The 251655-nt window shown below is 37.5% G+C and overlaps 2 protein-coding genes and 1 long non-coding RNA gene across 17 annotated transcripts in view; 1 reads left to right on the top strand and 2 right to left on the bottom strand.

Annotated features, from left to right (window-relative positions):
* Positions 1–530: 530 nt before the first annotated feature.
* Positions 531–11661, bottom strand: LOC310893934. Its single transcript, XR_014579417.1, has 3 exons — positions 10119–11661; positions 3631–3746; positions 531–2119 (listed from the first exon to the last, which is right to left on the bottom strand). It is a non-coding gene; the product is annotated as an uncharacterized lncRNA (long non-coding RNA).
* A 16301-nt stretch (positions 11662–27962) lies between these two features.
* On the bottom strand, positions 27963–159939 carry ASXL3 (ASXL transcriptional regulator 3). Of its 15 annotated transcripts, none has more exons than XM_083823485.1 (14): positions 151725–156998; positions 149017–149113; positions 136436–136499; positions 134535–134617; positions 101906–102014; positions 100442–100553; positions 90265–90386; positions 77530–77647; positions 76476–76595; positions 72195–72358; positions 47672–47768; positions 47126–47231; positions 39336–41289; positions 27963–36655 (listed from the first exon to the last, which is right to left on the bottom strand). In XM_083823485.1, the coding sequence occupies exons 2-14, from the start codon at positions 149049–149051 to the stop codon at positions 32960–32962; spliced, it is 6780 nt and encodes a 2259-aa protein (XP_083679611.1). In that variant the 5' UTR covers positions 149052–149113; positions 151725–156998; the 3' UTR covers positions 27963–32959. The 15 variants fall into 15 exon arrangements, with proteins under 15 accessions (XP_083679611.1, XP_083679609.1, XP_083679602.1 ...); XM_083823483.1 differs by lacking the exon at positions 136436–136499 and adding an exon at positions 149414–149574; XM_083823476.1 differs by lacking the exons at positions 149017–149113; positions 151725–156998 and adding an exon at positions 158721–159939.
* A 28007-nt stretch (positions 159940–187946) lies between these two features.
* CCDC178 (coiled-coil domain containing 178) overlaps positions 187947–251655 on the top strand; it is a 174373-nt gene continuing 110664 nt past the window's right edge. The window contains exons 1-17 of the mRNA XM_083823790.1: positions 187947–188242; positions 191896–191976; positions 193866–193993; positions 195995–196029; positions 197772–197854; positions 199171–199371; positions 205131–205351; positions 207437–207579; positions 214889–215042; positions 221315–221410; positions 221524–221660; positions 225769–225952; positions 230684–230746; positions 234724–234885; positions 237504–237617; positions 241534–241679; positions 245603–245762. Coding sequence (XP_083679916.1) covers positions 191919–191976; positions 193866–193993; positions 195995–196029; positions 197772–197854; positions 199171–199371; positions 205131–205351; positions 207437–207579; positions 214889–215042; positions 221315–221410; positions 221524–221660; positions 225769–225952; positions 230684–230746; positions 234724–234885; positions 237504–237617; positions 241534–241679; positions 245603–245762 — 2085 coding nt within the window. The 5' untranslated portion in view covers positions 187947–188242; positions 191896–191918. The remainder of the gene's footprint in view (positions 188243–191895; positions 191977–193865; positions 193994–195994; positions 196030–197771; positions 197855–199170; positions 199372–205130; positions 205352–207436; positions 207580–214888; positions 215043–221314; positions 221411–221523; positions 221661–225768; positions 225953–230683; positions 230747–234723; positions 234886–237503; positions 237618–241533; positions 241680–245602; positions 245763–251655) is intronic.

Below are 251655 nucleotides of genomic sequence, written 5' to 3' on the forward strand. Positions count from 1 at the left end.
GGCTGAAATAAATTTGGTTTCTCTGTGCTCCTGCTCACTAAACAAGTGATCATGCTTCCAAACTCAGTGCAGGCATATTACCACCACCTTCCACTTTGATGTGCTGATAAGCCTCCCACTCTTTTTGATGTCTGTCTCTGCAAGACATCCAGATGTGATTGTACACCAAAGCATTTCACATGTTTGTGATGAGCTTCCCCACATACCTCCTCATCCCCCCATAGGAGTCCCAGCACCCTGTGGTTGGCTATAGGTCCTCTGGTAAAAGCATTCCTAAAAAAGGGTATTCCTGGGAGCCACACACAGCTGAGCTGCACGTGCTTTGTGTCGGTAACATTTTCCAGCTTGTCTTTGTCATCTGCAGAGCCCCAGCTGGTGACACTTGCCATTTCCAACAGTGATGCTGCTGAGGGTCTTTGTAGGATCAGTTCTGCATCAGTTGAAACCTTTGTACTCACTTCAGTGGGTGCAGTTTTGACCGTCAGAAAAGGCATGACTGCACTTTGAGGTGTATTTAACGATTCAAAGACTTTCCTCTCTGCGCTATGTAGTTCACCCTCCAACAGCTCTCACTTGAGACCTCCTCTGATTGCTTTTCCTATTCTACTTTAATCTTCTTCCTTATCGACCTCTGTTGTTCTTCTCTTTGATACACCATCTACTTCCAAAGTTTCTCTGTCCTGTTACCCATATTATTTTTGTCTTCTATCTCATGCCAGCAACTGCATTTTCTTGGCCTTTACACAGAAATTCACCCGGGGGCTCTTTTTCAGAACACTTCTTTGAACTTTGTTTAAAAAAAATAAAAATAATAATCACAATTCACAGCATTTGCTAACACTTGCAACTCTGTACTTACTAGTGTGACACAGATATTTCTCTCCTTAGGAAGGGCTACCAGCAAGAAACCTTACCCTCCAACTGAGTTATTGACTTTTTATAGGTCAGCTTTTTTGGCCCATTTTAATTTACATACTGCCTGCCTTGACTTTCAGTTGAAATCTTGTACCTTTGGCAAGGGGGAATTTCCCTGCCACAGCAAATGAAAAAGATTATATATCAGAATGGAATCGTTAGCATGACTTTTCTTAATTAAAACTAAGAAGTGATTCAAAAAGTCTTTTTAAATTATTTTAAAGGAAATTAATGTGGTGTTTGATTGTTATTCTTTATCTGTCAAAAGTTGTATTTCATAGGTGAATGACAGGGCAGTATTTCCGAAGTGTAGTAATCTGCAAATTATCCTGTGATAGTCCTGTAAGTGCTACCTTAATCACAAATGGTGCATATTAATGAAGGTCCTAGACAGATGAAAGAGAATGTTAAGGAGTACATGAAGCTTGATGGAATTAATACAGCCGACACTGAGTTGTGCTCAGACTGAGCCAAACAGCTTCAAGCTATGTTTCTGCAAGAGGGGGAGGGGGAAATCCCAAGATGACAGATGCCGTGCAGAGCAAAGCCCTTTCTAAAGAAAGAAATAAATCATTTATGTACAATATTCACTAAAAACTGCAGGGGGCAAGAGACTGCAGGTTTTACTTTCAATAAGGAAGAAAAATGCATATATAATAACTGCTCTTGCAAACATACACTGCATATGGAAAGCAAGTTCAGGAAAGAGTCGTTCCCAGTGACTGTCTCAAACTTCATGAAGCTGACCGCCCATTTATACTTAAGCAGACAGGAAAAATAAACTCTTAAGGCACAATGCACGACAGTGAAGTGAAGAGCCTCCTTGTGGTGTGATTAACGCTGTTATTATTGGTTGCATCACTGCAAGCTGAGGGGCATGCAAGTAGCCAGGCCAGTGCCCAGGCCTCCCACCCACTCCTCCAGCATTGCTGCCGGGCTTACAGCACGAATGACCGAGTGCTGCCGTGCTTCAGCTACTTCTGGCTGGTCAGTGGTCCCTTGAGGGCTGTTGGTGACAGACGCTGTGCAGAGGAGCTCTGGGGGACTACTTCTTCTGATCTTTGGCTGAGTGTCCCTCCTTGGAGATCTTCAAAAGCCACCTGGATGTGGTCCTGGGCACCCTGCTCTGGGTGGCCCTGCCTGAGCAGGGGGTTGGAGCAGATGGCCTCCAGAGGTCCCTTTCAACCTCAATCATTCTGTGATGCTGTGAATCACACAAAGAAGGCACAGCCTGTAACTCTTTTTGGCCCCTTTCATTGAGTTACACTCTAAGAGGACTGCTGCAGCAGAATATCTGGGTGTCTCATAAAGTGAATGTAACACTAGCCATCATACACATTCTCAGAAGTGTGTTAATCATCATAAGATACGCCTGTAAATATTTCAAAGACCTGATTTTTCCTCTAGTAGCACCTGTTCTTTCCAGGGGGGCATTTGTGACTAATAACACTGATTGTACCAATCTCAGTTAAAAGAACAGAGATCATATACGCAAATCAATTATGTGCCCAACCTACAAGCATGCCTGCCATGTACATGGAGGCCAGATAGCCCATCCAAAACCCAGATTCCCAGGGAGAAAAACAACACAGCATGGAAAAATTAGGCAGTGTTTGGCAGGCCTGCACCGTGTTGACTGTCTTATGCCTTTCTCCTGATGTCAGCAAGAGTAGCACCAGTCAGCCCTCCTACGGACTGGGTGCTGTGTGTTTAAGAGGGTGAAGTTTGGAGGGGCTGTTGGTCTTTTTCAAACATCCTGGCCTTGCATCTGCTGGAGTTAAGGAAACGGGGCCATATCTTATCTCTTCGAGCGCTTGCTGCGATAGCTGGTGTGCACATGTTGCTGTCAGCTAAACCCACAAATGGCTTAATGGCAGGTACATAATAGCCCGTTAGTACAGGTTTGCCTGGGATGCTGGCAGGTGTTTACATGAAATTTTGCCCTGCTTGTCACAGCATATAGGACAGCCGGCACCTGGCAACCTCCTACCGAACAACACATCCTTTGATTGCTCTGGAGCGGTAGCAGCAGCTGCCGCCAGCCTTGTTAAATAAACAACAGGTTCTGCACCTGCTTGAGCAAAGCCCTGAGCTGGCTCCCAGCTGGGCGGTGGGTGCACAGGTAACCCTGCCTTCCCTGCCCACCCTGGCCACAGGGATTAGCAGAGGGGTGCCAGCACCACTTTGTCCTTTGGCTGGGAAGATTTGCCCTGTCCCTCTCTCCAGAGCATGCTGCTGAGCCAGGAGACGTAGAAATCTCCCTAATTAGATTTCCGATTTATGGATGGTTCTTGTCACATGCACACAGAAACCCCAGACACAAAGGCACAATGGTAATGAGAAAAAATGACTACGGCACAACATCCAACTGCCTGTCCCTTGTAGAGCACTTTGAAATAGTGCAGAACAGTAATGAGTCATTTCTGAGGAGCCAAAGGCATAGTGTAGGACAGGGCTTTTTGTCCTCCAGAGGCTGAAACTGTGCAAAAGCCAGATTTTTGTTAGGTACAGTCAGCAAAGACAAGGGAACTGTGTGTCCTGGATGTAACAGGTGAGGTTCTACTCTCAAAGCTGGAAACGATTATTTTATCATTCCCCTTCCTATCAGGTTTAATTAAATATTGGTGCCTTATTAGATTCTGCACTAAATACACTTGTCTGGATCCGCAAACTTACCAAAAGCAGGAGGATTACCGGGGTTGGGGTATCGCTTACCTGCTGCCATAATTCTTCCCCCTCTGATTTCTTTCCCTCCCCTGCACACAGTTGAGCAAGACATGCTGGGAGCGACGTGGTGGCTGCTCTTCCAGCCTTCAGCTGGTGGCAGGTGCCTGAAGAGGTTGCACAAAAAATACGAGCAAGTAAAAAGGAATAAATGCAAAGGTGCTTGTTATTCACGTGTAAGACAAAAGCCAGAGTAAGAACAAAATAATTACAGCAACAAGAGTGGAATTCAAGGTGAATGCTAGGAAAAAAAACAAATAAAACAAGCAAACAAATGAAAAAAACAGGTGATAAAAGATCAAGAAGGTCCATTTAAAAGACGTATGATACTTAGTTTGAGGCGGCACTCCGAGAGCAGAAAGCCATGCTAATTGGGCTCCGTTCTTTTGATCCACAGAGCAAACTTCCTCCATTTAGATGTTTTCTTGAGAATTAAAAGGCAGAAAAAACTTAGAGGCAGCTTTATGCCAGTTTTAACACACAAACACAGAAAGGACCATCTGTTGGGTCTTTCAGCTACAAGAGAGATGAAAGGGAAAAGGTGAAACAGGAGCACTGCATCTATTTTGTAGTCATGTATCCACCCAGACATATGGATATATTAACTGTGCTTTGGCAGCATTAAATTCCTGACAGAGACAAGTTGTTTGTTACTAATCGTCCACAGAAGCAAGCTGGCAGAGCAAATCCCCTTCACACAGTCATATGGAGCTTCAGGTCTAAGAAACCGGTAGCGCTTATCAAGAGACTATTATTTGCATTTAACTATTTTCCAATAAATTGCTATCAGCCCAGTTTGCAAACACAGCTGACAAATACAGTAAATGCTGTTGAAGCACAACACAGAAATGCCTGAATGCTAGCAGTGGCCGCAGCCTTTTCTCATGCTCTGCCTCTCAAACATCATGGTGCCACAACCACTGCAGTAGTAAACTCCATGTTTTTAATAGAACCCCTACAGATATGAGTGACAAAAAGCGATTTCATTGAGCAGAAGTGCAGGCTTCAGCTTAACTAGTTCCGAGGGAGTGTAACATTTGGCTGTTTGTGTGATCACGTTGCCTTCTAGTGGCTGGCCCCAGCACCCTCATACCAGGAAGGTTTCAGGATGCTCTTCCGTCCCTGAAACACAAACGCATCCAGGGTGCGGAATATGTTCTTCATTCCTCCTAGTAAAGAAACAACTCTCTGACAAGTCTCATGCTCCGTGTTGCTTAGGAGGCAAGAAAGTGCCATCACCAGTAATTTTTGTAATGACACACATTACTGCTTATTTTGAGTGTCTTCTAGGAAAAATGTTTTGCATCTGTTTTTAGCTCTCCACAACCAGTAACAAAGCAATGAGTTTATCATCTCATGGTGCTGACAGGCCTGCCTCTCCATCTGCATGAGCAGAGAGAAAGAAAGAAAAGACAAATCAAGAGTGAAGAAATTTCTTTCAAAATACTGATCATGCAACACCATGCAGTGAAACGAAGTAGGACTGGAACTGCAGGAGAGCTCGGGGAAGAGGCCAGCTGCCAGGGTAAACTCCTTTTTAGCACGTGGGGTGACAATGGGCATCGAATCTATCAGCAGATGAAGGAAAGCAGAAAGCAGGAGAGAAGGAGAGACGATGCAGCCAGGTGGGGCAGTCGGCCCAGCCAGATCTGCAGGAGGAAGAGTTCCCTGGGAAGGCAATTAACTGAAAGTGCTCTGCAGGGGTGCATCCTAAAACGCTTATCTGCAAATGCAAGGAAAGTCATTACAAAAAGAGGAATTAGACATAACTGCAAGAAAACACTGACTAAGCTACATCACTGAAAGAGGAAGGCACATGAAAATGGCCAAAGATATGGACTATTTAAAGAAACACAGATACAGAAGACATTTTTTTCCTCCTTTGATGTATAAAACTAAGGCTGGGGTGGGGGGGCAGGAACAGAGGTTGGACACAAAGAACAGAGGGAAAGGAAACAGAGTTGCAGCTGAAAATTTGAAGCAGAAGCAAAATCTTTAGAGGAACAAAGACTGGATCATCAGCTCAGAGGGTAAAAGAAAATGTGGCAGTAAGTGAAATGTAGGAAGCCTGTTACTAGAGTGCTGAAGAAAATGAAAACAAAATGGCAAGAAATTTGAAGGAAAGACCTACAGCTATGCAGACTACAAGGAGCAAGTGTTCAGTGACAGACTGCTTGGGCCTGGAGAGGAATGCAGCAACTGATGCGGTGGACAACTTAAAAAAATTCATCCCCCCTCCTCCCCCGCTTCAACCAGTTTATTATCTCAGGAGAAACAAGGTCGGTTCCTCAGTGTTGAGGACTGCTGATTAACATAGCTAAGGAAAAAAATGTTCAAGTCAAAATGGGTTGTTATCAACCAAATGGGATGTTGTAGGCATATACAGAAAAGCATTATATAAGAGGCTAGATTAGACTCTTGTAGTTCTCCCTCTTGGCTTCAAAATCTATGAATATACTTGTAACACATGGCTGTGTCATTCCCACCTGTTCTCCAAAACTCAGCACATGCACACATTGCATACATAATGGTGGAAAAAAGGAACATATACGTGAGCAGCAACTGCTTTCAGTGCAATCTGCATGAGATAAACATGACAGAGATGAGTTAAGCACACAAATACACCACACAAAATCTGAGACTGTTTCATCTATTCACAGCTCCAAGTGCCGACTCTTGGGGAACTGCCAGTTCAAAGACAGTATATATATATACATATATCCTCATCTTCCCTGAACATCCAAGCAGCAGAACTGGTGGATATACATTTTTGCCCTTTTCAAAAAGTAGTTATAGAACTACTGATCTGAATCTCATGCAAAGTATGAGAGAATTGATTGGTATACATCTAGCAACCCTTAACCTCTTTTTTTTGTAACCCAATTATTAAAAACAAGAGGTTCCTCATAGCTGTGAATTTATATATAGTAAGACTGCGTAGCTTATGATCTCTTTCTCAAAGCGATTATTACCCAAGTTATGGACCTTGTAGAATATTCCTTTCTGTCAGTCCAGTGAAGGAACAGATGCATACAAAACTCAATTTAACCTGCTAAATGCCAGATTTTTACACAAAAGGCCATAAGCCACCTTTTATCTGTTTTTACATTCTTGGGCAAAGTCACACTGCATAAGTGCAGAATTGCTTGAAATGCACAAATATAGTATTTTGGAATTGTCACCAGCACATTCAAGTCACCAAAAGAAAGGAAAAAAGAAGAAGTGTTAAAAATATTGCTAGCAACTTCATTTTGGTTTTGATGTTTTGAGAAAGACGTGGCTCAAAGCTTAGTACTGTTTTCTAATGAAATGTCTGGTAAAGTATTGGAAAAAGAAATCACCCCAGACTATTGTAACCACTGTGGGTCTTCTGATGAGATGATCCTGCAGGTAATAGGGAACATGGACATCAAGCCTGTAGGGAGCATTTTGCTGAAGCAGCCAACACCTTTCAAGTGCAGTGACTTCACAGAATCACAGAATCACAGAATCATCTAGGCTGGAAGAAACCTCCAAGATCATCTAGTCCAACCTCTGACCTAACACTAACAAGTCCTTCACTAAACCATATCACTAAGCTCTACATCTAAACGTCTTTTAAAGACCTTCAGGGATGGTGACTCAATCATTTCCCTGGACAGCCCATTCCAATGCCTAACAACCCTTTCAGTAAAGAAGTTTTTGCTAATATCCCACCTAAACCTCCCCTGGTGCAACTTTAGCCCATTCCCCCTTGTCCTGTCAGCAGGCATGTGGGAAAATAGACCAACCCCCACCTCGCTACAGCCTCCTTTAATGTACCTATAGAGAGCGATAAGGTCACCCCTGAGCCTCCTCTTTCCAGACTGAACAATCCCAGCTCCCTCAGCCGCTCCTTGTAAGACTTGTTCTCCAGACCCCTCACCAGCTTCGTCGACCTTCTCTGGACTCTCTCGAGCACCTCCATGTCCTTCTTGTAGCGAGGGGGGACTTGAGAAGAAACTATTTTAACATACAGATAAAAAGAGTTAAGCTGTGCTAAACAAGCAAATATGTTTGGTATAGAGTAACTAATCACTACAACAGTGGCTAACTAACTAAAATACCACCTCACTCTAAAACCAATAAACTTATCCCTAAACTTGAGAAAATTATTCAACTTCCAAACAGCAATTCCTTATTCTTCAGGAAAGATCAAAACCTCCTCCTGCACTATTTTGATAAGCCTGATAAGGCAAACATATTTATATTTAATAATTCTACAATACAATCTTTCGAGAAACTCACAGGGTAGGACAAATTAACTGTATTCATGAGACAGCTTGAAAGTAGAAAAGAAAGCAGAGTTCAGATTTTAAATATAAAAACTCTAGGATTCATTTAGATGAAGTTGTGTCAAGGGAGAATTCAAAATGTCTTTGGTATTCTTCAGGTTCATCATAGCACATTGTATAAAAATCAAAATGCTTTTTCCTTAATCTTCCAAAAAAGATTAATAACCAAGTTAGGCAACGTGGAACAATATTAGCATTTGTGTCTATGAATTCAGATATTCACACCACCATTCTGAATTTCTAACTTAATTTATTTAAAGGAAGACAAGAATAAATGCTGGTTATTTTACATCAGCACCCCCAGCTATGTTACACAGGCGCAGGGTTTCCTCACCTTGTGAATGGAGGAAAAAGCTTTTTGCTCCCAAGTAGGTAGCTCCGTTTTCTAGCATATACAGAGGTACAGCCACTATGCAGCTTAGTGTGTATATAACACTTCATTATTATACTTTGCATACTGGCACGAAAACAAAAATCGGTCTCCTGGTATCCTGCCCCTGGAACCACATTAGCCTGTCTATTTGCAAGCAATGGGAAGTTCATCACAAGAACATAAACTGCCATCTTAGATTCAGAAAAACCATAGCCTGAGGATGACGGATTTTGTACGAGGTTCCCTAATCAAGCAGCCTTTCTGGGAGGACTCCTGTTGTGAACAGGGGGAGCCAACTCATCCATTTGCTTGATTTTAACTTAATCACTCACTCTGAATTTGATGTGTTAAAAGAACATCATGGGTTTGTTGTTGTTGTTGTTTTTTAAACAAACAAACAAACAAAAAACAACATGAGGAAATCATTGGTTATGTCTACATGGCTTTTTATGTTCTGTCATTACCTTATTCTGCCTGTATTTGGAATTGGCTAGAAGCAAGCAAGCTCAGAATGAAAGCTAGACATGCTTGCAAATGCTGGTTTGCAAATGGTGGGCCCAAGCTAACAGGCATTGCTGAGAAGCAGATTTTTTTGTTGCTTTGGGTTGGCAAGACATTGACACGGCTATGTAGCTTCCAGTAAAATGGCATCAGTGAAGAAAGCTCATGTCTGCTCGGGGCATGTGCAGACATTTTCACAGACTGGGGGAAAAAGAGAAGGAAAACAGAGGGCTTTACTCGTTGCAAACAACAGACTTGGTGCCTGCACTGCAATCACCCGTCAGCAGTCTGTCTGCCACTAGTAAGAAAGCACCAACTAATGCTGGTACGCCATGCCTCGGCGAGCACGGCGCCCTGTGACAGCTTTCAGAGTCACAGCTCCATCCCTGCTAAGCTCCCAGGCAGTCCAGCAGTGCCCCACGTCTTCTTCAGAGGCCATGTTTACAAAGCTAACAATTGGCTTATGATTAGTCTTAATTTTCTCCTATTAGCCACACATTTGGTCTCTTCTTTTACAAATACTATAATTAAGGTGAAGTAAATGCTTAGTAATCCTGATTTAGAATAATGACATATTATCCATTCCTAATTGCTGTCCAATCCTAATTATTTCCTTGGAGCATATACCTGTTCACACCAAGTTTTAAAGGCAAGAACTGGAGCAACCGCTTGGGACCTCAGACCACTGAGGACAGGAAAACATCCACTGGAGTCAGAGGAGGTGGCAGTGCAAGACAGCTGCAGTACAGCCAGAACAGACACTCCACCATGCCTTTGCTTCTGCCTTGAAATAAATCCCATAAGTGTAACACCAGCTCTGCATCCAATGTACGAAAAAAAAAAAAAAGAAAAAGAAAAAGAAGAAAATGCCACTTTGGAGTGTGAGACACCGCATGTCAGAAGTGTAACGTTAAGCATATGTTCATGTTTTCCTGTTAAGACAGAGTATTTCACATTTCATTTTTTTATATATACTTTAGATTACAGATGACTCTATTGTACCAAAATATTGGCAGCTGCCTTCCAGCATGGAAGACTGCCTTCCACATTCAGTGAACTCTCCATGCTTCTGACTGTAAAACATTTGAGCAGCCTCCTGGATATTGATGTTCATTACCTGTACGGTTTGCGTAACAGACATGCAAACAGCCCAATCAATAATATCAGTTCATATTGACTAGCTATTCCTACCCTGAAATAGGAATGTCAAGCTTCAACTGATTCACGTTCGTACACTGTGTAAACATAATTTAAAATTAACATGTACAAGATAGAGCACATACAATTATTACCTTGCGGAGTAACCCAGGGGACGTATTGTAGCACAAAGGCGCTGTACTAGACAGAACTAGTCAATAAAGCGTAAGGTATAATTTGCCACCTAAATATCCCATAAACTTCAGCTGCTGCCACAGAGGCTCAGCAATGGTCTGCTCTTGCACTAGCACCAGCAGCTCCCTGTGAGCTGCAGGAAGGGCAGGAGGACAGGGCACAAAACACGGCCAGCCAAGGCGGGGCAGCCCGGGAGGAGAAACTAGTGCTGCAGCTACCAACAATAGCTACATGACCATTATAATGCCAGTACGAATGGTAAAAATAAATAAATAAATAAATCCTCAGATCGAAGAACTAAGAATTAAGAACTAAGAGTAGCGGCTCTCCAGTTCCATGAACAGGTTTCGCTGACACTGCACTGGTGATGGGAAGGACCATGTTTTTATCCATCAGCACCCTGATGCTGCAAGATCTCTGTGCCCTACATTTTTATCTATTGAGGGCTCATCAGCTAGTATTTTCAAGGAAGAAAAAAAAAAAAAAGAAGCTCAATGATGAGAAAAAAAAAAAAATACCATAGAGCAGCTGCAGCTGTAATTGGCTGAAGGGCTAACAAATGACCTAATATTCTTCTAGCTAGGATTTATCCAGCTGCTGCTCACTGTTCTGATTAAATAGGACTAATCCGTCACATGAAAATTGCTTCGCTGAGTCAAGAAATAAACTTACCTGTTTCTTAATTTTTCTTTAATTTTATTATTAGAAGATAAAGCTCCACTTCTCCTAATCTAATGTTTGTCCTAAATTATTCATGGATAATTTTGTAAATTAACACATAAACCTACTCCCATAGAGCTCTCTTATGAAGCTGCTGTATCTGATCTTTATTTAAAGCTGGGAATTAAAACAAATCTCAAGACAAACCACCAAAAATCCCAGACTTCTCTATCAGTGAATATATTTCATAAAAGCTACCGAGTTTTTTTTCTAGTATTTGACCTCTGAAATAGGAAGCTACTGCAGTTATAATTAGCATTTGATTGATCACAGTACATACATATCAGTTGTTCCACTTCTGATAAATGCTTTGCATTCCAAAATAAATATGTCCAATTAAATTGTAATCGGTATGAGTTTTTTTTGAAGTGATTTAGTTCTCCTCATCAAAAGCAGTATAAAAATAACATTAAAACTGATTGAACTTTTGGTAGGAATGTTTTCTTCTAGGCACAGCCTATATACTGGTGCTGCTGTCCCAGATAGGAAGAAACAGGTGGTCCTTCACAGGCAAAGAATTTATAAACATTTCTAGAGGACAAATATGTTAAATCCTAATTATTTTTTTTATGTAGCTGCAAATCCCATCCCTTGCTCCTTCCACCTCCCAGTCTGAAACATTTCCAAAGGTTCACTGGTCTGCACAGGGCACCTCATTTCAGTCCTTTCTCCTGATCAACTTCTAACTCCTGTCCTTAAATTCTGGCTGGCAGACAACCACTCTTTTCCCCTAAACATTCCAGTGTGAACATGCCAGCCACACACTAATGTCTTCTGGTCTTCTTCTACCACAGTAATGGAACATTTTCCATATCATCTTCATCATTGCATCAGCTTTCCTCATACTGAGGAGAGTAATGATTTAAAGCCCTGACTGTGTTGCTATCAGAAGAACTACAACATTTACTATCAGATAATACACTACAGGATGTTATACATCTTTGGCTAATGTCACTGTGCTTCAGTCAGCATTATAGGTCTACAGCTAATACACATCCTTTATAAGTACAGGAACTTCCACTTAGAGAAGATACTTGTTATGAATCCACTTAATGAGAAGAATTTTCTTTTTTCCAATGACATTTGTAAAAGCTCATTTTCAACACTGGAAATCTTTTTGTATTGAAATGTATTGAAATACATGACAAATCTTCCCTATAAAGTCATTCAATAGCTTAACATGCATACAAACAAGCAAAAAATATTCACCGTGGCAGCATTTCCTTTTCCCAGTTACTCAGATGATCTCCATCAATATCATGTTTCACTTGCGCTCCATATGGCTGAGGTTATGTTTCAGTATCTTGCTCCCAATCAGTTAGCTTCAGTTCTGGGACAGCTTCACCACTGAAATCAGGAAAGAAAATGAAAACACTGAAAGGTTCTTCAGATGTGACTGGTGAAAGGGACACTTAAAAGAAATAATAATTAGAAAAAAATAAAGACTGAAATGCTTATGATATAACTTCCAAGAAGTTTATAATTTATTTGCAATAAAAATGCTACCAAAGGAATGCAAAGCTTTAAGGTGACTGATATTTCACCGGATGGCAATATCAGAAATGGGTTTTACGAGATCAAACTGGCCAGATAAAACATTAGATTTTGGTGGAATGATGTTTGTTGGATCTGACAGAGTACCTTCTACAAGGTGTACATCTCAAAATTAGGAAAGTTCATTGTTTTATTCTCTTCAAATCAGTAATTGCAAACTTACTACCTACAGTGTGTAAGTATACAAACAAATAAAAGAGTCAAAGAAAACAGTGTCAACACATTTATTCCTAAATTTTATTTATATTATTGTTAATTTATTATATTAATTAATATATATTTATATTATATTGTTAATATATTTATATTATTGTTAATTAACCAAGAGTGTGAGTTTTGGGAAAAAAAATAAAATGTGACCTTGCTTGATCTGTTTTCCCTTCTGCTCAAAAAAAGAAGGCAAAAAAAGAGAAGATAGTATTAAGAAAAGGTGCTATACACACTAAGTGTGAGTGAATGTTTTTACTGAAATAGCTGTTTATAGATATGGTCGTTTAGCAAGAAACAGAGATTTGAACAACCTACTGACTTGCCTTGGGGACCCAATCACCAACCAGTTCATTTCAACATTTCTGACATTTGGTCCTTAATTCCTTCAGACATCTGGGAGCCCTTGGGACTGGGCCTGCCTCACAGAACAAGACAGGCAGCAGCAGTTCCAGGGAATGGGTTTCTCCTGGGCAGAGTGAGAGTTTTCTAGTGCTAAAATTGGTGGTACAGGGTCAGCTCCCTGCTAAGATCACTCCTGACTTGCCATTTTCATCTCAAAGCTTACATGAAAACTGTGCTCTGTATAAGGTTCTGAAAAGTTGATCTAAAAAGAAATGTCAAAGCTTTTACCTATCATAAGAAACAGAGACTCATAAAATTGTGAGCATTAAGTCTTTTCAGTCAAGTGAAATAGGAAAAAATAGGTGTATATAAAGTTTTAGGAAACACATCTGAATTTGCCATCTTGGATACATGAGTACTTACAATAAAGTGTCAAATAGAGACTAATGCATACTTATATTTTACTAATTCCCTGGTTTCAATAAATCCAGTATAATAAAATTGACAGATGCTCTATTACCTACTCAAGTGATTCATGAAGGGCCTGAAACAGCAATGCTGCAACAGGATATGCCATCTGTGCTGGGGTTTGTTTTTCAAAAAAAAAAAAAAAAGGAAAAAAAAAAAGAACTGACTGGTGAAGTAGTGGTGACAGCATATGAAACGAGCTTGCCATCTTTACCTACAGAGGTAAGATAATTACCAGACTTGGTTACTATCTCTCTAGCCATTGTCTATCTAGACTGTTGTTTCACAAATACCGGGGGGGGGGAAAAAAAAAAAAAAGAAATGTAAAGCAAAATCAGATTTTTTTCATCTCCATTTGAAATTATGTTAATTGGCATGCATTTTTAATGACAACATTAGCAGCGAGTAATAAAAAGTCAGCAGGATCTACACATGGATAAATAACAACACACTAATGATAATTACATAAACCTTCTGTGTAGTGACATGTGGGTCAGGAATTGAATTTGCACTCTCAAATTAAATCATCTATCAGGTTCCCACATCATCAGTAACAAATGTCACCAGTAGGTTTCTTTCTCCCGTGTTCAGAGTGTTCTTGTACTTCTGTTAGTTAGCACCTGATAGAAGGTTATGTTTCAAGGGCAAATCTTGACACCTACTGGTACTCAATGGCAGTGTTGATTGCAGAAGTGTAGCATCTGAGTTTCAAAAAAGAGTTTATTTCAGAAACTTAGAGAATGTAATTTCTACTTTGTAGTTAGAAATTTAGAAGGTCAACTGTGTTTTTGAGAAAAATGAGCCACTTAAATGCATGTGTTTATGTTTACATACTGGCATAACTACCCTGCTGAAATAGGAACTTATTTTAAGTGGGTGCCTTTATCAGTGAGTATTTAAAGACTGAGATTGAGTGAAGAGTTTCTGAATTAGCACATTCCTGAAATCAAGCCAAGTAGGGAATGTTTGAAGTCAATGGAAACGTATCTTTCAATTTTAGAGAAAATAAGCTTTATATATATATATATAAATATATACATAACATATATAATGGGATATGCTTTCTTGTCATTATAGAACATGCTGACAAAGTAGCTGAAAATAATTCTCCTAAGATCATAAAAACCTGGTGTTTCCAAACAGGACTTTATTCTCTGGTACCAGAAAGCATTTGGCAGCATAAGTCACATAATGTGGGCTGTTTGAGAGCTCTAAAGATGTCATCTGCCCTGACTGCCTTGCTCTAGGCACAGGGGGGCAAGGGTTTTCTTACAAAGCCTACGGTCCTAAGCTACTCTATCTATGAAAAATAAAAGCTAATCACATACCTGATGAACTGAACACAACTCACTGCATTTTGGTAGCAGGGGGCTGCAGTGTGTCCTGCACTGGAGTAGGCCATGAGTTGCCCTGGTCAGGCAACAGCTGGGTCCATCCAGCACTGAAATTGGTGTGAGCGATTACCCACCAAAACTTCCATGTCGAAGAAGTACTTGGTGTCTCTGCTGAAATGTAAGAAAAAAGCAGCTACAAGGGAGCAGGAGACACGTGGGAAGACAATCAGGGAGTGAGCCACAGGGAAGGAGACATTTTCGGGGCCAGGAGGTGACCCATGCTAGAGTATGGACAACCCCGAGGGACTGCAGCCTGGGGTGAGGGGCATCCCTGAGGGACTGTGGCCATGGGTGAACCTCATCGGAGCAATAAGCATGGAAGGAATAGGGAGGGTCTGAGCATAACAATAACAAAAATAGTAATAAAAAAATAAAAGTAATTTGAGATTAAGGAGAGACCAAAGATTTTTTGCTGTAAGGAAAAAGGAAGGAAAGTGGGTTACTTCCATATTTGTTTGCCTAGCTATGTGTCCTCCCCACCCCCCCCCCCCAATATGTGAATCTGAAGATGGTGTAAATTGGCAGTGTATTAAATCAAGTAAAATTTCCCCCAGTTGAGACTGCTTTTCCCATGACACCCCTGCCTCTTCATTTGTAGTTTTTGAAATAGATAAGATCTAATGAAATGTTCTGTCAGTTATGACTTATACATTTGTGCTGGTGGTGAATCCACCACAACTCTTGACAGGTAGGAAGCTCTTTATCATTTATCAGTTTCCTGACATTGTTAAAAATATGTATTTTAAATTGCCCCATTTAGCTTCCAACCACTAGATTTTGTTACACCTTCATCCAATAGCGTGACCTAATGATCCATGTACAAGTCACTTCTTTAACTACTTTCAGTATTTAGATACCATGAACTTTCAGAGTCTTTTTTTTTTTTTTTATGTTTTCTATTTTTAATCATTCTACAGTTACCTGGCAATTTCTCACCAATTTTTCAGAGCTATTCATTAGTTACGGACACCAGACTTGGTGGGTTTTAGTAGTTAAAGGTATAATACAATCTCTACATTCCAATTTAAATCTAAACAAGACAGTCTATTGCCAATAAAAGAGACAATAATTTGTTAAATTCAGTCTATTAAATTTAATGGAAGGGTAATACAACCTTTTTAACTCAGTCTTTGTGCTTTCTAATTTTACCTTGGACCAATATGTATTAAACTGATGTGCTGTTACTCAGTTTTCAGGGAGAAAAAAAAAATCCTTTTTTTTATTCATAGATAGTGTAGGTACACAAACAGTGGTGAAACTGTGGTGTTCATGAAAGTTAAGTTATATTTTTGAGAGTTCAGTATGATTCTCAGAAAGGATAAAAACAATCAGGGTTAATTATGTGCAATATTAATTTAAGTGCAATATGTACTTAAGTTTAATAACGGGGAAATGTAGGCAGACAAATATTTCAAACAAAATATGAAGAATTGACATTTTCTTCCCAGAATAACCCATCCACTTTTATTTTCTATTAAACTAGCTATGTTAAGTATGTATAGATCATTAATGTTATGAAAAGAAATGCATAAAATCTAGTAATGTAATGAAACACCTCTCACCCTTTGGATATTTATTGATAGGGTCAGAACTCCATCAGAATTACCTCTGATTTTGAGAAGTTATTTTTATTCTGAAATTTTAATTCCAAATGGCTTGATAAACTCGGGAAGCCCAAGTTAGATTATGTACAGTGAACTGGAAAAAACAAACAAACAAACAAAACCAAAACAAAACAGAAAAACAAACATAAAAAACAGGTGATTATCCAGACAAGATTGCTTTATATATTTCACCTCCATTTAAATAATTTCTTGGAATCCAGTCACCTCTCCCATAGCCAAGACATGGTATCAAAAAGAGTAAGAAATAATGAGGATGTTAGCCTCATTCAGAAATGTGCTTCAGGAGAGACAGATTTGGAATTATTAACAATTACAGTGATGCGGTGATGCAAACAGAATTTTAAGTTAAATTATTTCAGTCCTAAAGTTCTGTGCCTTTTTGTTACTTCAGAGCAAGTTTTATTGAAATTTACAGATCGCTGACCTGTGGATTGATTTTCAATTTTAACAACAAAATCTTAAACAAACTCAATTTTACAAGCATTATTCAGATTACTTCTCTTTGATACAGTATATACAGTGTTCAAACTGATGATTTTTACCAGAAATATCACCTGAGCACTACCCATAGTTACCTCTTAAGCATACTGATCACACCTTGGAATCCTCCTTACAACCAGGTGTTTTCAAAGGCCCAAGTGGTAGTTTCTGACCCTTTTGAAAACCAACATTTCCTTTCAATGAAAAAAAAGAATCACAGGCAGGGCAAATATGTGACTCCAGTATGGAACTGGGATGCGGACAGGGCACCACTGGAATCAGTAATTTTGGTGTAAAATTTGTTGACCAAGATTGACAGATTGTTTAATGACCAGGAGAGCAGATTCATTGCCATATGTAACTTGAGCAACTGTCCTAAGAAAACCCAGAAATGGTATGTTCATCAAAGGAAGCTTTCTTTTTCTTTCTTCACTGAACGTTCCTTTCGCAGAAATGGTGAATATGTGCTTTCACATAGTTCACATAGGTCAAGCATAACTATTCTGTTGGGACATGTGAGATTGCATATACAGCTTTTTATATTATTTTTTATTTTATTTATTTTTTATTGAGAAACAAGCAGAAGAAGAATATTCAAAAGCTAAATAGTGAAAAACAGGAGGAAAGGTAGACAATGAGAACTAATAACTAGTAAGATTTCTGCTTATATATAGCGATCATTAATTACTAATAACTACAAGAATAATACTATTTTCTTTATTGTAATAAAATTTTAATTTAATGTTAGAAGGAAATGATTTTTTTTTTAATTCTTTGATGTATTTTTCCATCTGACAGCTTTGAGGACACAAAATTGCATAAACAGATCAAACAAAGCTGGTACAGGGCTCACACACGTTGTCATATACTGAAGAATCCTTTTCAAAGACCAGAATACAGTAAAGAGTCCAAAATAAACACAAGAGTAAAGGATAGTCTTGTATTGTGTTTACATGGCAGGGGTTTGGTAGCGGGGGGCTGCAGGGAGGGCCTCTGTGAGCAGAGCCCAGCAGCTGCCCCATGTCAGATCAGAGCCAGCTCCAGCCAGCTCCAAAAGGGACCCGCTGCTGCACAGAGCCAAGCCAGGGAATGATGCTGGTTGGGCCTCTGGGAGAGCAGATTTAAGGAAGAGAAAACAAAACAAAACAAAACAACAACAAAAAATATCCACAAACAAACAAACAAAAAAACCTTCTATGCAACAGCAGCTGGGAGAGAGAGGGGTGAGAGCCAGCCCTGCAGACCCCCAGGTCAGTGCAGCAGGAGGGCAGGAGGTGCTCCAGGCACACAGCAGCAGTTCCCCTGCGGCCTGTGGAGAGGCCCCTGGTGGAGCAGGCTGTCCCCCTGCAGCCCATGGGTCCCACACGGAGCAGATCTCCACGCTGCAGCCCGTGGAGGAGCCCCCGGTGGAGCAGGTGGATGTGGCCTGGAGGAGGCTGCGGCCCATGGAGAGCCCCCGCAGGAGCAGGCCCCGGGCCGGAGCTGCAGCCCGTGGAGAGGAGCCCACGCAGGAGCAGGGGTCTGGGGGGAGCTGCCGCCCGTGGGGGACCCGTGCTGGAGCAGTTTGCTCCTGGGGGATGGACCCCGTGGTACGGAGCCGTGTGGGAGCAGTGCTTGAAGAGCTGCTGCCTGTGGGCAGCCCCCGCAGGCTCAGTTCGGGAAGGACGGCATCCCGTGGGAGGGACCCCACGGGGAGCAGGGGCAGAGAGTGAAGGAGTGGTGGAGACAAAGCCTTAGGGACTAACCACCGCCCCATTCCCCATTCCCCTGCGCTGCTTGTGGGGAAGAGGTGGAAGAGGGTGGATGGAGGGAATAGTGGTTTAGTTTGTTTTCTGTGTTTCTCACTCCTCCAGATTGTTAGTAATAGGTAACAAATTTCTCTGTTCTCCCTATGCTGAGTCTGTTTTGCCTGAGATAATTGTTGAGTGATCTCCTTGTCTTTATCTCAACCCTTAAGCCCTTTCCATTGTATTTTCTCCCCTTTTTCCTTTGAGGAGGGGGAGGGAGAGAGTGGTTGTGGTTGGAGTTCAGCTGCCCAGCAGGGTATACCCTTCACTTGTCCATGTGGCACCTTGAGACCCACATTGGGCACCTCTTTGCCTCTTAAAACATATCTAAGAATTATCATCACAATATACTCTTACATCACAATCATCACAGTCTTCACTGTGAGAAGAGAGAGAGAGAGAGAGAAATTCCCCACACCAAAATAAACATATCCTCACAGCACCATCAAAGTGGACAAATTACATGCACTCAATCCCTCATCCCTTCACCACATTATTACAATGCATTCTTCACAATTACTCCTTTATTAAATTCTTTGCAACTATTACGTTCTTAGACAATATCCAGTCCATGTTTTGTTTGTTACTTCTCTTAATTATCGTCCTTATCTCAAATTCCTCAAGCCCTACATATTAGCAAGCCACATCTCTATTTCCCTCTTGAGAATATGAGAGTACTAAACTGCTGAATGAGAACTACTGGGAAACACAACAATGAAGAGGTGATGAATAAAAAGTACAGCTATATTAATCTTACACTAACATCTTTTCAACAAAACACAGTATCAAATGATAGAAGGAAGTCTATACGCTCAAGATGAAAAGGCTAAAGCATTTCTTTGCATAGATTCAACACCATGTTTAGGATTACTATATTATTGCCTGAGATTTTCAGTCAAAAAGTGTGTCTACAGTGCATATTCAACAAGTCTGATAAACCAAGTATCTATCAAATTTACTGATGGCCCAGGTACGCTCGTAAATGTGATGCATCTCAAACTCTGTATGTTTGTGCTTTCACACCTAATCTATATGACTCAAGTACAAGAAATAAATCCTATACATCTTAACAGACTCCTTCTCTGCATCTATGATTGTAAATTAAGAAGCATCCAGGACCTTTGCCAGCACTTAAACATGATCATGTCTGCTTATAAAATATTGGAATATCCTCTGCAGAAATTCTGGCACGTGCTGAGAAGCACCATTCCGGGAAATTCCTGAGGATGGTTCTCAAGTCAGAACAGTCCAAGCATCGTTCCCAGAGGAGTACCCATGTAGGCACCTAGTTTTGCAGCTATGAGAATTTATTAGCAGAGATATGAGCTGGACTGTGCCAATTAGCCTTGGAGCTCGCAAGCATTACCAGGCATGGTTAATTCAGTAGCTCAGACAGCCACTATGACCTGCTGGGTAGGAAGAGATTTTGGGGAAGGTCTGCCTATCTACTAGGGTAATGCTTTCCAGCAGAAAAAAAGAGGACTTTGTCATATAGATATGCTCTGTAACTAGGATGTAGCGTGTATGTAAAACGTATCCAAGTTCATATGTATTCAAAGAGTAACAGTGATTAGTAGCACCCACTCACTTTGGGACAGTTTATGTCCTTTTGTGCTGTGTAACACAGCTGCATTTCCCATTACTTCAGTGTAAATACTGTGGATCCATTTGCATGTTAGTGGGAGGATGAGCTTAAAGTATGTTAAAAACTTTGGGGTTGTAAGCAGGCAGACAACTAAATAATAATAATTTAAAAATATAAGAAAAGGTTATGTATTTTGTCATTGATATTAAGTGTAAGAAAATCCGCATCTACAAAACCCGTACTATTTAATAGTAACATTTTGTACCTACTAGCAGAAGGGCTTTTTTTGTTTGTTTGGTTTGGTTTTCAGACACAAACAAGCACTGTTTACTTTTCTAAATACCTGCTTAGTATTTATTTCTTCTCCACTCCTGCCTCTTCCAAAGCTGAGACCTGTCCTGCTTGGTAGAATGATAGAGAATTTATTTATTTTCTGCAACAGCCACTTCTTGGCAAAGTGACAGGGGTCATTACTGCACTGGGCTGATAGCAGCAGCATTTGTTTTGCTATACCTTGGCTGGATGTTCTTATCTGGGGTCCTTCTCTATATGCATTCCAGTTCCAAATAAATACCAATAAGCAAAAAATCAAAATATAACTATAATCTCCACTAGTTTTTTTTTGTTGTTGTTCTTTTTTCTTTTTTTCCCCCCTATATATATGCTTTGAACATGAATACGTCCCAAACGAGAGTTTTTAGTTTGTACACTTGCTCTGCTTTTGTAGGAGGTGGCCCCAAACCACATATTAACATTGGAGGAAATAGTCTGTTGCTCCTAGACAAGTAACATAGATCTTTACAAAAGTAAAACAAGCATAAAATTTATCTAAAATCCTACAGTTGTCAACTCGTACTCATTTGCACTTTCAAACACTGGAGTAAATAACTACAAGCTGTATAGCTGCAGAAAATTATGAAAAAACAAACAAACAAAAACAACTAAATTCTGCCAAATGGATAACAAGGTATCAAAGTGCAGCTAATTTTAATTCATTCTTTATTAGAGGTAAAGTAGTACCTTGAAATGCATTTTTTGTAGTGTCTAAAATCTATTAAATCTATTAGGTTTTTGAGTTTTTACACTATACAGACATTATGCTCATTATTACTTTATATTTTAACTATAGTTAGTTTTTCAGCTCATTCTCTGATATTCCATAAATACTTACCCATTTTTTTTTCCTTCTATGACTAGCTGTAGCTTGATGAAAAGATATGCTGCATCAAAGTAGTTTTCTTCATACTATGCCCTTATGATCCTAATGCTATCATTCACCTATTGCATGTTATTGTTTTCAAAGATCTTGAAATTAGTTTAATCTGTTAATTTTTAGAACTTCTTAATAATGGTTGAAGGGTATTTTAATATTTATTTTAAAATGTCTTTATGGACTGGGATTGTCCAGTGAGTTTTCTTGTGTTTCTTCTTCAGTTTGACCAAATCTTTGAAGAATCAAGTCAGTTTTACTGCAGGGAATGGTTAAGGATAGCCAGAGAACAGCTTTTAATAATGCTTCCTCCTCATGAGCACCTCTTTCCTCATGAAAAGACAGTGTACAGAAAGTAGAAACCCATAGTACAAGTGTGTAAGGATGAAATCAAAAAGACCAAGCACAATATTAGATTTAATCATCAACGGACATTAAAAATAACAAATAAGTCACTTTTGAAATACATCAGCAGCAAGAGGAACACCGAGGTGGCAGTTGGTCAGCTACTTAATGGAGAGGGAAAGCCATCTCTAAAGAGGTCGATTATAATCAGATAATTAATGCAATTGGTACTGGAGACAAAAAGGTACTCTCTCAGCCTCGAGTAGGTTAGAGAATACTTGTATGAGTTAAATGCTTTAAAAAGACTTTGGCATAATGGATTTTACTGGGTGGCACTTGAAGGGGTGGCTGGTTCAGCCACAGGGCCACACAAAGTTGTCTTCCTGAACTCACAAAAATGCAAGGAAGACTGTGGAAGGAAAACACAACTGTCTAGAGTTCAAAAGAGAGAAATGGAGGAGTGGAGGGAAATGGTGTCATCAGTTTTACTTCATTCTCTGTAAGAATGCTAGCACAAATTAGTATTTATTAATTAATAAATAGAATATAGAATAAAACAGCAGCAGTCAACATGAATTTGTCAAGAAGCTGTGTCAAACCAGTCTAGCTTCCTTCCATGACAGAGCAACAGGGCTGTGGACTGAGAAACAGTAGATGTCACGTCTTGGTTTCGGTACAGCTTTTAGCACTACTTCCATGACATTTTCGTAAGTAAACTGGAAAAATACGGTCTAGACATAACTGTTAGTCAGTTAACCTAAAGTGGGTGGAAAACCATTCTCACACATAATGGCAACCACACTGGAGTCAGTTCTGGCATGGCTTCAGGTCCTTCCAGCATTTTATTTGATGAGATGGACGATAGTGCAGTGAGCTCTGAGCAGGAGGCTGGGCTTCGTGGCTCCCTGAGGTCCCTTCCAACATGAAACATCCTATGATACAATGGTCCTATTTTTCTGAATTTCCAGCTGATGCCTCCCTAGGAAATAGTTTGTTGGTGGATAAGATCAGAATTTGAGATGATCTTGACAAGTTCAAATTATGATTTAAAACTTCAGAACAGTATTGAGCGGTGATAAACAGAATTTCCTACACAGAAATAATTAGTTATTTAAATGCAGGATGGGGAAGAAATAGCTAGAAGCAGCTTTATTGGGAAGGATGCAGAGGTTAGTGGGACCAACCTGAATCTGAGTCAAACAGGCCATGGACAATGAAACACACTGTTCTGGGACACAGAGCAGAATTTTAGCTTATAAAGCATACAAAACACTCCTACTGCTCAGCCTCAGCTGCGATAAGGTATTCACTCTTGGGAACTGAATGGCAAAGAGGATTTGAACTGACTGGAGAGACTCTGGAGAAGATCAATGAAAACGATAAGAAGTTGGAAAACATGACCTATAAAGAAAGGCTGAATATTAGGCTTGTTTAGCTTAAACAATGGAAAACCAAGAGAGACAAATTAACAGCCTAACTGTCTAATAGGCAGCTGGAAAGAGGAAAGGAAAAAGTTATTTTCAATGTCTGTGAAGCATAGATAAGACTGAATGGGCTTAAACTGCAGCAAGGAAGATTTGGGTTAAATATTAGGATAAGCTTTCTAATTGTAAGAAAGTGAAGAGCTGAAACAAATTGTCTCAATGACTTGAGGCCCTTAAGAGTGAGTCGAGGACGCCACTGTCAGCAACCATTTCAGCTTACTGTAGGGCATGCTGGCCTTCAGATTTCTGGCAATGCCATTTTTGTGATTCCGTAATATGTGAATAAAATCAGCCTTCTTTATTAGCACCAGAAATACCCTAATATTTGATCTTGATTTAAACATTTTTTACGGCCTTCTTCCTAATACTTTACTCCCCTTTGGTAGTTTTTAAATGTGATTAGTTTTTTCATCATGTCACTTCAGCAACAATCATCAGATGCCAGATAGAACAACCCCTTGTGACTGACACCTCACACATCTCTCTCTATTCCTCCAATGGTTTATTTCATTTTCTGCCTAAGTCTCTATAAATCCTTTTTTATTAAATATTCAAGTACAATTGGCACTGGTGTACGTATCATTCTTCTTTACTGTCACATGCACACTTCATAAAGATCTTTACGTTATTTCTCTGAAAATTTAGAAGATGCAAAACGGAGAAGGTCAGTATCTCAAGCTCAGTAATACTTGATAAAGGACCTTGAATCACATGGCTGTTTTCACTGCCCTTTCATTTAATTTTAAAGGAATGTAAAAGGCAAATTTATATTTTCCCCACCCAGTTTAATTGTGTTCTAGGTAAAAGGACATATTTAACAGAAATATGATGGTGAATGTATTTCTAGATTACTTTTTAAACTGTCTTACACAGGGTAAAACATAAATCAGACTTGTCCAGCAATGCAAACAAAGACTTTTGGAAACAGGAAACTAAAGCAAGGCTCTGAAATTCCTAGTTTAGGAAACCAAAACAAAGATACTTACTTTGAAAAATACTGAGCATACCGTAACTTTTTAATTTTCTAACCAAAAATACTATAAAGTACCATCAAACAGATGTTTTTAAGAACTCAGACATCAAGTTTTATAACGTTATGCTATCAGCTAGTTGTGGATCTGTTTTTCCTTAAATATTTAAATTTCTCTCTCAACTTAGAGCTACAGAAGGTGTTCTTAATATTCACAATCCTGCACAGATGTTGAAATTTTAAAATGACTGACAGGATCACTTGTTCCAAAAACATAACTAAAGTTCTTTTTTCAATAGTCATATTGACTGCCTCCTTATCCATGCTTATTCTCAGTGACAGACTATCCTGGTTGGCTGTGTTTTCCTGGTACCCTGAGGACATTTATTTGGACTTCCTGAACTGTAAATACTCACTTCTGGATGGAACCCAGGACAAATGGTCTATTCTGGCTGCAATGGGACAGCTGCTGCTCACAATCATTATGAAATCTGAGGCTTGGACTTTTCCTGTCAATAACCTAAAGGAAAGCAAGGAGCATACCTTAGGATTATTGCATCTTCACAGCTAATTTTACCTTTATTCTCTTCCCCAAGGGCTCCATACCATGTTGCACAATTCATAATTAAGTAAGTGGAGGGTGAGCCACTGTATACAAAACTCTCCACCATGCTCCTTGAAAAGCCAGAAATGCACCTACCATGGATGGTGGGCTCAGGTCACAATGAAGGGGCATGAAAAGTGATTTTCAGGGTGAATCTGAACAGTTGGGAAAGAATCAGAAGCAAATAACTGTTTACAGCAAGGCCCAATATTTGCTACATAAAATATGTCTCCTTTATATTAATATCAATGGGCATTTATTTAATCAACATAGCAAGATTTCCTATTAATTGAAGTCAATTATCCAATATATTCAGCTTATTTTCAGATGTGTTTTTTCTACGTGGGATCCTAAACTGTCCTCTACATCAGAGGTACATGCAAGAGGATGCTCAGAGATATTGGAACACTCTCAGCTTTTTGTTGGAGAGACACAGTGATAAAGACTATGAAGGCTGACCTAAGCTCTAAGAAGAGACCAGGACTAAGGACACAAAACAGAAGGGCTTTAAAATGTGACCTGTACACAAAAATTAACATTTATCCAAGTTGTCATTAGCTTCCAAAAAGTCCCATCCAGGCATTTTTCCCACCATGGACATCTGAATCAACTCCAGAAATCATCACTACTGGTGAATAAACAGACATCTCCCAGGCTGGGCACATGAACTTTCAGTATTTAAAAGTAAATGGCTGTCATTTAACTGAGATATAAGAAACTCCTCTCATCAGTGCCTGCTATATATTTGGAGAGTACCAGGTGTCTGAACTATTTCAACAAATGTTGCTTTATTTCTATATCTAGCTCAGTTTCCTTAAAAAAAAACAAACAGACATACTGATAACATGCTCTGACTCCACAAGCAGGTACCAGTGGTTACCAATGCCCATGACTCCATCTACCTCCTTTATTGTGTAAAGCAGTCTCCAGGGTGGTGGCGCACGAAGGCATTGTTATTTGGTGGACCGCCAGCTGTGAGCTGTGTGATCTGACAGGGGCCAGGTCTGATCACAATACACCCTTTGTACACCCAGCAGCGATAATACCTTCCCATTTATTTGTGAAATGCCTCGATACACAGAGCTGCGTTGCTGTCTCTTTCCATCCATGGGTGGCAAAGCAAAGAGCAGAAAAACAACAACAACCACAAAAACCAGCTCTGGCCCCAGGAATAATTAGTTACAGCTTACCAGTACTTCACTTCCATAGACTGCAGGACTTGGACAGAGCTTGCAAAGGTAGGTGCCAAAGTAGCCAAGTGCAGGAAAGGCTGATGCAAGCTTCAAGGCATCGCTTCTATTGAGAGCCAAGTTCCAGCACCTGGGTGGGACGGGGAAGGAGGATTTGTTTTCACTACAGCTACAGCTCCGCACTCAAGAAAGAAAAAACCCAGGAAATCTGTGTATTCACGGCTACTTTTCTACATGCTAGATGCTTTTCCTGAAGGAAATTGGAGAAACAGACATTTTAATTTTTTTATTACTTTTAATTTTTTATTACATTTTTATTTTATTGTATTTTATGTTTTCCCTCTAAGACCATACCAGGGAGCTTTCTCCTGATGCCATCTGCTGGTTGAACTGATACGGTCTGTCTGGGCTGACCTAAGGAGAGCACACACCACACACACAGGAAAGAAATCACATGGCTTAATTTGCTATTACTTATAAGGTCCTTAGGAAACACCACAGAAAAGACAAATACATGTGTTTTAGTATGAAATAAAATGTGCAGAAACATTTTGCAGATTTAAAAAAGGAAAAAGAAGAAAAATAAACAAAAGGTAAATGCGTAGCTATAGCAGATCTAAGAAATTGATTTGAATTCAATTTGCTAAGATGAAAAATTGTAAAAAGAAATTAGACTGAAAAGCTACTACTGTCAGAAGCAGAGCTGGTCCCTGATTTTGCACAGCTCCAAGCAAATATCTAAGCAGAATTAAATAAGTTAAATAACCTGCATGACAGCACTAGGTGAAGAGTTTGCCACATGGTCATCAGATATGAAAAAAATGGATCACCAGATTCTGAACACAGAGTGTGGCACTGTTTTCTTTCTGGATTATATAAAATTTGGCTGCTAATTCCCATGAACAAGACCATCATTTGCTACCACAATTCAAATAATAATGATAGGAGGCTAGACAAAAGGTGATGTTTAAGAGGCACCGTCCTGAGCATTTCTATGCAGACCTATGAAAAAAGCTATTTGTTGCCACAGTCTAATATTTTCACCCTAAACCACTACTACTCAAAACTCTCTTTGCAGGGTAAAATGTTGAAAACTTTTTTTTTTTTTTAACCACATCAGCTATTCAATTTTCACCTCAGGAAGGCCTTCCAGACTTCAAAGGATAACTGGTTTAAGAGAGATGATTTGGACCGGTCACCCTGCATGCATAACTGCACTATGGGCATTGAATTTTTTCTGCCATGGGGATGAGAGATGACAGAGGTGCACACCTAGTTGAAGAGTTGTTACATGCTTTCTGGATGGGGTTGAAGGCGGAGGCAAATCATAGATTCATAGAATATCCCACGTTGGAAGGGACCCACAAGGATCATCAAGTCCAGCTCCTGGCACCGCACAGGTCTGCCCAAAATTTCAGACCATGTGACTAAGTGCACAGTCCAATCGCTTCTTAAATTCGGACAGGCTTGGTGCAGTGACTACTTCACTGGGGAGCCTGTTCCAGTGTGCGACCACCCTCTCGGTGAAAAAGCACTAAGGTACACCAGACATTAACTATCCGAGGCAATATAATTATTTTCATCCACAAACTATTCTACTTACAACAACTTAATATACAACACCTAGTTTATTTTACTAGTATAAGATGATAATACTTGAGTTACATCAGACGTCATTCAGACTGTCGTACATCATTGTCATTTAAAAATCCTTTACAAAGGACTGCTTTTTCTCTCACATTTTTGTTTCACCAACCTGTACATACAATGGATGTGCACAAGCAGGATCTCCTGCCTAAGGCACTGAACAGAAAATAAATAAACAAATGGCAAATATTATTTTATCTCTTTATTTTTTTCCAGAATATTTTAATATTGAAGCCCAAGTTGTTATTTTCAAGGGACAGAAAAGGGGAAAAGGAAAGGGAGAAGAGAGAAGTTATGAAGACAAATTATTTTATTTAATTTATGGTTTTGTGAATGGTCACTTCTGTAGGCAACAAAATGTTTTCTTAAAAAAGAAAGAAAGAAAGAAAGAAAAACAAACAGCACCATTAAAGAACGCATGATCCCTGAATTCTAAACGAAACACTGTCTCAAAACAAAAAAAATGTCAAAATGCTTGTTTCACCCAGTCACATCCAGTCGGGTAATATAGCGAAGCATAACAGCATTAAACTGTAGCAATCCTGCTGAAATCAACTACACCCCCTTCGGAAGATTCAGAGAACCATTTTCTGAGCTTGTCCTGTGGGAATAATATTTTCTTTGGTAGAGGACTGAAGGAGGGTATTTACTTCACTGAATGTGGATAGAAAAAATATCTATGCACGTTAGGGAGCTCCCCCAAAATTTTGTATTTCTCATGCACGTTTAGTATGAGTGGATTTCACATTGCTGTTATACTGCAGGAGTAATACTGCCCTATAAAGGCATAGAATGGCTAATGTCGAACAGATGTAAACATTCAGAATACTGACAAAAAAAAAAAATACATACACACAAAAAACCCTGTACTGAAAACGAGAATTGTGTTAAATTTCCGTAAAGCAGAAAAAATATTTTACAGCAGTACAAGAGAATTATGGCAACAAAGTAAAGCACTTTTCTTGTAACATTCATGAACAGTACAAATACAACAAAGTTATTCTACGGACTAAATTATTCTTTAACTATCAAATATAGTACAAAGCGAAATATTATGTGCTATAAAAGAAGCAGCTCCTTAAATTAGACTAAAAAAATGCTTTTTGTTGTTGTTGGTTTTACAGTGACAAAGCATGATGACCGAAGACGACAGGATTTCATAGCTTCAGAAACATTTAGCTACACAGGTCCATGATAAAGCCACTGAATATTTTGTTGGTCTCCCCCCGCCTCGTGTCCTGCAGAGCCCCAGAAGACGACTGGCTGTGCTGCTGCCAGGAGGCTGTAGAAGTCATTCAGTGTTTGGAGCAGGGCCCTTCCCGTGTGTCAGCTAAAATGATCCCTTCCGGTGACATTTCTCAGCTTGTCTGGAGTGTTTATCCTGGTACTTCACCACACCTTGGAGAAACTGCTCAACCAGAGGCTACAATAACTATTCTGAAATTGTGCGTGTGTTTATAAGGGGAAGGGGGTGCAGCATAAGGTAATTTTACTTCAGAAATTGCATTATAAAGCACCATATGCACCAGCTGAAAAACTGGGCAAGGAATTGCAGGGCCCTGAAAAACCATCTGCACGTTCTGTAGCTTACCCTGACAACATGCACCACCCTCAAGAAGAAAGTCTATAGTACAGAGAATATACCTTTATGGCTCAACCTTGATTTTTGTCTTTTAAACATTATTTCGTGTACTAGACCTCAGCAGGTAAATAAAATGCAAACAGGGAGCATCCAGTTCACCATTTCTTTTTTTTTTTTTCCCCTTATTTTCCTTCCTTTTTTTTTTTTTTTAATATATTATTTCAAAGGGAATTTCTGCTTGGAAAATTAGTTCAGAACAGGAACACACAAACACACACACTGCAAATGCCCTAATGTTATCTGCATATCTCACAGGTATGCAATTAAAAAAAAATAAAGAGGGAGGAAAGAAAAAAGGAGCATTTCTCCCTCTTACCCAAAAGTGCTGCTCCAGGGGTAGGAGTGGGGGAACAATTTTGGAGGTTAAAAAAAAAAAAAAGTAATTTATACATGCTGCACATCAGGACACATATGTACGCACACATAAACACAGAGCATTGTGTTCTTAAGCAATTCTTTCACCACTTTTCAGTGCATAAATGTTAACACCCAATGGTGCAAACTGCATGGTCCTCAGAAAACAGAATGACATTGGGCCTGAAGCCTGGACAATTAAACAAAAAAAAAGGAGTCATTCAAAATTTACTTTGAAAGGTGACTGTGTTCTTCTTCAAGACCATGGGTCACTCTTCCCCAAGCATTTGTGTGACATAAGAATCCAGGTAAGATTTTCAGTCCTACTAGGATTCAGTCAGGCTCTTATATCACCGCAGTTGCTTTTAAATATTTCAATAACCTAAAACTATTATCTGCAACAATACTTCATGACTGTAGCTAACAAATTGGTCAAATTTATTCCTGGTGCAACTCCAGTGACCCACAAATGAAATGAGTGAACTGCACTATGGAAGAGTTTGGTCAGTGGTGTAATATAACATAGCACCATTCAGTCTAATGCCACTTTAAATAACGTTTTATCATGACCTCACAAATGCAAGTTGCAATCCTGATACAAAAATGACAGTATGACATGAATGAATTACCTACCACATTAGTCACACTCTTATTGTTTGAACAAAGTAATTTTTTTTTTCTGTGGCTGGAATTTATTTCTGTATTATGTCAGTCAATACAAGAAATAGTCTGAGATGCAAGTACAAAAAAATACTGACTTATGTGCTGTGGACATGAAAACCTGAGCTAGAAATAAGGATTCCCAGCAGGCTTATATAAACACAGGTTATTAGAAGTCTAAGACTGGTTGCTCTCTTCATTTTAAATAGAAGTATTCTACCTATATCAAGTATAAATACAATGCAATACAATTCCGATACAAAGGCTCCTCAAATATGAATTTGATATGCATTAACTGAATACACTCATGCTTATTCATGAGTATTTTCCAGACACTATTTTTTTTTTTTTTCACAGGAGCTGGCATAGCAGTGAATGTTAATTTTCATATGGTTACTTTTAGGTTTTTGCTTGGCTGGCATATCTTCTTACCAGAAGACGTGAAAGTGCTGAGAAGCCATTTTTTTAAATCACATTTCATATTAAGGAGCACTTTTGTATAGAAAAAATATATTATTGTATCAGCAACAAATTTGTTAGTGTAATTATAAATGGCCTTTTTATTACACAGTGTCAAAAATAACATTGATATGTTGCTAATTACAATAAAAGAGAACATCAAGGTGCACCATAGAGCTTCCTATGACAGGAATGTATGTTGTAGATATTCCAGCTCACTTTTAAGACAATAAATGGCATTTATCATGTCCATGAAAATGGTCCCACAAGAAAATAAATGTGTTTCCTCTATTCAGTAGAACCTCACTAATACCAGTATCAGGGAGACCATTTACAGCTGTAAGTAGAGACGTTTCCTAAATTTATTAACTTTCTAAATTCATTCATATTAATATTTTGGAATGCCACAGTAAGTGCAGCATTACATACTTAAAATAATGCTGAAACCCAAACATTGTTACAGCTGATACATTTGCTCTCTGAGAATAGTGGAAAGACAACCAGTTTTCTTGAGCAGACTGAAAGATGTTTAGGTTAGTGAGGTTCTACTGTAATGGTAAAAATAACATTTCTCTCTGATGCTCACATTTGGGCAGACCCAACCACATATTGGCAGATGGACAACTTGCACTCCACATTTTGTTTTCTTGAAGTGGGAGTGAAAAAAACGAAGGTATTTTCATCTCCCCAGCAACTGCATGTGCTTTATCCCTTTATAATATTTTCCTTATAGGTGAATAGGGCTTCATTTTTTATTTTTATTTTTTTTTTCTCTGCAGTTATGGTGGCTAACACATCTGGAATGCAGCTATAGTCCTAAATGTAAATACAGTACTGGATAAATACTGATGATCACTTTAAAGATGCAGTATCCCTTTAAAAAAAAAAAAAAAAAGCCTTTTTGCTTCAAATTTCTAAAAGGTAGAGTAAGGGGTCTGAATTCCTTTCAGGAAAAAAAAATAAAAATAAAAATAAAGTAGTGCTGTAAGTAATTTTAAGAATGACTTTAAATGACAAAACTCTGAGAGATGTTATTTCGACTAACTCATATAACAGGAAAAATGACTGGTAATCTAGTATTCAATCAGTACACGATTAGAATCTTTCCTTATTCATTCATCATAAGAATGCCCCAATTTTAGGCCACAGAGAGGCTAAAACATCCAGAACCTATTACGTATGTCTGACCCCATATATATATTTGGGACTGACAAACCAAGTGGACAGATTAGCGAGACAAATGCAAATAAAGAATATTTGAGTAGGAAACAGGAAAGAGGTTTCTAAGCCCCAGCAGAGAAGTTACTTTTTCCAGACTCTACTGAAGGCAATGTGATTCCAGTGCTGGTCCCACTAACCCATCACAGATACAAATCTTTCTCAAGGAATCAATGAGAAGAGATGATAAGCAAGATTTCAGTTCCATAATCCCTGGAAGGCAAGTGAGGAAACTCCTCTAGTGATCCAAATTCCTCCTTTATCGCTACGTGAAGGGACTGTATTTTAGCCCTAATAGTGGAAGTCAATTGAAGAAAACAATTCTATCAGCAGAAAAACTGCAAAGCAACTGAGAAGCTACCATGGCTGATGGCCCACACCTTTCCACCACGCTGCTCAAGACAGGCGGTCAGTGTTCAGCTTGCTATTCATTCTGCATAGCTACTCCACTTCGTGTAGAGTTATTCTTCCACTGGTCTTTAACCAGCAGGTACTATCAACTGTCGAAAAGTGGGGGAAAATATGCTGCACTTTGTGCAAATAAATACAAGATAGGAATGACATGCATTAATGCCTTTTTGTCTCTTTTTCTTAAACACAACATGAGAACTCACAGAAGCTTCAGTGACAACGCTGTCAGTTTTTTTAAACTAGTCCTAGAGGCTTCCTCTTCTTTCCTGGGAATGGCACTCGTGCTGGAATAACTAAATTCTGAAAGCACCATGAGGGGAAAAAAAAAATAAAAATAAAAACCCAATCGACTAATTGCAAACCATCATTGGCCTACACCGTTCCAATCCCTCCGTCCTGCTCGCCCACGCTGACAAGGGATACTGCATCTTTGACTCAGTCTCTACCGTACAACCAAGCAAGCTACACACAGTTTGGAAGGCCCTATGCAGTCATCATGACAGAAGGCTCCGCAGCCTTTGCACACGATCATGGCTTTCAGCCGGCAGGAGCATTTCAGTTCCAGTTCATCGGCATTGCTACTGTCAGCAAATTTCTGAACCGGCATCTGCGCGCTCTGGTTAGACAGGCCCGCGGCAGCGTTTGAGCCACTTCCTAAAATCCCAATCGATTTCTCAATTGCAGATGCTGCCCTTTTGAAGCTTGTGCTACCGAAGTGTATTGTTGGGTAACTTCCACAGAGCTGCTGCTGCTGCTGCTGCTGCTGTGGCTGCTGCTGCTGCTGCTGCGGGTGCTGCGTCTGTATTTTCTGAGCAGCAAGTTGGGTAAAAGGCTTCTGTGGCTCAGAGAGTAAATAGGAAGAGAAATCTGCATTTTTCAATGCAAATGCTTTTAACTGTTCTTTCACTTCATTCTGATCATAGGAAGCTTGCTTCATGCCCAGTTCGCAGCTGCTGCTTAAACCTTCCTCAAAAGAAATGGGTTCGGATTTTATATTGCTACAGATGCTTGCTGGCTGAGGCCAACTAAGTCTTTTAGTGGTTTCCATAGTAACTGTCGGTTGTTTTTGATCAGAGGGGACGTCTGCATTTGGGTGAGGAGGGGGAGGAGGGGGCAGAGGTGGGGGCGGAGGGGGAGGGTGCACTAACGTTTTACTCTGGAGAGTCTGAGAGGCACTGGCAATGTCATCACCTTCCTTAATTTGAATACTGGGGGAAAACACACTTCCTAGCCTCAGCTGGTGAGCTGCTGTAGAAATATTCACATCTCCCAAGCCCTTCTGTTCCAGGTGTCTGCTAAAAGCAAACGCATTGCAGCCAGGTGGGCCTTTTGAAGTAGTTTGCAACAAAGCTGCTGTAGGAATCGGGCCTCTTGCAGCCATGGACATTTGGTAAAAATGCTGTCTGTGTGAGGTACTAGCTTCTGCGTGAAAGCTGCCGTTTTTATCAATGTGAAATAAGCTCTGCTGGAAACTGCATGAAGGCAACGGCCTCTTCTGCTGCTTGATCTCCGGGCTGTGAGCGATGCGGCTCTGAATGGCGTGTTTGTTCAGCCACTCTTGTTTAAATGGCTGACCATGCCCTAGCTGGTTCATGCTGGAACTAATTACACAAGGAGCCACTTTAACATCTGTGTCCATTGACACCTTCCCAGGCTCACATTTAATTTGAGCGTGTTCCCCTACAGTCCTGGCCATCCTCTTTTTCGGATGGTTTTCACGCTTTCTGATTTGTAGCGGGGCTATGCTGCCTGCTGTAAATCCTTTACCATCTGGGTTAGGAGAGTTGGAAGGATGCTCAACAATATTTCTCTCGGACACTGCTGTTTTACATACTGAGGTAGTTTGCAAAGGCAAGGGAAGCCTGTTAATTTCTAGTTTGGCTCCTGATCTGGGCTGTGGCAGCACTTTCTCTAAAGGCAGATTGCCTTGCAGTAATTGTGTCACTAAAGGATTGTTGGCCTCCACCGATGAGAGGCGACAGCTTGAGCCCCCAGCACTCGTGACTCTTTTTAGGGTCTCTGTGGTCAGAGACAGGGAGTCTTCCATGGAATCCGCCATGGGCGCCTTGGCGGTCTGCATCGGCTGTGCGCTCGGGGCTATTTCTGCAGGCTGGGCCGCCATTTCAGGGCCTGTGAAGTCCTCCGTGTCCATCCTGAAGCACTTGTCAGACTCGGTGGTTTCTGATTTAACAGGAACAGCAAGGCTCGTCAAAAGACTCCTGGACTGCAGTTCTGACATCTGCGTGTAACTGGAAGGTTCGGTTTTGACACTTTTTAAGCAGTTTTGCTCTGCGTATTCTTTATGCTTACTGGCGTTAAGATGGCTGACCACTGGCTGGTCTGTGCTCATTGCCTCTTCATCATGCCAACAAATTCTGTTGTTAGTGTTATACTGACTGGCACAGGCAGCATCTGCTTCATTTTTAAATGCCGAAGGACCTCTTAACTGCTCAGCAAAACCTTGGCTGGGAGTAACCACCTCAATTAATTTATCCTGGGGAGCAAGAGGCACTTCTCGAAGACTTGAACAACCTGCCTGCAAGTTCTTGCTGTCTTGCTTTGTAATGTTGATAAAGCTGGAACTGTGCTCAAGGCTTTCATTAGAAACTACTTCAGGCCTGCTTATTACAGACACCTGAGGACAGGTTATACTTTGTAAGGCAGCTTCTGTCCGTACAGGTCTGCTCTGCAGGTCAGTGCTGTTCTCTGCATTTTCAATAGAAGAAGAAAGTGACAGACTGGAATTCAGATTAGTAGTGTGGTCAACAATGACTTTGCAAGGTATAGACCTATTCATGGCAGTTTGCGTATAGCTCACCGGCTGAGATTTACCGGAGAGATCCATTCGGCTTCGTGCTCCAGAGCTTTTGTCTAAGAGATCAGCGTTTAATTTAGTAGCATTATCATAGGAGCTTATTGTCACCATGTTACCAGTAAACATTGAAATGGGTGGCCTCGCAACAGAATCTGCTACTGCAACAGCCTCACTGCAACTTAAAGCTGACCTAGCGCTAGTGTGGACGGAGACAGTGCTTTGCTCGTTACACCCAGTTATGGCTATCTTATCAGAAGAAAATCTGTTGGTAGTCCCCACTGGTGGAATCAGTACAGAACTACCAGGGAGATGATTTGGCAAGTTATTTGCAATAGATGAAGCTGGCACAGTGGCATAATGACTGGAGACTGCATTGTTCGCATTGCTACTTGGTATTGGCAACCTTTTGTCATCGATGGAATTTGATAAGACCGTACTGTCTATGGAAACTGGTACGTTACTGTTATCAATACATTTTGGTCCAACGGCTATGCATGGAGTATCAGCCCCCTGGATGGATTTCAGCATATTTATATTACAAGCTGAAACTGCTGTGTTTGCACTGTCAACAGACATTAAAACAGAGGATTTATCAACAGAACTTGCAAAAGAAAGTTCTTTAATTGCTCCAGACATAGCAGTGCTGCAAACAGACACAGAGACTGAATTTTTATTATAAAGCACTGGCACACTGTTACTTTCAGTAGAGGTAGATGAAATAATTTTCTCACACAACTGTGGCATAGGTATATTCTCATCAGAACTGTGAACGGGTATCTCAGTAGCAGTTTCTGGTAATGTAGCTGTGTTAAGTGACTGCTGCAATAAAGCGGTAGTCTCACGGTGATGAGCAGACTTGTTGCTAGGGGACCTGCAGTTAGGATTAACTATAATGACACCGGTAGAACCTTCAATCTTTGTATCAGTAGAAGCTGGTATCTCTAGAGATGAGGTACTTTCCTTTGAGTTGAACTGTGACTTTGATTCTTTATTAGTCTGGAGTAAATGAGCTCTGGCTTGATGCTTTGCAAATAGCTTGGCCTTTGTTTGCTCCTTGATGTGTGCCAGTGTTCTTGTCTTCCCACCTTCGCATGGGGTCCCCATTGCTCCAGAGACTATGCTTGCAGCTGCTGCCACGGCTGCTGCAGCTGCAGCTTCTCTTTGGGCTCTTGCTTGCTGAGCTCTTGCTTTGATATCCGCAAGAGTTCTAGCCCCAGTGTTTCTTCCACTGCTGACTGATGTACTTGGGGAAACTCGAGGTTCTGGTTTCGAAACAGGTTGGCTCTTGATAATAAAAGGTGGTCCAATTTTTGAAAGCTGAATCTAAAGGAAGAAAAGAAAACACAATAATTTGAATGAGATCATCAACTTGCTACAGTCACCATCTGTCTCTTAAAAGGGTCAGAGCAATGTAATGAAGGAAATTACCACTCAGTGCAGCTGGACAGAAAAATGCTAAGAAGTAATGATATTTACACTGCAGTATTTTATCATCCTCCAGCATGAATATCTGACACCTGTATTAGCCTACTCACACTGATCGTTTTGACAGGAAGAAAAATTGAACTGGATGACAACATGATGCTTATCTGACACAATTTGTCAGACTTGTTTTATCTGCAGTGTATCTAACTGAGAAGATCAACAAGCCTGGTGCACTGATACTGGGGAAAGTGCCCACTACTGAGCATTTGCGGCAAATGTGTGAAAAAGCAACAGTCATGTAGTGCTTTTGCTCCTTGGTCTCCAATGACTAAGCCATTAGGAACTGTCAGTCTTTCCTTATATATCAGGTGACAAATCTTGCCTTTGGATAGGATGCAACAGTATCACCACTGAGCCTGTTTTTCATGTTACACCACAGAGCAGTTTAAAGTAGTGGTATAAGTGAATCATCAAGGATACACCTTTCCCTTCCTCACTCACAGTGTTAAGAGACCCACTTAAGTACATTCCTGGGACACCTCCTACACTTAGTGTAGGACTTGGTGGTTAGTGTTATCACTCCTCTTCTGAAAGGATCTGAGAAGAAAGCTAGGTAGTTTTTGTAGCTAAAGTAGTCATAAGGTATGACAGGAAGTGAGAGCCTTACAGCACAATGATTTAGGAGAACTAGGGTTCTTTTTTCTCTTTTAATAACAAAGCATAGGGGGTTGTTGGAGAGATAACCCAAAAGCTAAATATTTGTTACATTAAAAAAAAAAATCCTAGAAATGATTGTCCAAAATTATTTTTGGAAATGCCTGGCATGTTTCAGTATCCTCATTCACTGGCTGGAAGCTTAAGGGAGATTTGTTTGATATGACTGTGCAAGACTGATAGTATCTGATTTTCCTTAAAAGATCAGTGAAAATCAATATAAAGACGGTATTGTAACATATAACCATTTTTATAGCACAGACCAGGGCAGTGTCTCTTCACACGGCCCAGCTGAGGGGCTCATGTGGAGGGCTGGAAGAGTGCAGTAGCACTCTTCCTAGCAGTTCAATTTTGGGCTTATGAATGAACGCTCATGCCTAACACTGTGAGGTTTTATGAAAGCCTCTTCCAAGGAAACTGGAATGAGATTCACTCCATTTTATTCATGCCACTAAGCACCCATCAGAAGGCCAATTTGGTTATCACTTTTTTTCAGATGTCACATTACATAAGTCATTATTTTTAACTAATGTCTTGCATCATCGTATTTCCTCTTCCGCTGTTTAACAGTTCAATTAAAATTTATATTAACATATTTGCTCACAATTACATCAAAGCATCCTGCTTGCTGTTTCAGTAGCATTTTTTTCATTTTCCACTTTGTATCACCAGAACTGCTAAAAGCTTTAAGTATTTGATTGTTTTTCTTATTATAGTCATGACTTTTTTTCTTCCCTAGTGATCTACTTTCTTTTGTGTTTAGAAAATGGTTAGAATTCATTAGGCTAGACAGAGACTGTCCAAATATGAAAGAATATCACTAAGTTCAGAATAGACTATCTCAATTGCATCACTGATCATAAAAATAAATTAGTTGAAATAAGCTGCTGCAATAGTGATTAAAACAGTTAGCCTATTTGCCCCCCTGGCCACATTAACAATTTTCAGTGATTGCAGCAGTTAAAAATAAATGCAGAAAAGGACATTTCTGAATAATCAGGAACTCGTATTGCAAAGTCGGTGGCTTAAGTTCAGCAAATTGGATCTAAAACTTGGCTGATGTCATCATGTAGAAAATTAAAAGGGTCAAAACACTGAGACTACATATGACTAAATCTATAGATCCCTCTGTTTAAAAAAAAAAAAAAAGGTTTTCAACTGGAATATACTTTCTTACACAAAAGAATGATACATATAAAAGTTTGCTTAGCTGCTGTACCTTTTTTATCTTTTGCTTTGCCATCAGTAGCTATTTATACATATCAGTTAGCTACTTCCTCCTGGTAAGGTCTCTGCTTCTAATTAATTCTGTAGTGAAATCTTATAATTCAGTCTATCCCAAGCCCTGGGTTTGCAAAAGGATCTCCATCTATTGTGACTCTAGGTTCTCTGGCTGGATTAAGGCACTGTTTATTATTATTATTATTATTATTATTATTACTATTATTATATATATTTTTTATTATTTTATTTCTCAGTAATGGGTATGGTAACATTTGTTATTCACACTTGCTGAAGAAGTCATCTGTGGGAGAACAAGCAGACAATACAATTGGGCAATTGGAAAGAAAGACAAGTAGCACCGTGTAAAAAACAGACGCTCTTGAATTAAATTAAGCCATAGATCCCAGAAAGCTTTCCCTCACACAAAAGCTGTTTTGTAGCTAAGACCCTGGCTGAACAACTACAGGCATTTACAACAGAAGTAATTTGGCATGGTAGGAATAGTAAAGTAGAAAGTAAAGGCCACTACTAAGGCCCCTCACATCTACACAAAAACCCAACATGCATCGTGTCTGCATGCAGTCAGCAGGAAGGAGATAAACTTTTAGTTTCCGAGTCAGCTGTTTTTTCATTACTTTACCTTAAGGGGTGGAACTCGAGGTTCTTCTCGGAGTGGCTGATCTTTCTCTGAAGGACTTGTTGATGAAGCATTACGATTAGGCTGATCATCATCTATTCTAGCTCTCTTCTCTTTGCAGATTCCAAAACCGTGCTGTTCTGCTGTTTTCCTCTTTGGGATCTCTGGGTCTCTGCTTTCATTCCTCACTTCAGGTGATTTTGTGGGTTCTAATGACTTGGAAGAATGTGAACTCTCCAGTCGGCTTTGGCTGCTGCCTGTTAGCTTGTGAGATTTACTTCTGCACACTTCGGAGAACGAAGATTTCTCTAGAGATGAGGTATATACTTTTTCGTGTGGCTTTGATGGAAGCAGCTCGATACTTTTGCCCACTGATCCTTCTGGTAAGACAGCTACCTCTGATGGCAAGAGCGTACCTTTCTTGTCACCTCGTTGCTGAATACTGTGATTTTTAATCGTGATCACCTCTGGAGAAGAGTGGTCTGGGATGGAAGCAATGTAAGATTTCTCCATTTCGGAATGTGACTTACATGGCTGATGACTGAGGTTTTTGCTTTGGGGCTCTTCCAATACTGAAGTATCAGGTACAATTGTTAGTGGACCAACTTTCAAATTTTCAGGTGCACTCTGAAGTTGCTTTGGCTGAACAACAAAATTCTCTTCTTGAACCACCTTAGGAATGGTAGAGCTTTCTTCTTTCAAAGGGGGAAGGGAGTCTTCCAACAGACATGGTGATTTTCTTTGTTGCAAAATAAGTCTTTCATTGGTTGGGGAATTAGAAACTGGAGATGTTTCTGATGGAAGAGGCAAACTATTTGCAACAGATGTTTCAGAAGTCAGAAGAACAGAAGATACTGAAGATGTTTCAGATGTTAAAGGTAAATCAGACATTGGAGATGTTTCTGATGTTAAAGGTAAATTTGAAGCTGGTGATGCCTCTGACGTTAAAGGTAAATTAGACATCAGAGATGCTTCCGAGGTTACAGGTGAGGTGGACATTGGAGAGATTTCTGACATTAAAGGTGTATGCAAGTTTTCATCAGTGGCCTTTTGCTGAATATCACCTTCAATGTTTTCAGTACTGGACACTTCAGATGAACAAGCTGTTTCAAGAGATGCTGGAGTACAGGGTTCCTCTGAAGTTGACTGAGTGTCTCCTCCAGGAGACGCAATACAAACACATGGTCCTTCTGGACTTCCAGAGGAAAAGGAAGTCTCAGAAATACAAGCATTCTCAGATGATTGTTCCTCAGGGTCACTTTGAAGCTCCATATCCACTGCAATGCCCCCACCAGTGAACAAGGAGCCTTCCAGACCAGCATTTTGCATTTCTGGAGCAATTAGCTCTTTTGCAGACTCAGAATCCTTCTCTGCTGTATCACTGACAGAGTTTGTGGATGAAGCTGATCGTGCTGGTGATACACAATCCTCCAGCTGATCTATCACAACTGACATGTCCTCCTGAGGGCATTCTGACTTCAACTCCACTTTAATTTCAATGTGAGATACAGTATCAGTTACATCATTCATCATGACACAGGACTCAGTGCTGTCTGCAAGCTGCACTGCCTCTGTTTCTTCATTTGTGCCAGCTGGACTTACTGACTCTTCAGAAAACTCTTGTTCTGTTTTATGGTTCTCCTCCTGGCATTCACAAATACTTGTCTCAACCTCTTCTGCAATCTCCTCCTGAATGATTGATTCTTCAGGTATCAGTATATCCTCTGAGTCTGCCATTAGATCCTTGACAGGAACCTGTTCCGTATTACAAAGAGGTGGACAATACTCTTTCTCTGGTAATGGTGAAATTTTAGTGCCTTTCTGCTCATGGTCTTCAGTGGTTGCTTGCTTAGAAGGACCAGGTGTGCCAGAAGATCCACACAAAGAATTGCTTTCATCTTCATCGTTGTTCTGCACTGCCGTCAGTTTCATAGATTCCCCTCTTGACATTCCCAATCTAAATAGAAAGACACAAATTAAAAAGGGTTTCTCACCACAGACATGCTAAAGGAATAGGATCACCTTTGTCATCCACATTTTCCATTTACAAAAAGGATATATTATCCAGTTTAAAATAGTGGGTTTTTTTGTTTAAGTGGTGGCTGACTGATTTATATGGTTGTATATATGGCTTTATATATTTTGGAAAACATACTACTCTGCTTACCTTAACAGTGCTAAGAAACTTAAATATTTTAAATAAATAAGCTATTTCTCATTATTTAACTATTCAACACTTCAATGAAGCAAAAAAGCAAGTTATACAGATTCACAGCTACTCGTACTACTCTTAAATTTCTGCTTTTATTTTTTAATACCTGCACAACACTGCAATACTAACACTGCCAACATTGCAGAGTATATGGACAATTGTGCCTTAAGTCAGTAAAGGTTCTAAAGGAAATTCATTTTTATCTCCTACACCTACATCTAGGGTCAACAAATCAGCATTATGGCTTAAATGCTACACTTACGTGAAAAAGCTGCATCTGAAACCACTAAAGCAAAAGAGTCATTTCAGTTTTGTAATTCAATAGTCATTTCATATTTTTGTGAAAATCAACATCACTCTGCTTCAGCCTCATTTTACAAGTCCAGAGTTAGTTATTAATATCTCAATTGACAGCTTGTGTGTTTTCACTCCATTCTGTCAGCAAACTAAATACTTCATTTGGGATAAAAACTACTTCTAAATAAACTTATCTATGTATATATTATTCATGTGATTTCACTATAATCAAAAAGAAGTTTAACATTCTTAAGGAGATAAAAGGAGACATTTATAATCTATACATTCATTTTCAAGGATGAAGTGCAAAGAAATGATTCCAATGTATACCTGCTTTCTGAATACTTTCTTGCATTTGGTCCTGAAAATATTAGTTTAAATACGTTTTTATTATTTCAAATAAATAAATAGCAATAAAAAAGCCAATGGCTGAAAAAAAGTAGTTATTTTTAAAAATGTTTGCTCTCTGACATCCTCATTTCATGCTATGGACAGCAGAACAGGTCTTCAGCACCTTCAGTAAAATATTCCAAGCAGACTTTGTGCCCTAGTAATTCCATGATAGTACAAAATACAAAAAAGCGTGGTTGGAGGCCTTAAAAAAAAGTTGTATTAACGATCTTCTAAATCTAATCAACAGGAGTTTGGTCTCTGTTCTCATTTGGACCAGAAAACAAAGTAACTGAAGAATAATATGGCAATAAGCGAGCATGAAAGATATATAGAAATTATGGACGCAGGATACCATGCCAATGTGCAGCCAGAGGGTACAGAGATCACAAAGGCCTGTGTATATGAAAGTACAGAATAAATACATAAAAAGACAAAACCCGTGATTGTGCATTTTAAAAATAGATGCATTATTTACACTGATAGGTATAAAAAAAAAACACAAAACACACAGCCTTGAATTGGTACCCAAAAAAGCACTCTCATGGTAATTATTAATATTGCCTACTGCTAGTCACTTAATATGCACAAAGTCTCCCTATGCCATCAACACGTTGAGGGAGGATCCTCCAGAGAGCAATTCAGAACAGCTCATTTGCATCCCCACTTTGAATGTATTTCTGAAGACGTGTGTCTCTTCTATATAGACTTTAGGTTCCTTATATAGTCTAAGTTTAGATTTTAAGTTTAGATGAGTAAATTACTAAGTTTAGGTGAGTGAAAGTTAGTTTACCTACATTTAGGTGAGTAAAGACCTTCCTTTAAAGTTCCTTGTGCAAACAAACAAAAGTTATCTCAGGAAAACAAGGGGGAAAAATGCACTGCATTACTGAAAATTAAACCAATGGTCTATTTTCTCTAGCTGTCTAACATCATGGGAGATACTGCCTGATAGTTATCTTTATGGAATGAAAAAAAGCAAAGGAATGAAGGACAGGATAAAGGTCAATGCAAATGTCACATGAACACTACACAAATGCACACATTCAAGTAATGTATCAAAAAGGAAGAAATATAAGAAAAAATAAGATAATTCTGGATTAAGGCCAGAAGAATATGTACTGAATCTTAATCAGTTTTATGCAGTACTGGAAATAATTACTATCTTAAGAAGATACTGTAGTGAAGAAGAAAATATTTTCAAGAGAAGAAGGCTCAAGATTAGCATGTTTAAGGCAATCCCAGATCGCAAGATAAACAGCTGATCTGACTTCCTCCTTAGAGAAACAGACATCCAAAGTTTGCAAAACAGCAAAAAATATGAGAACAGCAGTAAAGAGCTATCAGTGAAAGTGCTCATAAGGACATGAGGACATGATTCAATTGATAAAGTAAGGGCAGTCAGTTGTCAAATAAAAAATAAAAAAAGCAACACAAACAGCTATTCAAGGATGTATGGATGCTGATACTCTAGTGCTGTGGTAAAAAGGACTGGGGAAAATGAAAGAAAATTAATGAAGGATTAAATCAGCAATAAAATTCAGAGGAGGTCTACCCAAACTTAAACCTTTGATTTAGTGAGCTCGCAGGGCCATCCTGACACATAACTCTCTGAAGGGTGGGAAAAGAAAATATTGAGACAATAGAATGTAGCCCTTATAATCCTAGAGGCAACAGCTGGAAAAATGTGAACTTCTGGCAACATGCATCAGCTGATCCTGGATAAATGACTGCAGAATGAAGTTTCTGTTTTTTAGAGTAAGCTAGAAAGAGGTAAAATGAACAACCACGAAAAAGCAGAAAGAGAACATAAACAGATGGAAGTAAACTACAACTGACAGTCCCATGATAAACAGCCTGAGCAGAGAGATGAACAAACACAAAAAGCATAATGCATACAGCCTACATGAAAGAAGCACTCTAATGCCATTGAACGCCATGAACTACACAGCATGTAAAAACATATAACAAAGAATCTATGTCTGTTAATGATCATTCTCTAGGTACAAGGTGAAAGTTGAACTTAGTTATGGGATAGTTAAAGATCAAATTAGCTTAAGTCAGAGTAAGATTCCAGATCAACTGGCAAGTGAGTAAGTTGGACTGCAAAAGATCCACTTTGCAGACAGTGCATCTGAGAAATAGCTCAGGAAGCTTTCAAAATCCGCTATTTCCGTTGAATCAACATAACTGAAAATAGATGAAGCACAACCATATGCAAACCAAGTTTAAAAAAACAATGTAAAAAAAAAAAAGGTAAAAGAACTTATACAAGGTGGAAACTATAGCAAAAGTTACCAGAAAGACAGTAAATAAAAAAATACTACAGGCCAAGCAGTAAGTGAGCAGCTCTGAGGAGAAGGACCTGGGGCTGTTGGTTGACAAGAAGCTCAACATGAGCTGGCAATGTGTGTTTACACTCCAGAAAGCCAACTGTATGCTGGGCTGCATCAAAAGAAATGTGGCCAGCAGTTTGAGGGAGGTGACTCTCCCCCTCTGCTCTGCTCTAGTGAGACCCCACTTGGAGCAGCGTGTTCAGCTCTGAGGCCCCCAGCACAAGAAGGACATGGACCTGTTCGAGCAAGTCCAGAGGAGGGCCACATGGATCATCAAATGGCTGGAGCACCTCTCATATGAAGACAGACTGAAAGAGCTGGCTTTGTTCAGCCTGGAGAAGAGAAGGCTCCGGTGAGACCTTCTAGTGGCCTTCCAGTACCTAAAGGGGGCCTACAGAAAAGCTTTGTCAGGGAGTGTAGCAATAGCACAAGGGGTAATGACTTTAAACTAAAAGAGGGGAGATTTAGATTAGAGGTTAGGAGGAAATTCATCACTCAGAGGGTGGTGAGGCACTGGCACAGGCTGCCCAGAGAAGGTGTGGGTGCCCCATCCCTGGAGGTGCTCAAGGCCAGGCTGGATGGGGCTTTGGGCAGCCTGGTCTGGTGGGAGGTGTCCCTGCCCATGGCAGGGGGTTGGAACTGGATGGTCTTTGAGGTCCCTTCCAACCCAAAGCATTCTGTGATTCTGTGATTGTAAGCAGCAAAGAAGTAGAAGCTGCCTGTATTTTAGCCAGGAAGAAGAATGCAAGTCAAATGACATAAGCTGGGGAAAAGGCAAGAGGGACCAGATTCAACACTGTAGTCAGAAATGGAAATTATGTGCAATATGACATTTTGCGTAACAATGTTGATGTCAGGAACTTATCATCCCAAATGACACATATCACTGCAGACTGAGTAATTATCTGCCAACCATTAGTGTCCAGCATTCAGCTAGCATGGCAGGACTGCTGGCTCTGTAAAATTATGAGTATCATTCTCTCTGCATATGACAGTCATTTGTGACTTCACAACAGGCTTCAGCTAGAGTGAGGTGCTCATGCTTAGCTCTTACTAAACTTCTGCTTGTTGTGGAATGTCCTTTGCTAATACCTTACATAGACTTTTCCTTCGTTAAAGAGGTGGTTACTGACTTTTATCTTGACATGCATAATGAAAAGCCCTTTTGTTCCTTACCTAAAAATCTAATAAATACTTTTTGATACTAAAGGGATCAATGGCTGGGCTAAATTGAGGTCTCAACGCTTTTAAGTAAGAAATGAAGCACTTGACAATAAGAAAGTCTGAGATAGCAAGACCCTAGAATTTCCATTATATTTAAAGATAAAGTTGTGTAGAAATAGTACTCACACTGGAAGAAAACACCTAGCAAGGATGAGAAAAATAAAATATTAAAATATCTCTGTCCATTTCCTGCTTTGTTTTCACCACATTTCCCAATGGCCCAAGGCAGTGGATTGTGAGAAGTAGCATTGTTACTGCAGAAACACTTTAGTTAAAGCCTTAATCTTTACATGCAGATTTTCCAGTGCCCCAGATTTCATAATTAAAAAGCATATAACAACAAAACTAAGAAATCTTATGTGATGATGCTTCCATTGGCATATTTTTGTCTACTATGTTATTCATAAATTTCATTCAAAAATACCTGAAAATGAAAGAATAATAACTTTAAAAAATAGTTTATACTTCATAATGATCAATATTACAGATTATTATTATTTTAATAGCATTTTTAAAAATAGAGATGTAATTCAAAGTATTGATGGATTAACTTTTAAAAACAATTTTTAAAAGGAAGATTTCAGATTTTTAATAATATGTGAATCTCTTTCAAATTCCGATTTTTAAAAGGAGAGAATTTAAGGACTAAGTTCAGCTTCTCCACAATGTCATCTCTGTATAAGCATCAATCAAGTCACACTGACTCTTCCCTGTTGTGCACGTGGAGTGATACTATCTAATGCACTTTAGCCACTTATGGGTATTTATTTATTCCTTGCATCTCACTTCTGAAGTTAGACTAGTCATTGTCATTTTCATATGACTCTAGCCAATATTTCTTCTGTTGCGTATTATAATCCTATAAAAGGCCATATCAGTCAAACACACACAAAAAAAGAACTATGTGATTTAAAAAAAAAACTTGCTTATGAAAAAAATAAAATAAATATAAACAATCCGCAGAAACATTTCTCCTGGTCCTCTGGTCTGTAGAAGCTGTATTTATATTTTGCAAGAGGAAAGAATTGCCCTAATGCTGTCTTTTAAAAGATAATTAGAAAAATACTCACATGCTTGGGCCTTGTGTCTTAAGCCTTCCTTGGAATGAATTTTTATGGATGAGTTACGAACCTTTAAAAATGCAATTGTAATGCAAGTGCAGACATGCTGCTATAATTCTACTCACAACTTCTTATATCAGGGAATGACTGCCTTTGATAACCACTTTATTAAGTTTTACAGCATATGACTGTGCTATGTGAAGCAGAGAATTATATTTTCATTTGCTCCTAAAAGAAAATGAAAAAAATGCTTTTATTTGCTTCAATACTTACTTTTCACCATAAAACCTTTCAAAGAATTTTTCTTTCCAAGGTTCTGTTTTCTTTTCCTTTTCGATCTCTTGTCTGATGCGCAACTGCATTTCTGGAGTAAATTCACCTAAAAAACAAATACTAACATATTGAACAAAAGTTGTCAAGGATTAGTTTAATGGATAATTAAGATGATGTACAGCAATTTCTGTTACAGTCATCCAACAATCCCCTATAAATACATTTAAAAAACAAAAGTGAATGTGATATTTACCATATAACTTTACTATCTCAGAAGTATATTGGTGGGATTTAGTCACATGCATTTATGCTTCCAAGGCCAGCAGCGATTAAAACATTTTTTTCTTTTTAACTGTCAAAATAAACTGTCACAGCAAGTTGTAAAAATGCACATTAAATTCAAAATGGAATTAGCAATTTTTCTTTTTCTGTACTATTGCTGTATTACACTTTCCATTTTAAAAGTGTTTCTCAAATGTAGAAACAGAGGCCTTCTTCATAAAAATAATTAATCTTTGGTAAATCTGAGAACAAGTAAAGAGTTACCTTCTGCCAATCGTTGTTTCCACCCTTGTGCTGCATATGCGAAGAATTCATTATTTAGAGCGGAACTACTGAGGCGCAAAACACCATCACTTCCCATCTAGAAAATAAGCCAATGGTAGCAGAAGATACTGTCAGAAATAGTGTCAACTAAGATTACATAAAAATGGAGTTCCAATTAAGGGAAATGGGGAGGGATAGAAAGTGGAAATAACAAAGGAAATCACCTTCTCCTACTAAAACAAAATTTTCATTATAGTCGTTACTGTAAACACGTGTGGGTTAATCCAGCATCACTGTGCTCTCTTCAATAGTAACGTCATCACTATTACTGGTGACAACTCAGTTTACAACTGATGTGTTTTAATCACAGCTCTCTATCTTGAGCCTAATATGTCCAGAGCTATGGTGCACAAGCAAAAATCAAGATCGTTATTGTACTTGTGCATCTGCCTGGAATACAGTACAAAACAAATTAATTAAATATAATGAGAAGAGTAACTTTGCTGTATTTCTCAATGGTAAACAGACCTAACACTCATGCTAGCTAATGTGCTGTACTGGCAGAAGACTGGATGATGAGTAACCTTAAAAAAATAACTAATGTAAATGCAACACTAAAAACAAAAACAGCCATATGCATAATTTTATAGGCATCAAAAGTGTGAAAGAACATTATAATTATTTTACTTTCTACATCTGTCAACCATTCAGTGATACAACACCATTAAAAGTCTTAATTGCAATATTTTTTATAATAGCTTTGAAAAGCAATCCAAGTATTAAGCTTTCTTCTACCATAAAACTTGATGCTAATTTTCAGTTTGTAAGGATATATTTGACTGTTGAAGGAATTCTAATAACTAATTGAAGGAATTCTAGTAACTGAAAAAAAAAATAAAAAATTAGTGGTGGTATCACCTCTAGCATAATAAGCAGACAATATAAATAAAGTAGTAAATAAAGAATGGAAACAGCAGAAGAGTTAACGTTGGCAAAACACTCACTCTCACTATAGGTCATTCTACATCTTCTAAGGTTAATAACAAATAAATCCTTGAAAACATCATTTGTAATCTAGTAGTTAAAAATACCGTATTTCCAGCATATTAACGTGTGTTTTAGTTATGTAATATCCCTTAACTCTCAGTACTTGTTTCATACCAGAGGCGGAAAGCAGCAGATACGTCAGAACATTTAATGATATTTAGCCATGTCTCCCTCACTGAGGTCTACGTTTCACAGATAACATTGTCTTTGCTTACAGAAAAGCCTTTGCTAATTTACTCATTGCCTAGGTGACATCCTGTCCCGTAATAATCTCATAGGAGTAAAACAGGAAGATGTGAAGCAGTAAAAAAGAGAAACAGACTCATGGACTCTGAAAAACAGGCAATGCAAAACGCATTTGATTCCAGCCAGAAACCTGTTTGTGCATGGTACCAGGGTCCTTCAGTGTGATACACACCTACAGTATTGCTGCCTGTGATCTCCTGCTATATGGCATTGTTTTGCCAACAAGTCAGAGGACTTGTATTCATTAGGGTGCATAAATAATGCCTCTATGCTTCTCATGATGTGGGTTGTGGAACACCTTAATTATAGATTGCCTACGACTAAAGACGAAACTGGAGAAAAACTGGAAAGAAACAATGAAACATGCAGCAGAAACAGCAAGAAAATAAAATTTGTGAAAGACCACAAAGAACATGTACTTATTGTATAAAGCAAACTTTTTTTTCTTTTTTTTTTTCTGCACAACTGAATTTTGGGGGGATATAGTTAAATTGCCAAATTAATATATCTAAGTGAGATTTTAGATACTGCTGTCTCTTGCATTAAAAAATCAGCAGTTGGTCAAAACCAGCATTTGCATAACTTCCTAAAAAGGTAAGATGAGAAGTTATAAAGAAAATAATCACAAGTAACTAAATAAACAATTTTGTTACCCGAAGAAAGATTCTGAAACTACCTTCAATTTCAATGTAAAAGATGAAATAGTGACACCCACTCATGTCAGCATAGGTTCTACTACAAACTTCAATAAAATCAAATTTCCATCCCAAATTCTGACAGTGTTTTGCAGGGATGAGTAACACAGAAATGAAATTGTTGTCATTTAACCTTGTTTAAATGTAGGCTACCTCTTAAATGCACAGTCCTCCTGAAACCCCGGTGCTTAGGTGGTGGCAAACAGTGAAGTCACATTGTTAGCCAGATCAACAAATCTCATAGGAAAATAATAATTTCCAGAGGCTAATTTTCTGTTAAATCAGCAAGATGATCCAACCTATCCTAAAGTCATACGATCATTAGACTTCATGCAAAGATGGAATGGACTGCAAGAGGTGGAAAGAGAATACTGCTTTTCAGCAGCAATCCACTTGTAGATTGCATTAAATATAATATGAAACTGTAGCCAACTGTGATTGAGCTATTTCACTAGGCTGCATAAATCAAGAGCGTTATGAAGACTGCCAAGTTAGGTTATCATGTGAATACAAGAACATTATTAGATTTATTGTAACTGTGTTATCATAAGGATGTGAGAAAAGAAAGGTTTGTAGGAAGAGGTACTGCATCTTTTATTATCTTGGCTACTGTAGTTGAAAAAGTGCTAAGCTTTTGGTAGCACAATTTCTTACAAGGTGCGAAAAAGGAAATGCAAACTCCAAGCTAAATGCTAGAAAGAGGTTAACTAGACCACATAAAGAAACGGAGAGGATGGAACTGCAGAACAGAAAGAAAATGTTAGCATAGTCATAGGTAAAAGGCTATTAGTTCCTATGGACCAGGAAAAGAAACAAGGAGTAAGTACTTGTGGAAGGAAAAATAAAAAGAAACATGGGGAAAAAAATGGGGGAAGATGAGGAAGACTGCAGTGGTTTGCCTAATAAGAAATATTGGCATAAGTCAACTAGCAGCAATGGAAAACCAGATCATTTGTGGACTGCATCTGAAAACAGATGCAGGCTGCACTGACCAATTTAGATTATTTGTTACAGCTCTAAAGTGTTAGGAAAATATATTTCCAAGATCAAAAACATGATGTTAAGGATGCTTACATTAAAAAAAAAGAAAAACAAACTTAAGGCAAAGTGACTGCTGACTTCACGATTGTCTTTGCCTTGATGAACTGCCAACAGAGGAGCTTTACTGAGATCTGTGTTCAGGTGGCCACAGAACTCATGGAAGATTTAAGTATCTGGAACAACCAAAATCTAGACAGAAAATCATATAATGATACAGAAGGTGGAAATACACTAATAATTAGAGAAGAAGCTTCCAGTGGTCTATTTTAGCAAAATATGGAAGAATTCAGGCTAAAACACAATGGAAGGATGTTGAAAGCAAGCATCATTATGTAGACTTGGTACACATAATTTCGGTTATTAAGAGATACCAAATAAGATCAAATTGGAGAGATGGAGGATTCCACTTAAATGTCACAGGACTAAACTTTAAAATCCAACAGGATTTGGAACCCTCTTAAATCAGCACATAACTTAGCTAAATTAATGTACAGCAGTCAAATTTTTTTCTGCAAAAATGAAGGAAAATATAGAGTTGGCTGACCTCAGTGACTTTGCTGAACGTGCTCAGAAACATGAGATCAAAGAAAACCTGTGATGAGAATGGAACAGGAAGAATGCATTCACTCAGTTAAAGCTCAAAGAGAAAAGGATAACAACAAAAAAGCTAAAGGAACTCAGTGGCTAAGGAACTAAAGTGAATGGGACAGAATTTTTCAAAATGTAATAGGGGAACAAAAAAATACTAAGCAGAAAACAGATCCACTACTAAATGAAGGAAAACAAAAGCAAAATCAACTACCAAGTCCAATCTTTTAACTATATTTGATTTACTTCAAGATTTTTACACAGGAAAAAAAAAGGACAAGTTTGAACAGTCACAAATCTAGTAGTTGTACATCTAGTTATTTTGAAACAAACAAACAAAAGCAACAGGGAACGCTTGTCTACCAGAAACAATGATACTAACAAAGATGTTCTACTCCTTTTCTCAACACACTAGTCATGCGAAGACAGGCTGACATTTTTTTTCTGCTGTTAAACTTGGAAAGACCAAGTGGTCTTCTTCCTACAGTATTAGCTAACATATCCTCTACTGAAATCTTATCTCACTTGGAGAATACATATTCACCTAATCCAAAAAAATTTAAGTGGAAAATGAACTTTTTGAAGCCAAAGGTTATATTTACTTCTCTATCCTCTGACAATGGAGACGGCATAATTAACCACTAGTTCTAAATTAGAATTTGCAGAAACATGCCAATAAAGCAGTTCTTAAATACACTATTAAGTTTTATGGCATTTAAAAAATGCTGTCCAGCAGAGACAGTGTGTTAATGAGCTGGAACAACAAACATTTCTTGAGAAGTTTATGTTGTATTCTATTGAGCTTTAAATTCTGATTGAGTACAGTGATAGAATTATGAATACTTCTATGCAGAACTCACAGTGGCTTTTAGAAGTTCCTCATTTTTATTTAAAGCTAACAAAAAACACCCAACTCAAAAACATATTTGCTAAAAAACAACATCTGTTTGCATTACAAAGCATTAAAAAGTCAAACGCTGTTCTCAAGGAACTGGGTAATTTGTCGACTGACAGCTACTTCCATTATATTCCTCCAAGTTCCACTGGAAAATCTCTTGTGACAATAAGGCCAGGGTTATTTTTGCAGTTCTACCTGAAGAAGCATACTCTTGTTTTAGTGGGGATACAGCAAGTGCTGCATGTATACTAGTAGGTTACCTTATCTTGGTTAGAACATTAGAACACAAGGAATTGGCAAATCTGTTATTTCTGTCTTCCTTTCAAACGATTCAAAACTCTCCCTATCTATTTATAAAACTACTAACAATCCACTACATATAGTTGCTATGAAGTATGACATATTTCTTACATGAGAGCTTACATGTGAATACCACATCATTTGATCATACCTCACAACACAAAAGCAAACAAACAAACAAATCAGTGAGACAAGTAAAGATTCATCTAAACTAAGTGTTCTGCATCACTCGTGTAATTATACACTTTTTACAAACTGCTACTAAACCTGTTTTTTGCTTTTATATTTTGTCCTGAGGGATGAACTGTCCTATAATTCACAGAATTTCCCAAAGGTGATTAAAAGGAATCATGTGCAAAAGATGGAAGTTATGAGAAAATACATTTTGACACCTTTGCATTACAGATTCCAAAATATTAAAAATGATAAACTTAGCTGCATTTTTATTACACATAGGAAAAAATGTATTTCATTTCTGTATATGGAGAGACACTACTGCTATTTTGCAGCATGGAACAAATGCACTTCTCCAGTACTGGGCACCAGCATCAAATTGACCTGTGAGAGATGTATATACTGCAAGTACCAGACTCTGAAGATGTGACAACCTTAGCGACTGACTTTCTTAACATGTTATGATCTCACTTGTTTCATCTATAGAATAGAGACATAGACTCAGATAAAACCAGCCCTATAGCAGAAAATCACATATAAGGCACTCATAGCAGCTCATTTTCTCACAATAAACTCTCAGTTAAGGGCAGGAGGCAGGAATCGAGTTAGCACTCCCATTATGCTGAAATCTAACAAAAAGTTAAACCAGCCACATTCTGGATGCAATGTTACAGAGACAATCACTTTGGAAAGCTGGCTGGACAACATGCCAGGTTTGGTTCATTTTATTCTTGACAATCAAAAAGCAAAAGTCCACATGCGACAAGGAAGACTGGTATCCGTATTTTCCACCAAAGATCTCTAATACTAAGGGCAACACATTCCAAGAAACAGGACTGTTTGAGTCCAAGGACACAGAAATAAACACCTATTTAGGTGTTCTGCGTCATCAGCCTGAAAGAGCTCCTCTGTCTTCACTAACAGTAAAGGAAGCCTGGAGAAGATCAGACTCCTAATTAGGGCCTCTGCCCTTACAACCTATAATAGCCAGCATGAAACTGTGTTCCTCCTCCCCCCTCCGCCTACATTCAGAGATGACATCAGTAGAAATATTTGTGGTGTACCAGATACTCTGTTGCCCCACACAATCCCCAAAAGAATTAAAAATTGCTACCAAATCTGCTGAAAAGCAATAGAAAGCTTTAGAACAGATTGCAACAACACAACTCAATATGCACAAACTTCTACCAAATGGACATCTTCTGAATGCAAACTACTGTAAACTGGGTGAGTAATTTTTAACACACATTTGATGACTAATTTTTGTGCTTTTCTTACACATTTCTGTACACATTGGGTAGGCCAAATGTGTACAGATTCATATCTGTTGATCCCACACGTTTCTACAACCTCCTACTGGTCATCATGAAGTTTTATGCATGAATTGTCCAACATGGGTCTTTGTCAGAAAACAAAACAAAACAAAACAGATTTCACAATCATTATCACCCAGCTAGGTGGTTCATGTTGTAACTGGAGTGAACTGTCTTCTCTTTTAAAATCTCTACTCTCAGAACAACAGCCTATCTACTAAGATTACTTTAGCCACCCAAGTACAGGTGCACACGACAACAATTTCCAGCTGTCAACTGACCTTAGGCCTGAGACTATTTCAAGGCTTGTGAAGCAGTATGTGGAATGGAAGACAGAAAGTACACAAATAATTCTGACCCAATTCACAAGCAAGGAGCCAGGTGATACTACCAAATACCAGCATACCCTGCCAAAACTGCACCATTGTAATCAGTGGCTTTATGCCACTACTGAAAGTGCTTTTGGGATTCTCTGAAGAGGTGAATAGAAAGGGAGAGCCATTAATCACAACAAAAACAATATCAAAACTCATACTTTATAGATGATCGTTCAATGAAAAAGATCTCACTAGCTCACTAGTACTGCTATTTTTATATCTACACTAAAAGTATCAAAGGCATGCAAGCCTAGACACTAGAGCTTTACACAAATGTAACTTAAAAAGAGACAGCCAGTTCCTGGCTGGAATTCAGTTTGAGACTAGAACAACTAATGTAAATGTCTAGACATGGCCTACATTTCTTATCTCCCATTAATGTCAGTGGATGTCTAGCCAGCGCAGTCAATGGAGCCTAGAGGACTATTCTGCTGACCAGTAAGCTGGCAACTGCTTTCTAGAGAGACAAATAGCTCTCCAGGCTCTGTTTTTCATGCATTGACTACATCTGCATTGTCTATAAAGGGAGTTTATACACTTAGCACACCTGCACATCCAAATTTAGATGTCTTAATTTGCAGGTTATACCACCCTCCTCCTGTCAAACAGCTCAGAAATTAGCAGGAAAGCTACTAAGAGGTAACGCACTGCAACAAATGAAAACTAACAACAAAGGCACTGACCAAATTAATTTCTGTTAAGGCTTATAAAACAACATAAAAGACAAGGCCATGCATTTCTTAAAGGCCACCTACCTTGTCATTAACTGCTGAAAACTTAAAATACTAACAATAATGAAAAAAATACACACCACGACACGCAGAGCAGAACTAGGTATGTGCTCCACAGATACATTTGGATAAAATGTTCCCCATCTAACCAGTCACAAACATGCTCCTGAGCATTGACATGATAGAGTATAAACTCACATGGCTGCTGCACTAGGCAACGAAGATTACATTCCTATTCCTCTTGAAACAGCATATTCGAAATGGACACAAGCAAAATTGAAGTAGTCAGTCTCAGGCACCGTTAACTAGTTTACATGTGTAAAGGTTTGTTTGGCAAGTCTAAAATTCAGATACAAAAGAACAATGCACCCAAGCACATAAACAGAGAATAAAAAGCTCTCTCTGTACTAATCCCTCCAAACCTTAATAAATCTTCATACACAGAGAAGGGTAATGTCAAAATCAGAACCTATTCTGGCAAAAGACAGGAATCAGCCCCAAGAACAGAGAAAAAAAAGCAAGTGCTCCCAGCATCCAAGAGATTCACCACCTCCAAAACGGATTCTGAGGGGGAAATGAAGTGGAATGAAGACAACAGAGATCCTCAATAAGGTCTTGGGATGTGTGATGCCTGCAAAATCTACCCAATTTCACTGATTATTAAATTTGGATGTCCATCTATCTTTGATCTGAGAATGCAGCGAGAAATAACAGTGATTGGATCAGAAGTGACAAGGAAGCTGTAAGACTCATTATGGAGCCTAGGGATTGGCTGGTGTTTTTACCAGCACTGACAGACATATACTGACCATGAAGTTGTGGTTGAATAGCTGTTACAGTCAGATTGGCTTTGGCATCTTTACCCATGACAGGACGCCCAAGAATGTTTAGATATAGGGCAATAGTTAAGCACAGATGTAAAATAGCCCTCACAGAAGAAAGGAACATGCAGTGAAGATTAGCTAATTCCTCCAAATCTTACTGCTATATTTATATATGTGGTGCAATAATATGTGCAAATCATAAAGGAACAGTCAAGTCCACTGGTGAGGTACACAACTAAACCAATGTGAACTGCTGGCAGAAAAACAAAAAACAAAACGAAACAAAAACAAAAAAACATGACAACTATTAGGTAGTGCATCTCGGCCCAAATCAACTTTATTTATAAAAGGAGGGGTTAAAGAAGGAGCCAATGTGATGATGGTGGTACACTTAGCCCAGTTTCTAATGGTTGAACAGTAATACAAGTACTACAAATGGTTGTAGGAGGACTTGGAAGATGTAGTTGACAACCAACATTTTGATTTAACGGGCAAAATGGAGATATGGTAATTCATATGACTCAGAGTAATATCAAAGACTAAAGCTTGTTTGTGAAAAAAAAAAAAAGAAAATACTTATGACAGCAGAATAAAAAAAAAAAAGTGTTTCAATTAAGCATACTTTCAGAAAAGCAGAATTAGTTGGGAGAATCCTCCAAGAACTCTATGCAATTAAAAAAAAAAAAAAAGGAGTTAAAGAAACCTCACAGTTCTATAAATAAACAATAGTGGCCATACCAAGTGCAAAGTATCCTACAAAGGATTAATTGGGATTGTACAATGAGATCACTTAGTGATAGTGAAGACCCTACTGTTGATCTCACATCATGAAGGGAATGGAAATGAGATCAACTTACTAAGCAAGAATACCACAGTAGAACATGGTATAAAGGGCCAAAATGAGATGTGGTTGGCAATGGACGTATCAATCTCTGAAAGAAATAATTTTGTGAGTACATTAGGATCAAGAAGATGATGGAAAAAAAAGTCCACTCTGCAACAAAGTAGAAAAACAAGAGGGATGCATAGACAAAGCTAATGCTCATAACGCCTTTTCTGCCTCCATCTTGACCAGAAATAACTGAAGTGTTTAACAGAATAAAGGACATCAACAAAAGAGTAAGATCTTAGCCTTGAATAAGCAAGGAGCTGAATACTTACACGGATTCAAATCAGCTGGGCTTGATGGACTAGCGTGCGAAATGCCCAGTTGTGAATCTATTTCAGAACTGTTAAAAGACAGATTTCTGAACACATTGAACAGTGAAGAGGGTCTGGGACAAATGCAAAAATATACATGTTTATATAATTTTATGTATACAGCACATATGTATCACCTGTGTGCCAACAGGGGGAGGTAAGCACAGCTAGACTTACAGACCATGGCAGCTTCAGGACACCTCTGTGGCAGGCATCTCAGTGTTTTTTGAGATGCCCTAGGGTGTCCGAAGACATTTGTATGGGTTGATCCTTGCTGGACACAAACCAGAAGCTACAGGATACCTACACCCTTTTGAAGAAGCAGTTGGGGACTAGACTACATACCACTTGTCTTAATTGGTACAAGAAGCCTATGGATAAGTATCTTGCTTGCTCCCTCTGTATTCAAGCTCTGGAGAATTTGTGCAATGATTAAAGCACAAGATATCACACTAAAACAACTGCCTGGAAGTTAACGCGAGTTGAGCAACAGCCAACACAGATTTATCAAGAACAGATCGTGTCAAATCAATCTATTTTCTTTCTAACAGCATGGAAAGCGTTGTGATAGAAGAGAAACGGCACAAGTTTTATATATTGATTTTAACAATAGTGTGTCACATGACATTTTCTTAACCAATCTAGGATTTATAAATTGCAATTAAGTGGCTACAGAACTACTCAAAACTTTTATTAGTGAACTATTGTTTATTATTGTTTTGTTACTGTTTATTGTTTATTTATATTATTGTTTATTATTATTATTGTATATTATTATTGTTAGAAGTTCTGTGATTTCATAAGATAATGGCTTAGCTTTGCTAAAAAGCCAGGCAAGATACCTTCTATTTTTTAGTCTGAGTGTGACATATCTGCAGAACAGACTTCTCATCAAGTCTAAAAGCCAGAAATTATAATTTGGATATAAATTATAGGTCTACAGAATGGCTGCAGAGAGTGGTATTATAAGGCCATACACTCTGTACATGCCAATATTTTCTAGAAAAGCTTGTTACCAGTACAAATTGGAGAAAGCACACACAAGGGAAGCAGAACTTATATGTGCTTGTCAGTCTCTAGACTATTTAATTTCTGGCTGACACATTCTTCTGAAACTCTAACAAGATCTGCTTGCATTTATCTTAGTCTGAATTCGACATAATACAAAACAATGATCCTCTTGCTCAGTATCCTGGCTAATAATCCAGGAACCAATTATGTCAAGTTCTCCACAGCTAAAGCTTTCCCTGTCAAATAATAGTTGGCAACTATAAAACTTAACTCTAACACATCTAAAAAATATTTTTAAATGAACCTACATGTATTTCTAGTATGAAAAGTGTTAAAGAAGTTTCTCCAATTCCTACAGAATACTGCTGACTGTTCAAGTATGCCATTACCTATCTAAAAGTCATTTTTCCACTTATACAACTACCATTCAATGAGATTGTGATAAATGGAACCAAACTAAAAGGATGCTGTAACAGTTGGCGAGTCTGTAATAGAGAACGAGTGTGAAAGCGCTTGAGTAAGAGAAGGAAAAGCAGCTGTAGTTGTCACAAAAAAACTGTAAGTTCCGTTAAACAGTGGATGCATTTCTGATGACAGGATTTCTGCTACACAACTCAATGTTAAGCAAAGATACTACATTTTTCAGCAGTTACTAGTATGGGAGTGGTACCATATGGTAACAGCATCAGATAAAATCAGAGGTTTGACTGACCCTTGATAATTGCAAGGAACAGACAATGTAGAGAAAGCTTGCAAAAGACCCCATAATGGCCAATCACTAGGAGAGCTGTCAAAGGGAAGATTTCTATTTCTGTTTAGCTTAGGTGGCATATGACTGAAAAAGGAGATTTTTATTTCACATAAACATTTCAGCCCATTAGATGTAAGTGCGGCTACTATCCATATATATGCATCAACCATCTTCTATTTATATCTGATATAGTCTGCCAACAATCAATGCTAACTTTAAGTACACAAAAGACTTCCATGAGTTAGTTGCCTACTGGATAAAATACAGCACTTGATTATTATTATTATTTTTGCTTCTCTTCACATTTAATTTAGTTCTGGTAGATTAAAAAGCCCAAATCCAAGAATTTTACTTTTTTAAAAATTTTTATGGTTCATGTAAATTTTGGTGTACTTCCCTTTCTGCAGCTTTTGAACTCATCATACTTAATATTCAAGATAATGACTTAATATTATTTATTTAAGGAAAGGGCATTTTTCTTTCATGGAGCCTCCTTATTGTTGCTTAATAGTTGACCAAAGAGATGTTTCTTCTGAGTTGTCCATAATTGTGACCATATCTTCTTTACAAATCAGATTTAGAAACTACCAGTGGAAAAACTCACATCATTATTTCTAGTACAAAACAATGTATGTTTTCCTACACTTAAGCCCCCCTAACGCGATTAAGCTTAAATGTCCAGCTTTGAATGCTTCACTATAGAATGCCTCAGTATTGGATTACTGACATTTGTGGGTAAACCTTATATTTTAAGAGAAATGGCCGCAAATATACAGAGCTCAAGAGTCCACAGGAAGAACCTGTAGATATGATAGATAACCCATTGTTCTGCCAGATGTGGTAGGAAAGCAGAGTCCGGAGATCCGGAAAAAGGAACTATATGGGGATAACATCAGTGGTATTACCAGGTCCTAAAAGCAAAACAAAGCCAAAACAAAACCAAAACAAAACTGTCTGAGGTGTCCCAACATGAGAGTTGAAGACAGAAACAACCATCTTTAACGTACTCACCTGGCTGTGTTATTAAAGTAAAACAGTACACTTTAAATAGGGATAAAAATCAGAGGACAGGTACAAAATGTGATATACTAACAAAGGAAAATGAGAACACTAAGAAATTAAAGGGCTAGGCTAGCTCACTAATTAACAACTAATGTGCTCTCTTTACTCCTGGTTTTCCATATCCAAACATTCACACATGCAGAGAAACTAGATTTCAAATCCTGGTTAAAAAAAAAAAAAAAGAAAAAAGGAAATAATGCAACAAAGAACCCAGAAGATTATAAAGAAATGAATCACAGAATCACAGAGCCCTAACCAAGATGATTCTCTCAAGAAGAAATCATGACACATCAACCTAAACAAAATTTTCTGACAGGACTAAGGAAAGAATGAGCAGTAGATATCATCTAGAGAATCATACATGGGTTGTGTGGGATCTCTAGAGGTCACCTAGTTTTCAGTCATTCTAATTTGAGCAGCTTGCTTAGGGCATTGTCCACATGCAGCTGGAGTATCTCCAAGAAGAGAGCTTCCACAGCCCCTCTGGACACCCACTCACTGTGAAAATATTATTCCTGATAATCAAATCAGATTTTCCCATGTTCCACCTTGTGTCCAGTGCCTCTAATGCTATCACTACATGACTCCAAGAAGAGTTCTGTCTTCTCTACACTCTACCATTAGCTAGCTATGGAATGACATAATATCCTCCCGCAGCTTCCTCTTCTGTGTGAATGAATCCAGCTCACCTGTGCTCTAGTCCTTCAATCATCTTGGTAGCACTTCACTGGGCTTGCTTCAACATACCAATGCCTTTCTAGACAGAAAGGCTATCAATAATCATGTCTCTTGATCTGTTGGCTGGGCTCCTGCTCATACAACTCAGGGTTCTTTCTGCCAGGCTTCTTTGCTGCCAGGATACGCTGTTGGCTTACAGACAGCTTGCTTGCCAACCAAGACACCCAGGTTCTTTTGGCCTTTTTTGAAGATGGGTGCAATGTTTCCATTTTCCAGTCACTGGGGACCTTCCTCCATGACGTTTCAAAGATTTAGACAGTGGCCTTGCAAAGACATTAGGAAGCTCTCTCAGCACCCTTGGATTGCAGGTCATTGCTTCTTATGTATTTCTATGAGCCAAGTTCTCTCAGGTAATCTTGGCATGGTCCTTATCTACAGCTAGCAGTACTCCTTGAATGCCTTCACTAAGCTCAGAGGCCTGGGAGACCTCGTTGGTGAAAATGGAGGCAAAGAAGTCATTATTACAGCCTTATATGTGTTCACAGTCACTACATCACACACCCCATTCAGCAATGGTACCAAATTTTCCTTGTCCAGGCTATTACTACTACTGTCGCAATAGCTGTTCAAGTTGATTTTGATGTCCCTTTCACGTTCCAGCTCCACCTGAGCTTTGGCTTTCTTTACACCACTCTTACATGCTAGGGCAGTTTCAAAATTCCTTCTTCAGCCTGTCCTCACTTCCACCTGCGTTTTTGCGTTGGATCATGGTCATGAGTTCCATTCTTAGCCAAGCTGGTTTCCTGATACTTTTATTTGCTTTTATGAGTATTGGCATGAAAACTTCTAATTCTTGGAGAATGCTCACCTGCCAGCTTTCATGAGCTTGTCTGCCCTTCAGAAATGCTTCCCATGGGATTCCACTCACCAGCTTCCTAAACAAGCTGAAGTTTGCTCACCTGAAGGGTCTATACTCTGCTACTGTCCTTATTCACTCACCTCAGGATCTTGAACTCCACGGTCATTATCACTAAGGCTAGCAAGGCCATTTATTATTAAACCCCCAACCTATTAAACCCCTAACCAGTTATTCCATGCCATTGAACAGCAGATCCATCTGTGCATAAATCCCAGCAGCCTACTCCATTAACCACTATCAAGAAATATCCTGATACCTTCCAGAAAACTTGTTGTTTGCATTCCATTGTGTTGCCCTTCCAGCAACATGAGAGATTTTAATGTCCCCCGTAACTAAGGCCACACCTATACTACTGTGTCCAGTTCTGGGCTCCTCCGTACAAGAGAGAAGTGGACATACTGTGATTCTAAGATAAAAAACAGGTCTGCGACACAGACTTCCTCTAGCTACTTAAAGAAGAGTTTATTGACTTTCTCACCCTATCAAAGAATGGTTGAGATTGGAAGGGACCACTGGAGGCCACATGGTCCAATCCCCCTGCTCAAGGAGGGCCACCTAGAGCTGCTTGCCCAGGACCATGTCCAGATGGCTTCTGAAGACCACCAAGGTGGGAGACTCCACAACAGCTCTGGGCAACCTTTCCAGTGCTCTGTCACCCTCACAGTCAAAAAGCTTTACCTCATGTTCATATGAACCTCCCGTGATTCCATCTGTGTCTATTGCTGCTTGTCCTGTTACATCCTCCCACCAGGTATTCATACACATTGACGAGATCCCCCTGAGCCTTTTCTTCTTCAGGCTGAACAGTCCTAGCTCTCAGCATTTCCTTGGAGGAGAGAGGCTACAGACCCTTCATCACCTCAGTGGTCCTTCACCTGACCTCTCCAGCAGCTCCACATCTCTCTTGTACTTGGGAGCCCAGAACTGGATACCATATACGAGGTGTAGCTTCACCAGTGTTGAGCAAGATCAGATGGTATAACAAACTCCTGTCAAAATGTCAACTATGTCACTGGCCTCTCCTCTGATCCTGACCCACAAGCTCTCAACCAGACTATAATCCACCCCATAGAAGAGCTGCATATGCATACACTGTTCCCTTACATAGAGTGCAAACCAATCCCCTTGTCTTTCCCGCCTGTCATTCCTGAAGAGAGGCAGATTTTCATCAATGGTAAAAAGGAGACTGAAGCATGTGCAGAAAAATGGCACAGTATAATATTGGAGATGAGCAGGAAAAAAATAAAGTAAGGGGGGTGGTGAGTGAAAAATGAATAGTAAAAGAGTTGGTAATTACCAAGTTTAATACAAAATGTTGATTTCAGGTCTGGAGGACACAGATGGTAGGAATGTGAAAGAAGTAATGCAGTTGGAAGCTACAGAACATTTGAAAAAACACTCAGGACTTGCCAAAAACACAGACACAAAAGGATAGCAACTGTTTCTTTGCCTGAAGATAAGGACTACTCAGAGGCTCATCTCCAACACAAGAATGCATACACACATTTACTCACAGCACTATGACTTTGAAGAAAAATCTGTCCTTCAATCTCCATGTATTTAAGGCCAACAACAATGGAAGAAATTCTGAGTTTAAAGTAGGGATATGGGAGTATAAGAAAATTGCTTCTGAGAAGATGCAACCTTTCATGACCCTTTTGCTGTTGTGGCCACAAAATACTAAAGCTGAGAAGTACAAGAATAATAAGATAGATACATCCAACACAAAGGGTTGTGGTAGACAGCAATATGTGAATCTGACTTAAGAGCTGCTCCCAGAGCAACAAACTCATCCACTCCAACTTCATGTTTTAGGTAGATGACATGGAGAAATACTTGCTTACACTATACCTCTCAACTCATAGCAATACTGATGTAATGCAACTTGAGTGCTAATGTTCACTCTGTTTAATTTCTCTTCCATAGGTCTCACATTTTAGCAGCAGAGTGACCCAGAATATGGCTAAATTTTATTTAGTCCTGATGATGAAGTTATCAATCCTTATAAGTAAAACTCTGTCATTCCCATCTGACCACCAACATAGCACAGACAGTTTGTCCTTGAATGCAAAATGAAAAGACAGATTCTGAAGACAGATGGTGAAAGTAATTCTAAATATTACTTCAGCCCTTTAAAAAATAACCAGACTAAACTTAGAAGTAAAATATTAAAAGATGAAAAAGAAAATATCTACTACCATAGGGATAATTGCTTCAGACAACAAGAGGAGAGGAGACGAAAAAGAAGTCTTTTAAAGAAAGAAACAAAGACCTTTTCCATCTTCACTAAAGCAGGAAATATGCCGAGTAAGACTGAAGAATTGCAAACATATGTTTTCAAAATGAAATGTGACTTGTTAATTTAGACCTTGTCTAAATCAAGAAGACAAGTGGGATAGCTATATTCATTCCAATACACTGTAGTGTCAAGAACGACAATAGAATCCAATCTGGTTGGGCTCAGATGCAAGAAATTAAATGAAGACTTTAAGGAGAATAATGAACCCAGCAAAATGAAAAAGAAAAAGCATGTTTTAAAATGAAGCAAAAAGCAAGTAAAATATAAGGAAAATCAGAATATGCAGCCAAGAGTGCCTTCTAACTGCATTCAAATTATGAACGTTTTGACTAAAATTTATTTTTCTATTACATCCATCATATGATTACCAATCCCAAGCATGTCAGAACATGTACCAAACAGCAAGTATTTATAAAGGCGCTAGGAGAGGTATGTAAGCCTGGAAAAAAATAAATAAATAAAAAAAAAAACATGCACTGGCTGTGATCAAGGCAAACATAAACAAAACTTATTTCAGAAAGCAGATTTGGAGAAAACAAAAAAATATTAAATTACCCAACAATAGTGTTGGAGAAGGCACAGAAAAAGCAATATAAAAGCCAGGGTCTATTCTTCTAGCCTCTGATAAAAATAAAAGATATATGCCTTTGGTCCAGAGAAACAGGAGGCGAGAGGATGTTATATGTAAACATCTAAAATTAGTATATTACTTTGATGTGTCATAAATGAAAATCCTGCATCCTATCCCATTTCTGTAGCCATTAGAAAATTTTGTCTGCCTATGGAAAAAAAAAAAAAAGGCTGTATGTTCTTCTGACAGAAGAAAACAAGCTAAAGGAAATCTGAGTTGACATAATTTACAGACAAAGAATAGTAATATTCTGAAATAATTGGGAAAAAGCCCTCAACCTCTTTTTGCCTTCGTCTTTGAACAAGGCAAATATAGTGACTAGAGATGTTGAGAGTTATGAAGGGAGAGAGGCAGGCAGGGAGGGAGGAAGAGACAGAGGAAAAAAGAGAAGGAGGGAGAGGGAGAAGAAAGGGTAGATAAAAATAAAAAAGAGGGAGAGTGATTGCAGCAGAAGCACAGATGGATCACTTCTGCTTGCTCATCTTTTCACTGCACCTCCATCCACCACCCTGTTATAAGCCCTCTGCTATCTTCAGACTCGGCATTGCGAGGCATGCTCTGTTCTCCACATAACACCAGTGCAGCCCTACAGTGGCAACACTGGAGGCACTGCAGACCAACTCATATTACTTTATTAGCACTTTGCAAGGAAGGAACAGTTGAAACACTATACCTCGCAGCACTGCAATGCATCCTTAATAGACATATAATTTACATATAATTTGAAGCATGCCAGTCCCTTGTGTCCATATATGTTACCACATATGTCCACATTTTAGTTATACCCTCTTAACACTCATAACACAGCTCATAGTACAACATCTTTTAAAAAATCATTTCTGAAAGTACTTCCCCACCGGAGGAGAGTTGTTTTATCTATCATTTTCTCTTTTAAAAGTGCTAATAATTCTATCGAATGTAAACAGAACTGGTATTGGCACACAAATGTCCTCTTTTTTTCTTCCCTTTTTTTTTTTTTTTTTTTTTTTTAACTTTTAAGCACTAAAAGCTGTGTACTGTACTTTATAAAGAAGGAGAGGGGAACAAAAGCTTAACTAATTTGAATCTGGAGAACAAACATGAGCCCAGGACCCCTCAAACACCAGTAGGAGTCGTGGAAAGAGATACTGCAGAGACAGCCATGGCTCTTGAATTTAGGCTTTCAGCTGGCACAACACCATTGCTGTGCCCTAGTAGATGGTCTAGTTGAGCCTTGCATCAGACAAAGGCAATTGCAATAGTGCTGCTAACTCCACTGCAATAGTTGTTTGTGAAGGTGTGACATGCTCTAAGTGTGAAAAGAGCTTGTAGCTAAGACTTTGGTAGAAAACACTAGTTCATACTTCTGAAATACAGTGACCAAGCCTTCAAAAACAAAACAAAACAAAATATGACACTTAATCAAAAATGTAAAACTTTCTATTTACATACGTAGAAGCACTGATACTGAGGAGGACCTTGGAGGATTACTGCGAACAAGTGAGCAAGCATTCCATTGCTGCCTCCGTCAGAGCAGACAGATCGCAATGCAATTGCAGTGAGCCCCACTGGACTGCACTAGGGAGGCTAAAGGAGTATTTCTGTAGCTAAGGCCAAGAGGGATGTTGAATTATAATCCTTCAGCCTTCAATTTGCGTAAAGTGAAACTGATGTTTGTTGTTAATTCATGACTGTGAAATGTGCTGATGTATCCATACAGCTGTGTTGAGTAAAAAAAAAAAAAAGAAAAAAAGAGGTATTAACTCCAGCATAAGGACAAAGGGGCCAGCTGGGGGATGTAGGCTCTCTGAACAGAGGTGCTCTCTAGCAGAGCTCAGGAATCAGAGCCCCAGGACCTTACTGAAAAGGCAGTTTATATGCTTTGGAATTTCTTCATCCATCCATCCATCCATCCATCCATCCATCCATCCATCCATCCATCCATCCATCCAGATACCTACATTAAAACTACCCTAAAAGCTGTAAAAATAAAGCACATTACAACAGTGCTACGCTATCCCCATTAACCAACGAAACCAAAGAAAAAAGCGTCAGTTAAAGGGAGAAATTTAGTAGAAAATGACCTTCAATTACTACGCATACAGGGATGCCAATTTAACAGCTTTTTAATACACTTACTTGCAGAAAACATGTTACATTTCACCTTCTTCCTCAAATGTTCTCTTCTGAACTGAGTGCTTTTGTCATAACCCTAAAACAATTTCAGTGTAAAACTCCAACGTATAGGAACATAATAATAAATATTTAAAAGCTACTGAGTTTTCTGCTGATAGAGAATTGAAAAGGACAGCTAAGAGGTTGCAGTATTAGCAGAAAAGTAAAATAAGGTAACCATTGAGCTACTACTAGACTATAATACCACAGATAGAAATGTAAAACAAACCTGGGAGCAAATAATACACACAGGACTAATTTCTGCACTGTTTGATTTCCTATAAAGAATATGCTGGAAAAGTCCAATGGCAAATATCATCTTAACGCACTGATGAAGTTAAGAAAGCGAACAGAAAGATGGTTATACTGCTACAAGGAAAGAAATATGAAAATAAAGTTTCACTTCTCTCTTTTAATATAAATCTAATATACAGTAAAACATACACTAGACAGTATTTATTTAATTTTTTTGAACTCAAAGACTAAAATAAATACCCATTGTCAGAATGGGATATACTCAGCTTCCCTCCTTGTATTCTATGAGTGGAAGACGTTTTTTGTATTATCCATTACCCTCTCTTCCCTGCAGAACTCAAATTGATGTGTCTGGGAGTAGGAGTATTTTGGGCATAACAAAAACAATGCTGCTGTAGCGTAAATGATAGGAACAAGTATTAAGCTAAATTAAACTACATGAAAGCAAAGAGGTTTTGAAACGGAATTCTGTAGATAGCTTCCCCAAATTTACTTCTAACTATTTTAAATAGAAAAAAGAAAATCACTAGCTGGCATCAACCTGTGCATTTTTTCAATGCAAGGTGAGAGGGAACCTTTGCAAGTTGATATAATCAAGCTGAAGTGCCAGCATCAACCTAAATTGAGTGGGTGAAGCCAGAAACCTTGAGCTGACCTTGAAAAGACAAGATGCTATAATGGTATTGTGTAGCAACAACACTGGCACTGACCCAAGAGACAGTTATTGTTTAGAGATTCACTGATTTAGAAACAAAAAGAAAGAGATTAAGGTGAGTTTTGACCCATTTTAGAATCTTTTCATCTGTAAGTCATGTTTTTCTGTTTAGTAAATTGGCTTATTATAGACCTGAAATACTTACAGTCAATTCTACAATATTACACGGCTGAAGTATTTCCATGAGAATATTTAAGTTTACAGTTCTGCTTTTAAGTAACTACTTCAACTATCTATAAATTGTAGACTGATTCAGAAAAAGAGATTGCTAAGTTTCTTTCATAAAACAAGTAAAGCTCAGGCACAGTAACATTTTTGCCAGGGTATCTTCTGTTGCTTGAAATGCTGTTCATGAATAGGTTTGGTCAGGTATAAGGACACTACAAAATAACACACAGATCTGAGGAGGCTTTGAGATCCTTTGTTTTGCAGGAGGAAATTCCCAACCTATGTGAAAGGGCAGGGCAGGTAAAAACTGTAAGAAGCTCGCATGAACCCAATGCTACCAGGAGAAGAAATACAGGAGTTAAATTTTCAAAGACCAGAATTAGTTAAGCATTTGTAGACTCTGTGAAGATGCCTTTTTTTCAGAGCCATCAGGAAAGAACATTCTGTGCAGCTCTCTAAGGATGAACAAAATCACTTAAGCTTTCTGCTGCTGTTCAGATAGGACAGTACTTCATTTCTTGGCAGCTTACTAAATGTACCTACTTGCCTTCCCTTTGCCCAGACCCCAGAGTGGGAATTTGACTCCCCAGTAGCAGCAACATGGCAAGCTGGTGTAGACAAGACATTGTCAGTTGCCATTTCTTTTCTGCAACCTGCCACACAGACATGTTACTATCCTTGTACAATATTCATTGTTCAATTAATAGTTAGAGATGCTGACGCAATAGAGCATCTAAATATAGACAGAAACTTTCTGCTTTGAAGATAAATATTTGCTGAGAGATGGTCAGGAAGGCTTCTGTTATACCTAAGTATCAGATTGATGTATTAATATTAGAAGTAGGTATTTCTCTGAAGAAAATTCCATTGTAGCTGTAGAGCACTCTAATTGGAGCTGATCAGAAAAATTCTTTGCTGGGATTTCTGATAAGTGAAATCTTTTTGCAGAGACTTTGCTTTCCACATAGATTCTACACCCAGATGCTTTATTACTGACAGCTCAGACGTCTATTTCTCATGGGGAAATCCCACACGAGGCTTCTGCATCAGCTGAGCTTTAAGGTCGTTGAGCCCTTCAGACAGTTTAGGCTGACAAAGAGCTCAAAATCAGGATGTCCAGATTGGAGACATGAAATTCCCTGTATCCAGTGATGTAAAATTTTGGAGTAGCCCAATAAACAGACAAGTCTGGTCACGGCTGCTTCTGTGAACAACATTCACATATTACTTCGCACCAAACCCAAATGAAAGCAAATGAAATCCTTGATGAAACATTACTACCATGACTGCCAACTTGTTCCAATTTCTATTTCAGGCATTTTGAATACAGAGAATTACACACAGGCCTCATTGCTACTGAAATAAAATTTAAATTAATATACAAACTGAAATCAATTTCTTGTATGAATAACTGATGATGTAATTTATCTTGTCCTAAGGAAAAAAAAAATGATCCTGCACTTCCTTTGTCAAAAGTCTAGATGGAGCAGGAAAAATAACACTGCCAACATAAGCAGAGTTTTTCTTAACTCCTTCCATTCTGAGACATCTTTCCTAAAGCTCTTTGCTCCATGTAGCCATAAAAGGCTCCCTGATAGCAACTGCAAAACTTAAAAGCCAGAGAAAAAACAAAAAACATTTCTTGTGAAGCTTCTGATTTGGACCTAAACTTTTTTTGAACACGTTAGGCTAACCAGGGTAAAGGAAAGTTATTTATTTATAACTAACTCTCGTACATACAAAAAAAGAAAGAAAGCCTCAACTCCCTTAACTAATGGTTTCTAAAAATGCTTATTCAAACTGACATACGCGTGACAAGTTTCAGCTCAGTACGATTTAAGGAGGAGGAGTTATACCGCCCAGAAAAATGGTGTTTATGACAGAAATGACAAAGGAACATTCATCATAGGGATTTTCTATGTGGAGCAGTAATAAAGCCTAAATGAGACTGCACTTCATTAGTAATTTATTTTACAGATCACTATATATATACAAATAGCATAACTCTATTACATTTTTATAGTGCCATTCATTACAGTACTTCACATACTATATCCACATGACAACACAGAAACGCAACTCTCTCTGGGGAAGACAGCAGCCGCCAACTGCAGGGCAGCACACGGAGAGGAAACGCACCACAGCCAGAAGAGCAGAAGTAGCAATGCTCACATGAAGCAAGAAAACAACAACAGAAAACAATGAAACTGAACCCCCAGAGATGGGCAGCTAAATCGAGGAATAGCTTTACAGCATTTTTGCTTGACTGATGCCCCATTTGATTTAGGGAGCAGAATTAAAAGAGGAAGACAAAAAGTTCCTGGCGTATCTGGCAAGAGCAACTAGCATCAGAGATGCTCACCAGAACTTCCTGGCTGGAATTTGCTCTTGTCCTCACTTGATCCTTGAGCACCACACTGGTGTTTCCCACTTACCTTACAGAAAGGACAAGCACATCAGTTCAATTGCTTTCATCAGTCCATATCTAGCATGTTACTCTTTAGGCATAGCAAAGGACACAATCTCAGATATCAAAAAAGAGATCAAATTCTCTATTACAGCTTTCGCAAAGTGAGAACTCTGGGCAGATGATTGCTACTTTACTCCCCACCAGGTAACAATCCTTCAGCTATCACACTTGGAGGCCATACATTTACATTAATCCTCCAGAGGTGAAGGAAGACTTCTGCCTTGCTAATATATCTTAAAATACGGTATTCTGTACAAACCCACAGAATACTGTGAGAAGAACAGAGACAGAAGGACACCTGCATGTGTCGCATGACAACTCTTTTTTGTGACTAGTTCTCTTGGGAAGTAATACTATCCAACTACATAGTGTTGGACCTTTGAAATAACACTTGTAATGTGTGCATTATGTGAACATTTTCTGAAATACTAATCAAAAAGAAATGCATTGCCTTTACGTAGTGACTTTAAATTATTTCTCTTGATTTTCTTGCCAAAATCTGTGCTGTAAGAAACCTATTAAGAAGGGAATGGCCTGTCAGTTTTAGAGCCTCTGTGTTTTAATAAATTTTCAAGTAAGAAACTTTATAAATAAGACCACAGTGCTTGCAATTGAATGTATGAACAGTGTAATTTATGATGCTTGGAGAGAAAACATGATTTTAACTAGAAGATATTCAGTAAAAGGTTTGCTGGGCACAAAGTTAAAATCTGTTTTATGCAGGGAAAAATGTTTTCTTAAAATTTGTCAGTACTGGTTTTGACTGCCTTGTAGGAGCTTGAGAATAAATACATTTATATTGTTTCTCCTTTGGCTTTGTATTTTTAGTGTTCTCTTACAAATATTCCATTATGAAAGTGCATTATTTTAGTCCATAACATACAGTATGCCACTGGGTAAGAGGCTGAGTAAATGCACATCAATACAATTTTTCATTCTCTTTATATCATACAATGTTTTCCCTTGTGTTACTGTGGTAGAAGCTACTGAGTAACAGCTTAAGGAATGAACTCACACCATTTTTCATACTGATTTAAGATCAAGGTTTTAATCATTCTTTTAAGAGACCTGCATCCTCTAGTTAATAAATAAAAAGTGAGATACTGACCATCTGCAAAAAATTGAGTGCCCTAATTGCGTAGGTTGCCTAAGAATGTGTCTGAAAAAGTACATGAGTAGCCCCCACTGAGATCAGTAAGCCTGTTTACCTCTGGAAGTCAAGCAAATGTGTGACTGAAATTGGTGCTGGCCCTCTGTGCTATTTTAACTGCTAGACATGTGGGAAAGATTTCTTCTTGCTCTGAGAAGCCTGCAATCTAAACAACAAATGCACAAAGAACTAAACCTTGTAGGAAACAACACAAAGTTGTACTTTTATTTCTATGCTTTTACTCCTCAAATCTTTCTCCTTGACATAACTGATTAACAACCAGTATGAGCCTAAAGCTGTGAGCCTGGAACAAGAAGTTCCTTATAAAAAAGTATGAATGAATAGACTCAGTGCACTGGGACTGAGCAGACACATGTATAGGTATGTGTAAAAGGGTAGGAGGAGAAAAAGCCAACAGAACTAACACTGACCTAGGCATTGCTGGTAGAGTGCCCAGGAAGGTCAAAGATGAAAAGAGATATGACACAATAGTCTTCAAGATGAGAAGTTTATCTACAACATTGTAGACAAAAAAAGCTGATTAAGAGATTTGATGAGTTTGGAAGATCTGCTGGCCAGTTTCTATTTTGGCAAATCAGGGAGCTGCAGTTTTCAGAAAGAAAGGAAGCAGAAGCTGGTCGACGCTGAGGTAAAATTTACGCTTATTCTACCTCCAACAGTTTTACCTAAAAGTATTTACCTAATGAAGAAATTTTCTTCTTACTCTTTTCTAGAGCAATTTCTAGTCGATCAAGTCAGCCCATGTAAACACACTCTAAAAAAGTCTCAGTAAGTATATAAAGAACTTTTGCATGTTTCTACTTACCTGCCTGTCTACTTCTGGAAGCAAAAGGAGGAGGTACTGTTGAAAGTGCTGAGGTAAAGAAGCGAAGGTGTGTTTGTTTATTAAAGCCCTCAGGTTGGTGTTCACTAGAATAGATCCTGGTGTTTCTATGTCAATATCCTCAGCTTTGGTCCATTTCAAATGTCCTGGAGTGAATAAACAAGAAATAACTTTAAACATAAATAAAGGAAGAGAATAAGAACAATTACTTGTGTTAAGCTTTTAGCTTTTATTGTATAATACTGCAAAGTCCACAGAAACAGTACTCTGAGAGAGGTAACAGCCTTTTCTAGGTGTGTAACAGCTTCTTTTATATTCCTTGTATTTGTTTCTTGAGTTCTTGCAGGACCTATGTTCCAGTCAACATCACAACAGACACATCCTTACTTCCAGCTCAAGAGATCAACTCAGCTTAGCAGAAGCAGCAAAGTTTCCTGTAATGTCATCGACATAATTCTGTGCATCTATTTCCAAGCAAAAGACTGTTTTACAAGGCTGATGTCAATCAATCATTACAGAGAGCTGCTCTTGGGCCTATGCTCTGCATCCACAGAGCACTATGGCCTGCCTAACTCATTCCACCTGCTAGAAACTACCTGTGTGAATAGACAGTGATCGCAGAGATGAGAATATTTACAGGGTTAATTTAGTGTTTGAAAACTTGCATTTCTCAGAATTTTTGCAAGAACCTGTGATCTAAAATGGTAAACACAGAGAAGGCAACAGCAAGAATTATCAGAGGTCTACAAAACAGGGTCTGTGAGGAAAAATAAGATACAGGCTGCACAGAAGGAAGAGGAAAATATAAAAGTCTGATACACAGGGGTAAAGACCAATGTCTTTTTACTGACCACAGCGGATAGCAAAGTTAATGAGCTTAAACTCTTACACAGCAAGAAATATTACTGGTAAGATATGGGGAAAATAAAGCTTTTAACCACATATGACAAGAAGACACCAGATTAAATCCATAGGGAGGCACTGCAATTTGCGTCAGTGGAAAACTTTTAAGAATTTGTAGAGAAATATCTGCCAGGAGTGACAGATGTATAGCTGATCTTGCTCTGTGACTGACAAACAATTTAGATGACCACTGGATGACCTGCCTGGCCTCATTTTGTTTTATTTCTATGATAATATTGCAAGCTACCTTATAAAGTCCTTTGAAAAGCAACTAACTAGTGCTGCTTCAGGATATATACATACTGCCATAACCCTTTTTGTCTTCCAGTGTTATCATACTAGAATAGTCAATACAGAAATGGAAGAAATGAGGAGGCCAGGTGGCCAGAACAACTTAGAGACTTCTAACACTTCCCAGGAAACTCTTCCAGGCTTTGGTTTGTTGTTCTTCCAAATATTTAAGTGATGCTACAAAAGGGGTCTTGACTAGGTCATACCCAAAGTCCTGCAGAATCTCCAAAAAAACAATTGTAGGGAATATTCCACTGCTGTGAACACTGATGGTATTCAACATTCGCATAGCTCTTTGCAGCAAGAACTACAACTGATACACTCCCCTTCAGTCACAGCCTCCCACAAACATTCTTGCAATTTCCTTTTACTTATTAGCAAACAATAGTAACTGAATGAGACAAGGATCGCTTTGCATTCAGCATAGGGTAACCTTTTCTAACACAAATTTTCAACATACTGTATTTCAATACTGCAAAGACTCCATTACAAACAAATGAATGCCCTGTTAGAAACGACAATTGTGTAGAAGTGCTCATTTTCATGAATGCATCACAGTAAACTGTCCTCACCATCTGTTCCACCCACTAAATATAAATGCAAAAAGAACACAATCCCCAAATGTAACACAAGTAGTATGATGTATCCAAATTTAATGCCTGTATGTATACTCCTTCCTTTAATCAGTACAGAATACACTTCCTCATCTTTTAAGTAACTCCAAACTGGAGTAACATTTTCCCCGGCTAATGCTTCATATTCTAAGGAAAACCATACATATGTAGATGATCCAAACTAAACCAAAATGTATGATTGCAAAGTCAGTAACATCTTACATTGGTAGATATTTTCATGGTGTTAAGAGACCAAGAGAGTAGTAGAAACTCAGGCTTAATTCTGGGTGCCAGAGTTACACATTTTCTGATTTATTTGACTGGCTACCGCTTACAGGCTACTACGGCAGCTTTACCAACTTGTTGAAGAAATATGTATACTATTCCTATGATAACAGACCAGTAGCCCACTGTAGATGGCCAGCATTGCCATACTCTACTAAACCAAACCAAACAAACAAATCCCAAAGGAAAAACAAACGAACAAACAACAACAACAAAATACCACCAGAACAAATTCTCTCTCCTGCATCCTTCCTAGCTTTAGGACCTTTGCTGTAGGTCTTGAGTTTGTAGTGAGATTTAGGGAAATGTTTGGGAGTGGCATGGAAAGTAGCCACTCTCTGGAATCTGACCATATGCCTCTACTGTATAGCTACTTGTAACTATGAGGGAGAGAAGGTTATGACAGAGCATATGCCAGTGCTTTTCATATTGTTTTTCTACACAGAAAGACATTTTGAATCCCTGTGTAGCTGCTACCATAGTCTGGGGGACCACTGGCCAGATCAGAAACAGAATGTGGAAGATGAGAGAGAAACACAAGCTTACAGATTTGGAAAAGAAGAGATTAATCTCCAATATAGAGAATTACCTATGAAAAGTGTGGGAGCACCATGTTTCTACATCAAAGTATGAAAATCAAAATAGGAAAAGGACAGAAATCACTGAAACCCTTAAAACTTACACAACGTCCCCTACTTTCCAAAGATCGTGTCCCCAAAGACTGGAGAATTTATCCTCAAATCCACAAAAAAATCTAATGTATTCACTCTATATTTGGCACCAGAGGCCATTTTGATGAAATATCTGGGGCTGGTGAAGAAGGGATACATCAAATTATGTATCTCAGTCTTACATCTAGAGAAAAGTTACAGGAAATAATCTAAAATTGAACATATCTTTGTGCAGCGAAGTTGTAATACTGAAAGTGTATTTTCAGTTTTGAGTAATGCCATTTGATCAACATAAACAATAGGCTTCCATCTGAGATCGATAAATATTCTGCAGGAAGATAATATATGAAACCAAAATACAATTTAATGGGAGGCTGTGATACAATAAGGTTGCATGAAGCAGCTCACCAGGAACTGGCAATAGAGTATTTAACAAGCAACCTATGATATTTAGGAAGTAAAATATCTTCAAGCTATTTTACAGAATTATTATATATAAAAATAGAACTAGGTCAGGTCATTAATAAAGAAAAAGAATCTCATCACCACAAAAACAGACATAAAATATTTTTTAGGATTACCCAGCTACTATGAAAAGCTTGTTAGCTAATTTCCCCAATATGGTCACATAGCAAAAATATTTCTCTAAATGATTCAGCAGTCTGCTGAATGTAAAGGTCCTTTGTAAAGACAAAGAAACAGTTATGTAATTATTCTACTTTACTTTAGCTGAGACAAGAGTCTTAGTGAATACTACTGTTTCTGTTCCTTAGGGAACATTTCCAATTATGCTTCATGCAGAGCAGAAAAATCTGCCTATCACATGGAGCTATTGAGAATTTTCTCTTTGCATCTCTTCAGAGAAAATTCTGCATTAATTACAGATCAACATCCATGGATCTTGCTAAAAACATGGAAAATAAAACCAGAAACTACATCTACCACCTCAAGAGATGTAGCTTCAAAAATAATTAAGGATCCAGCTGAAGAAACAAATCAACCAAAGAATCAGAATCAATTGAAAATAATGTGCCAAATCTCTATACGAAATGGAAAAATGCAAGTGAAGAAAAGAGGGTTAACTTCTAATAGGATGGATATGTAAGAAAAGATGCTATTCTCTTTGGGATTAAATGTGTATTAGACTGCAAGCTAATCTAACAGGAAGAAAGAATATCTGCTACCCCACCCCTTGCCACCCACCCAAAAATCATAACGCAGCAATCAGAAGCTAACGGATAAATGACATCTCTGTCTACAGTTGCTTAGGTCTGTCAAATTTAAAAAGCAACTACAGAAAAGCATGCTGGGGGAAAAAAATGCCTATGGATTTTATAGGTAGCCAGAAAGAAAGATAACTTCTTGAGAAAGGGTCAACTTCTGAGTTTGAGAAAGGGACAGATATAAACCAGCAAAATAAAACTTTTGATAGAACACTGAGTTTACAAACATCTCAATATTAAAATAAAAAATAAGATATTTATTTTATTCCTACTCACCTAAACCCGACTTTTTTAACCTCTTTAAGTGCTGGCTTGTTTGTTTTCCAGTTGGAGACTTTTGCCCATGTTTCATCTCTTTATCAGAACCATCTGCTTCACCATTTTTAGATTCAGATCCTTAGGAAAAAATAAAACACCCAAAACATGACACTGATACACTTGCACCACCAGCCCTCCCCTCCCCCTGCTCCCCCCTACACTGTAAACAAAGCAAAAATAGGATTAAAAAAAATTGACATCTACTTTCTGAAAGGCAACACACCTTTCTGGTCACAATACAATTTCTCATCATCAGAGGAAATGGAAGAAAAAGATCAATAAATCAATTAAGTACCGAAAACTAAAGTTTACTGAATACTACAGTCAATAAAAATGTTCACTGATCTAATAAAAATAATGTTTTCCTATAATGCACAAGAGATATCTTTAAAAATATTTTAACCCCAAGTTATAGGGCAGTAAAGCAATTTAAAGGCAAAAAAAGATCATTTTTCTGTGAAGTAACACTTAAAGAAGAGAGATGCCTGGAAATACAATTGTCAATTTGTGTTAAACACAGACAGAGAAATCTCTTAAAATGAAGAAACTTAACAGCCAGAACGAAAGGTCAAGGTTATGCTGTGGTGATAAGAATGGCACCAGAACAAGAAAAGCTAACAAAAGGATCCTAGTATTGCAACGCAGAATTGAGAGACAAATTCACATTCACAGAGAAGCTTGCCTTTTTTTCCCCCTCTCCTTTTTATGGCATTGAATACCAGCATGTGGTCCTCCATTAGAGTTCCAGAGCCAAACAAAATGTTACTTTGCATTCCTTTAAAGCTGCTATTATCAATTGCCATTTTATTGTGTGCCTTCAGTTCTTTATTAAAATTAAAGAAAAATCCCTGTCCCTGAGTCACAGATTTTATAAGGAAATAAAGATGTTAAACAAAGCCTCCAAGTGGAAACATCATTTTCAGCAGTCCCCAGTTCTGTACGCTACACATCTGACTCAGAGGAAGGCTCTGTGACTAGCACTGATCTTGCAAATAGTCCTTTAGCTATTTACCTGAAGGTGAATCCGACTGCTCATCAGACACCTTTAATGGTGTCAAAACAACACGAGGAACAGTCTTGTTTACCATCATTGAGACTCCATTTCTTCTTTTCTGCTGTTGTCTTAAAGCCTACAAAAATGATAACAAAACATAAAAATGTAACAAAAAACACTGCTCGTAAGTGAATTACATGAGACATTTCTCTACCATTACACTGAATCTCTTAAAATAAGCATAATTTACATAGCTACTGACTTGCCAGACTTCACACTCGTCCCCTTTATGTCATTTTCCTTTAAAACATAAAATCAGGCTTTTGGTTATAAAGAGAAAGAAGATGCACCTTAGATCATTTTCCAATACAGTTTTGACAACAAAGAAGCACATAACTGTTTGCTCTACCTTAACAGCACAACATGATAACCCATGGAATGTGAAACTAAGACTTCCAAGTAAAAAAAACGTAAAATAAATGTTTCAAAACCAGAATAAAAATATATATGTCTGCACATCTCTCGCAGGTGCATCCTCTCTAGTATACTGCTCAGTCAATCAAGTTAACACAGAGTGTCATCAGTATGTACAGCATGTAAGGACTACAGTATTGATGCACTCACTCAGCCGTGAGTAGTGCTGCACAAAATCACTGAACATGGCAGGAATCATTTATTTTTGTGAAGGGAATCAGTCCTAATCTTGGAAACCTTGCAGCACTTGGCTTCTGCCTGCTTGACTTTGGGCATTAACCTTCAGAACACGAACATGATGGTGTTCTGGCAAATCTCGGGAAAAATGATACAAGAATAAATCTCTACAAATGGGAGTGCTTTGTGTTTCATAAATGGATCGACTACAGGGTTGATAATGTAATACCAAATATTTAAAGGTTAGAAATAACAAATACCTGCCAGATTGTTTTACGTGGAAAATGATACCTCATTCAAAAGATCTTAAAATATACAAATACGAATGCTTGTCTATTAATACACTTGCAAGCATTAAAATTCTGGAATTAATCAGAATGGGCTGGGCTTAATCCCGATCTCTTCTATCCTCCCATTTTCCTCCAATCTTACTCTGCACTCTCTTTTTATAACTGCAATATGTGTTATGATCTTGGGGGGGGGGGGGGGATTTATTAAAGTAATACTATATCAAAAAGGAACATATTTGAAACAAATTATCCCTGCAGTTTTATGAGCATGAATGACTTATGACTTAGAAGGTTAAAATCTGTATCTTCAATTAATCTGCAGTATCTTTCCAAAATGTTCAGCTAAAAAAAAAAAAAAAAGATTTCTGAAAAAAAAGAAATCAATATCACTCTATTCTTCTAAATAACACACTATACAACATAAAATACACTAAACCACATAAAAGCTGTTTCATTGATTAACCCCTTTTATAGTACACTTCTTAAAAGACACATAAGCACTGTGCAATAAAAAGCAAATTACAACACTTGAAATCAAACAAAGAGAAGAAGCTGGTCAGATCTGCACTGAACCAAAGACGCAAGCAGAAAGCAATAAAGAAAAGCCTACACTTCAAACACTTCTGAGACAGAAAATTCACACTGATATTGGGCAAGGACAGCCAGACTACAGACAAAATTCAAAAACATTAAAAATTCTCAAGTAGTAAATTCCCCCCAAAATTATGAAAATGTACCCCAGTGCACAGTCCTGCCAAGGTAGGTGTCACACCAGGTGACCCTTATTCAACAGTAATGCCACTTAGACTGTAACAAATAGTCCAATAAAAATTAAGTGAAAAGACAGCCAACTGCTGTGATAACAATATACCAGTATAACCACAACCCAGTCATTGTATTGTTGCCCCATGGACAGATTTACATGATGAAGAACAAAGAGAAAAACACCATCCTCAGCGTCATCCTCCCTAAACAAATGAGTAAGCGCCCAAACAATGCCCCATGTTATTCTCCAGCCACCTCCTGGTCTTTCAAGACAACCTCCACCTCTACCAAGGACCACCACCTCATTGCCAGCATCTTAGGGAAGCACGATTTTAATGATTTATACCACCACTGTGACAAAAGTAGACCCCTTGCAAAGCCTCGCAGCCACTTATCCGTGCTTTAGACTCAATTCCCATGAAGGAGAGGGAGCAGGACGTGGCATACATCCATCGTGACAGGCAGGCCGCATTTGTACGCCCCAGGTGACACACTCGCTGCCGGACCCAGTGTTTGTCAAGTGAATCTCTCACTTACCTTCTCTCAAGTTGTGGGAAGGCCACATCTTGGCACTTCCAGGCAGCATGCTGTGCTCGCGTGGCTGTACAGAAACAGAGCACCCATCCCACCATGTCTCGGGCGAGCCCCAAGAGCCACAAAGGCAAAATAGCCATCGGGGAGTAGGCAGATGCCGCTACCAGAACCATTTACATCGCGGCATGGCCCACTCCTGTGCTAGGGGCTAAGAACCTCAACATGCGAGACTGACGCACAAACCTTAAAGATGATGTTTCCCTTTGATACACATTTGCTTTTTAGGGTTTCCTTTTTCCCCTAACATTCATTATTTCACTGCCTCCTCCATCTCCACAATGCAGGGCCCATAGTTAAGTTCAGTTCTGTACAGGATGACCCAAGCTGGCAGAAAAGACACACACACATGGACAGCTGAAAGTCATGTTGTAGAATGGAAAAAAAATGAAAACTATGTGAACATCAAAATCTAAGTCAAAGTTTTAACACAAAATACCAACAAATTATGCTGTGCCTAGAGAACAGACTAATAATCATCCCGCTGCCTCTCTATCTTTCCATTTGTCAAAGGAAAGATATGAGGCAGGAGAACGGAGTATTAAAGCATCAAGTAAATGATCTAACATTTGACATGTACGGTAAAGATATGGCGGAGATTTTGCTCAGTCATTCTGTTTAGTGGGAGAAATTATTCCTAACTAATCACAACTTTTTTTTTTTTTTTTTTAATCTTTATTTTGGATGTAAAGCTGCAGGGCCCAAATTTAATGCTAGACAAGTCTTTGCATGAAAACAAAACATTAGGAGCAACCCAATATAGGGAGAAGATGCAGACTGAAGCCTAGTTTCTAGTAAAGCCAAACACCAGAAGGAGTTAAGTATAAACCAAGGACACTGTGTGCAGTCTCTGCTGAGGACGAATATATAACTGCTCTACACTTCGCCTGAGGGATATTAATTTTAAGATACAAGACTACTGTAGGATAAGGCAAGAATCTTGTATCCCAAGATTAATTCTACTTAGCTTGGAAGTCAATGGGATTACTCAGAGTGAAACACACACCAAATGCTTTGCTATATTGAGCCTTCAGTGTACCAAGCTAATTTAGTGCTTTCCTTGTTTCCACAATCAGATAAATCTCTAGTTTTAGCTCTTCTGGTGAAGGGAATAAACACAAAGTAGATGAGTAAAATTTGTAACTACCACTGAAGAAAATGAGAAATTTTATAACTTATTCCAAAGAAAAATGGTTCCAGATCTCATTGTAGAAACATAAACAGTAACTAACACAAACTACACCAGCATCTTTTACTGACACAACATTTTGCAGCTCGTCTATACTTAGAGATAAATGACCTCTTTGCTGAACCGCCCATGGATCTGCAAGAAAGAGCCAATAACTACCAAATGATAAGGTGTCACTTTTACTATTGAAAAAGTAAGATAGAAACATATATAGCATGTATGATAGCTTACATAATAAAAATTTTTCTTTAATGAGATGAAACTCTGTTTACTTTTCAAATTTATTCAACAACTTTGTGCTAAACGCTTCAGTTAAAAAAAAAAAAAAAAAGCTGTGAGTTGTAAATTCCTAGAACAGATCACTGTTAAAGTAGTCTGTAAAACATTACTGCTGTCCTATCTGTATGGCACACAAATAAAACAGGAGAGAAAGAAAATGAAAGGTCATATGGTATACAATTTAAACATTAAAATCACCACCAAAATATAGTACTTACATCCAGCCTTTCACAAGCAGATTTGCAAAGGACATCTGTGAATCTCTTGCACATAATGAGTATGGAGAATTCCCAATATTCCCATTCATAAAACAGAACCTGTGACCATCTGTTGAATAACACTGCCACGGTCATTATACAGGGCTTGGCATAATTAATTTGTTTAATACAATTATTTTATTGCCAAAAACCTATCGATCCACTTTCATCCAAAGAACTCAACATAACATGGAGAAAAAAAAAGTTTTAAGAAAACACAAACTCTAAAGATACATGCCAAAAGAAAAACGTCATGCAATTAACAGTGATACTCTAATTCCAAGACGGTTTTCATAAACAGGTCAGCAGAGCAGGTCTCCCCATTCTTGGGAAGTTTACGCCCCCGCTGGAGTGTAGCAGTGTGTTGGAAGGCTCATGAATGCCATTATCTGTTCTTAAGAACAATCTTTTCATATGTAGTTGATTTTGACGTAGGAAAGACTTCTTCACCCATGTGACAAAATGGTAGACTCTCTTCAATAATAAATAAATAAATAAATAAATAAGTCTTTCTTGAACTAGGAATGAAAGAAAACAATATAGACTGAAAGGCAACTGGAGAGAGGGGAAAAATACACCCCCAAAAGAGCCCCAGAAGCAAAATGTCAGGCATTATGCTTTCATTTTACTGCTGCTTAGGATTTTTTTTTAAACTTTTCTTTCCCACGTCTTTTCAAATCATAATGAAAAAATGCAGCATACAGATAAACCATTAATGCAGAAAACTACTTTCATTTGAGCTTAAATGCATGACATGCTGAGAATGTTAAAAATTAAGTTATTAACAACAAAGATATGTAACACTTGGTTGCATTAAGCAACATAGTCCCGGATTTCTATTTGTTCCATAAATGTCAAGCCTACATTCTGAAACTCATATCGTGAAACATAACCTTTGAAATTTCACACATTATGGATCAGAAACATAAAGCTATGGAAGCCTTCCATTCTGCCATGTGAAAAACACAAGCTATGATACACTGAGAAAAGCCTATTGCACAAAATAAATAACAACTCTACATTACGGTCATGGATCCTGAATTGGCAAGGATGAAACAAATTTATAGTTTATCACTGATTCACTTAACACCACCATAAAATTCACTCTTTGTCCTCTCTTTCACCCTCATTTTGTTAGTAAAATTAAGACAGACTTTAATTCCCACGTCTCTCTTAAATTAAAATCTCAGTGGCAACCTGTTTCATGGATACACAGAGCAGTTAAAATAAAGCAGCAAGCGCCACAAATCGTGAAGAGTAAACACATTGATTCTATAACATTATTATTCTTGTGATGCCACCACTTCTTATAGTAAACATATATTAAAAGTAGTTATAAGCATGCATATGTATGATTAAAACAATAATAAAGATCTCTCATGGAAGCTACTACAAAATACAAAGTGTCATTCCCAAAGCACGGAACAGATTAGTATACTTCCAGCCAGACTCATATACCAAACCCAGCCAGACTCATACACCAAACATAACAGCACTGGTGCTAAGTGTACACAACTGATCAGCTGGAGATGAAGAGCAGTGGCAGAATAACTGGAAGTTTGGAGACCTAGGTTTTATTTTCAAATTCTTTTAATCACTTTTAGAATAAGTATCTATGCTTGTCCAATACAATCCTCCTACCCTGTGACACTTTATGCTTTTTTGGAATAGAAATAATTTCTTGCCACATATTTGTTCTTTAGGTCCCAGTAGTGGTCAGAGTCTACACACACAGCTATAGTACACATTAACAACTGAATACTTTTCTGTGTATTAACCAACAGTGAAACAAAGTGTTTGGACATCTGTAGTGCAGAGAGAATGTGTGCATTTCTGTGCATGTCCCTACACCTGCAAGCCAGTACCATCTTCTATAGGGGTACAATAATGCATTCACAGCTACCACTGCTGCAGATCACAATCAACTGCAAAACATACTTTATTTTTTTTATTTTTTTTTTCTTTCCCAACCAGAAAACCAAAAGAGAAGGACAAAAATGCGTGATGTGTTCAATGCCTGTTCTGACTTGCATGTGAATGGGAATGATGATGGCACATGAATTGATTGACTCAATGACACTTTTTTTTCCAAAGAGAAGAGTGTACTTAAAAAAATGAATAAAATCATGCAGTATTAAACAACTAACAGCCATCAGCTGAAAAGTGCTTTATGGGGAAACCTGTTTCTTCGCATAACAAAGCGCATATAGGGAAGGAAACAGTTTGCATAAAGCAGTTTAAAAACAAAATAAAGACAGCAACGCCCATAGAAAATCTTGAAACAATCATCAATGTTTTCTTTTAGGTCAAATTTACAAATGTACTCTTGCAAAAGGTGCAAAATATAGTGGGGGACTACAACCATCCTACCATTCTCCTGACAAAAACATCCTGTTACAGTACCTCTCGGGGAGACAGGGGCACCAATTTACATTGCACCAATGTAAGCAGTTAGAGTGTAGTGTCTTTATGCCAGACATACTGCTCCAGCCTGATTTCTACATGCCCTACACCCTGAGCATGCAGTCTGCTGGGGACCTACCCAACAGTTCCTAAAAAAGCATTGGTACATCACTGCTTGTCAGCATTTCGTAGAAGGCTTCCCAGAACCCTGAAGATTTGTGAGCCATTGCAAATCCTGTCTTTCCCTGAAAATGCCAACCATTTCTAGAATGCACTTCAAAATCAAGGCCAGACTCATTTTCTCCTGGGTCTAATTTGTTATGTTATAGAACATTCAAATCCAAAGTTGTTCTTTACATACGGCCCAGAAGAAGATATTCACTTAGAGACTCACTGCCAGTGTATGGAAAAATCATGCAACATCGTTAGAAAAGCTTGACTTCTGTGCAAAGTAACCAACAAAATGGGATTCTCATCTACAGTGATGGTATTTGTCATTAGGACAGTAGTTATGACCAATCCATCTTAAATAGTACCCTAGGTTATTAAAGAAAAATGTTATCAAAAAAGTGCACTGCTTAGAACTTGGCCACTGCCATCAGCTTGGCTGACTGAGACTTGGGACAAGAAACAGCAGCTACATACCAGAACTAAGCATGAACTTTCAACATGTATTTGGGAAGGAGATTCCACTATGCAGGGGTGGTAAATGTAACCAAAATTAACTTTCATGGACATATTTTAGGTGAGGGGCTCTGTCCTACAGTGAAGTAGAGTGGGCAACAATGCTTCAACATGGTAGTGTTATAAAGTTGCTTTAAAATTCTCAGATATTTCTTAGAGTAATGAATTCTGAAAAACACATTTATTAAAACAGAAAACATGCAGGACAGCTGCAAAAGGCATGCTATGCAAACAACCCCAGAGGGAAAACAAACAAGCAGAATGCCCCAGCAACTGGGAGTTAATTATTAAAAAGCGGTACAAAAAGAATACAGGGATCATGTGGATTCCTGCCCCTTCCTTTCCGTCACAAGTAAGGGCTGAGGACCATGGGGATGACACAGAAGAAAGTCCCATAAGCACTGTGTTGTGTCTTACCAAAGCACTGTGTTGAGCAGCTGGTACATGCTGCCCATGTATAGGGACCTTTAGAGGGACATACCGTGCAGCCTGCCTTCGGGCAATGCATGTACTCCCTGAAGAGCTCCTGCTGGAACTCTTGCTCTTCCAGCTTCTTTTCCCCATTATGCAGTCTCCCTGCCATAGTTTCTCTGTCCTCTTCCCTAGACTTGTCTTGGCAATCAGAAAATCAGTTTAGTTTATCATCTTCAAAATTCCATTTTCCTGAACGCATTTTGTAAATTCCACTGTCCCTTCCCATGTCTCTCTAGTAGTCAAAAAGCAACATGTTTTTCTTGTTTTCCATTTGTTGACAGGAAAATTTGTCAAGAATCGTCACTTATGTTGCCAGACATCTGATCAAATACTTCAGCTAGGGAGCCAGAATTCTCCAATTGTGTCCTTGGTAAATCCGTAGTATCTGAAATGAAACATAGGAAAATGGTTAACACAGACACTGAGACAGTGCAACAAACTCTCTATTACCATGGAATTCAGTACAAGAAATCTCTCTCAGTTCACAGTGGAATTTCAAAGACTTTCAGGAAGACACCCCGTGCTCAAACTCTTTGTGGTCAGGACATAAGCATAATGATCTCCTCTGTCAGCTTTATTTCTTCAGGGGAGGAGAAGGGAAAGGAGGGCAGGCGAATATATCAGGTTTGCATCACAACATATGAGTGAGTAGTTCCTCAAATGAGTCAAAGTACAGACACCACAGACAGACTCATACTGGATTACTTTCCAAGGACAGCAAAATGCTTCAGGATAACTTGTATCTGGTTGTATTCAAGGAGAGAAGTCCTAACAGAATGAGTGTGGAGGGAGCAAAACTGGTGAGTTTGCTCTTGCTCTTCTCTCAAAGCAAGGTAAGCGGTGTGCCTGAGGTGAAGAAAGGAAAGCAAATCCACACCAGCACCAAGGGAGTTCAGGATTCTACCATCAGTGCCAGCCTAGGCACTTGGACGCCTTTGTCCTTAAAAAAAAAAACAACAAACGAATGAATAAAAACCTGATAAACTAGTCCTGTGAATTTGGGCAAATCGGGGCTAAATTACACTTTCACCATTCTGCTCTGAAATTTAGTTTTCCATTGCCTCAGAAAGATTGTAGATTGGTTTCTAATGATAATAATTATGGATGTGCTTGAAAATTCAGCCTGAAATGTTATTTGGAGCTATACAGGTCTCATGTACTATAATTCAGAAGCAATACATGAGCCAAACTGCAACATCCCCCATAGCTCTCTTACTGCTTGGGGCCTGACAGCATCCAATGTAAAAAAAAAAAAAAAGGTCACACAGTTGCCACTATTGCTGTAAGAACAAATCATATGGATGGGTGCTTCCTTCTCCATGAAAAACTGCATCTACCCACTTTATGAATAAAATAGTGGCACATATTACGAACCCAGCCACCAAGCATGCAGACAAAGCCCAAAGTTAAGAAAAACAAAACAAAGCAGCAGCAGTAACATACCTTGTGTAGATTCCCTTATTTCCTGAGCTTCTCTCCTCCCAAACCCACTTGGCTGCTGTCTCTGGAGTTCTGTCTCTACAAAGAGATCTGGATGCCCAGCACAGTCTCAGACATGTCCTGGTCTGTATTCAGATTCTGAGTCTGAATGAAGTATCCTTCTCTTCTCCCAACAGAAAATTTATGGGTACCCTTCTTGGTGCTGATTCCAAAGTGCCAAAAGTGAGGCAGGATTTTCTTCCATGTCTGGGAGGTCTAATATCATCCCAGACATCGTTATATCGCATCTTCAAGTTCTTTATCCTCTCTTGGTACTGCCCCAGGAACCAACTGGTACACTGATGGACAAGGTGCTCTTATACTTGGCTATCAGAGTCCAACAGACACTAACACCACCTCAATGTCCTGGATATTCACACATGCTCAGTGTTACCTACGTGAGGCCAGTTTGCAGGTATGATCGTCTCTTCTGAGAAATGTTCCAAGAACATCTTGATAGATACAGACAAATCTGTACAGAGCGAAGACTTCCAAAAAAGTATCACCTCAAGTCAATGGAACAGAAACTGGACCAGAGAGGAGCATGGTAGACACTATGCCATGACTTGATGTCCATACTTGAGTTAGCCTTGTCCAGAGCAAGAATAATTCACACAGTAGTGTGATCATGTACCACTGTTAGCAGATGCAGATGTAGTTCAGTACTTTCCTGGTAAGAGGTCCTGACATGAGTCTGCATGCCACAATTCTCAAGTGTGAAAATGAGGTAAGTCAGTGTAGAACTGATCAGTACTAATGGGAAATCGGTGCGTGACAGCGTGCCATAAACCCCTCTTTCAATGGTACTAGATAGGCAGCAGCTGGGCACGCATACCCAAGCACTTCCAATAGCAAAAGGGAAACAAATCTTTAAAATCTGCCATCAGAAAGACAAGCATAAAAGGCAGCTCTACACCACAGACTCTTTTGTCTAAGCCCTCATGAACGGAAACTATTTTGTTGGACTTTACACTCATACTATTCAGGAACAAAATTGAAACTTCCTCAAAAACGAAAAAAAGCAACATGAAATACACTCAGTGGTGAAACATTCAATCTTTCTCCCAGCAAAATGACACGATGGCAGGCCATGAAGCTAGAAAGTTGCCAGACTAGAACAGCAGCCCAAGCTTTTAAGGTGAGGAAATATGGTCTGAACTATGAAGCAGACCTTTTGAGAGTCCGCTGGAACTGCAGACCTCCCTGGCCCTTGCAAAGTACCCCAGATCCACTGCTACCTGAGAGAAGTCAAGACCAATAAAGCGGGCTCAGAAAATGCCCCGTCCTCCAAGCTACTAGCATAGCTTAAGAAATGCAGTGTTGTGACTAATTTGATTCATGAGAACATCTTAAAACGTAGGCTGTTACAAGGAAACGTGAGATTGCTCTTTGCAGTCTAAACCCAGTAATACCTCTAGAATTCATTACAAATCAGATCATATGTAAATCCAACATAACACTTGAAAGAGAATGGCATATGACTAGAGTGGCTAATAACTAGATAAACAGAGAAAATCTGCTAATTCTAGTTCTGATCTTCAAGCAATACTTCAAATTATCAGCTTGCCTCCCACTTTAATTTTAATGGACAACAAAACAAATACACACAAGATCAAGCTAATCAAAACTTACTGTTTTTAAAAAAGTTGAGTTGGAAACTGGTTGAAAGACTACCTTGTCAGTTTTCATTCTGTGAAGACTGTTAAGTAATAGAAAAAATACAATAGCTAGGGAAGACTGGTTTCTGACATTTATAAAGTATATATATATATGTTTATACAGTATAAACACTTCTTGCTGAGAGTATGCTGATGGCTCATCTTCTGTTACTTTAGCACAGAACTGGTAAGTTAGCAGCAGTTGGAGGAGCATTGAATCCAACTGTATTAAGTTTTTTGTGTATTCAAAAGGCAGTACAGGCACTTCTTTGTACAAATTTTATGTGTTATGTGCATTCATAAAAGCAATAGAAAGATTGGAAAGTGAAAGAAAATCACTGCTGAAGTTTTTTTCTCCTCTGCTGCAATATCAAATTAAATCATATCTGTAGCATGCATAGGGCAGTAGCCAACACCTGAAGCTTTAGAGAAAAATTAAAACAAAGGAAAAATCCTCCAGCACTCCACAATACAAATGTACATTTGTCTAATACTGTACATACAGAAAACATTTTACTGATAGCTGTAATAATCTCATACTCTGAAGTACAAGATCTAATTACCATTAACTTAATTAAAACTGATTTCTTTCTATTGATTACTTAACTTTCCGATACTGCTCTAACCCTACCGCCTTAGGGAATGTTTTCAAAGATTTCCATCAATGTTATGACTTTTTATATTAATTAGGCTATTTTGATTAGTTTGCCCTTTTAAAAATTATTCTCAGTGCTATACATCTGCTAAGTGAAAAATGACAGAGTTTAAACAGCTTACACAAGTTCAAACACTCATGGCTTTGCTTTTTTTCCTCCTTTCCCTTCCCCTGCTCCCTCCACACCTCAGAAAGTTTACATACTATAAAAGATCTATACAGAAGTTTCCAAAAAGTTGCGTGCCTTTCTCCAAACTACCCAAGCAGCTAGCGAGCTGCTTCGTGCACTGCCCGACCTTCCCGACCAAGCAGTTGTGAGACCCCAACCTAAGAATCCTCCCCAGTCCTCAAAACCCGTAAGTAAAAGATAACCTTATATGAATGATAAAGGTCTATTAATTTTAGTGGATTTAAACTCAAACTGCATGAAAAACTAAGCACAAATACTTAAGTGTTTCGAGAAGGAGATGTGGACAGGCTTTGCTTAATTTAAGCCTAAATCAACAACTCTGCAATAAACTACCCCATGAAATACTATACTTCAGTTAAACATAACTAAGAGAGCAGTTACCAGAAAAAATAAAGCAACATCATCTCGTTAAACTAACATTTTAGAAGAGTTGTATTTCATTTTTTACTGTATTTACATGACTAAAACAATTTATACATATTCACAACTGAGAGGAAATACTGATTTTTTTTGAATTATTATTAGTATTTTTTTAGTTTTTCGTTTGCCCTGCTGTAAGCTGAACTAATTTGGCATTGTTGGAAAATAAATTTCACAGTTACGATTTCTGTTAACATCTGACTTTGAACACACAGTTAGTTTTGCCAAAATTTACTACATATCTTCCAACCTAAATCATCCAAATCACAGGTTATTCGAGAAACAAAAACAACCTCACTCTTACACACTGTAATGTCAGATACAGTACGCAAAATATTACTAAGCAGACCATAAAGAAAAACTGAAGAGCAAGTATACCCAGCTTCTTACCTATCTGCAGAACTTCTTTCAAAATGTTTGCTTTATTTTAAGCCTCACATAAAATTTCCAGTGTTAAGTGCTTACACACAAAAACCTGGGACGTGATTAATACAAACAATTCTGCTTACTTGCAAAGCACTTACAAAAAACAAAAACAAACAAAAAAAACCATCAAAACCACAGTAAACGGCAGGACTGCACCATCGGTTAAAAAAAAAAAAAAAAGAAAGAAAGGAAAGAAAAAAGAAAAACCCAGCAATACATCACTAAACAAAGCCCTAAGAATCCTCTCAGAAACGTCCTGAAATTCTGCTGAAATCATGTTCGTATCAGACTGACACCCATGCCGGAGGAAAGCCAACTGATGACCAGGCAGTAGGAGCTTACCTGCTTAAGTGCTTTCTTCGTGTGCTGCTGGAAGGAAGATACTAGCTTGCTTTGCACTGGTGCATTTGTAAGGCTCGAATCACGATTGGAAGACATTTCTTCAGATGTCTGCTTTGGGCAAACTTTATAAAAAGAAAAAAAAAATAAAGGAATGCTGTTATGGGGCTTATCTTCTATGCATCTTGGAGAGCCCTAAGAAAGGGTTGGGGGGGGGGGGGGAGTGGAAAAAGCAAGTGCCTGGAAAACAAAAAAGCTCACTCCACAAAATTCAACTCATCTTGAGATCCAAATGAGCTGAGAATCCAGCCATATCCTAAATACATGCGTTGCTTCACAAATATTTGTACCTCACTGGCCTCTTTTTGTGGAGCTCTGGAGACTGTGCAGATTTTGCCTGTCAGGTCCTGAAACGTAACTGAGGGAGCTGAATAACAGTTTTTGCACAGAAGCCAGGCAAAAATTGTCTTCTTCACCAAGCCATTTCTAACAGATTACTATGTGTCTAAACACGTATTTATACAGAAGACACTGATGACCCTGTATTCTAGATTTATGAGTATGCAACTTCATTCCAGATCGTAATGGCATTTTAGGAGCCAGACTAATCTATTTTGTAAGTACTTCTTGGTAAAAGTAAGAACACACACTTGCCTGTTTAACGGGTAGGCTGGAATATCCTGCAAAGAGGAATTCTGTTCTCGCAGGTAATACACACTGCTATTTTTTCAGCCTTTTTAATAATAAATGCTTTAATGAATAAATACTACTGCACTTGCTTTAAACAGCCTCTTGAATACATATTGTGTAAGACACAGAAAAAGTCTCCTGGTTAAAAATAAAATGAAATATGATGATTTTTATTATTATTTTTTTAATCCACCTTTATTAAACAGATATGAACATTGTGACAATGCATGGAGCATCCTGTAAATCTTGGTAGTCAGCAAGCTTGACTAAAAGGGCTGTGAAAACCTTTCCATTTTTAATGCCTGGCATTACTATTACTCTTACCAGAGTCTTAAGACAGCCCATCTAAAACAGAATGAGCACAGATCCAGAAACTGATCAGCTTTCTTCTTCTTTCCTCCTCTGACTGGGTTCAAGTCTGGCTTCCCCTGCGCTGCCCCAAGCCAGTTTGCATGCTGACATGCTTGCTTTACAAAGCCCCAAAAATGCTTATGTTTTCCCCAAGATCCGCCATACATGGCGAACCTACAAGAACAGTTTGAGGACACTCAAAGAGGTTGCACAGACATGGGCCCGAAAGAATTTTAGCCCAATTTTTCTGTTTGTGTGTGGTTTTCTCCTCCCATCCTTCAATGGGGCAAGCAGACAAGTGAACTAGCATTTCGACTCCCTTGCCTCTAGCCGTGTTTCATAAAATAAATATTGCAATGGCTTTTTCTTTGGGTTTGTAAGAAAAGAGGTAGAATTGAGACAGTTTAGCTATCAATAAGTAATTGCCAGTGTAAGATGCATGGGATATTAAACATTTCTTTCCACACTGAAAGAAAAAAATAATTAATACTTACTTGACAAGCAGAATATATTCTATTTTATGGCTTTGGCATTATGTCAAGATAATTTCCACATTAGATTAAAAAATTTCATTAGCAGATAAGACAAATCCAATTTTGTCACAAGACCTCTAACTGATACTTCCCACTTTTTTCCCATGTACTCAAAGCATTTGTCAAGAATATACAAAGAAGATGCAATACAAAACAGCTTCTAAGCTTACAGTATCACCTGGTTAGGATCAATGTTTTCCACATGATAAGCAATGCTTGCTATCAAAAAAGGCAACTCAGAGGAGCAGTAAATTGTCAGCAGAAAACAAACAATAGCTATTTTATACAGTCTAAATCACTACAATAGCTCCTGAGATACAGAACACCTACACCAAAATAAAAACCTGACATTTCAAATTACCCAACTTCTGTTTTGACTCTTATTTTAAATATTTTTTTTTTATTTTTTATTTTTTACTGTTTTCTGGCAAAGACTAAGTGTCAAAGAACTGAATTAAAAATGGAAATAGTGTAAGCATACAAATCCCAAAGTTAAGGAGAACAGAATTGAACAAATTTAAAAATGGCAGAGGAAGGAAATCTATTATGTATATAAGTCCCCCTCCTAAGTGAGGATACAACATGAATTATCATGAAGAATGTATTTCTGTTCTCCAGGATGACTAGAACTCCTAGTTCCTTTTTGACTAAGTGGGAAATTCTGGTTCTCATGACTTTGATTCAGGACATTATCCAACAGTCTCCCCTATTTATTTTGGTGATAAAGTTCATCACGGAGAGGTTTGATACCACTAACTGATGATGCTCAACACTACAACAGTTAATGTCAAACTCGTGATACAGCATGGGAATAAATATAAACATGGCTCTACATTAATTTTAGGCTTTAATTCATTTTTATTCTAACAATTATCCCTTTAATTTAAATGAAAATGAAATTGTGACAAAGTCTATTAGAGGCAATACTTTTGATTTCTATCATTACCTTAATTTCACATAAAAAATAATATCAATGTATTGTTTCCTTTTGCTTCTGTTTCTTTAAAACTTTGACAGTGAAGATAAACCACGGAACAGGGCTTGTTCTACTTCGTGAAGCAACTGGAACTAAAACCTGCTGAAACAATAAACCAGCTTGCCATATCTGTGATCAATTCTGCAGGTCCAGGAGGAGTACCTCAATGTATGCTGGTTCAGTTTAGTGCAAACCAAAACTACTTCCTTTAGATTTCTGAAAATAATTGGAGAACAAAGTATTTCTGTTTCCTGTCATCTATAATTAAAGAAATAGAAGTTTGAGGCTAAAATCCACTGCTTAATTTTTTTTAAACGACATCGTGATTAGAGAAAGTCAACTTCATAACAATAAATATTTCCTTTCTAAAATATACTTAGTACATTAAAAATAGTTTCCTTCACATATCCTATAGCTTAAAATATTAAGAAATTCTAAATACTGTTTTCCATGTTTATTTAAATTTCCATTTCCATTTAAAAGCAGCTTGATACAAATCATGGGTACAAACCTAACCATCCAGTTAATAAGACATGCCACTGCCTATTTTCCAAAAATAGAAGATATAAACACTAAACATCTAAATACATTATGTTAATTTATATAATTGCTTAATAGTTTATACAGTCTATTCTCTTGATTAGTAAAAAAAAAATACTAAAGAAAATCAAGATATTAATTGTTTACAAAACAATATGAATTAAACTTTTCTTTAGGAATTTAAATACAAATATGAGATGCTGAATAAATTTATTCTTTAAAGCAAGTTGCGCTGCTTAGTGATTTAAATCAATCTATGCCAAAATCTCAGTATACTACAAAGGCTGCGACCACAGAAAATTGTATTTATTTGTTCATTCAAATGGATAAGGTCCAACTGCTTTTCTCTGCATGAGTCAGAAGTGAAAAAATGGAAAAACATGATAGAAAAATATGTCGGTGTTTGAAGTAAAAATTGATGGTCCTAGTGAAAAAAACAAAGACTTAAGACTGCCGCTATGAAAACCAAAGAACACAGTAAAAGAAAAACAAATTCAAGAAGAGTCAGTGGTCTTTGTACATATGTACAACTTTGGAAAGCTGAGCTACTTTGTCCATAAGCACAGAAGATGCATGAATATTATCAGATCTATGTTACTTTGAAAAACTCTATCAGAAAAGAATGCTAAAAATAAACTAGATGTTGGGGAGGAAGAAAAGAACCTTGAAAGAATGCAACAGACTAAGCAAAAATATTTGGGTAGCAAATAAAGAGGATTCACCATTATTGCTAGAGTAGAAAAAGAGAACAAGAGTAGTTTTAAGCCTACAGGAGGCATTTCCCTTTAATGGAGAATAATTAAGCTCCATTCAGCTTCTTCAAGGGCCAGGACCGAGTGAAGAAATAAAGCAACTATTAAGCCATAAACTGTTAGGTTACGAGCTGGAAGAGCAGCTGGGTCTCTGAAGATAAGACCTCCTCAGTGACTGTTGAGGGAGTGTTAACATGAATGATAGAATTAGAATTACTTAACGAAAAGAGGATGTTAAAAATGTTTTTGACAACCTGCAGTTAAAATAACCTCCTCTCTTCCATTTTTCCAAGACCAGTTTTTGTAATTACTGTGACAGGCTATGATTTGTAAAAATCAGCAATGTTACCTTTTAATTTCAAATTTCATAAACTATCTCAGTAATTTTATATTACTTTCTACCTCCTCCCTACCCCCAATAAATATGATACCTACTTAAACCATATTAGAAGATATATTTCTTCAAATAAACAGTCTTTTGTAAGAATACAACTTAAAATCACTCTGTCTCACTGTCACTGAAAGATATTAGGAATAATTATAAACAGATTTATGTAACTGGATGGACAGAAAAGTTCCTGGAGTGCTTTATGGGGCTTGTTTTCCCCAAATAAATAGCACAATTAATTCTGATTTCAGACAGACCATACTGATTTAAAATCAAACCAGTAAAATCAACACCAGTTCACTTCCTTCTTTGTTACAGAAACCACAGCAGATGAGAAAGATTGTTTATTAATGGCCACATTACAAAACTCAAATTAATATTGCTACCATATGCTAAAGACTATAGTCTATCTCAAGCATAAAATGTATGTACACACTCTGGAGATAGAAAACTTCACAGAGAACCCCCTTAGGAAAACATACACACAAAAACTCTCTGAAATATCCAGATAATTCAATATTTTATTTGGGTGACACAGATCTATACTTGCATTGACATAAATGGTCACGCTTTGCCAGCACAGATGTATCAAGTAATTCACCTCCATCACTCTTTGATCTCTAGAGCTTAACTTGCAAAATCTGAACAATTCAGAACGCGACTGTTGCCATCAGCTTTTGAAAATGAAAACCAGTTTGGGAGTTGGTTAATTGCACAAGTTCACCAGTGCAAGCAAAGCCATATGCATATATCAAGAGCACTACTGTGACTGTAACATTCTTTTCAAAAAGTAATACTTGCACTGTGAAATGATAAGTAACATTCAATCACATGTTTTGGAAATAGACATCAAATACCCTGTCAGGATGTGATTGCACTGAATCACATAATAATCTAAGGAGAATTTTGTGCCCAGACATTTAATAAATCTTTGAAAACTGTGAATCCTCGTTCCAAAGGAAGTCAACATTTTCCACTAGAAATGTAGTCTGTCATCACTAAGTCACCAGTTTCTAAGGCCTCATAAACGATAATGTACAGCAAAACAACACCAAAAAAAAAGATGAGATGATCTCTCCCTCAAGCTCTATGTTATCTTCTCATTCTTATGACTTATTGCCACAGTGGCAATGAAACGTAGAGAAGTTAAACTTAATCCTGGGTACAGTACTTTTATTTTGTAACTACTTGTGGGGAAAAAAAAAAAAAAAACACAAACAAACAAAAAGCAAAAAAAACAGAAAAAGTCTCTTTCAGATGTGTCATCCTGACCTCAATATGTTTGGGCTGCTATTCCTTTGCCACTCTTCTGCTTAGAGAAAGCCTACCTGGCATCCAGATATTGCCATGTACAACTGACATACTCAGCAGAAGCAGTGGCATCGTTCTCAAGAAACAATATGCTAAGGATGACAGGTTTCCCTTGACTGCCAGAAATTCCATTCTCGGAAAGAAACCGAATACATAAACGTGGGCTCAGCTTTCAAACAATGGTGAATGTTCATTCCTCCCAACAGGAGTTATCCTAGCAGCTTCCTAGTCCAAAAAGCACAAGGCATCCAAGATCACAGCAGCTACAAAGACAAAACTTCAGGATTCAGCAAGAATCTGATCCTCTATCATCCATCTACTACCTCTAAGAAAACTGCCTAAGAGATTAATTCTGCCAGTTCATTTTTAAATTGAAGAACTTCCAGTTTTCGGAAGTGCTGCAAACCACAGCGTCTCAAGAGGAAATTATATTGCTCAGCTCTGGGCAAACTTCAGGCCCTCTGTTTGGGTTGGGCCTGGGGAGGGAAGGCACGCTACCGCAGGGATTGCTACCTCCTCCACAGTTAGGTCATTGTGCATTCCACTGGCTTGCATGAAGACAACTTTTAATCAACTGCTCTCCGTGGCTGATGGATTACTCCTGGCTTCAGAAACCCTGGGGACCAATGCTTTTTTGAGAACAGAACATCCTATTGATGGGCAAAAGGATATTATAGTCATCATTTTCCCAGGCAACAGTAATTGGGATTTTAATTCTTTTACTGACTGTGCCTTTACTTGCTGCCCCTGTGTTTGAGTGAAATGGAATTTACAAAAAGATACGAGAGACTATTAGACTATTACTTCTGTAGAAATCCCTTTCCAAACAAAATCAACTGTAACATAAAGCACTCGTTTAACATGTGCCTTGGGAGAAGGTGGGGAAAGAGATTTCTCCACTGCATCTGCAAAATCCTGAGGTGTGGCCTTTCTGGTTATCAGTTTAGCAGTACTGATGTGGACTAAGAGCTTTTGCCAAGTCATGCATTTTTAACTGTGAGAAGTTTCTATATTATTATGCTAATAAAATTGTTCAGTAGCTTGCATTATACTGTGACTGCTGTTTGAATGTCAGCTGGTACTTTTTAGCCAGAAAGATGAAGACTGTCTTCTACAAGCCCACAAAAGGACAGAGGCAATTGCTGAAGTTCATGATAGGGTCTCATCCTCAGTTTCCAGCTAACTAACTTTAAAGAGGCACTTTTAGATCCTTGCTAAACAACTTCTTTTGACATCTGATCATTCTGTTGGAACTGGGGCTTCTGGACTCTATCACACTGGAAACAAGAGCAAATTAAAAATGCAATCAGCCAATTAAGAATACAACATGAAAACAATGTCCATTGTTGTATGTATCATACATATCAAGGCTGAAAGGAATTGCTATATCTATTGACCTTTTCTGAAACATGAGTGCGAGTATTTCATACAGCGTTTCTTATACTGGACCCTTTTTTTTTTTTTTTTTTTTAATGCCACAGAATACTTTTCTGAAAGGAAAAAAATCCCAGTTTTAGTATGCATAGTTAAACTGATAGGCATCTGGTTAGGTTTGTTCTGCTAGACCAAATATTTTCTATAGAAATAACTTTTCTTAAATATTTACCAAATGATCAAGTCATCTCATCTCTGATAAACTAACTAGACTGGCTCTCTTAAATTTCCCAGAGCAATGGGGGTATTTGTTCACTCAGGAATTCTTACATTTCTCTGCTAAATCCTTTCCTATTTTCCCTAATTCTTTCTTACAGCTATATTGAATGCAATACACCACTAATCATTTAACTAGTGCTATACCCAAAGGAAGAACTGCACCTATACCCTTTAATCAGTATTACCAGAATTATAGTCCAAGAACTGCACTGGACTAATTAGCAAAAGCATCTCATTTATGTTGAATTCATTTTCTACCGTGATACTTAAATGCTTTTCAGATTTACTGATTTTATTGGAAATACATCTCCACTTCACAAACATAACCTTTTTAATTTACTTTAAATTCTAATAAAATTCATGTTGTTCAACTCTAATCATTTACAAAGCAATCAGGAGGCATCTCAACATTTTTATTTATTATCAATAAATTTAATCAGGAACGATTTAATACTTTTCAAAAAGTATTGACAAATACCTTGAATGAAAAAAGGTCAAATCGCATCCTCAAGGGAACAGCAAAAATACCTATTTTGGATGGTGATTCCTACTCCTCTGCAGATCTAATAACTTGTAATTTTCAATCCATTTAGAATTGGCTGCATTTCTTGGTCACGGTGCTGTTTTTAAGCCAAGCATTACACACTGCAAACGTACACTTACAGAATTCTAAATATATATCAATAGATGCCTTTATCAACTAAACTTTCAGTCTCAAGAAAAGCTATTATCAAACATGTTTAACAAAACTAAGCCCTGTATCAGCTGGCTGATACAAGATATGCTGTCTTCAATTCCTTATTGATCAACCCAGCCTTGGTCTTTCTAAATACAATATAGACTCACTATTGCCGTCCCATTTACTCTTTTTTTTTTTTTTTTGAGCATACAAACTTCATAACACTAGAAAAATTTAAAAATGTCATGTTTTCAAAAAGTTAAAAATATCACAATTTGTTAAAGAGTAAATATGAGGGAAAGTTCTCATCTGTAAATACAATCTGGGTGTGATTTACTGCTCTACCCCAAATATTTAAAAATGTTTAATTTTAGCAGCTGCTCTTTTATGTCACCCGAAGTGCTAGAATGATTTTTATCACTGTAAACTGTGAAAATAGTACACAGCCTCCTCCCAGTCCAAACCCAACAATTTTCTACTTCTGGCATTGTGGCACTGTTATTTACATCCTACCATCCTAAATAATTGCCAGGGTTTTGCCACTATTTTTGTTTGTTTATAAGTAGCAACATCAACTTCTGCTTTCCTGTCTATGACTGGAAATACGACTATTTACACTGCTTTTCATTGCTGTATTCTTCCTGTGACTTAGGGAAGTGTCCATCAACTGAGTATCAGACAGGAGTTGTTGAAGAACTACAAATATGTATGTTCACTTTATGCATTTGGTGTAGACTACATAAGCATAAAAACACAGCACTTGCAGTGTTTAACTTATAACCATAAAATATCACAAAGAAGATGTAAAGCCATTTAATAATTTATGACTTTTGTTTTTCAATCAAGCTTCATAACTTCACCAGCAGATTCAGAACAACCTAGAATCACGGAATCACAACACATCTTGAGTTGGAAGGGACCCACAAGGACCATCAAGTCCAACTCCCAACTTCACGCAGGACCACCCAAAATCAGACCATGTATCTGAGAGCACTGTCCAAATGCTCCTTGAGCTCCATCAGGCTCAGTGCCGTGACCGCTGCCCCAGGGAGCCTGTCCCAGTGCCCGACCCCCCTCTGGGTGCAGAACCTTTCCCTAACCCCCAGCCTGACCCTCCCCTGTCCCAGCCCCATGCCGTTCCCTCGGGTCCTGTCGCTGTCCCCAGAGAGCAGAGCTCAGCGCCTGCCCCTCCGCTCCCCTCGTGAGGGAGCTGCAGGCCGCCATGAGGCCTCCCCTCAGCCTGCTCTGCTCTGGGCTGAGCAAACCAAGGGACTTCAACCTGTCTTAGGCAATCCCATCACTCCTACCACAGAACATTTTGTAATTTTTCAGTGCTGCTAATGAGCAATACTTAAACAGCAGTATCAGTCCTGTACAGCTATAGCATAGAAGCCAAGTAAGTCACCAAAGATCAAAAAAGGGAATCTTAGTAGAAAAAAAGGCATGAATCTTTTCATGTTCTAGTTGTAAACAGGACACCCTCTCACCATACAAGAAGTGACCTAAAACAGTCAGATGCAAACAAGCAGTGGGACAGGTTCTGAGCAGGTGGGCAGAACTGATGAAGGGATGTTTTATTTCAGAGATCCTGGAAAGTTTGATTTTTTTTTTTTAAATAAAACATTCACTTTACAAACAATACATGAGTGTACCTCTAATAATAAGAATATTAATTTCTATTACTTGCAAGTCACTTTAGGTGACTGAGGAACTGTGTTTTGTTTATGAGCAATTATTACCTTTCAAAAGGTAATTTTCTAAAACTGCTTGAAGCCATTTTTAAGTGACTGCAATGTTTCAGTTTGTTGTTATTTGCCAAAAAACAAACAAACAAAAAACCCACAGGATTCAATACTTCAATATGTCAACATGGCGTCCAGGAGAATCTCTGCCTGAAATAAGAAAAAAACCTCACCTTTGTCCTGTGCCCAGAACACTACTGAGGGACCCCACAGGTCCATGCTTAAATGAGTGGGGTATATCAGTATCTGTCCACTGCAAGTTTGAAGCCTGGTAATGCAAATTACTCATTAGCTGTGAGGCCTATAACAATGATAAACCATGAAATTATCTACTCAACATTCACCTAACAGCACTACTTATTGTCTTTTACAAAACAAAGTCAAATAAAGGTACTTGGTGTTCCTGATTTCGTTATAAAGCCAAAAGAGAGAAGAAGCTACTAAAAATTAATTCTACTGCGAGCAAAACATTACTCTTTAGAAATCACACCATGAAAACCTTAGGTAAACAATACTTTGTCTTTTCCCAAAATACGCCCTTTAACACTGAAATTAAAACACCTACCACCATTTTCTTCTCCATTATTATTGTTTGTCTCAGCCATTTCAGTGCCATCTAACTCAGATTCACATCCTAAATCCAATGTTCCATCAGTAGGGCATGTTGATTCTTCTTTCTACAGTAAAAATGAAAAAGAAAACTAAAATTAACAAAAAAAAAATTATACATCATTCCTACTGCATCTCCAAAAATACATTGCTGCAGTATACTCGTACGCTTACATTTCAAAAAACAGAACAAAATGAAATAAGCTTGTGAGTTATTTTAGAAAAAGACATAAAAAGCTACTTTCATGAAACAACTTTCAAAGCAAAACCAAAAAAGCTACTCTGTGAAGTCATAACATTTTTATTTAAAAACTGTCAAATAAAATGCAAGTTCTTCCACTTTTTATTTTTTATTTTTTTATCTTTTTAACAGAAACAGACTTGTTTGGCTGTTAAAAATCCTAGTCTTCCAGTTGAGTGTCCAGAATGCTGCAGCAAAACACAAATCCTTTAATGTTTCTTTTTAGCTTGTGCCTGTTTCCTGAATTCAAATTCAAAAGCAACCTGGAGCTCACAAGCATGGGAGTGACTGTGAATATCTGGATTTGTGCCAAGAATATCTCCAGATTTAAAGCAAAACAACAGCATTTGTTTTAGTAAATTAGGAAATGGAGATTCTGAAATCTATTAATTCAACTTCAGATAAAGAATTTTTAGTTATAAGGAACAAGCAAATCTATATGGTTTTGTTTTTAAAACCTTTATACGTAATTTTTCTGCCATAAATTACAAAACATCCTTTCCCTCAAACCTCCAGCCCCAAATTCCAATTAACTACATTTAGACTGCCAAACATATAATCTCACTCTCTTATTTGTCACCTCTACTTCACATTCCTGCACTGATTGTGAAACCAGTCTAAATTTGCCCATGTACAATAAAAGAAAAAAAAATCCATCCATAGAAATCAGCAGAAACACACCAAAAAGACAAATAAAGAGGAAAAGAGAAAGCATAAAGACAAAATTCCACCACTATAATTAAATTCCCTGTCAAAAACAATGACACAACCTGTACATTTAAAGCTGATTTATATTAGACTTGCAAACAATTTTCCACTATGTAAAAATCAAACATTAATCTGATTACTTAACAAGAAAGTCTGTGATTCTCTTGAGCTCATTGCTCATAAAACAAAGGCCTTTCTCTGAACAACTCTGAAAAATCAGCATTTTAGCTAAGCTACATGTTTTTTATACCATATGCTAAATTCAAGAACATGTATATGCTTTCTAGGATAAAACATTCAATGTTTACTTTCATTATAAATCCTTTTAAAAGACATCTGAAAGCAGTTAGAAGGACTATCAGGTCATTTCCTCTCCAAAGGATCTAATCTGTTTACCTTTCTATCTATTGAGACTTTCATAAAATGGATTAATAGCACTATGCACTTTCTATATACAAAATTAAAACTTACTTTGAGAGCGTAGAGTCCCGACTTCCCAGGGATTTTGAAGAATGTTCCATCACCTACACGAGTGTTAGTATGAAGCATTGCATTCAGGCAAGCTAATGGAGAGGTTCCACTGAAAAATAAAATTGTGCAAAAATAAAGCAGTCCAAGATTGAGTGCCTCTTGTAAAACTATTCCCTCGGTCTATTTTTTTTTTAAACTCATGCTTGCCTGGCTTTTTTTTTTTTTTTAATTCTCTCAACCCTGAAAACATCTACATTACAATAACAGGCCAGTTTCAAACTTAATCATATGCATCTGTCCCCTAGGCTCGAGGCAAAAAGTCTGTGAATTATAATTATGCTTTTCTTCATACAGCAACCAGCTCCACATTCGAAGAGAACCAAAGTCCAAATATTTATGTGAAATTTCTTCGTAAATAACACCATGAAGCCTCATTTTTAAAATGTTACAGACAACGTGGCTGCTGCACATGAATGATCAAAACAGTACCAAGTTCAAGGGCAGCTGCATCCTATAGGATGAAAGGCAACAAAAGAATAATAAAGAGCCCAGGAAGAACACATTAAAATTAAAAGTGATATATGGTTAAGCCTTCTCCTGGCTTAACACGGTCAACCTGGATTACTATATATAAATATAAGTACATTTATACCTTCTGTAAAGCACTATCTTTCCAAATTATAATTGTTTTAAAGATTAAGAGATCAACCTACTCAAGATAGTAATTAAATGCAATACCATTGTGAAATTACCGTGCATGTTAAGAGACTATTTAGAAAGGAACACAACATGTTAAGAAAAAAAAGAGCACTTGTACACAAACCTCTCTATAATAAATATGTTTTAGTACAGTAGAAAAAGAATGCAAATGTTTCTACCCTAGATAAACCTATACATTATTGTGAAAAGCTGATCTCAGAAACCTGGGGACGTAGGTATTCATAAATTGTTTTATTTCATTTTATTTTTAAAATTAAATTTCCGTACAAGCTTTACAGAGGTACTATAACATCTCTGTCCCCGTTTACTGACTACTGTACATGGCGTACTCAGGGACTGAATCTGGAACTGTGCTTCTTCCCTGGGGTCGTTAGCCTGCACACGCGCTTATCTTTAGCCACGTAAATATATTCCACTTGGTTAAGTGGAACAATGCCTGCGCATTAAATTAAGTGTGTTGCTGAGTATTTCAGGTTTAATTATATACTCAACTATAAGCAGGATCAGGGCTTCAGAAGTCCATTAAAAACTACTGTTCTTTATTATGCAATATTTTAAGAAAGCATCCAATCCTTGTTGAAAATAGCTAGACTGATCTTTTTTTAAAAAATAAAACTGGACTGAAATTGTTGTCTCTCATCATGATGATGATGCTTTCTGTTGAATTCCATGGCTCTGTTACAACAAAATTCATCCTTACTATAAATATATTCATTTAATGGCAAGACAGATAATGTGGTAATTGCTCTTCCAGTAAAAATTAAACAATGATAAAGCGTCCTCAGGATAAAAAGTCCTGTCCAATATAATGTATTTACTGTTGGTCACCCAATATATCACATTACTACATCCAAAAAGTACAGGTAAAAATGCTGCTTGTTGATAAAAGCATCAGATATTTAACATATATATTTTAAGTATTTTAGACATGACCATGCAATATGAAAATTTAACAATTTTCTTTTTTTTTTTTTTTCTAAAAAAGAAAAAAAGAAACTAATTTCACATCTGGTTTAGATATAATACTGTAATATAATATAAAACTAAGTATTGCAGAATTATAATGATATTGCTAGCAGTAGTAAAGAAGATATTAACAGACTTTATTTTAGTTGAATTTAACAATTACTTTAAAAAGTTTTGGAATAAGTAGTATACATCTCTTTACACATTTTCCTTGTTGTATTAATGTTTGACAAGCAAAGACACAAGGCGTTTAATAGAGCAGTTCTAGTTGCATAATTTCTTCCATATGGTAGCATACATAACATGAAGCAATTTAGACCCTCGCAGTCTTGGATCTTTTTAGTGAAACATTATCACAGATTAAGACTTTCTCTGCAAGATAGAAAGAACTTGCTGACTCTGCAGTGGAAGACAAACTCAATACATCAACAAGAAACAAAACTGGGTGTGCTTGCATGCAGCGATTTGCTTCATTCTCCTATCCATATGTAGAAATTCTGGACCCCTAACTTACTTTTAGATATCATTAAGCAATTAAAATGATACATGATGAATGAACCCAAACTAGAGGATCTGGCAATGTCTCATGACCACTACTGTGTTCACAGCAGATATCTTAATCTTCGAAGTCTAGCCAACTGGCAAGTGGACAATAGAAACTACTCTGACTTACAAAGAAATCCGTATCAGCTACTGAGCCAAGAGGTACTTTAACTACTGTTATGCTTATTTCATAAAGATATCTGCAATTCCTAGGTAATTTGGCCTGTAACCGAAGGGTTGTGTCCACCCTTCTTGAAAAGAAGACTTGCACATGTCTATTATGGGTTACAAAACAAAACACAAATACTGAAGTTGCAAACGAAATAGTAATCCGGGTACTGTAGGGTAGAATTTATCTTGAGCTTGCAGCTAAAACTGTAATCTCACGGTGTCCCTTATCACAGCTATTTTGACTCATGTTAACCAGTCACTTGCCTATTCTTCTGTCAGTACATCCTTAAAATTCCCAGACGTTACCCACAAGGGATGCTGGAAATGCCTGCAGTATACTCTATCGCAACACAAGAAACTGCGGTTAGAAAACCTAGCAATCAAAGATCCCATGGTGCAGGCTGATGTCTGAATCATAGGGTAGTTTCTGAAGGATCCATACTGCTTACCGCATGCTTTCTAAATTCTCCTCCAGCCTAAGGCCATATTCGCTCTTCTCAGAACTGCTGGCATATATTAATACAGCAGCCAAGCACGGCCAAATACAAGGCTCTAAGTATCTTTGAATGTGAAAGGTTGCACAATTTGACCTAAGTTCTTGAAACACTCCACATCAGTTCAACTTTGATTCCATAAAATCAAATTGGTTACAATAACTTTTAACTTTGCAACTTGATATCTGTGAATTTTCATGGCCACAACATATTCAAAACCAATATGCTGAGTTTTGTTGCCACGGTCTACATATGAGGAATATGTTTAACATTTACAGCCTTCAGATGCAGAACTTCCATACTATTTACCATCTCTTGGGTGAGATCACTTTAAACCACTGTGATATTTTGAAAGTCATATGTAGAGTCACCTTCTGTAGCAGAATGTCTTTAAGATTGACCGTTTTCTGCTGGTAAGTTATTTTATATATATACATACCTACATAAAAGCAGTATACCTATACCTGCACGCTTTTAAAAAGATTTTTAAAAAGTTACTTACTTTCTGCAAAGTTGATATGGAGTCACAACAACCAGCGACATAGGAAAAAGAAAAAATGACTGATTAGCCTTCCAACATAAAATTTCTTAATAAAATTTGATCACTTAAAAGACGTCAGGCATTTCAAGGTTTCAGATGCGTTCTTCCCCAATATCACTGTAAGTTGGCAGTAATCAAGCATCCTTCCAAATATCATCACAAAATTCCTGCACGTTATAAAAGCAAGCTTTTCACCCAACTCCCCCAGCCAAAACTCTCTCCAAGATTTTGTGATTCTGGGCTCCCTCTACTGGTCACGCAGCCGGCGATACCTAAATCCTAACACCAGCCTACACAGTCTCTATACACAAAGCTGTGCAAACACATTTAAGGCAAGCACAAATTTCTGTTACTTTCTCCGCTGATACCTTCTGCCGAAAACCAACAAAAATCTGTAAAACAGAAGTAACAATACTATTTATTTTTATATTTAGAACTTCTCAAACACACAGTGCTGTCAGAAAAAAGAAAAATGGAAACTTTTATGGTTATTCTTTTAATTCTAATGGCCTTCGCTAGACTGCTTGCCAAGAGAAAAAGAATGATGTTGGCAAACAAGATATTTTAAATATGGAAAATAAAATGCCTAAAGCCAACCTGTCCAGACAATACAGCATGGCAGACAGTGAAACCGCCCTGACGCTGGGCAGCAGGCAGCATTTCAGCCCTTCGGCCCCCGTGCCCGCAGTGCAGCCCCCTCCCAGAGCTTCCCAGGGTTCCCGCTGTGCTCCTAAATAGGATGATGAGTGCTGTAAGAGGAGCACTTAGCTGTCATAAATGTGATTATTATTTGTTTGAAATCATCTGCTCATCTCATACGGATCCATAAATAGTCACAAGGCAGCAACAACATTTTCTGCACTGTTGGAAACAAAGTAAAGGGTTCATAACTAATTTCTAGACCTGATATGAAGTCACATAGATAAAATAGGCTTATTGTGCATGTGAGTTAAACTAGTTTGGGAGGAATTGCAAGACCTCTGGAAGAAAGGACCTAAATTTAGAGATACCTTGATGAACAGGAGACAGAAGTTAAATCAACAGGAAAATCAGTAAACAAAATGATAAGTCCTATGCAATAGAATATGAAATCAAATATTGAAAATACATTTTCATGGCAAGTCAAAGGGACAGACACAAAGCACAGTGAAATGGGTCAGAAAGTAATGACAGCACCACCAACTGTATTAACAGAATGGGTCAACTCGATTGCCATCAACTCGATTCTGGGCCCATAAAAAGAAACTAAAAAGAACAAGTGCGATAACAGGTAAGAAAATACGCCTTTTGGGAAAGGCTGTAGAAAACCCATTTGCATGGTCTAGAAATGTAAAAGAAGACCTAATGTTAATTTTTCAGAAGAATTTAAAATGGTGTTGGAAGTCAGTGGAGACAAACATTCTTCACAATCACTGGGGGAAGAAAAAGAAAGTTCACAGATAGTCTGAAAGTGTGAAAGTAGCTGTTATTGTTTTAATCAACACTATAACAAGACAAGGAAGTTTGTAAAATGACCTTCATCAGAGGATTAAATAAACACCTCTCCTGGCTGGTTCACATACTGGAACCTGTCCCAGTGATAACATTCATATTGAATCACCTCTTGAGAATGTGTCCAGCACTGCATCCTAGGGTTCTTCACCTCTTTATTAAATAAAATTTTAAGCCTGAGACTAACTGCATGCCCAGACAGATGAGTGACTACTGACGACTCCTGAGCTGTTCTCACCCACAGCCATGCTTGACTGAGCAATGCTGTAGCAGCCCTTGGTGTTGGGGCCAAGGCAAGCTCTTCCAGCCTAGAAGGAAGAACCACGAGAGGTCCAGTGAATAGGAGACTGAAAAAACTCAAGATATTGTACTGTATTTAAGTGGTAGAGCCACAGGATCATTCATCTGGCTCACAGGGAAGTAAAGAGCACGAAGCCAGTGGCTGAAAATGATGCTGATCAGCACAGTTTCCCATCAACCATCTACAAGCTTTTCAGCAGCAAAAGCTTCAAGTTTGTCTAAATAAATCAAATCACATGATGCTGAAGTCTTGCCCTCATTCCACTATCTTCCCTGGTTATTTTGTAGATCTCTACACAGGAAGACTGAAAGCAGTATATTCCCTTTCTCATCCAATGTAAAATATAGACTGTGTGTTCCAGGTATAATTCCACTCAGACTCATCCTTCTTTAAACGGACAGCAAAATCATGGGCTAAACATGTTAATCCAAACTAAACCAATTTAAATTATCAAACAGAAAACTTGATTTGAACAATTAATTGAAACCTTGCTTTCATATTTTTTCCATTCATTTTCCTTTGAAAGGTTAATTCTTTCATTGCTCGAAATTACTAAAATACCTCAATCAACAAATAGACCTTTAATGTAATATTACTCTTTGCTAATCAGGAGACTATATATACATTCAGCAATTATCTAACTTACCTTACAGAAATTAATCTAAATTATTGTATTTTCTTATGTTAAAATAGCAATAACATCTTATTTACTAAAAGCTTAAAAGTGTACTTATTTCTGGTAAGCTGTTTTGGGAAAGAAACTAGAATTTGGCTTTTAAATACTGAATGAAAATACACTAAATATGTTGGATAGAAAAAGGAAAAAAAGGAGAGTTTTCAAAATATTACATATCCCACATAATTTATTAAACAATAAAAACATTATCTTTCACTATGTACATAGTAGGTAGCTAGGGAACAATCTATCAGTTTTATGTGAAGATGGTAAAACTGTAGAGGTGGTAGATCTCAGCTTCTCACACAAAGTTTTTATTCATAAATTGGAACAAGAAAAAAGCGTTTTTCTTTTTGAAGTTCAGATCGGTTTCTGAATTTTAAAAGGACTACTAATCTGCACTACAGAAAATACTCTTGATACCTACAGTAGGTATGACTGTCAAAACTAGTTATGTTCTAAAGTCTTAACCACTTAAATAATAAATATAGACATAACAAATAAAATCTTAACCCTTAAACAGTTCTTTCACAAGGTTTTATAGGAACTGAAACACATATGAGTAGAATATATGTATATTTGTACTATATATACGTATTTATACCATTTGAATGAGCTACATGTAAATTTTAATCTCCCAGTTGGATACTTACATGTATTTTAAAATAAAGTTTTAAAAAAATCTTAAATAGATATTATTTTTTAAATATATTTTTGATCAATTTTATTATCCATGTTACCCAAAATTAACATCAAACTTGTTCTCATTTGGGCAGTACCCTAAAGAAAATTTTTACATCTCTGGTCCTATTCATGCTTCACACTTGGCACTTGACTTTCAGCCTCAGAATACCACAAACATGGCTACTACTTTTGAACCGAGTAATTAGTCAGAAAGCTTACAGCTATCAAGCAACAAAACAGACGGAGACAGCTGATTTGACCACAAAGTCTCACAGACTGCAAACAAATCCCAGAAGATGATGGGGAAAGAGCCCATATATATATACTGCTGACATCACTTCATACCCAACCCTTACACAGATTTCTTGGTTTTCTAAACCAGATGAAGACAGAGGCAAGAGTACTATTAGTATGATGGAAAAAACACAGACCAGTACAGACATGCTAAAACATAACACATTCTTCACAGATACCCGGTGTCTGCCTCTAGCTAGCAGAGCATACCTCTCAGCTTTCACTGAAGTTAACCCAAGCAGTGACTCACAAATATCTAAAGCAGAAGAACCAGTGATGAACTTGAACCTTGCCCGTTGTAGCTTGTGAGGGAGTTACAAGCAGCTGGAATCACAGTTGACTGAAGTATCTGATACATCACCAAGAAAACAAATCTTTTCATTGTCCTTCAAATGTGAAATACCCTGGAGCAATACTTGAGAGAAATTGAGCATCGATACTAAGTTCAAGCCAAGTATCATGCAAGGATATTTTTCGCATTCCTTAGCAGGATAACAGAAAAAGCTGCTCGAAATCTCATTAACAAACTCACCTAGTCTGGTTTTACTTTTTGAGCTCAGCAAAACCTGGAACCAGGCAAGGAGCCAGAACTGGAGCTGCTTCCACAGAACTAGCAGGTGTCCTCTGTCTGTTATCAAACCGTCTCTGAAGCGTAAAACAACTCTGTCTTTCCTGGGAGGAGTGGCAAGCAGCCACCCAGAGAGACACACAAATATTATTCAAGTCTTCTGTGAAAGGATATAACGTAATAAACAAAGACTGGAGATTAAGCCACTACCCTTAAGACCTGTTCCTAACACTACTAGGATCCTCCCACATGAACCAATCTCCCTCCCTGCCTTTTGTACGTCTACTTAGAGCCATCGTGTGCAGTGACTACGTGACACCAGCACACACAGTACAGCACAAACCTAATGAAGCTCCAGCCACGTGTCATCCTATAAAAACCAAGGTGGACAGACTAGTGGATGAAACTGCTGGAAACCATGACCAAAAGACGGGGGATGCTGGTAAGAAAAGGATGTTTTGTTTCTGTGTTTTGGAATTTGGCAGACTGGTTGCCTTCACCCTCCGACAGTAACAAGTGACCAACTGACCACACAATCCAAGAAGATACTTAGGTTCCTGAGTAAAGCAAAGCTCTTAGACATGACTACCCACACATTTTTCTTCTATCACTCAGTAGCTAAGAGTTTGGCTTACTCTTACAAATAGTGGCCTAGACTTAGTTGTTTTTTTTTCTTTTTTTTTTTTTTTTAAATCACTTCTTAGCTGTATTGTGGCACTATAGTATATCCGTTTTTTCCTTTCTTTTCCTGAGGTAAAGACTACTGAAAACACATCAAATCTGCCCTCTGCTCTGTAAAACAGACTTTGATAGACATTTCAATCAAGTTCAGCTTTTCTACCCCTACCTTTAGAGAACACTCTGTGGTCTGAGGCCACGACATATGTGCTTTCTGGTACTCTACCACACTGATAATGAATCTTTCTAACGTCTAGAGTAAAATGTATTGTAGCTCCTTGTATTGGCGGCCTGGAAAAACTTCTGGTGGTGTCAAACCTGAGGACAACAGCCATAGCAATATTCCAGAAAAAAAAAAAAAAAAAAAAAAAACCTGTTCTGTGGTGAAACCAGAGCTTTGTCAAAACTCATCTAAAACAATAAAATGAAAAGCCCCAGGAACTGAAGTTCATCACAAATCTCAGTGCTCCTCGCGTCGGCTGGGCTTCTTTCTTTTTAATAAATTGGTTTCTCTTACATGAAAGCCTTTATATACAGAAATTCCAGAACCTGCATACAATTTAGAGTGTACCTGAACACAATTTTACACAGTATGTAAAAAGAAAGAGCTATTGCCGTATTTTTCTGAAAATATTTTTTTCTCCAAAATAATCTTAAAAAAATACCTTTAGAGATACACATTTCCTCAACGTTTATATATTTAAAAAAAAGATGAGAAGAAAAAATTAAAAGCACACAAACCTATCTTACCAATACTGCGTTAGAAACTGCAGGCAGAAGGATACAAATGTGCTTTCCTGAAATTTAGATATTCTTAGCTATTATTTTTGCTGATTACCCTTGTCCTTTGTCAGCCATTCCTCTGAGTAGGTCTCCCTAAATATATCTCCCTTTTTTAATGTTCTAAAAAGTATGCTTGTAACACCACGACACCTCTTTAAATGATATTCACATGTGGCAACAAGCATTCCTCAACCACAAAGGAAATGAGACAACAAGTTTTACAGAGAATGTTTACACTTCTCTGTGTTCAGAAACACCTGGGAAAACCTCGGATTTCTCTGCCTTGAGAAGAAAAATCTCAAAGAAAGGATATACAGTAAAGGCATTTCTGTACTTTGAATCATTCCCGTTTTGTTAGATGTACTACAAACAACACAAGAATAAAGCAATGCTAACCAAAGGGGAAAAAAGGAAAAAAAAAAAAAAAAAGCATTTAAATGTGTTTTTAAAAGATGCAGGCAAAGATTAGAAGAATACCCTTTGAAATCATCCTAAAAGAAAATGTTTCAGAAAGAAAGTTATACCAAAAGAACAAGAAATCCACATGTATCAGAGATGGTCACAACAGCTAAAGTGTTCTCTGGACTGAGAACACCCTCCTCATTCAATTTAACTTGAAAGAAACTTTTTGATTTCTTTGTGTAGCAAATTCATATGCTGGTCAAATAATATAGTTCTCTCTGACAGCTACTTCCTACGCAAGAATATGTTTTTTTCTTTTCTCTTTTAATGAAATATTTCCTTTTAATAGTTTTAACTGATTTCATTAAAAAGCAGTAGTACATTTTTCATTTTCGACTCTAATACCTATGATCAGCACGAAGGACAAAATTATAAAGAAAGGAAAATATGAATTCCTGCCACATGAAAGGAACTCTGGAGTAGAGGTTAAAACATGGCTTTCTTAAAGAAACCATGGTTTTGATATATACGATGTCTTATTTTAGTATCAGATTTCACAAGCCCTTGTGGGTTTTAAATACATATGTTTAGAAAAATGAAGTAATGACTGTGCTACAATCAGAAATGTACTAAGCCCAAGAAAAACATTGCCACAAAATGTGCAATATATAAAATGAAAAAGGAAAGAAGGAAAAAAAAAGGAGAGAAAAAACACTCTTCCAAATATTCTTGGCTTCAAGTTGGGTGAAGCTTACTCTTAAAAAAATAATAATAATAAAAAATAAAATAGTGGAAAGTAAAGTGACTATGCTGAACAAGAAATGGTCAGTAATCACCAAATGCATTTTGGCCTCTAAAATTTAATCATCCTACACAAGGGACCTCTATGAATTTATCCCAAGTTTTCTTGTTTAATTTGGCTTTTTAACTGGCCAGTCTCCACAATGACAACTTTCTTTTAGAGTATCTTGTGTGTGTTATTGAGATATAACTGGTTAGTCAAATGCAAAATAAAATATATACACACACAGAGAGCTATTTTTAAGAACATTAAGCTCCACCAAGGTTCACACTCTCATATCACTGTAGATATTTTATAGTGGAAGGAACTTCCAGAAGTCATCCAGTCCAACCTCCTGCTCAAAGCAAGGCCACTTGGATCAGGGCCTTGTCCATCCACGTTCTGTGCAATCTCCAAGAACGAAGACTTCTCAACCTCTTTGGACAACATCCTCCTGTGCTTAACTGCTCTCACTGGGAAAATATTTTCCTTAGTATCAAATCAGAATTTTCCACGTTCCAACATGTGTCTGTTGCCTCTCATGCTGTCACTCTGCAACCTCCAAGGGAAGCCTGGCTCTGTTTTCTCTACGCCGTCCCATTAGTTAGCTGCGAACTGCCATGAGATTCCCCTGAGCCTTCTCTTCTCTCGTGTGAACAAGCTCAGCTCTCTCAGCCTCTCCTCACACTTCACATGCTCTAGCCTTCAACCATCTTGGTGGACTTCGCTGGACTCACTCCAGTATGTCAATGTCTTTCTTGTACTAGCAGGGCCAAAACTGGACATAGTACTCCAGATGTGGTCTCACACTTGCCAAGCAGAGGGGAAGGATCAGTTTTTCCAACCTGCTGGCCATGCATGCTCATTCTGACACGGCCCAATGTGGACTTGACCCTCTTTGCTGCAAGGGCACACTGCTGGCTGACATGCAGCTCCTTAACCACCAGACTCCCAGGCCATTTTCTGCAAAGCTGCTTTCTAGTGAGTTAGCTCCCAGCCTGTACTGAATTGTGGGGACCAGGACTGGACACTACTCTGAGTGTGACCTGACAAGCACCAAGTAGAGTGTGATGATCATATCTCTGCTAGTACTGTCTCTGCAAAGTCAGTGCAGGATCTGATTTACCTTTGTTGCTCCAGCACACTACTGACTCATGTTCAGGTTGTTGTCCACCACGACCCAGGTTCCTTTCAGCAAGGCTGCTCCCCGGTCACACAGGTCTGATCCTAGACTGTACTGAGCAATTTGGTTATATTGTCCTAGGGCTGGAGAACCTGCCATGTGAAGAAAGACTGAAAGAGCATCTTTTCATGCTGTAGAAGAGAAGGCTCAGTGGGCCTCATCACACTCTTCTAGTTCTTAAAGGGCAACTATAAAGAGGCTCTCTCTTCTCAAGAGCCACATGGAGAGGACAAGAGGCAGTGGGTACAAGTGGCACTGGGAGAGGTTTCATCTTGGTATCAGGAAGAAATTTTTAATAGCGAGAACAATCAGTCACTGAAACACCCTCCTCAGGGATGTGGTAGAGTCTTCATCACTGGCAGTTTTCAGCGTGACTGAACAGAGTGCTGGATAATCTCATCTAGGTTCCCTTTTCCACAAAAGGTTGGACCTGATGATCCTTTGAGGTCCCTTCTAATCCCTGTTCTATGAATCTATGCTGCTTGGGTTACTGTCTCCCAGACAAAGGATTTTGCTCTAGCCTTTGTTGAATTTCTTGAGGTTCCTCTTCTTTGCACACTTCTCTGCTGTCTCAGTCCCTCTGAACAGCAGCCTGGTCTTCCAGTGCACCAGCCACACTGCCCAGTTGAGGATTATATCCAAACTTGCTGAGTGTGCACTCTATGAAAGACTCTACGTCTTTCATAGCAACATTCAACAATAAGTTTCAGTATCGATGCCTGAGCAACACCGCTTAGTAAGTGTTCACCAAGCGGACTTTGCACCTTTGATCAAAACACTTTGGGCATTACAGCCCTGGCAAATTTCCATCCAACTTACTTATTGTCCTTTTCCATCCACCTAAGTCTCTATCTCAATAATTTGACAGTGAGTATACTATGGGAGGCTATGTCAAAGGCCTTGCTAAAGTCAATGTGGACAACATACTGGTCTCCTCTTCCACACTGAACCAGTCATCTAATCATAGAAGGTGATGAGGCTGGTCAGCCATGATTTGCCTTTGCTCATTAGCGGCTTTCTGCCACATTTGTTCAACTTCTTCAGAAAAGGCTACTGAGACTGTCAGCAGATGCCCTTGCCACACTCCATCCCACGGATCCTGCCCCTATTCAGCAGTCCTTACTCCTCAAAGAAGGTACCACAGCCCCACCTGTAACACCAGCCATGCAGCTGTGTTGACTTGAGGGATGTATCCTTGCTACCCCAGCCTTTCCCCCACCCTGGCAGCACTGAGAACACTCCCTGGGTATTTATGCCATGTACCCCTGTCCTCTCTCTTCAGTCACGATACACTCAGGTTCACCCCAGTAATATCATGGTGGCAGCACGGATTAACAACGGATAAAGTTTGAGAGCTGGACAACCTTCGGATGCATCCCTCTGCAGTATCTGCTATTTGTATACACACCTAAACACCCAGATACAGCAAGTGTATCAGGTTGGCAGATGGGTGCCTCTGTCTCTGACAGGATAGGGTCTCCAATAACTATCATCCTCCTTCTCCTCTTCATGTACATGTTTGGTGAAGCCTCAGCTGGGTCTCATGTCTGCAGTAACAATCTTGCTCACCTCTTTGCAGGGCACTTATGCCTGTCTTTCTCTGCAGGCAGAGTATCTTCCTTCTGTTGCCAGAAGTCACTCCTCGCTGCAGCCCAAGACCCAGCGTTCTCTTTGGGTCACGGCCTCTGATGTGTCAGGAATGGTTGCTGGTGACCATGCCCTGTGGCACATTGTTACCATCAAAGTCCTAAGCAGTCCCACATTGTCCTGAACCAATTTTCTGTGCCTCATTGTGCTGGTCTTGCACTAACTGCTGTGACAACTGCTAGGTCTGTCTTAACAGCCTGTTTCCTTGGCTCTGGGAGCTGTACTCTTACCTACCAGTTCTACAGCTGCTCCTCGAGCACTCAGGTTCTTGATACTGCTTTATCAAGCTTGCTGAAGACAAAATGCATAGGTAGTCCATAATCAGGAGGTAGCCAACAGAAGCTGTCTATAAGAGCTGGCAGAGGCAAACACCTTCTGGCCCTGACCTGCAGCAACAACCCACCAGAAGTCCCCAGAACCAGCAGCTCCAAGATGTTTACTGAAGCTTCCTGAAGAAGCCTGGAAACTGCTGCATCTGCTAGGTCTCTCATTAGCTGAAGATCTGAAACAGAGTGACAAAGTGTACTGCAGAACAACAGCAGGACTTCACAGCTGCTTCACCACCCACAGAGCAAGCCCATGGAGCATCTGAGAGCGGCTTCATTAACTTTGTTGCACAGTGAAAAAGGGGAAAGGAATCAGAAAACTGTTGCCAGAACACCATTGTGGGCCAGGTCTAGTTCAGAAGGCTGAGCAGGACACCTACTTGAGCATGCCACAACGAGAAAAGTAACCCTGATGCAGCCACAGCTCTTAGCTGCGCTCCTCCTCCACTGACTGATGAGAAGAGTCTCCAGCCTTTCCTAGCAGCCACAGCAGGGGCTTTTGTTACCACGGCTGTGTCAGCGACAGGACACCACCCTGCAGTTGAACCAGCAATAGTTCATCTGCGTACCTGCGTGGAGTAGTTTTCACTTTCAGCAATAAGCTCTGCATCAGGATTAATACTGGGCTCACGTCACTTCAGCCTGTTCTGCCACTCGAAGCAGCAGCCTCAATTCCTCTACGGTAGACCTCACGTTCCTGCCTCCATGCCTTCTCTCCCACCCCTTTTTCTCTTTAAACCTTGATTGTTTCCCCAAACAGCCATGTGAATGCTTGTGCCAGCACCCAGGGAGGTGGGCAGCCCAGAACAGGAAAAGCAGCTTGGAGAGAGCAGCATTATTCTTTTGGCTCCAATATTGGTTTACAGTAACTGGAGAAGGATGGCCTCAGCCTGACACAACTGGTTCCCATTTCGGACTCCTCGGAGCAAATCCTGTATTTCACCCTCTGTCAGCAAGACAACGTGCTCCCTCCTTTGCTCCTGAACTTATGTGCCAGATGCAGCTGAGCTGAGCAACCCTTGGGCTGCCATGTCTGGCCCGTGAAGGCACAGAGCAGGGAAGAGGCGGAGGTACCACGGCAGGATGACCAAGGAGCCCCCCTACGCACATTCCTCTGCTCCAGCCTGAGGTTTAATCCCTGCTCTTGCACGATTTCACCACAGTTTTCCAGCGGCTGCCATTAAAACCAACTGCAAGCAAGTTTTTAAAATTAGAATAGGTACTTACATACAGACACCTCCTTCCACCTTCACCTCAGGAAAAGAAAGAAAATACAAGAAACGAAACAGAACGTGCTGTTAAGTGGTATTAGAAAGCAAGTTTAAAAGATAAGCATATTTCAGAGAAAGGGGTTAAATCCATTTCAATGAAATAACCACCCACCAGTGCTGCTGAGCAAAGTTCACTAACTACAGTTTTAAAAGACTGCTTATATTTTATTAGAATTAGTTTTTTTTTTTCAGTTCAGAAATCTTTAAATCTTGTAGAAGTTACTCAATGTTGAGCTACTAGACTGCAATACGAGATTATTTTATTAAAAAAATATATATATTTCTCCCTGAAAGGACAGCATTAAAACAAATTGCTACGCAGAACTTAAAAGTGATTTATTTTCTTTACTTTCACTAGCAAGAATCTTATTATGCTTGGATTATCCTAATTAAATTGTTTTATTAACTTTGGCCAGTCTTAAAAATTGACATGTGCCAACACGCCAGCCTGTTGGAGCTTGTTATATTACGCCAATTTAGCCACACCATCCATCTGGCTAAGTAACCAATTTTCTGAATCAGTAAGAAAGTTTTAGTTATTACAACTCCTATGGAAGGTTTTACGTGAAAAGATTATTATCTATTCATTCAACAGCAATGCTGAAAACACCAAGGCTGAGTTATTTTAATATAAGGATTTAACTGTTTTTACTTGGTAGGAAGCGATTTCTGAGGTCTTGCTTACCACATACTGGTACTGAATACAAGTTCTTCCAGTCAGTTAAAATTTTTGATTTTGCTTCTAACAGTAGAAAGCTACAAATTCCTCAGCCACAGTGGAGTTTCTTGGATTTCTTTCCTTTTATTTTCTTTTTTTCTCCTTCCTTTTCCTACTTTCTTCTTCCTCTTTTCTTTTTTTCCTCTCTCTTTTGTTTTTTTTTTTGCTTTTCTCCTTTTCTCTTTATCTCATTCCTTTCTCTCCTTTTTCTCCCCCTTTTCTCCCTCTCCTCTTCCTCTAGCTCTCTCCTCTTTCTTGTTCTCTCCTTCCCTTCATTCCCTTTATTTCTCTTTTAACTGTGCCCTCTCTGTATATTCTTCTTTCTCCGTTCCTCTCTTTCTGTTCTTTTCTCTTCTGTCCTTTCTCCTTTTCTCCCTTTCATCTTTTTTTTCCCCTCCTCCTCTTTCTTTTTCTTTCCTTGTTTCTTCTCTTTTCTCTTCCTCCCCCTTGCTCTCCTCTTGTGATCGGTTAGCCAAGTGCCCACCCAGACACCCACTTAATACCCCTCCTCAACAGAAAACAGGGAGAAAAAAGGATGAAAAGGGTCAAGACAAAGACAAGGAGATTGCTTACCAGTTACCATCAGATGCAAAACAGACTCGACTTGGGGAAAATTAATTTATTGCAAATTAAAATAGATTCGGGTAGTGAGAAACAAAGTTAAACAAACAAACGAAAAACCCATCAACAAAACCAAAAAGCTTCCTCCCAGCCGCTTTTCCAGGTTCAAATTTCTTCCTTCAATGCCATTTCCTCTGCCTCCCCCCATACTGACTGGCGCATGGGGATGGGGGATTATGGTCAGCCCGCAACAGTTCCTCTCTGCTGCTCCTGCTTCATCACACTTTTTGCCTGCTCCAGCGTGCTTCCTCTTCATGGGCTGCAGTCCTTCAGGAAGAATCTGCTCCTCCACTGGGGGCTCTCCACGGGCTGCACTTCCTGCCAGGAACTTGCTCCGGTGTGGGCTCTCTGCAGGCCACAGCTCCTTCAGGAAATATCCCCATGCTACTGTTTCACATGCTCTGCTTTCCCCCCCTTGCTCTCTGTGTAGCTTTTTTGCCCTTTCTTAAATATGTTATCACGGTGATGCCCTGTCACAGGGCAGCCCCAGCCTCTCCTCACCAAGGCCACCCCTGCAGCCACCCACTACCAAACCCTTACCACGTAACACCTCTTTTCTTTATTTTCTTTCCCTTTCTTCTTCCTCTCTCTCTCCTTCCTCTTTCTCCCTTCTTTTCTTTCATCTTCTCTGTTCTCCTTTTCCCTTCTCTTCCTTTCTCTCCTATCTCCTCTCGCTCTTTTTTTTCTCTCACCTTCCTCTATTCTCCACCCTATAATATGCTACATCAGTAAAAGAACTATACTTTTAAATCAGAACTGTAATAATAAATCTTTTAATGAAACAATAATAACTGAGACATGAAATGAATGGAATTCTTTTCTATTCAAAATGAAGAAAGTGTAATGCTTCATATTCCTTCTCACTAACAAAACTTCAAGGAAATCTCCACAGTTTCTTTCTGTTTCCTTTATTTTCAATTAGGGCGTGACTTCTAAGAGAGACAGAATTCAGAATTTCGAAACTAAGTGTCAAATTATGGGATAATTATGGAGAAGTCTTGCATTTACTTTTAGCTTCCAAAATATTGCTTTCAACCCAAGAGAAAAAGGAAGCTATAATGTATAGAAACAACTTATCTCTATAAGTTCATACTCAATTGACCAAAAAAAAATACTTAAAAACAATTTTATAAAATCTATTATATCACATAAAAGAACAAATAAAAAGAAACATTCATTCCCTTTCAAAAGATTTTCCTCAATGTTCTTGTACTCAAAGAGTAATTCAGCACATGAGTATGTTTTACTCAACCACCAGAAGCAGAAAAAAAAAAAACTAATATAAAGAATGCAGACAGGGAGTAATCATAAAGATTTCATCCAAAAGCAAATTATTGTTTTCTAGTAATATTTATTGCTACAAAAATATTTCTGCAAGCAAGAAAATACTATCATACTTTACATCAAAATAAATGCCACTACTATAATTTTGCTGCCTAATAAGTGTCAAGTATGTCTTTAAAATATTTTTGTTAAGAGCCTGTATCTGTATTCAAAGCCTGGAAATAAATATAGAACTGGCAATCAGTAATTTCTGTATCTTTAAAAAAACATAGCAATGCAAGATTTATTGCATTGGTTGAAATTAAAATATTTGGGTGGATATAAAAAGTTTAAGTTATATACTTGCTGTGCATAACAGAGTTTAACTTGGCAAAACAGCATAGCAAAAGGTTGGTTCTTTCCCTCTAAGCACCAAGCACATACTTTTATTTTTGTGTTTTAACTTAATCCAGCTGTTGTTGCAATTCACGCTATTAGTAGATCTCCTTATTCTTTTTTGACTTCCAACAGTTCATTAACTCTGGAACTGACAGACTTAAATTTCTATTTATCGTATAACTAAAAATTAATCTCATTTCAAAATGTCATAGAAAACACTTTAAAATTATAAAAATAGTAACCATCAAATAATTTGTGGAAGCAAAGCATTAGTAACTAAAACAAATACATACAAGTTTTAGATTAGCCATACTTGATAGGCACAGTATTCCATCTGAAAGGAAGCTTGATTCTGCTGAAGTCATTAATAAACTCCCTTGGAAAGTAGGGGCTGAGATACACATATAAAGAAAGAGTCAGAGAAATGTAATATAATGTAGCATCACAATCAAATTTTAGTCTCAATGAAAAATTGTTGTCTTCTATCAGTCATCCTGATCACTGTCTCTAAATATTTTTAATAAATAATTAAAAGCCTAATATAATATTAAAACATTTGACAGCATCAACCATGTCATCAATTCAAACTCCTACCTTTTTAGTTTTTGTACTCAGAGATTGCTTTTATTTATACTTCTTCAATAGTGAATTTAATTTGTACACCGAGTAGGTGTAAGTTCTAAGACTTTATTGGCTATGCTCAGTTTCACCCACCAAGGTGTCAGCAGCATAGAAAAAATCTTCCAGCCACAGCCTATCAGCAGATTTATTTTCTTCTGTGTTGTATGAAGAGGCTACCATAAATGAGAGAGGATCACTACTAGTAATGTTTCGCTTCCAAAAGGCAAGTTGGTGGCTTAAGGTGGCTTTTGCAAAATCTTTGCTCTGAAAATTTTGTATGTATGTGTTAGCCATCTATATAGTTTTCCATTTTCAACTAAAAACAGAGAAAGTTTGAAGGTTGGGTTGGGGGTGCTGGTTTTGGGTGAAGGGGAGCGGACAGGTAATAGTGTGTGTATATATATATGTGTATATATATACATATGTATGTATATATACATACATATATATATATATGTATATATACACACACACACGTACGTATACATGTGTGTGTATATATATATATATATATATATATATATGCTGAAAGCCAGCAGTCTTTTTAAATCTTCCCCTTCGTCATGTATTTTTAAAGACTTCTTTTCAAAATGTTTCTTGCTGTCCTTTACAGCCTGTGTTCTTTTTGTTTGTTTGCTCGTTTTTTGTGATTGTAGAGGTCAGATATCACTTTTGACACAAATGACTCCGTATCTGATATGGCCACCTAAAGTATTTAACAATTTATAAAACAATGCTCCCAGGTGCATTGGTAACATGAGAAAAAAAGAAAAGAAACAATAACAACTAATGGGGGCCATTTGCAAGAGAGAGTAATAACTGTTTACATCCCTCACTTGTTTTATTTTATTTGTGAATGAAATATAAAAGCAGGCAATTGAAAATCTTTTAGGAAAAAAGGTACAGAATCTTGATAGCAAATATTTTAAGCAATCTTATTGGAACATGTAAAAGATACAGAAAAAGATACAGAAAAAGATAAATATGTAAAAGATACAGTAGCAGCTATGGATGCTTTAAGATGCTAAATAGGATGACTACTGTTAGCTATTTTTGCACACACACCCACTTTTTGTAGTAAATACTATGTGCCATCAAAAGGGCTACTACCTACCATTTATTTTTTCTCATATTACAAATATAAAAAATAAAAGAATACAATAAAATATAAGAAAACAATCAGAAAAATAAAAGAAATAGGGGAAAATATCTTTGTCCTCTCTTTTAGCTATTGAGAGCTAACAGCAAAACAGTTGTTAGGAATGTTTTGAGCTCCCTCCCATACAGTCTTTGCTATTGGAATAACAGAGCAGAGGATATATTTGAATAAAGTTCTGTGATTTACCATTTTATATGGATGTATGTATAAATGTGAATATATATCTGTAGGTGTATTTACACACTCAAGCACATAAACAGTTTGATACATACAGCATTTAAGTTCTTCTATTTATACTTTGATTTGATATATATGTTTTGCTTCTTAGTTCTCTGTTGATACTGTAAATATTTGCCAGCTACACAACTGCTGGTTTTAGCAAGCAGCTACGATAAAACAGCCTGTCTCACTGACAAATTATATAAATTACAAGCAGAATATGGGAGATTTCCACACTCCTGAAAGAAAATCAGATCTTGCTTAAAACATACTTTTCCTTCAGGTTATACTAAGTAAATAAGCAAAAGAAGTTTAGGCACTTTTCATAATAATTCTGTTTTGAAATGAAGACCGTGTGCATCATCTAATTCCACATTAAGAGAACTATCTATGAGACTCAAAATAAAATAAAATGGAATTGCTATCAACCAACATTAGACTGGAAAAGAAATTCACATCTGTAACAAATTTTCTGAGCATTTATACCTGATCTTTGCTATCGTCCCTGGACAGTGGAATTCTGAGGTTTGTTTTGGTCTTCACTCTATAAAAACATACTCTAAAATTTTAAATGAAATACACCAGTGCATGACTAAGAGAATTAGTAAATTTTCAGCTCAAGCAGTATAAAGAAAAAAAATAAGAGAAAATAATTGTTTTCAGATATTTTTCCCTTCAGTTAAGAAATGGTTTAATTACAGGTAGACTGAACCACATACCCATAACTTAACAGAAACATAAAGACATCCACAGCAAACTGATCCAGAAAATAAATTATTACTAGAAAATGATGCTTTCATAGAAAGCCTGACAATGTTTTCTTCTTTCACATTCAAGCGAAATGCATTTAATTCAGTCTGCCAGAAATGGCTATGCTTCTGTTCTATGAAAAATATGCTAATGATGAAAATAAGTACTTGACAATTTACTGAATACTGAGCGGAAAATCTGTAATGAATTGCCTATGTTGTAGTGTTCAGTTTAGGCTCTTTTTTTTCCCAGTTGCTGTGGAATACTAGAAATAGCATAAAAAAACAGATTATACCATTTTGTGGGATGTTGTGCATGTCCCTTAGGACAGAGTGCTTAGAAATAAAGACAATAAAAGTCGGCTGTGGAATAAATGAAATTCAAAGCAATAATAAACAATAGGTATAAATACTAACTCTTCAATTCAAAAGAGAAACGCAGAAACCAAAACAGAAATGCAGAAGAAATTCAACCCCAACAAATACATCTAAATCAGCAACTAGTAAATTGAAACCTAGAATAATTCATTTTACACCTGCAAGAGAGAACAGCTACTTAGGTTACTTGGATGTGGCAAGAAAAGCTCGTAAATCCATTAAACCAGGCACGTATTCAAGTTACCAGCCAGATTTGAATGTTCACTGTAGGCTTCAAGTCTTTAACAGATTAAAAGCTTTTCTTAAGAATATTTTAACAGACAGTTCATTCAAAAGGTGACTCCTTCTACCTAGTCTCCATATCATTCTGTGTTTGAAAGTTTGATATACATGTCTGCCACTATCAGGCTTTTGTGTTGAGTCACTTTTGCCCAAATAGTTCCTAAAGGTAATATACCAGATTAGTCTTGCCTTTTCTAAGTACAAGAGAGCTGAACAAGCTTGATAGCTGGTTAGCAACTCTTACTGCATTTTGCCTCTAACTAGCACAGACTGATATTAAGCTCTCTTGCAGGTCTTGTTTCTGTCTTTTACTCAAAAATGCTAGTTTATTACCTGTGTGACAGATCTTCATTTCAGAGCCAGGATGGAAAAAGAACACATTCTGTCAAATCTCACCTTCACAACGATCTTTCAGAAAGTTTTGGCTCTGGACAACAGTAGATGCATATTGCTGGAAAGCTCTGCTATGTCCTGGTTCCTCTTAAACCAAAAGATGCTGGCAATGCAGGCCAATAAAGGTATTAAAACCAAAGAATGTATCTACCTTCCACATAGTCATGGTTCAGTTTATACAGTCACAGGCAAACTTTTGGAAAAAGGAACAGAAGAACGCTGTGTAGACTGTGGAAGATCTCAATTCTTCAGTACTTTAAAAAAAAAATCAGGCTTAACAAAGCCCTACATTATGGGAAACACACTATACTCAAACAGGAAAAAAAAAACAACCAACCAACCAAAAACCTTGCACTGCTGAGGATGGATTACTGATCTAGTGAAACTTTTCTTACTTATAACTTCTGTATGTATCTGATTATTTTGAATGTGTTTATATCTCTTGGATTTCCCTATTTAGTTTCCCTTTCTGAAAAAGAGAAGGAAAATTCAATGCAGAACTACTACCTGAAAAATAGAAACATTAAAGAAAAATAGATAGTATGCTTACATATTGCTAAAAGAAAAGCTACACTTTCTAGGAAAAATGTGGGAAGCCATTCTTGACACAATATATAATTTAGGATAATTTTATACATATGGTAACACCAATTTATAATGCAGGAAATTGCTCTTTTCATCAGCCTGAACCAGATTATCACTTTGCAGTCTCTTTCAACAGCAGTCTACACTGAGATGCATGAAATCGGAAAAAGAAAACACGTTAAATTCTTACATTAAATATCAAAATATGTTGAAAAGGGAATTATTACAACTGTGCAAAAAAGCCAGCACTGAATTTGTTGAGGAATTCACATTATTTAGCTTTCATAGCTGATGTCCATTTACTTCAAAATAAAATGTCCACTAATAGGAAGTGTTGTTTTTTATTGTGTAAAAAAAATAGATCTTATAAGATCATCAACCTCTGTATTGCTATCCATTATTTGTTACAGTTAAGCTGTTGGATTTACTCTTTTATTAAAAAAGGAGTATCTTTAGTATGGCTTTAACATATTACATGGATGTTTATCTCAGTAAATTAGAGTGCGATAAAGGAGAGTTGGGCATGCATTCAAAAGATGAAATTTTTGCCATACAGACTGTTAAAAGTTGAAACACGTTTATCACATCACAAAATTTAACAACCATCATTTTTTCTGTTACAGTAAAACAGATTAACTTTAAGATGTCAGTGCTTCCACTGAATTATTAAACTTTAATATTTAAAGATCTTATGAGTCACTCTCCCTTACCAGTAAAGTGTCAAACAAACAAAAGAGCGTTATGCTAGCATAGTGCTCTTTGAGAAAATACAGGTTAGGTTTGGGAGGAAGGTGCAGAAACCTAAGTAACTGCACAAGTAAAATAGAAACAGTTTTAATAGTACCAGGGAAGCAAGTGTCTAACACAGACTGTATTCCTATTTTCCCAAGCTTTATAGACACATTCTGGAGAGCTGCTAATAGATTTAAAACAAACAAATTTATTGCAGATCTTAAAAAAAATAAAAATCAAGCAGCAGTATTTCCTATCATTTCCATAAAAGGTGGAAACGTGGTTATGATAGATGCTTTAATGCCCAGACACATAGAACTATTGTACCAGTAAATGAAAAAATGAAGTGCTGAACACTATAACACTATATGTGTAAAAATGTATATGGAAAAGTAACAACAATCTTAAATTAAAAAAAAAAAAAGAGAGAGAGAATCAACTGTTCTGAAATTTCAGTTCAACTGAGCATACAGGCACCCAGTTCAACACTATGACAAATGAGGGACAAAGTACAAAAGGGGAAGCCGTATGAACTTTTCTAAACTGTTAAGTAATATATGGAAGATCCCAGACATGATAAGAATGATGGAACTGGGTTTTTATTTTCTTATAACTTCTCCTGGAACCAAACTAAAGAAGAAAGCTAGGTTGGTCCTGAGCCAGAATATAAAGTAAATACTAAAATCTGGGATGTCAACATTGTAGTCCTTTAATAATTTCAGCCACACAGAAGGGTAAAATGAATGGAGTTGGAGTCCTCATACGTGAGAAGGGAAAAGGGATGACAGCAGAATGGGGTAATAGGAGACCATGGGATTGGTGACCTAGTTTGAGAAAGAGGGAGGGGAAGATTCATGTAGCAGCAGCTCTTGGGACAAGAGACTGCACACAGATGCAAAGAGATGTTGCACCAAGGACACCAATTTAGTGGATGGGATATTGGGAGAGGAGAAGCAGAGGAACAGGATATATTCTTAGCTTTGCATTCACTTTGAAAGAAATTACTTAGCTTCTGCCTCCTCCCTCTTCTTACATATGCTCAATTAATATTCTTAACAGTAAGAACAGTATCCTCCAAAGCATTCTGAGTAATACTCAACAGATTATTATTTACACTGTGCCACTTACCATCTGAAGTATATCCAAAATTAAATCCACACCTTAATAAAACTAACAAAGGCATCTGCATTTGACTTAAGTATGATTTTTAGTCTGCCTGTAACATCTGGGGTGCACATTACTACACGGAACATGAAAAAACAAACTACCAAAGAAAACAACAATGAATCAAGTAATCTTATCAAACACGCTGAATGCAAACTGATTTTACTGGACTGTTTTATCGAACAGACTCCCTTGTCCTGTGAAAGGAAGAGGAGCAATATTAAAACAAAAAACAGCCGCAAATCATTTATAAAAATTGAAACATGGAGCAAAAATGAAGCTAATGGTGTTCAGACAAAAAAAATGCATTCAGCATAGTTAAGTATCTTATATTGAAATATGTCTTTTATAAGTATAAACAATGGAAGAAAGACCATCGCTAATAAATAAAAATGCTATCATCTGTGCAATTAGGTGATGGAATATACTTGAGATTTTGTAATTTTATATCTGTTTCATTAGCACAGAATGACAGTTTTCCAAATCAGTGCAAAGACAAGATTACCACTGTACAGACATAAGCAAGTTACCTTCATACTGTAAGGTAATCATAATGCAGCAACAGGGAGTCGGGAATTACCAGACCTATCCACAACGCTGCTTTTAAGCTTCAGTTACTACTGCAGTTGTTTTAAGGCTACATCATTATCAAAAACTGAAATTGTTATCACGGAGGGTATGACTATGCAAGTTACAGTCCCAGCTTTGGAACACAGTATGGAGAAAACCCATCAGCTTTTACCAGGTTAGACCATACTGTGGCATAAACCATGCTGGGAGTACCTAGGCTAGAAGGAGCAAGCCTTAAGACTTTCAGCTGCTGTACTGTAGCTATCAAAACAGCCTACCAAATTGGGTGGCTTGTTGTTACACCATGAAGAAAAGTGTTTCAAAGAGGTGTCTGAAGTGAACTTATATAGAAAGACAGCTAGTACTGAAAGGTTGTTTCTTTCACTGCTCTGCAGCCAAAAGCCATATCTGTAGTTGCATAAGGATCAACCTTACAATGCTAGGCAAAAGAACGTGAACAGCTGTCCCTCTCTTTTCCCATCAAGGCTTCCTTTCAGCCCATTGCAGGGAATAACTACCTTCAAGACAAAACAACATACTCCTTCAGCTGGAAAGGCTCCCAAATAAATTCTATCAGACATACACAACCACAGAGGCCTTTCAACTGTGTGTGCTCTTCCTTTAACAATCAGAGCCTTGATACAAAAACTGTGGTTCTTTCAGTGAAATTTTAAGAGCCTTTGCTTATTTGAGGGCACTTGATTTTTTTTTCTTTCTAAGTGGAAGATAAAAACCATAACTTTTCAATAATTACAGATCACAATGACAACTTGGAATTATTTCACAAAGAAAAGAAAGAAAACTTTCTGTCTACGTGCATAGACAATAAAACAAGGAACTCACGATAAACAACAGAAGAGAGCTGTCAGCTCATTTAGCCTATTTACAGAAACAGCAGCATTCAGAAAGGGTTTTATTTTTAAGTCAATAGCCCTAAGCATGAAGTATTCAAAGGCTTGAAGAGACACTGTCAAAAAGATCAAAGGATTCAAAGGTAAGGGTAAAATTTTCAGGAGTATGATCTCACTTCAGAGATAAAGACAAACTCTGTACAGATCATGTGTTTTATTCCATTGATGACTCTGTTCAACAGTTCAAACTGGTTTTAATTCTAGCTAACCCACTATTTTAATATTTCTGAACAAAGACTGTAAACCTAATAAGAGTATCTTGAGATTTATTAGGGTCATACTTCGTTGCTTCCCTAGGCTCAGAAGACTTAATATGTTATGATATAATTCATGATAGATATTATCAACAATGTGAAAGAGAAGCAGCACTATTGCCACTGGCAAGCATCTCTTCTTAGTCTTCTGAAAGACTACTGTCACAACAATAAATCAATAGGTAGTTTAATCCTCCATAGGAAAATAAAAAATATGCAGAGAAAATAGGAGGAGAAGTTAGGACTGATGCCGTGATTCTCATAGTTGAAATAAAGATCAAAGAAACACCAAAAGAAAGAAGTTTAAGATCCTACCAGAAAATGGACCTGGAAGAGAAAGCATTTTTTAACCTCTCCTGGGAACGCAGCACTAAAGGACGTGGCTTAGTGATGGGATTTGGTAGGTCAGGTTGATGGTTGGACTTGATGATCTTGAAGGCCTTTTCCAACCTAGATGATTCTATGAAAATTCCTTGACAAGACAGAGATCAGTTACTCCAGCTAAACAGCAAAAGTGTTATGAAATGATCCCATCTCAGGGTTCACAGTTTTGAGTTTAATGAAGGAAGAAAGTAAATTGCTAGCATAGCTGTGGGCTAAAGTTGCACTCCAAAAATTAAACATTGCTTGTCCCATTTTGAAAGTTTATTGGCTTTTAACTTGTACTGAAAATCTTTGGCTTTAATCTTTTCCAGACGTGAAGGCAGACAACAAGTCAATTTCCCAGCCTCACCAAGCAAGGGGAAAGGAAACTACAGAAAAACCAACACATAATCTATGGCTATTAGCATCATACATCTATCAGAATTTGGCTGGATATTTTCCTCTGGGACTCATGCAATATGTATGGGTCTAGTACTGCAAACTGTTCTAAAAAATTTCATAGAACAATATGGATCAAGGGGTACACTATTTCATTCCCTTCATTCAAAGCAGGATCAACCAAACCTACGTAACTTCTGACAGATACGTAACTAAATTTTCTTAGAGAGATCTACAGATCTGTCACATCTTCCTCACAGCTTATGACAGAACTCAATTATACCTATTAGAAAAAAATCTTCTTAATGTCTAATCTCAATCTTTCCTCACTACAGTTTAAAGGCCTTATATCTTGTCCTGTCCATATCAGATGGACAGGGTAATTTATTCCCTTACTTTTTCCTCATCTTTTCCATATCGAAAGACTTATTATATCAAAACTCAATCTTCCCTTCCTTAATCCAAACACTTAATTCATACAAACTTCTGTCCTATTTTTATCTGCCTGATAATTTTAGACTGTATTCTGTTGGTCCTATCCTCCTTGAAGTGTACTACCCCAAACTGAAGAGAATAGAGAGGTTATTTCTTGTGGCCCACAGACAATTTCAAGAGGGGAAAAAAAAACAAGGACGGTATTAGGATCTTTCTTTTCTACCAAGAAACCAGGAGAATTTGAGAGAAGGAAACTTGTTTCTTTTCCCCCGTGAGAATCTGCAATTTTTTTTAAAGCACATGGCCTACTTAAATACTGCCATTATGACTATGCAGGCATCCCTTGGGGGGGGGGGGGGGGGGGAACACGTCATGGGCACAAAGAAGCATCTGGCAAGTTATGATTCTTCAATTTTAGGAAAATAAGGAAGAACACAAAATGAAGAAAATGGGCTTCAGGTAATTAAACTTGAGGCAACTTGGAGAACTGAGAGGCAAAGTCTCCAGAGAAATCCCTTCCCCACCCAGAAGCCACAAACACGTTTCTGTAAGTGCACCAAGACACAGGAGACTGGCTTGCTCTTCAGTGAAGGGGGTGGCACCAAGCACTTACCCCAAAAACAGGGGAGTAGAGGAGTGCTAGTACCTTTTCTTTGCTGGCACACAATTAGAAAAACGTCTATGATTAGACACCTAGTAAAAGCAATACCAAGCACAGAAAAAAATGGATTTGATAATTAAATACGTTAGATATTCTTATATCAGCTAAGTCTATTTGAATTTACTCTAAGGTGTTTAGAGCTGACGGAATCAGTCTCAAAATTATTAAAGCTATTTTTGAAAACTTGTAAGAGAGCAGCAGTGATTCCAAAAGACTGGAAGACATGTAGTGACTAGCTTTAAAAAAATGGAAAAAGGAAGAGGCTGGGAATTAGAGACAGTAATTTAATTCTAGTTCCCCTGAAATATGGAATAAAAATTATTTGGAAAGATTTATCAGATAAGAAATTGCATAATACATAGATCTGTCAAGAATAAGTTACTTCAGATCTATGAAAAATAACCTTTCTGACACAGTACCATACCCTGTAGAGAAAGAAGGAGAGTAGGTATCATATACCACAGCTTCAGTAAGTTTCTGGACATTGTTTCTCATGGATCTTTCATAAGCAAAGGAGAGAAATATAATGCTGCAAAAGGAAACAACCTCCAATATGCAGGCAAAGATAAACTCGGAAGGGATGTATGCATGTTGAAAGACAAAACTACTTAATAAAGCAACCTTAATAACTTTGAGAAACCATATGCAGAAAAGCTGAATACAATTCATAAAGACACGGGGAATTCTAAACCTTGACAGGAATCAGTAATGGCACAAATACAAGATGGAGAATGACAAGGAAGGTTGCAGCACAGTGGAAGAGGAGCACGGAGGTTAGAGTTGCCCATACTCAGACCAGCAGTCTATACCACACTAGCAAAACAGCTAAAATCTCATGCTATGATGCATAAACAGCAGGTTGCAAGTCTATAGAAACCTACAGTGGGACATGGAATTGTTTTCAAAAGAACAGGGACAGTGGAGGCTGGGAAGGAAAATCCAGAGTGCTGTGCACAGAAGTTAGCTGCTGTTTATCTTTGTAAAGAGATTCCAGTGTCCAGGACTGCTGGCTTGGCACTGTTCACTAACACCACAGGCATGAATGTACAATTAATACTTCTCACCTGCCTCCACCTCACCCCAAGAACACCATGTATTTTCTACATCCCCAAAAGGTTTGCCTTAAAAGTTTTTAATACTTCTAGGCAGCAAAAGAACTACCTGCCTGCTGGTCATTTGGCAACCAACCATCATAGCAGGAAAGGTATTAAAAAAACAAAACTGAACCACACATCCTTCAAGATATATGAATCTAGGTAGGTATATAACCTCTCACCGTACGTTAGTAGCGTTTTATTTTAATTTCTAACTTATATCTGCTTTGGAATTTTCATTCTATTGTATTTAATGCTTTCAGTAATAAAATATAAATGTGGAACTTTATGTCTTTATTGCAAACAAGCAAAAGAAAAGGCTGAAAAGTCTGACAGTGTCTTTTAAAGATTACATGTAACAGCTACAATGAAATTGCTGAAAATCAGACATTATTCATTCAGATTTACTACCACAGCAAAAAGCTTTAGATTAATTACTGCTGCAATATATTTGAAAAATGACTAAGCCAATTAATCTCGTTCATCTATAAATGGAACAGCAGAGGCAAGAATTTTTAAAGAACTTCATTTAGGATTGCCAAGGTTCTACTGACAATGATAATCAGTATAAAGGAATTAGTAAAGTATATTAATGTAGTAACATACTGCTGGCACAACTCCAGACTTGAAAAATACACAAATCATTACAGAATAAAATGTGCTAGTGCCATTCAAGTGCTTATGACCAGGTGATTACATATCATAAAACATACAACCCTCACTCATCTTAGTTGGCTGCAGCACAGACTAAGAAAGATCATCTTCAGTAACGGCAAAGGGACCATACTGGTAGAAAGGTACTAAAAGAACCTGCAGAGCTTGATGAAGTAAATGGGCACATTGGGATTATGTGGCAAGGGTTTGGTAGCAGAGTAGGGCTGCAGGGGTGGCCTCTGTGAGCAGAGCCCAGCAGCTGCCCCATGGCAGATCAGAGCCAGCTCCAGCCGGCTCCAAAAGGGACCCGCTGCTGCACAGAGCCAAGCCAGTGATCAAGGCTAAGTGGGCTCTGGGAGAGCAGATGTAAGAAAGGGGAAAACAAAAGGGCAAAAAAACAAACAAACAAACGCTGCACAACAGCAGCTGGGAGAAGAGTGAGAAGCAGCCCTGTAGACACCAAGGTCAGCACAGAAGGAGGGCAGGAGGTGCTCCAGGCACGCAGCAGCAGTTCCCCCGCGGCCTGTGGAGAGGCCCCTGGTGGAGCAGGCTGTCCCCCTGCAGCCCATGGGTCCCACACGGAGCAGATCTCCACGCTGCAGCCCGTGGAGGAGCCCCCGGTGGAGCAGGTGGATGTGGCCTGGAGGAGGCTGCGGCCCATGGAGAGCCCCCGCAGGAGCAGGCCCCGGGCCGGAGCTGCAGCCCGTGGAGAGGAGCCCACGCAGGAGCAGGGGGTCTGGGGGGAGCTGCTGCCTGTGGGGGGCCCGTGCTGGAGCAGTTTGCTCCTGGGGGATGGACCCCGTGGTACGGAGCCGTGTGGGAGCAGTTCTTGAGGAGCTGCTGCCTGTGGGCAGCCCCCGCAGGCTCAGTTCGGGAAGGACGGCATCCCGTGGGAGGGACCCCACGGGGAGCAGGGGCAGAGAGTGACCGTGAAGGAGCGGAGATGAAGCGTCAGGGACTGACCGCAGCCCCCATTGCCTGTTCCCCTGTGCGAGGACATGGAAGAGGGTGGCTGGGGGGAAGGTGGTTTAGTTTGTTTTTTAGTTTCTCACTGCTCTCGCTTGTTAGTAATACGTAATAAATTATATTAATCTCCCTATGCTCAATCTGTTTTGCTCATGACCATAATTATTGAGTGATCTCTGTGTCCTTATCTCAATCCTTGAGCCCCTTCCATCGTATTTTCTCCCTCTTTCCCGTTAGGGAGGGAAGAAGGAGTGAGCAGTTGTGGTGGAGTTTGGCTGCCCAGCTGGGTAAAACAACTAAAATGTGAGACTCTGGACTTAAGGACTGTGAAAACAAAACATTTCTTAAACACAAAGGATCAACAAATATGTGTATGAATTTAAATACCTTATCAGCTCTTAAGAGTTACGCACTCAGATGACTTTGCAAGTCTGTGCCTAACCAGTATTAAAATGTGGCAGAAACACAACTTTTAAATGAAATCAGAAATTAAATTAGAAACCAAACACCTTCAAAATCAATAAAGAATCAACATCTTTGATTTATTATTATTTTATTTTTTACAATTGCAGCATCTAGAATTTCTAGACTAATCAATTCAGAATGACCTAGCTTAAAGCTGTATACAGTTTTTCACATAAGAAATAAAGAATGTTGAATTTTATCCTTTTTCACTTATCCAGACACTCGCTGCCACATATGGGATCCTGCGATCAGCTACACATTCACACATACCTGCACATACCATGAATAAACATCAGGCCAGAATGAATCTCAGTTTCCTTCCTGTTTGCCTGAAATCCTCAGTTTCTTAGTAACTGAAGTAATGAAAGAGAAGATCTGGTTTTGAACCTCATTAAAGGAAACTTTATCCTATTATTTATTCTGCAGCAATTAAAAAGGGTTTCTACATTTTCTATATTTAAATCACATAAAAATGCTGCCCTCACTACCTCCCTTAGGTTTTACGCACAAAATTTTATTTACATACTTTTTAGGGAAACAAGAATTTTTAAAATTACAAAGAAATGCTATTATCAGGCATGTAAGCTTTTCCCATGTGGTTGCCTCATATCACAAGATGTAAGAAGAAAGCAATCTATGCACTGCTGTGAGAAACAGTATCTTAATGAAAACAGATTTTCAAATGTGGTTGTTTGGTGTTTTTTTTCCTTTTCTTTTTTTTTTAATGCAAATCCTTGCAGCATAACACACGTTTGGACATTCGTTTTCAAAAGTTTTCATTTCCTTGTTTCTTTGGCCCTGCCAAATACACTTTAAGCAATTTCTTGGCAGGAACTAAAGCATTTCATATCTGTAAAACATGGCAAATTCAGCTTCATCTTGCACTCCATCTCTTTTGCACTCTTACCAAAATACAGATATTATAACCATGTCATATGGGTACCAAGAAAGCAGTGCATGGCCAAGCACTGCAAACAGTCATGCAGAGCATTTCTGTTCTTTAGGAACAACACTGAACTCAGTAAAAATATATCCCGCAGTTACTTCTGGTTCAACAGATTATGTTCAGAAGTAATGGAAATAATGTGTTACTACTGCTCCACTCAGGCTTTATGTTCCCTTTTTCTAGAATTTAGGTACCAAAATAAAGGAATATAATTAAAATAAAAGCAAATGTTTCCCTTTGAGACAGCAACACATATTAGAATTACTTATTAGAATAGAAAAAATTTATGATTTGGAGAAGAGGAAACTGCATCTTGTAGGAAACAACCACCAAACAAACAGTTTTTCCTTATTTTATTTCCTGCCCAAGTTTCCATCTGAGGGTCACTAGAAGACCTACCAAGCAGAAACAGGACGGAGCACGCTCATCTGAGTGAACCATACTTATCTGATCCCAAACATACTGGAGTCAGAAGACAACTATGATTTCCATAGCTCTGGATAACCCACCAAACCTCTAACAGCTTTAAGATTATAGCTGAAATCTACATCCAATGTACACTGCTATTTAGCAACTCAGGATCCAGGCGCTGCAACTATGCAGACTAGCTCTCAGTGCTCCAACACTGCTCTCCATCCATTCCCGACCCTTTATCAGCTCAGCCCCCACTGCTGCAGGCAACACCAGCATGTCATAACAGCAACTTAAGTGCCAGACCACAAACTTAAGTGAGAGAAAGAGTGCTTCCAACTCCACCTCACACATTCTTCACGCCCATGATGGTAGAGGCAACACAGCCACCAAGCCTGGGGCTTTCAGCAAAAACGAGCAGCAGCTCTGGACTTTCTGACCGGATCCCACTCTCTTTGTAAAGAAAGGCTATTGGACCAGAGCTGGCCAACAGAGGCCTTTTGGAAGGCACAAAGTTACGCCAGTCACTTTCCATTTTAAAAGCCTTGAACTAATGAACAAAAAAAACCCATAAGCTGTATTTCCCACCGTGGTACTGGAAATTAATTCAGCCATTAACCAGCACACTGTGTTCTGTGAACCATTCCTAGATGGTTTTCAAAGAGACAGTAAAAATACAGAATACATAAACACTGACCTTGTTTCTTTTAACCCTTCTTTCTGAATGACTTCCAGTATTTGTTTTGCAGTCATTGGTGAGTTGGGGTACTTTTCCAATGCCTGAAAAGAAATAATAAATGGGTAAGTGTAAGACATAGCTGTCCCATGAATTTTAAAGGTTGCGTCTTCATGCAGTCTTTATACAGTCATTTGTGAAAGGCAGGGAATGGCCGTATTGAGACTGAAATCCTTTGGCTGTTGGAAGGCCAGATACAAATCAGGAAGCTGCAGCAAGAGTAAGTTTTACTTGCTGTATCTACTATGCTGCCTGGGAAAAATTCTTAGCAGGTTCCAGGTAAGAGTTGAAATATGCAACTAATTTTATGACACAGCAACAGAATTCCTCTCAAGCAGAAAGGAAAAAAAAAAAAAAAAAAAGGCAAGAGACAGGTAGTTGTGGTCTTCCCCCCACCCTCCTTTTTCAAAATTATAGATAAATAGAACTATCTGAGGTCATCTGAATATTCGACACTTAGGTTTTATTGTGACCTCAGGAACAAAGCAAAAGCTAAGAGCTTCCATTCGTAGAGTAGGAGCTACTATGAAAATTGACACAGATAGGTTTCAATTTTCAAATGCTCTTTGTTTCTAGAAACCATGAAAAATGAAGTAGTCAGAACAGTCACAGCACACGAGATGCTACATGACAGAGTGCAATATATTTTTCCAGTTCAGCTCAGTTTTCCACTCCTTTGCCTTTTCCAATCGAGCCCAAAGTAACCCACTCTTCTTTCCAGATACAACCATCTTGAACAGAATTTTCTGGTTTTCCTCTTCCTTTTAGTCCCAATCGGTTTTGAGCTGTTAAGCAAACAGCTGCTCTTGTTCATTTAAAGTGCCAGACTGACAGCCCTGGAAAATGAAACCTTTCAATCAGCAGTAAAAGGTGCAGCACAGGCAAGAGCAATGCAAGCTTCCCAGAGCATCTTGCCAACGTCATCTGAGCCAGACCTTGCATTTCTACCATGGGTAAACAAGAAATCAGTTTGGTCTCCAAACTCATCTAATCCTGAGCTTCCCTCTAGTAGTTACCACACAATGGCAATTGTGAAAGTAGCTACTACTATGTGGATACGTGCCCACTAGGAACTAGAGACACCACCAAATCATGTCATGCCAGTCACCAAACTGTGAAGGGTGCTAACCAGGGCTGTAATTCAAACAGCTCACATAAAGCCAAAGCCTCCCCGCTCACTACCAACTGACCAGCTCAACCTTCTCTTGCCATTTTATAATTCTGATTTGCCGCCTGCTCTCCCCTTTCTCATTGAAAACACGGTTTACCAAATCCTTTGGCTGCTTTGCTGCAGGTGAGCTTCTTATCCTTTATCTTTCAGTTCCACAAAGGAAAATGCAGAAGTGAGGGCTGCACTAGAAAGGTCTGGGAGCTGAACTGAGCTTATCTCATGTACATCAATAGGCAAGATTCAAAAGGGACCTGTCAGGAAAGGAAAACCGAAAGGTGATTTGAAAGGAGAAAGAAGAGTGGATAGGAGAGCATGACAAGGAGTAAGGACAGAAGGAACTGCACAGGGCTGGGAAAAGGGCCAGTGCACAGCAACGCATGAGAAGTGATATGAGGTATTAATGACAGAACCACATAACACACTAGGAAAATGACAATGAATATAAGGACTAAGACTGGGATGAGAAGAAGCTGATGTGTGGGAAGATACAGAAATGGAAAGTTTAACCTTTGAAAAGACGACGAAGAATAAGGACAAGGTCAAATGAGAATACACTGAAACAGAGGGAAAAGAAGGGAACGGAACTGGGAACATTCCAGAGGGCAAACTGGAAAGGACAGAAGAGGAAACTACACTGTACTGGACACGGCTATGAAGGAAACTGTGTGCACTTGAAAGTGGGGTTACTCACTGTGGAGGATTCCCTGTTTCTCTTCCTGAGTACAGGCCCCTCAGCACACCTGGGCAGCTCCTCCCTGCAAGTGAGAAAATTTGGGTAGCCCTGTCCCCTTCTCTGTGACATCACATCCTATTCTGCAGAGTCAGAAAACGTGCCAGGTATTATCACGTGGGTTTGACAATGATGGGAAGGAAACAATAACACTACATAAACATCAGAAGTCCCCTTGTTCTGGACAATGGGAGAAGGGAGAGCAGTTTGTGCTGAGGAAGCTGCACTGAACTGGTTGTGGAAACAATGGCCAGACATACAGGATACGGAAGATCATCTTCACCAAACAACAATGAAACCAACAAGCAGGATGCATAACACCACTACAGAAAGCTTAATCAAACCCACAAGGCAGATTTCAAATACCACAGTATGAAGTGAACACATTCAGGGTACAATGACAAACTGAAACGCAGAGTATGTTAGACAGGCTGAATGTGCTGGAGCAAACAATTGCTCATTGTGTGGACTTATTTTACTGCTGGACATGTAGCGTGGGCTGCAGTTCATATACTCTATGAATTTAATTCTGTTCATCTAACCCTTTAAACAGAGGGCTGTTATTTAAAGAACTGTTCATACCCGAACTGAAAAGCATAAATTCTCCAATTCAGACACTACTTAATTTGAAAACCATCTTACTGTGCACTTGATTAAGTTTTCTTTATCATGATGAAGATTAATCTAGCGGAGAACCTTAGCAAGGATACCTTCTTCTGCCCTTCCCACCATCGTGTGCCCTCCCCCTGCAACTTTAGCCTAACCATTTATCAGAGGAAAAAAATAAAAATAATTACTTTGAAAAACATTTTCATGACAATCCCATTATTTTCTTCCCCCAGTTATGGAAAATAGCATCTGAGTATTATTTAAGAGTCTGTGAGCTAATGAATACACTGAACTGATAATTGCACAAGCGACTCTTGCCTCTGTATCTCACCATTAGCATTGCTAAAAGCCCACAAGCCCTTCTGCATTTCTAGACTTTTAAAAATATTAGAAATTCAAATTGAATTACTAACTGTCCCTTAAGGCAAATAAAATACTAAAATGCAGTAGCGTACTTAAGTCATAGACTCCTTGGTCAGACAAAGTAATCGCATCCTTAATCTGTTTTGAATATCTTTCTCTTTCCTCCCACTCCATCCACCAACACTCATGTCATGTACGGGTAGTGACTAATAATGCTGGAATTAAAATATGCCAAAGTACTGTCATGAAGAGTACGATTGTTTCGATGCGTTTTGTTGCGAAGGACAATGGCAGAAGAATGGTTTGCACTGACTGCAACCTCTATCACAGAGGATCAAATATGCTCTATTTATTCCTGCCATTCAACCACAGCCTCAAAAAGGGACAGCCACTAAATAACTGGGACAAATGATCTGATATCCATCAGGACAATCTGGAAGAGAACAGCAGCAGTCATTGCACTGAACACATTCTTGGTGTTCATTTAAACACTGGTTAATAGGTCAAAGAGAAGGCAACTTAGACCCAAACAAGCACAAACTGTTAGGTTTGCTTCACCTACACATATCAACCCACAACTTAAGCAATATTTAAGCATAATAACTGCACAAATACAACAAACGTGTACATTCCCAGTTCCATTTCAAATGTCTCGTCAGTTACACATAACAAGAAGAAATTCTAATTCCTTTTCTCAGCAGGGTATCTATGTTGTGTACATTTACACTACTCAAAAACCATCAGGTGCCACGCCAGGGAAAAAAGCATTTTCCGGTGAGCTGTAACAAGAGAACTCTGGAGCAGAGTCAAAACTCTCAGCTCTGCTTAAGAGAGAAATCTTGAATGCTCAGCTCATCTATGAAATCAGAACAGAACCTCGAGATAGCGGACAGAATGATTAATCCGCACACAGAGCTGCTTGAAGCAGATCTGCTCAACCGCTTGCACTTCGGCCACTAGAGGGAACACAAAGAGAGGAACAGCATGAAGAAAGGCGAACTAGAAAGTAAGCTTTATTGCCACCCATAAACGCTGTCCTGCAAAACTGGGAAGCTTTGCCAGAGAAGCAGCCACCAGTCCTGCAGCTATGAGTTATCATGTTGGCAGAAAACAATTCTTCTAAAGGTGAACCAAGTGTGGGCAGAAACAGTGCCATGGTTCAAAAGCGGCAAGCAGATCAATCCAGTGGTCTTGATGCTGCTGGTCCAGCCACAGTACAGTAAGCTGAAACTGAGCCTTTTTTTTTTTTTTTTGTAAGCTCCCTGAAAGGATCTGAAGGTCAGATAGCTGACAAAAATCAGGATCATTTTATCCCATCTGCTTGGTCAAACTGTAGGCTGAGCCACAGCTCACAAACCAGAGCAGTTCTCTTTAGAACGTTATTTAAATAATTCAGCAGAAAAAGGAACAGCACAGCTATTGCCAGCGCTCCCACTCAGCAGCTAAAATACAAGTCTGGCTGAACTGCACAACAGACAGACATTCTTTACTGCCCAAAGAGAGCAGGGTGAACAGAAGAACAGAAAAATATCTTTCCTTTTCCTAAGCAGTGAATATATGATCTTTTCTAGCCACTCATTACTAAGTTAATTGAAAGATGGAGTCCCAAACAGGGTACAAGAACAGCATCCTGGAATAAATCCAGCATTGTCTTTTCCAGCTGCTTGTGTGAGGTTAACAGGAGGACTGACTTCTATTGTGGGAAATGCCCCACTCAAATCTTTTGTATTCATTTTTGATTAACGGCTTCAGTCATTGGGGAATTATCGGCAGCCTGGTAAAAGTTCAAAGCCCTTTGTGTGAAGAAAGATGGGTAAATGGTTAGGAGAGGAGAGGGTTGGGTAGGGTAGGATAAGGGTGGGGGAAGAAAGGAATTGGATAGAAATGGATGAGAAAGAGAAAACAGCAAGACTGAGAAGAGGGAGGGTACATAATATTGAACAGCGAAGAAGGAAGAAAATAACAAGATGCACTACAAGCTATTTCAAGAGAAGTTTTCAAATAGAGGTTCATGGAGCTCTTGCTGATGGTGATTAAGACAAAGGTAAAGAGTAATTTCCAAGTACTAAAACATTAAAAGAAGCTGAAATGGGTGTAATAACTCTTCTGGTAGGCCTTTTGTCTTTAAGCTAGTACAGTTACTATAAGGAAGTTATAAAATTTGAGCGGAGGTAGATGCATTTCATCAGTGATGTCTTTCACAATATGCTCTGTACTATGAATTTGCCTTTGTAATTCATGCATCATTATAGGTAAGAAAGAAAAACAAAATCAAGCAAGGAAAGTAGCAAAGATGTAATAAGAACAAGAAAGCAACATGTGAAAACAGCTAAACTTGCTGAAATACATGAAATGTCTGATCCTCATTTAGGGGATCTGTCGGTACGGATCCACGAACACTTCAATGACTCTAACAGGATGAACCCAGCGTAAGCAGAATTCTTTCAAATATATGTATAAGGTCAGGATCAAAGACACATATCCCAGTGAGCAGGATGTCAAACTTTCCACCCTAGTATGGGTTCCACTATTAGCAGAATTAGTATGAGAGTGATACTCTCATCTTTTGAGGTATTGCAATACCTGTAACCTCCGATCTCCCACCTTTCCACACCCCTACTGAAACACCTTTATTCCCTTCTCTTTACCACATTACACTCCTACAGTACATTCCTACATCCTCTACATCCTGACACATTAACACATTAATATAGAAGCTGTTCATTGCTGTGGGTTCCCCAAAACCAACCACAGGCACCCAGGCATTGCCTAGGTAGCCAAAATGTGTGTGCGCCAAGTAGCTAGCTAGCAGCACCCTGTAGTTCCTAGGTGCTGACAGGACAAACTGCATTGTGAACCTCCCATGGCTCATAGAAGATATTCTCTGCCTATTTAGTTTAAGAAAATTAGTGTAGAAGTTTCAGTCTCTGTATCAATGCAGTCAGCTGAAAAACATGGGTCAAAGCTGCTTACAGTTATGAATCATTATTCCAGGGAAGAGACCAGGAGCAAAAAACAGCTCTGCCACCCAACAAAATCACTCCAATCTCCACTACCTCAGTGATCAAACAGGCCACGATCCTGAAATGCCTCTAATTCCAGCAGGGATCAAAATTCCCCTTTGGCTCTTACCCCTGTACAAAATGAAGAGAGGCCATGTTTAGGTGACTGGGACTAACAGAGCAGAATGGATGCGAGTGCCCTGCCAGCTGCCTTTATGCTACAGATAAGAGAGGGAAGAACTACCACCAGTGTGAACATGCTCAGCACTACTCAGGGAACAAGACAGAAATACTAAGAACCACTGAACCCCAAACCATATTCACTTCATATATGCTGTTTTCTCTATTGAAAGCTGATACAGATTTTTTTTCTGACACTGAAAAAACACTGCTGCATAACCAATGTTGCAGCATAGCAAAATCAAAAACAATATGAAGAGTAAAACTCCCATAAAAATCAATAGAGAGAACGAGTATGTGCTTGTTTTAAAAGCTTTCATCGCTTAACTTCCTCAGGCAAATGTAATGTGTAAGGGTTACTTTTAATGTGAGAAATAAAATTCCTACTGGCTACTCTCTGAACGTACCAGATATAACAAGAGGCGACAGTTATGCCGGTTTTGTTGCCATTGCTTTATTACCAGAGCTTATCTTGTTTGACAGTGTCCTAAAGATACAGACCTAAGATTTCCAGAAGGTGAAAAAAAAATAGAAAAAAAAGAGATGAGAAAAATAAAAATAAGAAATCTAGAATCTTAGCAGAATAAAATATTTTAACTGTGTACTCTAGCTAAATATTCTTACATATGACTTTTGGCCATTTTAAGTATTTTATCCAGGTAAAAATCACCTACTAGATGGATAAGATAAGTTTCATTCTGCAACTGACATTGACTCCATTGATGCACCATGTATACACTTAACCAACCAAGAAGCACTCCTCTTCATGTTTCCAAAATATGGCTAATGACAACAAACATATAAATAAGACAATTAAAACTATACTTCCATTTTAATTCTGTAGGAAAGGTGGCATGAAACCACCTCACAAAACTTGCAGCATATTTTGATGCTTAGGTGAAAAGCCAATGGAAGTGCCAGTTGATCCTTTTAACCTCACAGAGCACGCCCATAAACTTCAAAACTCACTTGTTTGCTCTGTTCCTCACTCACAGGATGATACACAGCATTGCTCCCTTTGGATTAAAAAGTAAGAAGAGATGCAGAAAATTACTAACAATCTTAGTAATTTTATTCCAGAAAAAAAAGACCAGAACGTGTCCAACGCATGGACAACATGGAAAGAAATTTCCGAGATGTGTGCAGCAAATGATAAAACAAACAAAAAAAATCTTTTGCAATTACAGAATTACAGCCACAACAAAAAGCCACTTTCAGTTTCCTGAGCCCACCTGTACTGGAAGCAAAATGGAACACCCCATGAAAATCTCCATGAAAGAAAAAATGATGAAAGCTCTGCTGGGTCTTTTTTGCTTTGTTTTTAAGAGGAGAGCTATTTGTTCTTGTCAGAATTGGCAATTTAAAACAGTAGTCTTATCAGCCCTTGTGTGTTATGTACTTTTTCCCCCAAAGTTGCACAATGATTTCACACGAGTTTTCATTAGTCTGCATCATGACATCATTGCGTGCAGAATTCAGTTCACTGGCACAATGCAGATCTACTGCTTAAGTTGCTCTGAGAGCAGATATGATAAGTCATATTTTTGAACTAAAGAAATACAGCTTTCTTAGAGAATGTATAAAGAGAGAATTCTTTTGTTAGCTGTCAGTGAGATTTTGCTATCTCTGTTAAATATATAATGGTTAGTGTCATAACAAAGATCAGCCATCATGTTATGGCATTTATCTTCATGAGTGAAGAGAGGAAGGGCTACTGTGATTTATTCCATCTCTCCTCATGAGACGATTAATGTCATAAGAGATCAGCCTTCAGTGCTGACTTGTACACAGAATAAAACATAGGGCTGGAGTGGGATGCTAGGCAGTTTTAATTGCCACAAGTTTGGAAGCCCACATTACTTACAGATGGCACAGTTGACAATTACTCATCTAAGATTTTCAAAAATAGAAGAATATTTTGTGGTTCACTAACTCATATCCATTTTATGTTGCTTACTTGTTTAGCCCTTCTTATCAGTCCTTCCACAAAATCCTTTTCCCCATCTCATCACCCAGGTCCACCCACAGTTGTCCTGTTCAACACAGCATTCGTTGCAGAATTGAAGTGCATATTGGCAGTCTACAGTGATATTTGTAGCATCTGTTTAAAGGCTTGAAAAATATACTATTTAACAACTATTACTAAGAAACATTTGTCACAATACAGACAGATTACAAAGAACATGTGATGGCTTTGTATCTGAGTTTGTATGCATATGTAAATATACATAAATAAAACTTTGGATAGAAGGAGCAGCTTTCCTCAAGTTTTGAGAAAAGTTACATAATCACTTCTTCCCAGGGGTCTTGTAAAACAATCTGACCATCCTCAATTTATGTTAATAATCTTTCAAAACTCTATCACTTCAGAAAAAGCATACATATATTACACTGTTTACATGCTCCCAACTCCTTCTTGTGGAAAAAAAAAAAAAAAGCTTCAGATTATATTGTGCTGTTGAAAAACATGATAAGCAAAAGTTCTGTTAAAGAGGAAACAATTATTTTTCCCCCAAGCGGGGCAAAAATTATCATCTGGATTTTCTCAAATTCTCCTTTTCTGGATACTGCTAAATCATGCCACACTGAGTAAAATCTAATTCTTGATATTTTTTTCTGTTAAAAACAGCAAATCTTTACCACTGGTTTGCATCAACTATAATAAGTTATTAAAGAGCTCTCACCACAAAGCATTATCCTTATCTAGGTTTATTGACTCGAACACTTTTATCAGGCTGTTAACTACGTCCACATATAATGTAATCAGCACCTGAGGTCAGTCACACCAGTGAGAGCAGCCAAGTAACAGCGCAACTTTAGGGCAAGGAAGAAGTATTATGAAAGCTAAGATTTTTTTTTTCTTGATAGGAGGAGAGGTGGGCAGGAGAGAAAGATCAATGGGACCTTATCAGTACAGCTGTCTTCCAACTGGATGCTGATTTCCCTTAGAGATTTGAACCAACAGGAGCAATTGTTTGGCACAGGTAAGCCAATTCAATCACATCTCCAGCCTATAAAGAAAAAAGATGAACCACGACTTCAGAACTGGACTTGGTAAGGAGACAAAACGCTGACTGTTAAACCAACAGTTTGTAATCAAATCTCAAACCAAAACAGAGAACGTGTCGTCCTCCATGAGGGAAAAAACTGAAAATGTTCAGGATAATCTCTAGTTGTGGAGGCTGCCAACTCCTGACCCTTTCTGAAGGCGTTATTCCACGCTACAAGGCCAGACTCCCAGAAGTCTATCTGGCCGATTGCTGACCAGGTTGCAGCAGAAAATGACCATCACACAGCTACTAATGCTGAGCTCTGGAATCACAACAAAGGAAGTGGTCAACAGAGATGAAGGGTTTGCTAAGGGAATGTAAATACAGAGACTTGTTATAAAACTAGGCTTCCTGTTCAAAGCAAACCTCTGTCTTTAAGGGTCATTAACTTTACAGCATATTTCTTACCTAAGACACTTCACTATACATTCAACAGATTCAACCATTAACTGTCAAGAGAATACCCAAGAAAAGCAAACCATGCAAGGGCAAAACATGGCTGTTAGATAGTATATTCAGTCATTAATTTTATTTTTTTTTCTATGAGCACCAATATAAATATATGTGAGTTTTCCCAAAGTTGCATCTCCTCTGGAAATGCAGAAGTAATAAATTGTCTGCTCCTAGGAAATGTTACTGGCAAATAACTTCAATGTCCATGGGGTTTAGACACAACTTTTTGATGTAATGTTTTAAAAGATGATAATAATACATGTTTTCGCTATATCTTCCATTTCCTCTCTAAAATAGCAAGCAACAGAAAAGTGAAAATTGTTTCATGTGAAGTTACATCGCCTCAGCTTGGGCTTCCAGTGTAACTACTGAATGCATACTGTACCTTTGAACCAATGTGAGGTAGTAAGGAGATTCAACGCAAATCCAGGAATGCGATCTTTCTTTAACTATGCCAGACAATCTCATCCAAAGACACAAAACTATACACAGAAGATTTAGGCACTATGTTCTCTAAGGTTAAAGAGAAAATAAACCATGGTGTCCAGAATCACAATAAGAAAACTAGCACAGTCTCATCTTCAAGCATTGTGTCGGACAGACTTTAGGAGATTTTAGGAGATACGTATGTTTTGCTGCTCTAGAAATAACCTTGGCAAGATCATTCGAAACTAATTCTGAAAATTCTGGTAGGTGATCTTACTACCAAACAGATGAGAGAAAATTTCAGAAGACAAATTGGCCTTTTCCATTATTTCAGAGAGATTACTTATAATTTCAACAATAACATTTTGGCTAAGATAGCCCCCATATTGGAAATTGTTCTAAACAGAATGCAACATAATAAAAACATAGTATTTCATTTCCAAAACAAAGATTTTGTCTTTTACAGAGAAGACTGTTGGTGGTGGTGGTGGTGGTGGTGTATTGTTCCCTCTTCCCCCACTTTTTTTCCCCCCTCTCCATTTCCACCCTTAAACTACCAAAATATGAGAAGAATACCATCTTGAAAGATGAAGATTTGGGGACTTCAATGAGTTACCTAATTAAGTGAAATGGTGGCTAAATAAATAAACAAATGAAATGCAATTTTATCCTAGAATTCAGAATTATTCTTTTCTGTTTCTTTCACTTTTAGTCATAGATTGTCCTATCCATAATATTTACTATACTATTTCTGACTGCTAGAAGAACATCTCCATCTCTTCTTCACCATTTCCCAATGCAGCGCTACCATCTTTCCTGCAGGATTACATCAGAATTACTCAGGCACGCTCTCTTTTTACCACATGACAGGCCAGCAGACACAAACCCAGTTTCATTCTCTTCTGCTAATCCCAGAAAACATATGCAAGTACTAAAAGTAACAAGCATCATAACTATTATGTATGCTTATAACATTTAAAAAAAACATTTTCAGAACATTGTCAGAATGCCTTCCCCAGATCCTTTTCCTCCCCCACCACACCCATGTTTTTCTCTAAAATTAACGCCAACATTTAACAACATGTTAACTAACACATGAAACTTCTTGCCATAGCAGCTCTAAGAATGCTGATAACAGCAAACAGGTGTAGTGCTTTTTTATTATTATTAAAAAGAAAAAATAAAAAAACAACTTTCAGTCTCTTTGCAGCTCTTTGAGAAGCATTTCCCAACCGCCATGTGTATATAACATCCAGGCAGCCTCTTTTACAGTTCTGGTTCAGAATGAGAATAGGAGCATTATTTTACTTTATTTTAACATTACTTTAAACTGTTTGAAACATTCTCCTACAGCTCAGACACAATATATTAAGTTTGCATATGGAAATTACAGTATGAAACCAAGTCTGTCCTCATTAAGGAAAGTCACATTTCTAGAGATTTTTTATTTTACTTCTTTAATTAATGGAATTGTTAAAGGTTTCAGCAGTTATAGCAAGATGAGAATGTTTTTGAGGATGTGTCAAACAATCTATCTCCAAGCAAGGCAGATAACCCCACAAATGAATGGAGACAGAATTGTTCTCTATTGGTATCACTTCTTTCATTAGAAACTAATCTACACAAAAAAATTCTAACAGGTCCCTGAAAAAAATCCTACTTAAAGCCAACTAATTTGAAAGATTATGATATCTTAGATTTTTGGTTTGTTAGTTTTTCAAACAGATTAAAAGACAGCAAGACAACACTCTTCTGGCCCACCTTCCAAAGCCACACAGAATAATCCTGATCAACTGCCTTGATTCCATTCCTTCAGATTCTTAAATGTTTTCTAGTTTCTTCATCTTCCACTGCTGTAGGTTTCAACCCCATGGTTCACAGACCAGCTGGAAGATTACCCTTCTGGAGTCCATGAGGCACAACAGCTCAAATGATTGCTCAGACACTGACTTTATCCTTAGTGTCTTTCACCATGCCCGCTCCTCTTACTGCTTGTCTCTTGCACTGGATCCTGCACCCTTCAGCCAGTCCAGCATCTATTCAGTCACTTCTCCCACACTTATACTCTCTTTCACTGTACACCTCCCCAGGCAGCCCTATATGAGTTCTGCAGTCTCCTCCTCAAGTGTTGCTGCTGCTGTGGACCTGGAGGCTAAATTAACAACCTGCAGCGAATGTCAAACACTTAGTGTAAAGGACTGCTCATTGCACAGGCACAGAGAAGTTCCTGTGGAGGTGCTTAGTAAACGCAAGAATCATCAGCAATGGATGAGTAATGGACGTATACAGCATGCAGTAACTTGCACAGTCAGACTGACAACAATCTCCAAATTTACCTTGTGAAGTCATAGCACTCTAGCTCTTAAGTACTTCTGCTACTCTAAAAAAGAGCGCGTTTCAAGATCACAGCCACTTAGAGGGGCTCACTGAGTCCTTGGAACACTGTGTCACAAAGAGCACAAAAGATCCTTCTTCATAGGATAACCACAGTGTTCAAGCAAGCTGAGAGCAGTAATTCCATTTTCTTTCAGCATCTACTCTTTGAGTGCTGATCCCATGCTCTGTAAACCATAACATTCACCAACAGACTTTTACTAAGGAAAAAGAGCACGACTCCACAACAAAGACAGGCTCGGTTATCACTGACAAGTTTCACTCAAATGGGTAACTCTCATTCCAAAAGTGACAGGGGAAATTGGCAGTGAGTCAACTGATCCCTGAGCACTGACTGGAGGAAACAGTATTTTAGCGCAAAGAATTTAGTTTGCAAGATGAAAAAACAAACAACTGGACCAATTCAGGAGCTGAGAGCAGTGTCCATTTCTTGCTGTTGCTATCTGTTTCCCCAAAGGATGCTGGGGCTCATTACGAGCAGACTGAATGTCCCAGGCATGCAGACTTGTGTCTTTGATTCTCCCAGCCAGTCTCACAGAGCTGTAACCCAATACTTGACATCGCATATAAGATTTGGGCTGCTAAGTCAGGAATTTGAGGGACCACATCAAAATAGGAATCCTTACTGTGTCCTTCCATCAAATATTACTTACAGGGATACCTGGCAAAAAGCACTTCAGATATTGCCCACGAGGCTACTGTTTGACTACCACCCACATTCAAAGCCTCCAGCTGCCCACAGACTGGGTACAGTGAAGTAAACCAATGTTTTAAAAGATTAGTAGCCTTACAAGTGGCAGATCATGCTGCATACTGCAGCTTCCCCTTTCTTTCCTATGATCTGGCCCAACAGATCCGAGCACTTGCTGAATTGTCCAGCTATGCCACTGGTGCGTACTTAACAGACAGCAAATGTTTAATAATGCAATGCAACTTGACAGCACAGCATCCTGGGAGCAGGACAAAAGGAAGACAAACAACGTGTTTGACAAGCATTGCCAATGTAGCAGAATTGGCTACACAGACTTTTCTTTCTCTTGGAAAAAAAAAGAAAAAAAAAGTTTAAAACAGAGAGCTCAGTACAAGAACAATCCATGCAAATAACAGGTAGTCCTTTGTACCTTCAGGACACCACATCCTGCCACTGGTCACCTTGAAACCAGTGACAAAAAGGTATTAACATATCTCCAGAAGCAACTTATTTGAAAATGTATTCACCAGGGATTTATTGAGCTTATTCCACAGCTACACAATGAGTCCTACAATGTTGTTGTACTTACATTTTAAAACAGAAGATGAGTGCTTGCAAAAATCTCCATTATGAACGAAATAGCTTATGAAACAGACTAGAATGCACTAAGGACTACTGCTGTTAAGTATGAACCTGCAGCATCATTGCTGTATCAAAACTGCTGAAAACATCCAGAGGGTTTAAGTACTAAAAACCCTCAAAAAAGACAGAGGAAGTGACTAAGTACCATTAAATAAATACAGATTTTTCAATCTGAATGAGGAAACCTGTGTTTTCTGTCTAGTCACTGTCAGAAAAAAAAAAAAAGAAAAAAGAGGTAAAGATACATTTGAACTCTAAATGATGTCCATTGGGCAACTCTTCAGGATCACTTTTTTCTCCTAGTTCTCCCATTTTTCAGTAGGACATGAAATTCCACAAAAAGAGCAGATGCTGGCAAAGGCCAGAGAAGTCCTAGCTCAAAAAATGGGTAAAGAAAGTTACCAACTGATTTCATAAACCTAAAGTTAATTTTGGGCATCTGATTTAGTTTTAAGTCTAACCAGACAATGTAACCTCGAGGACCTTTCCAAACTCACCTCTGATTATTAGCTCTATGACTATCAAACTAATAGTGTAATTAAGATGAACACCAAACTCCAAAGAGGTTCTGTTTGGTCTTACCCGTCTAGAATTTCAAACCGAGAGAAAAGCCAAATGAAATGAAAGAAGCTGATGTGATCAGAGAACGCCATAATTTTGAGATAGCTGCTAGAATCTTGGTCCAAAAGAAAGACAGCTGGCTATGGCCAGTGACTATTTATCCCCGTTTACCTTGCTAGGTAGTACTGGCAGACACGTGGTGACATGCATTACCATGTGCTTCTCTGGTACAGCAGTGCCAACAGACACCCCAGCAGCTGGTGGATAACTGGGAATTTTGAGACATAAAAAGAATCAACATTTATCCAGGAATAGACATCAATAGATCTACTGAAGCAACTGGGTGTGGAATTTATTCAGTTAAAACTGATGGGACTAAAAAGAAAAATAATAGAAACAAAGTTATCACTTAATGAAGGACAAAGTTACAAAGGCGATACGATACAATGATTGTGGTAGAGCCTATCATAAAAAAGGTTCGAATCATAAATGCGAGAACAAATCATATGGGACTTAAAGATTGCCTATGACTTACTAGATTCTGTAGACATTTCGAAAGGGAACTCACCAACCACTACAGGAATTAGGTGTGTTCTCCAGGAAAGGGAGAAAAACTTTGACCTTCATATGGTTATTGTGTGCTTTGGTTAAGGCTCTTTTCCCTCTTTAGATGCCAACTGATACAAGGAGCTGATCAGGATGACTGCTTTACCAAATTCATGGCTGTATCTATATTCATCCAAGATCACAACAAGAAAGAAAGAAAATACCTTCAACAGCAAGTTCACCAAATCGCTCATTAGCCCTAGACACTTGTCTGTCAAGGAACACTTCTGAAGTTGTAGACAGCAACATTATCAAAACATGGAAGTTAGACCGTCCTCTACAGAATGGAATTGTCACCCACAGGATAAAGTCAGGTTGGCTGAAGCTCCGGGCAATCTGGTCTAATGAAAGATGTCCCTTCCCATGGCAGGGGAGTTGGAACCAGGTCATCTTTAGAGGTCCCCTCTGAGTCAAACCATTCTGTGATAATGATCTCTACAGTTGAGCCTCCACGAGCAGTGAGGAGATACGCATCACCACTGACTCAGCTAGACCAATCCACGCATGTAGGAGGGCCAGTTTTAAAACACAGTATAAAATTTCTGTCTTTTAAATAAATCATTTTCTGATGCTCCAAATCATGAACAATCAATTAGAAAATGTCCCGAAATATCTTCTACAGAGAGCTATAGCCCAGTCCTCTTAATGACTCAGTAAATGTCCCTGGTGCTTTGAGAGCACTGACTGAACTGTGCTTATTGACGATTGCAAAAGCTGTCAGACAGAAACTACGCTCAGTCGAACTACACAAAACGGGTCTGCCTCAGAGAGCTGAGGTACAGGATGCCACATCAGATTCAGAACCTGCAGGTTAACAGCCAGACCCCGTATGTTAAAAACCTTACTTAAAAGTTCCAACAATACTGAGGGAAGCTACATGTGAGGCACCGCAGAGACTGTCCTGCTGAACTCAAGCCATTAAACCGAGCTGAAACTCTTACCATTCACAGGATGAAAACAGAAAGCATAAGATTGCCCCTGCTTCCTGTTCCAATGCCACAAGCACCTGAACTTGCTCAGACCAGTCAGTGGTGCTGCCCTAAATCCCTCCAACACTAACTAGTCCCCAACCCCTACCAGTGCACTTACACTGAAGGCAACCTAGGAAGAAGGCATGCACTGCCAGATGGCTTACTATCTATTTTCTGATACTCTTGGTGTCTGTGTTAAAGTACTATAGTTGTAAGTGGATATAACTGGGGACTGGGTGGCTTAAGATACAGTACTTGGAGACACAGGTCATTCCTCCAAAGCTTAGCTTAGCTGCAGGTAAGAAGGGAGGCACCTCTCCACCGTTTTTCCATTCTCAGTAGGTATATCTCCTCCCAAGAAAGTCCAACAAGAGGGAACTACCTTGCAGGACTTCACAAGGAAGGAGCAGCCTGAGAGGACTGAACATCAGTGGTTTAGGTTTCTTTGTGTAGGGTGACTGCCACTCAAACTTGGTAAAAATTAAACGGGTCACCTATAGCCAATCTGTTGTCGCTGAGCACCACAGTGATTTGCTACCTGAACTAACAGGATGAGCAAGTGGGCTGAACAAGGATACACTGCTTAGAGCAGACTCTCCACATTGTTCCTATGACTTTGCAAGGGAAACTGACCGTTCCAGAATGACAACTAAGGTGGTTGATTCCACCTGTGAGTCTGTAAATTCCTCAAAAGGTGGCTTTGGTCAGTTTCAACTGGAACCCATGGAAACATGATGAAATATTTTCTGCTAATCACACCTCCTTCCAGGTCCCAATGGCATACATAGTGGAAACCGAGACTACTATTTAGCTACTGCTAGTTACAAAGCATGCCAAAATTATCATCAGATAACCAGGAAAATGGAAATCGTTTTGAAACTTACAACATTTCAAAACCACCTTCTACTCCAAAGCCAACAGCTAAAGTTTAGCAAATGACTCTCCAAGTGACCATAACCCCTGGTCACAGTATAAAGAACAAAGCAAATGCTGTGGCAGGATGCAGAGTGAATTTGGCTTTTCACCTTGAGGAGAGCACGCTACTTGATCCAGGCTAGGTTGCTGCAGTGACACAATTTGATCCCGGGAAGTGGTAAATTGGACTGGCAGATCCCAAGCACCCTAGCTGTGAATAGTAGATACGGCCTTGGGTGTGGTTACTGGAAACTATTTTGTTGTGATTCCAAAGGTTTCAGGTGAAACTGATCAAAGCATGCGGTATCACAGGAAAATACTGGTTCTTCTCTACAAAGAAATGTAAGCCAGAAATCATTCACTATATCAATAAGCATTAAATTGTACCTTTAGGCACTGATAACACTGCCTCATTGTTAAGCAATGCTCATGTTCAGATTCCTGTAAGGGTTTTCTCCTATTTTAACCCTGGTTTGTAGACATATTGTGACTTGACTCAGAACACGTTCCGTTCTTGGTTTGGGTTCCTGCTTTCCTAAAGGTGTGTGATGCCAGGGGTGAAAGGACCATCTCAAGTGTTAGAATCTCTGTTCTTCTCAGTCTGCCCTATAAGAATGCAAAGGATGAGCTGAAACAGGAAATTTATATTTTTTGACCAACTTGTAAAGCAAAATAATAATAATAATAATAAAACATATTAATTTCTGTAATATTTCATACTACCCAAATGAAAAACACAACCACAGAAGGTAGAAAAATAAATGCAGGTTCAACCTTGTCTAACAAGTGCAAAAATTACTTTGAATAAAACAAATTGGAGGAAACCCTAGAGCAAACCAAAATAATACAGAGTTCTTCAAAGCAGCATTGATCGTGGATCAAAGGGAAAGGCCATCAAAACTTCCCAAGCCACAATGTTTCTGCATGTCTGAAAAAGAATTAACTCAGAACAAATATGGAAATAATAGTAGGTCTGTGTTAAGCCTACAACAAAGAAATCCGTAATACTGCAAAACAAAGTCATGTCAAATCTCCTATTTTTAGAGATATATGAAGCTCCTTTCACAACACTTTAAAATGTATTTATAGTAACAAGAATGAAAACTTAAGATAAAAGTCAAAGGCATTATCATCATCAATGGTCTAACTGCACAGAAGTTACTCTTCTTTTTCTGTTGTTGCTGTTGTTTCATTTGTGGTCGTCAAATATGAAGACGTAATGCAAAAATAGTTCTATACCACTATATGATCTATTTCAACTACACTATCTTAGCAGAGCAGATGAAGCAACAAACAGCTTTTGGACAGCCAGCCCCAATAAACAGCAACATGCAAGCTAACAATTCCAGCGGGCTTTTGTTGCTTTTTCATGTTTTCTTTTTTTTTCCTTCAACATCTGTTTCCTTAATTAATTAGCATAATTTTCTTAAAGTTTACAGGAGCAACAGAACAACTTGTAATTAAGAGCTGGATCCTGTCAGGAGACTAGTGCAAGAAATACACGAATTAAGGAATGAATATTAGTCACCCAACATTCACACGTCAGCTGAACCATGAGTGCTCTATAGCACCATAGAACATATACAGCCTTCAGTAACACAAGAAAACCTTTCTTTCAGAACTATATTTAGAAAAGAGAGAGCAAAAACACTGGAGAGGCGACGGGGCAACCAATACATGAATAGAACAACAAATGCTGCTATACTCACCCTTGCTACTCTTCTCATTGTCAACTAGCGGTAGTAACTTAACCAAAGTGTGTTTCGAAACACCACTTACAGGAAAGACAAGCTATCCATTAAAAAAAAAAAAATCATTTTAAAGTGTTACCATAAAATGTTACTATCACCCTTCACAGACAGACATTCTATGCTTCATGCATATGCTGAGCGCTGCATGCATGAGGTGAGCAGCCCAAACCCATTTTGTTCAGGCTTTTTCTGCCTTTCTAGATCACAAAAACCAAAGGGTCTTGCCTGGCAGTCAAAACCAACGATACGAGTTGGATTGCTGCTGCCTGCTTAAGACTGCTAGCAGTTCCTGTGTGCCACAGTATACTTGGACATGTTTTGTTCTCAGTAATTTTCATTTTGATATTTCTTACGCAGTATCTTATGGCATGAAATTGAGGCAGAATTCAATATTGCAGGACTTTGAGAACCACTTGAGAGTCCTAGCGAGCTTAAGAACAGCTGAAACTCACCAGATACAAGTTTTTTCAAGTGAATGGGATCGTTACAAATTGAACTACTCAAGTGCTTAGCCTTTCTGTTCAGTTTTTGCAAGATCCACGTATGACCAGAAAACAACAACTGCTTCATCACATTGGGGTCAACAGGAAGACAGAGGAGAAAGTTCCTTCTTCCTTTAAAAATTTTCTTTTGTTCTTGTTAAGTGTTGTATCTTAGTCTATCTGACACAAAAAGCAAAAAACTGGCGTGGAGATAATGCCCAGGTTGTGCATAAACGTTGCTGTAGTCTTCTAAAAGTACCTGAGAGCTGACATACCAGGTCTGCAAAGGTTTGCCCTTTGGCAGGTTGCAAAGACAGGTTGCAATCTTGTCCATAAAAATGCGTGTTGTACAAAATGGGTTCTGTAACATGAACTGTTAGAGGTATGCCACCATTCCACTGATCCTGCACATGCGTTCATTTCTCAGGAATGCTTGTAAGCTGGCTTATGCCTTGCCCTGAGATAAGCAGACTTGCATGAGGAAAAAAAGCAGCGTGTTGCGCACAGACAGATTCAACTCTCTGCAGGAGACTTCTTCCACAAAACGCAAGTCCCAGTACAGGACATTCCAACAGCTCCTGTTTTACCGCCTATGTCACAAACATGGTATGTACAGCAAGAGCCGAATATAATGGGAGTCCTTTCCTGCTTCGGTTTTAAAAATCAAGGGAGTATCTTGAAAAAACACTGCATTGCAGGAACTTGAGTTTTCAAAGACCTTTTAATCAAATACAAGAAATGGAAATGCAACGCTGCCTGTCAGTGTGGAGCCGCACCACTTAGGCTTACACATTACAATGTATTTTAAGACTGTCATGTAATATATTTTTCTAAAGCACTTCTCTTTCTTTCATTGTGAATGTGGGAAATGGAGAGCTGTGTAATGATTTCAGGCTTGAGTCCAGTTTTTGTACTCCTTTTTATCCATGACAACTATTACATGGTGCATTATGAGTTTCAATATAGATTGAATAGAGACATGACCATATCCATTTCTTTCATAATTACTGTGAGAGAAATAGTAAGAGAGTGAGTGAATGAGGCAGAAGTGTAGCCACAGAAGGAAGATGATTTTATGACTAAGAAACAGGACTACTACCGAGACACTGTTGGTACTATAACTGCCTCTCCCACAGATTTCCTGTACAGCTTTGAGTAAGGTACTTAATCTTTCTGTGCCTCAACTCTGCATGGGTAAAGCAGAGGTCAAAATACTTAACTTCATAGGCATGTTGTAAGTATAGAAACATTTGTGTTTGGGAAGCTACTGGGTGTTGCTAATAATAGCTACATATGTGACTGAAACATAGGAGAAAAATGTATTTTAGCACAGATTTTGAGAGGTCTACAGAAAATAAAGTATGGCACCTCACAGCAAACAAAGAAAATTAAAAAATAAGCAGGTCTAGTGAGCAGGCTAGAACTACTTGAAAAACTAGCATGCAAGTACGTCGTTTAAAGTCCATGTTGTAACAGATGTACATGCACAACAGAGTGAAAAAGCAACATTACCTATCTTCTTTCATACCTTTTGAGCAGTTCACTTGGAAAGCCCGATATTGATGTAACATAAGGGCTTTTATGGAAAATTTAACACAAAAATTTCCATGCGTTTGCTGTGTGAATTAATTCAACCTCTTGTTTCTAAAAATAATTCAGTACTATACAATTTTACAGCATATTGATCTAGGTAACTCATGAGTCGTTTTTCATGAGTGCGTATCAATCACTTCATTGTTTACTTGTCGTTGGAAAGAAATTGATTTAATCAAACCTTGCAGTAATACATTATTGATGCATCCCAAGAAAACGAAGTCATAATGAACCATCAGGGTCCTAACATAAAACACTGTAAGGAGTGGCAATTTTGGCTTCGATCTTTCACTGTGATTTGCAAACATATGCCACTATGCTAACAAAGCTCTGTGCAAGATTGTGGCTGCTCTGCACCGCACTATGCATCATTCACAAAACAGACTTGGGACAAGTTCTCTGTACCACGGCAAACCCCAGGGAAACTAGACAAAACCACACTGTGGACCTTGTGCATCTCCACCACTTATATACAGCAATGTATCATTTTTACTGGATTTTTTGCAAATCATGACCCTTCCGGGGGGAGCACTAGGTGGTATGACATCACGAAAATGAGAGACTTTGCCTTTCTCCTCAGCACTGCCTCAGCCTTTGTTCTCCAGGGGCTCTTAAACTTTCCACATATTGGACCACATGGGAATAGCAATTTTAATAAATACACATTAAAATTCTTTTATGTACATTTGTCAAACAAAAGACAGCTTACAGTAGCATCTGCTGCAGTCACTTGGAAGAGGGAAGTTAGGAAAGCAGTTGATGGATTTTATAGACTTTTGAACGCATTCTGATAGTTTTAAAGCTTGAAAAAACAAGCGCTGTAGCAACAGCCACTGCCACCATTATTTTGGCAAAGATCAGTGTTTTACCGCAGATAAACTTTTGTTACAATTACGAGAAACAGGAGAAGACAGTGGTGACACTGTATCAGAACATCTTCACTAAAGCTGAGTTATTAGAAAATTCTGTAGGACGTACAATGAACCATATCAGAATCTCGCACTGACCAAGCATATGAGAATACCTAGGTACAGCTTACAGAGACATCTATAGGTAGAGTCTGTCTAATACCTCATAATTATTTACACGAGAGCGCAAGGCTGAACTTCTACGTAGGAATTCATACAGCAAGGTGAGAAACATTTTTACAAGAAATGTCTAGTTGTGAAGTACAACAGTCATATCAAAACACATTACCAAAAACAGATGCACCATTATCACGGACACTTTACTTAAGCAATGAAGTCCGTATCCGAGATAGATAAAAGATAAAGTTCATGTGGATACAAAAAGCAAAAAAACAGTATAACCAGTAGCGTATCTCCCTAGCTTTGTGATCTTTCCGTGCACCCAGTTAAAGCTGAGCCAGACGCAAGTTTGCAGAAGACACACACAGAAACGTGCACAACCACTCATGCTGTACTGTGCATAGACTATTTGTTGTAAAATTCCTAGAATGGAGAGAACCCATACACACTCTGAAACCGAAAAACAACATAAACAATGTGGGCTATTACACTTAGCAAACAATAATACAGATTCATGAAAACAGATACAGTAGGGAAAAGGAGACGGTTTCCTAATGAAGTGAGAATAGACTAGGTCTCCAGAGCCACAGAGCCTTTAGAGAAGTGGGTCTGATTGCCCTGAATATCTCCCTGCTCAGCCGGGAAAGTAGAGAGGGTGAAGAGAAATCCCAGTAAGAGTTCTCTCTAATGTCCTTGCCCCTCACCCCAATCCTCCTGTCCACACTAACGGGATGAAAAAGCAATTCCCGGATATTTCACTTTTTCTCCGTACTTAAAAGGAGGGATTTTCTTGGGATATCTGATGCATGAACTCACCCAGATAGAAACAATCCCTGGATATTTACCCACACGCGCACGCAAGAAGAGAAAAGAACAGGCATTTCCTCACACACGCACTGAAGACGGGCCGTAGCTATTTCTCCTCTCGGACCGGGGACAGGAGGAGGACAGAGGGCTGCCCGCACCTCACGCGTGTCCGCAGCGGCTGCCCGGGCATCGCGGGCGGCGGCAGCCCCTCAGCACCGCGGTCCCACACACGCACAGGATCTCAGCCTCCCGCTTCGTGTATGGCCGCGTGGCCTCCCTCGAGCCCTCACACGTAACCTCACACCCTCACACACGTGCCCTCACGCACCCACACGTGCCCTCACACGTAACCCCACACCCTCACGCACCCACACGTGCCCTGACACGTTACCCCACATGCTCACACACACCCATGTGCCCTCGCACACCCACTGGAGCCCTCACACGCACCCCCACGCCCTCACACGCTCCCGGCCAAACGCGCTCGACCTCATGCTCACAGACACTCCCTCACACACACGCGCGCGCCCCCCGTCCCGCCCTTGCACGCTCCCTCACACTCACGGACTCGCTCCCCGGCCCTCCTTTACACGCTCCCCCTCGCACACCCCCCTCCCTCGCACACTCCCCTCACGCTCCCCCCCCCCCCCCCCCCCTTACACACTCGCGCCCTCTCGCGCTCCCTCTCCCCAACGGCCCCAACGGCCGGCAACAAAGCGGCGGGCAGCGCGCGGGGCGGGCGGGCGGCGGCGGGACGCGCACACGGGCACACGCACGCTCACACTCACTCACTCACTCACACACACACACACACACACAATGCTGCCGCAGCACCTACCAGGCGGGCAGCCTCGGCCCAGGTGCGGTCCTTCTTCTTCCTCTTGTCTTTCATGTTTGCATCTCATTGAGGTGGTTCTGGGGGGGGGGGGGGGGGGTGAGGGGGTGGGCGGGGGGAGGGCGGGCCGGGGAGGGGTGTGTGTGTGTGTGTGTGTGTGTGTGCGTGTGTGTGCGTGTGTGTGCTGGGGGGGGGGGCCGCAGGGGTTCCGCACGGACAATGATACGGTGACACCGAGCGCCGGAGCCCCCGGGGCGGGAGGGGCGGGGGCGGAGGGGGAGGCGGGGGCGGAGGAGGGAGGGAGGGAGGGAGGGAGCGGGGAGGTTGGGGCGGGGGTGGGGGGAGTCGGGGTGGGGGGGGGCCGGCTGGGTTCGGCTCCGCTCGGCTTTGCTCGGCTTTGCTCGGCTCCCCGGCTTGGCGCCCAGCTGACAGCCCGCGGGGTGCTCCGCCACGCTCACAACAATGCGCTCTGACGTCACAACGGGGAACGGCGCCCGCACCAAACATACCCCCCCCACCCCCACCCCGCTCCCGAGGAGCGCGCCCGCCGCCAAACCTCGCGAGAGCGGCTTCGGCTGTGGGGACGGGGGGGGGGGGGTTGCGGGACTACAACTCCCGTGGTGCAGCGCGGCGGGCGGGCTGGGCGGGGCGTCTCCCTGGGGACGCTGAGGGGCGCTGCCGGGGCGGGGGCGCCGGGGTCGGCGGGTGCCCGGCGGCGCCATCCCGCGCACGGCGCCCCGAGCCTCGCCGCTGCCCTCCCTCCGTCCCTCGCCGCGTCCTCGCGGCCCGCAGGCCTCCGCCTCGGCGCCCCCCGGGACGGGGACCCCTCCTCACGGGCGCTGCGGGGGGGGGAGGCTGAGGGAGCGGCGGCCCCGCGGGGTTCCTACCTGCCTCCCGCCGAGCTGGGAGCGGGCACGGCCAGCCCCGGCCGAAGCGGCGGCGATGGTTTGGGTTGAGCCCGAGCTCGCGGCTGAAGTTGTCCTGTCGGAACCGGGGGAGAGGCGTCGTGTTCCCGTGCGAACAAAGGGAGCCGGTGGGCTCGGTCCATGGAACCGCTGAAGGATGTTTGTCCTTTATCGGGCGGCTTAGGATTAAGATGCCCACAGAATGGGGAGCTGCGGATTTAATACCCCTTCCTGAGTTACAGGATATTGCGATGGGAGCTTTCGCCCCTATCTCCTCCCCTCCCCCAAATATTAAAGTGTTTTTGGAATGCTATCGAAATATTTTCGGCGTTTTTTGTTCGGACTGAAATGAGTTCAAAATTATTCGGGCTTTGTATGTCGAGCTGCTCGGTGCCTGCACCCTCCTTCGTCCCTCCCCAGCAGTGCCGCTCTTCTGCTTGCCCTCCTGCTTTCCATAACGTCAAAACTGTCTTCCTACAAAGGCACAGCTCACTGGAGAGAGAAAAAAATAACAATAATAAAAAAATCACTCCCAACTAGCTCAACGTTCAGGCTGTTTTATCTAGAGAAGGACAGGGGACAGCCCTAGAGGAAGGTGAAGTGGCTCCCTGATAGCGCTCAAAGCGCTCCCTCAGGGTGCACTCAGGTGGTGGTCAGGGTTCCAGCTGTCAACACATCCCCCTCATCCTCCTCATCTTTATATTGGAAATAGCACGCGGAAGATAATTCTTCACTGTGACACCTCTTCAGATTTCTTGTTTGATTTTCACACTCAAAACCATTAACGAAAGAAACTCTATTAAAGCACTTTCTTCTGAATTTTGGGTTGACTCTACACTGTATACAATTGACCAGGGGATTTGAAATTGCCTCAGAAATGTTCTTGAGAAAAATGGTGTTGGAACTGGGAATTTTCAGGTTCAGCAGAGTTAGGTAATGTGTAACAGCTATTAAAATCATTCAGTTGTAGGAACAGCTACATATTCCTTAACTTTGATATTTACTGAATATTTTATGTCACCTTAGTAACATCTAGAAAGGAAGTGCTTGCTATTAGGATAACTCCATTGTCTACGCTTTGTTTCATTGACTTTGCTTTCTACCTTTTATGTCTCTGTCCTACTTTTCTTCTGCCTTTTATATTTCCTTGCCTTCAGTAACTTCCTACTCCTTTATGATATAAAAGAATCATTCACATCTCACTCCCATGCTAAAGACTGAATCTTTAGTTATTAACAACTTCCTTAAAGCTGCCTTTGAAATGCCCTGATTGTTTTCAGCGTTGAAACTGCATTAAAACTAAAAAAGCATAGGGAAGTTTATCAGTCACTCTCATCATAAGGAGTCTGTTTTAAGACTAAAATAAATGTTTGCATTAGATTTCTGTCCATCCACAGTTAGATGACGATCTGGTTGTTTTTCAAGTTGTGCCACATGCATAACATGATCTGAATTTCCATTACTCAGGAGAGCTGGAGAGCTTTGGTCCTGACACATTGGTGTTGGACATAGGAGGACACTCTGTAGCTAAAGAGAAATTTGGGGATCCTCTTTTTTTTAATTTATTTATTTTGTGTGTGTGTGTGTGGTGGTTTGATTGGTTTGTGCTATTGCCCGTTGCAGTCAGGATCACACTTTCATCTGGTATTTCTATGGACGTGTGGAATGATCTTTATAGTATTGCATCCTTTATATTCAGTACTGAAGAAATTGGACCAGTTTCTCTGCTGCCATTGAATTCATCTGCATCATACCTACAAAGTTTGGGTGCTCTTAATTTCCTTCTGTTGTTCAAATACAAATAGTTGGAAATCATATACTTTATGTCCCTGACCTTGTTGGAGAAAGAAAACTATTTATGTTGTTTACTGTATCAGAGCAGAGAGCTGGTGTGCATTCTGCATGCTTTCCCTCATGATAAAAAATAAAATGAATTCGTGCTGCTGCAATGTCTGCAACAAATGTAGCTGAATCCTATAAACACTGCCAGCATACCTAGAAACCAAGGGAATCAACAGCATGGTACACGGCTGGTTTAAGGGAGTTAAAAATCACATGTAAGTCTTGAGGCACAGCAGAAAAAGGTCAAATTTAGCTTATGGAAGAAAGCATTTCCTATTGATTATAGACAGTATTTACTGCATGAATTGGACCTGACACTGCAAAAGACTGTAGCCATTGCTACTCTAACTGAATTGACAATAGCAAAATTGAGAATGAGAAGTGGTGAACTACATTCAAACTGCAACCGCTGGAGCTATGGCTAAAAGCTCAGCACGTGTAACACACAACTCAGAGCCACGATCTCAGGGAAGTGTGTCCATGTATGTGCGTGTGTGCGAGATTCACGCACAAATGCAACTCTATACAAATACTGCAGAAAGATGTTATATTAAAATATGTCATGAAATTATAGCTAAGCAATATTTACGTGAAGTTACAGTGCTAGATGTTACTGTGTTGAGTGTGTGGGTAGAAGCAGTTATTTATTATGGATGCATTTGTGTCCAGTTACCTTTTCTTCTCTCAGAATAATGTCCACAGGCTACTACAGTAACGTTGGACACCAGCTTCTGAGTTTCAGTACTCAGTGAATGCATTTCCCTGCAGTGCTATAGAAGCTCGACACTTGACATATCTAGTGAAGCTACCTGAAGAACAACATTGTTCTTCTTGTTTCCTGCATAGAAAAATGACTTTTGATACATATCGCTGAATTCTTTAATGTATACAGTAATATTCCTGCCAAGCAGAAATCTGTAAACTGCAGTAAATACGCAAATACATATTGGGTGCAGTGCTTCAATATAATCAAACATTGCCGTAATACAAATTCCAGTTTCAGCTGTTACAAAAGAAATAGTATCAACTATTACATGGAAATACCAGATGTGCAGAAGGGTTTATTCACAGCATGAAAATTCAATCTAATGTGCCACTATTACAATGGAAATTATATTCTCTACAATTGAATGAGAGATGCTGAGTCACAAGATAATTAAAAAAATAGCCTGAAATGATACTAATGAAGACACTGCATTTTCTGAATTAATTTCAGCACAGCAGTAACAAAAAGCAAACTGGAGTACTTGGTTTTGTATGGACTCAAGGAAGCCAAAACCAGTCATTGTGATTGACAGTTATCTATTTACAGGTACTGACATAGTATTTGCACAGTATGTTTTCTACTCTTGATTTAAAGAATGCATATTACCAAGAATTCAGAACTCATGAGTTTCACAGCGTTTACTTAATGCACTTTTCTCTTTTATTCATATGCCGTACATACTTGAATCAACATCCAGAGCTTTTCAAATATGTTCATAATTCTTAATAACAAGCTTGGAATCTAGTATCATCTGGGTAATGTTACTGTATTTGGAAAGACTCCTGAAGCTCATGAAAACAAAACAAAACAAAAAAAACCAACCCTACAGGCTGTACTTCAACATGTCAATACAGGAGGGCTGAAGCTGAATTTTGCTAAATACTAAATTAGGTGCACAGAGTAGTCTTTTCTTGGGCACACCATCTCTCCATTGGTACTGAAAGAGGTCACAGAACACATAGGAGGGCTCACCTTTCTCCGTGGTAAAAGAAAAAAAAAAGAATTACAACCATATTTTTCAGGTCTAAAAACAAGGTATATGTTGTCTATTCCTAAGTATGCAATGGTTGTAGAACCACTGTTGGTTGTAGAACTACTACTACTAAGAACGGTAAATTGTAAACCTAAAATTTAACTGGGACAAATATCATCATAGCTAAATTTCCTACCAGTGAAAGCTTTGACAGTAGTTACATTGCTCGCTTCAGTGTTCACAACCATTGTCATTACTTTTGTCTCAGGCCAGAAATGGCCAACTTCTATGAGGGGAGGGCAATCTCTTTTATTTCATAGCTCCCGAGAGGTCAGATAAGGACTTAGGTTTGTTTCTGTGGCATTGCAGCTGATCTAATAAACCCAACTGTAGCTGACTGGGGGTTGGCTTTGCCATCCCAAAAGATGTCTGGTGGTACCCCAGCGTGGACAGCCCATCAAGCTGTCACCTTCGAATCAAACTGCCTTCCAGGCAGCACCTCCCTGGGCTATGCTGGCCAACTCTTTTTCACACTGTGAATATGAGATGGCTTTTACCCAAATGCATGGAAACAACTTCTATGAGAAGTGCATTGTATGTGAACCAAGAATGATTTACAAGGTATCATAAAAGTGATAGAAGGAAAACATTTCTTTGTGCATCCACTACAGAAAAGAAGAGAACTTGCGTCTGAGGCATCACACTCAAAGCGCGTACAGATCACACCTCCCTGGCAGTTCCGCTAATGACAGAAAGACTCAGAGGAGCAGGAACCGTCTGCAGATGGCTAGCAAGATTGCTTTCATTTTTATATAGTCAAATCAAAAACACAGCAGATGATAGTTTATCTCATCTGCTCTTTTTCAGATGCTTATCTAGTTGATTATATAGAAGTTGTTGCATGGATTATAAATATGACTGCTGCAATTACAGGAGAAGAATTTAAAGCTGTTATCTTGTAGCGTCTGATTTAACAGAAAATTACATATCTTCCTGTCTAGGAGGTGATCCAGGAATTCTGAATGCATGGATGCTATTCTAATACCATGTTTTAGCCTACAGAATGAACTTCATGCACAGGATAGACAGGTAATAAAATGTCACATTGAGTTATTTGGAATTTTAAGGAATTATAAAGGTGTACCAGGGAAATTACAAGCAAAACTTATACATTGTGCTCATGACAAGTCTCAGGGGATTGTCAGAACAAATCAAAAATGACACGACAAATATTCATGGCCAGAATGATACGAAGGACTGCAGTGTCCTTAAAATCACTCACCAAAATGAAAGCAAGTGACTCATGCACTACCATACCATTACAACCTACTCCTTACTTTTTTTTTCTCCATGAACAAATAACATCAGAGCCCATTTGGGCAGTTACTCTGGCTGTCTAGCTATCTGCCTGTGATAGACAACATCGTAAAGTGACCAAACACAGCATTTATATTGTGTGACATCTGCTGCTATAATCACTTTCTTTTCTGTTTTCAGCCAAGAACAAAAGCTGTAAGAATTAGTACCATTTAGCTTCTTACAATGAGGAATTTTTTCAACAACGAGGAATATATAAAAGACTGACATCAAGTTACCTTAAAGCCAATGAAGAACTAGAACATTCAGTAAAATTCTGGAAGTCTTCATAGCTAACCTGGAAGGAAAAGCTTGGGAAATTGTCTCAATGAACTAACTACAAATTTAAGAAGTAACATACTGTGTAATCACAGAAATTGCTTCCTAAACTAATGCCTGGAGAGCTACACATACTGAGTTAAACGTTGCTAAGTTGAAGATCCTAAACCTGACATAATAGCACAATCAGAGACAAAACAAGCAGTCCAACAGAAAGAAAAGTAATAAAGTTTTCATTGTCGTACTACAGATCTGCAAGTTAGATTTGTCTTTCTAAGTGCAAAACCCTGGCATCCTATGAAAAGGGGAGTCAGTTTATGTCATCTTAAGATGGCTGGGAGAAAAAGACTACATCTATAAGCTATCTCTTGGATAAGTACACACCTGCTTGCACCTGCTTGCCAAGGGCAACATAGAAATACTTTGAATTGTTTCCTTGTAAATGGTTTTTACCTTCTCTACATAACAAAGCAAATGACACCAGATAGTCTGGTCAGTATTCTGCTAGCTGCCAATGAATATCTGCACACATCAGAAACTTTTAGATAACAAAAAATAGCACAAATAGAAAACATTAGTTTATTAACAACTCTAATTACTCAAAAAGGAGGAAAATACGGTGATGCGGTATTGGTGATATACAGCAGAATGCATTTCTCAAATGCACCAATGTGAAAAAAAAAAAAAAAATCAGTCCAGGGACATCTCTATGTGTTTAGTCCAGACTCTTGCTGCAGATATGGTGGGGTGGTTTTCTTCCCTTTGCTGCTCCTTTATGGAAACACACATCGGCTCTGCCACACAATATATGATACTTTGACATAGGACAATAAACAGTTCTGGTTTAGGTGTATTATCATAGAATCATTAAGGTCGGAAAAGACCTCCAAGATCATCTGGTCCAACCATCCCCCTACCACCCATATCTAAATCATGTCCCCAGGCACCATGTCCAACCTTTTCTTAAACACCCCCAAGGATGGTGATGCCACCACCTCCCTGGGCAACCCGTTCCAGTGCCTGAGTGCTCTTTCTGAGAAGAAATGTCTCCTCATTTCCAACCTGAACCTCCCCTGGCGCAACTTGAGGCCATTCCCTCTAGCCCTATCACTGGTTACCTGTGAGAAGAGGCCAACCCCCAGCTCCCCACACCTTCCTTTCAGGTAGTTGCAGAGAGCAATTATATAGAGTATGTAGAGAATATCTTATATTTTGCCATTTGAGCTGTGCTGAGTGCAGGAACAGTGAACATTTTTTCTTCTGAACTTAGCAGATGAATCTACGTTAATTGCAAGAGCCCCTACTCGGGCAACACTTGCAGAATTAGTGCTCTTTTACATAATCACTTCTATTAGCTATTTAAATCTAATAATTTTAAAAGCCAAGTGAAAGCTGAACAAAATAGTCCTTAAAATGACAATATATATATATATATTTTTTTTATTAACAGTAAATCTATGCGTTGTAACCTGGGGCAGGGACTGATCTTTGGCAGTATGTTTGCAGTGTAGCTACCACACCAAACTGTGGTCTGTAGGCATCCCAACAATAACAATATGTATATTTAAGATAAAATTACACCCATTTGACTTATATATATTTGACTTTAAAAACTGTTAAATAATATGTTACAAAATTATATCACATGAGAAACCAGGAGCCTTAATTAAAAACATGCTAGTCAGAACAATGAGGTTAAAAATCTTAATGTCAGAATATTTAGTGTTGGATTTCTTCAGTTTTCCTTCTGTTTTGGGTTGTTTTGTTGCTGTTGCTGTTTTGTTTTTGTTTTCTTTTTGTCCTCATCTACTCTCTGCTCAGTCTCTCGCATAAACATGCCCACACAAGAATATCCTAAATTCTATTCCAGCGAGCCATCCATTTTCTATAGTCCAGCCATCCCATGACAGATCACTTATACTCAGACCTTTAAGAAATAAAGAATATTAATATTTTAGATCACCTTTTAACCTTCTGTAAGAATTTCCCACTATAGCTAAGAATTAAATCTTTCATTGATATTCTGTATATACAGTTCACGATGCTTATTATGGGCTGCAAAAACAAATTAAAACATATTGAAATACTTAACATATGACATTTCTCAGTTCAGCTGGCATGTCCAACAATATTTCCAATGATATTTCAAAGTTTAAAGCAAGCTGAAGTCTAAAGCCCTTACTATTCCTAGACCTAAACATTCTTCAATTTAAAATATATGTGTAGCCTGCTGAAGTTCATGAGACTAGTCATGTTCAGGAAATGCTTAAACCATTAGTAGAACTAGGCTTCCCGAATGGCACAAGGTAGTACGGACATTGGAAAATATTTGGCTGGATTGCCAAGGGCACGTGGAGGAGATGCATGCCTGTGATGTCTGGATCTGCTCTTTCTTTTTAAGACATTAAAAAATTGAAAGTGAGTGTAGCACTTTTCTCGTATGCCTTGTAGATCTTGTAGTGAAATGTAGGGATAATTAATAGAGATTTATTTTTGATTTTGTCAATCTCCAAATATCTTTTAAAGCATCCTTTAAAAAATGTAAATTTATAAAGCTAATCGTGGCTTAAGAAAGTTATTTTTAAATAAACATTTAAGAATTGGACACACTCTCAGAAGATTTTGTATGTTCCTCAAGAAGAATAACCATGTATGGATGTTCACCGTCAGAACTGCAACTTACCTACATAACTACATTGGGTTTTATATGGCCATTGTGAAGTTTATGGATTGGAAACACCTCCACTAAATTATGACAACTTAGTGAAGGTCTAATTTGGAAAATTTAAGGATTTGCATGGCAGATGACTCCTCTTTTTAGAGCCTGAGGTTAGGGCAGGGACAGGAAGTAAAGGTTACAAGACAGATTGTAAGTAAGTGTGCAGTTCGTAATAAAGGTTTGTGGACTGTGAGCTTTTTAGATCACTACATATAGTTGGCTTTTCGGTTATATTCAACAATTATGAGGGGAAACGCCTGTAAGAAAGTTATTTTGGGAAATGAAAGAATCTAAAACATGTTACCAACAGGAGAATATCGCTTCTGATCAACTGCTTCTATAGCTGACCAGTTTGGTTCACTCAATTTGCATTTAAGAGACAATTAAAAGAATATCATAGTTTTCTGCATTCATTCTGCTAGAATTTATGACATAGGAAAGAAAAAAGTTATGCACAAGTACTGAAAATGGTTGCGAAAAATAATATGCTGCATGCACAACATGCCTTTATCAAGGCTAACCATCTATGAACATATGGGAGAAGTAAAGGGAAATAGGACTTCTTACACAAAAAGGAGTGAATGCCTTTCTTGATTTGATTTAAAATATCTAAACCGGCTATTTATCAAAGACAAGGTAACTGGTACAAGGAGGGCATTATAAGCATTTTTTTTTTTCTGAGCATAAGACAACGTTCCATGCTAATAAGCACTAAGGGAAAAAAAATCAATTATACTAAACCATGTAATAGGATATTTCAGATAGATAAATCTGTTACAGATCAGCAGCAAAAGGCACACTGTAAAACTTCCTTAAACAAAACACTGCATATGCTGCCTAAAGTTCTGGACAGAAGTTTGCCATTGAGCAAGGCACCAGCTCACAACCTATACATCATTTACATGGCATGCGGCATAGCAGTATACGTTAGCTATTATGCAATAGAATATGCTATAGCAAAAAAATACAAAGATGAGCTTTTAATCTACCACCTGATAGAGATTACTGCTCTTGATCAGATGATCCAGCACTCCCTGAGCAGTCCAAGCATATACACTGCAGCTGCATCCAGTCCCAGGTGCGTGCAGCCTGTGATTAAATGTGTCCTTGTGATTTCAAAGAAAAATTGTTAATTTAAAGTCTTCCAAATGAGGAGCAGTCTAAGGTTACTAAGAAGTATGCGATGCAGCCTCTTTAATTAAATAACTCTTTTTAAGACAAGTTCTGTAAACATTTGCACGGAGGATTCATTTTATGCATTCATGAGGTGATCACGAGAAAAATTTCTAATGCTTGCAGGCCAAAAAAGGCCAAGATGCCTGAATTAGACTCACGCAGAAAAATACATATGTCCAAGGACACAAACCCCAAAGCTGTTTAAGATTTTCCCTGTCTGGAAATGCACAAAGTCCTTGGGAGCCTGCCTGTTCTGCCACCAGTCCCATGCGTGCTTGCTTACTACACAGCTTCTGTGCGCGCCTTCTCTGAGTGTTCATGTGGGGTGCCTAAAACTACCTTAAGGATAATAAACAGAGTACAATGGGACCCCAGGTTATGTTTAGTATTTATATCTACATTAACACAGTGAAAGAAAATGGTCTACCTGCAATTGAATAATTTAACAAAGTGCATAATACTCCATCTCTTGCTTCTGAAAAATAGGAAGACATTGTTTTATTTACTTACTGTAATGTTGTAAGAGTCAGTAAGCTAGCTGGAATACACAGCTTTTCTTTGATTAGATCAAGTTTCACTTAAAATTATTCTAGCTTTACTCTTGTGGTTACCCATATGTTATTAAAGCATTTTTTCTTTTGGCATTTCCTTTGTGGGGAAGAGATTAGAACAAGAGTTTCAAGTTCCAGAATAAATGGAGGATGGTTATTCTGGTCTAAACAAGAAAAACTGTGGCTGCTGTAGTCAGGATTGCAAACCAGCTTTGGTTTAAAAAAAAAAAAAATAATCACATGTCAAATCCCACAAGGCACAGAAGGATAACATTCATATTGAGATGCTGCACCATCACAGAAATCCAATGCTCAGATCCTGGCTCTGCACCCTCTTTGAACCCCTGGCAGTCTGATATATATATATATTTTTTTTTCACTAGCACAGTTCTCCATCTATAACTACAGATATTAATATTTCATTTTTTCCTCCGTTTGTCTTCCTTGCTTATTCAAATTGAAAGCTTGTCAGAACAGGGACTGAAAATCTCTTGGTATGTATACATCATGAAATAAAATGGAAACCTGATCTAGGTTTGGTCTCTCAGGCTATCACATGAAAGAATTTATATATATATTTGTATATATATTAAAGTAAATGGCAGTTGTATGATATTTGAAAAAATACAATTTTCCCAGGGTAAAATTATTACCTCGTGCTTTTTTTTTTCTTTTCTTTCCTTTTTTTTTTTTTTCCCCATATAGACATTTAGAGAAAGCTGAATGTTGAAATGTAGCATGGGAATGGTCCACTGTAACACTGACTGAGGGGGAGAAAATTGTCCTCTGGTGAATGAGTGTAGCTTTCTGGATATTTTCACAACTAGAACATCACAAAGATGTGAACTAGCAATAATATTATCACAAGGCAAAGCTGACTGAATTTGGCAATTCTATACAAAGGGATTTTCAGCACAGATGCAAACATCAGAATAAATTACTATCCTAATGACAATATATCCTTTCTACTTAGAATTGTTTTGATTTTTAAATAAGAAATATAAATTGCATGTCTTTTTTTTTTTTTTTTCTCCTTTTTGAATAATTCCATTTTCTGAGGAGTTCAAGGATCTGAAAACAGCGAGGGAAATCATCATAATTCTGTGCAATTTCACAGGCCCCCTTAACTCAGATATTCCCTACTGTTACAATTTTGTGACTGAAAGCCACAAAACCAACACTGTTAAACATAGTCAAAAGGCTTAAATTTAGATGAAGTTGGTCTTCAGTTTTAACCAAATACAGTTGTGCTTCTGAAAGGTATTACTGGCTAAAATATGAACTACAGAAGAGAAATTCAGCCATAGACTTAGACCTACTTTCACTACCAGAAACTTTGAAGCCAACACGGGTTGCCTAACTTATATGGCCCTATACTTCAACTTGCCATTAAGACCTCACAAGTCTAGAGGTAATGAATAGGTCTATATTACTTTTCTGTGATTCCAGTGAGACATATACAACACTGTTCATGCTGCTCATTTTGTCCCCCCAAGTAAACATACATCATTTTCCAATACAAAGGATTTATTTTTCATCATCAGTGAGAGGGAAAAGGTAAAAAGACACTTCCCAGATTAAATATTTCTTTGTGATCAAAAAAGAGGGACATAAAACTACAGATAAAATGTAATATGGTGACTCTTTAGGCTCTCATTATTCCTTTTTTTTTTTTTTCAACATTTATTCTTCTAAAATCCACATTCTCAGTATTCTTTGAACACTGACAGTAGTGTTCTACCTTCTACATTTAGGGATTACAGCTTTTAGAGCATTATTCCATCTGGAACTTATAGGTTTTGACCTTTTCTCCTAAAGGCCAGATTTCAATATCTTTCCTATAACATGGTATATTTTCCCATATTTTAACAGTCTCAGTGTGTTCCATAATTGGTTGATTAAAAATGCAAAAAGTTTGAGATTCAGAACAGTTTGCATTTCATGCACCTATGATATTTATACTTCAAACAGTTCCCTGACATTTTATTTGGAAACTGATACATTCTTCTTCCAAATAAATAATTCAGATAACGTATTACATTTTTGTAACTCAGGAATGAAAGTCAATACTATTCATAGTGCTGTTGACATGTCGTCTAGTAATTTATGGAATAATTATGGCCATATTTGGGATATGCCTATTCCTTACATTTCTGATCTGTCCTCCTCCAATACATCTTGACAATGTTGTTGTAATTCATGTGTAGTGTACAGACTGCATATATTTGAAGACAGACAATTCAATCCAGACAAATACATTAAAAATATAACACAGCTGTTTGGAGTTGATGTTCTCCATGATAATTTAACAGCAGACATTTTGTTAGCAATGAAGGAATTCTGCAGTTTTACCCTTTATTCCTAATACATGAGACCATGAATGCTCATTTTTACTGAATCATTATCTAAATCTGCTTAAGCTTCCAAAGAATTCAATTGATATATATATGAAATACTTTATTTTAGAAAGTGAGTGGGGGTTGTATGTAGCATTATACATACTAGAAAATAATTCCTCAGCAGCTTAATCCAATTTTATACAAATATCTAGCCTTATTTATAATTTTATCAGTTTAATTTTCTCAGTTAAAAGAACTACACAAATAAGTGGATGTATTTCCTCCTTAGTATTTTCAATAATTCTTAAGACTGTATTTTACAAGTGTTTTCATCTAAAAAAACAAACAAACAAAAAACAAACAGCAACAACAAAAAACACCACTACCACCACCACCACCAAAAAAAAAATTGTTTATGCTGGAAAGAGAGAAAATATTTCAAAGAACAAGTCAGAGAACTTTCAACTGTTATTAACACAAAATAAAGAATGGGGAATTTGACTCATAGAAGAAAATCATTCAGAATTTTGCCATGACTTCATGAGGTCAGGATTTTCCATCCCCCCACTATATTACCTGTGAGTGTTGATTTTATGCATCTTGTTGAAATTCGTGTTTCCACAGTACATGGCTATTATTCCATGAGGTGTCGAATTTGCTAGTGTAGCACTACTAACAGGTAAAAAGCACAACTAATGCAAGTCAACACATGTAACATATCTTATAAACCTGCATGCATATTGTGATTCATTATCATCTAAAAACAGTTCCATCAGAAGTGACATGGCTATTCACTTTGTGAAAACAGTTCATTAAAAAAAAATTATTTAGAAATTAACATATTTGTCATGTTCTCTGAAATAACTGAAAATATAATTAAAATATCACGATTGGGTTTACTGAGAGTAATAACTACCAGACTCCTTTTGTTTAAATTTACATTTTTTTTAGGAGACCATTGACAATTTATTTCAAATAATTCCATGAGAAAATTAAGTATTAATTATGAAATTACTATTTCATAATGGCACCATAGAAAAATGCAAATCAGATCCAAGAAAAGATTGGCATGCTTAATTGTTTTTCTGTAGTACTCATTTTCTTTCATCATAAATGAACACTGGAATAATTTCATTAACAAAAATATTTCAATAATATGAGAGCATTTAAAAAACTTGATTATTGATAAAATATATCTTGTCACAGTTACCTGATTATGCCCACAATTAAGAGAATAATCAGTCTCTGGCTGTTGATCAAAAATTAAGCCCAGAGAAAATACATATAAAACAATCTGAGATTGTAATTAGATACTATTTGGTAAGCAGAAGTGTTAGCAAATCTGGAGTGGCAGAATGGGGGAAGTTTGACTAATTTTATTGTAATTATTTAACATAACTTTTATTTATGTTGTAGAAATTGTTTATATTTCTTTTTATCTCTGGTCAGATTTTTTTCTTGTAGAAACCCATAGAAGAAAATATCTCATCTGGAAGGATGGTCATTATTTAAATATAACAGAACATAGAAAGTACAGAAATATCTCTGTGCTCCATGCATCAAATATATAAATATATAAACTTCCTGTACCGGTGAATGTTTTAGATTACTTCCATATATATAACCACTCTAAAAATTACCAGCGACAATGTTATTATGGGAACACTTGCCTTTTTTAGAAACGGACTGCAGAGCAAATGTTATTAATAAATTGTGAGCCCCCAAATGAAGATGTGGTAGGTACTGTATTTCTTTGCTGAATACTCTCATAACCAACAGAACATTATGTAGGTTTTATTTTGCAGATTGTGAAGTCATTACAGAAGAGCTCTTCGTAGAAATGGAAAGTCTGAAAATATCATTTTGGTGTTGAAGCAAAAGAGGGCTACATCATCAACAGTAAACTATTGCCTTTATTAAAGGAAAAGGTTTCAATTTGGTACATTTTTTTTAAATACCATTTAGCTGGAAATACAAACATTGCATTTGTAGATTCTGATTTAGAATGACATTCCCTTCCCCCATTTGCATTTTATTTGAGATAAAAAATAACAGTAGCTGCATCTACTTTCTCATTTTATTTCAGATAATTCTTTCATCTGCCAAGCACCTCTTCCCAAGACTCTGCTGTGCTCCCTGTAGATTGAATCCCTCTGAGATCTAACTTACGCTCCAACAAAGTAGGTAAAAAAAAAAAACAAATGATAAAATAGTGAACTTAATTTAATTAAAATACCAGGTAGAGCACTACAGAGCTTCTGGGAAATATTTCCACTGTCAAGGTCTAAGCAATGTTGGCACTTTCTAAAAATTCCAAGTAGTGTATCAGTTAGTTCTGTATTACTCAATTTATAACATTTTTTATTTAATCTCTTTCTGCTGCAGTATTTTTTAAATCAAAGGTCCTGGGAGGATCTTGATATAAAGCCTTCTTATCCACAAAAGGAATTCTGTTTGATATATGGGTATACTAGAAACTACAACAGTGGTATATCCAAATGTATGTGCAAACTACTAACTGCATTTTTAATTACTGCAAAGAAATGAAACGTCTCTTTTAAATGTAATAACCTATTTCTTGACAAGTCCACGTGGCTTCATTTTCTCCTTTAAAATAAACATCTGCAGTTACTTAGGAATGTATTTAGCAAGTACAGCAAGTATTAAAAGCAATGATAGAAAGGTAGTAGTTTACATGCTGGCACAGACCAATATGATTAGGGAATCCATTTTCTCCTTTCTCTTTTGCTTTTTTATTACATATACTCCTAGGCAATTTAGATAGCACGTAAAATCATTCATGAGCATAACAGACAAAATAAATCAAAGAAAATTCTGCTGCTATTTCTTTACAATGTAATGAAAACCTTAGAATGCTTTCTCAAAATCTGTTACATATATATTATTTAGTCTTGGGCTCTCACCAGATATCATACCATGAAAATATACTGCAAATAGAAAGACATAATTTTTTTGTTCAGTAATATCCATGATGATAATGATGCAAAATAAGAATGTCACTTTCTTCAACTAAAACAAACATTATCCAACAATATGCATTTTCAACTTATATGAAATGTTAACTAGATTAAAAATTCATTAGATCCATAATAGAGATCTCTGAAATTCAGAAAAAAAAAAATCTCTTCAGTGGATTTCTTCAGACTTGTCCAATGAGGGCTACTTTAATAAGAGTTCAAACAATAAAGTATAATTAAGGGCTTAAGAGCATCGCTGCTGAGAGTACATGGGCAGTTGTAAGTATACATGATTTAACCCTTTACATTATATCAGAATCATGCTGATAGTTAGAAAACACACTTGCTTTCTCACAAGGCAACAAAATATAAGCTGTTTAATCTGCTTTTTTTTGAAAGTCAATCAAAACCATGCAATTTTAAGACTTTAGACTTTCCATGACAAAAGTTTTGAAGGACAATTCAAACAGGGGAGATGTGGATTGAGGTATATCAATTGCAGTCTGGAAAAAAAAAAAAAGAAAAAAAAAAGAACAATTATTCTTTTTATCCATCTTCAATTATTTAGTTGAAGTTTCATTTAAGCTATATAATAAATAGTTAAAAATATTGCTTTCCATACATGAGATATAAGATAATATTACTGGCAAGACTTCAGTTTTAGGCAGCTTCCAAGTTGCTAAACACTTCTGGTTGCCAACAGTACACTTTGGAAGGTATTTACGTTGGCTCTTTTTCTCATTGTTATGTTCATTGGAAATTCCATGAAAAAACAAAAAATAAAAAACATCTCGACTCCACTGCTTTCTGCTGCTGTTAGTACTATATTGTGTATAAACATAGCTTCCATCTAAAATACAGTTAGGAACCTCTTCTGGTTCAGTGTCATCTCATAGGAGTGCTTATGTAAGGAAGGGATCTCAGGAGAAAAACAAACAAAAAAAAAACCTGCTGTTATGATAAACAGGAAATTATATGGTGAATATCAAAGAGGGTACAAAATATGTTCTTTGTCAAAATATTTGAAATTATTTTCATGACAAATAATTTAAGGTAATATTATTTTTGAAATTGTCAGATTTTTCATCATGAAATTTTTGAGATAAAATTTTCTGTTAAAGAACAGGATTTTAAGCATTTTTACAGGAAATGACAAGGGAACAGGTATAAAAATATTTCTCCAAACTGAAAAATCAAAACAATTTAAAAACAAATGTATTTCTGTTCTGGTGTATAAAAATGAATGAATGAAACATTGAATGAATGAATCATACAGAGGAATTATAGAATAATTTAGATTGGAGGGGATCCCTGGAGGTCACCTCGTCCAACCCACTGGTCAAAGCAACTTCAAAGGTAAACCGGGTTATACAGCCATATCCAGCTGAGTTTTGGACATTCCATAGAATCATAGGATGGTTTGGGTTGGAAACCCAAGATGACCTTAAAGATCATCTAATCCGACCCTCCTGCCATGGGCAGGTACACCTCCCACTAGACCAGGTTACCCAAAGCCCCATCCAGCCTGGCCATCATTTGCATTGATAGAAATATTCATAGACATATGCTAAAAAAAATATAATAATAAATAAATATTAAGAATGTCTTCTTTGAGGGAAATAAAAAACATTAACTAAAAACAAAATCTTACACAACTAATTCATGTGAGAAAAGCTGAAGTGTGTGGCACCAGCATTTGAACATCAGGCAGGGAGAGTCTCTGATAAATAAGATATAGTAATGGTTGGCAAAGCCTGTAGATGATAAAGCAGGTTGAGTATCACAGTGCACAACCAGGTATTGCTTTTCAGTCATGAAACAAATAGGAAAGAATATGGATACTTTTCTGTATTAATTTGAATAAAGTCTCTTAGGTTAAAAAAAATGTTTGTGTTTTTTTTTTTTTGTATGTTTCTCTGTGTGGGGTTCTTTTTGAATGTGGGGGTGTATATTTATTAATTCACAAACTAGTAGCCTGTGGAAGGTTTTTCTGTGTGTTCAGTGGTCTTTGGATGCCATTCTGCATAAAGATTCCTGATCCTATATCGTTGCAAAGCAAGAATCTTAAAAAGAGAAGTAATGACAATGAGTCAATGAAACAGCAACTGGAATCAGTTTTGCTAATGGGTAATTTCTAGTTAGGAGTGCTGACAATCATACATTAATGTGCATATTTCTGGATTATGTAGAAACACAGATCCATATTTTAGTATTTCTCATACACAGATGTATTTTGGGGGAAGAAACAAAGAAACAAGCCCTCAGCTGGTTTAAATCAATGTTTTGTTTTTACTTATTTTGTTAAAATTGATTTTTATGTCATTTCTAGGTCTTAGATTCAGCATTTTCTAATCCATAACTTACCTTTAAATGAATATAAAGTCAACCATAGTTTTACAAACAGTATTATTTCCCTGCCACGTAGTGATGCATTTCCATATCTATTATTAATGCCTTGGTTGCTACTGTCTCTTTTAAATTACTGTGTGCATTAAGCCTCTAGCATGTGTTTGTGTGCATTATCTTCACATGCCTCATCTTGTTCTCATGCTCTGATCTGAGTGGGGAACTCTTCTATTTAAATTCAAGACAGCAGCTTCTGAGTTATTAACAACTCTGTCACAAGAATTTGCATCTGCTGTCCCATCATGGTGGGAAGACAATGTCTGTCTCACTACACCATGTATTTTGATACCAGATATGATCTTTATCAGTTGTTCAACACAAACTAACTAGGCTCAAGTGAGTAACTCTATTCCTTTACTGACAGTTTCTGTTAGACTTACAGGAATCAACAGCAGTTGGCTAGATAGAAAGAGGTATCCTGCAAAATTCCTGCCACAGCTAGCTAATTCAACAGAGACAGCATTTATGTACATAGAGACACTAACCCTATAAAAATGTTTCTGCTCATCACGGTACCTGTGTTTCAGCACAAGAAATGTTAATTTTGTGAGAGCCATGATAACTTTCATGTGCAAGGGTATTAATTTAGGCAGCCAAGACACCATTTCTAAGCATAATATTTGGCTTTTCAGCATTGTCATAACTGCAGCTTGTTCTAGAGCATTGCATGAATAATTGAATATTTGCTTTCACAGCCAAAGTGAAAAATATGTGTGGTGGGAATGAGACATAAAGAACCAAATTGTGACTTTTCACACTAAAAATAAAGGAAGTTCTATGCTAAATAAACATCCTGTTTGTTCTGTAACAGCATTTTTATTTTCAGGCACTTGAAAGAAAAGAAAAGCATATAGAGATCCACATATACAAAACTGTTTCAATTCAGTAAGCCAGTACCGGAGCAGCCAACTCAGATTCAAGACTGCCATATCTAGTGTTTTCTTCTACCTTGAGGAGCTCAAGCTCATATTTTTAATCCCATGAGGATGCCTTAAAGAAACTGTGCCTCAGCAAATCTTACTCAAATATTTCACCATTTCACACAGGATCACAAAATGGTTGAGGTTGGAAGGGACCTCTGGAAGTCATCTGGTCCAATCCCCCTGCTCAAGCAGGGCCATGTAGAGAATATTTGAGACCATAATATAGACCATGGGGAATCTGCAACTTGCTGGAAAATCCTCTTCCTCCAGTTTCCATACTAAGATCTTCTCCACTGCTACTAAGTAATGATCTGAAGTGGCTTGTTCTGATTGCATTTGACTAGTATTTCTCACTTATTAATGTAATTTGAATAATTACAACACACCATTATAAAATTGAAAAATACATTTGATAGAACAACCTGTAAGATTCCAATAAAAATTTTGCATAAAATTCTCTCTTTTGTGTCCGTCCACAATTTTATATAAAGCACTGCTGCTGAGAGCTCATTTCAATGATACAGCTTGTTGCAATGCAATTGCCACAACAAGGGATAGAGCAGCAGTAGTATATCCTGCAGTACACTTTGTTTTCTCCCACCCTACTTGTTACATGATGAGCTATTAGAGTATTATAAGAAGAGCTTAAACATCCCTCCAAAACACGAGGAGTTCTTCAAAGTTGTGGAATGGCCAACTGATAATGCTAAATACAATTAATTTTGCACTGCTTGATTTGTTGAAAACAGACAATAAGAAATGAATCTGGGACACATTCTGTTTTCCCACTTAAGACAATACTGTATTAATAAAATTTTGCATAAATGCTGAAAATGTAAAACCACTTTAAAAGGCAACCTTAGGGTCTGGTTTTGTTCTGAAAATGTACTTAATGAAAACAGCCCACTGCTAAACAAGTATATTCTCTCCTCATATCCGCTAAAACATTTGTAATGCATATAATGAGTAATTGGGAGGGAGGTTCAGCTTTATGTATCCCTATTAGCATGGCAAGGTGAGTCGGACTGTCTTGCTGCTTGCACATTGCCAAAATTAGTGTTAAGTTATAGACAGTTAAATTTTCCATATATGTAATTAAGGACAAAACTTGGACAGCTAATAAAATTTATTAGTGATTAAGTATGAAAAAGAAGGAAAAAGAAAAAAAGAAGGGAATGAAAGGTTTTATGTTACCAACATTTTGGTTCAAAGCAGTTTCAGCCAGTCACACAAATCAGACTGGGCAACTCCTTTCCATTCCTTCAGATGTAGCACAGAAAGATAACTCAGAAGCAGGGAGTTTGTTTGGGGCAAACTCAGGTCCTGAGGTTTTGAGATTGGGTGATTTTAGGCACCCCATTCTGGAGGAAAGCATTAAGTTCTTAGCTACCAGTTAGGTGCATAAATACTGTTGCAGATGCTGGCTAGGTGCATCTTCTGACATGGCCTAATCTCTCTCCAATATTTGTTCTTTCATCTTCTTCATTGGTGCAGAAGATACATAATTCTGTGTTTGCTTTTGTATTTTTTATTTTCATACATGTAAAAAATTCTCAATTACATTGCAGAAAAGATGATTAAAGAAGTAGACCCTGAATTTCAGTATTGCAACTCAGCATTCAGTGCTAAAACCAAGGCTTCTAACAAAGTTCAGTATGCCTTGCTGCAGTGTATGCAGGCTGGAACAAATGGCAGAATTGGTCCCACATTTTCAAGTTTTCCAATTTCTGTAACACACACCATGCAGACCATCTCCTTTCCTTTGCAAACTGATCTGGCATATGTTTTACTGACAATAACAAAGAAAAAAATAACAGTTGTGGACAGTGGAACAAGCCTATATAAGAGTGAAATAATCCTTATTTTAGAGTAAGGTGCCTTTTTCCAATATTCATTTATTCATTTTACGTTCTGTGGACTATAAAATAAATATGTGAAAAATTCTCAAAACAGTGATGGGTAGTACATGTTCAGGATTTTTCTGTTAAGACCATAACCAATCTTTTATAAGGGTGAAAGATTATAAGAGAGGTGCAAAGAGATGTTCACAGGAGATACTTGTTGGTTATCAGACAAATGAGTAGTTAGTGATCTATATGTGTTTTTTTTTTTTTCATGTTATATACACCTATAATTCCATAATTGCAAAACTTTCCTTGAGATACCTATATGTGAGTAAACATTATGTGCTTAGTCTTGCTTCTTTTGAACATTGATCCTACCTTTCAAAGCATACAGCCGTAAGAATAATCTTCTTCCTATTCTAAAAGAAAAAAGAACCTGTGAAATTAATAAATATATTAATACACTGTTGAAGCTTTATTCCCAAGTATGAATAAATTATGGACCTAACTACAAAGACACTCAACTTTCGGGTAAATCTAGTTTTTACTAACACCGTCTACATTTTCTAAATGTATTAGATAGCTGGCAGCTATCTAAATGATTTTTTTTTTCTTAATTTTTTTCAAGAAATTCTACAACTAAGGATGACCACAGAAGTCTTACAATAGGAATCAAAATATTAGACATGTTCTTTTTCTCACAATAGCTACAAAGATCAGTAACTACTCCGCAAGATCAAACACAGTAACAGTGAAATTTGTGCATTTGTGAAGCTCCCGTCATTGCTTCCAGAGTTGTTTCCTTTTTCCTTGCAAAAGCCTAGAAGAAGGCAGAAATTGTGTGCTGCCAAATGAGTAGTGATAAATCACAATATGAGAAACGTGCAACAGCCTGGGGTCTGAAGTCCTGGATTTTGCCTGAAAAAGTAAAAATGCACTATCTATCTCCTTTATGTATCTCCACTCTTCAGTCTTGGTAAAAAATAATCATCTCAAGGTTACAATTATGATTTCAAAACCTACAAATAATCTAGGAACATAGTATTTCTTCTCCTGATGATTGCTGCCCCATAGTTTTTTTGAGTAGTGAAGAGTATTTTTTCGTTCTTTGTAAAAAGGGTAATTATTTTGAGGTATCTATCTCAATGCAATACAATTAGAGAGATAAGAGTAGTTTTGAATTCTAGTGTGCCAATGCTATTAATCCATCTCATTGCATGAATCAGAGACTCACAGAATGGCTGAGGCTGGAAGGGACCCCTGGAGGTCACCTGGTCCACCCCCCTGCCCAAGCAGGGCCACTCACAGCAGGATGCCCAGGCCCATGTCCGGGCGGCTTTGGAAGATCTCCAAGGAGGGAGCTCCACAGCCTCTCTGGGCAACCTGTGCCAGTGCTCCGTTACCCACACATAAAGCAGTGCTGCCCGGTGCTCAGAGGGAGCCTCCTGTGTGCCCGTTTGTGCCCATGGCCTCTTGTCCTGGCACTGGGCACCAGTGAACAGTGCCTGGCTCCATCCTCTTGGCACCTCCCTTCAGGTGTTTACAGACATTGAAGAGATCCCCCTGAGCCTCCTCTTCTCCAGGCTGAGCAGTCCCAGCTCTCCCAGCCTCTCCTCATAGGAGAGGTGTTCATTCACTATCTCTGTGGCCCGTTGCTGGACCCTCCCCAGTATGTCCAGGTCTTTCTTGTACAGGGGGGCCCAGAACTTGACCCAGCACGGCAGGTGTGGCCACACCAGCACTGAGCTTGGGGGAAGGATCACCTCTCTCGACCTGCTGGCAACACTCCTAATGCAGCCCAGGATGCCATTAGCCTTTTTCATGGCTGGGGCACATTTTCACCTGATCCACTTTTACTAAGGTAAAAAGCACTTACATCTTCCCTTCTCTAAGGTTATACTGAGGAAGTAAGGTGAGGTAAGGCAAACACTTCACCCCCCACTGCCCTTTCTTTTTCTCTTTGAAAACATAGGTGTTGAACATGCTAAAACACATAGAAAGCACAAGGAAGTGATGAGAAGGGCACACAGGGAAACGGATTTTTTGGTTGTGTCCTCAATTTTTCCAACTTTTTTTTTCTTTTTTTTTCTGATGCAGTACAAGGTGTTAAAATAGAAGGCAAAGGTTATTTTAGGAGTAAATATAAGCTTGTATCAGTTCCAAGGCACTCTTTTCCTATTCCCCCAACTTAATTTTGAGCTCCTACTTTAAAATAAGGGAGAGGTACAGAAGGCTGAGAATATACTTCTCATGAGGGAAACCCAGATTTAATTAAGTCTTATAGGAGCCCTACTCTCTAGTCAAATTTGAGTGAAATAGTTTCTCACATCATTATACCGCTGTGCAAGAATTTGCAGGGGTCGATTCTAATGACAGCGACTGAGAGACAGCAGCAGTGGGGACTGCTCTGGACCAGGCTGGCGAACGGATAATTTACATAGGGATGAATTACACGGGCAAGGGTTGTCTCTATTCTCCCAGACAGCGGTTCCCGAGGATTTTTGGACGGAGGAGCGCCGTCACTCCGCGTAAACGCTCCGGAGGCTGGGCGGGAGCGGGCCGGGGGCCACCCCGGCGGGGGGTCTCGCTAGGTAGGCCTGGAACCGAGGCCCGGGGCGGCTCCCCCCCCCCGCCGCTCCGTTACCGAGGAACGGCCAAACGGACGCCGCGGCCGGGGCGGCGGCGGGCGGCCGCTTCCCGCCCGCCCGGAGCCGTGAGTAGCGGGCGGCGGGCCCGGGGCTGGCGCCTGGCGGAGAGCCCGGCTTGGCGGCCGCTCAGACGGCGGGCCCCGGCCGCGCTGGGGGAGCTGGGGGGGCTCCCTAATTCCAAACCCCTGCCATGGGCAGGGACACCTCCCACCAGACCAGGTTGCCCAAAGCCCCATCCAGCCTGGCCTTGAACACTTCCAGGGATGGGGCATCCACAGCTTCTGTGGGCAACCTGTGTCAGTGCCTCACCACCCTCTGAGTGAAGAATTTCTTCCCAGTGTCTAATCTAAACCTACCCTCTTTTAGGTTAAGACCATTCCCTCTTGTCCTATCACTATCTACCCAAGTAAAGAGTCCCTCTCCATCCTTTTTATAAGTCCCCTTTAAGTATTGAAAGGCCACAATGAGGTCTCCCCGGAGCCTTCTCCAGGCTGAACAGACCCAACTCTCTCAGCCTTTCTTTGTAGTAGAGGTGCTCCAGCCCTCTGATCAACTTCACGTCCCTCTGGACCCACTCTAACAGCCCCACATCTTTCTTGTGCTGAGGGCCCCAGACCTGGACACAGCACCCCAGGTGGGGCCTCACAAGGGTGGCACGGAGAATGGAGTCTCATTTTTTCACTCCATAGTAACACCGGAGTAGGCTTCAAAAAAAAAAATGGGGTAGATTTTGAAAACAATATTTTGAAAAACTTATGGAAAGTATGGGTGGCTGTTACTACAATGATGCTAACTGGTCTCTAATTTCTGTTGGTCTTGCTATTTATTTGTGAAAATAACTGGTGAGGATTGGGGGAGTTTGTGAAAGGTTTAGTGGACTTGCCTTAGCTCACAAGGTTGTGAAATTTTGGTCACACTCCAGCTGTGGGAGCCTAGGTGAATATGTTGAGGAAATATATATCAGAAATATTATAAAGCACTGTAGTCTTGGCTGTTGTGCTTCAGCAGAACATATCCCAAGCAGCAATTGTTTCTTGTAAGTTTTTCCATATTGGTCATACTGAGATGTATTTTGGAAGCTGAGGAGCTGGTCATGATCCCAAATGAAAAGCCAGTATCTATTTGTTTCAGTTATGGGTCTAATCTTGTTCTTTTATATTGTTCTTCCTGGAAAATTGAATACATTTGTTAACACAATGAAATGCTTTTGAATACGCTTCCACGAATTTAGAGATCTACTAAGGTTTGGAAGTGTTTGGTCTGCAGTCCTTTAAGATTGCTCCTCATGGAGTTGCAACCTGGTTATCTTGTTAGTGAGATAGTACCAGTATTAAATAAAAAAAAATCAACTGATTACAAAACTGATACGTGTTTCTTAAGCTTTCTTCTCTACTGAGGGGCTTTAATTTATTTTCAAATTTTTTTTAAATGTTCTCATCTTTTCAGTGCATATTGCCTATGTGAGATAATAGACATTGGAGTTTTATTCTGGTAAAGTATCTGACTCTAAGATCTATTTTTATGGTGTAGATGTGATGGTCTGCATTTTAGCTAGCTGTTTTGTAAGGAGCTTTTGGATGGAGTTCAATAAAAAGAGGGCATGGTAGCAGTAGCTCTGTTCTAGACAACTGACTCAGGTTTGATAACTTACATAAAGGACAGGTATGTCAGAAACTGTCAAGATAGAAGACAGAATTAGGGACAGTTTCCCCTATTGAGGGGTGATGCGAGAATGTTTATTTCAATTCGGACATGAAATGGAGAACTTTTCTATTCCTCTTTTAGTACTTGTTGCAATTTTGGATGAAATTACTATTTGGAAGATTGTTATCCACACTAATATCCAAAATTAATAGTGCAATAGCTGCCCCCAGATATTTTGTATCATGTCTTCAGAACCCATAGAAATTATAGTGAAATCAATCTAAATGACAATGAAATTATTTTTCCTAATATTTACAAGATGCCTACTGAAGCACTACACTTGATGTTAAAAGAGAGATTGGAGTAAGAATAGAAATGGAATGGTTAAAATGTTCATTATTTGTAAAGTGATAAAAATCTCATAATACAGAGGAGCCTGCTTATCCATTCCAGCTTTCTGTGGGATTCCTGATTTTGAATACTGTTTTGATCTTTATAGTAGTTGCAGCAGGAAGCTATTGAGATTAGGCAGTATGTAGGAAAAAAACGATTTTTAGCTGCTTTTGAATTCTGTATCTCAAAGTTGGACATTAGACATTTTGCAGAGTAATTCTAGTTTTCTGTATCTTTTTCCTTCACAGTATAAGCAAGAAACAATAATGAATACCGAGAAGATTTGGATCCTCAGACTCTTCCTATTTAACCTCCAAGGACTTGGCTATACAGAAAACTTGTGCCGTGAACTTTAGTGAGGTATATATAATGCATCCAGTAATTCTCCTACTACTGTGCTAGCTACGTACTTGAAAAAGGACTTTGTACTGGCATAGTTCATTACTCCTATAAAGGAGAATAAAAACAAGGATTATGCTAGTCTGTGCACATGGATAAGAAATGAAGCTCTCTATCAAAAAGTGGGTGTTTGCATGACATTTTACGTTTACATTACATGATCCGTGTACATTATGTTAACTTTTATGTAGTTGAGAACAATTCTGTGGTGAAGAAATTTAGAGACAGAATGAATAAATCTAGCCAAAAAAAAAACGCTCTCCTGCACTCTTGTTGCTCAAATATGTAATAAAGCCTCATTAAACTTTTTTTTTTTCCTCCTTCATTTTACTGGGTGTTTTTAGCTTTGTGTGAAAAGTTGAATTACTGAATCATGGAGCACAAGCACTGCTTGAAGCTAATGGCCACATTTCTTGAATACAAAGTTTTATGATTCAGGATATCTCACTCTTGGAAGGTAGACAGTGAGGAAGCATGAGATTGAGCAAGCAGCACTTCCAGTCAGCTTGGGGGTGTTGATGATTTCTTAACTATCATTACTTTTTTTTTTTTTTCATGCAAAACTTTGACTTGGAGTTGTCGACTTCTAAGGGTGTATTGCAGGACAAGTACAAGAAATGTGGCAGCATTGAATTGCATAGGTTACTCTTTAATGTTGAATGCTTACAATAAGGCAGTCTGAAAATATATAATTAAAAATCTCTCTCTCAATTTTCTTTTTTAACAAGGTTTTCTATTACTTTTCCATTTTTTTAACAAGAGAGCATCAAGAATTAATTAGCTGCTAACATCTCAGCAGTGCCACAAAATTTGTCTTGCACCAACTGAACAAAAGAATGTGTTTATAGTTACTCAGCTCTTGAATTGGAGTTTGGCAAGATCTTCTCTTCAAACTAGAAAACACACAGATGCAATTTCATATTATTTAGGAGTGTGTTGTGTTCCTTTTTTTTTTTAAATTTTAAATAGACTGTATGAACCTGCCAAATTTTCCACTCATTTTGTTTCTCTAATCTTTGTGACTAAACTATTTATATAATATACATGGTGGCTAAAATTACTACTTAACCGGGAGCTCCTCTGAAACATGAAATAATAAAGTGCATACAACTTAATGGCAAATCAAATAAAGATGGATCACCATTTTAAAATGCTTATTAAAATGCTTTAAATCCTTTTTCTTTTTTTTTTTTTTTTGAAACAGTATGGTATTGTCATGTTAGGCACAAGGCATGTCTAACTCATGTCCCTGAGGAAGAAAGGAGGCACTCTGAGTAATAGGGACAGCAAGAGCTTGCCTCATGATTCTTGCACAATTTGGACACAGTGCCTTGCTGGGAGGAGCTGCAAGCACTGGAGAGGACAGGATCATCTACAGTTTGAAATGATCTGGAGAAGTCAGGGAACAGGGTGTAAATAAAGAAGAACATGTACAAAGTAGTATGCTGAGTAGAAATAATGTGTATAAAGAGAAGAAATTACTAGGTAAGGTAGTGAAAGATCTACAGCTTACAGTGCCAAACACGAAAAACAGCATCATGCTGTTGTGACAGAACCAAGGGTTGTATCAGGATACAAAACCAAAAGCATTGTGTAATGCTTCCATTCTTCTTAGCACTGCTGAGGTATCAGCTGGAAGGCCATGTCCTCTTTAGGATGCATCTGGGAAGATGTGGACCAGCTGCAGAGAATGTGGGGGAAGATAGTGGAAAAACAATACTAATCTTGGGGTCATGAGGGAGTGGAAGAATTTGGTCTGTTTATGGCAGAAAAAGGAAGAGAGAGCAGTTCTCAAATGTTAAAGAAATTGTTTACAAGATGAAGGTAATCCGTTATTTTCTATGTTCATAAAGATATGACAGACTACATTATACATTAGGAAAGCTGACTAACAGCAAAGATGGCTGAGTTTGGTTTAAGTTTGCCTGCACATTTGGTAGAAACTATCTCTGAAAGATTTTTAAATGGTTTTGACAAACATTTGTCAGAAATGGTTTGGATTTAGTTGAAACTGCCTTGGATCTTTCAATTCGTCCAGGCATTATTTTACAAATGGCATCTGTTTTCACATTCTGCTATGTTCCTGTCATTATTAGAGAGGAAATAAAGTTTCTGCTTAGTTTTACCCGTTCTGTTCTGCTGAGGAACTTGGTAACTGCTTAATTAAATACACAATTCTTTTTTTTTTTGCTTTACAGATCCTCTGTCCTTTTTTGCTTTTATCATCCCATTCCAGTTTTAGCAGCATGTCTTTGTCAGTCTCTTTTCCTTTCAGATTTCTCATTTATTCTGTGTTATCTTTGAATCTTTTTAACAATTACCTTTCCATACTGTGTAATATGTTTTCCAGCTTTGCCTTGCAAACACCTTCATTCCTGTGAATGCCTTATCTTACCCGCTTTACTTCAGCATGCCAGCATCCTTGTACTTTGTTCTTTCACTTGTTCTTTGTCTTTTTTTTTGTCTTTTTCTTCCTGTCATTTTTTTTTTTTAGCATAAACAAGATGGTGTCTCTTTTTCTTTGTCCTATATCTACATTACTTTTAAAATATCAATGTTTAAGATCCTTACAAAATACAGTTTGATGGGAAGATTATGAAATAAGTGAATACAGTCACTTTAGGTAGCCTCCACTTAAAGAGTGGGTTTTGATATATCTAAGGAAACAAGGTGTATTCTGTCACTGTATATGGTCTGTCAGTGCCCGTCCTCTAGAAGCTTTTGAACATACTGTCCGATTTCATCCAGATTTGACAGATAGGTGGGAGTCTCAAAGTTCTTCCAAGTTTCATGAAAATTGGCAGATGAGGAGGGGGAAGAAAGACCCAAATTATTCCCTCGACTGTAAGAAAGGAGTTATAAAATAGCCCTTTACATATTCTGTAGGGTAACAGTCAGCTGAATAATCCACTGTGCTTTCGGTTAGCAAGCACATGTCTGTAAAGCTCCCATACAGTCCTAGCACGTGTGCACGCCCAGAAGGGAATACCAAGGGAAGCTGTGCTGGTCAGGCTCTGTGTCGCTGGGAGGAACTGGGTTTCTCTGAGGGAATGTTGCACAAAAATACAGGGGAAACCAGGCTTTGTTATTGAGTCTAATGGTTATGGGAACTGCTGGCTATTTTAGGCTGTAAAATGTTTTTAGTGGCTTTTCTCTGTTCTTTGCAACATCAGAGAGCCCATTAGGCATTAAATAGTAACCATTTCTAAATACTAAAATGATTCATCTGTTGTTATTTCTGGCTTATCTTCATATTTTTTTTGGAGAACCTATTCTATCCTTCCAAATTTGACTGGATCAGTTCCACCAGTCCCTTGACCCATTTATCTTTTAATGATCTTTTAAGATACCAGGGAGGTCTGAGGAGGCAAAGTAGACCAAAAACGATATTGTTGGTAGTTCAAGCTAGAAGCATGACAGCGTGTGCTAAAGAAATTCTTGGACTTTTTCTTTGCATCCCTTTGTTGCAGTGCTGATAACTACAGATTCTTGTGCAGCATTTAACAGATTAAGAAAATGCTTTAAGTTTCCAAGAATTAAAGCTTTCGACTAGAGGTGTTGTCTGTGTTTATTTTTAACTGAGATTTATTTGTCTGTTTATCTGTTCTGTACTGCCAAATTCTGAAATTCCAATGTTTGTATTTCTGAACATTGAAATGAAAGGTATTGATGGCAATGAACTTGGTGAGTATAAGGCAGCTCTGAAACAACTGATACAGAACAAAGTTATTGAGCAAACAAAGCTAGGAAGGGAAAAAAACAGAAGAGCTCTAGCGTTGAAGTAAAAACATACAAGTCCAACTGTCCCGCTGTTCATCTGATTGGCAGGGTTGTGGTGTTTATTTATTTATTTATTTATTATTGTTTTTTTAGATGCCTATGATTCATTCTGGGAGCTGATAAGAAAGTGAAGAGGAGTTTGTAGCTAATTCACAGGCTGGTTGAATTGAGTTAATTTGTTCCTGCTGAATGCATGTTTTTTAATGCTGTTGAGACAATTAGGCTGTTGTAAGACTAAGTGTTAGCATGCCTAGAGCGCTTTTTCCTTTCCTACTATTTCTTGAAACTAAAGAAACAAGCAAATTCATCCTTATTCAATGTGAACCTTATTGCAAGTGAAAAGAAATAAAATAAGTTTGTCACATGCTGTTTCTTTTTGTTGTTTTTCTGAAATTTCTGTAGCCATTTCTGAATGTTTGACTATTTGTGTATTATTATAAAATAGTATTTTGAATCTAATGACAACAACAGAACTGGCTTAATTATAAGTAAGTAAAAAGATAAGTACTACTTAATGGTTTGATAAAATGCAAGATCTGTAAATATTTGATCATTTTTTTTTGTTGTTACTTCATTACTCTATTTTTAAAAAATGAAATTCAGAAGTGTCTACATATCTAATGCTCAGAATAGGAGATGTGATTTGTATGAACATATGCGGCAATTATGCCAAAACTAAATTTCCTCAGTTCTGTGGTTACTATGGTAACCAATATTCACTGTATTTCATTTAGACGTATACAACAGAAGAAAATGCTAGGTTTAAAGTTTAATAATCTTTTCAAAAATATTGCGCTATAGTACATGATATTTTAATTATGGATATGGGGACGGATCAAATAACTAACATGCTTAGTAGCATGAACGTTGGTAGTGATCATCTTTAAAATATATTTGGATGATTCTTCTGGTAATGGAATTTCGGATGCTTATTTCTAACAATTGAATTGAATTAGTTTTTTGCTTGAGCAGAGAGATTGTTCCTACAACTGTCAGGTCTCTCTGACCTTCCAGGAATAAGGAAGAGATTAATAATTCTGTTGTTTCATTTCTGGCCTTAGAATATGTGAGGAGGGACATTGAAATAACAAATTAGGTAGCACCTTTAGTCAAAGGTAGTTACGTTTTGTGAGAATCCATGTCACAGAATGTGAGAAGCTTTTAAGGCATTTATTTTCTCAATGCTGCTTGATAGGAGAGTAATTCCTCTTTTCTGATTCATGTCACAGAGGTGGAACTCGAGAATATATAATGACAAAGTGCATCATTCGAAACTGTGGCACAAAGGACCTGGATTTAATACCCTTATCTGTTAGAGATTTACAGTTGTTTTTCACCCTGTTTAATTGTCTGGTTTTTATTTTAGAGTTCATATTTACACTAAGGCCTATGGCAAAAGAATAGGGATTAAGTTCACTTACATTGCAGACTATCTAGTTGCAGTGAACCCCAAGAATAATGGAATATTGGACAAAAATTCAAATTGATTTTGATACAGAACTATCAAAAGTATTTGGGTATTTATATGATAGTGGCAAAATCTCAGATACAGAATATTTAGTTTTGGACACCAGTAGAAGTTTGTGAGACTACTTTATTGATCTTATGTCCCTGGCATATAGTGGCTAGTATAGTGGACAATTTCTTCTCCAGAGATCTTGTTTCTGTGAAAGAAATAATTCTGATTTTTGTTGTTGTTGTTGTTAGTGTTGGTTTATATTAGCCTGTCTACAAGATTCTGCATGAAGTCTTGTTTTCAAGTGTGAGACCTAGTTATCACTATAAAACATTTTGATGTTGCAAACTGCTATTTAAACAACACTGTGTACTATTTTGAAATATCCACACTAAATGTAGCTTGAGGGAATAATCCTAGGGACATTAATAGTTTCTTGCATATTCTGAAGTAAACCTGGGATACATTTCAGTGATTAAAATGATTCACTGCATCGCCTGAGTACAGGCAGAAATTGTGCAAGAGGTCCTAGGACCCTAACACCAAATGATAAAATGCTGTATTTGCAGAAAGCGAGCACTTGGAGGTCAGGAAATGATAGAGTAAAATGAAGATTGTTCACGGAGTGTTAGCTCCTTTAAACTATGTATTAGTTCATAATTTTTATTTATGCTAACTGCATTTGGGGGAAGGAGGAAAAATTCCAACACAAATGGTATGGCCACAGTGAAGCAGGAATCAGTAAAAACATGTCAAACAAAATTCTCCTGTAATTTGGCCATATCTGTTAGTCTTATGAGATAGATAATCTCAATTTGCCCGTAGTTCGCTTAATGATGAATGAGAGTTTTGGTGGAGAGGTAAGTATCGGAGTTGATGACGGAAAGGTTCATATGGAATAGGCTATTTATGGAATGTATTTATGAATATCCCCAGACTCTGCCTGGGGAATGGTTTTTATGACGAGAAATAGTAGTAGTAATTTATGTTACATGGACAGTAATTCTAATGTCTGGAGTCTAATCTCTTTCATAGAAAGACATTTGTCAAGAGTTTTACTTTTAACAGAATTGTTAGTTCCTCATCTTTCTGTTAGAGATATTGACATTAAATATTTGATGTTAGCAGCTGACCAATTATTTCTATTAAAGTAAAATACCAAGGAAATAATTTAAATGTTGTATTTTTAATTTAGCTTTAGTCATATTTAATAATATATCTGACATATATTTTTAATAAGTTTATATACATACCTGATGAAACATTCACAATGCTTTTTTTATGAAGTAGTATACAATGGCTTTTGAAAGATATGCTCTAGGAGTATGGCTTAAAGTAATGGTTATCTTTGGCAGAGTGAGAAAGTCAGTTTGAATGCTGTAAAATTATTTGTGCAGAATAACACTTCCTAGAGGTCGGAGGTACATATTACAGAATTACAGTGCTAACTCACTAGATTTGACTTACTGGTCTGGGTAGGATAGTATCAAAGAAATTTGTTCATTTGTATATTTATAACTACAGCTATGAACATACATAGTTTTTATATATATTGAGGCTAAGATTTTCAAAAGATACTAAATGAAGTAAGTGTTGACTAATTTTTTTTTTTCCAAGCCTCAGACTGACACAATACTTTTGTCATCAAGTGTGGATTTGTACAATATATTTTTTTCAGTGGGTTGTCATGTACAGTGAAATGTCTTTTGTGTTCTGTGTAACATGAATGATTCTGCATCAGGCAAATGATGTTCACACCTTGTTCTTAACACATGCTTGTATATCAGATAATAGTCTATTTTGTACCTCCTTCCTGATATATTGCTGGCCTTATAAGAAATGATGAAGTGAAACTGTTTCTTAAGCTTTTTTTCCTGGATTTCATCCTTTTGTATATATGGATTTTCTTCTCTTTTCTCCTTGCTCTAAAGCTATTCTGCCTGTAGATACTTATTTTCATTGACTTTCTGAGAGTTTAAGAATCTTTTGTATTCCTTGTGGGAGTTAGTGTGGCCCATCAGGTCTGACTGTTAGGATAAGCCAGTAGGAGACTAAGGTATTGCTCTGCCGGGTCCAAGAAGCTTACATCCTGTCACACGTAGAGTTAAATATGCTTGCTTGCCAAGTTGGCATATTTCTTTAAGCAATGTTGAAACCCACCAATAATTGTTTCAGGCAATAATTGTTTCAGGAAATGGAAAAAGCTACCGTTTCGTATGCAAAATAGATTGTTGTTGTTCTGTGTTATCTATCTGTTGAGTGGACAGTGGTTCAGTTGACAGGTTTATGGACTTCCACTGACAGTTTTGTAATGAAAATTCATCTCATAGGTTATCCACTCTACACATCTGTCCAGTTAGGGCTAATTTCCACTGTTGTGGGATTCAAAAAAAAATGTGTAATTTAAAAAGCTGGGCCACATAGGTTGAAATTTGCCTGTCTTGTTTTTATTTATTTATTAATTTTATTACAATTTCATTACTTATATAGGTTCCACTGGGCAATTGGTAATTTCAACTGGTTAATTGCTGTCTTTCTCTTAGTAGAAAAAGTGAAAGCAGGTTTGCTAACCTTTAAAGATACCATAGATACATATCACTGATAGAATAAATTTTATGCTGATGAAAATAAGTGGTTAAAATGTGTATTTATGTATATATGTATTATTATTTTTCTAATTATTAGGCTGCGAAGTACTACCAGCAATAATGTTTGAAACAAAGTTGATTTCCTGTTCTTCTAAGGACAGTGATGAGCCACCCCAAGGTATGTCAGATATGTCTTCTATAATACAGATTTCAAGTAATTTAAGGAAGGGCTTAGATTTAAGACATAAGTAATTATTTTATATTTTGTATTTTAATAGTGTGCAGTGCTAGTCCTCTTTCTTGGTTATCTGTCATGCTGCTCAAAATCCTTCCTAACAATTATGCATTTGTATACTTTGAGTGTCAGTCATTGGTGTCACTCGATCCTCTAATCATAGTTCAGTTTTTCTATCTGGAGAAAGCAAAATTAGCTGTATTTCATGTCATCTAGATTTAATTTTTTTAGATTGTAAAAAAATAGTGAATGGTTCCACTTTCACACTGAGTTATATTTCTAACTTGTTTTTACAAATGGATTAGAAGATTTGTAAAAATGTTTGCATTTACCAGGGAAAACCAAAGTAAGAGAAAATACTCTTTTTATGTTGTTTAAAAGCTTCATTTTTTTTTTAAACTAAGTTATTGTTAGTTACATTAATGATGTAAAGAAAATAAATATTTTTACAACAATATTAATGTTCATTTAGTAAAACGTAAAAACAATAGCAGAAGAAACAACTAAGTGAAATTGAATTAATATTGATCTGGAAATCTGAACTTGTATGTTGTGCATCAGAGTATAAGAAAGATCCAAAGTCTATATATGCTTTGTTAGGACAGTAGGCATCCTGTGAAGGCTGTAGAAACAAGCAGAGTGAGATCCTGTGAGGTTGTTTCTGATACCATTTTTAGTGGGCTTCTTTTCAAACAAAATTTTGCAAACCATCTTTTCCATTCCAGTAAGCAGTTTACCATAAGGTAAGGTTAGAAGGATGTTATGCTACCTACAGGCTTCTAGTCTTCTAGTCTGACACTTTTAATCAAGATACTAAGAGTTTATTCTTAAAAAACAAAACAAAACAAAACAAACAAACAAACAAAAACATCTGCCCACAAACTGTATATGAAGGTTGTCTGTTAATCTATCTACTTTACTGTATAATCCCTATTATTAATATTGTTATTTTTGGTTAATCTCCAAGGCCCCTTACAGCATTGTGTCTCCCTGAACATAATTAGGTTAATGTTCCATCTTTGTAGGACAACTGCTTATACTTTTTCATAGGTCTAGGTTTCACTGTCTTGTTCTGATTCCTGACACCTTTCATTAGCGATCTCTGCAGTCAGATTACCATTCTGTGTATTAATTAAATAATTAGCATTAATATTGTGACACAGTATAATTTAATTATGTCATTATAAGGCTAGCAGAGTTTAAGAAAATGTAGTTGTTAAATCTGCATGTTCTCATAACATACCATTTAGCTTTAATTTCCCAACACAAGAACTACTATTTTGGAAGTTCATCCCTTCAAAAGGTTGAAGCAAACACTGTCTGGAAATAAGTATTGTATGCATAAGAGCAGCCTAAGTTTGCCTCTTCAGGCCTTGAGACCTTTTCTGTTCTGCTCTGGGCTTTTTTTTAGTAGCTGACAGCTTTGCCTTTTTCGTTTCTGATATTATTTTTTCTGTTTGGACAAGATCTTCACTGGGGACTAGCCTAAAATCATCAAACTCAATTAATTTGGGATTAATTATATGAAATTAATTATAGCAAACTGTATTCTGACCTTCACCCCTTTTATCATCTCATCTTTTTGAAATTATTCCTTCATATTCTTCATGCATTTTTGAGTTTCTCTCCTTGTATTTGAGACTGTATTGAAAAGGAACAATGTTTTCTGCATAAAGTGTGAATAGCAATAGATGCAGCTGTTACATTCTCTTAGTCAATGTCAAGACCAAGGTTTACAGAGTTCCAAATTAAAGGAAAAAAATAATGTATCAGAAAATCTGGTATCAACCTGCATGTAAAGTTTAGCAACCTTCTATATTCTCTTTCTCCAGATGAGAATGAGTGGACCACCATAAGGCAACGTAGCTGTGCTTTTGTAAACACTCCATTACCATGTATTAATAAGGCTATTTATCACATTCAAGAGTTGGAAGTAAAGATGGAGAAATGTTTTCAACAGGTACATTTATGGTTAAAAATGGCCAAGTCCTTTTTTATATAGCAAGTATATTTTAAGTAAGATTCCTATGGTGATTTCTATTAAAAAATGTTACTTCAGTTGGTATGTATGGTCCAAAACAGTGTCCAGCAGGTTTTTTTACTAGCCATGATGCTTAACAGTCTTAACATCTGCTTAACAGTTTAGGCAAATCAAACTATCTCACAGCATCTTAATATAATATATCAAATATATATTAGTAAATTCATATATGACAATTCAGAAGCACACAGAATCGTGTTTTTTCAATGATGTAGATAGTCTGCAAAATATTTCTTGATCCTAATCTTGACTAGATACTCAGTGATCTCTGTGCCATTTTCTGTCACTTACAGTAAGCAATGTTCTTTCCTAAACAGTACTTAAAAATTCCGTGATTAAATATTCTTTACTCTTATGTTCAGAGCCGTGAATTTGAAAATACTATGGTTCTGTTTCTAGCAATATATGATGTTTTCATAGCCTATATAGATTTTGTGTGAATAGAAACAAGAATAGGGGGTAACTACAGATGGGTAGGTAGATGAAGAAAAATGCAATATATTCTGTTTTAAAGTATAGTAAAATCTTCCCATTAACTTCTTTGAGAACATGATTAGTATTATTTAAATAATTCACTTTACTGGAGGAGTGTTTTCCAAACGTTAATAAATTCTGTATATGTCTACACTGCAGTAAAAAGATCTGATTGCTACTTTTGCAGACAAGTTATATTTAAATAATTTATTTCGAGTATCGACCATAGTGCCATCATAGCAGCACATCAGGAAGACTATCTTACATTAATCTTCCAAAAACGTTGTTAAACACGCTGCAGGGAGATTTCTGCAACTGCAGCATAGATACTAGAGGAATCCAAGGTGTATGAACTATAGTAATATCTCAATTTACAGCATAGACTTAAGTGGAAAATTTTATATTGTCTCATTCACCTGTACTTAAAATGATGAACAGTGAAATGATTTTAGTGTTATAATTTTGTCATTAATATACACGAATTAGATGGATAAACACTAGATGTTCATTCATATTAATGCATATGCAGTCTTATGCGTGTTTTCCACATCTCTTCTAACTTTGTGAGTATACTTAATACGCAGAGCTTAAAAATAGTTTAAGGCCTCTAGACAGTGACATCATTACAACTATAACTTAAGGTGAAAAAAATGGGGTGACTTCAGTATCTGTATTTCATAAATGCTTATAAAAATCAAAATTAGGAATATTTACTGGAATGAATATACTGCTACAAATATAGAGAGTCTTGGACTTTACTAGGATAAATATGAATTTATTTACAACTCTGCTAGTAAATTAAGTATCACCAGTAATGTGTCCGGTTGAAATGGAAAACCTCATATCCATATTGTTAAGTTCGTCCCCTGCAAAACAGGTAAACAGTATGCACACTGTTTAGGGGACTGGTTTTTCACTCTTTCCAGTTCCTGAACTGTGCTTGGAAACTGGGAATGATTTGCAGATATGGTAATTGTAGCAATTGGGTTTTGTAACAATCTGATGATGTGGGTGGTAAAGTTGCTGGGCCCAAAGGGCCTGGCAGTTTTTTACTGTTCTAAACATAACCGTAATGAAGAAAAAGCATACAAAGTTCAGGCAGACATTTTCCAATAGTTTTGAGATTAAAAACAAAGTATCAAAGTTAAAAGAGTAGCAAGGGTATTAACAATATAAAATGACTTAAAAGAATTACATTACAAAATTAAGTAATACGTAACATGTATCTAAAAAAATTTGGTTTCATTACCTACCTTTTGAGATCATTACACATTTTTTAAAAATTCAAAAGCTTCGTATTTATTTTAAGATGGTAAGAAATGTACCTCTGTATGTAAATTGATTCGATCCTCTTATGATAAAAAATTCAGTGGCCTTTTTATTAGGAAACAGAAAAGGTATATATTATCTGAGATGTATGATGGAGTTTTTGTTTTACTTTTGCAGTATGACCATGTGTTTAAGGAGGAGAAAATGCCACGGTAAGAAATGTATACAAAACATGCAAAGAAACACACAAAATTATACAAAATGATGTATTTGTTTTAATGTCAGGTAATTATTTGATGAGAAGTTAGTCTGACTATAAAGTCTGCTCTGTGAACTATAGAGTTTACCAAGTTCTTCTGTTGCATAAAACATATCTGAAGTATTCTTAGTACATGCAGGAGCTGGTTATTTCAGGAGCCCTAAAGTGTTTATGGAGTATTTCTTATATCCTTCCTATTCAGTGTTTAATTTTCGAAGTAATCTCATGTCTCAGGACCCACGTAAATGATGAATTTCTGTTGGTAAGAGTTGTTCAGCTATTGATACTTCTGAAATTGTGCCTCACCTCAGGTACTTAAATACAGCTCATTGCCCTTATTTTAAGCTCTCATTGCTTTAAGTTAGAAGATACCCAAAATAAAGCTGACTCTGTGACTTTAAATTGTATTATTCATGATGCGGACTACTTTATAATGTAGTTCTCATTACAAAGATTAAAAAGAAGAGTTTGAAGAGGAGAAAGTATCTCCTGCACTCAGCTTGTTGTCCTGACTGTTTTGAGCAATGAACGCTCTATTTCTCTGTATATTTTCACTCTGTCAGATGTGCCTACTGAGTTACTTTGTGTTCAGCCTACTTAACCTGTTCATTGAACTCCTGCTTCTGTATCTGATTTGAAATCTCTTCCATCACCTAGTCGAAGTTTTCCTATCGAATATTTTTCTGTTGTTGCTGATGTTGTTGTTGTTCTCTTCCCAGTACTTTACATGCATTTTCTGTTGATCTAGGGAGGCTTCGTTCTATTTCTTTCGGTCTGTTTTTGACATAAGGTTTTTGTCTGTTATTTCTTCATAGAAACACCAAATGTCTGTGGAGTGCTTTCAAATCTGCACTTTCACATTATGCATGTACGTGTGATGTACCACAAAAACAGATTTAATTTTGTCTTAGGTGCATGTGACAAACCTGTATGTGCTCTTTAACCTGCACATGCGGGCATAAATGGGTGGTGGTTATCTTTCATCCTCTTTCTTCTAAACTCCAGTAGGCTAATCAGCCTCTTGAGGTCACATGAGAGCTGTGGTTCGCATGTGTTCTAATTTGTCTGTTTCGGTTATCTCTTTTCCTCTCTCACTTGCAGGTTAAATTTGTCCTGATCTCATTTTAACAATGCCCTCCTCTTTTTTGCTTTTGAGTCTCCCAGGATTTCAAAAGCTTGTCTGTTGGAAACTGATGAAGCCTTCATATCTCTAAAAAATCTTTATTTTTTTTTTTTTCATTGTTGACCCTTCAGTGATGACTTACCTTAAACTGATAAAAGTGAAACTACATCTAACTTGCAGTGCAAAATATATCTGTGTCTGATAGTGACCCTCAATGCTTCTGCTGTTTAGAAGAGTTTGGAAAGTATATATTGCTCTGCCAAGTTCAGGGCTGGGTAAGAGTAACAACTTTTCCAGAACGGTTTCTCACAACAGTTTCAGATGTTAAAGAAATCTCTTTCTTGTATTTGTCTAAAGAAATGTGAGAAAAGCATATATATGGGAATTGTACAATTAAGAATTCTTCTGTATGACTCGCAGTGTCTTTTAGCAATTATTCCGTTCACTTAAACCAATGTTTAAATGTGTAAGACTGAAAAGATACACTTTTGACTTAGTGAAAGTAATATTTATGTAACAGTGTTAATTTAAATTCAGTCTAAAACTTTAGTGACAGTGGGTTTTATCCACAGGATAACAAAACAGGTCAGCGCTGAATCTAATGAAGATATCTGGTTGTCATTGGATTTTCAAGAAGCTAATGTATCTGGTGAAGGTAAAATGTTTTACAGTACTCACTCAGTGGTTACAGTTACTTACCCTCATTTAATATATGCTTTGCATTTAATAATAGTTGTTAATTACTTGACATATCTTATGTAAGTGATGAGTGTGTCCTTTGAAATCTGTGTATTGTCTGTCAAGCTGAAAGATATACATTTAAAATGTTATATTAAGTACTATTAAATCATCCTGTTTGCAAGACAGTAATTTACATTTCTGTATTTAGATTCATACTGTATTTTAACGCACGTAGGAGTTGAACCGGTAAAACTAGTTATGCTGGTTGCTGGAAAATCTAGATATTTTTTTTTTCATTTAATTTCAATAAAACAAATATCTGCACCAATGTTGCAGGGTTTTCATAATATACTCCTGAAACAGAGTTCTATTTTTTACAGTTTGTTTCTTTATTCAGATTATACTTTTTAAAATTATTTTAAGTATTAGGGAGATTATGTGCATTTTTTAAGCCACACTACAACATTTTAATTACTGCTAGCCTGAGGCAATCCTGTCTGCAGTAAATTGTGTGATTGTTGATGCCAGCAAAGTCAAAAGTTCTTTCCAGTGAAAGTAGCTTAAGTAGTAATCCTTTTTTTCAATGTTTACAGTTTTAATCAAAATAATTTAGGAGATTAATGATTATCGACTGTGGAATCTAAATGTAAAAGTCTTGAATTCCGTAGCTTATACAGATAAGGATAATGGAAGACGGCCTCAAAAAATCTTGTATGGAAACAAACAACTCAGGCATTCTTGATAGCCACATTTCACAGAATAAGATGGTGATGACCCATTTGTATTATGATTAAAAACAGTGTTGTTTGCTTTCGAGATATTACACTGAATATTCTCAGAACTCTGAAGACTTTGATACTTTCTGGGGAAAATGAAGTAAAACAAAACAAGTATTATTTAAAAATTGATATAATTATGAACTTGGATGATTACTGACCCAAGCAACAAGGCAAAAATGAGAATTTGGTACCATCTTTATTAATATATTTTTGTTTTACTCTGCATTTGACTTAAACTGAAGGAAAATGCTATTGAACATACAAGTTTTATTTGCAACTAATTGTGCTTGCCTTGGCGCTAGCTTTCTATTGAGAATGCAGCTGGAATAAAGAGTGTATTTTTAAGGTTTCATAAGAAAGAATTATAATGTATTTTTAAAAAGCAATGTAACTAATTGTGCTTACCGTGATACATGTGGACAGGCCAACTTTGTGTAGAGAATGAAGCTGGAATAAAAAGCATATGACTAAGCTTTCATTAAAAAAAATATTTTTTAATGTATTTTTAAAGGCAGCAAGACATTAACCTTGAAGCGTGAAACAGAAGCTTTGCTATTGGAAGTTACTGAGCTAATTAAGCGACTGGAGGCCGATCGTGAGGAGGCAGAAAAAGCTTTGGAGAGGGAGAGACAGCGAAGGAAAAAGCTTGGCATGGAAATAGATTGTATGTCACTTTGGAGGCTGCAGCAGCTCCCTGCAGCTGTGCAAAAAGGTATCAGTATTGAAACTAAGAATATTTGTTATTTTTCAGTAAGTACATTACTAAGAATAAGAATTATGACTATAGTTGTGTTTAGTGTAATAGAACTACAATATTTATGCTTCCGAATTTGGTATGCTTGAATATGTATCCATGGGGAAAAAAAAACCAAACATAATGTACATTAACAGAATAGTTAACATTGTTTGAGAAATAGCTTAAGAGTAAACAAGACACTTAAGATTATGAGAGATACTCAGTTTGTGTCAGGGAATGAGAAGTTTAAGCAGAATTACAAAATAATGCAATGTGCTAAAGTGTGTATTAAACCATAAATTCAAAAGATAAGTTTGTTTAGAAAAAAATTAAAATGTGATAAATTTGCGTAAAGTATTTACGTGAATGGTTTGATGTAACCATTGATAGATCTCCTTCAAATCCCAGATTCTAAAGACATTCTAAGGTATTCTGTGATTAACTGGCATCTACACAATAGAATTAAAAAAGAAAAGGGAAAAAAAAGCAGCTACTTCGCAGCTGTTGTCTCCTGACTCATGAGTCTTACTGGGAAACAAGTAGCATTTGAACCTTGACTTATAGCCTGTTGCCTGTGGGAAAACATATATCTAGAGGAAAATTATAAACATGCATTAGCATTATCAGTGCTGTATCATATGTCAAATGTCGTTCATATTCATTGACAGTCAGATGCTGTGATCGAGGGTGGATTTCTCTTTCCAAATTCTCATTTAACTATTACAGCTTTTGTGTGTATGTGTTCTTAATATTGAAAAAAGGTGACAGCAGTCTTAAAATCACCTCTTTTTATTTGTGATGACCTGTTCTTTGTAAGCTTACTATCTCTTTGCTCTTGAGACTTATTCTCTGATCTTGCTACTGTGTAGTAAGTACTGTGACCTCTTCTCTTTGACCATGTTTATTACTGTTTAATAAATTAGAGAGCTGTGTATAGTTCTGGAACAACATTTCACTGTGCTTTTGAGTGCAAATATGATCAAAGTACTGTAAAGAATCTCACACAGCTATTTATCAAATCACGTTAGGTGTTTGTAGGAAAAACAAAAATAATTTTGAGAGCTCTTAGTGGAATTACAGTTCAGTTCCTGAATAATTTAAACTTTTTACCAATAATGAGGCACTTGCTGGACTAGACCGTTGTTAGGAACTATAAGCTATACCAAGGTTTGTTCTTCTCTTGTATGCCTTGTCAAACAGATATTCTGCCCAATTTAAGATGTTAAGAGAATCAAATACCTTCTTTCTTGGTGTTTAAAGAAACAAAACATGGCAACAAACAGTGTGTAAGTCACAGTGCAGTCTACCAGAGCCCTGATTACAGGTTTTAATGAATCCTTTTGAAAGTGAGTATTAAGGAGAGCTTCAAATGACAGCTAACTCCTGGCCTCTGAAAGACTGTAAAGAAACTTAACTGCACAATACTCCAGAATAGCTGAGCAAAAGAAGAAAAGAAAAAACTGTCTTTGAAACCACAAAACAGCCTCTGTGAAAAATCGTTACACTTCTGCCTTCTTTGGTTGACACTTTGGAGTTTCAGACCTGTATGGACACAAGCACCAGCCTCAGGTGTGTGTCAAACTTAATGATTTAAAGAAAATGAACACTAGAGGCCATGCTTAATGATTTCATATTCATGTTGTCAAAGTGAAGGAGTTTTCTATAGTGAGAGAAGAATGGAAGTTCTGAAGAAGCTTATAGAAGTCAGTTTGATGCAGGATCCAACATAATTCATTTTCTACTTCATTTAGAGAGTCTTTTTCTAATAGAGATGCTGGTGATAGGGCAGTCAACAGATGTAAAAAAAAGATGACTGACTGTCTTGGAGAACAGATTCCATGCACTGAATTCAGAAGATCCATTAATTATGATGAAACAAATGCTCAAGCAGTTGTTCTCGGAATACTCATTTGCCTGTATGATTCAAGCTATTCAGTGCCAACAGAGAATGGCAAACTTTGTCGAACAAGATTTTTGATCTTTGTAGTATACCTGAGTAATGTTGTAGTAGGCTAACCACCAAATTCTTGATTTTTGCTTGGGAAGAAGAGTATGTATGTCATCATGGTAGTGAATCCATGGGTTATGAAGGGGACCATATGTGTTTCGTTAGTAAAAGGTAAAGTTTCACAGCAGTGGAAATGGCTAGTGTGCCAAAGTATACCAAAAGATCATGTGGACAGGATGGTCCTCCCGTTTCATGCCCAAGGATAAGAAGATAGAATATTTGTAAAATCAGTAAATCAACATATTGCGGCTGGCAACCCACATACCTATTTGACCATTTTGACTATTTATTTTAACACACACACCCTTTTTTTCTAAATAGTTCATATTCCTATCTATCTTTCTACTCATATATATATATATTCACATACATATATATATGTATGTGTATAGTTTATATTCCTATAGTCAGGAAATAAGCAAGAACAACATCAAACCATCAAACTTCTCAGCTTTTTCTACAATATGGCACCATAATGTTTCAAGATACCATGCTTGTATATTGTCAGAGAGTAGTGGGTATCTTGGAGGCTGCCAAAACTGCCTTGGAACTATAGTATCTTTGTTTCTGATTTTAAGGCCCTTTTTTTAGATCCTTTACATTTGCAACACATCACATTATGTGAAGGTACTGCATAACTCTCTTAAGTCTTCCAGTCAACTATAAATCTCCCAATTCCTTTTTACAGAAGTGCCCCAGGTTATCCTGTAGCTGCTGTGGGAGTAGTTTATTATTTTTATATCCAGATGTCTAACAAAATATACCACAGCAGCAAACAATAGTAAAGACCTTAGAAAATAGGAAATGAGACTTTAATGCATATTTTTTGGCTAGCAAATTATCTTCTATTTTCATAATGAAAACTGTTGATTTCTGACAAAATGTAGGTTCTTGAAGTTAGAGATGCAATGGTCAATGTGTCTTCACTCAACTGGTTTTCATGTGATTGGTAACTATTTTAGCTCTAGAGCTTCTTCTTCTTCTTTCAGTCTACAGTGCTTTTCTTACACTGAGAGTAGTAGAGCAGTATTTATAACTATTCCAAGAAAAAGACCTCAGAGAATGTCAGTCCAATCTTCCCAGTTGTGTTTTTGACTACTTTTTACTGTCTTGTTTAAGTAAGTCGTAGAAGAGGAAAATACAGGCTCTGAACCATCATGGTATTCCATTACATCTGTTTGTTACTATGCTGCTGAACTAAAGTTAGAGGTGGTGGGACACCAGTTAATATTCCCAGACACTAATTTGAAAAGCATAGCAGTGGTTTCTCTATAATCTTCCCATAGTTTTCAGAATGGTATCAGACGCCAAAAGAGATATAAAGATGGAGAGGAAAAGAAGTGGCATATAGTCAGTCCTAAGGTACTTACTCTGGTGCACATCATCCTGAGATTTTGACAAACACCTCCCTCACAATCCAGGGTATGGTTACGGTGCAAGAGTCTTTCATAACTGTGTTTATTGATGGGTAAACACTGTGAAAATGAGTGCATAATGAAGGCAAGCCTGTACTTGTTTAGTCCCAAACATGTTCTTTTTCTTCTTTTTTTTTTTTTTTTTCCTAGAAAGGCAAAATGTGAAATTGGACACATCCCTGAGAATATATGAAAATAATTTTTTGTTTTATGTTTATTTTCTTATTTATTTATTTATTTTTGGCAATGGCTAACTCAGATTGGAAACAAGAAACATCGTAAGGTTTTACCAGTTTGCAGAGATTGTTTTTTTGTCTTTCTTTTTTAATCAGTTGCCTCTAAGGGGGAATTTATAACATCCTGAAAACAAAGGAAGAGATTGAATAAAGAACTAGAATTAAAATTCATTCATAGGGAGATTAGAAACTGCTTGCAGGAAAAAGGCCTATGGCAACTGAAAGGTCAAATTTATAGAAGCAAAAAAAGCTTCAAGAAGAGTTGATAATAGAGCTTCATTCTCCAGCACAGTATTTCAGGATTTGAACTGCAGAGATGTTACTTTCCAAGTCAACTGCAGTGATGCAAAAAGCAGTGTGTATATATATATATATGTATATATACACATATATATACGTGTGATGCTATAAAGATCTATTACTCTTACATTGCTGTTTAGCATTCCCTGTAATTAATCATATAATAACATAATATAAAAAAAGCAAAAGTTTGGAATAGTAGAATATACTGAACACATTGTAAATTATGTTAATATATGTGATGATACAGCGTATCTATTAAAACAAACAAAAAAGCAAAAAACAGCATGAAGTTTGGCTGTGAAGATTAACCAACTCTCCCCCTTGATATATCAGTAGACTATGGCAGTATGATGTTGTGTCCTTGGAGTAAATTTGTCATTTTCAGGATTATAATATTTCACACTATTATCTATAAGACAAAAATTATGCTAAAACAGAATTGAGGATAAAGGGAAAAGACCCTCAAGGATGTTATAATTATCCCTAATCTAAGTATTACAAACCCAGGAGATTCTTAATTAAGAGTTTGCATGACCCATTCAGAGTAGGCACAGAATCATGTTATTTCTTCAGACTTCCTTTGATTTCCATTATTGCTAGCTCCTGCTGCCTTTTTGTACTGTAGCACATTCAACTAATTGCAGTGACATAACCCATCTTCAGAACTGACCTTCTCTGAAATATAACAAAAATCCAGTGCAATACACATTTTATTCATCTTCCTGTTAGGCGTCACTTAGTATGACACAGAAAAGCCACTTATTCATACAAAGTCCCTTTAACTTTTAGTGGCAATGAAATAATAAATTTGTAAATTTGTGATTTATGTCTTGTTAACACAGCAAATTTTATCCAATGTTAAGGGATTGCACTGGATATTCCACTTCTCAGAGCCAGAGAACCGTTTTTTCTCTGTAAAATGTACCGCACTCTCTCAGATTTATAGCAGTTTACTCCTGCTATTTTCTGTTTTTTTTCTTTTTTTTTTCTTTTCTGATAATCTTACTTTACTTTCCTTAGTTTCATACCAATACTTTTTCTCTATGTAGAACATGAACTGCTGCAGGACTGTTATGACACAGTCTGTAATAAGCCTTTTTTTTTCTGAGCAAGATAAAATACATGCTGTCATTCAGCAACCAATGATCTAGTTACATATTTTCTCGTAAGGCCCTTAGGAAATTTATGCCAGAATAGGAAAAGTAAATGCAATGAACTGAATTAACACTGACACAATTCTGTGTGGCAACATGAATACGATCTATCTGATGGCTTCAAATGTGTATCTTTAGTCTAGCTTTTCTGAAGCCACATTTAATTCAGGAAGTGTCCCTGAACTGAAAACAGTTGGCATATTAAGATGATCTAGGATATATACTTGCCCTGTTCTTCTTCTGCATCCATGTATATCCATTGCTGGTGGCACAGAAGTTCAGTACAGCTGTTTTTGTCTGGTAACAACCTCCTCAAGATATAACTTAAGGCCAGATGTTTTAGTTTCCTTCATAAACACAAAACCACTCCTCACCTTGAGAATTTGCTTGAATGATGCAGTTAAATTATTAAGTATGAGTTTCAAAACAGTTCTACCGCTAATGTAGTATTTGGTGATGTCTTTTGTAACCGATGTCCTCTGTCGGCCTTTAAAGTATTTTACAGCAAAATTTTGCAAGTCTTGTACTCGTTGTTATAACGACATATTTCCTAATCTCCCTAAGTATTCGTGGTTTCCCTCAGATACACATTTTGTTATGCTGATTATCTTTTTAACAGAATATGAAATGTGTGCTCAAGATACCTTGGAGCTACGATGGCATTTTGATTGTAAAAGCCGTCAGCTGCGACAGGTAGAAGCCCAAATACTTAAGATAGAAACAGTCAACAGAAAGATTCAGGAGGATATAGACTTCATGAAGAAACACAGCCCTCTGCTGGAAGAAAAGCTAAAACTGGAGGGTGAAGCTGTGAAGGATGTATTGCTGGCTTATGAAAAGGTGAATACAAATCATGCAAAGACATTTTTATTAGGACCTTTCCACTAGATAAGTTTGTACCCTTTTAGAGAACAGCAGTATTTTGGCATTACTAGTCTGTTGTAAATTTTGTACACAAAGACTGAGAATTGTGTGCCTGTACCATTACATACAGAATCAGTGCAGACAGAATCCAGGGAGGATAATGCTGTTGGCCTTTAAATGCTTCATAAGCATACATGGAATGTAATTCTAAATTTGTAAGTTGATTCAATGTGGATTTTTTTTTGAAAGAAAGATAAATGTCATATATCTGATGTCTGCATAAATTCTTTTCAGGTTTCTCAGTCATCAAGTTTTGTTCCAGAATGTATAGGTGTTAGAAGTTGTAAAAAGAAACTAAAATGTAATTATTTTCAAGTGCTGGTGTCTTTTTTTTTTTTTTTCCTAATTTATCTGTTGGTAGTATTTATTGATAACAATATTGATAATAATATCTTATTTGTTGATAATAAATGCCTACAGTACTTAATTTCAGACTGAATAATCAAAGTTTAGCAACGTTGTAGGTAGTTTAAAATTGGTATCTGAAAATGAGTGGTACTGTGTTACCTCAAGTATAGATTTTAATACTAATTACTTTCGATATATGTTTTGTAGTTGCTTTTAATTGCAAGTTTAGAGATGAATCTCTTTCAACATGCTGTATTTACACTCTAAAAATGTTTCATGCTTGTGGGTGACTCTTAATAAGAATTCTTGATCTAAATTTGTTTTATTTTTAAATTCATATTTTGAGGAATCAAAAAGCATGTCAAAATACTTCCAAAATTAAAAAGAGTTACTGGCACATTATATAAATATGAGAATTGTTATAAAGTCCTTCTGATTCATTTCCTTTTTCTTAATATCAACAGGATGTGATCATGACACAGTGTGAGAATTACAGCTTGCAAATTCCTTTTTTCTATATTTTTGGAAATAATTTTCTGCACACCAAAATTTGCATGTCATTCTGACATGAAATAGCTGATAGTTCTATCACTGATATATTTTCAAAACACTAGGTAATTAAAAATCAGTTATTGTGATTTTTATTTTATATACTTTTTTCTTGTCTTCGAATACATTTTATGCAGTCAAAAAATTGAGGAGTTCTAAAGTACTACTCAGGAAACAGGATTAATATATATATATATGTAAAGACTGTTTTAAATTAATACTTCTTCAGGTTTTTTCCCAAAAAGTGACAATACACATCTTAAGAATATAGATTTTCTGTTCCTGTATCTCATTTGTATATTTCATTTCAAAAAAACCTCAAATTATTAAATGAAATATGTATGATTTTTATTGTACTCTAATTAATATGCTGTACGTTCCTCATTTTTTTCTTTTTTCTTTTTTTTTTCTTTTCATTCCATGGTCTTAAAAAGCAGCTAATACTGAATTTTCTTTGCAATTAAACAATTAAAGCAATTTACTTTTGAATCTCTAGTGTTTAAAATCTGGAGAACTAGTTAGAGCAGATAAGTGCTAGATTATGATAAAGATTTTATATCGTGTCGTTTGTTGACATTTGTAATATTTTCAAAAACAGAGACAATAGGCATGTGCATAGCTCAAAGTTGATAGGAACAATACTGTTAATACTATTGAAAATTTTGTTCATTGTCTGCATTGTCTCAGGCCCCTCTTTTACACAGGTGACTGCAGGGCTTGTACATCCTCTAGGAGATACTTAGCTAATGATTCTGGCAGTGAAACCTCTATGGCTTCTTTCAACTTTCTTTCTTTCTGCTCCAGAGGTCACTATCTTCCCATGAAAGTAGCCACCAGTAGTTTCACAATAACTTCTAAGTTTTGCAATAGAGTGAAAAGCCTCTTGATAACACTTCTTGAAGTCATGCAATTTTACGATACACATTCTGTTGTCTTTACAGACCATGCAAAATTCATTGTTATGGCATCACAAAATACTGCTTCAAATTTAAGCTTCAATTTTAAGATTGCAAAAAATCATACAAATCTAGATTTTTTTTTAATATTATGTATTTTTATATAACTTCTGTTGGAAAACTTATTTTATTTTATTTTGATGCTTAGGCATCAAAAATATATAGTGATGTTCATTCTGAGCTCATGGAAATACAACAGACAATGAAGAGAATTGATGAAGAAGGAAAAAAGAAGATAAAATCTTTGTACGAGAAAATTAAATATGCTGGGATGCTACTGAGTCAATTCAAGTAAGAGCTATTCAAATCGTGTTACACGCTTGTGTTAGTTTTTAATAGTAACAATGAAACTATAGAAAGTTTGCATGTAGAAAACATTTTACGTTTTGATTTTTGTAAAATTAAAGTTAATAGAATTATACATAAAATACGTGTTTGCTTTGCCTTAGTTTATATTAGCAAAATAAGGAAGGGATGATGTCCACAAATATACCCAAATGTAATGTTTCAAGAGGCTATATATTTTTGCCTTATTTAATGGATTATGAAATTTTATTCCCTTTCACAGATTTTTTGCTATCATTCCTATTGACTACACAAATTACTTGCATTGAACAGCAGCGCTTACCAAAATGTCATAGTACCATAGCTCATTTTGAACTTGCATGTTAAACAAAACAATTCTAGCCAAGTACTTTTTACCTTATCAAAATATAGTCTTTCTTTCTTTCTTTCTCTCTCTCTCTTTCTCTTTCTTTCTCTCTTTCTTTCTTTCTTTCTCTTTCTCCCTCCCTCCCTCCCTCCCTCCCTCCCTTCCTTCCTTCCTTCCTTCCTTCCTTCCTTCCTTCCTTCCTTCCTTCCTTCCTTCTTCTTTTTTTTCCACCCCAAACAAACATTAATGTAATTTAATTGGCTTGGAAGGTAGCTTCTGTAAGATGACATATGTTGTAGTCTCCTCACTGTCACCTCTGATCAGGTTACTAACACCTGATTTATCAAGTAGGATTATAGGGACATCAGTGGCTGGTTTCTGACAAGTAATCTCTTCTTTCAGTAGCTTAAGAGTCAGGACCAGGAATAGCTGTGCGAAAAAAACAATACCAATCACTTTCATTTGCTAGGAAGTTTCACTCAAGTTTGCTCTTTATGCCTATAATGGTAGTTGCTGATTTTATTTGGCAAAGTATCAAGTGACACAGTGGCTCTTTTTCACTTGAAATGAGGAAAGTGTACAGGTGTAATTGAAAGGCATCAGTTAATTGTCAAAATAACACCTTACTGGCAGTAACATTTTTCAATACCACCGCCACATGACAGCAACTGTTCTTCAAATATCAGGTATTTCAAAAACAGGGCATAGTAATTATGAACCATATACATCTTGTAGTAAGCCATCAATTTTGGTCCATCTTATTTTTTAATTCAGAACTACCTTGGTTCCCTAGGAGTTCATATGCCAGTTCCATAACTCAAGCTGTGCTGTGCACAACCTGAGTTTGAATAAACCTGAGTTGGAACAGCACACACTATTTCAGTATTACAGACAGCTGATATTAGCAGGTGCTAGATGTACAGTCATGGCTGTAAACTTGTCCTGCTCACTGGTGCTTCATTCAAGGCAGCAAGATTAATGTCAATAGTTGAGAGACTTGCAAACTCATGTGTTCTTGGTAAACCTCATTTCACCAGTTGTAATTTCAGAAACAGAAATGCTATTGGCAGGGGGTGTCCCATCTAACTCCCATTCCCCATTTCTTTCCAAGGCTTATTCTCATGAGAATTTGCTGTAGCGTTGGTCTCATTAATTTATATAAGCACAGTAAAGAAGCAAATATAGGGCTGACAGAATGAAGTGTCCACTTACAATATTTCTTCATTTTTAAAGAAAAGAGGGTATCTTTACCTAAAGGGGTGTATATTATCTAAAGGTACACGTACCGTCACAAGTTAATGCCATATCTCCTAAAATAATTGTATCTTCAAATGTAAGACACTACTGTTGTCTCACTACAGGATGTTTGTTTCCATACACTGATCCATGCAGCTTCAGGAGTTGCACAAAACCAAAAAATACTCCCTGACCATTTTTAGAGGTGGGTTATGTTTATTGAACTAACAGTGGAGTTTAGACTGTTTGTTAAGTTCCTGGCAGTAGTGTTGGCAGATGGGTCATCTGTGTCTGCTAGATCACTGGATGATTCTAGAAAGTTGTGTCAGTCTTTCCCTGTGTTTCCAAATATGACTGTGAGCTACAAGGACTAGTCTTTGTGCCAGCACAGATGTAATATATATGAGCTGTTACTTTTGCTCAGTGAAAGCCTCTTTGCAAATTGGATTCTCATCTGTATGTATCTAGGAATTTTATGCCACGTCAACCTATCTTTGTTGAGAAGATATAAAACTCCAGAAATTGTTACTAGAACAAGCATACTTTGTGATTTTGTATGATTACAGGCCATCAGCAGCCTGACAGACTTCCTAAAAAGACAGAAAGCATGCAGTTAGTGTACAGCTATCTTGTGGACAAGATGATTGTAATTCCTCTGTTCTGTCTGTGAAATGCCTTTTGTAGGCTTGTCTACCACGAATGAGCAGTTGCAAGAGTTTAGGGTACTGCCAGTGACCTTTTCATTTGATGTAACAAATAGGAGGAATTGGTATATTTTTTAACCTGTAAATAAAGTGTTGGAATAGTATACAATGGAATAAACCAGGGCACACAGTAGAACTTGGTAGTAAGGTATTTTGGTCCCCTCTGTGAAGGGACCCACTCTTAAAGGAACATAAATAGGAGGTCACAACTGCTGTAACTGTTTCCTATTGGGTTTACATTTTCTTGTCCTTTCTTTGTTCAAGAAATAATTGAAGCTGATACGTGTGATTGTTTTACTTACTGTTTACGGTGCTTAGTAGGCCCTGGTAAAGAACTCCAAAAATAATGGGAGTTGTATTGCTTCCAGTTTCTTTAAATTCTAACATTTCAGCAATTTTATTTCAAAAATAATTGGTGTTCAGGAACTTGAAATGCCTCTTTCAGGCCAACAAAAGGAGCACTTATTACCTGCCTTAGAATTTTGCAAGTTTTTAAACCTGCAGCTCAAACACCAACTTTTGCAAAACAGAGCAATCTCACAGTGTATTTTGAGGTAGAGATCAACCTCAGGAAATCATTACGTTGCCTAATATGAATGGTGTTTTTGATGTCTGCTATCCAGGGAAATCTGAGCTTGCCAGTCAGCTGGAACAGAGACCTTTCTGACACATTCTGAGAAAGGAAGGTTATTTAGATGCAATCATTCTGTTTCTTTAAGAGAGATACCATATCACCAGGGATCTCTTGGTCATTGGCTGAACTACATCAGCATTAAAGAAGGATCATAGCTCTTCCTGTCATATGTTTATACTTTAATATAGGAGCAGGAGGAATCCCAGGTCACATGTATTTCCCTGAATGACATCACTACTCAAGAAATTACAATTATAACACTCACAAAGTGTTTGTGTACTTGTAATGAGATAAACTGTGTGTCATTAGTAAGGTCTAGTCAGTGCAAGATAATAAAATGTATTTTTATTTAAGATGAATAGTTTAGCTATTCAGTGTTAGAGAGACAAGTCTGTCTGTCTGACTTACTTGCTTCTTTTGTCAGCATGTTTGGTTTCTTTCCTTTTTTGATTCTGACCTTTACTGTGAATTTCTCCCAGTAAAGCTCTTATCTTACTTGAGTTCAAGATAATTTTGACACTATATTCTTTTCACCTTAATATTATTGGTATTTTATGCTAATTAAATTTTATTTTATTTCCTGTCAGAATAAAAGGATTCACGTATAACATGTTTATGTTTAGTTAACTAAAGCTTAATGTTTTTCATTTCAGAGTCTAGTTTGCAATCTGGAAAGAATAATAGAAAATCTGGAAAGAATATATGAAAATGAAAATCATAGTCAGAAATATAGCTAACCCCCAAATATTTTAATATACAAACCCTGAGACGAGATTTCTGTAATATCAATACCTGTCAAAACTGGTGTAACTTCTGGAAATCATCATGTGATTCCCCAGTTAAAGTCACTATGTGTGTACAAAGGAAGAAGTGTGTGAAGGGTAGGAGTCAATACTTATTTTTGATGGGTATGGGACTGTGAATGCAAGCTTCACAATGTCTTCACAATATTTGGAATTTTTATTTTAGCTTAGATATAGAGAGATGTTCTGATCACATGCTTATTAGCTTCTCTGTGAGTTCCAGTTGAGAGAAATAAGGCAGCAATGACCTTCATTCTATAACTGGTAAAGTTCATTGAAACCTCATGTTGATTACAGGAAAGGTCAGATCCTAGGTAAGAGGTATTACTAAAAATGTAGTGTGATTTATTACCATGTATTCAGATACACTGCAAATCTGTTTATTGTTTCTTTTGTCTATTTAATGTTCTGTCAATGTTCTTGTCTAAGTTACTAGCTGCTGTCAAGAATTGTTAGCAGTGGTTATAGTGATCCATTGCTGAACGTGATTTTATCATACAATGTCAGAGCAAACAAGCCTACAAATATGTGACTTCACTTTTCATAAAATATATACATATCTATATCCTCTGCAACTTTAGATTTTTGCTTTGTTCCTCCTTCCTATCTCTTTTCTAAAGAAACTTTCTCTATTTTCAGTGTGCTTTCAGACCTCTCCAGGATGTCTTCTGAGTCCCTTTCATTTCTGTGATATACTTTTCTGAAATGGGTTAAAAGCTGATGCAAACAGTATTCCAAATGAAGCCATACCAATGAATTTAAGAGGGATGTCTTGCTCTCATTTTTTACTCTAATGTTTTTCATCCCATTTCTTAATCTAACCCCTTAGCTTCTTTATATTTGTTAAATGTTGAGGAGAGCTTCAGAGTGTTTGTGGAAACGTGTGCATGTCTTTCTTAATTTGAAATAATTAATTTAGAATTTTGAGGTGTATGGATTGTTCAGTCTCTCTGGTCTTACACTTCTTTTGAGTTTGGACACTAAATGCTACATGCTGTTGTGCTCCCCAGTTTAGTTTGTCTTGATTTTTTTCTTAAGTTTCATAGCCCTTTTGGCCCTGCCTATTCTAAATCATGTTACATGCAGACTTTTAATTTTACTGCACCTTACCCTTTCAGATCATTAGTAAATATACCAAAGCAGCAGATATGGGATGCTGAGATGCCATGTTATTGACCTATTCTTTTAATGAAAATTAATCATTTAATTTTACTTCTGCATTATTTTCATTAGGATTAGAATTCTGTAGCTCATCTTAGAACTACTTTGCTCTTTGATAGTCTTTTATGCAGGATTTTGTCCAGTTCTCTTTGGAATTCTCTCACTGCATCACAGCTGTTGGCTTAGTTAGTAGTTTTAGGACAGTGTGGGCAGTTTTCAAGTTTTGTTTTGGTAGTCTTGATGGAAATCAACACTTTGAGTTTGTTTCATGTGCATGGAAAGAAATTGTGGTGTTAGTCTAGATTGTCATGTAGTTACTGGTGAATTGTCATTTTTCAGTTTTCTTGTCACAAGCCTTTGTTCTGAGGAGAATTACCATTGCTTTACAGCAAAAAAAATCTGTCTGTTTGAAACAATCATAATGAAGTGAAATCCCTGTGATAATGGCAATAGGTAACTAATACCTGAACTTCATCATGTATTGATATGTTGATAGAAATACACCATGTATGTTTTCTGTTTCACATAGTTAAGGGATTTCCTATTTGTACAACATGGCAATGATGAAGACTGTTGTGCATCTTGCAACCTGTCCTGTTTGTGATACCAGTGATTTTAGGAATATCAGCATTTACAAGAAAAAGTCAAGAATATTTTTTTCTACCCTTCACTGAGGAAATTAATTTTTTTGTCTACTGTATTTTTTTCCAGCCATTTGCTAGACTTGTAATTAAAACCAGAATGCCAGAATTAATTAAAGAATGGCTTACATTCCAGAAGAAGCAGACCCTTCAGTTGCTGTCTAAGGAGGATTAGAATTGTATAGGTGTGAGAAAGACAAATTTCGGATGGCACAGCCTTGAAAGACTGCTCTTCAGTTGGTACCCTTTTCTTTATGTTCAATACCATAAGTGAGAGAACGATGAATACTGTATGAAACTCAAAATACTGAGGCTGGGGTACATCACACAGCACAGTCTGTTATTTTTCCACATATTCACTGTGGCTGATAATAGCGTATTTTTCCACGAGATTGTACTCAGAAAAGTTGTGGCTGATACGCAGTATGAGAAGAAAATTACAGTCTATGTCTGTTAAATGTCTGTCATCAGAATAATTCCAAGTGTCATTTATATGTGTCTATCATGACTGGTGGGACCTGAGAGAGTAGAGGTGTTTGAAGTGTTAGGTTTCATGCTCGTGATATATATTCTGTGACCTTTGGAATGTGACTTTGCAGAGTAAGTCTTTATCACTGTATAGATATCTTGGAAGCAAATAAAGGAAGCGTATCAAGTAATCTTGTAGGAATGGCTCTTGAATTACTGACTGAAGTCTTGTCGTCATACTGTTTTATTTATTTATTTTTTTACTGTGTTTAGATATGCAACACTTGTTCAAGGGTTTTTTTGGGGGTTGTAATGCAGTAGATGTTTGTAAAATACAGCTACTGTTGGCCTTAGTTCTGCTGTGGTGGATTTATTTTGCCATTTAAGGCATGCTTGCTTAAGTCATGTTATTGGCTGAGTTAGTTCTCTGGGGAGCATGGGAGAGACTCTTTTCTACCGGCTGAAACAAAAAATAGTGGAAAAACATCAGCAGTCATTGTAAAATTTTAGCCTGATATCCCTCTATTTCTTTTGCCTTTCACCAAATCCATTCTCTTACAGAGCTGTAGCAAAAGACCTGTGCACAGCCTATAATGAGGCCTAACAGTGTCTCCTGGGAGTGTTTTCCCGACTATTGTTGTAGTTACTACTAACTCTTTCTGTAATTATGGGTAGTTTTCTTTCTGATAAAAGCAATGTGTGCTGATAAATCTGCTATTCAGAGCTGAATTAAGGTCTTTATCCCCTCCTTTGACCTTGTCTACTGTATGCAAGTTCCTTTTTGCATGAAGAACTGGCGTCTTACTTGCATGGTGGCACCAAAGATACTGGTTACAAGATGATACAGAAAAACATTTTCCTCACAAATGACAATCGTCTACAAAATGACAGTAAACTAGTTTGATTAAGTGAAGATAGCTCTAAATTATATTTAGCCTTTAGTAGAAAAAGAAGTTGACTCCTATTTTGTTTAATAAATATGTTGAGGTATGATGCAAAGTCTTCTACTCAACTACACTGATACCTGTTTAGAGGTCCAATTAGAAGTTGCAGTGTTGGCAAACTGTTTAAAGTATAAGTGAACTGGTAGCCTGATTAGTTTTGATTTCTGACTGAAATTGTGTGAACCTGCCAGGGTAGATATTTTGAAAGTCTCTCATGCATACCTGTTCAAGAAACGTAGTAGAGAATCAAAATAAATCTTTACTAATTCAGATCTGCTTTACATTTTCCTTTATAGAGAGGGACTACCTTGGAATATTTCCAAATAGATGGATTCACTTTCTGTGTATTTCTATTAGGAATGAGTTAAAGCATTCTGAATTTATTTGGACCGAATACTGTATGAAGTTAAAAGAAACAGAGGAGAAGATTATAAAGGATGAAAAACACCTTGAGGAGTTAGTGAAGCAAAAAGCAGAAATCCAGGAAGATGCAAAATGTTGGAACAGCAAAGTGAGTCTTGAATATTTATAAACAAGCAAGTAAATGAGTATCTTTTATTGAAAAGTACATGAATGCCTGAATATTTTTGTGTGTTTAAGAGTTACGGTCCTCTGTAAAAGTAAAAATACAAGTATTGATTTAAAAATAAAAAATGGTAGAATTGTATAAAAATACCTTACTCATTCTTGTATTGTGGTATTAGTTTTCAGGGTTTTTTAAAGAAAAATGTCGTAGTCTTCTTATGTTGCTTTAAGTGACCTGTGTATTTTTAGTTGTTGTATGCATATCTACCTAATATTGCTTATCTTCTTAAGTCATCTGGAAATGTGTGTATAGCAATACAACACGATTGTCTTCTTGAATTAGTAGATTTTTTGTCCTGAGTTGGCATATCATGCTCTTTTCTACAGCATGCAGAGTGACAGCTTCTTTTACTTAAAATTCCTGTTTTCTCCTATATTTGTTGGGCATTCCTTTTTTAATCTTGTGTTGCTGTACACAGCAGTTTAAAACATGAACTGGAGATCCTTGTGATGCTTGACTAGGAGTTTTAAATTAATTTACAGCTCCGTTGTGTGGAACCACTAGAGAAAAGGATGAATCAGGCCCAAAGCAATGTTTAGGTGCCTAAAACAGGACTTAGATGCACACAACAGAACTTGTCATTTTTTATACCTATGTGTACATGTACATACATGCAAATGTATAAAGAAAATAACACTAAAATAACAATAATTCTAAAAATAAATATTTGGAGTTTCCCTCACTGGAGGTATTCAAAAGTTGTTTGGCCATGGTCCCAGGCATCCTGCTCTAGGTGGCCCTTCTTGGACTGAGATGTTCGACTAGATGACCTCCAGAGGTCCCTTCCAACCTCAAACATCCTGTGACTCTGTGAAATTCATTCTCTTGTGCAAGCCCAGTACTAATGTGGTTTGTGCATCTAGATAGTGAGGTCCAGAATCTAAGTGGAGTGTATCCTGCATTCCCCAAGAGAGTGAAACTGCTAAGCATGATCAAAAAAGGTAGAGATATACAGTCATATTAGACAGCCTTTGCTAGATATGTTCTTTCCTTTTTTTTCCGATGCTCAGCTGTATATTACAGTTTACTTACGGTTACTGGCACTAGCAATTGCTACTGATATGTAGAAAAATGCTGTTTTTGAATCTAACCAGTACTTGTTAGTAAACCTTTTTTTATTCCCCTGGATTTTTTTTTCCATCTTTTTTTTTTCCCCGGTCTGATATATTTCTGTGGGTACCAATTGGGTATTAAAACCAAAACAAGGGAGAAGGTGAAATGCGCAACAGGGATAAGGTGGAACTGCATGGAACTGCTCCTTTTGGTGACCGCTTCTGGTTCGATTAGTTTATGCTGAAGATGAGAGTTAGGCTTAGCACACAGCTGAGCTGTTATTGTCAGTTTCATTCAAAAACATGGCTAAATCTTTACAAGTTAATAAACCTTTAAAAGTAATAGAGAATTTTTAGAAAGCTCAAAGTGATTCTTCTGATCGTCATGGAAATATTTGTGGGAGAATGGAATTATTTTGGGAGTGATGAGAAAATACTGGGATTATTCTTAGCAAATCAAGTGGTGTTTTAATTGGATCTAAATTGCAACATGCTAACTGTCACATACATCCTTATTTTATTATCAAGAAACAAGTTTGAAGACATAATTAGTGATGTAATATTTCTCTGTCTTTTTTCTGTCCTTTTTCCCTTGTCTTGATTAATGCTTTTTTAATATTTATTTGACATATGATCTAGGAGGAGTGGTTTATTATTTAGGAAATGTAACAACTTTTAACAGTATAAGGACAAATCTGAGTATTATTTTTTCCATGTTACCAAGGTTTGTGATAAGACAGGCATCTGTATGTATCAAAACCACCTTTCTCTATCTGTACGGGCAGAGCTCTTCAAAGATGAGAAAAAAACCTCCTCATAAAATTAATCTTACATTTACCTACACCTCCATTATTCTTTTGTCTTTATTAATGTCCATCAATTCAACAACAATTTTTTTTTTTTTTTTTTTTTTTACCCTTTAACTAATGGAAGAGGATTTGGAATTTGAAACTTGGTTGGAGACTTAAGATGCGTTCACTTGGTAGCCTGCCATCAAAATATTTTTCCAGGCACTGAGGGAAACCAATGCCCTCCTAATACAGTAATGCAGCAAAATTAATGCTCTCTTGTTGCCACTAGCAGCAGAAAGAGATTGGGCATTGAATAATATAGTAGAAATGTTTGAGGCAGACAATACGTTAACAAATTATAGTATCTTCATACCTGCTTCTTTATAATGCTATGTATAACAAACAGAACCAACAGAAGTTAAGAGGTAGATGTATATAGGAAATCAGACTTAGGAAATTTTGGATGCTGATTTATTTGCAAATCTGCTTTTAATGATCTGTACAGGGAACTTCTGGAAATGTTTTCAAGAAATAAAGGTTTATCCTGAGACACTTCTTGAGAAACAAAGGAAGTGATAGAAAAGAATCAGATGCTAAGTATTACTTGGTTGTAGTTGGTGTCCATGTGGCTCGTATCTTTGTTGCATCAGTGCAAAGACATAATTTGATGCTAAAAGACTTCTTAAGAAGTCTTAGGACTTCTTCATCTGAAGGTGTTACTGAATCTACAACAAATTATTTGAAATAAAAGTTAGAGAAAGAGGAGAAAGAGATTTATATCTGAGTCCCCTTTGAGTTGGTCTTCTGCCCTTAGTAAATTCTGAAGGACATTGTAAATCCTGCATAAGCAGGATTCAGATGCTCTTAACAGTTAAAAGAAGCATTTTGTTCTAATTTGCTTTTGTAAAATTTGGTCTACTACTTCTTTTTTTTTTTCCTTGCTACAGCAGGTACAAACAGTAGATTATTCCCTTTGTCACTATGGCCACGTTGCGTATGCCTGAAGATTTGTAATGTCTCTGCTCTGCCATCCTTGTTCTAGACAAAATAAATTTGTTCAGTCTAATCTTACATCTTCTCAAAGACTTTGTTGCCTTATTCTAAGTCATTATATACACTGTATCTTATTTTGCAGAACTGCAAAGTAGCTGTCATTCAACAGATTCTTTTGGACCAGCTTGAAAAATGTGAAAAAGGCATAAACTATTTCCTGTATCAAGTGCAAAGATTTAGTGACTTTAATAGTCAAGTTACATATACAGTTATTCCAGATCTTTACTTCTGTTTCCAAAAATGTTAACACTGTCTGGTCTTCTTACATAGATTAAAAAAAAAAAAAAAGTGTAAATTAAGTTTTCACGTGCTTTGCTGTGTGGAACAGTAAACCTACATCAAAATACTTGAAAGTAAACAACTGTGAAGGAGAGGTTTTTAGTAAGAATTTCCTTTATTTTTCTCTGGAGTAAGATGAAAAATGGAGAAGGAATTAAGAAAAACTGACTCTGTAACACCTTATAATATAGTTAAAAAGAGGACAGATATGATAGAATCATAGAATCATTAAGGTTGGAAGAGACTTCTAAGAAGATCATTTAGTTCAGCCATCCACGTACCACCAATATTGCCCACTAAACCGTGTCCCTAAGTACCTAATCTACCCTTTCCTTAAACACCTCCAGGGATGGTGGTGACTCCACCACTTCCCTGAGCAACCCATTCCAATGCCTGACTGCTCTTTCTGAGAAGAAATGTCTCCTCATTTCCAACTTAAACCTCCCCTGGCGCAACTTGAGGCCATTCTCTCTAGTCCTGTCACTGGTTATCTGCGAGAAGAGGCCGACTCCCATCTCCCCACACCTTCCTTTCAGGTATCTGTAGAGAGCAATCAGGTCTCCCCTGAGCCTCCTCTTCTCCAGACTAAACAAGCCCAGTTCCCTCGGTCGCTCCTCATAGGACTTGTGTTCCAGACCCTTCACCAGCTTCGTAGCCCTTCTCTGGACACCTTCCAGGGCCTCGATGTGCTTCTTGTACTGAGGGGCCCAAAACTGAACACAGTACTTGAGGCGTGGCCTCACCAGAGCAGAGTACAGGGGGACGATCACCTCCCTGGTCCTGCTGGCTACACTATTCCTGATCCAAGCCAGGATGCCGGTGGCCTTCTCGGCCACCTGGGCACACTGCCAGCTCATGTTCAGGTGAGCATCGACCAACACCCCATCCTTTTCCTCTGCACAGCTTTCCAGACACTCTACCCCAAGCCTGTAGCACTGCATGGGGTTGTTGTGGCCAAAGTGCAGGACCCAGCACTTAGCCATGTTGAACCTCATCCCATTGGCCCCTGCCCATTGACCCATCCCATCCTGCCCAGGTCCCTCTGCAGGGCCTTCCTACCCTCTGACAGACCAACACTTCCCCCCAACTTGGTGTCATCTGCAAACGCACTGAGGGTGCACTCAGTTCCCTCATCCAAATCATCAGTAAAGATACTAAAGAGGATGGGCCCCAACACCACTAATTGCCAGCTGGATTTAAATGCATAACTGGATATAACTCACACATAGTGATAGAAAACTCAGAAGCAGTTATGCAATGAAAAAGAGATGTAACAACTGAACAGTATTCATAATGCTCAAATGCACAGTGAACTTTCCATATAGTGGTTTTATAAGTCTTTATTTGTTGTCTGAATTGACAACATACACCGTCATACCTTAGATCTCCTTTAGAAAGCCACATAGCACATAAAAGATCGAGCAACAGTTCTGTGTTATGCTCCAGAAACTGCAGTTAAGCATATTACTCTCATGGTCATCTTTCACAGATATCCCTAGTCAGGTCTTTCTAGATTTCTGCTTTTAATTTGTGAGAAGCTTAGAGACTTGCCTTTTTTTTTGCAAACTACCAAACCTGCTTAAACGACAGACAAATGAAAAATGAATAAATTTAGGAGATGGAGGTCCTTATAAGTTTTCTGTTTGTTTGTTTCTTTTTGGGTTATGCTGTGTATTAAAAAGACTGCTTTATTTTTGAAAGTACTAGAAAAGTTGTGTTAGAAGGGATTTCAAGAGACTGTCTAACATACCTTGCACAGTGTGATAGTATTTAATGTCATTCTTGTCGAAATATTTGCTCTAAAAACATATGAAAAGGGGAAAAACATTTCTAAATCACCCTTTCTAAATACTAGCAATTTAAAAAGTGGGACATTTTGCTCATAAGCTTTTTTTTTTTTTTCCCCTGTAAATGTAACCAGTTTCTCTTTGTTATTCCTCCAGTGCCATGAAGTACAGTTGATTTCTGTATCTTTTTTAGAATATTTTACATATTAAAAGACATTGCTTTTTGATCTGCTTTTTCTATATTGCTAAAGGTGCTTCTTTTCAGTCTTTCCAAATAGATCATGTTTTCTAATCCCTAACCATTCTTCTTTCTCTGTGGACTTTCACAGTATATTTATATCTTAAATTACGGAGCCCTGAAATGTACATACTACTTCAGTTGAGGACTTGCTACACCTCAAGCTTTAATAAAGTAATTATTATTTATTTTTATAAATATTTAATAGATCTTTTTTGACCTAGAGCATTATATGATTATTTTTTATTTAATCAACGAGTATTTGCAACTGTCTCTCTTGTAAAACTGGTCTTTCTACAATTATTTTCTGTTTTGAATTTGTGTATCACATACTTCCTGATAGCATCACTTTGTGTTTGTTTGGATTTAATTTCATCCTGTTGATTATGTACCAGCTTCTAGTTTATCATATTCCAGTTAGACCCATATCTCTTTAGAGATTGTATAGGTAAGCTCTGTCAGGATAGCTATGTTACTTCAGTCTCTGCAGAGGAACGAGACAGGAAGAAAGCACAGTTCATTAAGCTCAGTGTGAGCAGGTATGCCTTTACCTACTTAAATCCACTTTAAATGTTTTCCTTATCCTGTAGATGCTTGCTTCCCTAACTTCCTCCTCATTTTCCATTAGTTCTGTTGGTTGGTCCATCATTGAATCTCTGTATTAATCTCTGCAGTAGTTCAATAGACATTTTGGGATATTAAGGAAAATCTTGAGGCTGAGAGGAATTAAAGGTATTCTGTTCAATTACACACCATATGTCATGTATGAATTAGCAGACTGAGTGTGTGCTTACTGATACCATGAAGTCTAAAGATTCTGCTTGGATACATAACAATAGGAATGTGCATATAAATAACATAGCATGAAATATCTCCAGTTACTCTTTAATAGCCTTCCTTTTAAATTTTAATGTAAGATATATTGTTCATTTTTTACAAAGAAATGTAGGAGATGTTTGTATTACTTAATTACTTAATTACTTAAAATATATTCTAGGTAGAAGACATGAATAACAAAGTAGCTGCCCAAGCTGATGAGAGCATAAAAATATCAGATGCTTCTTCTGAAATGGTTAAAGCTATGGAAGAATTAGTAAGTTCTTTATTATTTTTATATATATTATTTTTGTGTACTTGCATTTTCTGTGTTGACCTGACTTATTCTGACTTGTGTTAAAGATGTTTTAATGTTTTAATGATCCTTAGAAATCCACCAGAGAAAGTGATCTACAGAATATAAAGCAAAAGCTTCTCAAAACTGATGAAGCACTGGATGCTTTGAAATGTGAAAATGAAGGACTTGAGGGAGAAAACGAAGAGCTTTTGCAAGAATTCAGAGATAGGTAATACTAACAATATAAACATAAACATAGAAAACAAGCATTATTTTTTCACTGAAAGCATGCCTATAAAACAGAACCTTGCTTTTATTTTAAGTCTGTCTATAACTAATATTTCAGTAATTTCAAGTCTCTTTAGGCTGAAATCTATCATTGAGATTTTTTGACCTTGACTTGAAAGAAAAAAAGCTTTTTTTTTTTTTTTTCTGCCAAAGACTATATACATAGTTTGACAATTAAAATGAAATAAGGAAGATTCTGAATTCTCTTTGTTAGCAAAAAGCTCAGTCTTAAAAACATTTTGGCAAAGCTTTTATAGAATTTATTTGTATTTCTTTTTATTTATGATGTTTATGAAATAGAATCTGAAATACTACATTTCTCTGCTTTCTTTGAGTTCTTGTTAGACATTATGCACGTATTTTTTTAGCTCCTCAGTTTCTTGATTCCAGATAGCTGTACTTTAAACTATATTGTGCTTAATATTCTAAGTGCATTAATAACATAACTGAAAATAAAACCAATTTTCAGTTCCTTCTTCATCTGGACACCAGGTGTATGCTGTTTTTAGGTATCTGACACACTGCTATTTATCCCCCTGCTAATTTTGAATCTTGTTATCTAGTTTCAGCAAAGTCAGCTGAAAAGAAAAATTCTTGAAAATAATTACATTCTCACAAGTTTTGTAAAAATTGATAACTGAGTTGAATACAGACATCCTGTCAGCATGAAAACATTCCTTACTAGACCCCGACAATTCTATACAAGAGATGTAGGAAAAAGGCGAGGCAGGGTATAAACACAAAGATGAAAGAGAGAAGGAGGTATGTGCACGTCCCTATTAGTGCTCCCAAGTTGGAGCTCACACCTTACACAATCAAGCAAATCAACCATGGGACTCAAATGGGTGTGAAACCAAGCTTCATTAGAGTTCTGATATTCACAGAACTACTACTGGGATTGTAAGAACATTTTAGAATTAAAAGTTCATTATGTACCTTTACAAATTTATTATTTTCAACTGCATTGACTAATCTTTTTTGAACATTACCTTTTTCATATATAATTAGTATTGTTGTGAGTGTGTCATGATTATTGTGTCCTTCCACATGTTCAGGAGTTCAAGAAATGCGTGCTAAAGTTTGGATCACAGACCCAGACAGTGAATATTACAAGTTCCTAGTAATGAAGCTCTCCAGAAACTCAGTCTATTTATTTCTTCAATGGATGATTTGAAGACATTCTGAAGGGGAAATACCTTTCTAGACAGCTGTGTAGTTTAGTCCTAGGAACCAATGAGAGGAAGCTGACTATATTATTCAATTTTAAATATTTTTTAAAGAAAAGTGTTAATTCACATGAAAAACAAACAAACAAACTTTTAAAATATATCATGTTTTAGTGGAAGAACATGATTCTTAGTCAGCCTAACACAATCCCCAATGTACATTGCTTTCCTATGATTAGTTAACTCTTAAAAGGATTTTCTGGAATGCTTTTTTATAGAACCCTTGCATATTCTCAATCCTAGTTTCAAGACCAGTAACCTCGCATGAAAAGTATTAATTCTTAGGGAAAAAAGAGTTGCTAATCCTTACTAAAATTTCAGATAAGTTACGTTCCCCTTATTCTACTGAATACAAGCACAACAGAAAGGAATAGTGTTGTTAGTATGGATTTTTATTTGGGTAATACAGAAATTGAAAATCTTTTATCTTCTTGGAGTTCTTGGCTAAATAAGGTGTGTTTTAACTAAAGGCTATAAATAACTATAGTTCTCTTGATTGTTTTGCCATTAAGTGTCATGAAGGAAATAGGATATTTATTCTCAGAAACCTTTAAATTCTCTCATCTGCTATTAATCTCTTGCATTGTATTGGAAATATTTTGCATGTCAGATCATTAGTGTGATAGTCTGAGCATTTTGTAGCCTCCCACAAACATTCTGAATATAATTGTGCTTTGTTTTTCACATTCCTTTCTGAATATACTGTGATTTTTGTATGTTCTTTTGCGTTAGGGTAGAATTGCTCCATTTTACGAAGTTGCTATAGAATTTCTGAAGAAATTAGGGAAAGTGTTTCTGTTAGTAAGGATCTTGTTTCATAGAGAAGATTAAACTTGTTGCTCATGAACTTGATGGGGACACCCTTTAATCCATTTCTGATGTGTTTGCTAATAGCTTTTCCTAGATCCCTGGGAAGGTGATGGAGCAGCTAATCCTGGAAACCATTTTCCAGGCACATTTCACAAAGACAAGAACATCACAGAATCATCAAATCATTTAGGTTGGAAAAGATCTCAAAGAACAACAAGTCCAAACATCAACCAGACCTACCATGTCCTACCACTAAACCATGTCCCTTAATGCTATGTCTACATGTCTCTCTACATGTCAGAATATATTCACCAAAGGGAAGTCATGTTTGACAAACATGATAAACTATGATGAAACGACCAGCCTGGTAGATGAGGGGAGAGCCATGGATATTTTCTTCCTAGATATCAGTAAGGCTCTTGACACTGCCTCTCATAATACTCCCGTAGAAAAGCTGTTGATATATGGGCTGGGTGGACAGACTGTGAGGTGAACTGAAAACTGGTTGAATAGCCAGGCACAGAGGGTGGTGATCAGTGGCATGAAGTCTAGCTGGATGCCAGTAATAAGCAGTGTAGCTCGGGGGTCAGTACTGGGTCCAGTCCTTTTTAACATCTTCATTAGTGAGCTGGATGATGGGGCAGAGTTTACCGTCAGCAAGACTCCAGATGATACAAAACTGAGAGAACACACCACCAGAGGGTTGTGCTGCTATCTAGAGGGGCATGGATAGTCTGGAAAAATGGTTTGACAGGAGCATCATAAGGTTCAAGGGGAAGCTGAAAGTTCTGCACATGGGAAGGAACAACCCGAGGCACCAGAACATGCAGGGGGTCACACAGCTGGAAAGCAGCTTTGCTGGTGAGGATTCCTGGTGGATGCTAAGTTCAACATGAACTAACAACGTCTCCTATGATCTTTGTCCTTCTCATAATTTAATTGTTTTGTGCTGTTTCTCTGTGCATTCCAGTATATTCATATTCAACCTTTATATTTTCAATAGGAAAAAAAAAGAGGGGGGATATGTGCTTGCCTTACCTCACTTTAATTGTTCTGTATAATCTTAGAGAAGGGAAGATTTAAGTAGCTTTTATCTTAGTAAAATTAGAGCAGGTAGAAGCCAATATGTCCAAGCCATGAAGAAGGCTAATGGCATCCTGAGCTGCATTAGGAGTGTTGCCAGCAGGTTGAGGGAGGTAATCAATCCCCAAAGCTCAGTGCTGGTCAGGCCACACCTGGTGTGCTGGGTCAAGTTCTAGGACCCCCAGTACAAGAAAGACCTGGACATACTGGGGAGAGACCAATGTACAGCCATGAAGATGAGGAAGGCACTGGAGAACATCTCCTGTGATGAAGGGCTGAGAGAGCTGGGGCTATTCAGCCTGAAGAAGAGAAGGCCCGTGGTGGATCTCGTTAAAGTATATGAATAAATGATGGGAAGGCGCAATGAGAACGTAGCCAGGCTCTTTTCAGTGCTGACCAGTGCGATGACACAAGGCCATGGGCAAAAATGAAAACACAGGAGTTTCCCTCTGAATATCAGGAAACACTTTTTGACTGTGTAGGTAACTGAGTACTGGTACAGGTTGCCCAGAGAGGCTGTGAATCTCCCTCCTTGGAGATCTTCAAAAGCCGCCTGGGCACCCTGCTTTGGGTGGCCCTGCCTGAGCAGGGAGTCAGAGCAGGTGATCTCCAGAGGTCACTTCCAACCTTAAGCATTCTGTCATTCTATGATGAAGGTTAACAATATGGATGTGTAGGAAAACAATAAAAAATGGGTAGTTATAATTCTTTGATATGAATGAGCAATCAGGGCTTACACTCACGAATAAAGAAGGCTTAAAGTTTTGAGGAAGAGCTTCATGTATTCAGCATCAAATAAAAGGCTGTAAAATACTGCTTTTGGTTTTGATTTTCAAATATTTTCATTTTACAATTTGATACTGGGTTTTCCTTTTAGTTACCTTACTTTATAAAAGGTTATGTAAGATAATGTCGGTTTTATTTTAACAGTTCAAGAAAAAAGAAGACATATCAGTCAGAAGTCCAAACTATCTGCAAACACATACAGAAGACAGAAGAACAAATAGAAAGACTAAATGAAGAGCTCTGTAAAACTGAACTGTCTTACAGTGAAAAAAAAGCAAAGTATGAGGAAATCCAAACAGAAATAACTGCAGAAAAAATCTCCTACAAGGTTGTGATTTCTTTTTTTTTAATTTATATTAATTTTTAAATTGGAAGAATAGAAAAAAAAATATCTTTGTAACAGAGAATTATTGGGCAAGCAACCTAATATTAAGGAAATAATAATGTAAAATTTCTGGGTTTTACCATGTACTTTAAAACACTTGAAAATGTGGAAAATAATAGTCTCTGGAAAAGAAAATAAATTGGTTACTAAATGGTCATGCGTTAACGACAGGCTAAAAATTAAAGTTGACAAATATTAAAGACTACTAAGATTTTGTTAGTGATTCAACACGAATAATAACAAATAACCATATTGTTCTTTTGTAACTACACGATTAGAAGTATTTTTAAGTCAATACAATTTTATTCATTAGTAAATGCAAACATTGCAAATGAAAATATTTAATTATCATTTGGATGTCATTAGTTATCTAGAACTGAAATTGAAATTCATCCTTATGAAATTCATCCACAAGCCTTGACACGACTGTGAAGGCTTACAAGACTGAGAAGTGTTTTCTGTTTTTTCACATTACATAATTCCTAATAAATAACATTGTATATATCCGTAGTGTTATTGAAAAGTGTAAAATTCAGCATTCAGAAGTACAGAAAAGAAATAATCAGAGGAATTTTCAAGAGTCTTTTTATGCCAGAGTGTTTCGTATATTCCTCATTAGCATTCTACTGTATGTATAGTATAGATTGCCTGGAAGAAAAGACCTTTACAGTTTTATTTTCTGTAATAATTTTAAGATTTCCTAACTTTTAATCAGTAAAATTAAGGACATCATAGTATTTTCCAGTTTATAGTATGCATTGGCATACTAGGCACTCCGCGTTTTTCCTGCCTTCCTCTTCACCTAAGTTCTTGCCAAAGGTAACAGGACATCCAAGTACCAGACTCTGCTTCTAAAAAGAAAAGAGGAATTGTTGAATGTGATTTAAAACAGAATCAGTTAAAAGGCTTCTAGAGCCAAAGTGAAATAAATGTAAAACATAGTCTAGAGAACCTCAGAGCTGTTAAGGCCTTGCACTGTGCCAGGTTGTCTTCTCTTGGATTAAATGTATACTGCAGACAATACCTGAATTTGCACTATGTAGTTTTGTCCTATAAATTGTCTTTTTGGTATATTATGCTTTTCTGCGGCCATATGTTTTAATGCTAAATTTGCTCTGTGTAGTTTGTCTATAAATTTCACAAGCACCATTTTCTCTACATTCTCAGTGCTGTGTGCTGAATTTTTTACATAATTGGATGTTCAACTGCACAGGCAGGGGAGTCTATTTTGCTTCTTCTTTCTTCTTATTTTATTTTTCTAATGGTTATTTAGGGAATGATAAAAGTTAGTCTAAGAAATCAGCACTTTAGAAGGGTTTCAGGCAAAGCCCCTGTTTATTTGCTGCCCTTTGTCTTTTTTGTCTTAATTTGTCTTATCATTTGGCTATAATTTTCAGTTACATTTTTATTTTTTTTTTAAATCCATGATATTTTGTGATAAAGTCTTCAACAGCTTTGTCAAATGTTGTGTGATGAATTAATTTTTTTTTTTCCTGCCTTGGATATCCTATCTGTGTAAGGCCATGGTTCTTATTTTCAAAGAAGTAATGGTCAGTCATTGCATATTTACTTTCTACTTGTCACACATTACTTTTATTATTTTCTTGCTCTTTTTCAGGCTGAAAACTCCTGATCCGTTAACTTGTTTCATGAATGAAAACTGCCCCATATCTGTCATCATTCTATTTGCTTTGTACCTTTTCCAGTTCTATTATTATGGGGGAAGAAAGCAGGACTAGAACTGCATAGAATAAGTAGTCACACAATGGCATATACAGTGGTATAAAGATGATCCCTGTTTTGTTGTCTTTCCTTTTATTAATAGTTCTTAACATTACATTTATTCTTTTAAATGCAGTAGAGAATTTTATTCACAGTGTCGTGGAACTGTCTGTTTTACTTTCATGATTTTTTTCCTGTTTGATTACCAGCCACCTCAGAATCCAGTCTTATATATTAAAAAAAAAAATACTCTGACCTAATGTACAAATCTACATTTACCTTCATTGAATTTTGTCTACTGTAAACAAAATCCAGATGGTTTTACTAAGTCATTCCGCAAAATAACCTATTTTCCTTATTGTGTCTGAATAAATTGGAAACCACAGGATCCTGCATGGATACTTGCAGGACCCAAGTGTAGCTCTGATACTGTGAAAACTGATGATTTATTTCTACTGTATGTCTTCTATCTTTGAATGCATTATATATTCGTGTGAGGACTGATTTCTTATGGAGTCATTCATATAATACTTTATGAAATACCAGTTAGGAGTCCAAGTAGACAGTATCACCAGACGCTCTTTTCCACATACTTGTTACATTCTTCAGAAAATTGATGACTTTGTGGCACCACTTCCCAGTCATGCTGATTCCTCTCCTGCATTAAATTCTCCATGTGGCAGACATATATATATATATTTTTCATAATAATACATGTTATCAGTTTGCCTATTAGGGCTTTAAATGTTTTATTTGATTTGGGATTTGGGCTTTTTTCCTATCATATTTTGAATGCTTCATGTTCAAATCTGTCTGTCAGTGCTTTTGATCATCTGTTGGTTTTATATTGTCTCTAGCAGCCTTCCTACTCAGATGTGTTTGGAAAAAGACTCGTTACTAGTTCTAATGTTCTTTGTAGGTTTTCTAAAAACTCTTAGTTGTGCAACATTATTTTTTGATTTAAATTGGCAAAGCTCAGGTTCTTTTCTGTTTTCCTTCTTTTAGACATAATTTCAAATTTTGGAAGATACAGTCAGGCTGCTAATAGCTTCTCTTCTGTTTGGTGGTGTTGATTTTCTTTCTGATATTTCCAGAATGTTGTTCCTTAATGTCCCTTCTCAAGTCATAAATAGTGTTGGTATCCTGGGCAAGTAGTCAGTGAGAAATGTATCTCAATGTTATACGTTTATGGTAAGAGAATTTCATTTTGTATGTGTTGTCATGACTTAACTTCTACATTAAGCCATTGCTAATGGTCCCATCTCCAGTGACAAGATAGCTTTCCAGCACCACTCATGTAGATTCAGTACCCTTGTTGTTGAATACCTCCATTACTAACAGTTACAGAATGATCATTCTCTTATCAGCTTTAATGTTGCTATAGTTAGTCTCAGTTACTGTAACTTAGCAAAAGCACTGTGGTTATAATAATTTAAAAGCATACATATACACATGAAGACACACAGGGAAGGTGGCCAGTTGCAAGAGTTAAATGCAAGCTAAAAGTTGCTAGTTTAGTGAGAATAGAGTGCACAGAAGCTAAGATACCTCTCTGTCTAAGAAACAGTTGAACAGTGATGAATTTTGAATACGGTCATATAAATAAAGGTGCAATTTCTATTTATATAATTTGACTGACTGGTCTCTGCTGATATTTTGTTAGACCAATCACCCCTTGGTGTGTCTGATAAAAGTGTCTGTCTGTAACCACCAGTTAATCTGTTTCCATGGGCTACTGAACAGACTGAAGAATATATTCACACAATTACCAAGTGTTATTATTAGTCATTTAAATGATGCTGGGTTTTGGAGCTACACTCCACCTAGTAGACTAAGTAGATTTAGATTCAGACAACCTATAAGCATATGTGAGGGGAAATGTAGGGCCATGGGTACAGGTTGTTGCTCAGAGTTTTCCATGGAGCAAATGTATGAACTTTCATCTGGAGAAAAAAAGCTTCTACTCATTGATTAAAGGATTTCCTTGCAATTGTGCTTTCCACATGAACACTGGTATCCCTGTCTTCAATACCCTTGAAGTTTCTAATAATCTTTGGGATTTGGGGTTTGAGAATAAATGGGGTTGTTTGCCACCTGCTTCTGTATTTTGCTATTTGTGTGGCATCTAGGAAATGCTTATGACTTGCTTATGCAAGAACTTCCCTCTCTGAGTATAGATGGCATATGCATTTCTGTAATGCAGACACGGATGTGGATGTGAATAAAACATCTTCAAGTACATTTCAATAGATGTGATTGAGTCTGTTTCTTACTTTACTATTGGCCATGTTGCACCTAGTTTTGCTTAAGTAATCAGTTTTTCAGTCCCTTAACTCACTTAAAAAAGAAAACAGAAAGCCCTAATTAGAATTTGACTTAGATTGTAATCAGGTATAGTTATGATCGTCTACTAATCTGACACATTAAACTAGAGGTTTTCAATGTGCAATCTATAATAATTTTCTATATAACTGTAATCCTAGAAGTGGTGTGAGTAGGATGTTCATATAAGAAAGGGCTAAAACATGTTCAGATTTTTAGTAGAAATTACAAAAAAAAAAAAAAAAATTTCCATCATATAAAATACAGAAGGCACTGAGATATTTTTAAATTTTAGCATTTGATATTCAATAGCCATTTAGGTAAGCCAACTCATTCAGCTCCTTCACACATTTAATTATCTTAAGGGACCAAAATTAAATTACATTATTTTTATATTTATTCAAATTAAGAAAATATTGTTGTTTTTTGTGTAGTATAATCTATATTTATTTACCTATTGTGCATGAGTTGGTGTTGTAATTTCCTTTTTTACATAATTTTGTGATACTTGAGAGAAAATTTAAAAGTTGTAGTCATCCTTACTGTGATGTTAGTGTTAAATTTTCGTTGCTGTTGTCCATTAATTTGTTTTCTTATGTGTTGTATATGTTTTTGGTTTTTTTTTTCAAGAATTTGGAGTGGAATCTTAAAAAAGAAATTCAAGATGGAAAAGAAGTTTGGAAAGTTATTCAGGTAAACACGACAGTAACTGGTTTACTTCAAATCTAAATTCTTCTGCATTCTTTTTACTTCCTACCATAAATTAGCTTAGAGTAACTTCTGACCAATTCAAATAGGAAGCTAATAGGTTTTGCTAAGTAACAGTGTTTGCTGTTTTTTGTTTTCAGCTAGGAAAATTTTAATACTTATGAAAACATGGAATATTTTAGTTTTAACCTAGTTATTCACAATAATTTCCAGTTCGCTAGGAAAAGAAAAAAAAAAAAACACCAAAACTTTCAGTAATAATATATGTATGCAGCAATACTATAATTTGAATTTGTATGTCTTTCTTACTTCAGTTTCAAGTGCAATCAGACTCTTACTATACCTTATATTGACACATACATATATAAAACAGGCTGTCTTAACACCATTTTATATTCTTCTGGTGTGAACTGCTGAATTCACACAAAACATGCTTGTATTACTTTTTATACTATGATCATAGAATCATAGAACTGTTTGAATTAGCAGGGACCTTAAAGATCCCCTAGTTCTAACTCCCCTGCCATGGGCCTGGCTACCTCCTGCCAGACCAGGTTGCCCAAAGCCCCATCCAGCCTGGCCTTGAACACCTCCAGGGATGGGGCATCCACAGCTTCTCTGGGCAGCCTGTGCCACTGCCTCACCAATCTCATAGTAAAGAATTTATTTTTCTCTGGACTTCGGTGATGCTCTTCAACAATCCTCAGGCAAGTCTTGATACTTCTTCAGCTTTTCTGACTGAAATCCCAATAATGGCATCACCAAAAAGGATATTCCATCTATTTCCATCCTTTGGCAAATTGATTCCTTCAGGTGTCTCCTGTGAGAGCATGCATAATGGTCATATTAAATGTGTTGTGGTAACTATAAAGTCTTAAAGCCTTGAGAAAGACACAGAGTGGAAACTCCAGGACTATTTTCTGAAGAAATCCTAAATTTCTGCATTGAGTGTCACCAGCAAGAGACAGAAGGCCTTAAGATGGGGTTATCAGAATCAAGCTCTAGTTTCTGTCAGATATCTGATAGTCTGAGAAACATTCCTGAGCCCACTACATGATCCCCTATTATGCAAGAAGATGAAAATCAATGTTTCTTTCAAAGTTGCAATCCAATAACGCAGAGACCTTCATGATACAGACAAAAATTGCCAAATGCCAACTGGCTGTTGGTATTGTCCTTGCCATTGGTGCGTCATGCTGACGAGAACAGAAAGCAGTATATTACCAATTACAGTTGGGTACCTCCTGTAAGGAGATGGGATACAGCGATAATGATCTTACTAAACTTGAACCACCCTAAACAAGCTGAATCAAATCCCTTGCAAGCCGTACAAGAATTGCCTTATTCTTAGTTAAACTTGATAGCAGCTAAGGAGCACAATTAGTCAATTTTTTCTTATCCGAGATCACTTTGATACTGGAAAAGATCTCCTGTGATGCATATTTAGCACAGCAGTAGATAGAATATCCTGAGAGCCTTTTCATAGATGGTAAATGAATGCCACTGAAATCCATCTCTTCCTTCCTAAGAAGGAGACTTGTAATACTTCTGTGAAAAATATGTCTAGTATTAATATTCACACCCTCACTATTGTGAGATACAGGGTAATTTGGTTCCATTGATCCTTGCTGCTCATCCTGAAATGAATATTCACATGCTGTGAGTGTTCTGATGTTGGATTTTGATCCACGTGTGTAGATTCTGATCTAAAGAACATAGCCAGAACTGTATGGAGGCATTGCAGTCCTTTATTGCAAGTCTTCTTAGCTCAGAGACTCTCTTTGCCTTCTTTTACAGTTGTCTCAGACAGGAGAGATGTAATCTGAGAGGTCTTGTAGGCTTTTCTTCTTTAGAAATGAACACTGAATTTACTGTGATGACCATAACTCCTTCTGAGACTTTTGTTTCCATTTTATTTGTTTGAGAGGTCTGATCCTTTTTTTATTTGCTTGTGTATATTTACAGTCACCACCTTTCTTCTGTTACAAAGCCTGTTCTTTTCCACTTTGTGACTTCAAACTTTCAAGAGCTCAATAGCAGAATCTAGTATCTATGTCTTGCACTTCTAGAAAGACAGTCTCTAAGAGAGATTTTGCAGTTCCTGTTCATCCCTGACATTAGCAGGAAGTGCTGAATGCTTCTCTTCCAAGCCACGTGTTGCACAAGGTCTCTGCCATATGTACTTGTCTTTGATGTCCAACTTCCCTCTGATTCACAAGCTTTGCTTCAGAGAAGGCTGAAGGGAATGCTTCTAGGTCTGACTGTTGCAGCGTGACAGGTTTGATTTGGTGCTTCCAAACATCTTTCTTACTTTTTTTTTGAATTAATAATTTTGATTGTTTGTTGGAATTAAAAATCTTCTTCTCTCTTGTTTCTTGCAAAGGCCGCTCAGTGGCAATTCTAGCCCACTTCTTTCCTTCTGCAGATGGGAACAGAACACTTCCCTAATGGGAAATAAATTTGTTTCTCAGAACTGCTTTTGTCATTGCAGTCCATGTGTTTTCAGAATGAAGAGGTTCATCTTTAGAAATATCTTATAATTCTTTTAAGGAGATTTTTAAGTTCTTTTTCTACTGAAATGATTTTTTCTATTTTTTTCAAAGCTTCATTTTTCTGGGTTAGACGAACTTCATATCCTTGATCCCAAGCATATTTTTCTTACTAATAGGACAAAATTATGATGTGAAAGGCTGTTGAAGAAGCAAAAGCTGTCATTAACTACTGACTGTACAAGCGCACAGCTGTTTAGATGAGGGTCTGTTCTAAGATAACTAGAAGGAATCCCCTAATGCCATCTGAGTGTAAAACACCAGAGCTCCTGAAATGCTAATGGTTTTCTGCGAAGCTTGTCCATTCCATCTACCAGTCATGTTGTCATCTGGAACTTTATCCATAACTTCACCTAATGTAGTGCCATTCTATAGGAGTTCAGAAATTCTCCTGGATTTGCTGCTTAAAACACTCCCAGTAAGGATAAATATGTTTGTAGACTATGATTTAAAACTAGAAGAAGGAGTTATTTACCACCTAACACAACACTTCAAAAAGATTAAGCCGTGTATGGTCATTCCCAGCCTTCTTTTCAATAATCTTCCTGTCATCTTTCATTCTGGTTCTACAGGTGAAAGGAAATCAAAATGGTACCAGTTTCATTCCACTTGTATATAATATAATGTTATATATGTATTACAAGTTCACTCAGTGCTAGACAGATAAATAATTATTTGAGTTCAAGTGATGGTGAATTTGGTGTATTAGAAATTGAAAATGTATGTAATGCCTGCCTGCACTTCCTGAAGAACATGTCTGCTGGTACATAACACTTCTCTTTCTTTCTCTTTCTTTATTTCCCTGGCAGGGAGAAAGTTGAGGTGAATGTAAGCTGGTTGTTGTATTTTGTATTTCCAGTCATTGAAGGGTGTTCATTTATTTTGTCTTTTTTTTTTTTTTTCTTTTCCACTCTTCATTGTCTTCATTCTCTCTCTCTCTCATTTTTATTTTTTTTTTTTAATCTAAGAACATGCCTATGGTGATAAAATTTCCCATTGGAAAAGATTTTTGCTCTTGGCACTGGTATTTGGAATTTTAATCCATCTTTTATGGAATTCTATTCTACTGTTTGGTTAAGTATTACTGTAAATTCATTGTCTGCGTCAGTGTAATATTTGCATTTCATAATATTCCTTGCTGATTCCTCTGCTGTGTTTGTTTGACAGTTGTGCTGGCTATTCAACCTTTCCTATGCATATGATGACATAAAGGCCAACTTTTCCTTCATTCTGAAGACATTTCTAACCACCTTATGATGTATTTGTTAACTTATTTTTGTATATGCATTTTTTTGTCTATTTATAGTATTCACTTGACAGTATGAATGTTCTTTCAGATTCAGATTTTTCATGTTTAACTTCTGCTTCTGATTTCATACTGATAGCAAATTGTGTATGTATTTTAATAAACAGGCCAGGATTGAAACAATATATGGTGAGCTAGAGGAAAAGAGAAAAGAGAAACTGAGGAAAAGAGAAGAAGATATGAAGACGATAGGAGAGAAAGAGAGAGAAGTAGCTGATCTAGAAACAAAGTTTAAAGGAAGTAAAAATTTATTTAAAGAAAACCATGAGGTAAAAGTGGTAAATTCTGGACCATTTGGTAGTGTAATTTAATTTGTGGTATTATTTATTAAAAATAAAAATAAATAAGAGGAAACTGACGTTCACAGGGACCATTAAAGATCATTGAGTTCAAACCCCCCTGCCATGGGCAGGGACACCTCCCACCAGACCAGGTTGCCCAATGCGCCATCCAGCCTGGCCTTGAACACCTCCAGGGATGGGGCATCCACAGCTTCTCTGGGCAGCCTGTGCCAGTGCCTCACCACCCTCCGAGTGAAGAATTTACTCCTTATACCTCATCTAAATGTACCTTCTTTTCATTTTAAAACATTACCCCTATCACAACACTCCCTGATTAAAAAATCCCTTTCCCGTCTTTCCTGTAGGACTCCTTTAGGTACCAGAAGGCCTCAATAAGGTCTAGAGCCTTCTCTTCTCCAAGCTGAACACCCCCAGGTCTCTCAGTCTCTCTTTGTAGGAGAGGTGCTCCAGTCCTCTGATCATCCTTGTGGCCCTCCTCTGGACTTGTTCTAATACTTCCATGTCCTTTTTGTGCTGGGGGCCTCAGAGCTGAATGCAGCACTCCGTGTGGGGTCTCACAAGAACAGAGTAGAAGGGCAGAGTCACCTCCCTCAACCTGCTGGTCATGCCTCTTTTGATGCAGCCCAGGATATGGCTGGCTTTCTGGGCTGCAAAGTACATTGCCAGCTCATATGCAGATTTTTGTTCACCAATACCCCCAACTCCTTCTCTGCAGGGTTGTTATCAATCCACTCATTGCCCAGCCTGTATTCATGTCTGGGATTGTCCTGACTCAGGTTCAGGACCTTGAACTTGGCCTTGTTGAACTTAATCAGATTCACATAGACCCACCTCCCATAAAGCCTGTCCTGGTCCCTCTGGATGGCATCCCTTTCAAAAGGGGCAAAGGAAATAAGTGTTTTATGTACCTGAACCTGAAAATGCAATAATCAGTGTAAATGGATTTATTTCTGAAGTATCTGAAAGAGGAGGGCATTACTGTCAAAAAAATAAAAAGCAAAATACCTTCATTTTTGTTTCAAAATCAACACTAAGCAAAACTAGCTATTGATGGTTTTTGTCCAGAACTGAAGTTGGAGTTTTCTGTAATCCATATACATCTTCCATATCATTCTCACAATCAAGAAAGGTCAACATCTTTTGAACCTATTTAGTTTAAATACAGGATTTTTTATTTTGGGTCAAAGCCCAGACAGAAGAGTTTCTGCTTCTTCATCTATACGAAGCTGTTGCAGCATCAGTCTGTAGGTTTATGGTTGAGTTATCTGACTCAAATAAGTAAATAGCTTGCTACTGGAGATCTTCTTCTCCAGTTTTTATTGTTATTCTATTTGCAGGTTTCTTGATATACTCTGCATGTAGCAATACTTCGGTGCTTTTGGAGATACAACGGAGAATGTTGAATAGTTTTAGTTCAGATAATGAATTATGTGATAGTTTATTTTTGATTCAGGTTTAATAAGTCAAATTGAAAAGTTAAAAAAAAAAGAAAAAAAGAGAAGAAAAGAAAAAAGATTCCTCTAATAGTTAATAGTATTTTCAAAACAACGCATTAATGGCAGTGACTAATATTGTTAGCCCTTCCCCAACTAAACCTAAGTAGAAACAATGTGACAAAGATCACATCATTAGTTTCTTTGAAACCTAGAGAGGCGTGGTGTAAGTTATATATCATCCTCTATGGCTATGTATTTGCTTCTGTGTTAAAAGCCTGGAAACAGAGTTTGCCCAAGCAGATTTGTATGTGAATGATGTGTGAAAGATACTGGTAATTTCAAGAAAGAACTTTCTCATTGATTAAAGGTTCAAAGTGTTTCAGAATGGAAATATTAATACTGATTTTAATGCTTCTTATTATAGAAGAAATTGAATTTAAAACTTTTAATAATGTAACTATTATATGATTTATATAAGTATATATCATAATGTAAAATTGTCCTTATTACATGTATTAATAATTTCTATCATTTAATATTTGGTGCTCATACTAATGATGCAAATGAAATTAATACAATAGACAAGAACTTCTGTTTTGTTTGAGGTACTAATTAATAACAGAATGAATTAATGAAAAATATAGAAATGAGATATCCCAATCATTTATTTTCCTTCTTCTTCCTTTTCCCATTAGCTGTCTTTAGCTGTATTTTTCATGAGCTAGTGATAATAAGTAGTAAACATTTCTTTCGTCCTTTATACAACTTCCATGGAAGCTATTCCAAATATGTGTTTTGATTACAGACCTTTTATATGTAGCTTCCTGACAGAAGGAATGTAAAGACACATGGGGAGAAGAGTAAGCAGTGATATTTTGCTGTGTAATGATAAACACGGATAAATATTGCAAAGCTGCAAAGATATTTTCTATTTTAGATGTGCATTTTTCATTCAAAGCGTACAGTAAATAAACATACAAATAAGCATACTATGTTGATGGAAAAATAGGTTTTTAGGGGTAAACAAATATAAGTTTAAGTATGGTGACTGTTAAAGTATTTAACAACTAATGTATTATCTGAATTCTCTGGAATGAAAGACAATAATTTTTGAATACTAACACATCTCTTTGTGAATGTTCTCTCCAGAAGCTCTCCTATTTAGATCAGAGACTACAAGACCTAGATAAACAACAGGAGCAAAAAGAAAAACAACTGGAGAAAAAAAGAACTATTCTGCTGAAACAATTAAAAGATATAGAGGTGAATCATAAAGCTTTTATGGCTTTTTTAAAATACATTTAATCTCAAAGGTTAGGCTGTCATATTTCTACACAGTTGTTTTGGAGCTATATACATACATATAGTGTACATACTGTTTTCAGTTTCTTGCTTGTACTAACCTATGAGGTCCATAGCCTTGAGACAGGGTAAAGTACAAAGCAGAATTGATATTGGGGTCATTGAAAAGTCCTTTGCTTTCCTCATTTGCTGCACTGGCTCAGATTGCTTGAGGGGCTTTGGAAACACAATGAAGAAAATCAATAAAGGACGAAAAGGATTCTAGTGTAATAGAAAGTGCCTGCTGATTGCATGTTTGCTCAGCAGATGGCATCTTTTTGTAAATGATGGTTTATATCTCCTGTATCAGATACTAAGCTGTATAATCCACTGAAGAGAATTACTGAATTTCATTACTGAACACTATGCTTTATATAAATATGGATATAAGAATTACAAGAAACAAGCATTTTGTTTCTAAGAGTCTGTTCATTTTTATTACACTTTCATTTGTATATTGTATAAACTTAATTTAGATATTGCAGTCTCAAAGATGAGTCATATAGATTTAAAAAAGAAAAAAAAGCTTTCATGTTGTTCAGAATAGCTTTCCTGAATCCAATAATTTCTATTGAAAAACTCTGAGAATTCCTATTTATGACAATCTTAAATTAAGGACTGAGGAATTCATTGATTCAATAGGTTTCTAAATTTGTCAGGGAAGACAGAATTTATACATCCCTTTCTTTTAAAGACTGTGCTCTAGCAAACTGCAGGTTAACCAAAGTATCTTAGATTATGTGGAAATGACTCATGAGTCAGCATACCAATATTCAGTAATTCTACATTGTTTCTGAGTGCAGTTCTTTTCTATACTTTTTAAAATTAATTTTAAGGCTGCCTTTCATAGTAACTGTAAATAACTGTATCCATTAGTTGCTTTAGCAATATCTGAGTTAGTGTTCTGCATAAGTGGAATAAAATAGTGTACAAAGCCTATTTTATGAGATCTCTGGTGTACTGAACTAGTAACAATACTTGGATATCTTAAATACTACATTCTTAGAGCCTGATGCATTTCCTTGATTGTAGCAATTGAAGTTTAATAAGAGGGGGGCTTTATAAAAGTGTCTGTCTTATTTTTAAGAATAAATTGTATTTCTATCTGTGCAGGGGCACGCTATATTATCCTGTAATGTTATATTGTTTTTAAGGAAATTATTTAAAGATATATTCAGAGATTTTAATACTCTCTCAGGATTATGACATTGGCATGTTTAAAGCTGGTTCAGTGCTTGGCTTAAATGATTTTATGGAAGAAATGGCAATGATTCCATAGTATTCACAGTACAGGAGTAAGAAAGAGTCTCCAACTTCCAACTGATCAAGCAATTCACCCAGTCCTTCATAGTTTATCTATCTTAGGACAAGATAAATCACACACTGGAGGCTACTGCATCTTACCATGGAATTTGAAGTGATTTAGTTTCTTCTGCTGACATTTAAATGTCTGAAAGCTAGATATCATGATAAGAGCATATGAATTCTACCTCATAATACACTGGTAGTCTAGTTCAGCAACTGAGAAGAATGATGAATGCTGTTCAATTGATAATGTCCGAGTGTCAAAGGACTCAGTCAGCTTATGCAGGATGCTGGACTGTTATCCACTACAGCAAATCCTAAAGAGTGGATATTCAGTCCATCAATATTTAGATTACAGAATGTAGCATAACTCATTTTTGTTTGTTTGTTCTAAAACCTGATTGCAAGTTCTCTGTCTTCTGTAATAAGTAACAGAATGCACTGACTCAATGGCTAGTATTACCTATCCTTGGAAGCTTTTTCATTTCTTATCTGCCTTCTCAGTTAAAAAATCCTGAAATGAGTACAGGATGTCAAAGTGACAAAATTCATTTTCACTGGCAGTTTTGTTCTAACACAGACTTTTTTTTAATAAAATAAAACAATTAAAAAAAAAAAAAGCACAACCTACTCATCATGACTTCTTTCTCTATATCTGACCCTCATAGCTCAATCATTTTGGATTTCATAATTTGATTATGTATAAGGCCCAGACAAGTAATCTGCTCTGACATTCTGTATATCACAGGCTACCACATTTCTTCACCCCTGATGCTGAGCCTAAAACTAATATGATTTTCCTCAGAGGTTTGAGACTCTCTATGGGCGGTTCAGTTGCATAGGGATTTGCATTAATTACCATATCTTCATTTTCCTTCTAATGATTCTATGTTTCTGCAGAAAACCTGAAATTTCCACCTAATCCTATGCAGATGCATATTACACTTTAGAAAGTTAAGAGGCCTTACAAATATCATGTGTATGTGGTACCTCACACACTTCCATGCTTGTGCTCACATCTGTTACAAAAGCTTCAGTTACTGTTTTTTTTCAGCTACCTTTTAGGTATATCCTTACGAAGCACTTCATTTATAAGGAAAAAGATCATTAGACTATGCACCAGGCTACTGCTTCAGAAAAATGGTGTGGTAGCTAAAGAAGAAATTTTAAAAATATTGACCTTGATTTAAATACTGACATGTATTATTTGTCTACTAAGTTATGAGGTCTTAAAATTCTGTATTTATATGTGTGCATATTTAAATTATCTCTATATGTGTGTATATGGTACTTTCCTCCCTCTTACTTTAACTCATTTACATAGCGGCATACCTCACATTAGTATGGGTTTCAAAATCTAATGCAGTAATACCACTTTAGAAGTATTGCCCAAACTGCAGACTCCTACCTATTTAATACTGTAGTACCACTACAGTGCTTGCTATTTGCCTTTTTCATTCAAAAGAAACTACAGTTTTGTTTACCAGATACTGTTGCTATTGAAAGTAGTGTTTGCTTCTGTCATGAATCTTTCTTTTTTTTTTTTTTTTCTTTTTCTTTTTCTTTTTCTTTTTATTCTAATTTTTTGGTCCTGTAACTGTCAGTCACTTTTGGAATGAAACAAACAAACAAACAAAACATTGCAATTTAATATCTCTTCTGCAGAATAGGAAGTTTAGTGAAAACAGTGTTTGTAATGTAATGTTTTTCAGCAGCTTAACGTCAGCATATCTCTGAGAAGTTGTGTACTTGTAGAAGAAGAAAGTAGGCAGGAGTTCAGAAGCCTTGTCCTCTGTGCTTCAGTCCTCCTCTGTATGCAGTATAGTGAAACTACATTATGAAAAAAAAATGGTATCCAAAAGAACAAAGTTCTCTATTTAAGCAACTAAATGAGTAATGCCAGTTTTCAGAGATAATGAGTAAACTACATTCTGCCTCAAGTCAGTAGCATCTAAAAATACATTTTTTTCTGAAAGTTCATTATTTTAGGTATCTGCCTAAAACACTTTTGTATTGTGTAAGCAATTTGATGGTCTAGCAATAAAAGTGGCCAGTTAAGACATTGACTCTGCATATGCTGAAATAAATAGGTCCAAACTTGGTCACATATGAAAATTTCTCCTTTTCACTGTCATTAAAGTTTTTGCTGTGCAAGCCAGTGCTTATTTGGAAAACTTTTATGAATAAGAGCAAAAACTAAAGAGGATATGTATTTTATCAAGAAGGTGGCCTACAAACTTCCATACATACATATACAACATAGGCAACTGCAAAAACATAAGTGCCGTAATAATATTTATGGATTTTTAGATGTGTGACAAGTTGGAGGGCTACAACTGGATGTGCAAAATCGTGCCTTAACAGAAATGCAATTATTCCAGTTGCACTAAGTGTTTCAATTGCCCCTCTAGAAGCAGTTCTGCTTCTTTAAGTATACAATTTCATGAACTGTTGTCCATAATCATATGCTTAAACTGCAGTATTGGGAAGTCTAGCCCTGCTAGTTTACATGCTACATATTTTTTAATTCCAGGAAAAAAAATCATTTGTGTCCAGTAAAATTGCTGAAAACTCTCACGCTGTGGAAAATTTAAAAAATGAACTTAAAGAACTTGCTGCATTATGGAACATGAAGCAAATACAGATGGAAAATACAGAAAAATCTTTTGTCGATTTACGGTAAGAACTGCCTATTTCATGAACTTGTATAGGTAGTTTATTACTTTTAATAACTTTACTTATTACTATTAATACAGGTAGTTTTATTATTTTATAGCATTATTTCTAGGAAATATAATTCACTTTTCCTGAATAATTTGAAAGTATTTTTGTGGGATTACTGCTTCTAGATTCAAGGCATTTGTAGAAGTTATTCGTGATACAATGTCTGCCTACCAAATTGAATTTTGGGTGTCAGAATTACTTCTGGAAATCTAATAATATTCATGGTCAGTTGCATCCTTAATTAATGGAGGATTCCTTGCATTCTGTGTTTTCTCTAGTTTAAGAAGTGTACACCTATACTTACTGTGACTAATGAATACTGAAAATAATCTCAGAGGTCTCTATCCAACTGATAATACTGAAAATAGTCTCAGAGGTCTCTATCCAACTGATAATTCAGACTACCTTCTAGGCCACTCAAGCCTTGGAGGGCCATATATGTTGATTGCACAGCAGCCTTACTCTTTAAGGAGAAAGGCGAACCTGCTGAGCAATGTCAAAGAGAAAATAGCTTGGATTGTTGAGTTGTGCAAGATTGCTAAATAATAAAAAAACAATCCTGGTGTCATTATAATACATCTCCCTGTCTGTCATCTCATTCACTTAATCTATTGTCAATGTTGAAAGATCTTTGAGAGATTATTGCATTAAATTCTTGGCTGGGGAAAAAAAAAGTGTTTTTATAAGTACATTTTTATAGCTGTATATGTGGGACTGGATATGTTCTTTTTCAACTCTTGATTCAGACAGAATGATTTGGAGGCACTCAATGTGCAGTGGAACTTACTGAACTTCAAGAATTGAAGGCATCCTTCCACAATTGAAAATCTCTTTATGTTTTCCTCAGCTCTTTAGCCATTAGTTAGTTGTTTCATATCAATGAAATGCTGTATTTAGATTCACAGAAAAAAAAAGTGATAATGTCAAGAAAAAGTGATAATGAGAGGTTATTCCAGCAATTCTCTGCTTCTAAATAGCTATGAAGTCCAGCTCTCTTTCAAAGAGAAATTTTCTTTAAAATTCTCCAGCTTTTAGACCTAAAATAGGCAGTAAAAAAGTTTTATATTTTTCTTGAAAACCTGCTTTTTAGAGATCTCATCTAGTACGAAGAGTGGTAAAGTAAAAAAATGACCAAAAAAACCCACAAACCACCACTCAAATTTTTATTTTTTTTTTTTTAATTTTCTCTGTCACTCCCTGAATACAGAATGTGCAGCACACTAGAATTTCTCTGTAATGTGACTTGCTGAAAACTCTGACAGCAGGGAGGGGAGAGACTCTTTGTCAGGGAGTGTAGAGATAGGACAGGGGTAATGGCTTTAAACTAAAAGAGGGTAGGTTTAGATTAGACATTAGGAAGAAATTCTTCACTGTAAAGGTAGTCAGACACTGGAACAGGTTGCCCAGAGAAGCTGTGGATGCCACATCCCTGGAGGTGTTCTAGGCCAAGCTGGATGGTGCTTTGGGCAACCTGATCTAGTGGGAGGTGTCCCTGCCCATGGCAAGGGGTTGGAACTGGGTGATCATTGAGGTTCCTTCCAACCCAAACCCAACCCCAAAATTCTATGATTCTATGATTTTTATGCCGTCCTGTTGTCAGAACATTTAGCCTCTCTGGGCTTGAGGGGCAAAGGAGAAGAAGAGTTTAGCATTGTTGATTGTTTATTTCATTGTTTATTATTTCTCATTAGTGAAGATTAATGGTAAAAATATTCAGAAGAAAATTTCCTTTCAGGCTAATCTACGTTATTCTATTAATGTTTCCAATAATCTAACATATCGGATTGTATTTCATCAATCTGTCTTAAGAAAGTCTCTAGCCATTTACAGTTATATTTTGTGTTAAACATGTAGTTCAACAGTATGTATACCTATCTATTTGAACTTTTTTCTTTTCATAAGAATGCTGAATCCTGCCTTACTTGGTAGAAAAACTGAGAATAAAGGAGTAATTGTTTCTACTTTTCCATTTTTTTTTGGCATGTCATTAGGCTGATTCGAATGTGATCTGTTGGATAAACTTGAGATATAGAAGTCCCTACTTTTTCTGTTAGTCTTCATTGTTATCCTTTTACAGTTAACCTTCCTAGCATCTTTCTTTGAAGCATAACACTTCATTTACTATTGGTTACCAATAATGCAATAGAAAGACTAAATAATAGCTACTGGAGTGAAATAGAAACACTGGCACAATGTTTATAGAATAACAATAAGTTGAAATAAATACTTTTTTCTTTTTTTTTTTTTTTCCCACAATGAAATTTTGTACAAAACTGAACAGGCTATTGCAAAATTTAGCCTAACCTGCTAAACAAGGGAAAATTGTGTTGCAGGTATCCCACCTAGAATGTGCTTTATACCAATGGCTTTGGTAAAAATTGTTTATGCACTCTTGGAAAAGATAAAGATATGTCTTCATGTCTGAAGTTAAGAATGAACATGAAATACATTCACACCTTTTTTTTTTTTTTTTAATCTCAGTGAAGGATGTTGCTACTTATATGCTACTTATATTTTAAGGATGATGGACAAATACTGTGAACTTAAGATTTGTGTTAGAAGCACACTTACTTATACTGGATCCCCTACCATTTATATGCATCAGTTCACATACCGTGTGCTTAATCCCAGTGAGAAGGAAATAAGGGTGGGAAGCAAGTTTAGGGGATGTGCTGGAGTTTAGGAAGGCTGGAAGGGTATTTCAGTGAAAAGGAACTCTAGGTAATTTCTACTGGATCTCTTATTCAGCCCCTCTTTAGAGAGGTTTTTGTAGACACTGATTTAGAGGAGGCCTTAGATGCTCTAATTTTCTGCAAAGAGGGTTGTTTTGCTGCAGAAAGTCTCAGAAGAGACTGTGAGGAGGATCTTGTGACCTCCAGAATTTAGAACTAAATCCAAAACCCCTAAATACTTCTGTTGTTTCAAGCATCACGTAATTGGTAAGGATAACATATTATTTGTCCCAGCTGTTCCTAGCTTGACAGCATAAATGGCTCCTGAGAAGTAAGCATAAGTTTTATGTGATAGATCTTTCTCTTTTTTTCAGACTGTTAGATTTGTTTTAAAATTAGAAAATGTATTATTTTAGTGTTAAAATAATTCTAAAGTAACACAACAAAGCCTGAATATTGGAAAAATTTGGCTTAAATTTGTCTATTGAGATTTCTCTTTTGTGTGCGCATTGTGATACAATCTTTATGCAGCCAAGAGTTACATTGCTGAAAAGGTTTAGGTTATGTTGCAGAAAAACAATTAAATATATATATATATATATTTTAAATACTCTCCTGTCTAAAAGTAACAGAAGAACACATCCTGGGAGAACAGAATTTTAGTAATTACTGGAAACCTGTAAAAAATGCTTAATTTTACTTATTTCATTCCTACAGATTAAAGAAACAATACTAGGTAAGGACAGAAACATAAAAGAAATATACAGATGATATGAAGCTCCCTTTTCCAGTCCCAACAAGTAATAAAAATACTGGTTACCCAATATGTCACTGGTCATGAGCTCGTTCTGGATCTCAGAATCTCGTTATTCCAGAAGATATGGGAGTGAACCAGTCTATTCTCCAGAAAGTTACTTTTAGAAATGCAAGCTGTTCTTGAAAATTGAGAGAGTTACGTATCGCAATAGACTCATTGGATAAGGAGACCCACTGATATGTAGAGTGTCCTTAAGTGTTATTTGCAATCATGATAAGCTCCATCTTACATCTCTGTTTTTTGTTTGTTTGTTTGTTTTACAAGGTAACATTATTTGTGAGAAGACCACCTGTTTTATCTATTATAAAATTAAACGTTGAGCCTATAAGGACTAAAAAATAGTGTAGCATAATCTTTATTACTTCATTGAATTTTTTTTTTTTTAAAAGGAAAAATTTAAGTGATGTGAAGTTTAAGCAGCAAAATGTGCAGATATTATTTAATCATCTACAAGATGAGCTAGCAGAATATGAAAAAAGGTTAAAGCGTGAAGAAAAAGCATATGGAGAGTTGCTACAGACTAGAAAGAAAGATCTGAAGGATTCTGAAGTGAGTATTATCAGAGCTGGCTTTCTTTATGTGAGAAATGAAGCAACTATTTGGTTAGTTCTGGCTCTTTTAGTATGTAAGAAGATACTATTTTTATCAAAAGTTTGAAAATATTTCCAGTGAAATGAATCGCTATTTTTCCATAGTAGACTTTTATATTTCTGTGAATAAATAAATTATTTTAGGAGAATTATGTGCTTTGGCACATTTAATTTTTCATTAATGTTTAGGATTATTGTATGCTTTCTCTCCCCTATTTTTTTTCCCATTTGATTTGTAGTTACCTCTGTGAAGGACAAGGATAAAAAAAAAAAGTCATTGCTTCTGCTGACTTGAAAATCTTCTCCTTTTTACCAAGTGCTCAATAACAAATAAAATCTCAGATAACTTTGATTAAGATCAGCATCAATAAGTTCCCATTCCTTTTTAATCACTTCCTTGCAAGAATATTGCTCAGTGCATGCAATTGTCTTGATAGTGTAGCAGCCCAGCTTCGGTCTTTTGGATAAAGCTGTTGCTGAACTGTCAGGAGCTACTACATAATAGGTCTCTTATCTAGATCTTAGATGCTGCAGTTGGTACTAGGAAGATGGGAGCCACACCCTATGTAGATATTAATGAGGAATAAGAGCCATTTGAAACAGAAGTATTAAATACAGAGGAGTAATAACCATCTGAGAAATCAGATGCAATACAGTTCTTCACATTGTTTTCTGCATTGGTTTCATATTTACTGTTTTCCCAAGAAAATGGAAAAATGCCTAGTTCTTTGCATGTAGTTTTCTTCATTTTTACATGAAAATAGAAATTAAAAGCTTTGTCTTCTGTGAAGATATTCCAAGGTTAATATTTTTGCAATTGTATCTGTTTTAAAAATAATTTAAATATTCACTTATCATCTTGTATTCTTTACTTTTATGCCCATTTTGTACTTTTCTCAGTTAATTTAGAGTAGATTAGGTAAATTAAGCTACTCAATTACATTCTCTTTACTATTCACTTTTACTTCCTATCTCTAGTGTATTAACAGGGCTACTGTGCAATGCTGAAATTACAAAACCTGTGGGGAAGTGAGAATATATTTTAGAAAATTATGTAAGCATCTACATTCTTGACTCTTTGAGTTATTGTCAATGGTGCTAGATGATGCAAAGCGTTCTACAGTGATATCAAATCTAAGTTCTTCTTTCATACTAGTAGTGAAAACTTTTAGACTGATTTTTATTTTGTCTCAGCACTGCATCACATATAGTTCTGTTGCAAAGGTATTTCGCTTTATTTCTCAAAATCTATACTGCTCAGGGTATGAAGAAAGGGAAATAGCAACAATGAGAACTTGTCTTTTTTTTTTTTTTTTTAATAGAGATTGCTACTTTATTACTTTTCACTGGTATGTCAGTCCTGTCAGAATACCGTAACTGCCTCCTGTCTTGTGTTAAATTAATTCTAAGGTCAAAATTACCTGCCGGTATGTTGACTTGCTCATCTTCACCTTAACTTCAAAAATCTCTGTAAGGATTGCTTGGAGAGGTAGATTTCTTATCTCCTTCTCTACAACACCAAGATTTGTTTTTCCTAATGTTTTCTGTTTCATCCTGTCTCCTCTCTGCTCCCACTTTCCCTTGACACTGAGTTATGGAGAGCTCTTAACAGTATTTCTTTATTAAAGTAATGTTGGGGTAATGAGATTAAGCCAAGTTTTTGGTGGTTAAATGTAAGTAATATTTTGCTGCATGCTTGAAAGCCTGTTTTTAGTTTTTACTGGAATACATTGCTGGTCTCTGTGATAACATCTCTCCATTTAGGCCTGCAGCCGAAATGGAGGCACACACTGTTACTCTTTGACTATTTACTTTGTTATTACCACATCATTTTAATGTCATTCTTCATTATTTTTATATGAAATGCAGATAAAAACATTTATTCACAACTTCTATAAAACCCAACCCCACTAATCCATTTAAAAATGTTTAAAGTATTAAGAAATTTAAAAAGTATAATTCCTATATGTTTATATTACATTAGAAATCTCTTTCTCTCTCTCCCTCCTCACATTTAGTTCATTTACTCTCACTTTCTTGCTAGTCATGAAACTAAACTGGATGCAATAACACCAGCAAAGCCAAATATTGCTTCAGTACCTTATGGACAATCAAAAAATTTCAGCAGGGACTTCAGTGTTTACTACCCAATGGAAATGGCAGAAGGCCTAGCACCAGTGGGTGGCAAGTTTGATAAGACGTTGGAACAAGCATTTATAGGCAATTCAGTTTGAATCCCAGTAAATTCAGGCAGGCTCTTCAGGGAGGCTAGCCATGATTTGTAAAATTTGGACCATTTCTTTAGAAGGATGGCTACTGTGGCTATCTTGAGATGGTCACTTCGACAGCTTTCAGAAGTTTTTGCTGTAGGTAAAAAGTCAAATCTTCTAAGCCGCTAGAAAAAGTCTATTACCTAGCCTATTTTAAAGATATATTTTCCTACTTAATGGGTTGAATGAAAAAGCATTTCAATTCTGATTTTTGGATAAAACTATTTCTATATAAGTTCCAACTTCACATAATGTGATACAATGATTATACGGCTTTCTTAGTCTGGAGATGTAAGCTGGTTTACTGAAGTAGTAAAGGAGCATACATCCTAGTTCGTTTTTCACAGGCTTTGTGTCTCTGGGTCTGAATGTAGGTGAGGCCATTCAATCCCCTGCTTGCGGGTGATGCAGTTAGACAAGACTATGCCTATTTCTAAGGTGAGGTATGGGAGGTTGAAAAAACAGTTCCTGCAGGATTAGCCCCCACAAGGAGAATACAAACAAACAACACCAAAAAAGCAATACCCCGACTTCTGGAATACAGTATAAAGAAGGCAGGTTCAGGAGTTTCTGATGTAGGGCATCTAGGAACACTAGTCAGATATAATACTGAATAAGAATCACCTGTCCTGATAGGACAAAAATTATAATACTTTGCTCCAAGCGTCATGAAGTGCAAAAACTGAAAGATGTTTTCTATATAGGCTATGAATATATATGGTAACATCGTATGTTTTCAAAGGCAAGGTGAAAACAAAACCCCAAGCAACTCAACATAAACTATCATTTAATCTGGGAGAATTGCTGTTAGATATTTTGGCTGATTCAGGAAAAGATTTAATACAGAAAACAAACTTTTGACTGAAAATTGAAAGTTGATTAGTAGTTCCTTCTACTTAGGGAGAAATGCAGATGTGTCAATCCAAAATGTTAGAGGTACACAGCTGATCATACAGTTTCAAGCTTGGAATTATCAATCATCTTGCTTATAATAAGATAATAATCAAGATAATAATCAATTAATCTAATAAGCTTACTTAATCTAATAAGCAAGATAATAATCAATTATCTTGCTTATAAGATAGACCCTCACACCTTATACAGATGAGAATGATGTAGTAAGGAATGGAAAAACTAGTAAGACTGAAAAACCCAGTCTGAGATCTATGCAAAGGTCCAATTTAATGTCCTTTTTGTGCTTGCTTAGATTTTGTGAAGGTGAATAAAAGCCAGTAAGGGAGAACAAGAGGAAAGAAAAACTTCTTGCCAAGAAAAGGGTTTGAATGGCTTGACGAAAAGGGGATAGACAGTGACATCTTTCTTTGAGCAAGAGGCTTCTTTCTTCTGGAGACTAGATGGTACTGTTAAATCCATAAAAACAATCTCTTATGAAGAGACAAACCGGCCAGAAACTAGGTGAGAAATTTGATGAGAAAGCTAGAGACCCTTGTCATCACTGTGAAGGAAAATAGAGCTGAAGAATGGTCCTGCTAAGGGAGAAGATGCATAAGAAACTAGTGGCCCTAGCACAGATCCTGACAAAGAAAGAAATTTTGTGAGGAGATTCCTGTGGTGCACTGAGGGATGGAAGCAGTCTTTTCATGACCAGGACTAAACAGGATGAGAAGCTGAAGAATCTGTGTGCCTGGTTCTTGTAGGAACCCACATTGTGTGGTTTGGCTGGAGAGCTGAGTCACTGCTTTTGCAGACCTCCTAGACTTTGTCTTATCACAGGAGAGAGTGCTGCCAAGTGATAGGACTATGACACATGAATATAACAAATGTCACAGCTAAACACAAGGTGTGACTTTTGTTTAACTGATGTGCATGCGACTAAATGTGGTGAAATTTACATGTATAATGATGAAGTTATACCTTACAGGCATATTTTGTCACTGTGCTATTTGTAACTACTCTCATAGCATCTCATTACCTTATGTTCTACAGAGAGAGTACGGTCCCCAAACTATCATATTGCCATTTGGTTCAGTGCTGATATGTGCGGTATTAAACGCACAGATAAGAATTCTTTGACATAATTCATAATGAGTATTGGATCACGTTCAGAATGATTATGTTGTGCCTTGTTTTCTTAACCTGAAAACAAGCCTGCTTGTTCTTATTTTCTGCTGCTAATGTGATTATTGTACTTGCAATTAAAGTAACTGTAAAAATGATTACCGTGGTTTTTGGAGATTGAGCAAGACATTTTGAATGACCAAAACTCATTTGAAATGTGAAAATTTGTCCTTATTAGTATTTGCTATTGTATACATGATGAAATGCAGGTGTACAAATCTTGAAATTCAGACATCTATCTATGCAGACTTATACTTTTGATAAATGCATTAAATTTTGTTATCCAAAGCATTAACAGAAATCCTGATACTTTGAATTTCTTTTGGCTTGAATTTCTTTTGGCTTTGAAATAGTAGTAGTATCAGAACTTCCTGTTTCTATTAAATAACATCAGTTTTCTGCAAAAATACCCCTACCACCCAATAACATTTCTAGATTTTCTATGAATTTACTTAACTGATGGATGATACTAGAAATAAGAAGATGATGGTAAATAGATATTTCTTTATCACTGTACCTTAACATTGGACCAGCTTCAGAAATGTTTCATCTTAAACTGAAAGTGAATTTCTCAGATATAAAAGGCACTTTGAAATTCTTTTACTGGAATGACAATATTTTCTCCTTTGCCACAATGCAGAAAGCTTAATGATAAGGGAATATATATATATATATATTTAATACCTCAAATTTTATAGATATTAAGTTTTTACTTAGTTATTCTTTTTTTTTTTTTTAATTTAGTCTGCAAATGTTTGATCAGAATGCTTTGACCCTAACTTTAATGCTTTTCATTTTAAAACAAATCAGCATGCACATGTTCCTATGAGCACTTTATTTTTTATAGAAAAGCACCTTCCATCTGAGAAATAATATATCAGAAAATCCATGACCAGTTCTAACAGCCAGTCATGATATGTTGTTTCATCAGGTATTGATAGTATTACTAATGAAATAATCTACAAAATGGCATATTTCAGAAGGGATTGTTACAGAAATATGATAATATGCTGTTGGAAGTTGAATTAAGAAATAGAGAAAAACAAAGTTAGATCCAAAGGGCAGTTTACCATCATAGTATTAGATAAAATCCACTGTGTGTCTTTTGTCATTTACTATTCGTCTATTTAGGTCATGTTTTCTTCTAGTCATTGTTTTCAGTCTTGCTGCATTAATACCTTTATATTGGTTTCCATCTCTTACTTTCAAAAATACTGTTAATCAATATTAATGTTACTGAAGTGCTTTGTTGCAGCATATCCATGTAAACGTTAAGAGTTACATTTGAAGATTTATGACAAGAGTTTTTGTTGTTGTTGTTGTTTTGTTTTTTTTTGTTTGTTTGTTTTTAATACCTAGAGAGCCATTGCTCCTTTTAGGCTATTCTATGGGGGGAGGATAAGGACAATAAATAGTCTGGCTATAAAATTGTCTTTAATTAGTTGACTCAGTGGCTTCCAACAGTGTGCTACACTGGTATGAGGGACTCCCATGTTACAAGAT

The sequence above is a fragment of the Anser anser genome (assembly GCF_964211835.1).
Source record: "Anser anser genome assembly, chromosome: 2".
Classification (NCBI taxonomy): Eukaryota; Metazoa; Chordata; class Aves; order Anseriformes; family Anatidae; genus Anser; species Anser anser.

Excerpts from the sequence above, each read along its gene's own strand:
- ASXL3 (XM_083823476.1), bottom strand. The coding sequence starts at position 158,881 with ATGGACCGAGCCCACCGGCTCCCTTTGTTCGCACGGGAACACGACGCC. Across the intron at positions 100,554-101,905 it reads CGGGACTCTACGCTCTCAAA|AAAGAAGAATCAACATGCCC; the intron begins GTAAGTTTTAAT and ends TTTTTACTGTAG. Across the intron at positions 47,769-72,194 it reads TTCCAGAAGTAGACAGGCAG|ATGGGAAGTGATGGTGTTTT; the intron begins GTAAGTAGAAAC and ends CTTATTTTCTAG.